The sequence below is a fragment of the Sabethes cyaneus genome, chromosome 1, assembly GCF_943734655.1.
Source record: "Sabethes cyaneus chromosome 1, idSabCyanKW18_F2, whole genome shotgun sequence".
Taxonomy (NCBI): Eukaryota; Metazoa; Arthropoda; class Insecta; order Diptera; family Culicidae; genus Sabethes; species Sabethes cyaneus.
The window spans coordinates 84,565,635-84,853,992 of NC_071353.1; the positions used below are offsets into that span (position 1 = coordinate 84,565,635).

At 39.8% G+C, this 288,358-nt stretch overlaps 4 protein-coding genes across 7 annotated transcripts; 1 reads left to right on the forward strand and 3 right to left on the reverse strand.

Moving 5' to 3' along the window:
* Positions 1-31,645: 31,645 nt before the first annotated feature.
* LOC128746333 (beta-1,3-galactosyltransferase 5-like) lies at positions 31,646-189,446 on the reverse strand. 4 transcript variants are annotated; one of them, XM_053843401.1, is made up of 5 exons: positions 189,260-189,446; positions 189,110-189,157; positions 103,437-104,525; positions 32,012-32,094; positions 31,646-31,896 (listed from the first exon to the last, which is right to left on the reverse strand). In XM_053843401.1, exons 3-5 carry the CDS (start codon positions 104,503-104,505, stop codon positions 31,864-31,866), a joined length of 1,185 nt encoding a protein of 394 aa, XP_053699376.1. In that variant the 5' UTR covers positions 104,506-104,525; positions 189,110-189,157; positions 189,260-189,446; the 3' UTR covers positions 31,646-31,863. The 4 variants fall into 4 exon arrangements, with proteins under 4 accessions (XP_053699376.1, XP_053699368.1, XP_053699362.1 ...); XM_053843393.1 differs by having other exon boundaries at positions 31,646-32,094; XM_053843387.1 differs by lacking the exons at positions 31,646-31,896; positions 32,012-32,094 and adding an exon at positions 51,261-51,559.
* LOC128745897 (uncharacterized) lies at positions 125,630-126,391 on the forward strand. Its single transcript, XM_053842963.1, has one exon. It carries the CDS (start codon positions 125,630-125,632, stop codon positions 126,389-126,391), a length of 762 nt encoding a protein of 253 aa, XP_053698938.1.
* On the reverse strand, positions 139,276-145,197 carry LOC128745898 (uncharacterized). The gene has a single exon (XM_053842964.1). It carries the CDS (start codon positions 145,195-145,197, stop codon positions 139,276-139,278), a length of 5,922 nt encoding a protein of 1,973 aa, XP_053698939.1.
* Positions 162,746-166,531, reverse strand: LOC128745899 (uncharacterized). The gene has a single exon (XM_053842965.1). It carries the CDS (start codon positions 166,529-166,531, stop codon positions 162,746-162,748), a length of 3,786 nt encoding a protein of 1,261 aa, XP_053698940.1.
* Positions 189,447-288,358: the final 98,912 nt, after the last annotated feature.

Consider the following 288,358-nt stretch of genomic DNA (forward strand, 5'->3'; position numbering starts at 1 on the left):
CATCACCTTGACGAAGCCCTCTGTGTGATTCGAATGAACTTGACAATCCACCCGAAATCCGAACACAGCACTGCGTACCATCCATCGTAGATTTAATCAGTTTGATGAGCTTCCTGGGGAAGCTGTTCTCGTCCATGATTTTCCATAGCTCTTTCCGGTCGATGGTATCATATGCGGCTTTGAAGTCAACGAATAAATGATGCGTGGGAACTCTGTATTCACGGCTCTTTTGGAGGATTTGCCGCAGTGTAAATATTTGATCCGTTGTAGACCGACCTTCGACGAAGCCGGCTTGATAAGTTCCCACAAATCTATTCGCAATTGGTGATAGACGGCGGAAAATGATTTGGGACAGCACTTTATAAGCGGCATTGAGAACGGTGATCGCTCGATAGTTCTCACAGTCCAACTTGTCGCCCTTTTTGTAGATCGGGCAGATAACCCCATCTTTCCACTCCTCCGGTAGCTGTTCCGTATCCCAAATTCTAACAATTAGCCGGTGTAGACAAACGGCCAGCTTTTCTGGTCCCATTTTAATAAGCTCCGCTCCGATGCCATCTTTTCCAGCTGACTTGTTGTTCTTTAGCTGCATGATGGCCTCCTTAACTTCGCCTATCGTTGGGGCTGGCACCTCTTCCCCGTTTGCTGCACCGTCGAAATCGCTTTCCCCGTCGTCATGGTTTTCCGCCTGGGCGTCATTCAGGTGTTCGTCGAAGTGTTGCTTCCACCTATCCGTCACCTCACGATCGTCCGTCAGAATACTGCCAGTCTTATCCCGACACATTTCGGCTCGCGGCACAAAGCCTTTGCGGGATCCGTTCAGTTTCTGGTAGAACTTCCGCGTTTCCTGAGAACGATGCAGCCGCTCCAACTCCGCATATTCCTGCTCTTCCAGGTTGCGCTTTTTCTCCCGAAAGATTTGGTTTCGCTGCATCTTCTTCTGTTTGTGTCTTTCCACGTTCTGACGTGTGGCACTGCGCATCTTGGCCGCCCGCGCAGCGTTCTCCTCATCCATCACCCTCCTACATTCATCGTCAAACCAATCGTTCCGCTGATTCCGGGCCACATGCCCGATGGAGCTCTCCGCTACACTGCTGATGGCTGTTTTGATAGTGTTCCAACAGACCTCGAGAGGGGCTTCGTCCAGCTCGTCCTCTTCCGGCAGTGCAGCTTCGAGTGAATGCGCGTAGTTTGCGGCGACGTCTGGCTGCTTCAGCCGCGCGAGATCTAACCGAGGCTGGCGTCGGTACCGAATGTTGTTCACAACGGAGAGTCTTGGGCGCATCTTAACCATCACTAGGTAGTGGTCCGAGTCAACGTTAGCGCTTCGATAGGATCTGACGTCGATAATGTCTGAGAAGTGCCGACTGTCGATCAAAACGTGGTCGATCTGTGATTCTGTCTGATTTGGTGACCTCCAGATGTACTTATGGTGGATTCTGTGCTGGAAAAAGGTACTACGTACGGCCATATTCTTGGAGGCGGCAAAGTCGATAAGTCTTAGGCCCATTTCATTGGTTCGCTGATGTGCACTGAACCTTCCAATCACCGGTTTGTATTCCTCCTCCTGGCCGACCTGAGCATTGAAATCCCCGATGACGATCTTGATATCATGTTTTGGGCAGCGGTCGTATTCACTCTCCAACTGCGCGTAGAATTCATCCTTGTCGTCATCGGTACTTCTGAGGTGAGGGCTGTGCACGTTGATGATGCTTATGTTGAAGAATCGGCCCTTGATTCTCAACCTGCACATTCGAGGATTGATTGGCCACCACCCAATCACCCGTTTCCGCATCTCGCCCATCACTATGAAAGCTATCCCCAGCTCGTGTGTGTTGCCGCAGCTCTGGTAGATGGTATGTCCATCTCTGAACGTACGTACCGTTGAGCTCTTCCAGCACACCTCCTGCAGCGCTACGACGTCGAACTTGCGGCTCTTCAATACGTCGGAGAGCACTCGAGTGCTCCCTTGGAAGTTGAGAGATCGGCAGTTCCACGTCCCGAGTTTCCAATCCATAGTCCTTTTTCGTCGCGTGGGTCTATTCCGATTGTTCCAGTAAGAATATATTTGTTCTTCGTTCCATGCTTTAATATTTTTCGTGGTGACGGCTTGCAAAGCCTGCTACACCAACCCCCTGTTTCGCCGGAGGGCCAACGAAGCTCGAAAGAGCCCTCCTTTCCTGTCAGCATACGACCTTGGCTTCCACCGGGGTTGGTTACCCGATCTCCACCAAAGTTGCTCGTATCCCGGCTGGAACCACGAGGCGGTAGGAATAGGAGTTGCTGAATAAGAGGCTATGAACCACTGTAGGGTCTATTTTATGCCTACACGTGCACAAGGCACCGACGGTACGCATTATTCAGCCGTTTACCAGCCAAAAATGATATTTCCAAAATATTTGACAGTTTTAAAACCTTCAAGAATGTAATCGTTGGAGGAGATTTCAATTCCCATCACTATGGTTTGGGAGACGAAAATTGCGACCAGAAAGGTGAAATAATTATGGACGCGGTTAACCACAACGACCTGTTGATTCTAAATAACGGATCGAAAACATTTGTCCCCTTGCAAACAAACGCGAGATCTACTGCCATTGACATAACATTCTGCTCCTCTCGAATTTTTGGATCGCTAGAGTGGACGGTTCTAGATTATGGAATCGGAAGCCATCACATGGGCATCAAAGTTGAATGGATGACCCAAACGCCATCAACCTCAAAGTTCTTCTACGATAAAAAACGGTTACTTGAAGGAGTCGATAAAATAGACAAATTCGCTGTTAAGAACACAAGAGAACTGGTAGCACACGTTCATAAGCTACACAAGGAACACAAGAAGAAAGACATCCGGGAGCCTAAGTTCTGGTGATCAGAAGAAGTAGATGAAGCATGGAAAGAAAAGAATATTGCAAGAAGGCTCTTCAACAAAAACTCTAGCAGCGAAAACCTAATCAGGGTGGCCACTCAGTCGGGAAAATCGGGAAAACCGGGAAAAAGTCAGGAATCACTAACAGTCGGGAAAAAACCGGGAAAAAGCCGGGAATTTCACAAATAAACCGGGAAATACACACCTGAGAAGTTTTTTTTCAATAGCTGCATTTTTTCAATCAAAATCTTCCAGGTTTTTATTATCTCGCCACTTCAGTTTGACTTCAGCTCAGTTCATTCGTGACTTCTACGGGATTGTGATTTGAAGCCGAATCCCCCTCCACTATCCTCTTGGTCCGATTAACAGAGTCCAATTGACCGAAGTTGCATTAGTTTGGCTGGTCAATAAATACTTACTTGGTTTACTTACGAGTTAGATCGACACCAAACTAACAAATGGCATATTCACTAGTCGTTCACCGAGCGGAAAACAAAATATTCTAAAATCTTATGGAGACTCGTAAGGCATTATTAGGGGCAAGTCACCCAGTACCGGACACTTAAGGATTTTGACATATATAAAATCAACACTTTGCATAACTTCAGTTTTTTTTTCACTGGAAGAGTAATATAAAAAACTATTTTCCATTAAAAATAGGTTACACGTACTTGAATCACTAATGAACCATTTTAGAAGCCAAATGAGAAATCGATAAACATCATTATTTAAAAATTGTGTCTCTCAGTTCCAGACACTTAACCAGAAATCTGTGTTGTCGAAAATTAGCCGAAACAAAACAATTCGATCGGCGGTAGATAAAAACAAACAAATCTCTGTGTTCATGGATGATTCTGACAAATAAAATCACATATGCTAAGTTTTTGTCTTTTTTGTTGATTTTATCGTATTAGCTACTAAGGTGCACCATTTGAACTATGAAAGTCAGAAGTGTCCGGCGCTGGGGGACTAATATAATATAAATATAATCCCCCTATATACAACTCTTTTCTAAATTTATGCTCAAGATTTCAAACATCCAGTTATTGCAATTTTGATTCAAGAATTATTTCAGACAGTAAAAATGGTGAATGTTACGGTTTGAACATTCTTTCTACAATTTTCAGATAAAATATAATCTTTAAAGCATGAGTTTCTAATACGCATTTTGTTAACATTCCATCTATTTGACATGATGTATCTTGGCATTTGAAACGGGCAATAACAATGGGAAAATATATTCAAATATTGGATATTGCGAGAACCAAGCTGACAGTGATATAAAATTGTGCTATAGACTCCTAATTAAATTAATCCTATTGAGGGAACAATCTAGTTCTATCCTGTCTCACGTAATAAACATTGGACGATTTTTTATAAACCATTTGGACTTAAATTGGAATTAATAGGCTGTATGAATAAGACCGTTTGCTTTGCTTTTCCCGTTTAAATCTTATAGGAGAGTTTGCTCTAGCTCCTTTATTCATATGGTACGTGTCCCACCCCAGTGTGAGGTGGAAACTGGACACGCCAGTAATTGACCTTCTAACGAGCAACATAGAAAAAACAATGTGATCAAGCTAATGACTATTTTTTCATGAAATTTAACTCAAAGTTTGATTTTCATACAAAATTATTTATCCAGAGCAGTGCCAGAAAACGAATAGTCTAACTTCTCTTTTTCATTTTTCGTATCTAACGCTCAACCCAGCTATTTTTTTCAATTCAGATATAATAGCAAACCCTAGGTGCTACATTCCGTTATCGAAACTTGACCTTCTGTTTTTTTATACGACAGACTTCGCAGCCAGCTGTTAGAGTGCAGGACAATTGCAGGGCCAGTTGCTACGATCCTATTGACTCTAACAGCCTCTCCCAGTCGAGATTAGAACATACGACGACTGGCTTATTAGGCCAGCGTCATACCTCGGAGCCAACTGGGAGGCAGTAATTCAGATATATTACAATCATTCAAATCATTTAAATCACTCATAGAAAGAAATTAAGGTCAATCATTTTGCTCTAGATGACCTTTTTCTTCAAAAGTAAGAAAGGGAAAATTCGCGGAATATTTTTTTCGCAATTTACCTGAATTCTTGTTTTTCAAAAACATCAACATATCAATTTCAAAACAAATTTCGTATGTAGTTCATGATATTACACGTCACAACAATTTAGGTTTTCTTGCCACAGGCACTGATCCCTAGCCAAATATACAATTTTTCACGACCTTATCCGCCAAAATAAACTTGCATCCGCTAGGAACCATCCCGCGAGTAGGAGCTTTGAAGAACTTGACCCCCGATAATTGTAATCGACTTTCGCATAAGTTTCACATCCATGATCTATCGCGCTTCAACAGCACCTAGTCGTACTTACATGCCTGAATTCTGGCCATTCGCTCGGTACCACCAGTAGCCTTCCAAATTCGCCGCACAGTGTATCAGCCATCTTCAGTTTTTTCTCCAAATCAATCTGAGATATTGGGATTAGCCTTAACTTTCCGAATGATCTTTACCCGCAGTTGACGATCAAGGGTTTCACTCCGACGTTTGGTTTGCACTTTGCGGGCAGTCGAGAGAATTTTCTAACACATTTTGTTAAAAAGTTTTTGATATCTATACCTTTGGGATAATCCAGCAGTTTTGCTTGCTCCCGAGTTGACGCCAATGGATTTTAGAGTTGACTGTGTCAATCATTTTTATTTTCTCCTCTTGCATGATAAATATTTCGAAACCACATCAGTTTTAGACTACAAAAAATATAATCCAAGCAGAACTGTTTACAAGTAACATAACGCATTCAAAAAGTTGCGTATCCGACTGAGAGCACCGCTATCGCCAATATGAATTGCCCCATTTCTAAACGATCTAAGCTTAATTTATTTAAATTGAACAATTATTTTTATCAAGAACTCAAAACGGTTTCTCAAACGGTCAAACAATTTTATAATCCGACCAGTTGAAAAATTTTTCGGTCGGGAAAATCATACATAAACCGGGAAAAAACCGGGAATTTGAAATTTGGAATTGAGTGGCCACCCTGCCTAATAAATTTCAAACGGAAAGCAGCTTTATTTCAACGAAAAAAGCGTGATGAAATTAAGAAAAATTTGAGGAATTCCCTGATGAAGTAGGACCGTTTACAAGCTCCAAAGAACTTTGGCTAAAAATTGGGCGTCTCACGGGAAAACGTACTGCACGAAAACAGAACAATGTAATTGTAGATGACGAAGACCTGGCGAAAGCCTTTATCGATATGCATTTTGGGAAACACGATCCGCAACCAGATATAGCGTACAGATGGAGTTATGCCCGTACATCTCTCACTACGGACAAATTACTAAACAGAAGTACATGGCTCGACATCCTACACAGCAAGAAAAAAACAACAGCTCCAGGTGAAGATCGAATCTCTTACGAATTACTTACACATCTACAGCCCGAAGTAATCGATAACATCGTAGACGATATTAACAATATGTGGACTAGAAACTACCTGGACGACTCTCTCAAAGTTATCAAAATAGTGCCAATCCCAAAACCTGGGAAAGACCCAAGTCACCCAACCGGTCCACGTCCCATTTCATTAGTACCTACAATCACCAAAATAGCGAATTCAGCGGTTCTGGAACGACTACAGGAATCTCTGGATAAACGTAGCCTGCTCCCACAAATGTCATTCGGTTTCCGTAAAGGAATGTCAACAAATATGTGCCTGTCCTTTATAGTAAACTGGGTCAAGGAACAAAAACGACAACGCCAAGTTGCAGCGATAATATGCGTTGACTTGTTAAATGCTTTCAACGCTGTTAATACGAATAAACTAGAAGAAATTCTAATAGCAGCTGATATTGAGTCAGACATCGTTTTATGGGTCCTTTCATTTATACGCAACAGGAAGATATGTCTACAATTGAGAGATAAAGTGTTGAGCAGAACGATCAGTAACGGACTCCCCCAAGGCGATGTCTTATCACCCACCTTGTTCAACATCTACACAATGGGGCTCCTTGAGCTTAATACAGAAAATGTTCTTTTGGTCCAATTTGCTGACGATTTTGGGATACTCGTAAAAGGAAAAAACCTGGAAGAGGTCAATGAAAATGCTCAATCATATTTGGACCGATTTACGGAAGCAACAAACAATTTGCAATTTGAAGTAAATCCCCATAAAACCAAATCTATATTATTCCAAAACAACGACAAAGAACTAGATATTTCCATTTCCGGAGAACCAATAGAAACAGTAAGAAACCATAAACACTTGGGAGTTATTTTGGATCGTTTCATGAGCTTCGGAGTACATATAAAGGATGTACGCACGAAGGTTCAACAAAGATTAGATATGGTTAAAGTCTTGAATGGAGCAAACGGTGGAGCACACCCACAAACGATGATTCGCATATACAAAGCCCTATGTCAAAGCGTCATGGAATATGGATGCACAACGTACAACAACGCCAAGAAAACCAATAAAAACATACTGACTTTAGCCAATAACCAATGTCTGAGGAAGGTCACGGGGACAACACGATCAACGCCGCTTAATGTACTATCAGCCCTGAGTGCACAAGCGCCACTAGAACTGAGACACGAACATGTAACCGCCAGGGAAATCACTCGAAACTTATCAAGGGATACAGCGGTTGCTCGTCAACTCAAAAACATAAACGAGCAAAGCAATGATTCTGAAAACAACACGTACATGGAAAACATATATGTTGTAAATCACGAAGGTGCTTATTACCAATCTCACTTCACGGTGAAATCAACGTGAAGTGAATATGGCCCTATTCCGAAAGTCACGCAAGTGAGATGAAAAGTGAGAAGACACACCTCCCGTGAAAACAGGGTTATTCCCAATATCATGCGACAAGCGTGGAATCGAAAAAAACGACATTTCGCGTGAAAACATTTCACTTTGTTTTTGGGTGGTGAAATGATTCCACGAAAAGAGGTAAATTTTATTTATCAATTATTTTACATTTGATTAGTCAGTAGAAGGCAAATTTTTGTGTTTTTAACAACTAATTGAACTATTTTATTGCAGCAGCGCACAATAAACTCAAATTATGGTACAAGGAATACGACGGGTCGTTTTCAGTCGTCGAAAAAATCTGCCCCCGGCATGGTCGCCGGAAACAACGTCTACAACAATTACGGCTTTCGACCCAGTGACGTAGCCAGGATTTTCGTTTGGGGGGGGGGCAAGCCATTTTTTTATTAGAGAAGTTTTAAACTTAAGAGTTCCACTCGTCTCTGATGCAGAAAACCATTTGTTTAAGAAATACGTTTAATGCTTGTGTTACAGAATGTTCTTTCGAATTAATTAATTAATTTATTCAAGTATTCATGTAACACAAGTAAGTTTCTAATGGTTTTCAAAAGTTTGCGTACAAATGTGATTTCTGTTAATTAGTTTGCTGTTGAGAAGAATGTTTTACGGGATTTTTAAAGACTGCATAGCTTCTAGTACACTCGCGTCAAGCCTACTTTTCCCTCCGCAAGACGCTTCGATCAAGGAGCATACGCCGCACAAAGCTGATGGTGTACAAAGCGCTAATCAGACCGGTAGTCCTTCAGCTAACGAATTGCTCGCCGGATCTCTTCGAGATCGGGAGCCGGCACGCTGCTGTCGTTTGGAGGCACCCCGAGGTTAACTTCCGTTGCGTCTCCTATTGCTATATCGCCGTTGAGGTGCTCATCGATATACTGCTTCCACCTATCGACCACCTCGCGCTCGTTTGTGATTAGATCCCCTCCCTCGCCCTACACATGTCAGGTTTAGGTGTGTGGCCCTTACGAGTTTAGTTCATATTCTCGTAAAACATGCGCGTGTCATTAGCCCAGAATAGTTGTTCCAGCTCCTCACGATCTCTGTCATCCTTCTGGCGCTTTTTCCTCTTCAGGATCATGATCAACTGATTCCGCGCTCGTCGATACTTGGCCATATTCTCTCTCGTGAATATGATTAGATAGTTTTTCCAACCTCCTTTTTTCGTCTCTATCGTTTGTTGTATTCCCCATCAAACCAATCATTTCGTGCACTCGAGGTTTCCACTCCTAGCACCAAGGTTGCAGCCTCGTTGACGGCCGAGCGTATCTTTTTTTTTCATGTGTGGACTCATTACTGTGAGCATCACATTAAGTGAGCGATATGCTTATTAAATTTTATGCGTGCTTGCGTGTATTGGGGTTTACCCTTCCTTCAAAGCTTGATCTACTTTACCCACGTATTCCTCGCTGCCAGCACTATCCCATATTACAGCCGTCCCTGGCGAGGACTCATTCGTACCTCTGACCAGTACACTTAACTATAGGAGGGACATTTGCACTGTCAAGAGGCTTCAGAGGGTAAATATAGAATTCAGCACGAAGGAAGGGTAAATTGGAGGGGCCTGAGAATAAACTCATGTTAAAGTCACTTGACATCGAATGGCTTGATTCTACTAAGATTCGAACCCTGACCACTCGCTTGTCAAAGCAGACTCGGTAACCTTGCGGCTACGGAGCCCCCCCGAGCGTATCTTATTCCATCCGTTTTCGAAGAGTCGATGAAGGTAGAGCTCCAACCAGTACGCTCGCGTAGTTTTCGGCAACTGGCGGGTTGTTTAGCTGCCGAATGTTTAACCGAAGAGGGCGACTTTGTCGCGAGGTAGAAACCGTCGAGTTTTAAGCGCAAATGCACTGCTACTAGGTAATGGTCCGAGTCGATGGGGAGTTGGTGACGTTCGAGAAAACTCCGGCCCTCGATGAGAATATGGTCGATTTGGTTCGAAGTTCGTTGGTCAGGTGATCTCTGGGTGGCTTTGTGGATATCTTTGTGGGAAAAGAAAGTGCTTCTGATCACCAAGTCTCGGGAAGCTGCAAAGTTGATGCATCGCTGGTTGTTGTCGTTCGTGTCGGTATGCGGGCTATGGGGACCGATCACCGGTCTATACATTACTTCCCTGCCGACCTGGGCGTTCATAGCCTTCGTGTGGACAATGTACGTTTATGATAGTGTAGTTGAAGAAACGGCCTTTTATCCTCAACACGTCCTTGTAACCGGTGGTTCCTATTTATATGGTCTTGTGACTCCATCCCAAGAAATCACTTTTTCTTTGCCATAAAAACATCAATCCCAATACCCTAATTACGCCTCTGACCAGACTGACATTGATGTGAGAGTGACGAGTGGTTATCTCAGACATCGCTCTGCTGTGTACTAGAGATGGTCGGGTAGCGGAAAATTTACCCGAAACCCGCACCCGTACCCGTACCCGCCGGGTACGGGTCGGGTTCGGGTATTGAAAAAAAATAATTTGCGGGTTCGGGTCGGGTACGGGTTTGGTTTTGAAACCGGGTACGGGTCGGGTCGGGTCTATTGACCTCGTTTAACACTAAAGATTGTCGGGTATCCGGACCCGTACCCGTGCCCGACGGGTTGCGGTCGGGTTCGGGTATCAAAAAAAAATAAACTTGCGGGTTCGGGTCGGGCACGGGTTTTTATTTTTTTTCCTAATCGGGTACGGGTCGGGTTCGGGTATTCAAATTTTCATACCCGACCATCTCTACTGTGTACCGCAAGTCCCATTCACACTGAACAATCTTCATGAAGAGGGTGTGAACGCACTCCACCAAAGTACTTATAGTTAGCACTAGGGGGACATTGATTGGCAACGTCACCAACAGTTAAGCCCCAAACACAATGCATACGGATTTTACTACGTTGCGGCAATTTGACAGTTTTTCCATGGGTTTTCTGTCAAATTTCCGCAACGCAGTAAAATCCGTATGCATTGTGTCTGGGCCTTTACGGAACCAAACGGATGTGGCCAGATCTGTCAAAATTCAACAGTTGGTTGAAGTGAGGCCCATCTAATAAAGTTTAGCTTATTAAGGTTCAAACACAGGCAATTAATTTTCATGATGCTCATGATTTCCGTTGAGTGTGTACATACGCATACAATGCACACACCACTAAAGCACTTTTTCTTCCCGATTTTGAATAGCCCTACCGTAATTTCTACAACTTGTTTCTGAAAAAAGAAACAGTTTATACAGAAAATATACCCCACTTTTGTTGAAAAATATCTTGTATCTTCCAATAATCCTCTCAATGAAAAACAGTAGTGAAAATTAAAAAGCTTGCTGTACACCGCGATTGTGTTGTTTACATATACACGAATACGTTGTACTCTCTTCTACTACTTGAGCGGAATTATCATTAAACCAGCGATGCCAGCTTTAGAGCCAATACTTTTGTGACAGTTTTTATCAAATCGCTGTTTTTTTTCGAATTACTCTTCATTTAGGTAATTATAATCTAATATTTTACTACTGAAAAATCAAAAAATCAAAATTGATTTAAAAACCCATGTAAAACACAATCATTAAACCGTTATTTTTTGATCCAAAATAAATGTGGATGTACAAAAGCCATAAACTTGGCTCCTATGCTGGATTGGTTTCTCCCTGAGAGAGACTCACGCAGCCAGTACGATCTGTCATATGCAGCCAGCCGTTATCGTTGGTCAAAAATGGAAAAGTATTGATAACTCACAGTTGGCGATTTTTGAAAAACACACATTTAAAATTGATTTAGTCTTGTTTGTTCCACTGGAAATTGACTTTTTTGTAAAATGTGAAATACCCGTGGACCAACTAGCACCAAAATATATCATTTTAAAACGCACAGTTTACATGCACAATGAGGATTTCACGCACAAGTTTGATTTGTCAACCCGAAAATGAAACCAAGAACAGCCACAGCATGAGAAAACAGATGTCCCTAAAGCTGGCAGTACAAAGTTAGCAGAACATTAGTAGCACCATTCAGTTAATTGATGCTCAATTAATGCTAATTAATGCTCCTAACGACGAATTTAATGCTCCATTGTTTCATAGGAAAAAAACAATGCACTGCTAGCTTTAGATAAAGTTAGCAGGACAAAGTTCGGAAATGGCACTTCCGGTGCAGATAGAGCTACCCAAGTACGACCATCATTTAATGCTCATTTAATGCTCCAGGAAAAACATAACTTTGGTAACTTTGGACGTCATTTTCCATGAAAAATTGAGCAAAAAAGAAAATGCACTGCTAGCTTTAGATAAAGTTAGCAGGACAAAGTTCGGAAATGGCACTTCCGGTGCAGATAGAGCTACCCAAGTACGACCATCAATTAATGCTCATTTAATGCTCCAGGAAAAACATAACTTTGGTAACTTTGGACGTCATTTTCCATGAAAAATTGAGCAAAAAAGAAAACGCACTGCTAGCTTTAGATAAAGTTAGCAGGACAAAGTTCGGAAATGGAACTTCCGGTGCAGATAGAGCTACCCAAGTACGATCATCAATTAATGCTCATTTAATGCTCCAGGAAAAACATAACTTTGGTAACTTTGGACGTCATTTTCCATGAAAAATTGAGCAAAAAAGAAAATGCACTGCTAGCTTTAGATAAAGTTAGCAGGACAAAGTTCGGAAATGGCACTTCCGGTGCAGATAGAGCTACCCAAGTACGATCATCAATTAATGCTCATTTAATGCTCCAGGAAAAACATAACTTTGGTAACTTTGGACGTCATTTTCCATGAAAAATTGAGCAAAAAAGAAAATGCACTGCTAGCTTTAGATAAAGTTAGCAGGACAAAGTTCGGAAATGGCACTTCCGGTGCAGATAGAGCTACTCAAGTACGACCATCATTTAATGCTCATTTAATGCTCCAGGAAAAACATAACTTTGGTAACTTTGGACGTCATTTTCCATGAAAAATTGAGCAAAAAAGAAAATGCACTGCTAGCTTTAGATAAAGTTAGCAGGACAAAGTTCGGAAATGGCACTTCCGGTGCAGATAGAGCTACCCAAGTACGATCATCAATTAATGCTCATTTAATGCTCCAGGAAAAACATAACTTTGGTAACTTTGGACGTCATTTTCCATGAAAAATTGAGCAAAAAAGAAAATGCACTGCTAGCTTTAGATAAAGTTAGCAGGACAAAGTTCGGAAATGGCACTTCCGGTGCAGATAGAGCTACCCAAGTACGATCATCAATTAATGCTCATTTAATGCTCCAGGAAAAACATAACTTTGGTAACTTTGGACGTCATTTTCCATGAAAAATTGAGCAAAAAAGAAAATGCACTGCTAGCTTTAGATAAAGTTAGCAGGACAAAGTTCGGAAATGGCACTTCCGGTGCAGATAGAGCTACCCAAGTACGATCATCAATTAATGCTCATTTAATGCTCCAGGAAAAACATAACTTTGGTAACTTTGGACGTCATTTTCCATGAAAAATTGAGCAAAAAAGAAAATGCACTGCTAGCTTTAGATAAAGTTAGCAGGACAAAGTTCGGAAATGGCACTTCCGGTGCAGATAGAGCTACCCAAGTACGACCATCAATTAATGCTCATTTAATGCTCCAGGAAAAACATAACTTTGGTAACTTTGGACGTCATTTTCCATGAAAAATTGAGCAAAAAAGAAAATGCACTGCTAGCTTTAGATAAAGTTAGCAGGACAAAGTTCGGAAATGGCACTTCCGGTGCAGATAGAGCTACCCAAGTACGACCATCAATTAATGCTCACTTAATGCTCCAGGAAAAACATAACTTTGGTAACTTTGGACGTCATTTTCCATGAAAAATTGAGCAAAAAAGAAAATGCACTGCTAGCTTTAGATAAAGTTCGGAAATGGCACTTCCGGTGCAGATAGAGCTACCCAAGTACGACCATCAATTAATGCTCATTTAATGCTCCAGGAAAAACATAACTTTGGTAACTTTGGACGTCATTTTCCATGAAAAATTGAGCAAAAAAGAAAATGCACTGCTAGCTTTAGATAAAGTTAGCAGGACAAAGTTCGGAAATGGCACTTCCGGTGCAGATAGAGCTACCCAAGTACGACCATCAATTAATGCTCATTTAATGCTCCAGGAAAAACATAACTTTGGTAACTTTGGACGTCATTTTCCATGAAAAATTGAGCAAAAAAGAAAATGCACTGCTAGCTTTAGATAAAGTTAGCAGGACAATGTTCGGAAATGGCACTTCCGGTGCAGATAGAGCTACCCAAGTATGACCATAATTTAATGCTCCAGGAAAAACATAGTTTCGGTAACTTTGGTAGTCATTTTCCATGAAAAATTGAGCGACGAAAAAAATGTACTGCTAGCTTCAGATAAAGTCGTCACATTCGTTCTACCGGGTTGCAACACCAATAAGGTATAGCGGGGTGTTGAAAAAGAAGGCACCACATACATACTGCCGAAACTCAACTTTCAAAATAGCGTATTTCCGAAGACTCCAGAACTTGTATTTCGCAACATGGCCACACCGCAGCGCTCGAGACCCCGGTTAAATGCGCAACCAACTTTGCGCAAGCAAGTTGCATGCAAGTTGCTTGCGCATTTAACCGCGCAGAAAACTTTTGCTTTGCCCAGAACTGCCGAGTTCTGGGAAAATTCTGAGTACGAGCGAATGTTCACCTACTAGTGGGCCAAGTTTCAGGAAAATTTCTTGTTTGGTAAATTCCTTAAACCGGAGCAATCTGTGTACAAGTGACCTAAGTCCTGCATATATCGCCAGTACTGAGGAAAACTCTCGCTTTTCCCAGAACTGCCGGGTTCTGGGAAAATTCAGAAAAACAAAGCAAAAATCGCATGTATAGCAAATTTAAAAAATAAAAAAAAAGTGCTTCCCCGCGTCTGGGCAGGGATTCGAACCTATGTCATGTCGCATGCTCTGCGGCTAGTGTAGCCAGTGAACCGTTGACGCACTTATGTAACTGGGTGCAGAATGCGTATTTAATTTAGGTCTGTTAGTTCGAGAAGTGAATTTGTGCGTACCATCGGCAACAGTGAGTTTAGATTTCGCGCTTATTTTTCGCTGCGTCTATGCGACATGTAGGGGAACAGGTGCTAAAATGCCATGTCGGAACAAAACGCGCCACTGTAATAAATTTTTCATTTTTTGTATGATTTATGTAATACAGGAAACTTTTATGATACACACGAGTTAATAATGAGAAATAGAAGCGAATAGCACCATAATTACTGTTGAAAAGTGTATAGGTATGCGTATAATATTGCAGTGGCGCGTTTTTCCCCAACTGGGAATTTTATCCAGAATTCCCCTACTAATTTTTGTATGCTTGGCGACACTCTTGGTTGTAGGGTAGGTGGGGGTGATTCTGACTATGATGTGATTTTAATTTTTTTTTCTCTAAAAGTCTAGCAGTTTGTCTGATTTCTCACCAAACTCCTCTCGTTCGATGTCTAGTTGTACCATAACTAACGTTAACTAACATATTGTGCTTTGCTTCGACAGTGTCGTAAACAAATCACCTACCTAAGTGTATTGCTGATGTTAGTTTGCCCTCTGATGTTTTAATATTTTTACAGTTTTGCCCCAGTCTCGAGAAACAAAAAGTGGAAAGTTGTTTTCAAGACACCGCATGTTTTACGTAGGACTACGCAACATTGAAGTAATAAGTGCTGGTAGAAATCACGAAAAGTATGAAGGTTTAAAGAAATAGATGTTTAATGCGTAGGATAGTAAGTAGGATAGTAAGGATAGTAAGTCGGAACGTCCGCTGAAAGCATCATAGTTTTTATTTTCACCGAAAAAAACTCAATTCGACAGAGCTTGACATTTTGCAAAAGTTTGTCACGTAAATTTTTAATTTACTGTATTGTAATAAATGCACTGAAACATTCCTATAAATTTGATATCAGAAGACAAGTTCAAATTTCCTAAATGCTCGTGCTTTGTATATCTGTTATATCCGTTTCTTAGAGTTCGTACGTTCACCAAGAGTTTCATCAGGCCACAATCACACTTTTGACGTAGGACTACGTCTTTGTTTACTATACTAGGACTGGGTAGCACTTTGTAAAAACGAAAATAGAAGTGTAACGTTTGAATGAAAGATTTCAAATTGTAATAACTTCTGAACTACTGCATGAAACTGAACAATTTATATGTCGTTGGATAGATAAAATGACCAGCAATTTTATAGGGAAGCAATTTCAAGAAAGTAATTTTAAGAAGGGCGTAAGAGGGGGGCTCTTATTCAAATGAAATACAAATTTCCTCAAAACTCGAGAACTAATCAAGCAAATGGAACCAAATTTGGCATGTGGAGGTTTCAGAAGGCAGGATTTTTTTCTATGGTGTACTGAGACCCCTTCCCCTTCTAAGAGGAGGGGGGACTCCCATACAAACTCATAACTCGAGAACTTATTAAGCAAATGGAACCAAATTTAGCATGTGGAGGTTTCAGAAGACAAGAATTTTTTCTTATGGTAGATTATGACCCCTTCCCTTTATAGGAGGGGGGCTCCATTGCAAATAACATACTAATTCCCTCATAACTCGAGAACTAATCGAGCAAATGGAACCAAATTTGGCATGTAGGGGTGTTTGGAGGCATGAATTTATTTTATGATGGTTTGAGACCCCTCACCCCTGTGCTAGGAGGATAAGGACTCTCATACAAATAAAACAGTAATTTTTGCGTATGTGCTATATTTTCTGCTATGTAACAAGCGGTAAGGTGTGAAAGTAAATAGTTAAATATTCTCGAAGCAAAAGATAGTGAATCGACGCCGCTAACTTGCGTGCCTGTTGTCATTCATGTTAAAAGAGAAGGACATTCGAATGGCACGTCATATTTACGATGAACGTGTTTTGGCTTTAACCTTTACGTTCCCGACATCAAAAATGATGGTACTTGCAGTTACACTTTTGGCTCTATCTCCACTTATTTTCATTTGATTTTTATGCAATTAGTTTTAAAAGAATTAGGCCATATCGATATTTTGATCCTCCGCGATATTGTCATCGATATTTAGGCCGGATATCGATAGTTATATCGATATTGCAAAAATCTTGAATCTTCAAAACTACGTAATCGCACGAAACAGTGTGGTTTTACTTTTATGATCTTGATGCATTCTACGCATGTTTTCGTTGTAATTCAAGGAATAAGTGTGCTAAAGGCATCAAAATCTGTTAAAGTGAAATCGCACGTTTACCTAGTAACATTTAACTTTGCATGCAGCACCTAATCTTTCATTACATTAAGGTGATACGGTACTGAATCCCAACATGGTCGGAAAAATGGCGTCCGTGTGAGGATATGTGTACCATCGATCCGGCCATGTTGGATTCAGTACCGTTTCACCTTAAACTCGACATGCACCACATTGATCCCCTCGAACAGACTGACGGGTAAGTAAATAACCGGGTGAAAAATATCAGCAAACTGTGATATCCACAAAAAAAAATTCGCTTTGCTAAAAAAATTAAAACGTTGGTTTCTACACAAAATTTAATTGCTCTTTGTGACAAGACAACGGGATAAAAAATTCAACTCACTCACAGTCGCTTTTGCCTGCGACGATTTTAGGCTGCCAAAAAGTTGTGCAGCGCGTTTTATTACAAACGGTAAGGACAATATCGTGGCCGATATCGGCCGCAAATATCAAAATATTGATAATATCGGTCAGCTCAATATCGGCCTGATATATCAATATTTTAAGGGCAGAAAATCGATAATATCAAATATCGATATAATATCAACAACCCTAAAAAGAATCACAATAGATTGGCCTTTAATGAAAAAATAAGGTAATAAATTTTGGTTCCATTTTCCCGGAGATATTCCAGACCGCAGTGGGATTTTTTTTGACGTCATAAGTAGCATGTGAAATAATACTATAAATCTGCTTAACAGAGTGCCCAAAAGTTATCCATTTCATTTGTGGTTAATAAGAATGAATGTTACATTATCCTGTAGAGCGCAAGTTAATGTTCCACACTCCGGAACATCCGGGATCGGTTCTACCGGAACTGAAAATTGACCGTTTTGAATTCTCTCAAAACGGCCAATTTTGAGCTCCGGTAGAACCGATACCGGATGTTCCAGAATGTCCAGATCGGCTCAAAATGCATCCTAAAGTCCACCCAAGAACTTGCGTTGAAAAATCCTTTGGTTTGATACCCCATTTGTCATATTACTGAAGAGAATTTAAAACGGTCAATTTTCAGTTCCGGTAGAACCCATACCGGATGTTCCGGAGTGTGGGACATGAACTTGCGCTCAACAGGATAGTGTAAGATTCATTCTTATTGACTACAAATGAAATGGATAACTTTTGCGTACTCGGTTAAGCAGATTTCAGACTTTTATATCTCATGCTACGTATGACGTCAAAAAAATCCCACTGCGATCTAGAATATCTCCGGGAAAAGGGAACCATAATTTATTACTTTATTTTTTTATTAAAGCCAATCTAATGTGGTTCTTTTAAGACTAATTGAATAAAAATCGAATGAAAATAAGTGCAGATAGAGCCAAAAGTGTAACTGCAAGTACCATCATTTTTGATGTCGGGGACGTAAAGGTTAATGTTACTTGTAACCAATGGCCCTTTTAAAGGCCACAAGGGAGTTAAAGTAAGATTATTGGAACATGTCAAGCTACGCATAATCATATTTAATACAATAATCTGTGGGCTGGTCATTCATTACTCTTTCAACCTTTATGCACACAAGTGATTTTTAAAGGAAATTTCTATATCTCAATGGTTGCAGGCGTTGTACTTATGAACCCCCGTCCACGTATTGTCAAAGCCACCATTGGTTTCAATGAAGAATTGAATTTGAATGTTTCACTTTTTCTCTTAATGGCACTCACAGATTCTTATAAACATGCATATGCCTGAAATGCAGATTACATTAGTCTTTGATCTAATGATCTGATATAGTCCTACGTCACCCTTTCGTACAACCCTTAGGGCTGTATACCTTGTAGTTTTTATGGTGATTAGCGACGATGTCGCATTATGAAAATTTTTGTGTGACTTGTAGCACTAGTTAACTTTAGGTAACTAGCTTCAAACAAACGCACAACTTGTGGTTGAACGAAAAAATCAGAGGGGTTGTGTACAAGACACGACCGCATATATAGGTGACGCAGGACTACGTAAGTCTCTTTGTAGTGATAGTAGCATGTATTCATGCTTGTAATCATTCGATTCTTCATGTATACATGCTATATGCAACATATATACATGCCACATGCGTTGTATGTAACATTTATCAAAGTAGTAACATTGCATACGTTCAATTCTCAAAAGATTGTGCATTTGAAAACAATTTAACAAAATCAAGAACACAAACTATTGCTTTCCTGCTACCTTACTGAAATTAAAGATTGTTTTTATTATCCATGGTTTCCCACGTTGAAGGGATTTTACCAATTCAATCCTATTTTATCAACAGCACATCTTTCCACTACACTTCTAATGAAACGGCAAGCATGCGTATTCATACAGAGTCGTATTATAACCGAACAATACAGGTGCAGCACATTTTTCCAACACAGATATCAAGTTCGCCGAGGTTTAATCGTCTCGCAGTAAAGAATTTGCGATTTGTTGGGACAACGAACTTGTCATTTTTTCTGGCACACTTCCCTAACACAGACATCAAATTGGACTAGGTTTAATCGCGTTCGTAAGAAATCTGTTGGCACGAGGGGGCTTTGTTACTCTCCCTGGTGTACTTCCCAAGCAAGGACATCAAAATGGTCTAGGTTGAACCGCGGTGTTAAGAAATCTTGTTGAAATGAGGAAACTTGGTCACCTGTTTTGGCTTACTTCCCAAGCACAGATATCAAATTGGTATAGGTTTAGATCATCGTAAAGAATCTTCCAACCAGTCACGAAGCGCGAATTCTGGTAAAACATAGGTTCATTATTTTCAATTTTTCCATAGCTCAACATCAAGAATCCATACTTTTCTTCTTTTAGGTCAATTCTTAGAAGATTTTCCGATCGATTGGTGTAAGAACATTGAAAATCGATCGGAAAACCGCTGAGCTATTAGCGCTCAAAACCTTTCATTTTTCGTGACGCTCGCATTTTTCAATTTTTTGAAATGACACCCTATCTCAAAACTTGCCGTAAGACGTAGTCCTACGTCAAAAATAAATAAATAATCTGGGTTATTATTTACCACTGGTTCACTTTCGTCAATTTCCTTACAGATAGTTGATATATAACCTGGAGAACCCCTGATGCTCTTCCGTCTTATGAAGAACTTTGTCTGCTAAGACGCTCATAAGATACTGTTGGGTGTTCTTGACTGTCCTGCTGTTCTGTCGCAGCTTCAGTTATACTGTCCTCTTCGGCCTCAACGGAACCGACAGTTCCTATGCGTCGATTCGCACCGCACTAACTATGGATTTCACGAGCCAGTTCGACGTATGGCCTTGGAGAACAATCGTCGCGGAAATAGCATGGACTTTTAGCTACTTTTTTGTGCAATTTTAAATTTACTGATTCAAGTTTAGTTTTGACGTAGGACTACGTCTTACGGCAAGTTTTGAGATAGGGTGTCATTCCAAAAAATCGAAAAATGCGAGCGTCACGAAAAATGAAAGGTTTTGAGCGCTAATAGCTCAGCGGTTTTCCGATCGATTTTCAATATTCTTACACCAATCGATCAGAAAATCTTTTAAGAATTCACCCAAATGAAGAAAAGTATGGATTCTTGATGTTGAACTGTTGAAAAATTAAAAATAATGAACCTATGTTTTACCAGAATTCTCGCTTCATGATTGGTTGGAAGTTTCTTTACGATGATCTAAACCTATACCAATTTGATATCTGTGCTTGGGAAGTAAGCCAAAACAAGTGACGAAGTTTCCTCATTTCAACAAGATTCCTTATCACCGCGGTTAAACCTAGACCATTTTGATGTCCTTGCTTGGGAAGTACGCCAGAAAGAGTGTTAAAGCCCCCTCGTGCCAACAGATTTCTTACGAACGCGATTAAAACTAGTCCGATTTGATGTCTGTGTTAGGGAAGTATGCCAGAAAAAATGACACAAGTTCATTGTCCCAACAGATCGCAAATTCTTTACTGCAAGACGATTAAACCTAGGCGAACTTGATATCTGTGTTGGAAAAATGTGCTACAGCTGTAGTGTTCGGTTACAATACGACTCTGTATGAATATGCATGCTTGCCGTTTCATTAAAAGTGTAGTGAAAAGATGTGCTGTTGATAAAATAGGATTGAATTGGTAAAATCCCTTCAACGTGGGGAACCATGGGTAATAAAAACAATCTTTAATTTCAGTAAGGTAGCAGGAAAGCAATAGTTTGTGTTCTTGATTTTGTTAAGTGGTTTTCAAATGCACAATCTTTTGAGAATTGAACGTATGCACTACTTTCAATCTACTACTATGTTACTACTTTGATAAATGTTACATACAACGCATGTAGCATGTTTATATGTTGCATATAGCATGTATACATGAAGAATCGATTACAAGCATGAATGCATGCTACTATCACTGCAAAGAGACTTACGTAGTCCTGCGTCACCAATATATGCGGTCGTGTCTTGTACACAACCCCTCTGATTTTTTTACTTATTTTGTACTATATATTTTTATTGTATATCGATGTAAAAGATACTGGGCTTTTGTGCCTCTTTGAGTAAACTCTGTTTTCGGATCAGACAGACTTTAAAAATTGCTGCATCACGTCACATGCATGAATATTCGCACAATCCCTTTTTCATATACCGTCATCCGGGGATACTTGCAACACGGGGGTTACTTGCAACACTTTGGCGCATCGCACTTTTGACAGCTCTAACGCATTTGTTTGTTAACATAACCATTTGTACCCAATGCCATTTTAAAGAAGGGACGTTTACCTATTGTTTAGTTAAGTTTAATCCATTACATCATTGTTTTGCTTGTTTCTATACGATTGGAAAGTAATACCACTTTCAGAGTAGGAAAAATGTATGTGCAAAGTTGCGTCAATTCATTGACATGGAATTATTTTTTGACGTAGGACTACGTCTTACGGCAAGTTTTGAGATAGGGTGTCATTCCAAAAAATCGAAAAATGCGAGCGTCACGAAAAATGAAAGGTTTTGAGCGCTAATAGCTCAGCGGTTTTCCAATCGATTTTCAATATTCTTACACCAATTGATTGGAAAATCTTCTAAGAATTGACCCAAATAAAGAAAAGTGTGGATTCTTGATGTTGAACTATTGAAAAATTGAAAATAATGAACCTATGTTTCACCAGAATTCTCGCTTCGTGATTGGTTGTTGGAAATGACGTCATCAAAGTACAAACGCGTTTTCACGCTTCGGCTTATAATTCAGTCAATTTTCAATAGATTTCCAAGATATTTACACCAATTGATCGGGAAATCGATTGAAAATATAGAAAACTATTGATTTTGTTTTTGAAAATGAATTTGAAAAATTTTTGTTTTTGAATTGATTTTGAAAATTTGAATTATTTTCATATTTTTGCCTTCCCTCGTCAGTGCTTCCCTAGCACGGATGACAGAAATATATATGATATAAGCTATGGGTAAAGCTTCCTTATGATTGTATTTAATTTACGCCCTATAGAATCCGATCGAAAATTGTTGAGCTTCAGCTGTTGCTGCTTTCCACGGATAAGGCAACCAAGGCATGCAAATTCACCAAGCGAGGTGTTGGAGCTGGAGCACTCAATGATCGCTGCCGTGATGGACTATCTGGCAACAGGAGTTCTGGAATTGGGAGGACAAATGCTGCTCGCGACAACGAAACGATCAGAATTATCGTCACTTGCAGCTGGCCATCCGCAACAACGAAGAGTTGAACAAATTGCTGTCCCGTGTCACCGCTGCTATGAGAAGTGTCTTTTCAAACATTCAAACTGTTTTGTTGCTGCCCAAGAAGACGGGAAAAGAAGGCTTAAATTTCCGGCATATCACGTTGAAAAACCGTTCTTTTAAGAACGAAATATTTGTTCATGAAGATTTGAGGAATTTTCTCTCACAGATTTAAATTCTATTTAACTTAGATTGATCTGATTATTCGCTTCTTTGCAATAATTTTAACCGATCGCCTTGCGCTGCTGTTCGCTTGTTGCTGGTGGTTCATTTCGTTGCCGTGATGGCATAGTTGGCTGCTGAAGTCCTGGAATTGGCAGGAAATATGCTGCTCGCGACAACAAAACGATCAGAATTATCGTCACTTGCAGCTGGCCACTTGGAGTGGTATTTCTCGTGATTCAGGACCATACACGAACGGTTTCGTTGATCTCATAGCTGCTGAGGCTTTCCGGTTGGTCCGTTGCAGCAAGCCGTGCCTGGTTAGCGGTTATCGGTACTCCAATTTACCGAACAGAGAATTACGTTAAATGCGTTAGTGCAAGTTTATTGCAAGCAGGAGTTATGATAATCAAACAATCGGTTCTTTTAAGGGCCACACAACGATTGAAGAGTTTATTATATTTTCTTGCCCAGTTATTACCATAATTAACACAGTCAACGAGAGAAAAGTTGAATTTTTCGCCATTGCGGACGACCAACCAATGACGGTAATAAGTTTTCTGGTCACAGGTGACATTTTCTGCGACTTCCAATACGTCTGCAGGTTGTAAATGCTTTATCCGTGTCCTTTTGTAAGCCGCAGAAAAGTTGCGCAAAATTTTCAACTTTTTGAAAACTCGCGCGTACCGTCTACCGATTACCAAAGGAAAAGCACTATTCAACGTAGAAACATATCATACAAATTTATTTACGGATGTAGCTTGTATACATGAAGAATCGTATTATTATATACATGGATACATCCTACTATCGCTACAAAGAGACTTACGTGGTCCTACGTCACCTATGCGGTCGTGTCTTGTGCACAACCCCTCTGATTTTTATTGTTTGGTTCCTGTACACAATAAGTGCATCATATTAGCTAACAAATAGCAACTTTGAGCTTTGTTTATATTTTGAACTTGGAGAAGAAACGATGAATTCGTGTTGTTACTTCCAATATGGCGCGGCTAGCAGCACTTCTAAAAATGAAAATTATCGTAATAGACAGTATATACAAAGTAAGTTTGCATCTGTACGATGTTATTTCGTCTACCACCATCTCCAGAAAAATTAAAATTGTAAAAAATTTCACATGCCTTGAAACGGCAATATGGAGTTCGCCGACATGCTGCATTTTCACCGAATATCTTTAAAAATCAGAGGGGTTGTGCACAAGACACGACCGCATAGGTGACGTAGGACCACGTAAGTCTCTTTGTAGCGATAGTAGGATGTATCCATGTATGATGAAATAATATGATTCTTCATATATACAAGCTATATACGTAACGTTTATCAAAGTAGAAACATTGTATACATTCAATCCTCAACCGATTTTGGAGTTATATCCATGAATTGATTGAATCTATTTTATTAAAACGAGCCCAAGTCAGTAACGAAACCAAACAGTAAATAAATTTTTATGATATGTTTCTACGTTGAACAGTGCTTTTCCTCTGGTAATCGGTAGACGGTACGCGCGAGTTTTCAAAAAGTTGAAAATTTTGCGCAACTTTTCTGCGGCTTACAAAAGGACACGGATAAAGCATTTACAACCTGCAGACGTTTTGGAAGTCGCAGAAAATGTCGCCCGTGACCAGAAAACTTATTTCCGTCATTTGTTGGTCGTCCGCAATGGCGAAAAATTCAACTTTTCCCTCGTTGACTGTGTTAATTATGGTATTAACTGGGCAAGAAGATATAATAAACTCTTCAATCATTGTGTGATCCTTAAAAGAACCGATTGTTTGATTATCATAACTCCTGCTTGCAATAAACTTGCACTAACGCATTTAACGTAATTCTCTGTTCGGTAAATTGGAGTACCGATAACCGCTAACCAGGCACGGCGTGTTGCAACGGACCAACCGGAAAGCCTCAGCAGCTATGCGATCAACGAAACCGTTCGTGTATGGTCCTAAATCACGATGAAATACCACTCCAAGTGGCCAGCTGCAAGTGACGTAGGATGCTTCTGGTCGTTTTGTTGCCGCGAGCAGCATATTTCCTGCCAATTCCAGAACTTCAGCAGCCAGATATGCCATCACGGCAACGAAATGAACCACCAGCAACAAGCGAACAGAAGCGCGAGAGGTGATCGGTTAAAATTATTTGATAAGAAGCGAACATTCAGATCAATCTAAATTAAATAGAATTAAAATCAGTGAGTGAAAAATCCTTAAATCTTCATGAACATATGTTTCGTTCTTAAAAGAACGGTTTTTCGACGTGATATGCTGGAAATTTAAGCCTTCTTTTCCGTCTTCTTGGGCAGCAACAAAACAGTTTAGATGTTGGGAAAGACACTTCTCATAGCAGTGCGGATTGCCAGCTGCAAGTGACGATAATTCTGATCGTTTCGTTGTCGCGAGCAGTATATTTCCTGCCAATTCCAGAACTTCAGCAGCCAGATATTCCTTCACGGCAGCGAAACGAGTGCTCCAGCTTCAACACCTCGCTTGGTGAATTTGCTTGTCTTCGTTGCCTTCTCCGTGGGAAGCAGCAACAGCTGAAGCTCAACAATTTTCGATCAGATTCTATAGGGCGCAAATTAAATACAATCATAAGGAAGCTTAACCCATAGCTTATATCGAATATATTTCTGTCATCCGTGCTAGGGAAGCACTGACGAGGGAAGGCAAAAATATGAAAATAATTCAAATTTTCAAAATCAATTCAAAAACAAAAATTTTTCAAATTCAATTTCAAAAACAAAATCAATAGTTTTCTATATTTTCAATCGATTTTCCGATCAATTGGTGTAAATATCTTGGAAATCTATTGACTGAATTATAAGCCGAAGCGTGAAAACGCGTTTCTACTTTGATGACGTCATTTCCAACAACCAATCACGAAGCGAGAATTCTGGTAAAACATAGGTTCATTATTTTCAATTTTTCAATAGTTCAACATCAAGAATCCACACTTTACTTTATTTGGGTCAATTCTTAGAAGATTTTCCAATCGATTGGTGTAAGAATATTGAAAATCGATCGGAAAACCACTGAGCTATTAGCGCTCAAAACCTTTCATTTTTCGTGACGCTCGCATTTTTCGATTTTTTGGAATGACACCCTATCTCAAAACTTGCCGTAAGACGTAGTCCTACGTCAAAAAGCGATAGACGAAATTGGGAAACAAAAAACGCCTCCAGTATATCTTGTTTTACTACAAATACATTCAAAATATCTCAAAATAGTCATTCGCGGTTTGAAATCAGATATAAAATCATAAGAAACGCAAAATCAGAAAAGTGTTGCAAGTAACCCCGTTTACTGGGTAACTTGCGACACCCCTATTTTCGGATCATTCTACAGATTCATTTAGTTTATATTTTTTCTCATAATCATAAATCAAAAGTACTCACCACTATACAAGTTTTGGCTACTTACACTTGGACCTAAACGGTATACTTCGAAAGATATACTAAGTCTAAGTTCAAAAGTGTTGCAAGTATCCCCGGATGACGGTACCTAAGACATCAGTAATCAGTTAAATACTTTCAGTATATGAATACAATCGGGCGAATAAGGTTGGTCGCAGACTATTTTATAACCGTTTACTTTCAGGACATCAAGTTGGACTAGGTTTGTCGTGGTCCTACGAAGTCTTACTGGAAAGAAGAGACTTGTCACTTTTTCTGGGACACTTTCCTAACACCGACATCGAATTGGTCTAAGTTTATAGCTATTCTATGAAATTTTGTTAGGTCGAGAGGGGACTGGAGGGAAGCAGGGATTGCACGATCACTTTGACTCAATTCACATTCATTTGACAGTACCGTCTCAGCCAAGCAAAATTTGACTAAATTTTATTATTTATAGAATTAGTTATCTACAATTTTGCTGAATAAAGTTTTCCTGTATCTTTTGTAGTTACGGTGCTACAATGCTAGTAACTCATTAGTGACTAAATGAACGTTTACTTAGTCACTAAAGAGGTACTAGCATTGTAGCACCACAAATAGAAAAGATACAGCAATACTTTATTCAGAAAAGTTGTAGGTAATAACTAGTTATTCAATCGTCCGATACATAACTTTTTCAAATTCTGCGTGACTGAGATGCTACAGTCTCATTGACAATTGTGTCAAAGTGATTGTGCCTTCCCTGGTTATAAGCATCAAACTATAACCACCTTTCGTTACATGTTCCCTTTTCGTTTTTCTAAAGTGCACCCCAATATAGAAATCAAAGACGTAGTCCTCCGTCAAAACCTGTTGCGATTCCTCACCATGTTTACTTACTAACTTAAGTGGTTTGCTGTTTTTAGACAAAGCCTGTTGAACAAGGTTTTTCCATATAACTCGGTTGTGGGCTACCGTTCCCCAATTCCTCGGACACCATCTAAGCATCTTGCTCGCTGCGCTGCCGGTCGCCATGTTTCTACCGACTTTGAGGCAAAAATCATCTTTGCAGGGCAGATGTCCAGCATTCTTGCTACATGCCCTGCCCATCGTATCCCTCCAGCTTTAGCCACCTTTTGGATACTGGGTTCGCCATAGACTTGTGCGAGTTCATGGTTCATCCGCCGACTCCATACTCCGTTCTCCTGTACGCCGCCAAAGATCGATCTTACCACTCGTCGTTCGAAAACTCCGAGCACTTGCAGGTTCTCCTCGAGCATTGTACATATTTCATGCCCTTAGAGAACAACCGGTCTAATGAGCGTCTTGTAGAGGGTGTACTTTGTACGGGGACTTAGTCTGCTCGACCGCAATTGCTTCAAAAGACTTCCGCTGATTATACGCCTCCGAATCTCACGGCTGGTATCATTGTCCTCCATTACCAGTAAACCAAGGTAGACAAATTCGTCGACTACCTCAAACTCATCGCCATTGATTATTATACTACTGTCCAAGCGGCGTCAGTACGGCTCGGTGCCGCGTTGTCTCCACTAATCGATTAATTCAATTATTCGTGTCAGTGATGTTCGATTAAAAATATTCGAATATTTCTTTGATTCGATTAATCGAACGATTATTAACTATTAAACAGCATTGTTCGGGCATTATTCGTACTCATTGAACTATTCGATTAATTCAACTACTCGTGCTGACAGTATTCGATTAAAAGTTATTCGAATATTCCATGTGTTATTCGATTAGTTGAATTAATCGAACGATTAACGGACATCACTAGCTCCGCGTTTGAGTCTGGTGTACTGTTCACCCACCGCCACAGATGTTCTGCCGATAATCGCCTCGATTCTACATTCCGATCGGGCCCGTTCCGAAACGTCCCGATCGACCTGTGTTATAGCATACGTTGTGTTCTGATCGAAGCGCAATTTCTAATCGGATCCGATTTAATGAGTTGTCACAGTCCAACTTGCCTCCCTTTTTCTAGATCGGGCAGATAACCCCATCTTTCCACTTCTCCGGTAACTATTCCGTATTCCAAATTCTAACAATAAGCCGGTGCATACAAACGACCAGCTTTTCTGGTTCCATTTTAATACACTCCGCTCCGATGCCATCTTTCCCAGCTGACTTGTTCTTTAGCTGCATGATGGCCTCCTTATCTTCGCTTATCGTTGGGCTGACACCTCTTTCCCGTTTGTTGCATCGTCGAAATCGCTTTTCCCACCGCCATGGTTCTCCGCCTGGACGCCATTCAGGTGCTGCTTCCACCTATCGGTCACTTCGCGTTCGCGTTTCTTGAGAGCAATGTAGCAGCTCCATCTCTACATATTCCTCCTCTTCCGGGTAGCGCTTTTTCTCCCAGAAGATTTGATTTCGCTACATCTTCTGTTTGTGTTTTTCCATGTTCTGACGTGTGGCACTGCGCATCTTGGCTGCCCACGCAGCGTTATCCTCATCCATCACCCTCCTCCATTCATCGTCAAATCAATCGTTCCGCTGATTCCGAGCCAGATGCCCAATAGTGTACGCCGCTACACTGCTGATGGCTGTTTTGATGGTGTTCCAACAGTCCTCGAGAGGGACTCCGTCCAACTCGTCCTCCTCCGGCTGCGCAGCTTCGAGTGAATGCGCGTAGTTTACGGCGACGTCTGGCTGGTTCAGTCGCGCGAGATCTAACCGAGACTGGCGTCGGTACCGAAAGCTGTACCGGAGATTTTAGGGCGCATCTTAACCATCACTTAACCATCGGTGGTCCGAATCAGCGTAGGGCGCTTCGATAGCATCTGACGTCGAAAGAGTCTGAGAAGTACCGGCCGTCGATCAAAACGTGGTCGATCTGTGATTCTATCTGATTTGGTTACCTCCAGGAGTACTTGTGTAGGATTGTCTGCTAGAAAAAATACTTCATACGGCCATATTCTTGGAAGTGGCAAAGTCGATAAGTTTTAAGCCTATTTCATTGGTAAGCTGGTGTGCGTTGAACCCTCCAATCACCGGTTTGGTAAGCCAATTAAGTTGATTTGTGGTAATTGACTAGATGAGAACTAACATCATACCAAAAATCTGAGAGGTAGTGTACAAGCCATTACACGTCGTTAACGTAAGACTACGTAAGTCTCTTTGTAGCAATAATTGCAAGTAATCCATACATGTAATAATACTATTCTTCATGAAATCATGCTCATGTGTTGTATGTTACAATTATCAAAGCAGTAACATTGTATTCGTTCAATCCTCAAAAAATTTCAGTCATTCCTATGAATTGATTGGATCTATTCCGTAAATGAATAGCGATAGTAGCGACCTAGTAGGGTTGGAACACTAGTTCTTGAGTCTGTTTCTATTTTATACCTAGCCAGCACCAGTTTCAAAACAATGCTTAATTCTAACTATTTAAACAATTTAATCGCTGCATTCGGTGATTTTATTTGTCTTTTTAAAATGGTTAAACGAATCTGAATCTAATAAATCTGTAAGTCATCGGTGTAAACTAAGCGGCAACTATTTCCTATGGCATTTGCTGTGTCATTGACACGTAGCACGTCACTTGCTCCAGGGTAGCTTTGATCAACTGCGTCAGTTTGTCCGGAAAACCGTTCTCGTACATTATCTGCCAGAGTTTTTCGCGCTCGACTGTATCGTATGCTGCCCTGAAATCCACGAAAATATGATACGTCGGCACGTTACGCTTCCAACATTTCTGGGGGTTTGGCGGCGAGTGAAACATTTGATCCGAAAGAGTACGGGCCTCCATAAAGCGCGCCTGATACTACTCTACGGACTCTTTTCCTATTGAGGATAGACGACGTAACAAAATCAAACAATTTAATGTTTTGAGCAAGATCCTGTAGGCGACGTTGACCAGCGTAATGCCGCAGTTACAGCAATCTAGCCGATCGCTCTTTTTGTCAATGGGACAAACTACACCTTTCTTCTACTCCTCCAGTAGTTTTGACGTAGGACTACGTCTTACGGCAAGCTTTGGCTGGGAAGGGTGTCATTCCAAAAAATCATTCTCGAAAAATGGTCAGGTTTTGAACGCTAATAATATAGCGGTTTCCCAATCGATTTTCAATATTTTTGTACCAATTGATCGGAACATCTTCTAAGAATTGGCTCAAGTGAAGAACACTATTATTTCGTAAGTGTACACTATTGAAAAACTGAAAATTATGAAGCATTGTCCAACTAGAAATCCTCGCAACCTGATTGGTCGAAGAAAAAACGTCATCATGGTTTGCACGTGTTTTTTGCAACAAAGTGACAGAAACTCCTCGTTCCAATAGGTTGAAGATTCTTTACGTCGCTTAAACCTGTACCAATTTGATATCTGTGCTTGGGAAGTACCTCAGAGTGCAAAACCACCCCTCTTCTTCAATCGATTTTACCGTTTCAGCATTAAACCTAGTCCAATGTGATGTGCTGAAGGTAAATAATTTTCTTAAAGTATAAAACGACCTCTTTTCTTCAACCGCCTTTAACATTAAAGATTGAAATTAGTCCAAATTGATGTCCTGAAGGTAAAACGTCCTCGAAAAGTGAACGGTCATACTTTCCTTTTTCCAGATTGTATCCATATAGGCACCACAGAGAACAGATTAACAAGCTCGAAGGAATTATTCGGTTTTTTTGTGTGTAAAATCTGTCGGTAGCCGCCTCCAGAAATAGTTTGCCAAATGTATAAAAAATATCTATGTGCCTTTATCAGTATTTCTTTGTGCTGGAATTACATAGCAGCGATCGCAGCGACATCAAGATTTAGTTTGCCACTTACTGCTCAAGGGGTGCTCTATTGAAGGATTACTCGTAGATTACATAAAAACCTTTTACACACTTTTTGACAATTACCTGGTAGTCTGTTCTCTGTGTAGGCACTGCAAGAATTTGTTCCAAACTGTTGTCTGGCATTTGTGCATATGACGTGACACAGAATTCTCAAAGTGAGGAAAATCGGTAACTCTCTTATCCGAGAATAGTTTTAAACGTTTCATTTGCTGCTTTGCATCAGTTAGTTGCTGGCAATTCTTTACATAGTTTCCATAGTCAAGCATTACATTTAGATTATTTTCTTTCGAAAATGATGGACAAGACAAGGCAAGAGGGACCCGTAGTGATGCGAATATTTATTTGGCTGTCAACTCAGTATAAGGCAGTAAGGTACAAAACATTTTGCAAACAATTTTAACTTATTTAGTATTTAGTAGTATATATCATGAGAATGAATAAAACGCTGTAAACAGTTATCGACTTGCAAAAATTTAGATTTTCCAACCTGCAGCACAACCAAACCATTTTAACATAACAATTTTTCAAATAGACTTACGTAGTCCTACGTCACCTATATGCGGTCATGTCTTGTACTCAACCTCTCTGATTTTTTCCTCCTCACAAATCCTTGAAATTATCCAGTGACGTGAAGTTAGCGATTATTGGCTATTATTGGCGATTATTGGCAGAATTATGAAGCAAGTCGGGCCTTTCCGGTGGTTCTGTTGTTCTTCAGCTGACCGATTTCTCACCGAGCCTCTTCGAGATGAGGAGCCGGTACTGTGTTATCGTTTGTAGGTATTCCTAGGTTAACTTTCGTTCCGTCTCCTTCTATTATATCGCCTTTGAGATGTTTATCGAAGAACTGCTTCCACCTATCGACCACCTCGTGATCGTCTGCACTCAAAAAAATCGACACATCGCATCCACGTGAAAAATTATGTAAACTTCTGTACAGCAACTTACATGAACTTCATGTACTAGTTAATGGAAACGTTGATAAAATCTACCGGGATCGCACGTAAACTGGTTAGTATGAGTGCGAGTTACCAATAATTTACGTAAATGTTACATGAAAAATGTGATGGATGAGAATTACCTATGTTTTCACGTAAACTTACATCAACGTTGCGTAGTCCTACGTAAAACATGCGGTGTCTTGAAAACAACTTTCCACTTTTTGTTTCTCGAGACTGGGGCAAAACTGTAAAAATATTAAAACATCAGAGGGCAAACTAACATCAGCAATACACTTAGGTAGGTGATTTGTTTACGACACTGTCGAAGCAAAGCACAATATGTTAGTTAACGTTAGTTATGGTACAACTAGACATCAAACGAGTGGAGTTTGGTGAGAAATCAGACAAACTGCTAGACTTTTCGAGAAAAAAAAAATTAAAATCACATCATAGTCAGAATCACCCCCACCTACCCTACAACCAAGAGTGTCGCCAAGCATACAAAAATTAGTAGGGGAATTCTGGATATAATTCCCAGTTGGGGAAAAACGCGCCACTGCAATATTATACGCATACCTATACACTTTTCAACAGTAATTATGGTGCTATTCGCTTCTATTTCTCATTATTAACTCGTGTGTATCATAAAAGTTTCCTGTATTACATAAATCATACAAAAAATGAAAAATTTATTACAGTGGCGCGTTTTGTTCCGACATGGCATTTTAGCACCTGTTCCCCTACATGTCGCATAGACGCAGCGAAAAATAAGCGCGAAATCTAAACTCACTGTTGCCGATGGTACGCACAAATTCACTTCTCGAACTAACAGACCTAAATTAAATACGCATTCTGCACCCAGTTACATAAGTGCGTCAACGGTTCACTGGCTACACTAGCTGCAGAGCATGCGACATGACATAGGTTCGAATCCCTGCCCAGACGCGGGGAAGCACTTTTTTTTTATTTTTTAAATTTGCTATACATGCGATTTTTGCTTTGTTTTTCTGAATTTTCCCAGAACCCGGCAGTTCTGGGAAAAGCGAGAGTTTTCCTCAGTACTGGCGATATATGCAGGACTTAGGTCACTTGTACGCAGATTGCTCCGGTTTAAGGAATTTACCAAACAAGAAATTTTCCTGAAACTTGGCCCACTAGTAGGTGAACATTCGCTCGTACTCAGAATTTTCCCAGAACTCGGCAGTTCTGGGCAAAGCAAAAGTTTTCTGCGCGGTTAAATGCGCAAGCAACTTGCATGCAAGTTGCTTGCGCAAACTTGGTTGCGCATTTAACCGGGGTCTCGAGCGCTGCGGTGTGGCCATGTTGCGAAATACAAGTTCTGGAGTCTTCGGAAATACGCTATTTTGAAAGTTGAGTTTCGGCAGTATGTATGTGGTGCCTTCTTTTTCAACACCTCGCTATACCTTATTGGTGTTGCAACCCGGTAGAACGAATGTGACGACTTTATCTGAAGCTAGCAGTACATTTTTTTCGTCGCTCAATTTTTCATGGAAAATGACTACCAAAGTTACCGAAACTATGTTTTTCCTGGAGCATTAAATTATGGTCATACTTGGGTAGCTCTATCTGCACCGGAAGTGCCATTTCCGAACATTGTCCTGCTAACTTTATCTAAAGCTAGCAGTGCATTTTCTTTTTTGCTCAATTTTTCATGGAAAATGACGTCCAAAGTTACCAAAGTTATGTTTTTCCTGGAGCATTAAATGAGCATTAATTGATGATCGTACTTGGGTAGCTCTATCTGCACCGGAAGTGCCATTTCCGAACTTTGTCCTGCTAACTTTATCTAAAGTTTGCAGTGCATTTTCTTTTTTGCTCAATTTTTCATGGAAAATGACGTCCAAAGTTACCAAAGTTATGTTTTACCTGGAGCATTAAATGAGCATTAATTGATGGTCGTACTTGGGTAGCTCTATCTGCACCGGAAGTGCCATTTCCGAACTTTGTCCTGCTAACTTTATCTAAAGCTAGCAGTGCATTTTCTTTTTTGCTCAATTTTTCATGGAAAATGACGTCCAAAGTTACCAAAGTTATGTTTTTCCTGGAGCATTAAATGAGCATTAATTGATGGTCGTACTTGGGTAGCTCTATCTGCATCGGAAGTGCCATTTCCGAACTTTGTCCTGCTAACTTTATCTAAAGCTAGCAGTGTATTTTTTTTGCTCAATTTTTTATGGAAAATGACGTCCAAAGTTACCAAAGTTATGTTTTTCCTGGAGCATTAAATGAGCATTAATTGATGATCGTACTTGGGTAGCTCTATCTGCACCGGAAGTGCCATTTCCGAACTTTGTCCTGCTAACTTTATCCAAAGCTAGCAGTGCATTTTCTTTTTTGCTCAATTTTTCATGGAAAATGACGTCCAAAGTTACCAAAGTTATGTTTTTCCTGGAGCATTAAATGAGCATTAATTGATGATCGTACTTGGGTAGCTCTATCTGCACCGGAAGTGCCATTTCCGAACTTTGTCCTGCTAACTTTATCTAAAGCTAGCAGTGCATTTTCTTTTTTGCTCAATTTTTCATGGAAAATGACGTCCAAAGTTACCAAAGTTATGTTTTTCCTGGAGCATTAAATGAGCATTAATTGATGGTCGTACTTGGGTAGCTCTATCTGCACCGGAAGTGCCATTTCCGAACTTTGTCCTGCTAACTTTATCTAAAGCTAGCAGTGCATTTTCTTTTTTGCTCAATTTTTCATGGAAAATGACGTCCAAAGTTACCAAAGTTATGTTTTTCCTGGAGCATTAAATGAGCATTAATTGATGATCGTACTTGGGTAGCTCTATCTGCACCGGAAGTGCCATTTCCGAACTTTGTCCTGCTAACTTTATCTAAAGCTAGCAGTGCATTTTCTTTTTTGCTCAATTTTTCATGGAAAATGACGTCCAAAGTTACCAAAGTTATGTTTTTCCTGGAGCATTAAATGAGCATTAATTGATGATCGTACTTGGGTAGCTCTATCTGCACCGGAAGTTCCATTTCCGAACTTTGTCCTGCTAACTTTATCTAAAGCTAGCAGTGCATTGTTTTTTCCTATGAAACAATGGAGCATTACATTCGTCGTTAGGAGCATTAATTAGCATTAATTGAGCATCAATTAACTGAATGGTGCTACTAATGTTCTGCTAACTTTGTACTGCCAGCTTTAGGGACATGAAAAACAGGTCCGTCTTCGCAACTCTCTCTCAGGGTTTTCTCGCAAGAGTAAGCTACACAGAAAGAAATTTCATGGTAGGGTATACTATATTAGAACGTAAAAATGAAAGAATGCACCAGTAAATATTGGCTAAAAAGATTTCTGTTTAGCCCTAGCTTTGTTTAGTCAAATTTATTATACGTTACTTTCGGCGTTATTTCAATGTATAACAAAAATAATAGATTCGTAATAAAAATTTCTAGACATTACCATGAAAGGTTGTAAAATTGTCTGAGAACATGTTGCTTATTCAAGAATCATAATAAATCTAATTAGCTTTTTCATGGTACTTTCAATAGCAAACGTCTTCATAAAAATAGTACGAGTTACCATCGTTCTCGTTTCAATGAATGTTGCGATGCTTTTGTATGAGTCTGTTGAAGCATTTTCAACTGACGTTTTTGAAATTTTTACGATGCGTAGGCGGAAAGCTAAGGCTAAAACTTTACTACGAGAGGTAAATAAACGCCTCAAGCAAGCGGATCCGGGAATTGAATTGATGTCCGATAACCGGTAGAGATGATGATTGTAAAGAAATTATGAAAAAAGCTTTACGAAAACGATGTGAGGAAAGTTGATAATAGTTACCGGGATCGCACGTACACCGGTTAGTATGAGAGCAAGCCACCAATAATTCAAGTGAAAAAAGCGAAGCCTTGGGCTTAACCGTCCTTCTAAGACTTAACCCTTTTTTATCGACAGGCTTCACAGCCTGCTATTGATGCACAGAACAGTTACGGGGCTAGTGCAACAATCCTACTGACTCTGTCTGTCAGCACCGCCTAGCTTTGCATATAATATTCATGTAAACCTTAGCTTAGCTGGTTTCGAGGTATGATGCCGGTTTAACAACCCAGTCGTCGTATTTTCGAATCTTGAGTCGAGAGCTTTATAGTCTGTAGAATTGTTGCACTAGCCCCGTAACTGTCTTGTACTCTAATAGCTGGCTGAGAAGTTCGTCGATAAATAAGGGTCAAGTCTTAGAAAAGACGTTTAGGCCCGAATCTTTTCGCCTAGCTGAGATTCGAAAATACGACGACTGGCTTGTTAGGACATCATTGTACCTCAAAACCAATTAAGCGGTTGAATTCACGTTAATGTTAGATGCAAAGTGCGGTGGATGAGAATTACCTATGTTTTCACGTAAACTGGACGTGACGATTTTTTTGGGTGTAGGGAGTATTCCTGATCGCGCGTCATTTTCAAACCTGAAATTTGGTTGTGCAAACCTCACATATACTATTACCAGCTTTCACAAATACAACAAAAGAGTACTGATTCTTTTGAAAGAAAAAATAATAGCAACAAACTTTTATGATGACCCGTGTTTGAACCTTAAACTTGGCATCTGGTGGATGCTTTCTTTCCGTTCTCGACTCCTGAGCAGAGCAGAAGTGCGCGTCTTGAAGTAGTGTAATTATAAATTAATTGTGTAATAAGTGTAGGGTAAATGTACTTAAAATTACGGTGTTCTTTTTTCTAGAGTTACTAGTAACAGTAGTTAAAATTACTAGGCAAGTTACAACTAAAGATTAATTACTCAAATGAAATTTATTAAGTGCTAGTTAGGACCAATACAACACGTTAAAAGGTGACTAGTCGTGGAATATTATAACCTAAAAATAGTGTACTTAAAGCTAATTCCTATTGTTTAACTTACGTCTATTGTATAGATAAAATTGTTAGTTAAACGGAAACGAACACGTGTAAGCACTACGAGCAAAAATAAGAAGTACGAAAAAGGTAATTTATAAAAAAAATGTTAAAAGCTGGATAATTAAAATTGTCAAAAGAATGTTAAAATAAGCACATGTTAAAATTGTTACGTCACTAAAGCTAATAAAACCCGACAGGTCCACAAAGGGCCTTTTTCTTTACATCGGATCAAAATCTCCGACTTTTCTTCGTAGTAATCCAACAACCGCTGACTTTCTGCTCAATCTGGGACATACAGTCGGTTCGAAAGTGAATCCGCTTTTGGATATTTAATGACGCAGAAGGAGAACTTCCTGTAATCCGGTACTATCAACACGAATACTGGCTATCTGGTCAAGGCTTTCACAGGTGTACATTGGATAAAGTCACCTCAGCTACATCAACAACTTTCTCCCGGCCGTTTGCGGTTAACCGATTCGATCAATGAGGCATCGTGATTAGAATGTACGACCATCTTTTCAACCTGTGAGCGATTAACCTCAACGAGGGAGGCTGCGTCGTGCTGGAACCTACCCGAGGATCTGACGATGAGCGATTCCGGCAACATCAACGTTCTATCCCTCAGGAGGGATGTATGGTAATCAAAAACATGCCCGTAAGTGTATAGAGTTAAGTTCGCAAATTATTAATTAATAATTAATAATTAATAATAATTAATTAATAATAATTAATGCCTACTCTAGATAGGACACGTAACGTTTCGTATATTTACCTTGCGCAGATTTTACCTCCGTTACTCCGAACCCACAAAAGGGGTTGTTAATTCTCGCTGGTTTCGAGTCAGGCCGGAACAAAAGTGTTCGCGGCTTTTGAGTCCTCCCTTCTATTAGATTCCGTTCGGTGAAAGTAACCACAGGGGATCGCGAGTGAATGTTCTAAAATTGTATAGGGATAGTTCCCCTCCCGTACCGTGAAGCTGTTCACTGCCGCTCACATATATGGTCAGCCGTGTGTCAGTATGAATTAAAAAGACCCTGAGATTCCACCCCCTACAGAGCATAAAGCACCCGCAAGTAGGGGATACTGGAGTACGATACCCCAAGAGCTACATCCTCTCGTTGATCGCTTTCGAGTCCATTATGCGATCCTGCATTTTGCCCAACACTACGAAGCCCGTTCCTAGCTCGTTGGTCGCTCCACCGCTCTGGAAAAATTGGGCTTTATCATCACGGATCCTCCACACCTTCTTGCCTTTGCGACATATCTCCTGCAGTGCCACGATGCTAAACTTTCGGGGTTCTAACTTATCGACCCTGCCGCCACTAACGAAATTTAGCGATCTGCAGTTCCAGGTACCAAGTCTCCATTCCATGTCCTTGTTTCGTCGTCTTTGTCCATGCCGAATGTTCCGAGTAACGGAGAGTTACAAAGTTGAGAATTTTCACAGACTGTGAGATACAAAACGATCATAACCGACCGTTATTCAAAGGCGCACTCATTAAAAATATACTTGTGCTACAGTTTCAGTTTGGTGTATTGTTATTCTGCATTGAAATTTTTTTTAAAAGTGTAAGCCAAAATATTTTGGGGGGAGCCAAGCCAGCCAAGCCCCCCCCCCTGGCTACGTGGCTGTTTCGACCGATAGGATCCAAATTCTACCTTGGAAGGAACTAATACCGGAGTGTCGAAAGATAGCTTTCATCGACGTTTACCAAACAGTAGTCATGTCAGCAGTGGTTGTGGCAAGAACATTCACGCCATCGCTGCCGGTCAGCTTAACGTCTGTTGTTCGTCGAAAACGGAAAAATATTCATCGTGCCACTACAAGTAGCAGAAAAATATCCCAACTAGATGATGCATTTATTACTGCAAATTTCGTTGGAACATCTCTCCCACAAACCGACTTTAGGAATGACCTGCATCGCCCGTTTTTCATAAAAATAAGCCTACCGCTAGTCCGTCGTTCTTCTTCCCGCTACAAGATACGCTAGACCTTAGCACGCATACCACCGACGATGGTGCGGCCGGTAACGAGAGGGACAAGGCCGATAAATTTCTGGACAATTACGGTGACCTCAGTGAATCGAAGGATCCATTTCAGTTTATCAATCAAATCGAACCGTCTGCGTTGGCATGCAGTAAGCAGTACGTCGTCACAAACAAAAAGAAAATACTCCCCTCGCCGCTGGCGATCTGAGTATTGTTGCAGTTGAAAACCGTAATAATCGACGTGCGACATTCGGGTTTATTCTTGTTCTGTGTCGCTGGCTCCGTAATTTTCCTGTAATCTAAACAGCCGGCTGCGAAGTCTGTCGATAAAGAAGGGTAATGTCTAATGACGGTTTAAGCCCACGACTTTGCTTTTTGCTTGTTCTGTGTGTCGCAACTACGTCGCACGTGGTGCGCTGTGTTCGCACATTGATGCGCTATACAGCGCACCACCTGCGACGTAGTTGCGACACACGGAACAAGAATAAAACCGAATGTCGTACGTCGATTATTACGGTTTTCAACTGCAACAGCAATAGTGTATCGGTAACAGCGGCGGCTGACGGTCTGGTCGGTTCTGCTACTCCATCGACAACTCTGGTTAGTTTAAAAAGAATGCTTCGCTTCGGATCAAGAGTAAATACGCTAGCAGCGGCTGCGACGAACGGCAACGGTAGCAAAGACAGTCTCAGCTTGCTGGAATCTACAAAGGATTCACAATTCTATTTGGTGTCGTACGTTGACTATGGAAACTTTAATACGGTTGCTGCAGTGGACGAGCTTAATGAGTTTTGTCCCAAAAGCCCGGTGATGACTGATGAAAATTCGTGATTCACGTGCCACTTGTCTCAACGGTGAAAGCGGCTGCCAAACGGAAGTCATTGAACAAATCGGCAGTAAGTACAACTGGTCGATTATGAAAACGTTATTGATGCGGAAATAATAAGATCAGCCTTATTAGATCGATAGTTCTTTTTTGACTTGAAACAATGACGCATCTCCCGGAGGACATACACGTTTTTGCCGTGTTCGAGCGGAAGGGGCTACGGACGATATTTAGTGGTATACCAACTGAAAGCGAAGAGTAACGAAGGTCGGAGGCGTATGAATCATGAGCTACAGGTATTGCTTGGAGAGATTCCTGTCGTACATCTGTCGAAATTCGGTAGGCTATGGCAAGTAGAACGAAACAAACCCTTTAGTATGCTACGGCACCAGGAACAGAGGGACCCAACATACAAGATGGCTCGACCATGTCGAAAGCGACTTGCGACTTCTAGGACGCCGGAGAAAACGGCGACGAGTGACCCAAGATCGAGTTGAATGGAAACGACTGCTTGATTAGCCACCCTGGTTCTCTGATGCTGACGACGATGACAGCGGAACATATTGAATGGATTATTTGCTAAATTGGATCAGTAGTATATAACAAATTTATTTAGAGGCAGTTTAATACAAAATTACATAAATTTTTAAGTTAAATGGACTTACTTCAACAATAATTCGTATATAGAGAATCTTTTGAAAAGTTCGTATAACTCACAATAGCGTTTCAATAATTTAACTGACACGATAAAGAAATTAATCAATGCAGGACAATTTCCGTGACACATGGTAATCCGGAACAAACCGGAACCTTCCAAATCCGGTTCAGTCCCGCAAAATACAATACGTCTGGGGTCAAATACACATTCAATAATAAATACACAACAATACTAGAGTTACTAAAAACTAAAGACGTGAATATATTCCGTGAAGTGACGGAATTCTTAAAGTCAGCTAAAATAACTCTTTAACGAATATTCGTACACCGTCTAAAATGACGTTAAATGGATACACAGGGCATATAGTCTTAGCAACTGGCCCTACTCAAAACAGCTCGAACTAGAAAGAAGAAGAAGAAAAAATCCGACATTAGCCATTGCCATAATTAAATCCATAATCCGGCCTTCTTGTGCTGTCCGGGTGGCAACTGACAAAGGAATATTGTTATCATTTTGATATTGCTTCATTTTAAATATTTTATTCTCGATAACGTGAAGGGCGAATTGATTCGGGTTTTCTGCATACTGAACATTACACTTTAGACTAATACCAAAAATTGTGTTTTCATATAGAAACCACTGCCACACTCTCTGACAGCCCCTTGATGTTGGACATTAAAAAAATAGAAGACATGGTTTCATGAATTGGCGCTCGTGGGTTCGGACCCCAAGACACAGCACAGGATTACAATCAATGGAAGTTAAAGATTCTACTTGAATTTTAATGCCTCCATACCTCAGCCATTTGGGTGAGGTTGCGTATTCTTTCGCGCTTTCTTCGTACTTTTGTTTCATCCGGAACAAAATTAAACATTAACATTTTTCCACAGAAAACAGACATCCAAGCGAAAAGTCCCCACTTGGATAAAACTTATGTCAAATTAGTTGGGAAACTGTAGTCACAGACAAACAGACATAACTCTTGGAAGGAAAATCAACAAAAATTATCGTACCTCACATTTGAAATGACGGTTTAATCGGTACGAAGAATGGAAAACGAGTGTTATGTCTGTTTGTCTGTGCTATAGTGATGATGTCGCTAAAGCCGCATGAAATTCTACACTAAACTCACAACAGCTAGCTTCTGGCGCTAGCATAACGCTCATAGTCCATATATACTAGCGCCAGAAGAGCCAACACTGAAAACTGAAATTACCCAACCTGAAGTTTGAAAATACTCAACTCTTGTGTACCTTCAGCGAACTTGACGTTTGGGTAAATGGCGAACTAGAACCTAGGTAATTTCAACGCAAAATTTGAGTAAGTATCGCATTCCGTATATTTGGGTTATTTAGGACTTGTTGGTTTTGTCTTGTTTTGTCGTGTAGCTTGTTCGATCGTCGGCCGGCTGTCAAACGTTTTCGCGATTTGTTTATTTCCAAATGTGCGGCTAGCTACCGCGGCTACGGGTTGTTTTAATTGTTCGAATTTTTAATATTACGCAGTGATTTTTGGAGGTTTTGAATTGTGTTTGCGGTCACAGTGTTGAACGCAAAATATTGAGGAAGAGTTCATAATGTTTGATGTACCGTTGCTGCTGGTAAGTTGTTTCCTTCCTTTGGATTTTATTTTTTCGATCTTTCACGTCCCATTTCTGTTACAGTTGCTATTGGTGCCGTCCGCTGCACCGCTTTTCCTGAGCCTGTCTGCCCGTAACCAACTAGTCAGAACCGGCTATCGTCTGTTTCCTGCTAGAGCTAGAGGAGTCAGTATTCCAGCATCACGTAACTGATCGCACCTTCGAAATAACAAAAACAATGGGTACGGATGAGCTTGCTGCTGCTTTGCATCATGTAAATATAGGAACTCATTGATCTACCACATTATTCTTTAAAGCAAAAACCAAGGCAAAAACTTATATGTACATATTTACTTTGCAGGAAAGTGAAGAGTAAAAATAATCCTTAATCGTTTCAACAGTTGCTAACAGAATTCCTTATTGTTCGGAATATACAACATGGCTTGACGGACACGGAACTGGTTGCTGCTTGGTGCCATATAGGTAGATTTTTGTTTATTAAGTTATCTATATTTTCAGACTCAATTGTAGCAATTATTACGAAGCCGCATTTTCTTATTTTGTATATATCTAGAAGGAGTAATTTGCTTTAATTAGCAGGGCTTTCAAAGTTTTTAGATAAGGATTTATAGTCTTTTTTAAAAAATGGGGCACTTTTTTATTTGTTATTTTATGTTGCGGGGTTGAGGTGCGCTCACCAAAATTTCTTCGCTGCTAGGGAAGATTAGAGATATGTGTTCCAAATTATAATTAGTCTTCTCATTACCAAATGGAAGCAAATTTGGCATATGATGGTTTACGAGGCAGGATTTTTTTGGTGAATTGAGACCCCCTATGCAATTCTTAAGGCGTCGGTTCACTATACGATACTTATACGGAATATATAATACTTCGGCGGAACTATACTTAGGTCAGGAGAAGCGTCTTTATTTATCACATCAAAGACGAATTGATTGGTATTATTTAGAGTAAGCGCTAACCTTCCGGATATATCCGGTTAGTACGCTCTCTAATCAATGCAGTTATAAGACTGAAGTTTATTGAGTAAAACCGGCTAATATTTTTTGAAACGATGGTTCTACAATTGATGAAGGGAATGTAATGAAGAAGGATTTTTTGAATGGAGGGGAAAGAGTATAAAGGTGAGAGGAGGGTTTTTTTTTGTATGGACTTATCACTCTGTCCACAACATTATTGATTACATTACATCAGGGGGGTTATTGCTAGCTACGCGTAAAAAGTTGTCTCTTGGATTTTTCGTCAACATTTAACGTAGAAAATTAGATATGAGACCCGTTATATGGTTTTATATGTATTTCTAAAAAAGGAGGTTGAAGGAAACAAACGGTCTGGTATTCCAACAGTAGTTCAACTATGTTTTCGGAGAGAACGGCAAAAATGTATCGATTATTAACTAAATCTTCTATATGAAAATGGATTTCTGCCTGTCTGTCTGTCGGGATGTTCCTTATAGAATCAAAAACTACTGAACCAATCGGCGTGAAAATTTGCATGTAGAGGTTTTTGGGGCCAGGAAAGATTTTAGTGATGGCTAGAGACCCCTCCCCCCACTAACAGGGGGGCCTCCCATGCAAATGAAACCCAAATTTCTGTATAACTCGAGAACTAATCAAGCCAATTGAACAAAATTTGGCATGCGAGTATTTTTGGTGACAAGAAATTATTCTATGGTAAATTGGGACCCCTCCCCTTTTTAGAAAGGGACTTGTAGAATGACTCCTCTCTCCTTTAAGAGGGGGGGCTTCCATACACATGAAATACAAATTTCCTCATAACTCGAGAATTAATCAAGTAAATGGAACCAAACTTGGCATGTGGGTGTTTTTGGAGACAAATTTTTTTTCTATGATGAATTGGGACCCCTCCCCTCTTTAGGAGGGGGGCTCCTGTACAAATGAAATACAAATTTCCTCATAACTCGAGAACTAATCAAGCAAACGGAACAAAATTTAGCATGTTGGTGTTTTTGTAGGCAAGAATATTTTCTATGATGAGTTAGGACCCCTCTCCTCCTTAGAAAGCGAGTTATGACCCATCTCCCCTTCAAGAGGGTGGGCTTCCATACAAATGAAATGCAAATTTCCTCTTATCTCGAGAACTAATCAAGTAAATGGAACAAAATTTGGCATGTGGGGCTTTTAGGGGGCAGAAATTTTTTCTATGGTGAATTAAGACCCCTCCCCTGTTTAGGACGGGGGGCTCCTATACAAATGAAATTCAAATTTCCTTATAATTTGAGAACTAATCAAGCAAATGGAACCAAATTTGGCATGTGGGAGATTTTGGAGTCTTGAATTTATCTTATGATAGTTAGAGACCTCTCACCTCTGTGGTAGGGAGATATGGACTCATACAAATAAAACAGAAATTTTTGCGAAACTCAAAAACTAATCGAACTCGAGAAATTTGAGACTTCCATAAAACATTAGTCATTAACAAGACCACAAAAACTATCTATAGTAACTCTAGATCATTCAGGATGAGACGGCCGCGAGTGTTGCCGGCAACCCGCCGTCGGAAGCGCCGCCCACTGTGGGGAGGCAACTCCCGGCAAAAATCACTACTGTCTAGGTTTATTTGTTTTCCTAGGTCTACCTGGGTTTCCTGGAACGAGCGACAGCGAGTAAGGAGAGGATCGCGAAATGGTACTTTCCACAAAAAAGTTTTCCGTTAAATGGTATATTCCGCTTAAGGTTTTTCGCAAAATGATATTCGGCGAAATGTTGTACAATCATGGCGAATATTACTATCTGCTTTCTGGCTATGCAATGAGGGGACAGGGGAGTTGTTTTCTACTTTACAGTGAGGAAAAATTGCAAATTTGTATATTGAACTACCTATTCCTGGTAACTAATAAGCCTTAACGTAAGCAGCAAATCAGCGTATCTGGCATTTTATACTGCACGTTATTGTATGTTAGCTTTTTGACTGCATAGGTGTTGTAAATTGGCATCCAAAATTGTATTCAAATTCTTCGTGTTGGTAATTAGCTGTAAATTAGCATTGTCAGCACTATAAGAAGGTTATCAGTAAAGTAGCTGTATATTTTGCCAAAATAGCATTTAAGTAGCATTTAAGTCGACTTAAATGCTTATTGGCTTATATTTGAATAGCATTGGCGATGCTTATTGGTTAGCTGGGATGCTTTCATAGTTACGTAACTGCCAAAATGAATCATCTAAGGTTGAACTCCTCAGAAACTTGCAAAACTCGGGATTGTGACAAAGATCATCCGTGATTCATGATTTATGTACAACACAGTTAATTTGTGGCAATACGAAGTTTGTCGGGTCAGCTAGTATATATATATATACATATATATATATATATATATATATATATATATATATATATATATATATATATATATATATATATATACATATATATATATATATATATACATATATATATATATATATATATATATATATATATATATATATATATATATATATATATATATATGTATATATATGTGTGTGTGTGTGTGTGTGTGTGTGTTCACGAACAAACACAATAAAACCTTGATACTTGAAACATTAAAACGTAATTTAAACGTGGAAGCACAGCCTTTATTGACTTGCATACAATTAAATAAAAAAAAGGGAAAAGTAGATGTAGTATCGTAATATATTATAGATTCATAGTCTTCTAATCTAGTATGCATAGCTCCAGGTATATACAATAATTGACAGAAATTGGAAGCATTACGACCAGTTGTTGTGACTCCTATTTTTTGTGGCTGGAAGGTGCATGGGTCGAACCAAGTTATAATCTGATATTATAACCAGATTCGAACCCGCCACTGGTACCCGTGTACCTATAAACCACAGAGGCGCTGGACTCCAAAAAAGTAACTTTGCTAAATATCGGAACCTTATCTTTTCTCTTAGCGAGCTATTCAGCTTATCGCATGCCTATAATGGCGGCTGGTGGGTACAATTTTCCTTGGAGAGGATTTACAAGAAAAACCTCACATAGCCTAACCGTAAGGAGTTTATCCAGGAAATGGAGAATTGTTTTTAGTTAAAAGCTATTTTGATTGAAATTGAGGGTTCATCAGACAAAAAAAACAAATAGAAATAATAGAAAACAAATGTACGTTGTATGTTCGAATCTCAGCTGGGAGAGGCTGTTAGAGCCCATAGAATCGAGTCTCGTCGAGACGCGGCGTGCGGGCTGCTGACAACTTATCCTGCATGATTTTCAACATCGCTCTTAAGGTGATCCGACGAATAAATATCGTAACAAGAGGTTTGATTTTCAGTAGAGGTAGCAAACTTCTTGGTTTCGCAGGTGACTAGGATAGTAATGCCAGAAAATTTGCCACGGCGAAGGCCATCTGCGCTAAACTGAAAGCAGAGGTTAGGACGATTGAGCTTAAAATAAACGAAGACCAAATGCCTTTTTCACGGACGGTAATCGTTGACGGCGACGAACCAGAAGTGGTTTTTTTCCATGTTGGGTATTTTTATCACTGCGACCATTTGTTTGATCTATTGTGATATATCCCCCATTTTACTATAGCTATGTTGTCAAGATGACGCACCACTATTAGAAGCGACCGTCATTGTTTGACTAATAGCATTTGTCCGTACTGGGAATTGTTCTCCAAATATCAAAGGGTTCTAACAGCCCTCTGTCGAAGAACCTTAATCTTTTATTAAACATTGCCGGCATAACAGGTGTTCCGAGTCTTCTTTTTCTATGCCACATAAGCGACATATATCATCTTCAAGTTTTCCCATAAGCTTCAGATGATTGCGGCTCGGACAATGTCCTGTTATGAGACCAGTATAGATGCTTAGATCTCATAGAGTCATAGAAATGTTTGGAGAGACAAACCGTTCCGACTGCCTAGCATTGCAAGTGTTATTCCAATTTGATTCCACTTTCCTACATTCCCATGCCTTCAGCTCTATTTTTAAAGCAGAAGCAGATAGGCCGCAAAAGGGCTCAGGTCCTATAAATTGATGAGAAGATCCGAGTCTTGCAAGCACATCAGCCCTTTCATTTCCATCAATTCCACAGCGACCTGGGACCCAATATAAGTTGACTTGGTTACGGTGAGATAATTTTTGGAGTGATTGAATACATTCCCAGACGTGTTTTGATGTGCATGTCGCCGACTTTAAAGCATTTAGAGCTGCTTGACTATCGGACATGATGCATATATTTGAATGTCTATAGTTTCTGCGCAAGCACACAGTAGAACACTCTAGAATTGCTTGAATTTCAGCTTGGAACACAGTTGGCCATCTACCCATAGAAATTGACATGTCTATGCCTGGGCCAGTTACTCCTGCTCCCACTTGGTTGTCCATTTTTGAACCATCTGTGTAAAAAATCGTCGAGCCTTGGCGAAGATCGGAAACACAACCAGAAGTGGTAGATGAGTTCGTTTATGTGGGATCGCTGGTAGCCGCGGACAACGACACTAATAAGTAGATCCAGCGGCATATTCAAGCAGTGAAATTTTTGGACCGTTTTAGTAGAATACGAAGCCTGGAATTAAATAAAAAGATAACTTATCCTATTTAATTCTACTATGTATATTTATTCTTGACAGATACGTATTTCAGCTACGACTTGCAGGCTTTCTCAGAAAAAAAAATTCCGAAAACAGACACTGAGGAAGTCTGCAAGTCGTAGGCGAAATACGTATCTGTCCAGAATAAATATACACAGTAGAATTAAATTGGATAAGTTTTCTTTTTATTTAATTACAGATATTTAAGCAAGACATCGAGCCTACTTGGCCCTTTGCAAAACGCTGCGATTAAGAGGCATAGGCCACCGTACAAACCTGACAATGTACAAACCCCCTATTAGATCCCTATTAAACCATGCTCACGGAGGACTTACGCGCCTTTGCTGACGACATTTGGCAAAGTAAAAGATGAAAGCGAAGAGTGGCGAGGGTGGATGAATCAAGTGCATCCAACAAAGGGGGAGATTACCAACGTACATTTGGCGAAAGTCGGTAAACTATCAGTGAACCGGTATCAGTATCTTTGGCTCGAGCTGCAAGTTCCTCACAATCATGTGGAAGACTTGATCAGCGAACCGGACACGTCGTAAGGAAAACGGTTCTATACAACCCCACCGGCATCGGCACAGATGGCCTCAACGTGCGAGATGACTCGTCCAGGTTCAATGCAACATTTTTTATTTCTTTAGCGCGACTTGGGAAATGGGCGACGAGTAACCGAAGAGCGAGTTGAATGGAGCTTAGAACAGCACGAGCCACCCCGACTCTAAGCTGCTGACGACGCCGAGAGGATCATATAACTAGACCCGTACATTTTCCTGCACTCTAAACAGCTGGCTTTGAAATTTTAAGCATGAAAGTGTAGAACAAATTTTCTTCTGCAGAGCGAAATAAGGCGCTATATCCTTGGCCAATTGCAGCCTGGCTTCTGGTCTAAATGCCATTAGTTCATCCCTGAGGGTCCGGAGTATTACTTAACCTTTATTAGCAAAGATACTCCCAACGACTGATAATAAATCATTATCTATGTATATGGGAAGCGTTTGGTACGGGAGGTCCACGCTTTCTTCCTTCCCCTTGATTTCAAGGAGTTTAATGGAATTAGGTATTTTTTCTGGTTCCACTTGATTCCTTGGAATTCTCTCTGCGGTACATGCTGCGCAGTTGGCCTGGCCGTTGACAAGAAAAATGATTGATTCAAGTAATCGTCATTTTCCAGGATGCCTTCAAGAATTGGCTGCGTTAGTGTGAGATTAGATTAGATTAGATGAAAGTGTAGAACAAATTTTCTTCTGGGAATTGGTTTAATCCCCAACCCCCGCCCCTCTCCGTCGCTACACCCATGCCTCATTGTCATACTTTATATTATAAAGCAATTCGGTTTGTCATTTTGAATTTCTTAATGACATTCGATATTCATTTTTACTCTACCAGTATCATTCAGCACATAAAATCGGCTACTCTATAAACATACTCACTGGTTTGGTATAGCACTATGACGGACCATTTACAAATTACGTAAGGAACTTTGGTGGAAGAGAGGGAGGGTATGCATCGGTATGTTACAAACCGGCGACCTACATTTGCGTTATGAAATTTTTGAATAGTGACTAAGGCTGTTTGGAACAGCGCCACATTAAGTTCTATAAAGTTTACTTTTTGTTGACATTTTTGTTTCAGATATTTTCAAGATAATATTTGAGTGATCATTTTACCCGTTAATACTAGCTGTGATTGTTTTAGAACATGCTTCCTAAAAACGACAAGCACTAATTTCTCTGGAGAGAATTCAATACCTAGCTAAAGCTGCGTTAAAACGCCCAACGGACTTCGCAGCCAATCGTCAAAACACAGGAAAATTGCGGAGCTAGTCCTAAATTCTTCCAGTCGAGATTCGAATATGCGACGACTGATTTGTTGGACCAGCGTCATGCATTTAGTCCAACCGGAAAGCTATGTTTACGACTAGTAGGACGCAAATCTGAATCGCAACAGAAGCGACGAGAATTGGGATAATCTGGAAACTATAACAAAGCTCGATGAAGGTAAGTGTTCGAAACAATATCTGGCAAATTTTGGTACGTTCTAAATAATTTGGTTTGTTTCAGTTAGAGATTACAAAACAAATCCAGCTTGTTAAAAGTGGACGGCAAAATAAAGTTCATAACAGGGAAGACATCCACACCGATTTCGCTCCTTGGTGGAAGATTTGGTGCAATAGCTGTGTAATCAATCAGACGATTTTTCGAAAATCTGATAATGATTGCATGATATTAATTTAATCAACGAAACATACTCTATTGGAGAGTTTGAGATGATGCGCAGATATTATATAAAGTCCCTATTATCGTTCGACTGGATTTCATTGCCGAGGATTGTTTGGCAAAGTTTACTCGAAAAATAATTTAAACAAAATTTAGACGATCAAAATATATCGTTCAGACATATGGCTGCGGTGGAAATACTGACTCTCGAGACATGACAAGTGATGGGTTCAATGGAGAAATGGAGTTTGCAGGTAGGTTAAATTGTTTCATTATTAAATTCAGTTTTACACTAGCAGTTTCTTTTACAGTTGTAATCGCATTGTGGAGAAGCCTCGTTATATGACACGTCCAAGTGTTAGAACGATACAGATGAGGATACCCATGAAGTCCCATCCCATCCATATCCTGAATATGTTGCGACATTTTACACTGCAAGAATACTACTAACTCGCTGGACTGCGTTTACAAGAATTTCATCTGAACTTGGGTTGTAAATTACTGAGACACTTTGGAAGGAATTTAGCACCGGTCAGTACAAGGTCACCAAGGTGTCGCGTGTTTGGCATCTCTCAAGACACAGCTGGAATGGATTGGCAAACGAACTGTAGACGAGCGTGTATAGTTACTTAGCCCGTACGAATCAGGAGGAAGTTACGGGAAATGCCACTTAGACCGTGTATTATCCACCGGACAGCCTGTCCCTAATAAATCCCAATTTAAATCAACAACGTTTTTAGATAAATCCCGTATTTTTGCCTTCTTTTTGTAAAAATAATCAAAATTTGGTTTGGGTAAGTTGAACTTTATTTTGGGTATTCTGAATTGAGTTTTTGGGTATATTTTACTACAAACCGACAACTTACCTTTGGGTACTTTTGATGCATTTTATTGCTGACGCGCGATTATCTAGTTTTGGGTACTTTTGACGCAGTTTATTGTTCAGGTGCTATTACTTATTTTTGGGTCCTTTTTACGCAATTTATTGTTCGGGTACGATTACTTACTTTTGGGTCCTTTTTACGCAATTTATGGTTCAGGTTCGATTACTTACTTTTGGGTGCTTTTTACGCAATTTATGGTTCAGGTTCGATAACTTACTTTTGGTTGCTTTTTACGCAATTTATTGTTCAGGTTCGATTACCTATTTTTGGGTACGATGCACTTTACCTAATTTCGACATGTTTCAGTGTTAGTCCGAATTGAGTAAAACGAACTCAAGTTTGGTTTGTTTTATTTTTCAGTGAAAGGTTGTCAGTGTGCAAATCAAAAGAATCATTTAGTTGGGAAACTATAGTGGTGGTGACGCTAGCATATTGGATGATTTTAATTTGAAATTTTATCCAAGAATACCCGGAAAATTTGTTCCTGAATGGATGTCTGTTCTCTGTGGTATAATGATTTGGTCTATAACTAATGGTCGCAGTGGTTCAGGCTTTTATAAAAAAAACGTCTAGCAGTAAATTTTTGGAGTAGTTTCATAGAGGAAAGATTAAAAATGGTGTAGATGCCCGCATGGTTACCACAGTAATTTAATATTTGTTTACCATGTTTTATAAATGTGCTTTCCTTGACCTGAGTAAAAGCAATGTAGCTGACAGGTTTTCGTCATATTAGTGATAATAAATTACAAATTACAAATTAAATTACAGTTCTAACAATAGGGAGCTCTTCATCGTATATGCTACACAATTTGTATAAAAAAGTCTTTATTATAGTTAACTAAAATGTACTATTTACATTGTGTGCTACTGTCTGATACCTTTTTCCATAAATCATATTGTTCGTTTGTTTTTACCATATGTATACTAATAGATTTTTTAATATTACATTGATTAAAAGCTATTCTTCTATTGAGAAATTCTTTGATGTTTACTCTATGAATATTTAGAAGCTGCGCTACTATTCCAGTGGTGTACACATCTTCCAATTTGAGGTAAGTTTGAGATAAAGATTTGTTATATAAATCCAAAATGATATCGGAAGTCATAAGATACGCAGGACCTGCAAAAAATGTATCAGTTAACATAACGGTACTGAACCGAAAGCTTAAGCATAAAATTCCTTAGCCTAATCGATTGGTATAGGTATCAATATTCATTTTATTTTTTATTTATTTATTTATTAATGGATCAATTTAGGTAGCTTTTGCTCACGCTTACCGCTAGATGGACACTAAAGCGGTACGCGCAATTAGGCCCCGTACAGAGTAAACGCGACAGCGACGCGACACGACTTCGATCACAATAGAAATACTCAGAGGTGAAAGATACGCGGAAGCAGCCATCTTGGGTGCCAATCGAGCAGCGAGAATTGTCAAAAGAGAGCCAATCGAACACGCATACTGTTTGCTTAAATGTTTGATTAACAAGTATTGAAATAGTTATTGAATCTACTTAAGCTATTGTCACGCACCTTGAATATTATACTCGGACACAGTGTGTATAAAGCTTTGCAATGCATTTTACACGAATTAAGTTGAAAGATATATCGCTCTATTGTGCAAAATTGATGTAAATAAAACTGAGGCGGATCATGTTGAAAACAATCAACTCACACTGTTACAGCATTTTGCTCCGTAGCAAGTGCTGACAATTTTTGTACACTGATGCCAAATCGTTGGCTTTAGTTTCCGCGTATCTCGTACTGTGAGTATTTCTAGATCACATTCGTTTAAATACGCAGCCCTGCTTCTGGCGAAAAAGTGCGCGCCGCGTCGCTGTCGCGTTTACTCTGACGATACCCTTAGAGTAAACTTTAAAGCTGATGCAGATTACCCGTCATAATTTCTATTCGTACCGTTGTTGTCGATGGCAACTCTGCCAAAAGTCGAGAGACAGTAACAGCAATGCTATCTGCCGAGTCAAAGTTGAACCAACACATACAAGTGTGTGTAAATTAAAATATGGATGTACACCACCGGGCGAATCACTTCAAATTTATTACATATACTAACTGACCCGACAAACTTCGTATTGCCACAAATTAAACTGTGTTGTATACAAATCGTGAATTTCGGATGGCCTTTGTCATATTCTAGAGTTTTGCAAGTTTCTGGGGAGTTCATGGATGTTTTAATATACAAATTTTTCTCACAGCAAAGTAGAAACCAACTCCCCCCATTGCTTAGCCTGATAAAATAAACTATTTACATATTCGCCATCATTACAAACCATTTCGCCGAATACCATTTTGCGGAACACCAATTCTCGGTTGACCATAATGCGGAATATAGAGTTTCGCAGAATACCATTTCGTGAAAAACCTTACGCGTGATGTACCATTTCACGTAATAGCATTTCGTAGAAAGTACCATTTCGCAGGGGTGACCCAACTGAAAGAATGTAATAGAAGTCAGTAGATCTAGGAAAATAAATAAACCTAGATAGAGGTGATCTCTACGGGGGCTGCCCCCCGTAGTGGCCGACGCTTCCGACGGCAGGTCGCCAGCAACACTCGCGGCCGTCTCGCCCTGACTCATCTAATGCTACTATTGATAGTTTTTGGTGGTCTTGTTATTGACTAATAATTTATGCAAGAGTAAAATTTCTCGAGTTCGATTAGTTTTTGAGTTACGCAAAAAATTCTGTTTTATTTGTATGAGTCCTTATTCCCTTACCACAGGGCTGAGGGGTCTCAAACCATCATAAACAATTCCTGCTTCCAAAACCGCCCACATGTCAAATTTGGTTCGATTTGCTTGATTAGTTCTCGAGTTATGAGGATATTTGTATTTCATTTGTATGGAAGCCCCCCCCCTTAAAGGGGAGGGGGATCATAATTCCCTTCCTAAAAAGGGAAGGGGTCTCAATTCCCCATAGAAAAAAAATTGCCTACAAAAATACCCACATGCCAAATATGGTTCCGTTTGCTTGATTAGTTCTGGAATTATGAGGAAATTTGTATTTCATTTGTATGGGAGCCTCCCCTCCTAAAAAGATAAGGGATCCCAATTCACCATAGAAAAAATTTTTGCTTCCAAAAACCTTCCCATGCCAAATTTGGTTCCATTTGTTTGATTGGTTCTCGAGTTATAAAAAAATTTGTATTTTATTTGTATGGAAGCCCCCCCTCTTAAAGAGGAGAAGGGTCTCAATTCACCATAGAAAAAAAATTACCTACAAAAACACCCACATGTTAAATTTGGTTCCATTTGCTTGATTAGTTCTGGAGTTATGAGGAAATTCGAATTTCATTTGTATGGGAGCTCCCCTCTTAGAAAGGTAAGGGGTCTTAATTCACCATAGAAAAAATTCTTGCCTGTAAAAATACCCAAATGCCAAATATGGTTCCAATTGATTGACTAGTTCTCGAGTTAGGAGGAACTTTGTATTTCATTTGTATAGGAGCCCCTCCTCCTAAAGCTGGGGGGGGGTCCTAATTCACCATAGAAAAAATTCTTGCCTCCAAAAACCTTCACATGCCAAATTTGGTTCCATTTGATTGATTATTTCTCGAGTTATGAGGAAATTTATATTTCGGTTGTATAGAAGCCCCCCCTCTTAAAGGAGAGAGGAATCATAACTCCCCTTCTAAAGAAGGGAGGGTTTTCAATTTACCAAAGAAAAAATTCTTGTCACCAAAAACACTCACATGCCAAATTTTGTTCCATTTGCTTGATTAACTCTCGAGTTATGCAGTAATTTGTGTTTCATTTGTATGGGAGCCCCCCCTCTTAGTTGGGGGAGGGGTCTCTAACCATCTTAAGATCCTTCCCTGGCCCCAAAATCCTCTGCATGCAAATTTGCTTGCCGATTGGTTCTGTAGTTTTCGATTCTATAAGGAACATCCCGACATACAGACAGACAGAAATCCATTTTTATATATAAGACTAGCTGACCCGACAAACTTCGTATTGCCACAAATTAACCTGTGTTGTACATAAATCATGAATCTCGGATGATCTTTGTCACAATCTCGAGTTTTGCAAGCCTCCCAGTGGACGGCGCTTCCGATGGCGGGTCACCGGCAACACTCGCGACCGTCTCGTCCTGAATGATCTAGTATTATTATAGATAGTTTTTGTGGTCTTGTATTGACTAATGTTTTATGGAAGAGTCTCGAATTTCTCGAGTTCGATTAGTTTTTGAGTTTCGCAAAAATTTCTGTTTTATTTGTATGAGAGTCCATATCCCCCTACCACAGGGGTGAGAGGTCTCTAACTATCGTAAAATGAATTCAAGACTCCAAAATCTCCCACATGCCAAATTTGGTTCCATTTGCTTGATTAGTTCTCAAGTTATAAGGAAATTTGCATTTCATTTGTATGGAAGCCCACCCTCTTAAAGGGGAGATGGGCCATAACTCGCTTTCTAAAAAAGAGAGGGGTCTCAATTCACCATAGAAAAAAATCTTGCGTCCAAAACTACTTACAAGTCAAATTTGGTTCCATTTGCTTGATTAGTTCTCGAGTTATGAGGAAATTTGTTTTTCATTTGTATAGGAGCCCCCCCCCCTCTTAAAGTGGGGAAATCCATAGAAAATATACCATAGAAAATATTCTTGCCTACAAAAACACCCACATGATAAATTTGGTTCCATTTGCTTGATTAGTTCTAGAGTTATGAGGAAATTTGTATTTCGTTTGTATGAGAGCCCCCCCTCTTAAAAAGGTAAGGGGCCCTAATTCATCATAGAAAAAATGGTTGCCTCCAAAAACACCCACATGCCAAATATGTTTCCATTTGCTTGATTAGTTCTCGAATTATGAGGAAATTTGTATTTTATTTGTGTAGAAGCACCCCCTCTTAAAGTTGGGAGGGGTCCTAATTCACCATAGAAAATATTTTTGCCTCCAGAAACCTCCATATGCCAAATTTGGTTCTATTTGCTTGATTAGTTCTCGAGTTATGAGGAAATTTGTATTTCATTTGTTTAGAAGCCCCCCCTCCTAAAGTGGGTAGGGGTCCCAATTCATCATAGAAAAAATTTTTGTCTCCAGAAACACCCACGTGCCAAATTTGGTTCCATTTGCTTGATTAGTTCTCGAGTTATGAGGAAATTTGTATTTCGTTTGTATAGGAGCCCCCCCCTCTTAAAGTTGGGAGGGGTCCTAATTCACCATAGAAAATATTCTTGCCCTCGAGAACTTTCACATGCCAAATTTGGTTTCATTTGCTTGATTAGCTCTCGAGTTATGAGGAAATTTGTATTTCATTTGTATAGGAGCCCCCTCCTAAGTTCATCATAGAAAAAATTTTGGTCTCCAAAAACACCCACGTGTCAAATTTGGTTCCATTTGCTTGATTAGTTCTTGAGTTATGAGGAAATTTGTATTTCGTTTGTATAGGAGCCCCCCCTCTTAAAGTTGGGAGGGGTCCTAATTCACCATAGAAAATATTCTTGCCCTCGAAAACTTTCACATGCCAAATTTGGTTTCATTTGCTTGATTAGCTCTCGAGTTATGAGGAAATTTGTATTTCATTTGTATGGGAGCCCCCCCCCCTCCTAAAGTGAGGAAGGGTCCCAGTTCATCATAGAAAAAATGTTTGTCTCCAAAAACACCCACGTGTCAAATTTGGTTCCATTTGCTTGATTAGTTCTCGAGTTATGAGGAAAATTGTGTTTCTTTGGTACAGGAGCCCCCCACTCTTAAAGTGGGGAGGGGTCCTAATTTACTATAGAAAATATTCTTGCCCTCGAAAACCTTCACATGCCAAATTTGATTCCATTTGCTTGATTAGTTCTCGAGTTATGAGGAAATTTGTATGGAAGCCCCCCCTTTTAAAGAGGAGAGGAGTTATAATTCCCCTTATAAAGAGGGGAGGGGTCTCAATTTACCATAGAATAAATTCTTGTCACCGGAAATACCCACATGCCAAATTTTGTTCTATTTGCTTGATTAGTTTATTTGTTTATTAATTTAAAATTCATCTGACTGTATGTCTTAATGAAAGTATAGCAGCACAATGTCTAATATTCTAAAAGCTACACAATAATATTTTTTGCAAAAATTTATGAGACGGCACGCCAAAGTCGAACAAATCCTCCACTCTGCAAAAGGTACGCACGCTGGAGGCCAACGGTTCGTTAAATCCAAACGCCGTTCGATGGAAGGTGAGCTGGAGCAGACCAGTAGATCGAAGGGTACGTTGCACGGCACGGAAGTTAAGCTGCGATAGAATTCTCGGGCTGTCGACTTCACCATTAATCACCTTAGCTACAAACATCGCTTGCTCGATCTTTCTGCGTCGTTCAAGTGTGTCAATGCCAAGAAGGCGGCAGCGGTCGGGATACGGGGGCAAATTCACTGGATCACGCCAAGGTAGGTCTCGTAGTGCGAACCGGATAAACCGTTTTTGTACCCGTTCAATTCTTAAGTTCCATACAAGCTGTTGAGGACACCACACTAAGCTAGCGTATTCGAGTAGCGGACGCACCAGTGAACAATATAAGGCCTTCAGGCAATAAGGATCGTTGAAATTCCGAGCAATTTTCGAGATAAAGCCGAGCTGACGTGTTGCCTTAGTGATGACATTAGTGCGATGTAAATTGAAGGAGAGCTTGGTATCCAGCAAAACACCTAGGTCGCTAACGTGATCAACTCTTGCTAGTTGCTGGTTATCGATTTGATACTGGAACACTATTGGGTTTACTGTACGGTGAAACGTAATAACATGGCATTTAGCGATACTAACAAGTAGCCAGTTATTACGGCACCAGCATTCGAAGACGTTCAGCAGCTCTTGTAGTCGGTGACAGTCTTCAATGGAACGTACGGGCAGATAAAGTTTCAAATCATCGGCATATACAAGTTTTACGCCAACGCCCAACAACAAAGTAACATCGTTGAAAAATAATGCGAATAACAGAGGCCCCATGTTACTACCTTGTGGGACACCAGAATTGTTGGTAAACTCAGTAGAGCAGCAGTTGTTGAGTTTTACCCGCAGAACTCTATTGCGCAAGTACGAACTCAGCCATACAGTAAACTTCTGTGACGCACCAAGCCGCGAGATTTTCTTTAACAGTATGCCATGGTCTATTCGATCGAACGCCGCTTTCAAGTCAGCTGAGTTTCAGCTTTCGAACGAGGCAGACGTTTTCGAATCGTTCGTGAAACCCGAGCTTTATTATCAATTCTTCTTCTTTTTCTTTTGTGTGATTAGAGTGGATTTTGTTTCCTTTGTATAAAAGTAGGTTTATAAACTATTGTTACGAGCGAGGGAGAAAATGGATGACCCCGGTGGCGGGGGGCCAATTGGGCCCTTCGGATCACGCTTCGGATTGTTAGCAGAATCGACGGAACATGGAACCAGAGCTATAACGGAAAATAAAGTAACGAAAGCTAAGCAGAATAAACGTACGGCAACAAAGGATACGAATCGCAATATAGACTACCGAAAATGGCAAAGAATAGATTCGAGTAACAATGGCGTACGGTACCTTATTTTGAGTAGAACTGATAACGGCCAGACAATGAGCAACGTCTCCCCATTCTTTATTAAGAAAGCTATTGAAATCATAACACCAAATGTGCAGATTAGCCGAATCAGGGACGGATCTTTGTTACTTAAGTCTACCGACCATAACCAAGCTACAAAACTGATGAGGCAATCTATGCTAGGAGGACAAATCGGCATAAAAATCATCGAACACCCAACATTGAACCAATCTCGAGGAACCATCTACTGTCCTGACCTGATTTCGTTGACAGACGACGAAATCCTAGAAGGACTCAAAGAATCACGTGTTGTTGCTATCAGGAGAATTACACGATCGACGAAGGAAGGAAAACTAGAGGATACAGGTACCTTTATTCTAACTTTTAATCAATCCCATATCCCAGATTCTACAATTGTCGTGTGCGGCAATATGTGCCTTCCCCTCTACGGTGCACAAATTGTCTAAAGTTCGGACACAAAGCCGACCAATGTCGAGGTAATAAAATCTGCACAGATTGCGCCCAATTATATCATGACAAAACCCCATGCAACTCTGACCGTACTTGCGTCAACTGTCGTCAAGATCATAATGCATGGTCCAAAAAATGCCCGATATACGAAGATGAATTTGAAATACAGCGAATACGAGTAACTGAAAAGCTGTCCATACGAGAGGCAAGAAGGAAGAGACGAGCCCAAGTTCCTGCTCCAATTTTTGCTACAACAACGCCAGATAATACCTTCGCTGGAGTACTACGAGGAAATCTCCCAACCCGCAGTGAGCAACGCAGAGAGCGTCGACCGGAAAATTTCACACAATCCTCGAATAACCAACCATCGTCATCCAGAGAAGAGGCTAGAGTTCAACGACCTATCACGACACACGAAGAGACTATGAGTATCACTACCCCGAGAGCAGAGGCGAGTATTACAGCAAGCATTGAAGGAGAAGAAGCAACTAACTTCCCCACAAGTCGAGATATAAACTTAAAATCACAAATTACAGGTAATCCAAACAACCAACAAGACAAAAGTTATTCAAACAATATAGTTCATCATGATAATTTAGAATTTGATATAATTTCCCAGGCAGTAAACACGTCTATTTTTGCAGACGAATTATAAAATAGCATGAACAGACTTTCTTTTCAAACTTTAAAGCTCATATTTAGCTCTTGGACTATCTCGTTCTTTCTATTCCTATTGTTTTATCTTATGGATTATTGAATTATACAATGGAATTGTAACGGGTTTTATAGTCATTTCGAAGAAATCAAATTATTAATAAGTAAATACAATCCGTACATCATTTGTGTCCAAGAGTCACACTTCGATCACTCAAAAATACCAACTATGAAAAATTTTCAGATATATTTTACCATCGACAACTTTCATATGAGAGCATCTGATGGAGTAGCAATTTGCGTTCGTGAGGAATTCAGTGCACGTGAATTAGAACTACAAACTAATCTCCAAGCTATTGCAGTTACTGTGTACAGCCCATTAGAGTTTACTGTGTGCAACCTTTATCTTCCCCCTAACCAAACGATTTTGAAAACTGACCTTGAACGTTTAATACAACAATTACCTCAACCGTTTATTATAACTACTGATGCCAATGCCCACAACATTTTGTGGGGTTGTAGTAGTGAGAGCCCAAGAGGAAAAATAGTCGAAAATCTGTTAGGATACTTGGACCTCGTTCTATTGAACAATAGATCCATGACCCATTTCAGTTCAGCATTCAATTCATACTCAGCGATAGACTTGACTATATCATCCCCCACTCTCTCTCTACCCAGTTTTCGTGGAATGTGCATGATGATCTCTGCTCTAGCGACCATTTTCCGATAGTAATTAGCATACTTCAGCGCCGTTTTAATCAAGAACGCCGTCCCAGGTGGGTGGTTGCAGCAGGAGATTGGGAAAGCTTTCAACTATCTCTAAATGAAAAATTCAGCCACACACCTGAATCCACCTTAGATCAGGTTAAACATTTTACAGAGTCTTTGATTGCAACTGCATCGGAAAACATACCCAAAACATCCAACGTTTTGACTAAATTCAGACCTCCTTGGTGGAACTCTGAAATTAAAGAGGCCATTAAAGTGAGGAAAAAAGCTCTTCGAAGATACAACCAGAATATGAATGAAGAATCCGAAAAGTCCAAAATTGCTAAAGCCAAAGCAAGGAGACTCATAAGACAATCCCGAAAAGATTCTTGGCAACAGTTTGTTCCAACAATTTCCTGCTCCACATCTCCAAAAGAAGTTTGGACTAAAATACACAAAATTAGTGGTAAAATGAAATCGAATTACATAACGTCTCTGAAGTTAGATCAACAGTTGTTGACGACTCCAGATTTGATTGCAGAGCACCTTGGAAAAACTTTTGCTTCTGTTTCTAGTTCAATGAACTATGATACAGAATTCGTAACACACAAGTCAGCCATAGAAAACATCCCAGTAGAGCTTGAAGAACAACACATGACTAATATTAACCGGCCGTTTAGTTTAATAGAATTGAAAACAGCCCTCGCAACCTGCAAAGGTTCTTCCGCTGGACCTGACGAAGTGCACTATCATATGCTGAAAAATCTACCGATTAGTGGGTTTTATTATTTGTTACAAATTTATAACCGTATATGGATGGAGCGAATATTTCCCGACCAATGGCGTGAATCGATAGTAGTGGCGATAAAAAAACAGAACAAAAATCCTTTGAGTCCGAATAATTACCGTCCAATATAATTAACGAGTTGTGCCTGCAAACTCCTGGAGAAAATGGTCAATAGACGGCTTATATGGTATCTAGAAACAAATAAACTTATAGATGCTAACCAATCTGGATTTCGAGATACAGAAATACTATGGACAATTTATCATTACTAGAAACCACTATCCAACATGGTTTTAGTAGGAAAGAATATGTAATTAGTATTTTCTTCGATTTAGAGAAAGCATACGATATGACCTGGCGTTTCAATATCATACGATCTTTATCCAAAATGGGAATTCGCGGAAATATACTCCATTTCATTATAAATTTTTTTGGAGAAACGCTCGTTTAGGGTGATAGTTGGAAATACATTTTCGTCAATGTTCACTCAAGAAAATGGCATACCACAAGGTTCGGTGCTTAGCCTCACACTGTTTCTCGTAGCAATTAATACAATGCCTTTGGGAGAGATGCCTTTCCCGAAGATGTAATCAAATTTAGCTTTGCGGATGATGTGGCATCTGTTTATTGTGGAAAATCAATTAATTCAATTGAAAGTCGACTTCAACTAACACTTGATAGGCTATTTCAGTGGAGCAAAACTACCGGTTTCCGTTTCTCAATTTCGAAGACAAAAGTCATACACTTTTGTAACAAGACTAACTGCACCAGTGACCAAAAATTGCTTTTGAACGATAATGAACTTGAAGTTGTCAATGAATATGAATATGAATATATGGTACTACCACCTGCCTTAGCAGAACATCCGTTCATAGCAATGAGCCTATCATGTCAAAAAGAGTTGAACATATTCAACGATTGGTCATGCTTCCCAACTCTTGTATGAAGGGCCAAAAGGGAATTGGTCGATAAGCAACATCACTTACACGTACCAGGGATTTAGAGAATCTCCTTCCACGGGCTAAGTCACCTGAGTCAATCGTTGAATAAACCGTCTTAATGCAGAATGACTCCAGTAGGTGGGGAGAAAAGCCCGCTCATTATCCACGATGTGTTGTTAATCGGGCCAAGATTAACCCTAGAAAGTTGACTGTTTCACTCTCCCTAGGCCCACCGCTTCAAACAAGTGCTCTGATGGTCCCTCCCTCTTCCCGATTGTAGTTTATTTATGAAATGTGGTATATATGGGTAAAAATAGAGCAATCTCACCAGCAGTCCTTCGAATGGAATAGAGTTGCGTCCTTTTAGTTTCCATAAATGCTTCTAATAATTAATTTAATTTTTCTTCTGGTATCCAATATCCATGTGCAGTATTAACACTCGTATTGGCCAAAGTTTTCACTATAAAGCAGTAAATGCTTCATAAGCTAAAACGAAAAAAATAATTAAAATAACTTATATTATGCTTACCAGATCGTGTGGCTCCACCGTCTGCCCAAAACCTCGATTATGAGATCAGGCAGCCGGGAACCACACAGTATCGCACCTCCTAGCTTGGCTACTCAATAGAGCATTACCGGGTATGGCCACGTGGAGGCGGTAGGTAGGGGCTTGAGATAGCTAGAGCTATATTGGACGCTTCTCATTTGCCTTCTCCATTTCATACCCGATAATGAACTTGAAGTTGTCAATACTCATAAATTCCTAAGAATGCATTTTGACCGCAAACTCAAGTGGAATCAGCACATAAAAATTACTAAAAATAAGGCATTGAAAGCATTGCAAATACTACGAACATTATCCAATACAAACTGGGGTTCAGACAGACGAACGTTATTGACTATCCACAAAAGTCTGGTTCTATCGCGGTTAGATTATGGATTATTCATTTACTCAACAGCAACGAAATCGACGTTGAAAACATTAGATTCAATTCACAATCCAGGTATACGGCTAGCAATAGGTGCATTTCGTACAAGCCCTGTCGTTAGTATGCTACTGTTTTACCTGACTCACTGCGAATATGCGTATTATTGAAATAAAACGTAACCATGCGTTTTATTCGTTCATAACGCATATGCAGTTAATATCGATAACAAACGATTTTTTATAAGTTGTGCTTCTGTTATTGCATTTAATTTGTAAAAAGTTGCATAAATAACAATTCAGTTTCACAATACAATTATTGCGTACTGGCACATGAAATATAATGTTTAAGTACGTTATTTTTAGTGATCAAAATTAACGATATTTTCGATACAAGGGCGATATTTTTCGAAGCCTTTCGAACCAACACGATCCCGCGAATACAACGCATTTCGCAGTGAGTCAGGTAACACAGTAGCAGAATCTGGAATGCCACCTCTTAGTTACAGACGCGATCAACAGCTGATGAGTTATGCAATAAAAATCAGCTCAATTGACACCCATCCTTTGTACAGCCAATTTTGTACCATACCATATGAGACTAATGAACAAAACCCCCTTCGCCAACCACCAAGATCTTTGGTGTTGAGAAGTCAACAATGTTTTTATAAATATGGAATCGACTTTCGCAAACCTTTAAATATATCCTATCATACCGTACCCCCTTGGATTGGGAACCCAATTCAAGTGGACCGTTCTCTATCACAATTTCTAAAAAGATCTACTTCTCCAGTTCAATATCAAAAAGAATTCTTGGAAAGATTACAACTGTAAAAAATTATCTTGCGATCTATACGGATGGATCAAAGCACGATGATCAAGTTGGATGCGCATTTTATTGCACACATTACCAACACCAAAAACATCTCTCTTCAACAGCATCAATCTTCACTGCAGAAATTACGGCAATCAAAGACGCAATTGATTTCTCAAGAAACCTTAGCAATATTAATAAATTCTTAATTATCTCCGATTCACTTAGTACAGTGATTTGCTTGGAGAATCCTTTCAGTAAAAATCCTTTGGTCCAAAATATACAGGATATGATCAAGATGAGCAGCGACAGGACTTTTGTTATAATGTGGATCCCTAGCCATTTGAAGGAAATGAAAAAGTTGACAGCCTTGCGAAATCAGCGACTAGTAAGCCATTTTCTCCAACAACCCCAACAACATACGACACAATATCTTCTATTCGACGTCATGTTACCCTACTAGCACAGTTGTTATATACTAGTTGTGGTAACCGATTAATGACTAATTTCAGCCATAAATAGGTTACAGCAACCAGAAATGACAAAAATGTGCTACTTGGGTAGTAATCGATGGCAAGCTGAGTGGACTAACACTTCTAACAACAAACTAAGAGAAATTAAAGAAACAACTAAACAATGGATATCTTCACAATGCCGTTCAAGAAAAGAATCAGTTTTATTAACACGTTTGCGAATAGGGCACACTAGAATGACCCACGAACACCTTTTCAAACATGAGCCTTCACCAGTATGCACCGATTGCAATCAGCAAGTATCTGTGAAGCATTTACTCTTTGATTGTATAAAGTATCAAGTTCCTCCACGTGATAGATACCACATTAATTTTCGAAGTATCTTGGACACAAATTCTTTTGAAATACCAAATCTGTTCAAATACTTAAAAGATACCGAATTATATAATAGTTTGTAATACACTAACCCCGAGTAGGTCGCGGGTAAACGGCCCATCTTATTAACCATAGGTTTAGTTTATTTAATTCCAATTCTGTTTGTACAATATATTCTGCCTGGGAAGAACCAATTTTATATACTTATGTTTGTAATTACAACCAGCTATATTTAGTGTTATAAAAAAAGGTGCTGATAGCCATTTATGTGCTGAGCACCCTAATGTACAATAAATAAATAAATAATGTTACTATTGATAGTTTTTGGTGGTCTTGTTATTGATTAATGTATTATGAAATAGTCTAAAATTTCTCGAGTTCGATTAGTTTTTGAGTTACGCAAAAATTTCTTTGACCAAACTCGTAATTTTAGTCATGACCTTGAAATGCGGTCAGGCATATATTAATATTTTTTTTTGAAACGATGATTCTACAATTGATGAAGGGACGGTAAGGGAAAGTAATGAAGAAGGATTTTTTGACGTAGGACTACGTCTTTGTTTACTATACTGGGACTGGGTAGCACTTTGTAAAAACGAAAAATAGAAGTGTAACGTTTGAATGAAATATTTCAAACGCTAATAGCTACTATACTACTGAACGAAACATAACAGTTAATATGTCGTTAGGTAGATAAAATGTCCAGCAATTTTATAGTAACATATTGATAGTAATTTTTTATACGCTAAATAGTGAAAATGTGTATAGAGTTTTAAGGTCGAATTTTCCCATACATTTCCCTTGTGATCGCCTAGCTTCACAGGCACGGACAACAATTAGATACACCAAAGGATTTGGATCCAAATGATAACCTTTGAGACCACTTTGTAAGCCACACCCCTTTTCCAATCCAATTGGCAACATCGATGGCTATTGACGGCAACACCGACCCCGGAGACAAGCGGAATCAGCGGGCAATAGCCAACGTGAATCCCACACGATGCACTTTACATTACATTTTGCATTATCCCCATCGCAGACATGCGAAATTGTTCGATAGCTTGCTCAATCAGTGTCGAACAATCATTTAAGCAGCAGCAGCCGATATGGTTTCCTCCACCACCTACACTAGCGTACAAGTAGCAGCGGCAGTGCCAGTGACTATAAAATGGTACACTTGGTTCGCCGCCTGCTCATTTATCGCACGATCGCACTGACGGACGGTCAGTATTTATCATCGACGGCTATTGGTGGCAAAACCAACGGCATTTGGCGGCAACACCGACAGCAATTGGAGGTAAAAACGATGGCATTTTGGCGGCAACACCGGCAATTGGATGCAAATCCAAGAACTTTTGCGGCAATTAATGGCAATTCGAGGCATACCCGATGGCATTTTGGCGGCAGTTTCAATGGCAATTATCGCAAACCAACACTGAAGGCAAATGGAAACGGATCGACTGACGGGCAGCAAATTCAGCAGCAGGCCATTGTGGTCTTAAACAGTTCTTATAAGAACTATAATAGTAATTGAAGAATGGAAAGATTTTTCTACACTTTCTAAATGGTTAACGTTCCATTTTGCGTTGTACCATGGTAAACATGGAAAATGCTTGCTCATTCAGCGTCGGATAATCATTTGAGCAGCAGCAGCAGTCGATCTGGTTTCCCTCAACACCTACACTAGCTTACAAGTAGCAGCGGCAGTGCCAGTGACTATAAAATAGCACACTTGGTTCGCCGTCTGCTCATTTATCGCACGATTGCCCTGACGGACGGTCAGTATTTACCGTCGACGGCTATTGGTGGGGCAACACCAGTAATTGGCGCCAACGCCGATGGCAAATGGAGGCAAAAACAATGGAATTTCGGCGGAAACACCGGCAATTGGAGGCAAACCAAGGGCTTGGGATGGCAATTGGTGGCAAGACCAAGGACATTTCGCGGCAACACCGGTTGTTAGTGGTAACATTATGGCAATTGGAGGCAAAGCCGATGGCATTTTGGCGGCAACTTCGATCGCAACCAACACTGATCCAACACTGATGGCAAACGGAAACAGAACGACTGGCAGTAAATTCAGCAGCTGGCCGTTGTGTTCTTAAACAGTTCTTATAAGAGCTATAGTAATTGAAGAATGGAAAGATTTTTCTACACTTTCTAAATGGTTAACGTTCCATTCGGATAATTATTTGAGCAGCAGCAGCAGCCGATCTGGTTTCTCCCACACCTACACTAGCTTACAAGTAGCAACGGCAGTGCCAGTGACTATAAAATAGCACACTAGGTTCGCCGTCTGCTCATTATTCGCACGATCGCACTGACGGTCGGTCAGTATTTTGATAAAACTAATCCATTTCTACTTTACAGTGATTTGGTATTTCCTATCACTCCTGTATTAGCGGGCAACCATCATCCTAGAGTCTAAAGAACCGAATAGCGACATCCATCTGTATATTGGCAACAGTAATTATAGTACTGATTTTTAAGAAGTGCTATCAGCTCAAACATAGTTCTTTTCAGGGCTACCAAACAATTTCAAACGGTTTTTTTCAAAACCACCATTGATTCAATGAAGAATTAAATCAGAATATTTCGCTCTTTTTTTACAAATAAACACTCAACTCATATGCATATGCCATAAATGCAGTTTGCACTAGTCTTTGATCTAATGATCAGACATAAAGTTATACTTCATCGATTAAAACATGTTATCAATGTAATGAGTATTATATGACACAGTCCTACGTCACCCTTTCGTACAACCCTTAGGGCTGTATACCTTGTAGTTTTTGGGAATGGAGGGGAAAGGGTGGAAAGGAAGGGGAGGGGGGGAGGTTAATAGGTAGCTACGCTTAACAAGTTGTCGTTGTGACTCCTATCTTTTGTCCAATGCTGGAAGGTGCATGTGTCGAACCAAACTATAATCAGATATTATAACCGGATTTGAACCCACAACACCTGCCAGGGCGTTTGGCTCGCTGGTACACGTGTACCTTTAAACCATAGAGGCGCTGGACAAAAGAAGTCTGCACAACCCCCCTTATTAACCGTAGCGACATGGGTTGGGCTATTTTTAGACACACAAATTGTGCCTCTTCCTCCACCTACTGTAGAAACCACCGACCGAGAAGTTTTTTAATCTAACTTGTTTTTACTTTCAGGACGACGACACTATGCAGGCCCTTACGACTTGCAAGGTATTGCGTGTGACGTTGTTCGTCCGTAAACGTGTTAGTCCGCGTTTCTCAGCGCGAGTCTTCGGAGAAAGGCTCCATTCCTATGAAATTGACCAAACTCGTGATTTTAGTCATGACCTTGAAATGCGGTCAGGCATATATTAATATTTTTTTTTGAAACGATGATTCTAGCATAACATAAAAACAGCATAAAAAACGTCAAAACCAGACTTATCGGTCTGAAAACTTTGGGCATGGTTTTTGTCTTTTTTGCCAGCCTTAGGTATGAACACCACCCTTACTTTCGTTAATTTTTCCAAAGTGAAACTAGCTCGGAAGAGGTTGATGAGTACGGACATTATAACACCGTCCGTTTTTTGTAAAAAAGGTAGAATACCATCCGGACCGGGAGGTTTCATTGGTTCAAAAGAGCTGAGTTCCCATTTAATCGAAGCCTCCGTAAATAATCGAGGTGAAAGCAGAACCGAGTCATTTGGCACATTGTGTAATGACCAGGAAATCAAAAATCACGAACGCACAAGAGCCAAAGATATTGTCCTTACTTCCATGTGTAATGCAAGTTTGTCACTATTGTATGACAACTATGTTGTTGCCTACGAAAAAGACACACTGCTGTATGCAATACGTATTGTACGCACACAAAAGCAATCCTAATCATGTCATACTGTGTCGGCAGCGGCAATGTTTGGTACCAAGGTAACGTTGGTAACTTTTGTGCGGCGAAATTTAGGTCAAAGCAAGCAAGTCTTTTTCTTAATGTTTTTGCTGTTTGTCCCTGTTGTTCAAGTTGCTGATAAAGTATTGTCTTTAACCAACCGACTTGCGACAGACATAATTTATTGTATACCTGCATCACGAACAATAACAAGCGCTTGTGAGAGCTAGTGTATAGCAAAATATATTCTCACCGAAAGTTGTCCTTCTCACTGGTGTGAAGAGACATTCATTTGTTCTATTATTTTGTTATCGTGATACATTCTGGTTGCTACGTATGTTTGTTTTATAGGCAGAGAATAGCTGGTTTGTCGCTCTTCATTTTTGTTCGTTTATTTCTGTGTATGAACAATGATATTTTGATTCCCTGGTAACGACCCATTCCGCTGCTGTCCGCCTATGTCTTGTCCACTGGTCACTGTCGAGAAAAGGAAGTGCGTGTTCGTTGTAACTTCCAGAGTTTCCCTGGTGGCAACAGTGAGACTCCCATTCTCTTTTTTTAATTGCCCTAGACTATTGCAGTGGTCCTTGGACATCACTTTTTACAGACGCGTAGCTTCTGGCAGAGTTTGTATGCTATCGCAAAATTTAACTCGTGATTTCCGTTTGGCTTTGCGTAGCTCAGCGTTGTATTTGGCAAGGGAAGCTTTGTAGTCTTCCCAGTTAGACATTATTTTGGCCTTGTTGAACAACGGTCTAGCCTTTCGACGGACATTGCCAAGTGTCTCATTCCACCTGGGCACATCACGGCAAACTATTCGCATGTTTACAGAACAGTTTGTGTTATACGCATCCGTGATCCTACATTGCAGGTCACTAGCGGTGATATCTAGTTCAACTGGAGTTCGTATATTATTGTGACAGGAATTATGTGAGGCAATCAGATGTTCCCTAAAAGAACTCTAATTGGTTTTCTTGGGATTCTTGAATTGATTTCTTTTTAAAGGATTAACCTCGATGTAGAAAATGATATGTCACAGTGACTTGGTTTATCAGAGATATGCCAATTTTTGACTTTCTCAGCTATAGACGCGCTACATAGAGTAAGGTATAAGACCTCTTGTCTGATAATGGAGGGGTAATTTCCCTACATTGATTACATTGATATCGTAGAAGTAAGATATTCAACTAGGTACTCCCAATGTTGTTTGTATCCGAGCTGCCCCATATTGTGCGGTGCGCATTTGCGTCGCAGCGTATCACGTACGGCTTGTTGACTGCCTTGCACTACCGCACGAGCTCAGCAAACTCGGACGGTGTCATTTCGTCCTTGTTCCCTGTAAAGTAGGCGGACTTAGCAACTATCCCTTGCTTCCCTCTAGTCGGGGACTACCACCGTAATGGCAGCGACGTCGCGTTGGATGAATTCTGTAATTGGAGAAAATATCATTTTCTTATTAAACAGAATGCAGTCCTAGGGTTGGACTGTGTATTACAATAGATCAACTAACTATTAGCGCCGGATAGACCGAAGATCGTGGTATCGTTGATCCACGGCTCCCTCAGACCAACACTCAGCTGCTCTTTGATGAACCTCCGGCATAGGACACTAGACGCGCCCTTGGCATGGTGGAGGTGCACCTGAATGCAGCGAAAGCTGCTCATTTTGTGGCAGGATTGCCGTTTTTAGCTTGATCCAATACTGGATCGAACCTTGGCAAACGGGTACCAGCAGCGTTTTCGCTGAGTCGAGCGTCCGGTCGCCCACACCGGCAGGCTTCGGTTGCTGCAGGCGACAAGCCACAGATGTCCGACTCGCACTTAACGGCGGATTGAGCCTCTGAGGTCTGCTATCAACTGGTGGTTGCTGCGTACGCCTCTTGCGAGGTTTCGGGGCACCCGTCTAGTCTTTGCAGGATTGCATTGTTTAGGTGGCAGCCGGGAACTCCCGGTGGTAAGTTCCGCACTTTCCAACCTCAACGTTGCGGGATTGCATTGTCTTGGTGGTGGTGGCGCGCTCCCAGAAGGAAGTTCCGCTCGTGCCTTCCTCGACTTTGCAGCAGAGTGCAGTATCAAGTAGCCGTTCTTGAACTGGCAGCTCCTGAACTTGTGCCTAATGTATGGAGTTTCTTGGTCAAACTTCATTTTAACAAAAACATTCCACCAAGGAAACTGATGGCATCGCTTCCTCGCGCCCATAGAAATGACGAGTAACAGAAGCACCCTTCCCGACAAAAGCTGAAGCTGTATATACATGTATTGGTGGGAAAAATGTGTACGAGCGTGGCAATGCATTGCATACGTGTTTATGTACAACACGGGGTAAATCAGTATAATCAATATATATATATATAGAATGCCAGTGTCGCTGCAGTGCGCGTGGTAAACATCACACATGTTCAGATAATATATTTACATTATATATGCATATGTGTGTGTGCCTGAGATACATCAAAAGAGGAATCTCATTGTCAAATTTTGACAACTAGCTTAAAATTTCAAATAAGGCTGCCAAGTAATGCGATTGGAAACTTCGCTTGCTTCAAATTTCTGAAAAATCGGAGCAAAAGGACGCAGTTGTGTTGAATCCCACATCCGGATCCATTCATCCGGACGAAAAGAAAAAGAACGTTTAAAAACATTTTACTGGCATGAAAACACAGCGATGAGCGCACTGATGACAGCACCAACCAGCGCACAGATAAAGAACAGATAAAAAACAATGGGCAACTTTGACAATGAAGTTCCCGATTCACAGACTTGATACAGATTGTTAGCATCAATGAGTCCTGTAGAAAAACAGCGACACTGGCATTCTATATATATTGATTCTACTGGTAAATCACTTACTGCATAAATCTATACCTATAAAGAAGGATTTCTGTCTGTCCGTATGTTCCTTATAGAATCGAAAACTATTGAACCAATCGGCATGAAAATATGCATGTAGAGGTTTTTTGGGGCCAGGAAAGGTTTTAGTGATGGTTAGAAACCCCTCCCCCCACTAAGAGGGGGGGCTCCCATACAAATGAAACACAAATTTCTGCATAACTCGACAACTAATCAAGCAAATAGAAAAAAAAAATTGGCATGTGGGTGTTTTCGGTGACAAGAATTTATTCTATGGTAAATTGAGACCCCTCCCCTCTTTATAAGGGGAATTATAACTCCTCTCCTCTTTAAAAGGGGGCTACCATACAAATTTCCTCATAACTCGGGAACTAATCAAGCAAATGGAACCAAATTTGGCATGTGAAGTTTTTCGAGGGCAAGAATATTTTCTATAGTAAATTAGGACCCCTCCCCACTTTAAGAGGGGGGGCTCCTGTACCAAAGAAACACAATTTTCCTCATAACTCGAGAAGCAATTAAGCAAATGGAACCAAATTTGGCATGTGGGTGTTTTTGGAGACAAAAATTTTTTCTATGATGAATTGTGACCCCTCCCCGTTTTAGGAGGGGGGGATCCTATACACATGAAATACAAATTTCCTCATAACTGAAGAACTAATCAAGCAAATGGAACAAAATTTGGCACGTGGGTATTTTTGTAGACAAAATTTTTTTCTATGATGAATTGGGACCCCTCCTCACTTTAGGAAGAGGGGCACCTATACAAATGAAATGCATATTTCCTCATAACTCGAGAATTAATCAAGCAAATGGAACCAAATTTGGCATGTGAAAGTTTTCTAGAGCATGAATATTTTCTATGGTGAATTAGAACCCCTCCCCACTTTAAGAGGGGGGGCTCCTATACAAACGAAATACAAATTTCCTCATAACTCGAGAACTAATCAAGCAAATGGAACCAAATTTGACACGTGGGTGTTTTTGGAGACAAAAACTTTTTCTATGATGAACTGGGACCCCTCCTCACTTTGGGAGCGGGGGCTCCTATACAAATAAAACACAAATTTCCTCATAACTCGAGAGCTAATCAAGCAAATGAAACCAAATTTGGCATGTGAAAGTTTTCGAGGGCAAGAATATTTTCCATGGTGAATTAGAACCCCTCCCAACTTTAAGAGGGGGGGCTCCTATACAAATGAAATTCAAATTTCCTCATAACTCGAGAATCAAGCAAATAGAATCAAATTTGGCGTGTGGAGGTTTCTGGAGGCAAAAATATTTTCTATGGTGAATTAGGCCCCTCCCAACTTTAAGAGGGGGTGCTTCTAGACAAATGAAATACAAATTTCCTCATAATTCGAGAACTAATCAAGCAAATGGAACCATATTTGGCATGTGGGTGTTTTTGGAGGCAACCATTTTTTCTATGATGAATTAGGACCCCTAACCTTTTTAAGAGGGGGGGGGCTCTCATACAAACGAAATACAAATTTCCTCATAACTCTAGAACTAATCAAGCAAATGGAACCAAATTTATCATGTGGGTGGTTTTGTAGGCAAGTATATTTTCTATGGTATATATTCTATGGATTTTCCCACTTTAAGAGGGGGGGGCTCCTATACAAATGAAAAACAAATGTCCTCATAACTCGAGAACTAATCAAGCAAATGGAACCAAATTTGGCATGTGGGAGTTTTAGATGGCAGAAATTTTTTCTATGGTGAATTACGACCCCTTCCCCTTTTAAGAGGGGAGTTCCCATACAAATGAAATTCAAATTTCCTTATAACTTGAGAATTAATCAAGCAAATGGAACCAAATTTGGCATGTGGGAGATTTTGGAGTCTTGAATTTATTTTACGATAGTTAGAGACCTCTCATATACATATACATATATATACATATACATATATATATACATATATATATACATATATATATATATATATATATATATATATATATATATATATATATATATATATATATATATATATACTAGCTGACCCGACAAACTTCGTATTGCCACAAATTAACCTGTGTTGTACATAAATCATGAATCTCGGATGATCTTTGTCACAATCTCGAGTTTTGCAAGCCCCCCAGTGGGCGGCGCTTCCGACGGCGGGTCACCGGCAACACTCGCGACCGTCTCGTCCTGAATGATCTAGTGTTACTATAGATAGTTTTTGTGGTCTTGTATTGACTAATGTTTTATGGAAGAGTCTCGAATTTCTCGAGTTCGATTAGTTTTTGAGTTTCGCAAAAATTTCTGTTTTATTTGTATGAGAGTCCATATCCCCCTACCACAGGGGTGAGAGGTCTCTAACTATCGTAAAATGAATTCAAGACTCCAAAATCTCCCACATGCCAAATTTGGTTCCATTGCTTGATTAGTTCTCAAGTTATAAGGAAATTTTAATTTCATTTGTATGGGAGCTCCCCTCTTAAAAGGGGAAGGGGTCGTAATTCACCATAGAAAAAATTTCTGCCATCTAAAACTCCCACATGCCAAATTTAGTTCCATTTGCTTGATTAGTTCTCGAGTTATGAGGAAATTTGTTTTTCATTTGTATAGGAGCCCCTCCTCTTAAAGTGGGGAAATCCATAGAAAATATACCATAGAAAATATTCTTGCCTACAAAAACACCCACATGATAAATTTGGTTCCATTTGTTTGATTAGTTCTAGAGTTATGAGGAAATTTGTATTTCGTTTTTATGAGAGCCCCTCCTCTTAAAAAGGTAAGGGGTCCTAATTCATCATAGAAAAAATGGATGCCTCCAAAAACACCCACATGCCAAATATGGTTCCATTTGCTTGATTAGTTCTCGAATTATGAGGAAATTTGTATTTCGTTTGTATAGAAGCCCCCCTCTTAAAGATGGGAGGGGTCGTAATTCACCATAGAAAATATTCTTGCCCTCGAAAACTTTCACATCCCAAATTTGTTTCATTTGCTTGATTAGCTCTCGAGTTATGAGGAAATTTGTATTTCATTTGTATAGGAGCCCCCCCTCCTAAAGTGAGGAGGGGTCCTAGTTCATCGTAGAAAAAATTTTTGTCTCCAGAAACACCCAGGTGTCAAATTTGGTTCCGTTTGCTTGATTAGTTCTCGAGTTATGAGGAAATTTGTATTTCTTTTGTACAGGAGCCCCCCCTCTTAAAGTGGGGAGGGGTCCCAATGCATCATAGAAAATATTCATGCCCTAGAAAACTTTCAAATGCCAAATTTGGTTCCATTTGCTTGATTAATTCTCGAGTTATGAGGAAATTTGCATTTCATTTGTATAGGAGCCCCCCTTGCTAAAGTGAGGAGGGGTCCCAATTCATCATAGAAAAAAATTTTGTCTCCAAAAACACCCACGTGCCAAATTTTGTTCCATTTGCTTGATTAGTTCTCGAGTTATGAGGAAATTTGTATTTCGTTTGTATAGGAGCCCCCCCTCTTAAAGTTGGGAGAGGTCCTAATTCACCATAGAAAATATTCTTGTCCTAGAAAACTTTCACATGCCGAATTTGGTTTCATTTGCTTGATTAGCTCTCGAGTTATGAGGAAATTTGTATTTCATTTGTATAGGAGCCCCCCCTCCTAAAGTGAGGAGGGGTCCCAGTTCATCATAGAAAAAATTTTTGTCCCCAAAAACACCCACGTGTCAAATTTGGTTCCATTTGCTTGATTAGTTCTCGAGTTATGAGGAAAATTGTGTTTCTTTGGTACAGGAGCCCCCCCTCTTAAAGTGGGTAGGGGTCCTAATTTACTATAGAAAATATTCTTGCCCTCGAAAACCTTCACATGCCAAATTTGGTTCCATTTGCTTGATTAGTTCTCGAGTTATGAGGAAATTTGTATGGAAGCCCCCCCTTTTAAAGAGGAGAGGAGTTATAATTCCCCTTATAAAGAGGGGAGGGGTCTTAATTTACCATAGAATAAATTCTTGTCACCGGAAACACCCACATGCCAAATTTTGTTCTATTTGCTTGATTAGTTGTCGAGTTATGCAGAAATTTGTGTTTCATTTGTATGGGAGCCCCCCCTCTTAGTGGGGGGAGGGGTTTCTAACCATCACTAAAACCTTTCCTGGCCCCAAAAAACCTCTACATGCATATTTTCATGCCGATTGGTTCAGTAGTTTTCGATTCTATAAGGAACATACGGACAGACAGACAGACAGACAGACAGACAGACAGACAGACAGACAGACAGACAGACAGACAGACAGACAGACAGACAGACAGACAGACAGACAGACAGACAGACAGACAGACAGACAGACAGACAGACAGACAGACAGACAGACAGACAGACAGACAGACAGACAGACAGACAGACAGACAGACAGACAGACAGACAGACAGACAGACAGACAGACAGACAGACAGACAGACAGACAGACAGACAGACAGACAGACAGACAGACAGACAGACAGACAGACAGACAGACAGACAGACAGACAGACAGACAGACAGACAGACAGACAGACAGACAGACAGACAGACAGACAGACAGACAGACAGACAGACAGACAGACAGACAGACAGACAGACAGACAGACAGACAGACAGACAGACAGACAGACAGACAGACAGACAGACAGACAGACAGACAGACAGACAGACAGACAGACAGACAGACAGACAGACAGACAGACAGACAGACAGACAGACAGACAGACAGACAGACAGACAGACAGACAGACAGACAGACAGACAGACAGACAGACAGACAGACAGACAGACAGACAGACAGACAGACAGACAGACAGACAGACAGACAGACAGACAGACAGACAGACAGACAGACAGACAGACAGACAGACAGACAGACAGACAGACAGACAGACAGACAGACAGACAGACAGACAGACAGACAGACAGACAGACAGACAGACAGACAGACAGACAGACAGACAGACAGACAGACAGACAGACAGACAGACAGACAGACAGACAGACAGACAGACAGACAGACAGACAGACAGACAGACAGACAGACAGACAGACAGACAGACAGACAGACAGACAGACAGACAGACAGACAGACAGACAGACAGACAGACAGACAGACAGACAGACAGACAGACAGACAGACAGACAGACAGACAGACAGACAGACAGACAGACAGACAGACAGACAGACAGACAGACAGACAGACAGACAGACAGACAGACAGACAGACAGACAGACAGACAGACAGACAGACAGACAGACAGACAGACAGACAGACAGACAGACAGACAGACAGACAGACAGACAGACAGACAGACAGACAGACAGACAGACAGACAGACAGACAGACAGACAGACAGACAGACAGACAGACAGACAGACAGACAGACAGACAGACAGACAGACAGACAGACAGACAGACAGACAGACAGACAGACAGACAGACAGACAGACAGACAGACAGACAGACAGACAGACAGACAGACAGACAGACAGACAGACAGACAGACAGACAGACAGACAGACAGACAGACAGACAGACAGACAGACAGACAGACAGACAGACAGACAGACAGACAGACAGACAGACAGACAGACAGACAGACAGACAGACAGACAGACAGACAGACAGACAGACAGACAGACAGACAGACAGACAGACAGACAGACAGACAGACAGACAGACAGACAGACAGACAGACAGACAGACAGACAGACAGACAGACAGACAGACAGACAGACAGACAGACAGACAGACAGACAGACAGACAGACAGACAGACAGACAGACAGACAGACAGACAGACAGACAGACAGACAGACAGACAGACAGACAGACAGACAGACAGACAGACAGACAGACAGACAGACAGACAGACAGACAGACAGACAGACAGACAGACAGACAGACAGACAGACAGACAGACAGACAGACAGACAGACAGACAGACAGACAGACAGACAGACAGACAGACAGACAGACAGACAGACAGACAGACAGACAGACAGACAGACAGACAGACAGACAGACAGACAGACAGACAGACAGACAGACAGACAGACAGACAGACAGACAGACAGACAGACAGACAGACAGACAGACAGACAGACAGACAGACAGACAGACAGACAGACAGACAGACAGACAGACAGACAGACAGACAGACAGACAGACAGACAGACAGACAGACAGACAGACAGACAGACAGACAGACAGACAGACAGACAGACAGACAGACAGACAGACAGACAGACAGACAGACAGACAGACAGACAGACAGACAGACAGACAGACAGACAGACAGACAGACAGACAGACAGACAGACAGACAGACAGACAGACAGACAGACAGACAGACAGACAGACAGACAGACAGACAGACAGACAGACAGACAGACAGACAGACAGACAGACAGACAGACAGACAGACAGACAGACAGACAGACAGACAGACAGACAGACAGACAGACAGACAGACAGACAGACAGACAGACAGACAGACAGACAGACAGACAGACAGACAGACAGACAGACAGACAGACAGACAGACAGACAGACAGACAGACAGACAGACAGACAGACAGACAGACAGACAGACAGACAGACAGACAGACAGACAGACAGACAGACAGACAGACAGACAGACAGACAGACAGACAGACAGACAGACAGACAGACAGACAGACAGACAGACAGACAGACAGACAGACAGACAGACAGACAGACAGACAGACAGACAGACAGACAGACAGACAGACAGACAGACAGACAGACAGACAGACAGACAGACAGACAGACAGACAGACAGACAGACAGACAGACAGACAGACAGACAGACAGACAGACAGACAGACAGACAGACAGACAGACAGACAGACAGACAGACAGACAGACAGACAGACAGACAGACAGACAGACAGACAGACAGACAGACAGACAGACAGACAGACAGACAGACAGACAGACAGACAGACAGACAGACAGACAGACAGACAGACAGACAGACAGACAGACAGACAGACAGACAGACAGACAGACAGACAGACAGACAGACAGACAGACAGACAGACAGACAGACAGACAGACAGACAGACAGACAGACAGACAGACAGACAGACAGACAGACAGACAGACAGACAGACAGACAGACAGACAGACAGACAGACAGACAGACAGACAGACAGACAGACAGACAGACAGACAGACAGACAGACAGACAGACAGACAGACAGACAGACAGACAGACAGACAGACAGACAGACAGACAGACAGACAGACAGACAGACAGACAGACAGACAGACAGACAGACAGACAGACAGACAGACAGACAGACAGACAGACAGACAGACAGACAGACAGACAGACAGACAGACAGACAGACAGACAGACAGACAGACAGACAGACAGACAGACAGACAGACAGACAGACAGACAGACAGACAGACAGACAGACAGACAGACAGACAGACAGACAGACAGACAGACAGACAGACAGACAGACAGACAGACAGACAGACAGACAGACAGACAGACAGACAGACAGACAGACAGACAGACAGACAGACAGACAGACAGACAGACAGACAGACAGACAGACAGACAGACAGACAGACAGACAGACAGACAGACAGACAGACAGACAGACAGACAGACAGACAGACAGACAGACAGACAGACAGACAGACAGACAGACAGACAGACAGACAGACAGACAGACAGACAGACAGACAGACAGACAGACAGACAGACAGACAGACAGACAGACAGACAGACAGACAGACAGACAGACAGACAGACAGACAGACAGACAGACAGACAGACAGACAGACAGACAGACAGACAGACAGACAGACAGACAGACAGACAGACAGACAGACAGACAGACAGACAGACAGACAGACAGACAGACAGACAGACAGACAGACAGACAGACAGACAGACAGACAGACAGACAGACAGACAGACAGACAGACAGACAGACAGACAGACAGACAGACAGACAGACAGACAGACAGACAGACAGACAGACAGACAGACAGACAGACAGACAGACAGACAGACAGACAGACAGACAGACAGACAGACAGACAGACAGACAGACAGACAGACAGACAGACAGACAGACAGACAGACAGACAGACAGACAGACAGACAGACAGACAGACAGACAGACAGACAGACAGACAGACAGACAGACAGACAGACAGACAGACAGACAGACAGACAGACAGACAGACAGACAGACAGACAGACAGACAGACAGACAGACAGACAGACAGACAGACAGACAGACAGACAGACAGACAGACAGACAGACAGACAGACAGACAGACAGACAGACAGACAGACAGACAGACAGACAGACAGACAGACAGACAGACAGACAGACAGACAGACAGACAGACAGACAGACAGACAGACAGACAGACAGACAGACAGACAGACAGACAGACAGACAGACAGACAGACAGACAGACAGACAGACAGACAGACAGACAGACAGACAGACAGACAGACAGACAGACAGACAGACAGACAGACAGACAGACAGACAGACAGACAGACAGACAGACAGACAGACAGACAGACAGACAGACAGACAGACAGACAGACAGACAGACAGACAGACAGACAGACAGACAGACAGACAGACAGACAGACAGACAGACAGACAGACAGACAGACAGACAGACAGACAGACAGACAGACAGACAGACAGACAGACAGACAGACAGACAGACAGACAGACAGACAGACAGACAGACAGACAGACAGACAGACAGACAGACAGACAGACAGACAGACAGACAGACAGACAGACAGACAGACAGACAGACAGACAGACAGACAGACAGACAGACAGACAGACAGACAGACAGACAGACAGACAGACAGACAGACAGACAGACAGACAGACAGACAGACAGACAGACAGACAGACAGACAGACAGACAGACAGACAGACAGACAGACAGACAGACAGACAGACAGACAGACAGACAGACAGACAGACAGACAGACAGACAGACAGACAGACAGACAGACAGACAGACAGACAGACAGACAGACAGACAGACAGACAGACAGACAGACAGACAGACAGACAGACAGACAGACAGACAGACAGACAGACAGACAGACAGACAGACAGACAGACAGACAGACAGACAGACAGACAGACAGACAGACAGACAGACAGACAGACAGACAGACAGACAGACAGACAGACAGACAGACAGACAGACAGACAGACAGACAGACAGACAGACAGACAGACAGACAGACAGACAGACAGACAGACAGACAGACAGACAGACAGACAGACAGACAGACAGACAGACAGACAGACAGACAGACAGACAGACAGACAGACAGACAGACAGACAGACAGACAGACAGACAGACAGACAGACAGACAGACAGACAGACAGACAGACAGACAGACAGACAGACAGACAGACAGACAGACAGACAGACAGACAGACAGACAGACAGACAGACAGACAGACAGACAGACAGACAGACAGACAGACAGACAGACAGACAGACAGACAGACAGACAGACAGACAGACAGACAGACAGACAGACAGACAGACAGACAGACAGACAGACAGACAGACAGACAGACAGACAGACAGACAGACAGACAGACAGACAGACAGACAGACAGACAGACAGACAGACAGACAGACAGACAGACAGACAGACAGACAGACAGACAGACAGACAGACAGACAGACAGACAGACAGACAGACAGACAGACAGACAGACAGACAGACAGACAGACAGACAGACAGACAGACAGACAGACAGACAGACAGACAGACAGACAGACAGACAGACAGACAGACAGACAGACAGACAGACAGACAGACAGACAGACAGACAGACAGACAGACAGACAGACAGACAGACAGACAGACAGACAGACAGACAGACAGACAGACAGACAGACAGACAGACAGACAGACAGACAGACAGACAGACAGACAGACAGACAGACAGACAGACAGACAGACAGACAGACAGACAGACAGACAGACAGACAGACAGACAGACAGACAGACAGACAGACAGACAGACAGACAGACAGACAGACAGACAGACAGACAGACAGACAGACAGACAGACAGACAGACAGACAGACAGACAGACAGACAGACAGACAGACAGACAGACAGACAGACAGACAGACAGACAGACAGACAGACAGACAGACAGACAGACAGACAGACAGACAGACAGACAGACAGACAGACAGACAGACAGACAGACAGACAGACAGACAGACAGAAATCCTTCTTTATAGGTATAGATGTGTGTGTGCCTGAGATACATCAAAAGAGGAATCTCATTGTCAAATTTTGACAACTAGCTTAAAATTTCAAATAAGGCTGCCAAGTAATGCGATTGGAAACTTCGCTTGCTTCAAATTTCTGAAAAATCGGAGCAAAAGGACGCAGTGTTGAATCCCACATCCGGATCCATTCATCCGGACAAAAAGAAAAAGAACGTTTAAAAACATTTTACTGGCATGAAAACACAGCGATGAGCGCACTGATGACAGCACCAACCAGCGCACAGATAAAAGAACAGATAAAAAACAATGGGCAACTTTGACAATGAAGTTCCCGATTCACAGACTTGATACAGATTGTTAGCATCAATGAGTCCTGTAGAAAAACAGCGACACTGGCATTCTATATATATTGATTCTACTGGTAAATCACTTACTGCATAAATATTCAATATGTGATAAATATATTTACTATTTTAAATGTGTCCAGCTCATCACAACTCTTGCCACATAACTGTTATGGGACTTGACAACTCAAGATCGTATTAAAAAAAAGGTGGAAACTTTCGTAAAATATTCATCAATATCGGTAAATATATTTAGCACCCGGGTAAAAGTATGTAAATATGCATAAATATATTTAAGGAGAAACCGAAAGTGGCTCACGTTATTGTATTAGAGCGACAAACACTGTACTGTACATCTCATGTGTTCGTTGAAAACCTAAACGTTTATTTGAATGTTGCATTAGTATTAGTAATATATGTCAAATAGCAGAGCTTGCAAATGTAAACACAGCTGATCCGCAGCCAACCGCACCGACTACGAACATCCCGAAATATGGTTTGTTTTCTTTATCCAGATATTCCGATTCATTTAAGATTTCCAGCAGCAACTTAATAATGCATAGGATCAATAGGATAGTTAATTAATCCGTTTGCGTTGAAGGCCAGTTTCGTGTGTTTACTTTACCCTAAGTTCATCTATGCGGCAAATACTGAAAGATCTTTAAAAGCTCATTGATGTGGCGAAACTTTGAGACCGTGGTGCTGTTTTTTTCAGAAATCGCTAGTGCAACGAAATATGTGCGCAACCAAATATCTATTAACTAATTCCAGATTATACATTTTATGAACACGTCATGGTCTATATTATCAGTTAAATTTATTTTCCATTTTCAATTATGTTTTGCTGAGCGTTTGTTGACATATAGCGGATCGATAAATGAAATGATAAGTTTTAGGAAATTATAACAGCACTGGAAGCACTGATTACGAGGCGAAAGCGTGCTCTGCCGATACAGATGCATTTTTAAGGCACAAAACAATACATGCATCAAACGATAGCCATTTATCCAGCTATCTTTGAGCCATTTTCGGTTTCCCCTTAATCTATACCTATAAAAATGGATTTCTGTCCGTCTGTCTGTCCGTATGGTCCTTATAGAATCGAAAACTTCTGAACCGAACGGCGTGAAAATTTGCATGTAGAGGTTTTTGGGGCCAGGGAAGGTTCTTATGATGGTTAGAAACCTCTACCCCCACTAAGAGGGGGGGCTCCCATACAAATGAAACACAAATTTCTGCATAACTCGAGAACTAATCAAACAAATGGAACAAAATTTTACATGTGGCTGTTTTTGGAGACAAGAATTTTTTCTATGGTGAATTGAGACCCCTCCCCACTTTAGGAGGGGAGGCTCCCATACAAACGAAATACAAATTTCCTCATAACTCCAGAACTTATCAAGCAAATGGAACCAAATTTAGCACGTGGGTGTATTTGCAGGCAAATTTTTTTTCTATGATGAATTGAAACGACTCCCCTCTTTAGAAGCGGAATTATGACCCCTCTCCCTTTCAAGAGAAGGGGCTTCCCTACAATTGAAATAGAAATTTCCTCATAACTGGAGAACCAATCAAGCAAATGGAACAAAATTTTACATGTGGGTGTTTTTGGAGGCATGAATTTTTTCTATGGTGAATTAGGACCCCTCTCCCTTTTTAAGAGGGGGGGGGGGCTCCCATACAAATGAAATACAAATTTCCTCATAACTCGAGAACTAAGCAAGCAAATGCAACCAAATTTGGCATGTGGTGGGTTTTGGAGGCAGGAATTTTTTAATGATGGTTTGAGACGCCTCACCCCTGTGGTAGGAATCTCATACAAATAAAACAGAAATTTTTGGTATTTTTTTTTTTGAAACGATGATTCTACAATTGATGAAGGGACGGTAAGGGAAAGTAATGAAGAAGGATTTTTTTAGGAATGGAGGGGAAAGAGTGGAAGTTACTCGCGCGCACAATAGCCCCAAACCAAAGAAAACGTGCGCACTAGAGATTGAGATTGATTTTGATTGAGAAAACTTGGCTTTAGGTTTATCGAACCTTTGGAAGAGTTTCTAGAAATTGAAAGCTCTATCGTCTGGTGGATTTAAATTTTGATTAATCCCCCTAAAAATGAAATAAAAAAAATTTCTTCAGTGTCAATGTAACACATTGATGTGTTCTGCAAAGTTATAGAACATATTATTACAAGAAATTTTGCTAAAGACAATAACCTTCTATCTCTGCAGCGAAGATAGAAAAATCTTATTTATTATACATGAATTTGTAAAATCAGTTTTTCTATTTTTGTTCTTTTTGTAATTGTTGTATGACTTTTTCATGTACTACAAAATTGTACAAATAGTAAAAATACACAATTTTGCTGAAAATAGTATACCCCTATGATTGCTTGTTTAGGAACTGTGGAACGTTGATTATAAAAAATATCCTAATTTTGACGCCGAATTACAGTACTGGACAAAATAAAGTACGCACTTACCACATCTTGAAACTTTCATGCTTTTCTCATTATTTATAGTAGATAACTATTCACAGTGATCGAACAAAAATTAGCTTTATAGACATACTTTCAGAAGATGTTTTATACTGAGGCTTTATACTCCAGAGGTTTGTCGATATATTTTTGGGCAAATTTAAGACGTTTGATCCTATACAAATTAATATTACTTAAAAACAAATATTGAATATGAAATAAACAAACCTGTTAAGATTTCGGATAAATGGCCTTCGTTGAGCAAATCCATTTTTAAATCCCATTTCCTTCAGTCTTCTACACTGCGAAAACTTTTCGTATAGTTTCTATGTGTTTCACACATAGATTTTTTCCATGTGCCCAGTAAATGAACTTTATGTGCCAAACAGTTACCATTTATGTGTTTTTAAAATTTACCTTTAAAATTTGCACATACTATTCATATGCATATAATTTTCATGTGTACTTCTGGGCGGATTGTATTTATATGTGGCACATAATAATCATAAGGATTTTCATATGGAAATTTTCCATTAGTTATGTGCGGATTATTTTAAGTGTACGAACAGTTCGTTCGGAAATATTTAAATTCGTATTTTCTCGGATTACACGGCTGGTAGAGAACGGATCTTTAGCCACTTCTCGACGAATCAGACGATCATCACTGGTTGTAGTCCTCCGCTTTCTTCCTCTTTCAGTCCGATCTTTCACGCTTCCAAGTTCCTCATATTTTTTCAATGTTTTTCGTACTCCTGCCTCACTAATTTCATATCTTCGAGCAATTTCTCTATTCGAGAAACCTTTCTTACGATTTTTAACGATAAGTTTACGGATATCGTCACAAATTTGCTTTTTTGCCATCGTACCAGATAAAAACGCGCACCAGTAATGAAAAATCAATCACAAACAATTTGTTTTGACACTTCGCTGCAGTGTGATGGTGAGGAAACTATTCGTATGCAGTCGGCGGCGTTGTGCAGTCATTATATTAGTAGTTCGTACTTTATTATGACCAACTAAAAATTAACTTTTTCTAGAACTATAAAATAGGTTGATTAAAATAGCTAATGTTTATATTTAACGATACATAAATCGTTTAAAGCATTGAAAATGCTACAATTTGTCCAAATATACCGAGTTCATATGTTTGACAATAAAAAAGATACCGCGTGTTATATAGTATGAGAGCGGGTGCGTACTTTATATTGTCCAGTACTGTACTCGACTACTAGCAGACAGATACATTTTAAACATTTTACATTTGCTAATAGTTTTGCTGCATACAGACACCATCAGTGATGGCAGTTTATGCTGATCTATTTTATCAACAATTGAATAATTATGACATTTTGCTCATAATAAGTTTATTGAAGAATATACGTTAGTCATTCGAGTGACAACCGTTGCCAAATTAACACTTGTTGTGCGATCGCTCCGTAAAGTATAAAAATTTTGCTTTATAATCCGCGTCAAAGGTCAATGAATTGTGTGCTGTGCCGTTCGTTTCGACACAACACAAGTAAAGTTTCAGTTTTTTGCCTCCCGAATCTTTGTGCTACAGTGCCGTATATCGTATGCTATCGATGTAGCACAGCCCGACAAGCGGTATTGTAATTTTCATTGTGTGCTGCCCCGAGCACGTGCTAACCAGGACGCAGCAGAAGCATCGATCGACATCAGTCGGTTCTGCTGTATTGTTTGCGCTCAGCGTCACTTAGTCAGGAAGAGATCAACTCACCTACCAGCCGGCTTGGATTGCGTTTGGTGAAGTATTGAATTCCTTATATATTTATATTTATTTTTGTTTATTTGATAAATTGCTTTTCCGTTAAATTGACCCCCCCCCCCTTCAACCCTGTTTTTAAAGTACATGAGCGGTAAAGCTTATTACTCCCGCTAAAATGGAAACCCTCAACGTCGCGATGTTCATCGACGTTGGAACGGATGAGGAGGTCATAGATGAGCTAGATATCTCACCGCCTAGTTCACCCCTTTTGAACTTACCGCTCAGTCCTCCAGTCTCGTCTGGTCCCCCAGCCCCGTCGGGCCTCCCAGCCCCGGACCTACAGATTGCTCAACGGATTAAGGCTTATCCGGATGACTCGAAGGGGCCGTTTATTGTTTTCTTCCGGCCCAAAACGAAACCTTTGAACATTTTACAAATTGGCAAAGACCTGGCAAAACAGTTTTCGGACGTAACCGAGATAACAAAGGTGAGACCCAATAAACTGCGAGTTGCCGTGAAAAGCTTGAAGCAAGCAAACGCAATTGCTAGCTACGAGCTTTCTACGAGAGAGTATCGCGTGTACATCCCTGATTGACGGTGTAGTTACCGATGGGAATACAGGAATACATTTTGGAGCATGGCGTTGGCTGTTTCAAGAACCCCATGCTGCAAAAGGTAAAGGTACTGGACTGCAAGCAATTGCATTCAGCATCGATCGAAAACGGGAAGAAAATATTCTACCCTTCGGAATCCTTTCGGGTAACTTTCGCCGGATCTGCATTGCCAAACTACATCCTTCTGTATAGGGTTCGTCTGCATGTACGCCTGTTCGTACCGCGGGTCATGAACTGCCAGAACTGCAAGCAGTTGGGTCATACAGCCTCCTACTGTTGCAATAAGGCACGCTGTAACAAATGTGGCGGCAATCATGTGGAGAACGCTTGTAATGAGGACACTGAGAAGTGTCCTTACTGCGAGGGAACTCCACATGATCTCGCGGCATGTCCCACGTACAAACAGCGCGAGGAAAAAATTAAACGCTCCCTTAGGGAACGTTCCAAGCGCTCTTTTGCAGAAATGCTCAAGAAAGCCGAGCCATTGACCGACGAAAATATCTATTCCTTTTTGCCGACCGATGAGGGTACTTCTGACGAACCTCTCGAAGGATGTTCTTATGCCATGCAAGAAAGCTCTAGGAAGAGGAAAACAATTAACTCTCCTCGACTTACTCGCAAAGGACTTAAGATATCCCCGAGCGGAATGGAAAATACATCAAACTCGAAGAAAAGCGGTGAAAAAAATCCAAAGCAGGTACCTCCAGGGTTGCAAAATTTGAGAGCAAACCAAGAGTACCCACCGCTTTTTGGTGCACCAAAAACCCCTGGCACATCCAACCTACATTCAGAGATCAAATCAGCAAAGGGATTTTTGAAGTTCTCTGACATTGTGGACTGGATATTTGAAACCTTCAACATCTCAGATCCACTCAAAAGCTTTCTACTTGCCTTTCTTCCCACAGTTAAGACATTTTTGAAGCAACTAACAGCACAATGGCCCCTCCTCTCAGCTATCGTATCCTTCGATGACTAATACGTTGAACAATACTGAGAACTCTATCGCTGTGTTACAGTGGAATTGCAGAAGTATCATCCCCAAATTCGACCTTTTCAAACAATTATTAAATATTTCTAACTGTGACGTATTCGCGCTCTGTGAAACTTTTCTCAATTCTCATTCGCAATTCAAGTAATGATCTCAGTTTCCACGATTTTAACGTCATCTGACGAGACCGAGGAGCACATGGTGGAGGAGTACTTCTAGGGATCAAGAAGTGCTATTCGTTCTTCCGAATAGACCTCCCCTCGTTCTCGAATATAGAAGTCGTTGCCATTCATGCTAGATTAAAAGGAAAAGACCTTTGTATCGCTTCGATATATATCCCTCCATCGGTATGGATTGAGTAGAAGCAACTTTCTGATATTGCAGAAATGCTTCCCGCGCCCTTGCTAATTCTGGAAGATTTCAATTCCCATTGCACTCAATGGGGGTCGTTATACGACGACAACCGATCCTCCCTAATTAATAACCTGATTGACGACTTCAATATGGCACTTCTAAACACTGGGGAAGCGACACGTATACCTAATCCTCCAGCCCGCCCCAGCGTACTGGATCTATCTCTCTGTTCAACATCACTAGCGTTAGATTGCAAGTGGAAGGTAATCAATGATCCCCACGGTAGTGATCATCTGCCAATCCTTATATCAATTACCCGCCCGAGCATTCAAACAATGTTACATATGACCTCACACGCAATATCGATTGCAAACGCTACGCGGCCGTAATCTCAGAAAACATCGAATCGCGTGATGAACTTCCTCCGGAGGAAGAATACGACTCTATTACTGGCTTTATCCTCCACGACGCGACTCAAGCTCAGACGAAACCGATACCCGGGAAAATGTTCAACCGGCGGTCTTCCACCATTTGGTGGGACAAAGAGTGCTCGGAACTGTACGCGCAAAAGTCCTTGGCGTATAAGGACTTTCGAAAACACGGTTCAATAGGTCTGCTTAGGAAGTACGAGGTATTTGAGAGACAGATGAAGAGTTTGATGAAAGCGAAAAAACGCGGATATTGGCGCCGGTTCGTGAGCGGTTTGTCGAGAGAAATAGCGATGAGCACTCTTTGGAGCACCGCTCGACGCATGCGGAACCGTAACGTTACAAACGAAAGCGCAGAGTACTCTAATCGATGGATTCTCGACTTTGCCAAGAAGGTCTGTCCGGACTCTGTCCCGGCTCAGAGATCTTTTCGCGACACGTCCCCTTCGATTGCAAATGAACCTCCGTTTACAATGGTAGAATTCTCTATAGCTCTCGTTTCTTGCAACAATACTGCTCCAGGGTTAAACAGAATCAAATTCAACTTGTTGAAGAATCTGCCTGACCCTGCCAAAAGACGCTTGTTGAACCTGTTCAATAAGTTTCTCGAGCTGAATATTGTTCCGCAAGACTGGAGGCAGGTGAAAGTAATCGCCATTCAGAAACCCGGGAAACCAGCCTCCGATCATAATTCTTATAGGCCGATTGCGATGCTTTCCTGTATCCGAAAGTTAATGAAGAAAATGATCCTCCTTCGCCTAGATAAATGGGTCGAAGAGAATGGCTTACTTTCAAATACCCAATTTGGCTTCCGCAGGGGCAAAGGAACAAACGATTGCTTAGCGTTGCTGTCTACTGAGATTCAACTCACCTACGCTCAGAAGGAGCAAATGGCATCTGTCTTTTTGGACATTAAAGGGGCTTTTGATTCTGTTTCCGTAGAAGTTTTGACCGAGAAACTTCACTCGCAGGGTCTCTCACCGGTTATGAATAATTTTTTGCTCAATCTGTTGTAGGAAAAACGCATGAGTTTTACACATGATGATTTGACAACATCTCGAATTAGCTACATGGGTCTTCCCCAGGGCTCATGTCTAAGTCCACTTCTGTATAACTTTTATGTTAACGACATAGACAGTTGTCTCGAAGAGTCATGCACGTTAAAGCAACTTGCAGATGATAGCGTTGTTTCCATTACAGGATCCACGGCTAACGATTTGCAAGGACCCTTGCAAGATACTTTAGACAATTTGTCCGATTGGGTGTTAAAGCTGGGTATTGAATTCTCCCCGGAAAAATCAGAGTTGGTCGTTTTTTCTAAGAAGCATGATCCAGCACAACTTCAGCTCCTACTTATGGGTAAAACGATCGCTCAGGTACTAGTTTACAAATATCTCGGTATCTGGTTCGATTCCAAATGCACTTAGGCATGCCACTTTAGGTATCTGATTCAAAAATGCCAACAGAGGATAAACTTTCTTCGTACAATTACCGGAACTTGGTGGGGAGCGCACCCAGGAGACCTTACAAGGCTGTACCAAACCACGATATTATCTGTACTGGAATATGGGTGTTTCTGCTTCCGATTCGCCGCTAACACGCATATTATCAAGCTAGAAAGAATACAATATCGTTGTCTGCGTATAGCCTTAGGCTGCATGCAATCGACCAATACGATGAGTCTTGAAGTGCTGGCGGGGATTCTACCGTTGAAGCATCGCTTTTGGGAATTGTCCTATCGTCTACTCATTCGATGTGAGATTATGAATCCATTAGTAATTGGTAATTTCGAAAGGCTAGTCGAACTTGAATTTCAGTCTAGATTTATGATCTTATATCTTGACTACATGGCTCAAGATATCAACCCTTCTCAGTACACTCCCATAAATGTTGCATCACTAGATGCTCCTAAGTTTGCTCTATTTTTCGACACTTCCATGAAAGAAGAAACTTTCGGTATTCCGGATCAACTGCGACCGCATTTTCTCAATAAATTTAAAAGTGTTAGTTGCGATAAGATGTTCTATACTGACGGATCCTACCTCGACGAATCCACTGGCTTCGGTGTCTTCAACGAAAACTTTTCGGTCTCCTACAAACTCGATGCTCCTGCTTCAGTGTATGTCGCAGAACTTGCTGCAATTCAATACTCCCTTGGAATCATCGAAACTATGCCCGCAGACCACTACTTCATCTTCACAGATAGGCTCAGTGCCATTGAGGCTCTGCGATCGATGAAGATGGTAAAGCACTTCCCGTATTTCCTGGGGAAAATACGGGAGCTTTTGAGTGCTTTAATTGATAAAAAAATTAAGGTTACCTTAGCCTGGGTCCCTTCTTATTGCTCAATACCGGGCAATGAGAAGGCTGATTCTTTAGCTAAGGTGGGTGCGATTGATGGCATTATTTACGATAGACCAATTGCTTATAATGAATTTTATAGTGCCCTTCGTCAGAGGTCGCTCATTAGTTGGCAAACATCATGGAATATAGATGAGTTGGGACGATGGCTATATTTCATCATTCCTAAGGTATCGACGAAAGCATGGTTCAAGGGATTGAAGGTAAGTAGAGATTTCATTCGCGTGATGTCTAGACTTATGTCCAATCACTACACGTTAACCACGCATCTCTTTCGTATTGGGCTTGTAGAGAGTAACCACTGTGTTTGTGGCGATGGCTTCCACGACATCGAGCATGGTGTTTGGTCGTGTGCCGAATTATGTGATGCTAGGTCAAAGCTAACTGATTCCCTTCGGGCCCGAGGAAGACAACCCAGCGTCCCTGTACGAGATATCCTGGCTAGCCGAGATCTCCAGTACATGAGCCTTATATACGAGTTCCTGAAAAATGCTGACATAACTATTTAAAAAGCTCTGTTTAATTCTCAGATCACTCGTCCCACACCCCACTGTAAAAATATCATGTACTGGTGAGAGTAGACATGGTCCGAAGACAGTAAGATGCTATCCAGCACCAAAGAACACCAATATGACTGCTATAGGATACCACATACTGCCAATGTATCTGCACTATCGCCACTAATACAAATACAATGAAACCGTTATTCCACCTTTCCTAGCCCCCCCAATGCATCGTTTCTAGATTGTATCTTGTTCTGCAATTGTTTATTTGCCCCCACAAAACAAGTGCCGTTATCGCTGAAGAATTCAGCCGGAGCGCCCCGGCGAGCGATGAATCGTCTAACTACCATCACAAAAGATTCGGTGGACAAATTGTGCACCACTTCTAGGTGTATTGCCCTCACGGTCATACACGTGAAGAGAGCAACCCAGCGTTTGACTACCTGGCGGCCTACTTTCACGAACAGAGGCCCAAAGTAATCGACCCCGACGTATGTAAACGGTCTGACATACGGTGTGAGCCGTTGTTTCGGCAACGGCGCCATCGGCGGCGGACGAGGATTTGCTTTCGCTAGTCGACAGGTTAAGCAATGTTTGGCGACTTTTTTGACTAGCACTCTAAATTTTGGAATCTCAAACTACTGCCTCATTTCGTTGACGACGGTTTCATGATAGGCATGGCGATAGCTGCGGTGGAACCAGTCTGTAAGCAAGTAAGATATTAAGTGAGTATCTGGCAGTATCACTGGATACTTAGCTTCGTATGGTGCATACCACGCAGCTCCAATCCTTCCTCGCATTCTGAGCAATCCATCCTCATCTAAGTACGGCCACAACTTATAAAGTGGACTTGATTTCAGCACGAGATTATGGCGAGCGTTCGGCCCTCCTTGTGTTTCTAATAATGTTCTTCTTTCCACCTCGAAAACCTCAGTTTGGGCCTGTTTCCATAACCGTTTTTCGGCATGTTGCAGCTCTTCTTGCGATAGTATTCCGCGAGAGACACTTTTCCCGCTTTTCAAACGTTTCAGATTTTCTATAAACCGTATCACGTAGGCTTGTGACCGTAGAAGCCTCTCCCACTTGCTAAAGCGAGACACATCAATGAGCGGCGGCGGTGCCCGCCAGTGCGAATGTTGGGCGCAGGTTAGTTCAGTGGCAGTGGTGAAAGAACGATTCTCCGGCCATGTTTCTTCGGGATCGTATAAAAATGTGGGACCACGAAACCACAGACTTCCTAGATCGAAATTCGGTCCGGTGCCCCATTTCGTAGCTGGATCAGCAGAGTTCTGTCCAGAGCGAACGTACCTCCACTCGTTCATGCGGGTCGACGTTAGTATTTCCCCGATTCGAACACCAACAAACTGGTGATATTTCCGATGATCCGAATTAATCCAAGCGAGTACAGTTTTTGAGTCTGACCAAAAATATTTTCGATCAAATCGAAACGAATGAGATGATTCTACTGAACTCGCGAGACGAGTTCCCAGGACGGCGGCTTTAAGTTCTAATCGCGGTACGGAGAGTACTTTGATTGGCGCTACTTTACTTTTCGCGGCAACCATAGCAACTTCAATGCCATTTGGCCCCATTGCTCTGATATATGCAACGCAGGCATACGCTTCTTTGCTAGCGTCTACAAACACGTGCAGTTGTTTCGGCTCATCCACTTTGTGCGTAAAGTAACTTCGGGGTATCCGAAGGTTATTAAGAGCCGAGAATTGACTCAGCCAGAGGGTCCATTTTCCAAGCAATCGTTCGTTAATCGGGGTGTCCCAGCCGAGACCCGCAGCCCACGCGTCTTGAATCAAGATCCGCCCGTGAATAAGAAAGAAAGTTATGAATCCTAGCGGATCAAATAAGCTCATTACGAGTTTGAGCATTTTACGTTTGGTCGGGATGTGAGTAGAGTCCATTATTGCCATAATTTCTTCTTTCGGTGAAAATGCATACGAGAAAACATCATCGTATGGATTCCATCGCATACCCAGCACAGACTCCGTTTTCTCTGCTCTTACTATGCTGAGTTCCTTCGATTCGTTCGGCGATGCATTTTTAATCGCCGACAGTACTTGTTCCGAATTCGATAGGAAATTCCGGATCTCGAATCCGCCCCGAGCATGTATATGCTTTACCTGCTTCACAGAGCTATCAAGGTAGTCATCCACGTAGTGGTATTTGATAATCGCTGTCGTCGCCCGGGGGAATTCCTCCATGTGTTCTTTCGCGTTCAAATTTTTGACGAATTGTGCCGAACTCGGCGAACACGTCGAACCGAAAGTGGCCACATCGATGACATAAATCTGAGGGGTTTCGCCGGAGGTTTTTCGCCACAAAAATCGTTGTGACTGTCGGTCTTTGGAGCATATTAATAAACGGAGAAACATCTTTTTGATGTCTCCACAAACAGCAATTTCATGTTCGCGGAAATGACTTAAGACGGCAACAAGTGGTGTGAGCAAATCAGGCCCCTTTAGTAAAGCCGAGTTAAACGAAACTCCGTTGACTTGTGCAGCGGCGTCCCACACCAGTCTCACCTTAGCAGTTTTTCTTGGGTTGACGACTATGCCCAAAGGCAGGTACCAGACCCGTTTAATATCTGTAGCGGCTAATTCACTTGGCGTGGCACGATGACAGTATCCTTTCGCCACATATTCGTCTAATTGCTCATGCACGCGTGCTCTTAAAGCAGGATCTTTAGCCAGTTTACGCTCTAATGCTTCAAGCCTCCGAACAGCCATAGGGTAACTGTCCGGAAACTCAATGTTGTCCGACTTCCATATTAAACCGGTTTCAAACCTGTTGCACACCCGGCGAGTCGTTTCCTCCATCAGTTGTCGCGCTCTTTGGTCCGTTTTCGATTCCGGTGCGTCAAATGACATTGTTGCCCCAGTTTGCTCCAGCGTAAAGTAATCAGCAAACTGTTGGTTTAACTCTCGGTCGGGATCTGCTAAAGCTGGGACATGAAAATTTATCGATGCTGCCCGTAGCGTATGTCCTATGCTACTGCCATATATCGTCCACCCAAGCCTGCATTTTGCTGCGATAGGTTCGTTTCGTCCCCCTTCTCTAATTTTCAGTGGTATTCCGAGTCGTAAGTTATCCAACCCAATGAGCAGTTTCGGTTCTACCATCTGATAGTCATCAATGGGTAACCCACCAAGATGCGGATACTTTTCACTTAATTCACGATACGATAGAGACTGTTTTGGTAACAGAAGATAATCAACAGTGCGCGCAGCAGCGATTTGATGTTTACGCGACTTGTCCTTTCCCGAAATCAATAATTGAACACGTTTAGAGCCGTGCTCTTCGCGTTGGACATTCCCAGTTCACTGCAATGTCAATGGCTCAACTGGGCCGTCGACTTTTAGATAATCTGCAACAGAGCGATCCAATAGTGTGGATGATGACCCTTCGTCAATAAACGCGAATATGAGCTGATTCATACTACCATTGTGTAAAACTACCGGTAGTATACGGAAATAGGGATGGTTCTGATTGTCGCTGTTTACCGAGGAGTGACTACTTGATAGATGCACTGGGCCGCGAGAAACTGGTGCATGCAAAAGAAAATTATGCTTTTCCCGGCACCCTTCTATATTACAACCCTGCCAGGTTTTACAAGGCCATTTTCCGTGGAAATTTAGGCACATCCGGCATAGATTGTTTCGCCGCACAAACTTCGAACGGTCTACCACATTTATTTTCTGAAATTCGTCACATGCTGGAACACGATGCGACGGTTGCTTACAAAACAGGCAAAGCCTAATGGGCCGTTTTTGCTCATTGCTGCCAGAGTCCAACAAAGGGTGCCGGTTCGATTGCTTCTCATGGGAGTAAGAGTGAGCCACGTATTTTTCTTTATTCCTTGACCGTTCAGTTTTCACGTCCCGATTGAGTGGAATGTCGAAACAAACCTCGCTAGCCGCTTGAATTAACTGTTCCATGAATGTTCCGAAAGTAACAAGAGTGTTCGACGAGTTGAGCAATTTATATTTAGCCCAATCCAATTTTAGTTGCACTGGTAGTTTTGCTACGAGTTCCTGCAGTTCGGGTTCCTACAAATCGGGTTATTAAGATGGTTTTCCTGTTTGGCCGCTTCCATATGAACGACCAAGTTCTGGACTGCTAGGCCAAAATCAATTAAGGTGTCCAATCGTTCCGGTTTGGGGGAGGGTAGACGATGAATACGGTCCAGCATCGAGCGAATAATTAATTCCGGTCGGCCAAAACGCATTTCCAGGGTTTTCATAACGTGTGGTACTCCTTCCGGCATAAGAAGTCGGCTACGAACTGTTTCTAAGGCACTACCTCGTAAGCACTTTTGAAGTCGGACTTGGTTCTCCACATTGGAAAATCCACACGCAGCTGTCGTCTCCTCAAAAATCCAAATGAACATCGGCCAGTCTTCCGGGTTTCCATTAAAAATCGGAAGATCCTTGCCCGTAACCTGACGGGCTGCAATTTGTAGATAAGCAGGATTTACTGGAGGTTGATAGTTTCCTTCATCTAACGAAATGCCTTGAAGTCGACTCGTACATTGATTGAACTGATCGGCCGCAGTGGCGGCAACTAACACCGGTGGCTGAGCCGGTAAAGGCATTTGCGGTGGGTTTTGACGACTGGCTGAAGCGGTAGGTAACGGTAACGGTTGTGGCAATTGTAGGTTAGTCCCTTTTTCTGCGGGATCATTTTTCTCGCCATCCTTGGGTTTGGGGTTATCTCTCAACCAATTTTGCACCTTACTTTGGTCGAATGATTGCGACATTTCCATAGCCGAGGTCAACGAACCCGCAGTGCTAAACTGAGCTTGCTGCCTTATCAGCTCTTGCCGCTTCTCCATTGAATCCTTTTTCAGCTTTAATCTTTCCTCCTGCAATGTTTTCTGCTTAGCTAGCTGCGCTTCGCGCAGCTTTGATTCCTCCTCCTGACGTCGTCTCTGCTCGTCGATTTGCCGTTGTTTTTCCTCGAATTCGAGACGTTTCAATTGCTCCTTTTGCTTCAGTTCTTCTTCACGGAGAAGTTCCTGCTCTTTCAACAAATCGAGTTGCTCTTCGAGCAGAGCGGAACGTACACTTGACGCTGCACTTCCATGACGCGACCGTAAGGGCATATCGACAGTCTTCTTTATTCGCCTCGACGACGCCGACGTTGCACTTGCGGTTCCTTTCTTGGATCGATTTTTAGGATCCCCGACCGTCAGGGTTTGGTGGTTGCTTTTACTTTCTGTGACGTTGGGGACAGGAGGTATGCCCTTAGCTTCACATTGCTGGCAAATCCAATGGCGCTTTTCCACGCTCAAATCTACCCCAACGCATCCAAAATGGTGCCAGCGGTTGCAGGCATCACACGCCACCATCGACTCTGCCGAATCGCGTCGGTCGCACGAGCGGCAACTATAGCCGGGAGTTGCTTCCTTATCCATCCTGACGAAGGCAAGATTCTTAAAGATTTGTTCGAATGACCAAGCCTTTTTAGCAAATAAGTATTTATTTATGTTGCTTTAAGCTGTAATTTAACAATATTTAGTGAGTAGTTCAAAACGTAAATTATCAGGACTTACAATCTTGGTGTCCGATTCAATTTGTAAGGTTAGGATACGGCTCTCGATCGAGAACTGAGAATTTCTAATCTAAATTTCATAAAAATATCGAGTAAGTACTTTCATTTCTAATTTTATATCTTTAACAGTTTTAACTCACGTTAGTTTTATTTTCAGGTACCGCTAATCGGCAAATTCCAGCTTTACTGAGACTTTTTACGCACATGGCTTAGCCGCTAATCGAATATTGATTATTAATATAATTGGATATAACATTTTTTACTAGGTCCTCGTAGGGCACTATAATTACCTCTATTTTATAGTTTACTTCCACCAAATTAATCTTTTTAACAAAATAACTTTAGTTTTATAAATGTAGAGCTATTTAACTATTTGCACTCTATATTCAATACTGATGACTCAGCTACGTTCAACTGTCATTACTGGCGGTGTGACAATGAATAGGCAGATATTACTGTTCGACAATGCACGAAACCGCCACGTCGCTTACGTTACAGTTACGGTCGTTTGGTTTAGTAACGATCGTGTAGGGATGCTTCGATTGCTCGTCGTAACACTAGATCTACTGACCTCTATTACATTGCTTCAGTTGGGTCAACCCTGCGAAATGCTACTTTCTACGAAAAGATTTTCCGTGCAATGGTACATCACGCGTAAGGATTATCGCGAAATGGTATTCTGCGAAACTCTATATTCCGCGTTATGGTTAACCGAGAATTGGTGTTCCGCAAAATGGTATTCGGCGAAATGGTTTGTAATGATGGCGAATATTTTAATGTTATCCCCTTTAATTTATCAGGCTAAGCAATTGCGGGAGTTGTTTTCTACTTTACTGTGAGGGAAATTTGTATATTAAAACACCCATGAACTCCCCAGAAACTTGCAAAACTCGAGATTGTGACAAAGGCCATCCGAGATTCACGATTTATGTACAACACAGTTTAATTTGTGGCAATACGAAGTTTGTTGGGACAGCTAGTATAATATATTTGCCGGAGGTTTCTGCTGGAAAAATTGTCTTTTAGGGTTGCCAAGTGGCCGGTTTTTAGTCGGCCTGACCGGTTTTTCACTTGCAAAGCCGGTGGCCGGTCAATCCGGCAAAAAGGCCAGTTTTCCGACATATGAAGCCGGATTTGTACTTTTTGCCTGATTTGTTAAATTTTCTGATAAATTTATTAGCAATCCTGAGCAGTGGATTATTGAAGATAGCCAGTTTTGCACTTTACTTCAGGCGGTAGTATACATTAAATTGTCCACTACTGTGTTACCTGACTCATAACGAACCCCTATTTCCGAAATTCTAAAATCTCTCATGCTTTTATTTTTGGAGTAAACATGTAATTTCTTATGTTATATAGTCGATATTTATATGCTCTATTCGAATTTATGATCAATTAAACGAAAAACCACAAAGTTAGTGAGTTACGAGTTAGGGTAGTGAGTTGTTAAAAACCGTGTTAATTCATAAAACCGCCGCGAAAAAAACCTCGTTAATTTAATTTAAATATAACCTAAAAGTAGTCGAAAAAACATTCGAATTTACAAATCGTTGAAAAAACCGCGTTAATTCAAAAATTGTAAAAAAAGAATCAGAGTGGTTGTGTACAAGACACGACCGCATATATAGGTGACGCAGGACTACGTAAGTCTCATTGTAGTGATAGTAGCATGTATTCATGCTTGTAATCATTCGATTCTTCATGTATACATGCTATATGCAACATATATACATGCTACATGCGTTGTATGTAACATTTATCAAAGTGTTACTACTTTGCACACGTTCAATTCTCAAAAGATTGTGCATTTGAAAAAAAATTAACAAAATCAAGAACACAAACTATTGCTACCTTACTGAAATTAAAGATTGTTTTGCCTTTCTACTATATAAATATATAGTATAAAGGTATAGAAATCACTTGGTAAACCGGAAATGGAAAGAAGGTCCTGCGGGCCGAATGTCATATACCATTCGACTCAGTTTCGAAAACTGAGCATTTTCTGTGTGTGTGTATGTATGTGTGTGTGTGTGTGTGTGTGTGTGTGTGTGTGTGTGTGTGTGTGTGTGTGTGTGTGTGTGTGTGTGTGTGTGTGTGTGTGTGTGTGTGTGTGTGTGTGTGTGTGTGTGTGTGTGTGTGTGTGTGTGTGTGTGTGTGTGTGTGTGTGTGTGTGTGTATGTTACGCTTTCAATCTCACTCACTTTTCTCGGAGATGGCTGGACCGATTTTAATGTTCTTAGTGTCAAATGAAAAGTCTAGGTGTCCCATTGGTCGCTATTGAATTTCAAACTGATCGGACTTTTAGTTCAAAAGTTATGTATAAAAATACGAAAAATATGGGACTTCATTATCTCATAGATCCCTTAACCAATTTGAACAAAATTGATTGCATATGAAAGAGGAGCCTTACAAACCCTTAACTTCCAAATTTCATGACGATCGGATTGGATTGGATTTTTGTAACATTAAAGAATTAATTCAATGAAAAACATCACACATTTTATTATTATTTGAAAATTACTGCTGAGATCTATCAAACGAAACCGAGTTAATTAAAACCGGACGGTTCATTCAAAAGTTATTCAAACTTTAACACTTAACCACCGTATATTAAACCGTTAAAATGTGTGAAATCATAACATATCAATCAAATGTTGATTGTATTCAATGTGTGTGTGTATGTATGTATGTATGTATGTATGTATGTATGTATGTAGGTATGTATGTATGTATGTATGTATGTATGTATGTATGTATGCATGTATGTATGTATGTATGTATGTATGTATGTATGTATGTATGTATGTATGTATGTATGTATGTATGTATGTATGTATGTATGTATGTATGTATGTATGTATGTATGTATGTATGTATGTATGTATGTATGTGTATGTGATGACAATTTGCAATGAAATTCAAGAAAAGTGAGAAACATGTCAATAGTCAGAAGTTTTTGAAGCCTCTTAGTGGAATACGAACTCTGAAATAAAAGAAAAGAAAAAAACTTTTACCGACTAAATTCCACTATTTAATATTTATTCGCGACAGATACGTATACGCTTTGAAATAAGACACTGATGAAGCCTGCACGTCTTAGGCGAACTACGATTTGTTTTCGTTAGTGACATTTTAAAGGACAGATGTCTTATGTCATGTATCATGTTTTAATAAATAAATCAAAAATGACAAGCACTGGAAATCATATCGATCATATTTCTCATTCTCAAGCATATTTATGGCGCAGTTTTTGCACTATTTTTCGACCTCATCTTGTTTTCCTAACCCTCTAACATTGTAAAAACGATGTGATCAAGTTAATGACTATCTTTTCATGAAAGTACATTCAAAAGAAGCTTAAGTTTTGATTTTCATGCAAAAATAATTATCTGAAGGAGCGCCAGCTAAGAAAAAGTTCAATTTCTCTTTTTCATATCTAATGCTCTATTCAATTATTTTTTCTGATTCAGATACCGTGCAAGCACCATATTCAAAACAGTGCCTAATTCTGAACAGTTGCAAATTTTTCTTAAATATTGACAAAACTCTAGCTATTTAAACCATTTAAATAACTGGAAATAATCAGATGTAGTGATTAAATTGTTTAAATAGCTGGAATTTTGTCAATATTTATGAAAAATTTGCAACTGTTCAGAATTAGGCACTGTTTTGAATATGGTGCTTGCACGGTATGTTGCACAATTGAGCCAAGCAAACGAATAGTAAAATTTTGAGATTAATCATTTTGTTGTCGATATCATTTTTCTTCAAAAGTGAAGTATAATAATAATTTTTCTGAGCTCTTGTTTTTCAAAGATGCTAACTTTTGAACGTATGGTATTAATATCAAAATATCAAAAAAAAATCTACCCTTTGGGTTAAAACCACTCAAAAAAAAAAATATCAAAAAATCTGCTATGAACACATATTTTATATTCAGTTCAAAACAAGTTTCGTGTGTGGCTCTGAAACCCGAAAGTTAAGGCCGACCGATTATAAAACTAAATAATTTCATCATAAGTTCATAAGTGTTCATCAAATAACATAAATGACGCTTACAAGTATTTACGCACCCAAGGAAAGAAAATATAATTATTCTGCGCAATACGTTGTGAATTTTACTGGCAAATAAGGATTTTGAGGAATACGGAACGGATATTTTAAAATATAGTCAAGTTAATTATAGATGTTCCTGAGAAATTAAATAATGATTATTGTGGCAGTAGAAAGGCTAGGTCACGCCGCTAGGTGGATTAATTCGGGTTTTTATTACCCAATTCAATCCTATTTTATCAACAGCACATCTTTTCACTACACTTCTAATGAAACGGCAAGCATGCGTATTCATACAGACCCGTATTATAACCGAACACTACAGCTGTAGCACATTTTTCCAACACAGATATCAAATTCGCCGAGGTTTAATCGTCTCGCAATAAAGAATTTGCGATCTGTTGGGACAACGAACTTGTGTCATTTTTTCTGGCACACTTCCCTAACACAGACATCAAATTGGACTAGGTTTAATCGCATTGTTAAGAAATCTTGTTTAAATGAGGAAACTTTGTCACTTGTTTTGGCTTTCTTCCTAAGCACAGATATCAAATTGGTATAGGTTTAGTTCATCGCAAAGAATCTTCAACCAATCACGAAGCGAGAATTCTGGTAAAACATAGGTTCATTATTTTCAATTTTTCAATAGTTCAACATCAAGAATCCATACTTTTCTTAGGTCAATTCTTAGAAGATTTTCCGAACGATTGGTGTAAGAATATTGAAAATCGATCGGAAAACCGCTGAGGTATTAGCGCTCAAAACCTATCATTTTTCGTGACACCCGCATTTTTCGATTTTTTGGAATGATACTCTATCTCAAAACTTGCCGAAAGACGTAGTCCTACGTCAAAAAACGTGCAAAAAGAGACATATAAACTGCGAAAAATAATATTCACTCTATCTGCCATTGCTGATTCAACATGATACAAAGGCGCAAAGTCAATCCTGATACAGTGTAGATTGGCTTACATAATTTTGTGCATTATAAACAGTTGTTGAAAACGATTGTATACTATTCCCCCGAAAACCATTCCCCAGAAACCCATTTCCCAGAATCCCATTCCCCAGAAAATCATTCCTCAGAAAGCACCATTTCCCAGAAAATCATTCCCCCGAATGTACCATTTTCCGGAATATACCATTCCCCAGAAAGACACTCCCCAGAACGAACCATTCGCTAGAAAGCCAATCCCCAGAAAACCATTCCCCAGAAAGAATCAAAAGGGCTGGCTTACAACTAGAAGCAAAATTAGAAAAAGAAGAATATGTTTCCCCGTGTCCCCAATACCCTGAATTCCACATACCTGAATGTAACACCAGCGGATTGAAGTTTCTAAAACAGCAGCTTTGCCGATTAATAATTTCGAACTGTAAATTAATTATTGCGAGGGGTATGGCTAAACGATTGTAACTAGAGTTCAGTAAGCCTAGGAAAACGAATTTTAGACGAGGTGTTTAAGCGTCGGTCTTGTCAATTTATGAGTATATGCTGTCCTTACTCGCTGCCGCTCGTTCGGACTAAACTAAGGGATAACACCTACTAGTCAGTAAGCTTAGGAAAACGCCCGCACCTAAATAGAGGTGGTTCCTGCGGGGGGGCGCCCCCCCGCAGTGGCCGGCGGGTCGCCGGCGAACACTCGCGGCCTGCGGCCGTCTCGCCCTAAATCATCTATAATCCGAAGGGAAGCAGGGGTTTCATGCAATTGATTCCCGAGTCACGCTTATTACCGAATTACTAGTAAGCGTCGCCTAGACGATTCAGGGCGAGACGGCCATAGGCCGCGAGTGTTCGCCGGCGACCCGCCGTCGGAAGCGCCGGCCACTGCGGGGGGGGGCAGCCCCCCCGCAGAAACCACCTCTATTTAGGTGCGAGCGTTTTTCTAGGCTTATTGACTAGTAGGGGTTATCCTTTAGTTAAGTCCGAACGAGCGGCAGCGAGTAAGGACAGCATATACCCAACAATTGACTAGGGCGAATTGGTAGAATTATTGGTGGGGATGGTCACAAAGATCCTTGTACTGCACGGAAATTCACTAACGAAAGTAATTGCGGTGAATCAACCATGTAACAGTTTACCGCAAATAAAGCCCATTGAATTTTGCTTCGACGTTCTAATTATCTAGATCAAGCAAGCAGTAGCGATCGGGATAATTTTCCAGGTTGTGCCAAGGCAAACTACGCAAGACCAATTGTTTGAACCTCTTGCGCACTCGTTCATTTTGAAGCTTCCAATAAAGTTTATGCGGAGTCCAAATTAGGCGCGCGTTGGCGTTTTCAAAAAGGGGGTAAACTAAGGTACAATACAACGCTTTTAGGCAGTGCAGGTCCTGGAAATCATCAATTCAGTTTTCGCAATAAATTCCAGCTGTTTGTTCTTTATACTCAATCATAGTAACTGATTACCTGTTGATTCTAACTGTTTGATTAACAACACTGTGTGACAACTGTTTTTGTTTTTAGGCAGAAAACACCTCTTCTTATTCCTTTGCCTAGGTTTACTGACCGTTAGTTACAAACCTTTAGTCCTCGTAACGATTCACAACTGAAACGGTGAGATCCTCCAAACCGCTAGAATTACAGTCGAGCTAGTGTTATTAGAGCTACTGATATTCGGCCCAGTAACGTTCGCCCGAATGATCTATCATAACTATCTAAGTGGCTCATTCTGGGATAAAATTTTCTAGGGAATGGTAGGTTCTGGGAAGTGGCTTTCTGGGGAATGGTATTTTCGGGATAATGACTTTCTGGGGAATGGTTTTCTGGGGAATGGTATATTCTGGGAAACAGTTTTCTGGGGAATGGGTCATTCTGGGGTTTGGAACTCTGGGGAATCGATTTCTGGGGAATGGTTTTCGGGGGAATGGTATACAATCGTTGAAAACAGTTAACCGGATCCATTCTGTTTTGTCTTTTATTCACGCATGCTTGACTATTCGAAAATACGCAAGAATTTATATGATGATTTATTTAACTTACCGGTGGTAAAGGGAGGAAATACTGGAGGAAAATATTGCTCCGGACTCACGTAATATTTTGATTTTTTATTCCTGATTGGCTTCCATTTCTTTGCTAAGCGCCCGAAGATTGAACGTTTATGGCTTAAGTGTGTTTCTATGAACTGCAACAATTTTGGTACATTGATAAACATATCGTCATCAGTTTTCAATAAATATGTTGCATTTGGACAGTTTGCACTTGTCCATTCTAACAACGAAATCGTTTTCAAAGTAAGATTTTTGTAACTATCCACAAAATTTCCTCTTATTAAATCGCTATACATATAGTTTTCCGCGGATAATTGATCTTCTATACGTTGGTCTTGCGTACGACCTAATATAAATCCTATTGATATATCTCGTCGTATACCATAATGTCCCCAAGACTGTCTGATAGATAATCGTTGCTCTCTATGAGTTGGCGCCGAGGTAATTAAAATCAATAAATTAATGTCGGAACCATTATTAGGACAAATGTTTTTAATACTGCCGGAATCATTCATATGTCCCCGCTCGTAAATGTCTGTTGTCTTCACAACGCCTTCTATTACGGTTTCCACGTTGTTTACAGCTGATTTACTAAATGTTGAATGATTCAGCATTGGATTTTGCTGTTTCCTGATAATTTCAGGTTTAGATTCCATAGGTCCTGACAGTTTCACTATCCTCTGTATATTATTGCGAGGAATCTCTGATTTAATTGCTGATTCATTCCTTAAAAAACTGAAGCCTCCAAGTGTTTGGAACATATTTGACAGATTTTTATGAGATCCACAACCGTTAGTAAAAAATGTAATAAAGCCACATTTCCTCAAGCGAAGTTTGTTTTGGATAAGTGTATTAATTGTAGTGTTAGCCGACTGTGACAGCAAATTTTTTTCAGAACTGTTTGCTGTTAGATCATAGTACCGTGTGGCTTCAATTTCAAATTGCCTTGAATTCAATGTAGAATAGAAAATGATGGTCGCCAGAATAACGATTCCAAACACCAAATGTGTAATTCTGAAATGCATATGGTTCATTTTTCTCTTTAGGTATGATCCAATCATAGTATATTCTATTGTATAACCTGTGGGAAAACATAAATTGTGTTAAAACTGTTCTATTCTTACATATTGCTTATTGGCAAGTTTGATGATATTTTTACTGATAATTTCCGTGCACCGAATTTTTTCTAATTTATTTGACATGGTTCTATATAAAGTTTTACGGAGCCAGACATCTTACGCACTATGTTCAAGAAAAATTGAAAAGGCCTTTGAGCGATTCCATGATATTTCACATCTATGGCCATATCTACAGTGTGACACATATGTATTCGAACAAAAATCATTTTATGCTTGCAACGGCATATACAATGGATCATTAAAAAAGTTGAACAATCTCACAGATGGCTCCAGCATAGACATGTTCTGTCAAACACACTCGACGAACGTCTTAGAACGACTGTCAATCTGCCTCGCAATCTGATTGGTTCACCTAAAAATACCGGTTCAGATTAACCGTCAGCAACGGAACGGAAAGAAATTATAACGGGTAATTTGTATCAGCCTTAAAGTTTACTTTAGGCTGTGAACCATTTTGCGAAATTTTTAACTTTTTGGTTAAAATTTGACAGTTCGATGGTTTTTCGAATTTTTTTTCACCAATGTATGGATGTTTAATATATAAGAAATTATTGTTCAACCCGAATGTTTATTCAACCCGAAATGAAATGAGATAAATTTATAAATAAATTCTATCACATAGAAGCAAATGAACACCAAAAATTCATCCAATTCCAACCTGGACTGAATAAATAATTCGCTCTTATGGAAATGGAAACATATCTTCATCCTCACCTTATATATGCTCTCATAGAGTAAAACAACTATCAACCTGTCAAATATGAAATGGTTCGCATTCTGAGGCTGTGAACCATTTCGCGAAATTTTTAACTTTTTGGTTAAAATTTGACAGTTCGATGGTTATTTCTCCTTGAGTGGTTAAAATCAGTTCAGAATGCGAACCATTTCATATTTGACGGATTGATAGTTATTTTTGCTCAATGAGAGCATATAAGGTGAGGATGAAAATATTGTTTATTCTGTCCGAGTTAGAATTGGATGAATTTTTGATGTTCATTTGCTTTTATTTGATAGCTAAAATTCATCTCATTTCAACCCAAATTGTTTGAACAAATTTATTATGCGATAAGCATCCATACCAATGTAAAAAAAATCCAACGAAAAATCAGTGAAACACGTCGAAGCTCTCTTCCTCACCTGTGCATATCTCATTGGCTCTGAAGCGAACCATCGAACTGTCAAAACCTTGGTCAAAACCACCCCATCGGCAGGCAACCATGTTTTCGCTGCCATCATCTCGTGTGTGCGAAAATGAGATAGCATGTCAGAACTGCGTTTTACTCAAGTGCCAGCAGTCTGATTTGGGCCCGCTGTCAAATTTTGAGCCCATCAGGACATCCTGTTGCTGACGTTCACTGCAGCTCGTTATAGAGATGTCGATGGGGTGGTCAAAACTAACCATGCTCCCGAGCAGGGTTATTTTCGACAAACTATCGAACTGTCAAATTTTAACCAAAAAGTTAAAAATTTCGCGAAATTTTTAACTTTTTAGTTAAAATTTTACAGTTTGATGGTTATTTCTCCTCGAGTGGTTAAAATCAGTTCAGAATGCGAACCATTTCATATTTGACGTATTGATAGTTTTTTTTGTTCAATGAGAGCCTATAAGGTGAGGATGAAAATATTGTATATTCTGTTCGAGTTAAAATTGGATGAATTTTTGATGTTGATTTGCTTTTATTTGATAGATAAAATTCACCTCATTTCAACCCGGGTTGTTTGAACAAATTTATTATGCGATAAGCATCCATACCAATGCAAAAAAAATCCAGCTCTGAAGCGAACCATCGAACTGTCAAAACCTTGGTCCCGGCTCCCGGCTCCTTGGCTCCCGAGCACGGTTATTTTCGAAAAACCATCGAACTGTCAAATTTTAACCAAAAAGTTAAAAATTTCGCGAAGTGCTTCACAGCCTGAACTGATTTTAACCACTCGAGAAGAAATAACCATCGAACAGTCAAATTTTAACTAAAAAGTTAACAATTTCACGAAATCACAGCCTAAACATGGCACGTTGCGCATTAGTGTCCATCTAGTGACAAGCATGACCAAAAGCTACCTAAAATGATCCATTAAGGCGTGAACCATTTCGCGAAATTTTTAACTTTTTGGTTAAAATTTAACAGTTCGATGGTTATTTATCCTTGAGTGGTTAAAATCAGTTTTTTAGTTTTTTTGCTCAATGAGAGCATATAAGGTGAGGATGAAAATATTGTTTATTCTGTCCGAGTTAAAATTGGATGAATTTTTGATGTTCATTTGCTTTTATTTGATAGATAAAATTCATCTCATGTCAACCCGGGTTATTTGAACAAATTTAGGCTTATACAAATTTGAAAAAAAGTTTATGTCACCCCCCCCCCCCCTGCAAAAAATTTCGAAATTTGAAGGGGCAAAAAATAAAGTGCAGTAATGTTGCATTCTTTAATGGTAAGCAGATTTTTACAATTCAACGAGTTTACATCTCTAAATTACCCAATTCGTGCAAAGTTGAGGTAATTATCCCGTTAGTCTCGATCAACTATCCTACACCATCTTAGCTTTCTGATTCCTGCTACAGGTCCCAGGCGACTATTGTGCTTAACCTTTAAGTTCCGACGTCGAAAATTGGGGTGCTTGGAATTAGACTTTTGGCTCCATTTAGTTTAAATTTTGGTTCCATTTTAATTCAACTTGCTTCAAAAGAACCGAATTAGATTGAGGCATCAATCAACTAAACAATGTATTAGTGAAATTTGCTACCACTTTTGACGGAGATATTCCGATTTTCTGTGGGATTATATTTTGCTGTCATAGTTAGTAGATAAGATTAAAATAAAAATACAACAAATTACACACTCCGGAACATCAGCTTTCGGTGCTTTCGGGGTTCCAAATTGATCCTTTTATTTCGTATTGTCCAAGTACCTACCCTAATTTTGGATGTAAGGGACGAAAAACTTAAAGATACCATTTTTTACCATGCATGCAGAAAAGATGTCACTGAACTGTTCGAAAATTTTCTGACTATTGTCATGTTGTGATTATCATTGGGATCAACGGTGGTCCCGACCATTACATCAAATCAAGTCATGTTAAGTTATATTGCTTTTTTATTGAGCTTTATCTGCTTTTGCTTTAAAAATGGAGTTTTAGTATGGAAATGTATGAAAGTGGAATTAAGTTGGAATAACACTTTCATTGCTAGGCAGTCGAAACAGTCTGATCTTATAACAGGACATTGTCCAAACCGCTATCATCTGAAGCTTATGGGGAAACTGCAAGGTGATATACGCCGATTCTGTGGCACAGAAAAAATAGACTCGGAACATCTGTTATGCCGATGTCCGGCATTTTTCAATTGAAAATCAAGGTTCTTCGACGGAGGGCTGTTAGAAGCCCTGATATTTGGAAAACAACTCCCAGCGCAGTACTGCACCTCATCCGAAGTGCAGCACCGGACTGGACAAATGCTATTAGTCAAACAATGACAATCGCTTCTGATAGTGGTGCGTTAGCATCCTTAATATATCAAAGATAAACACGTTGTTGTTGAGATCCAGCATCAACTGAGGAATGGGCTGATATTCGTATGACTAAAAGGTTGACCAAGAAACAAGCGGTTTCAAACGTGAATGGTGTGAGAGATTTTTTTCTTAAAAAATGTCGGTAGCATAGCACGTGCGTTCCAAGTAAAAAAGTTGTAGGGACCTAAATTGCCATTTTTACGAGAAGATTAGATTCCGATACTATTTCATGGTTACCGAGTTCTAAACTAGTAAGTGACACAGATATGAACTATTATCCAAATCCGAGTGACATACAAGTAAAAAGCAAAATTCAAATGAAGGTTAACGGGAAATTAGCATCAACTTTTCGTCGGAAAGCCCAATTTTGGAGGCAGTTTTTGAGCCCAAAAGCGGAGTTTTGTTCGTAAAATTTTAAATACTGTATTCTTCTTGCGAATTTTAACACTTCAAATATATTTTCATGAACAGAATTTTTGTTTCAAACAATCACCCTTATTCTGCGAGGCGAGTGACGTGACTATTTGGAGTCACCGCGAATCAGGTGACATTTGTCACCTAGATGACTCGCTTTGTCACCTAGGTGACTCGCTTTGTCACCTAGGTGACTCGCTTTGTTACCTAGGTGACACGGTCTGTCACTTAGGTGACAGGGGTTTCTTACCTAGGTGACTCAGTTGTCACTTAGGTGACTCGACTCGCCATGGCGAGTCACGGCGAGTGACAATTGTCGTATTGAGTCACGTGACTCGCAGAATAAGGGCAAATAAAACTGCTTTTGAAATTGGCAGAATCGATGACGACTAATTTCACCTTAAGTTACACGTTTATGGCTCACTAAGGTGATCCTGTAGCACTCCACTATGTTCAAGTTGATTCATCTCTGCCAGAATACTTACTTTATGTGATTGGATCAAAACATTTTGAAAGTTGTTTTGGTTTGAACTAAAGTTTAAGTACTGTACAACTTTTTTGTATTAAACTTTTATTAATCTGGAAAAATAAACACTGGTTTCTTCTCCTTTGTTTAGTTATTGAAGGTTTGATGTTATTATTTTTTTCTTGTCCCCCCCTTGAACAATATTTCGAGACCAGGACATAAACTTTTTTCCAAATTTGTATAAGCCTTATTATGCGATAAGCATCCAAATCAATGTAAAAAAATCCAACGAAAAATCAGTGAAATACGTCGAAGCTCTCTTCCTCACCTGTGCATATTTCATTGGCTCTCAGAAGCGAACCATCGAGCTGTCAAAACCTTGGTCAAAACTAACCATGCTTCCCCGAGCAGGGTTATTTTCGACAGAAGGTAAAAAACCAATCACATGTCACATTTTAATCAAAAAGTTAAAAATTTCGCGAAATGGTTCACAGCCTAACAATCAAACTAATGTCATGTGCGTGCCGCATGTAACGGCTTTAAAAAACGTTTGAAGTGTGTTATCCGGGCAAAAGGAGATTCAGTAGAATAATAAATGTTTGTTGCGTTCTGTATTTATGGGTAAACAACTTCTAAAACTAAAATCCGAAATAAAGCCTTTATGGATTCGAGGAGCAACCGTGGACATGACAACACATACGATCGCTCTTAAAAGTATATTTTTTTGAAACGATGGTTCTACAATTGATGATTTCTTTGGGAATGGAGGAGAAAGAGTGGAAAGGAAGGGGGGGGGGGGTAATAGATAGCTATGCTTAACAAGTTGTCGTTGTGACTCCTACCTTTTGTCCAATACTGGAAGGTGCATGGAGCGTTCACATGCAGTACCTTCTACCTTGTAAGTCGCAAGGGTGTGTCGTTGTCCCGCCAGTAAACACAAAGTTAGATTAAACTTCTCGGTCGGAGGTCTCTACAGTAGGTGGAGGAAGAGGCACAATTTGTGTCTAAAAATAGCCCAACCCATGTCGCTACATTAATAAGGGGGGTTGTGCAGACTCCTTTTGTCCAGCGCCTCTGTGGTTCATAGGTACACGGGTACCAACGAGCCACATGCCCTGGCGGGTGTTGTGGGTTCAAATCCGGTAATAATCTCAGATTATAGCTTGGTTGCACCTTTCCCATGCACCTTTCAGTATTGCACAAAAGAGAGGAGTCACAACGACAACTTGTTAAGCGTAGGTACCTCTTTTGCACTAAAACAGAATGCGGCTGAAATTCTTGTGTATTGCCAGAATTTCAACCGCATGAAAAGTCCAGCCAAAATGAAGGAAATTCATCAAAATGTAATATCATCTTCTTTCAAAGTCATTCTTGGAACCGAAAGTAGCTGGGACGAAAGCGTCAATAGCGAAGAAATTTTTGGAAATCTATTTAACGTATTCCGGCACGACCGTAATTTGTCTCTAAGTCAGAAAAAATCTGGAGGAGGTGTCCTCATAGCTATAAACTCTGACTTCACTTCGGAAGAAATAATTACTAGAAAGTACATCGAATTTGAAAATATATGGGCCAAAGCGACCATATACGGCGAAGTACACATTTTTTCAGCCGTGTACTTTCCTCCCGAACATGCTAATAAACAGTCTTATGAACTATTTTTCGAAGCAGTAGAAAACATTATTTCAAATATGGAACCCGAAGTAAAACTACATATTTACGGCGACTTCAATCAGCGCAATGTGGACTTCATTGTAGACATTGACAATGAATCCATTTTGCTTCCAGTAGTAGGCGAAAATGAAACATTGCATTACATTTTTGACAAAATTTCACAATTTGGCCTGCATCAAATAAATTCAGTCAAAAATAGTCAAAATGTTTATTTGGACTTACTTTTTACAAACTGCACAGACGACTTTGCTGTAAATGCTTCACTATCTCCCTTATGGAAGAATGAAGCATTTCACACAGCAATGGAATACTCAATTTTCACACACAATAGCTCTTACCCTACTGACTTGGAATATGAAGAAGTGCCGGAATATAACAAAGCAAATTTTATAGAAATTAAGCGTAGACTATGTACAACAGAATGGCAACATGTGTTTTGTACTGAAGGAAATGTCGACTATGAAGCAGAAAAATTCATCCTTTTCTTGAAGTGCCTTTTGCACGAAACTGTACCAATGAAAAGAAGAAGACGAAGTCAACATAGTAAATGGCCTGTGTGGTTCAACCCACATCTAAAAAGTCTTAAAAATAGAAAACAAAAAGCACACAAAAAATTCAAAAATGAAAACAATACCATTAACTTGAATAATTATCTCAATATTTGCGAAGAACTCAACTCGGCCACTAAAATCGCGTATGAAGAATATAATAGTAAAGTCGAAAATGAAGTCAAATCATGCCCAAAAAATTTCTTTAACTATGTAAATACTAAATTGAAAAGCAGTAATTTCCCATCCCAAATGAAACTTGACGGGCTAATTGGAAATAATGCTCATGAAATCTGCAACCTTTTCGCAAATTTCTTTCAAGAAGTATATACAACATTCACCGAAGAAGACCGCGACCAGGAATATTTCTCATTTATCCCCGAATTTTCTAACGACATATCTGTCTCTCAACTATCAGAAATTGACGTATTTGAAGCACTCAAAGGCTTGAATGCGTCAAAAGGGCCGGGGCCTGACGGAATAGCACCCATATTTCTCAAAAACCCAGCCGAAGAACTTGCTACACCATTTAACATGTCTCTGAAAAATGGAAAATTCCCGGAAATATGGAAATCTTCGTATTTAGTCCCTATCTTCAAATCAGGAACAAACTCAGGCATCCGAAACTACCGTGGAATTGCCATTATCTCTTGCATTCCTAAACTATTTGAATCTATACCTATAAAGAAGGATTTCTGTCTGTCTGTCTGTCCTGTGTTCCTTATAGAATCAAAAACTACTGAACCAATCGGCGTGAAAATTTGCATGTAGAGGTTTTTGGGGCCAGGAAAGGTTTTAGTGATGGTTAGAGACCCCTCCCCCCACTAAGAGGGGGGGCTCCCATACAAATGTAACACAAATTTCTGCATAACTCGAGAACTAATCAAGCAAATAGAACCAAATTTGGCATGTGGGTGTTTTCGGTGACAAGAATTTATTCTAGGGTAATTTGAGACCCCTCCCCTCTTTATAAGGGGAATTATAACTCCTCTCCCCTTTAAGAGGGGGGGTTTCCATACAAATTTCCTCATAACTCGAGAACTAATCAAGCAAATGGAACCAAATTTGGCATGTGAAAGTTTTCGAGGACAAGAAAATTTTCTATGTTGAATTAGGACCCCTCCTCACTTTAAGAGGGGGGGCTCCTGTACAAATGAAATACCAATTTCCTCATAACTCGAGAACTAATCAAGCAAATGGAACCAAATTTGGCATGTGTGTGTTTTTGGAGACAAAATTTTTTTCTATGATGAATTGGGACCCCTCCCCACTTTAAGTGGGGGGGGGCTCCTATACAAACGAAATACAAATTTCCTTATAACTCGAGAGCTAATCCAGCAAATGGAACCAAATTTGGCATGTAGGTGTTTTTGGAGGCAAGAATTTTTTCTATGATGAATAAGAACCTCTCCCCACTTTAGGAGGGGGGGCTCCTATACAAATGAAATACAAATTTCCTCATAACTCGAGAACTAATCAAGCAAATAGAACCAAATTTGGCATGTGGGTGTTTTCGGTGACAAGAATTTATTCTATGGTAAATTGAGACCCCTCCCTCTTTATAAGGGGAATTGTAACTCCTCTCCCCTTTAAGAGGGGGGGCTTCCATACAAATTTCCTCATAACTCGAGAACTAATCAAGCAAATGGAACCAAATTTGGCATGTGAAGGTTTTCGAGGGCAGGAAAATTTTCTACGGTGAATTAGGACCCCTCCCCACTCTAAGAGGGGGGGCTCCTGTACAAATGAAATACAAATTTCCTCCTAACTCGAGAACTAATCAAGCAAATAGAACAACATTTGGCATGTGGGTGTTTTTTTGGTGACAAGAATTTATTCTATGGTGAATTGAGACCCCTCCCCTCTTTATAAGAGGAATTATAACTCCTCTCCCCTTTAAGAGGGGGGGCTTCCATACAAATTTCCTCATAACTCGAGAACTAATCAAGCAAATGCAACCAAATTTGGCATGTGAAGGTTTTCGAGAGCAAGAAAATTTTCTATGGTGAATTAGGACCCCTCTCCACTTTAAGAGGAGGGGCTCCTGTACAAATGAAATACAAATTTCCTCATAACTCAAGAACTAATCAAGCGAATTGAACCAAATTTGGCATATGTGTGTTTTTGGAGACAATTTTTTTTCAATGATGAATTGGGACCCCTCCCCACTTTAGGAGGGGGGGGGGTCCTATACAAACGAAATACAAATTTCCTCATAACTCGAGAACTAATCCAGCAAATGGAACCAAATTTGGCGTGTAGGTGTTTTAGGAGGCAAGAATTTTTTCTGTGATGAATTAGGACCTCTTCCCACATTAGGAGGGGGGGCTCCAATACAAATGAAATACAAATTTCCCCATAACTCGAGAACTAATCAAGCAAATAGAACCAAATTCGGCATGTGGAGGTTTTTGGAGGCAAAAATATTTTCTACGATGAATTAGGATCCTTCCACACTTCAAGAGGGGGGGCTTCTACAAAAATGAAATACAAATTTCCTCATAATTCGAGAACTAATCAAGCAAATGGAACCATATTTGGCATGTGGGTGTTTTTGGAGGCAACCATTTTTCCCATTATGAATTAGGACTTCTTACCTTTTTAGGAGGGGGGGGGGGGCTCCCATTCAAACGAAATACAAATTTGCTCATAACTTTAGAACTAATCAAGCAAATGGAACCAAATTTGGCATGTGAGAGTTTTAGATGGCAGAATTTTTTTTCTGTGGTGTATTACGACCCCTTTCCCTTTTAAGAGGGTGGGCTCCCATACAAATGAAATACAAATTTCCTTATAATTTTAGTACTAATCAAGCAAATGGAACCAAATTTAGCATGTAGGAGATCTTTGAGTCTTGAATTTATTTTATGATAGTTAGAGACCTCTCACCCCTGTGGTAGGGGGATATGGACTCTCATACAAATAAAATAGAAATTTTTGCGAAACTCAAAAACTAATCCAACTCGAGAAATTCGAGACTCTTCCATAAAACATTAATCAATAACAAGACCACAAAAACTATCTATAGTAACACTAGATCATTCAGGACGAGCCGGTCGCGAGTGTTGCCGGTGACCCGCCGTCGGAAGCGCCGCCCACTGGGGGGCTTGCAAAACTCGAGATAGTGACAAAGATCATCCGAGATTCATGATTTATGTACAACACAGGTTAATTTGTGGCAATACGAAGTTTGTCGGGTCAGCTAGTCAATTATAAATGAAAAAAATTTTCAACAAGTAAAACACAAAATTACAAGTCAGCAACACGGCTTTTTTAAAGGCCGCTCTACTGCTTCAAATCTTCTGGAATTTGTAACTTTTACTCTTAATGCAATGGACAGTGGCAACCACGTAGAAGCTATTTACACGGACTTTAGTAAGGCATTTGACAGAATAGACATACCATTATTAATCTTCAAATTAAGAAAAATTGGAATAGAACCGATGCTCTTGAAATGGCTTCAATCATATTTAACGGAACGTAAACAAATTGTTCGCTTTCAAAATGCCCTCTCGGACCCTTTTCAAGTCACCTCTGGGGTTCCCCAAGGTTCCCACTTAGGGCCACTTCTTTTCATTTTGCACGTAAATGACATTTCCTATATACTTAACCACTCAAAAGTACTTGTATATGCAGACGACATGAAAATATATATGGAAATAAAAAATGCCCATGACGTCGCAGTATTTCAGAATGAAGTCAATGTATTCAACACCTGGTGCAACAAATCTTTACTACACCTGAATGTAAAAAAATGTAACTCAATAGCATTTAGCAGGAAAATTCAAACTCCCTCTATTGACATATACTTAGGAAACAATATTGTACCAAAATGTAAAATTGTAAGGGATCTAGGAGTAATCTTAGACTCAAAACTAACATTTACAGAACATTACAAAACCATTATTAACAAAGCAAATAGAATGCTGGGCTTTATCAAACGCTTCAGTCATAATTTCAAAGACCCGTACACAATAAAACTTTTATACATTACATATGTAAGACCTATTCTGGAATATTGCAATATTGTATGGCACCCACACACTGCGTTACACGAAGGACGCATTGAATCTGTTCAGAAACAATTTCTACTATACGCGCTTCGAAAACTTAACTGGACAGTATTTCCATTACCATCTTATGAAGCGCGCTGCATGCTCATTCATATACAAACACTTAAAGAACGTCGCGAACAAGCAATGCTTTACTTTATCAATGACATTATTTCTCAACGCATCCAGTCCGCAGATTTGCTTGCTCAATTAAACTTTTATGCGCTGAGTCGTAACCTTAGAACTAGAAAAATATTTTTGGAAAAATCATATAAGACCAATTATGCGAAAAATGGACCAGTCAATAACATGATGCGCCTTTATAATCAAAATTGCGTAAGAATTGACATCACTATGTCCAGAATCCAAATGAAACTACGACTTAGCCATAGGAATAATGTATAGTATATAAGTAAACATTGTAATAACATTATTGTATGTAGTCTACAAATGCTTGACGAATAAAACGAAAACTTATGTAAGGTAGCCTCTTTTGTAATGGCGAACACAGTAGTTCGTGTGATTTTGTGGTGCTAATAAATTGATAATTCTCGTGTGAAATAGTGAAGTGTTCCACCGTAGAAACATCCTACCGTGTGACTAAACTAAAGTTACTTCAAGCTAAGTAGAAAAATAGTTGCAATTTCAGTTTGTTCTTATTAAATATTGATATATTTTTATCCCCCAAGCGCGCTACTATACAGCAGCTGCGGCGGCGATTTTGTTTTTTTTCTTCCTGTCTCTGTGTCCACACTGCATGTCTGTTGGTGTAACGTTAACGTCCCGTGTTTAATGTGTATTGAGCCATGATTTGTTCGGTCTGTGATTTGGCAATTGTGTTGTCAGATTTGCCGCTGAAATGCGTGGGTAAGTGTGCACGAGTATTTCCCTACAAGTGTACGCCACTCAACAAGCCGGTCGCAAAAATGATAACAGATAACGACAATCTTTGCTTCAAGTGTAGTGATTGTTTATCTGATCGATCAGATCAGTGTTGTAGTGGGCAGCGGAACGATTTGATCTCGGACGTTAAGACAATGGAGGAAGAGATGAAGACTGCACTCTCCGACTCGTTCATTGGCATGCGGGATCAAATTTCTGCCCAGATAGAGAACGCGTTGAGAAACGCTATGGAACAAGTAAGGCTAAACATGAATGAGTCCCTTGAAAAATTAATTTGTGACAAATTTGAATCATTGAACTGTTCAGTGTTAGAAATCACTGCGCATCAGAAATTAGCTGCAATGAATAATGCTCGCGGGTTGTCGGGGATGATTCGTTCTGAATCTGACCAAATTGGAAACAAGCGTAAATTACGAAATTGTAGTGATGGTGATAATGTTTTTGAGGACGACGCAACATTTGCGGAAGTCGTTTAGTAAGTCGTGCATAGTAAAAGTAAATCTAAAACTATTAGTTATAGTAATGTTACCGATAATGGCAACTGTAGCAATGCCGGTTTTAAACCGGTTAAACGTAAAACTCGACCGGTCATTGTGATTAAACCGAAAGAGTCCAAACAAGCTTGCGATGACACTCGTAACTTTTTGAAGAGAGCTTTATATCCCAGAACACACAAAATAAGTAATTTCAGGAACGGTAAAGATGGTTCAATTATTGTTGAATGTGCTTCGGGCGAAAATATTGACCAGGTGAAGAATGGTATTGAAAGCAATCTGGGTGAAAATTATAGCGCTGTTGTTCCCATGTCGGTGCCAAAATTAAAGGTAGTGGGCATGATCAATAAATATTCCTCCTTCATTGATTTTTTAAAACGTCAAAATGATGGCGTCGAAATTAATGATGTAAAAGTTGTAAATATATATGAAAATCCACGCTTCATGTATAACAAGTGAAGTTTAGCGCACGGATTGAAGTCGATTTGGCGACGTATAAGTCTATGTTGTCCGCGAAAAAAGTAAATGTCGAGTTTGATCGGTGCTTTGTTGTTCCCGCGATTAATGTTTTAAGATGCCTATTTCTAGGCCCTTACTGTTGAGAACAATACGCTTTGGAATTATGAGTACAGTATCCCCCCGCCAATCCGACACCCAATAATCCGACGACTCGATAGTCCGGATCTCGCTAATCCAGAAAATTCCGAATTAAAACGTATTGTACTTGACTTCTTTCAATCGAACACTACCTTCGTTTGGCGTATTCGTTAAAGTCAGAATGGCACTCTTTCTAACTAAATGGAAATGGTATGTACCATTGCTGTGCTGCTTCTAACTACGTTCACTTTTGCCATGGCTATAATATTTTCATTGCTATTCACAATAGACTGATGTGCTTGCGCTTATTTCGACACTAACTAAGAATTTTAAACTATTTTGTTGACGAAATTGAGTATTACCGAGTATAAAACATAGTTATTGCGTACTTACGACAAATATTTTCAAAAATTTCCGGAGTTGTTTACGTATGTGCTTGCGCTTATTTCGACACTAACTAAGAATTTTAAACTATTTTTTTGACGAAATTGAGTATTACCGAGTATAAAACATAGTTATTGCGTACTTACGACAAATATTTTCAAAAATTTCCGGAGTTGTTTACGTATGGATGTAAACAAAACCACATTTCAAACTCACGCTGACGTCAGTTTGACTGTCGGATTATCGAGTCAAAATTCGCTAATCCGGCTATAAATTTGTCGGATTAGCGGGGCGGTACTGTATTGCTTTCAAGTAGTTTGAAAGCTATTTGTCTAACAGAACTCAAAGGACTGCTTTTAATGATTTCGTATCTAATCCTGTGGGTAACAATCTTGGTGTACCCCAGTGAAGTTTATTAGGGCCCCTTTTATTATGTATATAAACGACATGCGACGAGTTTTACGTTTTAGTGACATCAATCTTTTTGCAGATGACACCGTATTGTTCATTGCAGCTAAAGATTTAGATGAAGCCGTTTTACACTTGAATAAAGATTTACGTTGTCTAAGTAGATGGTTGAGGTATAAGCAATGGAAACTGAACATAACTAAAACAAAATTTATTGTCATTTCGCGGAATCGATCAAATAAAAATGTCTCAGTGATGATTGATGATGAGACAATTGAACGCGTTCGGGAGATAAAATATCTTGGCGTGGTTATTGATGACAAACTAATGTTCAATACTCACATTGACAATGTCATCAAGAATATTGCCAAGAGGTATGGAATTTTATGCCGATTGAAAAACGATTTAACTGTTGGTAGTAAAATACAGCTATACAAATCAATCATCTCTCCTCATTTGGACTTTTGCCCTTCCATTTTATTATTGGCCAATGAAACGCAAATATTGAGACTACAGCGTTTGCAGAATAAAATAATGCGGTTGATTTTAAGATGCGATAGATTAACTTCCTCAACTTTTCTGTTAGACGCTTTGCAATGGTTGTCAGTGAAGCAAAGAATTGTCTATTTAACAATGGTGTTCATTTTTAAAGTAGTCAACGGTTTGTTGCCTCAATATTTGTGTAATCGAATTGAAAGAGGACGAGGTTTCCATAGATATAACACCAGAAACGCGAATGAAATAAGGACACCGAATTTTTTGTCATGTGCTTCACAGAATTCATTATTTTACAAAGGAATAAACGTTTTCAATTCGATGCCAAGACACATTAACCGGGCATTAACACTTGCCGAGTTTAAGAGACTATGCATTTCACATGTTAAAACAATTTTTTTAAAAACGGAAGAAAATATTTTTTTCATTGATGTAGCATGTATTTGACGAAATTTCAAAAAGGGTTCATTTATATGTGGATAATATTATTTTGCATAGTATTACGAATATTTATTCTTTCTTTTTAATAATTCGAAGATTGTAACTAACAAAGTTTTTTTATGAACGGCTCTCATTTCTGTATTGAATATTTTTAATTTGTATTTATATAGAATTAATTTATTTTTTATTTTAATTGTATATCACATTAACTGCTGTGTTCGCCACGATGTGATGATGGAAAATTTCTTTTAAATTGTAGTAAATAAAAAAAAATAAAGAGTAGTCTACAAAAGTATGAGCCTCGCGCGCGGAATACAGGTATAAAGGATATTTTTACATTTTGATGAAAAATAATGACCTTTGCATGCTTTGAGAGAAATCATAAATGATTAGTGGGTTATCCGGCAGACTGCTGGGCAAACTTGCGAACTTTTGTGGTAGACATCAAAAGCTTTTTTATTAGATCTCAAGTAAACTGTTTTTGAAGGAATTTATATCTGTTTATGAAATCAGTTAGTCTTTTTTGCATAACTGGTTCAAATTGTTATTTGCTACAGCACTGCCACCTTGCAACAAGTTAACAACATTGCTAACGAAAACGGTCGCTTTCTCGATTTATGCTTTGCTAGTGTGCAAGTTCAGGCTCCCGAAATAGCGATGGCTCCTTCCCCTCTAGTTAAGGACGTTCCACATCATCCACCCTTGCTGGTTACTATCCGTCAACAAATACGTCTTGACGTGACTAGTGCACCACCGATCGTCTACTATGATTTCGCCCGTGCGGACTTCAGGGAAATCCAAAGAACCCTGACTAGCATCAATTGGGATGCAGTTGTGGACAAGGATGATGTTAATTCTGCCGCAATGACTTTCTCCAACATCCTGAACTACGCTATCGATCGACATGTCCCAAAAGGAACCATGCCGGCTCTGAAGCAGATACCCTGGGTAAACGCTATGTTACGACGTCTGAAATCCGAGAGAAAGACCGTTCTCAAGAAATTTTCAAAATATCGAACGTTGCCACTCCGTAACCACTACTTGTCGATCAACACGCGTTACAAAAGATTGAGTCGCTCCTGTTTCCGGAATTACCTAAGCAACATCGAACGTAGACTGAAAAGGAATCCCAAATCCTTTTGGAAGCACGTCAACGAACAGCGGAATGACAACGGGCTTCCTTCGGTAATGTTCCTGGGTAGTGTAACTGCCAGTAACACAGAACAGATTTCCCAACTATTCGCGCGGAAATTCTCCAGCGTATTTACTGACGAAAGATTGACAAGAGAAGAAATTTCCGCAGCCATCCAGTGCGTCCCCGTACTTAGCAATTGCTTAACTCACCTTTCCATCGACGACGCGATGGTCATATCAGCCGCCGCGAAGCTAAAATCCTCTCGTTCTTCTGGACCGGATGGTATTCCATCTGTTCTGCTGAAACAGTGTATCAACGTCTTGGCTGCTCCGATGAGCCACCTGTTCAGTTTATCAATCAGTACAGGTGTCTTCCCAACAATATGGAAATCGGCATACATGTTTCCTGTTCATAAAAAGGGGAATAGGAGAAATGTGAATAACTATCGCGGCATCTCTGCACTAAACTCAATATCAAAACTGTTCGAGCTTGTTGTGTATGCACCTGTATTTGCATTCTTTAAGCAATATGTCGTAGACGATCAACACGGCTATAAAGCCTGCCTGCATAAGCCCCAGCGGTCCACGACAACCAATCTTCTAACTCTTACGTCCGACGTGATAAAAAGTTTCGACGACCGGTCGCAGACGGACGTTATTTACACGGACCTTTCCGCTGCTTTCGACAAATTGAACCATCGAATCGCCATCGCCAAACTGGACAAACTCGGAATCGGAGGCTCGTTGCTACGATGGTTTAATTCCTACCTCTCCGATCGCCACCTAGAACTTAGTATCGACGGGTTCACCTCCAGACCTTTCACTGCTAGTTCTGGAATTCCACAAGGTAGCCATCTCGGACCTTTGGTTTTCCTCATCTACTTCAACGATGTCAACTTCCTGCTTAAATGCCCGCGACTCTCTTTTGCCGACGATCTGAAGCTGTATGCTAAAGTCGATAGTCCGTCCGACGCCGCGTTCCTGCAAGAGCAGCTGCTGATTTTTGCAAAATGGTGCACAGACAACCGCATGCTGCTAAATTCCGACAAATGTGAAATAATTACATTCTCAAGGAAATTGAACCCTCTCGTTTTCGACTACATTCTATCAGACGTGCATCTACGCCGCGAAAATTGTGTTAAGGACTTGGGAATACTGCTTGACTCTAAGCTCGACTTCAAACAGCACATCGCATATATTGTCGATAAGGCCTGCAGGAATCTGGGATTTATCATGCGGATCGCCAAGAACTTCAACGACATCTACTGCCTCAAAGCTCTCTACTGTGCTCTTGTCCGGTCCAACCTTGAGTACTGTGCTCCTGTGTGGAGTCCGTACTACCAAAATGGAGTTGACCGAATCGAGTCAGTGCAGCGCCGATTCATACGTTTTGCACTTCGAAGATTGCCCTGGAACGACCCCTTTCAGCTGCCCTGCTATGAACAACGCTGCAGACTCATCGATCTTGACCCGTTGAACACTCGTCGCGACGTGATCAGAGCAATGGCAGTCGCCGACATGCTGACCTCGAGAGTGGATTGCCCATGTCTACTCGCGAACCTCAACATATACGCCCAAAGTCGTGTTCTACGCAACGGTCCATTTCTGCGTGTACCGCATCGGCGAACCAACTATAGCACATTTAGCACAATCATCGGTCTGCAACGCCATTTCAATCGATTCACACATAGCTTCGACTTAAACATCAGCCGCGAGGTACTGAAAACTCGTTTCCTGGCACTAGCACGTAGATTCTGGGTTAAGTGTATCAGTAGGGCCAGTAGGCCTGTTGATATTTTTTATACAAATAAACAAATAAAAAAAAAAGTTATTATATCAATTATCTTATAGATAAACCGTCTTGCTCAAACCTTTGTGGGGTATGAGGCGGGACCATCATCATCATCATCATCATCATCATCATCATCACATCATCATCATCATCATCATCATCATCATCATCATCATCATCATCATCATCATCATCATCATCATCATCATCATCATCATCATCATCATCATCATCATCATCATCATCATCATCATCATCATCATCATCATCATCATCATCATCATCATCATCACCTATTACCCCCCCACCTTCCTTTCCACTCTTTCTCCTCCATTCTCAAAAAAATCATCAATTCTAGAACCATCGTTTCAAAAAAATAATATATGCCTGACCGTATTTCAAGATCATGACTAAAATCACGAGGTTTGGTCAAGTATAAAAGTATATTATTTTTCTGCTCGCGTTCAAGGTTGTTAAATTGTTGCTTTTGTAGTGTTCTAATACTAGCATTGAGTGCCCCCTTGTTAACTTTCCAATACTAACCGTGCAACTCGTTACCGTTTCTTTCATTCTATTGATGTGTGAACATTCGTACCGTTAACATCGTTTATAATAAAGTTCAGTTAAATGTACAGTTTCTTTTCTTTCTCGATTCACATTAGCATAATGCACAGGTTATGGTACCCAGTAGCGCGGCGCGGGCTTAAATTTCGGAATCAGAAATAAAAAGTGTTTTTCGCTGATTAAGCTAGTTATCCGGGAAAAGATTGAAAGCGTCAGTGAACAAAATGGCGGGTGCAAAAGTGTCTTTCGAAATGCTAGGTGATTTCAATTAGAGCAGCTGGAAGTTCCGCGTGGAACTGCTGCTATTGAAAGAGGAGCTTTGGGACACCGTGAATAATGTAAAGCCAGAAAATGCTGATGCTGCTTGGTTGGCTAAAGACGCCAAAGCTCGTGCGACGATCGGACTCACACTGGAGAACAATCAATTGTACCACGTTCTGAATATTTCAGCTGCTCGTGATATGTGGCTGGCACTGAAAGGCTATCATGAGAGACGTTCGCTTACAAATATATTTCATGTTTTGCGTAAACTGTACTCGCTTTTTCTGCATGAAGGCGAACATGTCTGTGCATTTGGGTGAAATTACGCAGTTGGTGCAATTTGGCAGAACATTTAATTATCGCTCTTGTGTTATCAAGCCTTCCGGAATCGTATAATGCAATTATTACTGTTTTGAAAAGTCGCGAAGAGCTTAGTTTAAGTTACGTGAATGGACAATTACTGGATGAGTGGAGAAGAAGAAGTGACAATGACGGAAATGTGCTGACTGAAAATGTACTGTAAACGGGTGCTAAACCGAAGAATAGTGTGAAACCGAGGGTATGCCATTATTGCAAACGTGAGGGACATTTTCGTCGTGACTGCCAGAAATTTGCCGCGGATCAGGCACGAAAGTGGGATATTCCGAAATACGATAGACAGCAAAGAGCAAAAGTGTGTCAGGAAGAGACTGGTGAATTTTGTTTTGCGATTCGTAATGGTGACAATCACGATTTTTGGTACCTGGACTCGGGAGCCAGTGCTTATATGACAAACAATGCTGATAATTTGCTTGACCTTAATGAATCAAAATGTGGTGATGTGTGTTTGGCGGATGGGAAGAAGTTATCGGCTGATGGAAGTGGAAGCGGTAAACTTTTTGCGCTGAACGAAAGCGGCGAGAAGAAAACAATTACCCAAAAGAAAGTGTTGTATGTGCCTGAACTGGCAAGTAATTTGCTATCGGTTAGGAAGATAACCGACGAAGATTTTGAAGGATTGTTCACGAAATCGGATTGCCGCATTTTGAAGAGCGGACGCACAGTGCTGCTTGGTGAAAAGAGAGGCGGGCTGTATAACTTAAAGCAGCCACAATACCAGTCGTTGTTATCGATGGTACCGCATTCGGATTATTGTCAGCATCTTTAGCATCGTAGGTTGAAACACCGTCATCCGGATGCTGTGACGCGAATTGTCACCGAAAATGGGAAATGGTTTGAAGCTACGTGATTGTGGTGTTAGATCTGTTTGCGCCGTGTATTGCCGAAGAAAGTTCCCAAGAGTGTCAGAAACGAAGTCTTCTGCTGTTTTGGATATGGTTCACACGAACTTGGCCGGTCCGTTGGAAGTGAGCACCCCGCGTGGCAACCGTTTTATCGTGACAATGATCGACGATTATAGTAAGTACACGATTATCTATCTTCTCAAGCACAAATCGGAGGCTTTTGATAAAATCCGCGAGTATGTTAGTTTTGTTGATAACAAATTCGGACGCAAGCCTAAAATGTTGCGTAGTGACAGATGCGGCGAGTATAGCAGTACTGAGCTGCTGATTTTTATGAAGAAGACTGGAATTATGCTACAATAGACAGCACCCTACAGCCCCCAGCAGAATGGGACGGCAGAACGCAAAAATCGTTCTCTCCTCGAGATGATGACCTGTTTGCTATCCGAGGCCGAAATGGAGAAAAAGTACTGGGGAGAAGCTGTTTCATGTGCGAATTACTTGTTGAATCGCCTACATATAGATGCCATAGATTGTACCCCGTATGAACTGTGGCACGGTTCAAAGCCCAAGTACGAGCATTTGAGAGTATTTGTGAATTTTGTGAGAGTGAACCGATATTCGAAGGCTTCTCAGAGGAAGAGTATCTTCGGCGATCACAGCGGACAACGCAGGGGAATCTACCAGAACGTTTCCGTGATCAAGCAAACGTGGTACGAGAGCACGCAGAATTGGAACCACGCAATTTGAACGAAGCAAGAACATCGAAGAACTCGGCCGTTTGGCTAGAATCTGTGGAAGCGGAAATGAAGAGCCACGCTGATAACGCTACTTGGGAATTAACACCACTACCCCCGGGAAGAAAAGCAGTTGGGAGTAAGTGGGTGTACAAAATAAAGCGGGATGCATCTGGTAATGTGAGCAGATACAAAGCGAGACTCGTAGCACAAGGCTACAGCCAGCAATATGGAGTAGACTTTGATGAAGTCTTCGCACCAGTTACAAACCAGGCGACATTCCGTTCTCGTCTTGCTATTGCTAGTATGGATCAAATCGCATTAAAGCACCTGGATATACGGACAGCATATCTTTACGGCGAGCTCGAGGAAGAAGTATTTATGAAGCAAGCACCGGGATTCGAGAAACCAAGACAGGAGCATCTAGTGTGCCGGCTGAGAAAAAGTGTATATGGATTAAAACAGTCAGCAAGATGTTGGAACCGAAAACTTCACGATGTTTTAACCAAGATAAAATTCAAACTAAGCCCTTCAGATCCATGCCTTTACATGAAGGTCGTTGAAGGCAACACCGTATATGTTTTGATATATGTGGACGACATAGTTGTTGGGTGCAAGGGCAACTATCACACCGAGAAATTGTATCACTGAGAAAGTGTCTTGATGCTACGAATCTAGGAGATCTTAGCTATTTCTTGGGTATGCAAATAGAGAAAAAGGACGGAAAGTATAGCATCAGCCTTCATGGCTATTCGCGTTGACGGCATTAAACGATCTCTTGCACACTCATAGAAATGCCCGTATGTACGTGTGGGTGAAAATCTGCCAAAATGTTTCGATCTCTTGCGCTCTTCAAGAAATTCCTATTCCGCTTCTCCCCTACAGTAAACTTTTGGAGGTGGCAGCAGCTTACGTTCGTCAACGCGAATATTGATCAAGTGGCAGCTCGTTTCGGGATGAAGGATGCGAAACCGGCTAACACGCCAATGGATAGCGGTTACCTAAAGTTGGACGATGGTGGTGAACCGTTTGAAGACACAACTCTGTATCGCAGTTTGGTCGGAGCACTACTATACATTTCTGTTCATGCCAGACCGGATATATCTATCAGTACCTCCATCTTGGGACGTAGAGTAACTTGCCCAACCGCTAGTGATTGGGCGGCAGCCAAAAGGATTGTTCGTTATTTACTCGGAACGAAAGATTGGAAGCTTGACTTTACCGGGACAGGAGGAGATCTCATTGGATATTGTGACGCCGATTGGGCAGGCGATCAGCAATCTCGAAAATCGACAAGTGGATTCTGTTTTCTTTTTGGAGGAGCGGTTGTATCTTGGACCAGTCGTCGTCAGTCGTCGGTTACTTTGTCATCGATGGAGGCTGAGTATATGTCGTTAAGCGAAGCATGTCGGGAAGCCGTATGGTTAGGGAAGCTTCTCTGCGAAATGGGAAGCATGCAGAAAACTGCGACCGTGATATATGAAGATAATCAAGGATGCATTTCGTTTGTGCGGTCCGATAGAGCAACAAAGCATGTAGAAACTCAGGAGCATTTTGTGAAGGAGCTGTGCAAGCGGAATGAAATTCAGCTCGTTTATTGTCCTACCGAAGAAATGGCAGCAGATATTTTGACAAAGCCCTTAGGTACCTTAAAGCAGCGTAAATTCGCCGAGATGATTGGGATGACCTCAGTGCCAGTTTCAGGAGACACTAAATGAGGAGGAGTGTTGTAATAAAAGCATTGAGTGCCCCCTTGTTAACTTTCCAATACTAACCGTGAAACTCGTTGCCGTTTCATTCATTCTATTGATGTGTGAACATTCGTACCGTTAACATCGTTTATAACAAAGTTCAGTGAAATGTACAGTTTCTTTTCTTTCTCGATTCACATTAGCATAATCCACATATAGTGCCGTTCGTTTCGACAAAAAACAAGTGAAACCCCATTTAGCATCCCGAATTTTATGCTATTGCCCCGTATATGAGATACAGACATAGCATCACAGCAACGGGCATAGTTATTTTCTAACGCTACCGGTAACAATTGAGCCGTACACGCGCACCCAGCAGAGGCATCGGACGACATCACTTGGTGCTGATCTATTGCTGGTGCACGCATCGCTTAGGCAGGAAAAGATCAACTCACCTGATCTTTTCCTGCCTAAGCGATGCGACCAGCCGGTTTGGATTGTGTTCGGTGAAGTATTGCAATCTTCATAAATTTTTTTTTTATTCTTATTCTTTTGTTTATTTAATAAATGGGGGAAGCATATTAAATTGGTACACTCCCCCACCCTACATCCAAGTTTTTTTTAAGTTCATCGACGAATGAGGAGGAAATAGATGAGCTAGATATCACACCACCTAGCTCACCTCTTCTGAACTTTCCACCCAGTCCTTCAATCGCGTCTGGTCCCCCGTCCAACCCGCCAGCCCCGGACCAACAGATTACCCAACGGATTAAGGCTTACCCGGATGACTCGATGGGGCCATTTATTGTCTTCTTCCGGCCCAAAATGAAACCCTTGAATATTATACAAATTGGCAAAGACCTGGCAAAACAGTTTTCGGACGTAACCGAAATAACAAAGGTGAGACCGAATAAACTGCTAAGTTATTCGAAGAAGAACTTAAGTTGCCGTGAAAAACGTGAAGCAAGCAAACGCAATTGCTAGCTGCGAACTTTTTACGAGAGAGTATCGCGTGTACATCCCTGCCAAGGATCTGCAACGTGCATTCAATCGTGTTTCAACAGCGTTTGACTTTCATCTGTCTAAGCAAGTGTTACGTTCTAAATTTGTTTCAATGTTTCGATGTTTGCTGTATTAGGTATTAAGAGCCATTAGGGCATTGTTGCCTGTTGGTAAAGTTATAAATAAATAAGGATGTAGAGATTGACGATGTAGTTACGGACGAGAACCTCACCGTCGAATACATTTTGCAGCATGGCGTTGGCTGTTTCAAGAACCCCATGCTACAAAAGGTAAAGGTGCTGGACTGCAAACAATTGCATTCAGCATAAGTCGAAGATGGGAAGAAAATATTTTTTCCCTCGGAATCCTTTCGGGTAACTTTCGCCGGATCTGCATTGCAAAACTACATCCTTTTGGATAGGGTTCGTCTGCCTGTACGTCTGTTTGTACCGCGGGTCATGAACTGCCAGAACTGCAAGCAGCTGCTTGGGGGTTGCGGGTTCATACAGCCACCTACTGTTGCAATAAGGCACGCTGTAGCAAATGTAGCGGCAATCATGTGGAGAACGTTTGCAATGAGAATACTGAGAAGTGTCCTTACTGCGAGGGGACCCCGTATGATCTTGCGGCATGTCCCACGTACAAACAGCGCGAGGAAAAAATTAAGCGCTCCCTTAGGAAACGCTCCAAGCACTCTTATGCAGAAATACTCAAGAGAGCCGAGCCATTGATCAACGAAAATATCTATACCTTTTTGCCAACCGATGAGGGTACTTCTGACGAACCGCTCGAAGGATGTTCTTATGCCTTGCAAGAAAGCTCTAGGAAAAGAAAAACGATTAACTCTCCTCGACTTACTCGCAAAGGACTTAAGATATCCCCGAGCGGAACGGAAAATACATCAAACTCGAAGAAAAGCGGTGAAAAAAATCCGAAGTAAATACCTCCAGGATTACAAAATTTGAAATCAATCAGAGTGTCGATTATTCAGCGAAAATAAAATTCCCTGACTTTTCCAGGTTTTTCCAGGTATATTTCAAAAAAATTCAGACGCAAAATATCTCGTTAATTTCCCTTATTAAAGTGTTCATTTGGCTTAATTGGTTGTTTACTCTTAAATTATCATTTTCTAATAAGTTCGTTTTTCCTTTTCATCTTTTAATGCGAAATTTCTATGTGCAAAATTAAAACTAATTCGAACTTAATTAACGCACATCGAAATTAAAGAATTGAGCTAAATAAAAATTGCGAGATGTCTTTTCGGAAAAATGAAAGTAGTCTGCTGGTTTATCCAATTGCCAAAAGGTGGTGGGATAAGCCGTTTTGTCTATTTGATCACATGTAATGAATAGGTAAATCCGTTTCAAACATTTAACTATGCAAAACAATAAATATAGAAGTTGTTGTTGAAGAAGTTGATTAGAATAAACTTTCTGAACCCAAGCCCGATTTGTCTGAGCAGCTATTTCGATTTGTTGGGAAAATTTACGGAAATAATTGTTCGTCAGGAATTTAAAAACTTTTGATGACAAATGACATAACGATGAATCGAGCAACGCAGCATCGTTGCATTATTTGCTTTTATTCGACCTAGGTACTTGCAGCCAACTTTTGATATTCAGGAAAATTTCGGGTTTGCGACTCTATCGACTCTCTGCTCGCAGTCGAGATTCAAAGATATGACTGATTTGTTGTCAGAATGTTGAGGCTGAGATGGTCTTTCATTCGAATATGCTTAAAGCGTGGGTTTTCACTAGTGTTCGACATGAGAATAAAAATTAAATTCCGGGTTCTGACTCGTTCAGGTTGAATATCGTAGTTAATTTTTACAGACTGATCTTGGTACAGTTTGATTAGTCCTCGTTTCAATTACAGTCCGATCTCGGTCCGGAAGTTTGGAATTATCTAGAGGCAAAATTTGCTTGTTTTAAATGCTGGTTTTTTCTAAATATAAATGACACATTCCGCGGGCCGGTATACCAATCAGACATTTTATAAAACATGCTTTTTGCATTGTTGATTATTTTTCCATGATTTGGCAATGTATGAACCTTTCAAAACTGCCGTAACTGGTATTCTAGCATTTTCGGAAGTTATATAAAACGTGTATCGAAAATAAATGAAATTTACAAGAAATAAATGATTTTTCGTGATATTTTTGAAAATGCTGCTACAGTGCGCTAAAACTTTTCATAATATCACTTGTTTTCGACCAACTTACAAAGGAATATATGCTGAATCCATTCCAAAAATAGTTTGGATGTAATTTTGCAGTTATTTTGTATTTCAAGTGGATGAAATAGGGCCATTTTCATGCGTTGTAACGTCACGAAAAAGGCGTACTTTTTCGCTTTCGCAGAAAAGTACAAATTCGAACAATCTAATAATCCGTATGCTCTTTGTACTCAAAAATACCTTTAAAACGGTGCCTAAAGAATGGAGATAAGTAAAGTAGAACCTAAGTTACAACTGATTGAAGCTCGTGTTGTAACGTCACGGCGGTCAGCCGGACGGATTCAAAACAAGTGAGACATAAGTAATAACATCGAAACCTTAAGGCATTGCATAAAAGTTGCTTCAGAAAAGTTTCTTCATTTTAAAAGCACTTGCTAGTGGTGAAAAAATATTCGGACATTAGGGTGTCCTCAAGCAGATACAAAAAATATTTTCTCTATTTTAAATCAGAAATGATAGCTGTCTACAGAACATTTGAAGAAAAACTAATTTCAAGAAACTTCATTGAACGCTGAAAATTTCTATTTCTTACATGAAAAAAGTTATAGAGCCAAACTCTTAGGGACACCCTCAAAAACAGGGTTTTCGATCTAGTTCTTTAATAACGCTTCGTACACCTTTTAGATGTTCTAATAAATTGATAATCAAATTAAATTGCACATTTTCGTCGAAGATACTAGAGCTCTATCTTTTTCCCTTTAGGAGCTATCCCTTGTTTCTTTCATTTCGACATGTTCACCTACGGTTGCCTTCATAATACCTTTTTTTAGATATTCCTCAGTGTTCTGTCCTATATTGTACATGGTGGAATACATCATAAATTGACTCACAAAAAACAAGTGAGATTAGCTGTTTATAGCTGCTTTTCCCCGAGGTACAGTACATTAAAGAGTACATATAAAAATAAAAAAGCCAGTAATAGCTTCTAAAGGGAAAAAGATAGAGCCTACTATTTTCGACAAAAATGTGCAATTTAATTAGATTACCAATTTATTAGAACATTTTCAAGCCATACGAAGCGTTATTAAAGAGCTAGATCGAAGAAAAAAAACTATTTTTAAGGGTGTCCCTAAGAGTTTGGCACTAAAACTTTTTTCATGTACGAAATATAAATCTTCAGTATTCAACAAAGTTTCTTAAAATTTTGTAGACAGCTATCATTTCTGACTTAAAATAGAGAAAATATTTTTTGTATCTGCTTGAGGACACCCTAATGTCCGAATATTTTTTCACCACGAGAAAGTGCTTTTTAAATGAAGAAACTTTTCTGAAGCAACTATTATGCAATGTCTTAAGGTTTTGATGCTATTACTTATGTCTCACTTTCTTAGCATCCCTCCCACTGCGCTACTAACTTGTGAACAACCCCACAATTACGTAGGCGAAATAGTGAAAGACAAATTAACAACACATTTTTGGATTATCCCAGTTGAATCAATATATATAGAATGCCAGTGTCGCTGCAGTGCTCGTGGTAAACATCACACATTTGAAAATTACGTATTTACACTGTATGCGCATATGTGTGAGTGATCGATTCGAAACGGGAATCTGATTGTCAAACTAAAAAGGCAACCCAATAAAAAATCCTTCTGCTTCTCCGTAAATCACGTAGGATAAATCACCCGATTTGGTCGTTTTGGGGTATTTCGTCGGCAGGAAAATTTTCTATTGGGCAATTTGACAATGTAGTTCCCGTATCCAAGACACGAACCAGCAACATGTTTGCCACCAAAATATCCATGAAACACCAGCGACACTGGCATTCTATATATATTGATTATACTATTATCCCTTATGTACAGAGGGCAGCAACAGCGATAATTAACGAATATTAAATGAACAGATTTTTCGTGACGTTACAACGGAGCTACGACCCTCTCTGTGCAAACCAGAGCGTTGTAACGTCACGAAAAGTAAAAGCTGTTTCAAAATTAACTTCACTAACTATCGGAATTCTGAAAACGGCAAGTTGTTCAGTATTCATCTCTTATCAAATCATAGAAGAAAATCTTTAGATAAAATTTGAAAGGGAGCAGAATTTTCATGTTTTTTGACAGAAGAACCAAAAGACGTGTTTCTGGCGCGTTGTAACGTCACGCTACATATTTGCTTTCCAAAACAATCTGGGCAAAGCAAATGCTCTTAATTTGTTCACTTTTAATAGGAAATTTTATGCTCTTTCCAAATATATAATAATATTTGGGGGTTTCTCAACGATTTTTCCAGCTAAAACATAAATACTGTGCAAAGAAAAGTCAAAACGTTGTAACGTCACGGCGGAATGTGTCAAATGAATATTTGTTCTCCAGCATCGAAGAGTGTTTTAACAATCTTGCTGAATTGGCCGCAGTGAAAACAGAAAAAGGATTCTTCCAACAAAGTATGCGGTTTGCGTGTCAACATCCACCAATCTGGTATGAACTTTTTATGTAAGGGTAAGCGGGGCAAGACCGCCTACTTAAGCAAAACCACCTGTGTAAAAAAAAGTTGTTGCTCAATTTCTAATTTATCTGCTTTAAATGAACAATTGATCTATTACCTACATGTAAAAAATAAAAACATAAATATCTGTAATGATTTTCTATTTTTTATTACGATTTGGAACCACGTCCAAAAAATAGAGTATTTTTTCCATGCGGGGTGAAACACGCCCACTAACGGGGTAAAACCGCCATAGCGTATAACTTTAACAATATTCAACCGATTTGAACGAAACTGGTGGCATTGGAATCGTGAATTTATCTAATTTAAACACATGGAATCAGTTTGCCATCAAACAATACATGTATCCACGAGACCCGCAATTTCGAAAGAGTGTCCGGCAACCACTCGTATTAGAAGAATATCAGTAATATAGGTACCAACAGTCTTGAAATTGATACCGTGTAGTTTCCTTAGACAACAAGGTGGATCAGGTTAAGCATCCTGGAGCCAATCTTTAAGGACTAGAGAGGATCTAAGATAAAATATAACAATATGGGTATTAAAGTTCCTGAAATTGATCCGGTGGGTAAGTTTTTGACATTTAAAATTGTGCTAATTGATAAACCTGATACATATTATTTTTGCATTGCTAAGAAAATTTGCTATATATTCATAAAAAAAAATGTTTATTCCATGATATTTTTTCCAAGAGGGAGCAATTATTGAAAAAAGCTATATCCGAGAAAACAAGAAAATGTCCATAGCGCCCGCAGGGAAAATTGGCAATTTAAATTTTTTCAAACAGTCTACCAGCTACAAGCTAAGCACATTTACATTGTTTTATGTAAATCTGAGATTCTTTGATCCAAACTATGCAATTATTTCAAAAATCTCCTTATCGCACTTGCATTTTGCACGACGATCTTGCGCCGTTCGTTGTGGGCGGTTTTACCCCCAAATGACCGATTTACACATTTCACTATTTATTTCAACAAAACTGCATGAACAGTTACCTAATTTAGGTACTGTCGGATGAAGACAGGATCAGAGATGCGATATGGGCTGGATTTACTAAAAGTTTCAACGTTTTGATTAAAATGAACCCTAAGTTCTGCGGGAACAAAGTTATCAAAAACGAAACGATTATAACGAAAAATCTGTTTTTATTTATTTCTCCGATAGTTTATATGATATTGCTGTAAAAGGTATTGTAAAATATTGCGTACGCATTCAGTAATATGACTGTCATCAACATTTAACACCAATTTGAGCAAGGCCCTGTAAAACCATGGTGGGCGGTTTTACCCCGGCGGGCGTTGTTACCCCGTTTACCCTTACATCTGTACAAAAGAAGCAAATTTCTATACACAACTTTTGATCTAAATATTCCATTAATATCGAGGAATCCAAAAAATATTAATAATAATCAATTAGATTGTTAGCCCTTCGCTTTAAACCCAAAACCGATCAAATCGATCCAACGGTTGATTTGTACACAGCAGAATAGCAGCGCACAGCTCTATGGCGAACCCAGTATCCAGAAGGTGGCTAAAGCTGGACGGATGCGATGGGCAGGGCATGTTGCAAGAATGCCGGACAACTACCCTGCAAAGATGGTGTTCGCCTCAAATCCGGTAGGAACAAGACGACCAGGAGCGCAGCGAGCAAGATGGTTAGACCAGGTGGAGCGAGATCTGGCGGAGAGTACTCGGTGTCCGAGGAATTGGAGAGCGGTAGCCCTCAACCGAGTTACATGGAGAAATTTTGTTCAACAGGCTTTGTCTTAGGACGGCAAGCCACCTAAGTAAGTAAGTAAGAATAGCAGAATGCAAGTAAAAATAACATGTCATATTCTATTTGATTTGGGCACACGCAATGACCTTAAATAAAAAGGTGCCGGATACTTGAAGGCGATGCCATAACTTTTCCGGTATATTTTCTTCCCTTGCCAAAAATCCCTGACTTCAAATGAAATTCCCTGACATTCCCTGACTTTTCCAGGTTGAAACGAATTTCCCTGACATTTCCAGGTTTTCCCTGATTTTCCAGGTAATCGACACCCTGATCAAACCAGGAATATCCACCGTTTTCTGGTGCACCAAAAACCCCCGGCGCATCGAACTTACATTCAGAGATCAAATCGGGAAACGGATTTTTGAAGTTCCTGGATATTTGAAACTTTCAACATCTCGGATCCCCTCAAACGCTTTCTACTTGCCTTTCTTCCATTCCTTGCCATTCCAGATATTTTTGAAGCAACTAACAGCACAATGGCCCCTCCTTTCAGCTATCGTATCCTTCGATGATTAATACGACGAATAATGCTGAGAACTCTATCGCTGTGCTACAGTGGAATTGCAGAAGTATCATCCCCAACTTCAACCTTTTTAAGCATTTATTAAATATTTCTAACTGTGACGTATTCGCGCTATATGAAACTTTTCTCAATTCAAGTAATGATCTCAACTTCCACGATTTTAACGTCATCCGACGAGATCAAGGATCACATGGTGGGGGAGTACTACTAGGGATCAAGAAGTGCTATTCGTTCTTCCGCATAGACCTCCCCTAGATCTCGAATATTGAAGTCGTCGCCATTCAAGCTAGAATACATGGAAAGGACCTTTGTATCGCTTCAATATATATCCTTCCATCGGTGCGGATTGAGCAGAAGTAACTTTCGGATATTGCAGAATTGCTTCCCGCACCTTTGCTAATTTTGGGAGATTTTAACCCCCATTTCACTCAATAGGGGTCGCTATATGACGACAACCGATCCGCCCTAATAATAGGGTAAAGAACCGGTTTTAAACAGTCTAAGCGGGTCACTGATTGTTTTACCTTATTACAAGCGATGGGTTGACTAAGTGGGGGATCTCAACATACCACCCAAGCAACACAGCTTGTTATAGAACAGTATAACATTACATATATCAGAACTTCTCTCTTACCAGAAAAGCGCAAGAAATTGAAGTCTACTGAAACAACAATCGGAAAGAAGTTTGTATCAGGTTATTTCATACCAATTTAAAACGTTATTATAGCGTAGGCTACAACTTGTTCTTCCAGTAGTTTAAATTTAGTAATAGTGACATAATAAACACTTCGTGTTGACATGTTGACAAAAACAAACATTATTCTTTTGATATGAGCTGTCAAATAAATTCATGTCATCACAAAACATCTCAAAACCTTAATAATAACGCCATATGTTTTTAAAGTACGTTTATAATACTCTTGAACAACTACTTTCCATGAATATTATTTTCTAACTTGTTTTGTGTGTTACTTGGGCAATCTTCTTGCTATCTTTAGTTCTTCAAGCTGTTACCATTGAAAGACACTGTTTGTTGTGCTAAACTTTTGATTTTCCGCTTTAAAAGTTGGAGCGGTGGAACTAATTTTGATCAGACCGAACATATTTTCACTAAAAAATCCCTCGAACTTTTCCCCCTATTCAGTAAGTTCGCGTTCCTATCCGCGACCTACTAATCGGCATCTGATGCGTAATCGGCATAGATGCGTGAAATGCCATCTGTCTAAATTGTTTATCGGGGCATACACTCACCGCCCCGTTCGGCAAACGGTATTCGTCGTCTCTTTTATTCTCTAATGTTCTTATGGGAAACTGCGAGTTTGACGTCTCACTCGCTGTTCATAAGGATGGTGAGAGAACAAAAGAGGTAAACATAGCAGTACGCACGGTCCGACTCAGAACAGTCGGAGTTGTCAAAGCAAATAACATTGAAACACATCGTTGCTTCATTAAATCACTGAGAAAATCTTCGAAAAGTATTGAAAAAGCTGTCTTTTCGGTTGTTTTTAATAAAGAAAAATTAATTATGAACATACATTTCTCTTGAAAGTATTGAACCACGTTTTCACCATTGGAGGTTTCAGTTAATTTCAAACCTATAATTCTTATTTCCAGAACCGAAACAGTGTCTTGGCAACACGATAGTTTATCAGTTTTGCTTCAAAAAGATAGAGCATTAGATATGAAAAAGAGAAATTGAACTTTTTCTTAGCTGGCGCTCCTTCAGATAATTATTTTTGCATGAAAATCAAAACTTAAGCTTCTTTTGAATGTACTTTCTTGAAAAGATAGTCATTAGCTTGATCGCATCGTTTTTACAATGTTAGTGGGTTAGGAAAACAAGACGAGGTCGAAAAATAGTGCAAAAGCTGCGCCATAAACATGGTTGAGAATGGGAAATATGATCGATATGATTTCCAGTGCTTGTCATTTTATTTATTAAAACATGATACATGACATAAGACATCTGTCCTTTAAAATGTCACTAACGAAAACAAATCGTACAAAATTACTACCGTGCAACGTTTACTTCCCATTTTTCATTTAACATCTCTAAGCTCTAGTATCTATTGATTGAAAAGAGCATCTATTGATGCGCAAAATTTGTTTGAAATTTGTATAAATTTATTTGGAAAAATCAAGTAACTAGTATTTTTAATCCTATACACCACTATACCTACATGCTTAAATTAACTGCTTTTCTTCGCTATTTGCTTTTCTTGTACAATTGTGAGTAACAGCAAGTGAAGAAAATGACAATTGAAATCTGAAATCAACGAAAAGAAAAAACTTTTCGATTGAATCCCACTACTTAATATTTATTTGCAACAGATACGTAGTTCGCCTACGACGTGCAGGCTTCACTGGTCTGACACTGACACTGGTCTTATTTCAAAGCGCATACGTATCTGTCGCGAGTAAATATTAAATAGTGGAACTTAGTCGGTAAAAGTTTTATCTTTTCCTTGAACTCAGAGTTCGTATTCCACTAAGAGGCTTCAAAAACTTCAGACAATTGGCATGTTTCTCACTTCTCTTGAATTCCAATGCAAATTTAAAAATTGCAGATTGTCATCACATACACACACATACATACATACATACATACATACATACATACATACATACATACTTACATACATACCTACATACATACATACATCACACACATTGAATACAATCAACATTTGATTGATATGTTTAGATTTTACACGTTTTAACGGTTTAATATACGGTGCTTAATTGTTAAAGTTTGAATAACTTTTGAATGAACCGTCCGATTTTAAATAACTCGGTTTCGTTTGATAGATCTCAGCAGTAACTTTCAAATAATAATAAAATGTAATTAATAATTTTAATTGAAATAATGCTTATATGTTACAAAAGTATGTTTTAAATACTATTTTTTCACATTTCTTTATGTAACTTTCAAACCACAAGTCCAATCGTCATGAAATTTGAAAGTTAAGGGTTTGCAAGGCTCCTCTTTCATATGCAATCAATTTTGTTCAAATCGGTTAAGGGACCTCTGAGAAAATGAAGTCCTATATTTTTCGTATTTTTATATATAACTTTTAAACTAAAAGTCCGATCAAAATGAAATTCAATAGCGACCTATGGGACACCTAGACCTTTCATTTGACACTAAGAACATTAAAATCGGTCCAGCCATACACACACACACACACACACACACACACACACACACACACACACACACACACACACACACACACACACAAACACACACAAACACACACAAACACACACAAACACACACACAAACACACACACATAAACACACACACACAAACACACACACACAAACACACACACACACACAAACACACACACACACACAAACACACACACACACAAACACACACACACACACAAACACACACACACAAACACACACACACACAAACACACACACACACACAGAAAATGCTCAGTTTTCAAAACTGAGTCGAATGGTATATGACATTCGGCCCGCAGGACCTTTTTTCCATTTCCGGTTTTCCAAGTGATTTCTGGACACATAGACTTATCCCTGAACTATCCGGATGGGTCAACAGGCGCCATGGCGAAGTCAACTTCCACCTGACACAGATTCTGTCAGGGCATGGTTGTTTTAGACAGTATCTGCACAAATTTGGGCATGCGGAGTCCCCCGAGTGTCCCGAATGCGCGGACGTTGAGGAAACTGCAGAACATGCTTTTTTCATATGCCCTCGTCTCGCGGGCGTGAGAAGCAACATGATGGCAGTTAGCGGACAGGACACTACTCCGGATAACTTAGTCCAAAGGATGTGTTCTAGCTCGGACGGCTGGGGTGCGGTCAATGCGGCTGCTACCCAGATCGTACTTGAGCTACAAAACCGCTGGAAAGCCGATCAATGGCGAATAAACAGCCTAACTACCATAGTCCAGTAGTTATCTAAGAGCGTGCAGTTAAGCACAATAGCCCCTCCCTGAAGTAATACCGATAAGGGGGTTCCAGGGGCGATTGAGGCTGGAGACTCGAGTAGGGTTTTAGTGGGTCTGGATCCTCACGCCCCAGTAGGGGAGTCGGGATACCAAACCCCACTCCCTGAGTTGTCTTCTCAGGTGTCTGATAGCAGATTTCCCTACTCGTTAAAAAAAAGTAATTTCTATACCTTTATACTATATATATATAGTAGAAAGGCAAAACATGGACATCAAAGGGGCCTTTGATTGTGTCTCTGTAGAAGTCTTGACCGAGAAACTTCACTTGCAAGGACTTTCACCAATCCTGAACAACTTTTTGCTTAATTTGTTGTCCGAAAAACGCATGATTTTTACACATGATGATTTGACAATTTCTCGAATAAGCTACATGGGTCTACCCCAGGGCACATGTCAAAGTCCTCTTCTGTATAACTTTTATGTTAACGACATTGATAGTTTTCTCGAAGTGTTGGGGCGAGTAAAAAATCAATCAGCAGCGTTTGGTGTTTGCAGCTCAAAGCTAAAAGAAAATTTATTTAACGATGGCCGAATGTGCATGTGGTGCATACCTACATATAGTTTTACCTAACCCTGCCAAGGTTCTTCGAATGTGCACTACTGAGAAACCGTTTCAATCACCTATGTAAGTTTAATATTCTAATTTAGAAATCGATAGAAAATTAATTCGGCTTAGATAAACTACGCATACCTAACCGCACTTTAGATGCACTGGATATCGGTAGGAGAACACGTTATTTCCTTTCCAGCGAAATCTAGATTAGACCAACTAAATTAGTCGAAATTCATAACATAATTATCTAATCAATCGCGATAAACCTGTCGAGGTTACTTACAAATAAGTTAAATTATAAATGGAATTTACTTCCGAATGCAAATTTGGTTGAACTAAACGAATAGAATTATAGCCTACAAAATCACCAGTCACACTTTTCTCTGTTTAATGGTTAATACAATGGTCATTGTTCTGGGTGCTGTCACCGCGTACTTGGACTGGATTCTGTATGTCAAGCGTCTCATCGCCGTCGTCCGTGCTGCCAGAACATCCCCCGCCCCGTGGATCAAGGGGAGGATCCGACGATCCACCGACTTCCATCACAGCTAGCTTCACGGCAGGACGCTTTAGTTTACCGGTCGCAGTCGTCACGATCGCTTGCCGAATTCTGCCGTCCTTACCACGAATGACTTCGTCTACGATGCCTCTTATCCACGCCCTTCGTCCGCCTTCCGTTATATATACGAGGTCTCCGACTTTCAGAGATCTCGCGTCGCTAAGCCATTTCGTCCTTCTGTTGATTGTCGGGAAGTACTCTTTCGACCAACGATCCCAGGCAGCATCTGCTAGTTGTTGTGAGCGTTGAAAGCTACCTCGGAGCACCTTTCCCAAATCTGCCGAGGGTTCCAGCGGTTCGTGAGCACCGGAAGAACCGTTAAGTATAAAGTGGTTAGGTGTCAATGCCTCGGGGTTGGTCGGCTCCTGAGGCATGTAAGTGAGTGGTCGTGCATTTATCAGCCACTCCGTTTCGATGAGCGTAGTCCACAGAATCTCGTCGGTTAATTTCCGTCCGTCATCCAACGATTCCATCGCCTCTTTAACACTACGGACCATTCTCTCCCACACTCCGCCCATGTGAGGTGCGGAGGGGGGATTAAATGACCACTTTGTCTGGGCGTCGGTGAAAGTTCCCGCGCAGTCTGAATCGATCTTTTCGATTTGTCTTTTCAACTCGCGGCTGGCACCGACGAAGTTAGTGCCATTGTCGGTAAATATATGCAAAGGGGATCCTCTCCTTCGTGTAAACCTCCGGATCGCCATAATACACGACTCGGTGGACAAATCATAGGAAACTTCTAAGTGAACAGCTCGCACTACTAGACACGTGAAGACGACGACGTATCTCTTCTCTCTGCGTCGGCCAACCGCTACTTCCAATGGACCCATGTAGTCAATGCCGACGTAAACGAAGGGTCTGACGTGTGGCGTCAACCGTTGCTCGGGTAATGGCGCCATCCGGGGAGGTAAGGGTTTGCACTTCTTGATCTTGCAGTTTTGGCAGTTTTTTGCCGCTTTGTCTACTGCCGAGCGGAGACAGGAAATTTCAAACCGTTGTCGAATTTCGTTCACTATCGTTTCTTTATTCGCATGGCCATAACGACAATGGTAATGATGCAGTAGTAGTCGGGTAATCGGACTGTCTTTTGGCAGAATTATCGGAAATCTCGCGTCGAAATTAGCGTAGACGGCGTTAGCAGTTCTTCCATCCATTCGAACGATTCCCCATTCGTCTATAAAAGGGGATAATCTGTACAAGGAGCTGGACCTTTCAATGGACGTCCATTCCTCAATTGGCCGTTCACGATTTTTCACCAGAATTCGAACTTCATCGGGATAGTATTCGCTTTGCACCATTTTCCATAGAAATCGTTCCGCGTTTTGAAATTCTTCCTGCTTTAATGGCACTTTCTGAGCCACGACTAAACATTTCAATAGTTTTACTTGATTTTTTGTCACGGGAATGGTTTCTATTGGTCGGCCTGCGAGTCGTAAACGGCAGTTACTAATAAAGCGAAAAACACAAACCATCGTCCGAAGCAGTATCGTCCACTTAGAAAACCGCGACACGTCGACTATACTTGCAGGTAGCGAGATGTGAGTCAGCAAATAGCACGAACGTAGCTCCTCCACGGTATTGGCGTTGACCTTCTGTTTTGGCCATTCTTCCTCGTTGAGATACAAAAATGCGGGACCCTTGAACCACCTACTATTCGACTCTGGTTCCGTATCTCGTACCCATTTCGTCAAGCAGTCGGCGACATTATCCTTAGATGGAACCCAACGCCAGTATTCCGCCTGGGATAGCGACAAAATCTCGCCGATGCGATGGGCGACAAACTGCTTGTATTTTTTGTGATCCGATCGAATCCACGAAAGCACGGTTGATGAATCTGTCCAGAGGTAAATTTCGCGAGGTGTTAACGAATGGTTTGTGAGAACCGTTTTCAGCATTCTAGCTCCCAACATAGCGGCCTCCAATTCTAATCGTGGGATGGAGATGTGTTTTAGAGGGGCTACCTTACTTTTCGCCATGACCAACGAGCATTTAACTTTCGAGTTGTCTACGATGCGAAAGTAAACTGCGCTGCCGTAGCCATTTTCGCTAGCATCGGTGAAAACGTGACATTGCAATGTGCTATACGAGTGGGGATTCGCCATTCCGAAATAGCAACGTGGGATTTGCAGTTTCGCAATGTCGGGCAGAAGTTTCACCCAGCGATTCCATTTTTCGCTCTCTTCGTCTCTCATTTCTTCATCCCACTGCACTCCACTTCTCCAAACATCCTGTATTAACGTCCGGCCATGAATAAGGTACGGCGCCAGCAACCCGAGAGGGTCAAAAAGGCTCATAATAATCTTCAGGGCGATACGCTTTGTCGGACGTTGGCCCCCAGATACATACGGTTGAAGCTGATTTCCTAATTCCATAGAGAACATTAAATTATCCGATTCTGGGTGCCATAGCATTCCTAAGACACGTTCCCATCTATCCTCCGGAGATGACTGCAGAACACGCGGTTCCTTGAAGACAGTACCTTCACCAAGCGTTTCCACAACTTCGAGGCTGTTGCTTACCCAGTTCCTCATTTCAAACCCCCCACGAGCGTGAATCGTTCTCACTTGTATGGCCAGCTCGGATGCTTCAGCGGGGCTATCGGCGCTGTCGTAATAGTCATCCATATAAGTTTTTTCTATGATCGCTGCTGCGGCCGAAGGAAATTCGTGCGCCCACTTATCTGCGTTTACTCTCAATACGTGCTGCGCTACACAAGGTGAACATGCGGCTCCGAACATCACGACGTCAGCGATATAGATTTCTGGAGGGTGGCGAGTATCAAACCGAAAGAGGAAACATTGAAAATATTTGTCAGACGTTCGCATCCGCAATTGTAAGAACATCTCTCGGATGTCACCTCCGAATCCTACACGTTTTTCTCGAAACTTGCATATAACTGATGGAAGTGCAACTAGTAAGTCGGGGCCTTTCAAAAGTTGTGAGTTGAGCGAAATCCCCTCCACCTCAGCCTTGCCATCCCAAACTAGCCGCTTTTTCTGCTTTTTCGGGTGCGTCACTAAGCCCAATGGAAGGTACCAAGCTGTCCTTCCGCTTATTTCCGCTAGCTCCTCTTTAGTTGCTTTGTGAATGTACCCCTTTCGCGTATAATCGATAATCTGCTGGTTGACGCTGTCTCTCAGGTTGCTGTCTTTCGCGAGCTGATTCTCGAAGCTTTTCAACCGCTTCATCGCCATGGGAAAACTGTTTGGTAGTTGCACGTCATCGCGCTTAAACAGGAGAGCGGTTTCATATTTTCCGTCTACAAATCTGGTAGTGCTTTCCAAAATTTCACGAGCACGCTTCTCATCGACTGACTCGTGCTGCATCGTTGCCCCAATTGCTATATCTTCTAAGACAAACTGCTGTCGGACCAACTCGTTTAATTCTCTATCGGCTCCGCAAGCGCAGTCGTGAACATTCACAACCACGTGCTTCGTGCGTTCACTTCCATCTGGCCCGTAAACAGACCACCCTAATAATGATTTAACAGCGATGGGTTCTCCTGGTCCACCAACACAGCGGTCTAAAGGTGTGAAGAGATTTAGGTTGTCTAATCCGAGCAGGATTTTCGGTACGGCCTCATTATAAGACGAAATTGGAAGATTTTGAAGATGTGTAAACCGCCGAGACAGTTCCTCGATTGGTAAGCTCTGCTTCGGTAAGTTAAGTTCCCTTATAGTATGAGCGTTTTTCAACTTGTATCGTTGCGGCATACCTCTACCGGCAATTTCGAAGTTCACTCGCTCTGAGAAATTCTCTTTCCTCATCACGCTCGATGTCCACTTTAGTTCCAATGGCTCCGGAACGCCTCTTATTCCAATTTGAGAGGCTAAATTTTCTTCGATTAGTGTCAAAGAGGAACCTTCATCTAAGAATGCGAAAGTTTCGCATTTGCGGTTTTCACCGAACAATGTTACAGGAATAATCCTAAAAAGCACTGATCTTGGCGTCTGTTCGTGAGCGTTACACTCCGAAGCTTGCACGTGTTGCTGATGGTCTCGTGGTTGTTCTGTTCCTGGGCCATGAAGCAACGTATGGTGGCGGACTCTACAATTAGGAACATTGCATCGAAATCTGGACCGACATCTCCATTGACCGTGGTCATAAAGGCACACTTCGCAAAGGTTCCAACGTTTGACGGCTTCCCATCGGGCTGCCACATCCATTTGCTGGAAACGCTGGCAGTTGCGCACCCGGTGGTCAGTTTTCTCGCATATAGGGCATGGCTGACGTTTTTCGTTTTGGATCTGCACCTCTGATACTTCTTCGTGAGTATAAATATGTCCCTTTTCTCGAGGTTTATCTTTATCCCCCTTTGCAGTGGTCGTCTTCAAATAAACCGGGGATGAAACTTCGCTAGCATCATTCACCAACCCCTCCATAAACGAGCCAAAGTGTTTCAGCGTAGGATCAGCATGGAGTCGCTTAAACCTAGCCCACTCGAGTTTGATAGACGCGGGCAGTTTCTCCACCAACTCGCCAAGTAGTGTTGGATTGGACAGATGCCCCTGGAGGTTCGCGGCTTCCAGGTGGTCGCAAAGCTGTCCCACCGTCAAACCGAAATTGATTAAAGTTTCTAGTCGTTCCGATTTTGGTGCTTCCACTCGACGAACCTTGTCGAGCAGGTTTTTGACTAGTATCTCCGGTCTGCCATATAATCGTTTCAATGTACTTATGATTGCATTTACGCTTTGCGGAAACATAAGTTTCGTGGCAACAGCGTCTCGCGCAGGGCCTCTGAGGCACTCTCGAAGTCGAATAATATTCTCCACATCAGTGAACCCGCAAGCGGTGTTGGCAGTCTCGTAACTGTGGACGAATATCGGCCACTCTTCTGGGTCACCGGAAAACGTGGGAAGATTTTTAGGCCAAATTTGCCTTGCCGCTACTTGATTGGCACTGAGTCCCGCACCATGTAAACCTTTAGGCAAGCTTGGACACAATATACTCTGAATGTCTTTATGAACAGTCTCTTGATTCTGGACCGCAGGTTTTGATCCATTTTCACCCACGTCGCACTCATTCTGATGTCGCTGACTTTCTACCCATTCTTTAGTTCTATCGATGCCACCGGAGGCATTCGATTCACTCCGGTCGTCGTCATCGGCTATTTGTTCTTCCAACTGGAGTTTTTCTCGCAGATATTTTTCTCGCATCGCAAGCTCTTTGGCCTTAATCGCGTGCTCTTGCTCTTTGAGCTGCTTCTCCTTTTCTAGTCGGATTCGTTCTTCCTTCAACCGTTCTCGTTCTCCCTGCAACTTCAGCTCTTCCAGTAATCGCTCGTTTTCCAAACGTTGTAATGCTAGCTGTGCTCGACCCCTCGCAGTGGCACTGCAGGATTTAGTAGATTTCTTTTCGCCGTGGGTTGGAGCCGTTACAGCAGGCACCTCCGGATTCTTTTTCGGGGTAACATTACTTCTTCTCGACTTCTCGCTTGGCGCCACACTGCGGGCACTCGGGTTTTTCTCCTTATTCTTCTTAGGAACAGCACCAAGGGCTCTCGAACTTTCATTCAGGACAGCGTCAGGGACGTTTAAGGAGGTCATTGAACTTTTCGCAGGCTTCTTCGTCGCAGTATCGGCTACGGAGAGACACGGACTGCATCTCCATTCACGGTTTTCTACTCCTGGAGACACTCTCGCGCATGAGTAATGATACCATACACAGCACGCGTCGCACGCTACCATTCCAACATCGGCGGAGTTCGGACGATCGCAGGCTCCACAGTCGTGAGCATCATTCTTATGCATCCTTGCAATATATCTTTGAGGATGTTGGGGCGAGTAAAAAATCAATCAGCAGCGTTTGGTGTTTGCAGCTCAAAGCTAAAAGAAAATTTATTTAACGATGGCCGAATGTGCATGTGGTGCATACCTACATATAGTTTTACCTAACCCTGCCAAGGTTCTTCGAATGTGCACTACTGAGAAACCGTTTCAATCACCTATGTAAGTTTAATATTCTAATTTAGAAATCGATAGAAAATTAATTCGGCTTAGATAAACTACGCATACCTAACCGCACTTTAGATGCACTGGATATCGGTAGGAGAACACGTTATTTCCTTTCCAGCGAAATCTAGATTAGACCAACTAAATTAGTCGAAATTCATAACATAATTATCTAATCAATCGCGATAAACCTGTCGAGGTTACTTACAAATAAGTTAAATTATAAATGGAATTTACTTCCGAATGCAAATTTGGTTGAACTAAACGAATAGAATTATAGCCTACAAAATCACCAGTCACACTTTTCTCTGTTTAATGGTTAATACAATGGTCATTGTTCTGGGTGCTGTCACCGCGTACTTGGACTGGATGCTGTATGTCAAGCGTCTCATCGCCGTCGTCCGTGCTGCCAGAACACGAAGAGTCATGCACGCTAAAGCAACTTGCAGATAATAGCGTTGTTTCCATTACAGGATCTACGGCTAACGATTGGCAAGGACCTTTGCAAGATACTTTGGACAATCTGTCCAGTTGGGCGTTAAAATCAGAGTTGGTCGTTTTTTTCTAGGAAGCATGATCCAGCACAGCTTCAGCTCCTAATTATGGGTAAAACGATCGCTCAGGTACTGATTTACAAATATCTTGATATTTGGTACGATTCCGAATACACTTGGGCATGCCACTTTAGGTATCTGATTCAAAAATGCCAACAGAGGATAAACTATCACCGTACAATTACCGGAACTTGGTGGAGAGCTCACCCAGGAGACCTTACTAGACTAACAACACCAAACCAAACCAAACAGCGATATTGTCTGTTCTTGAATATGGATGCTTTTGCTTGCGGTCCGCGACTAACACGTGTAGGGGTTAAGCTCCCATGGAACAGAATATTGCATTTCCCTATTCCAGTATCAGAACATACATCACGCAAGACACTATCAGTAGCAGTACGCTGAGCTATCGGCGCAACGTACAGCACGAACGGTTTGGTGCATCATCGTGTCGGCAAACATCGGTATCGTTCGGATCGCGACCACGTCGACAGCGTTGATCGCTGAGCGCGTCAGTCGTTCGTCGTCGATCGTTAAGTACAGTTTTGGGCGATTCTTTGTGCCGGGTTAAAAGCGGGTTTGCACAATGGCGACCATGACAGGACAGTTTCTGCTTGAGCAGAATCTAAAATATTTATTCGTCGAGCGTTTTTTTAATATCTGCATGAAAATCACCCAAGTAAGTCTGCATCTTGTTTCCGCGAGTGAACAATTGTTACTTTTTACAGTAATTTCTTAAGATTTATTATCGACATAGACTTTTTTTCACTTTCAATTAGCGAATTGCATTTTAGTTTTTCGGAATACGTGCTTCGGAGCCATCTTGAAATAGGCGAACAGTGAAAAAAATATCTCCGCAGCGAGTGGACAAAGAAAAGTTAGTGTTCTGCGACGATAAAGAAAGAAAAGTGCGTGTCGTTTCTTATCGTCGGTAGATATGTATCGCTATTTGTAACATCCAATGTAGTGTGTGTCGACTGAAGGTCGCAAAAATGGAGAGCGGCCTGCTGACCTTCGTGAGCGTCGTTCAGTACAGCGTAATTGAACAAAGAGTAAGTCATCGTGGCTGTTTTTTATTTTTACTCTGCCTAGCCGAAAAGCAATTTATTACCCTGAAAACAAGATCATGCTCAAGCATATCAAACTCAGCGTAAACGATATGCGTCATCAAAAAAATATACGATTTTGAGATCGATTTAAAACTTAATATCGAAATACTTGTTCCAAGGGTACTGTAATTTGTACTAGATATTTAAATAATACCAGGATAAAAATTTGAACTTAGATGAGCGAACTCGAAAAATCTAATAAGGAGAACCTATGTTCACTGACGAACTGACATGACACATAGAAGAAAATCCTTTAAAAACCATCGTCCTACACATTTTGCTAGCACACTAGCACCCTCTGTTATGCATGTCGCGGAGTAGCTTGCATTTGCACGGTTTTATGCTGTAGGGTTTCTACATTTGTATGGTTTTATACTAAAATCTCGCAGCAACACTCGCGCGCCGCGGTGTGGTCATGTTGCGAAACATGCTTTTTTGAGAAATGAGTGGTTTTTGATTGGACGATGGAATTTACGCGAGTGTCTCGTCTGTTTGTCTGTGCTATGTTCTTACAATGCTTGTTTGTTACCTTGCTTCCTTTTATTTTTAGAATTTTCATTGAAAGATATAACCCAAATTGTCGACTTGAATGATAAAGGAAAGGTCTAAATATAAAGGAAATGGTGCGGTACGACCATTATTAAACGCCGGTATGCCAATTGTTAAATGAAAAGTAATGGTTCGGTACGACCATTGGTAAATGAAAAGAAATGGTTCGGTACGACCAATGTGAAATGAACAGAAATGGTTCGGTAAGACCAATCTCGAATGAAAATAAATGGTTCGGTACGACCATTGTTAAATGAAAGGTAATGGTTCGATACGACCATTGTCAAATGAATAGAAATGGTTCGGTACGACCATTGGTAAATGAAAAGAAATGGTACGGTACGACCATTGTCGAATGAAAAGAAATGGTTCGGTATGACCATTGGTGAACGAAAAGAAATGGTTCGGTACAACCATTGTCAAATGAACAGAAATGGTTCGGTACGACCATTGGTAAAGGAAAAGAAATGGTTCGGTACGACCATTGGTAAACTAAAAGAAATGGTTCGGTACGACCATTGTTAAATGAAAATAAATGGCAAATATATTGGCAAACTAAAAGATTCGATATAGCATTACGTTGAATGGGTCGGTACGACCATAGATGAAATGATTCAGAAGGTTTCATTGTTTTATGGAAAGAAATGGTTCGGTACGTCTATTGGAAAATAAAACGGTTCCATAGAATATTTACTGAATTGGTTTCTGTACGACTATGGTTGAATAAAAAGATATGAGTCGATACGAATAGATGAATGGACTGATTCTGTGCGAGATACGACTATTGTTAAATAAAGTGGTTCTGTACGATTGCTGAGAAGATGACTCAATCTGATAGTCCTTGTTTATGGATATGAATAACACTAGTAGTAGCTCACGTGCATTGCCTCGCGTCTATTTGACAGCGAGTCGGTGTTGCTCGGCCAAATTGTCTGTAGCTTCGACGAAGAAACACCTATATGCTGTTATGAACTAGAGTCACTATAGCGGAGATGGCCGGAATGGGTGACCGAAGTGCCTAGATGTGCCTCTGGCGCTGGGTGCAACTGCGTTACTGGTGCCTGTTTTGACTACAGTCTGGCATGGTTTGTTTGAGTCTTTGCTTGTTCCGCGCTGGAGGTTTGTGTTGTATTATTATGTTTATAACAGCAACTTTTTGGGGCCCACGGCGTGTCCTGCCTTGGATGAGAGAGTACTCGCGCCGACTGTGGTTCAGGTGGGCGTGCGTTGGTTTCAGCACAACCTTTTCCGTAGCCAGACGGCATGGTTGAGGATTACATAAAGATCATTGGTGGTGGGTATGTATGAAGAGTTGCAAGCTTGATACGGAGTGAAAAGGTTTTCCTCTTGAAAAGATCGTGCATGATCGAAGGACCGCTGTTCAACCGGGAACTACCGTATTGCACCGAAAGGGCGCTAAACGGAAGGGATCGAGAAATGAAGTTTGGGCTTAAGGAACGCGAGGACGATCGTCGAGGTTCTCGTAAAGAAGTCTTGAGGTATGGTAGCATTGGAACGCCAGTCTCGAGCGAAAGGAGACTCACGTTTTGGCATCCAGCGATGTATTATCATGGAAGAAAGAAATGGGAGCTTAGTTCTCGGGGTTGGCGATGGACGAGCTGTTGCACGTCATGTTTCTTAGACCAGATAAGTTTTTGAATGGTCTGACTGACTACAGTGGGCCTGCAGCGGGATCGCGGGGATGATTATCCGATTCGCAGGGCTTCCAAAGGACGAAGAACCCCAAGCCATCTTCAGGGATTCATGCATTAACAAGGTTGCAGTTTAAACAACTTTTCTATTTACGTTTTATGACAAATAGTTTTTTTATCGTACTTTATCTTGTGAGAAGAGGAGAGATGTAGGGGTTAAGCTCCCATGGAACAGAATATTGCATTTCCCTATTCCAGTATCAGAACATACAGCACACAAGACACTCTCAGTAGCAGTACGCTGAGCTATCGGCGCAACGTACAGCACGAACGGTTTGGTGCATCATCGTGTCGGCAAACATCGGTATCGTTCGGATCGCGACCACGTCGACAGCGTTGATCGCTGAGCGCGTCAGTCGTTCGTCGTCGATCGTTAAGTACAGTTTTGGGCGATTCTTTGTGCCGGGTTAAAAGCGGGTTTGCACAACACGCATATCATCAAGCCAGAAAGAATACAGTACGGTTGTTTGCGTATAGCTTTGGGCTTCATGCAATCGACCCATACGATGAGTCTCGAAGTGCTGGCGGAAATTCTACCGTTTAAGAATCGCTTTTGGGAGTTGTCCTATCGTTTACTCATTCGATGTGAGATTATGAACCCAGTAAATATTTCGAAAGGCTGTTCGAACTTCAATTTCAGTCTAGATTTATGATTTTATATTTTGACTACATGGCTCAAGATATCAACCCTTCCCAGTATGCTCCCATAAGTGTCGCACCACTAGATACATCTAAGTCTGCTATATTCTTCGGCACCACCATGAAAGAAGAAACTTCCGGTATCCCGGATCAACTGCGATCGCACGAGATCCCTAAAATTTTTCTTCAATAAATTTAAAAGTGTTGGTTGCGATAAAATGTTTTACACTGACGGATCCTACCTCGACGAATCCACTGGCTACGGTGTCTTCAACGAAAATTTTACTGCCTCTTACAATCTCCCTTGGGATCATCGAAACTAGGCCCGCAGACCACTACCTTATCTTCACAGATAGCCTCAGTGCCATTGAGGTTCTGCGATCGATGAAAATGACAACGCACTCCCCGTATTTCTTGGGAAAATACGGGAGCTCTTGAGTGCTTTAACTGATAAAAAATTTAAGGTTACTGTGACGTAAGAATATATGATGAAATAGACTTCGTGTAACCCCTCGTCAGTAATGAGCTTCTGTTATTCAAGCTGAGTGAAGTTGACTGTGGAAGAGTATGAATCAAGCACATGTATTTTCGGTTATCGGTTTTCAGTTTTATCGGTTTAATGATTCACTTATAAAATACCAACTGAGTTATGTGACACTACATTGACGACGAGGATTTAAGTATTCGCATTTGTGGAAGGATGGCACATGCAGCGCAGTTTCGCAGTTTCGACGGTGATATCGAAGAATGGGAATTGTATGCAGAGCAGCTGGAACAGTTTTTCGCGGCAAACCAGATTGCAGAGAATATGAAAAAGCTGTACTGATCAATCACTGCGAGCCAAAAACATACAAACTGTTGCGGGACCTTTGCACGCCGGACACGCCGGCAACGAAAACATACGAACAGTTATGTGAGCTGCTGTCCAAAAAATTTTACACCACCGGTGGTGTTCAAAGAGCGTCGAAATTTAATACGAGCAAAATGACGAGATGATCCGCCGGAGAGTCTGAATGCTTGGGCTGCGCGGGTGAAGAATTTGGCATCTAATTGCAAATTGAGAGCACACTTACCACACGATTTACTCAATAAATTCGTTGACGGTCTCGACGGGAAAGCTTTCGAAAGAATTTGCGAAGAAGATGAAAACTTAACTTTCGAACGAGCATATGAAATTGCAGTGAAGTACGAACCGGAAGAGGCGAAATCGGCAGCAATTTTTCAAATGGGTCGAAAGGTACGTGATGTCGTGGACGAGCCAATATTGCGGGTGCTGGAGACCAGCGATGCCTGGCGTGTAACCGACGAGGTCATTTTAAGCGGGACTGCCGATTTAAGGATTATATCTGTCGAATGTGTAACAAACGGGGCCATCTACGAGCGGCGTGCACCTCTAAGAAAAACTTTTTCGTTGGGGGACAGGAGCAAGTGGAACAAAACTCGGAGGACACAGATGAGGTGAACTTGGAACAAAATTTCATCAGTAAGTGTTCAGTTTATGCTATTGAGGCACTAATGTTGGATGTTCCTATGGAGATAGAGGTAGTTATTAGCAGTAGGAAATTTAGAATGCAGTTAGATACAGGAGCAGCGGTGTCAGTGATTTCTCTGTCGTATTTAAAGAACAACCTTAATTCTTGCAAAATGAGGTCGACGGATTTACGATTGACGGGCTATGGAGGAGAACAGCTCAATGCTATGGGCGTAATTGAGCCATTAATTAATTTCAACGGAATTTGTAAAAAACTTACATTCGCAGTGGTGGAAAACGGAGGACCTCTGTTGTTAGGAAGAAATTTTGTGTACACTTTCAACCTAAGAGTTTCGGCCATTAATGCAATCGGGAATAAAACTGATCAAATGTTACGGGAGTTGGTTGACAGATATCAGTGCTTATTTAGCGACGGTTTGGGAATTTACAAATATGGCTCTATCAGGATCGAGATGGACCGGGATACCCAACCGGTTTTTAGGAAGCCAAGACCGGTAGCGTACAAACTGGTCGACAAAGTTACATCTGAGTTAGATGCAATGGAAAGAGATGGAGTGATAACGAAGTGCGACAGTTCAAAATGGGGTACACCGTTGGTACCCGTGCTGAAGGGCGATGAAAATGTTCGGTTGTGTGGAGATTATAAAACTACCATTAACCGTCACGTAAAAGACGTAATTCATCCCTTGCCCACAATTGACGAAGTGTTCAGTAAGCTTAATGGCGGAAAAAAGTTCAGTAAGCTGGACCTTTCAAAGTCAGGGTGTCGATTACCTGGAAAATCAGGGAAAACCTGGAAATGTCAGGAAAATTCGTTTCAACCTGGAAAAGTCAGGGAATTTCATTTGAAGTCAGGGATTTTTGAAATGGGAAGAAAATATACCGGAAAAGTTATGGCATCGCCTTCAAGTATCCGGCACCTTTTTATTTAAGGTCATTGCGTGTGCCCAAATCAAATAGAATATGACATGTTATTTTTACTTGCATTCTGCTATTCTGCTGTGTACAAATCAACGGTTGGATCGATTTGATCGGTTTTGGGTTTAAAGCGAAGGGCTAACAATCTAATTGATTATTATTAATATTTTTTGGATTCCTCGATATTAATGGAATATTTAGATCAAAAGTTGTGTATAGAAATTTGCTTCTTTTGTACAGATGTAAGGGTAAACGGGGTAACAACGCCCGCCGGGGTAAAACCGCCCACCATGGTTTTACAGGGCCTTGCTCAAATTGGTGTTAAATGTTGATGACAGTCATATTACTGAATGCGTACGCAATATTTTACAATACCTTTTACAGCAATATCGTATAAACTATCGGAGAAATAAATAAAAACAGATTTTTCGTTATAATCGTTTCGTTTTTGATAACTTTGTTCCCGCAGAACTTAGGGTTCATTTTAATCAAAACGTTGAAACTTTTAGTAAATCCAGCCCATATCGCATCTCTGATCCTGTCTTCATCCGACAGTACCTAAATTAGGTAACTGTTCATGCAGTTTTGTTGAAATAAATAGTGAAATGTGTAAATCGGTCATTTGGGGGTAAAACCGCCCACAACGAACGGCGCAAGATCGTCGTGCAAAATGCAAGTGCGATAAGGAGATTTTTGAAATAATTGCATAGTTTGGATCAAAGAATCTCAGATTTACATAAAACAATGTAAATGTGCTTAGCTTGTAGCTGGTAGACTGTTTGAAAAAATTTAAATTGCCAATTTTCCCTGCGGGCGCTATGGACATTTTCTTGTTTACTCGGATATAGCTTTTCTCAATAATTCCTCCCTCTTGGAACAAATATCATGGAATAAACATTTTTTTTTATGAATATATAGCAAATTTTCTTAGCAATGCAAAAATAATATGTATCAGGTTTATCAATTAGCACAATTTTAAATGTCAAAAACTTACCCACCGGATCAATTTCAGGAACTTTAATACCCATATTGTTATATTTTATCTTAGATCCTCTCTAGTCCTTAAAGATTGGCTCCAGGATGCTTAACCTGATCCACCTTGTTGTCTAAGGAAACTACACGGTATCAATTTCAAGACTGTTGGTACCTATATTACTGATATTCTTCTAATACGAGTGGTTGCCGGACACTCTTTCGAAATTGCGGGTCTCGTGGATACATGTATTGTTTGATGGCAAACTGATTCCATGTGTTTAAATTAGATAAATTCACGATTCCAATGCCACCAGTTTCGTTCAAATCGGTTGAATATTGTTAAAGTTATACGCTATGGCGGTTTTACCCCGTTAGTGGGCGTGTTTCACCCCGCATGGAAAAAATACTCTATTTTTTGGACGTGGTTCCAAATCGTAATAAAAAATAGAAAATCATTACAGATATTTATGTTTTTATTTTTTACATGTAGGTAATAGATCAATTGTTCATTTAAAGCAGATAAATTAGAAATTGAGCAACAACTTTTTTTACACAGGTGGTTTTGCTTAAGTAGGCGGTCTTGCCCCGCTTACCCTTACATAAAAAGTTCATACCAGATTGGTGGATGTTGATACGCAAACCGCATACTTTGTTGGAAGAATCCTTTTTCTGTTTTCACTGCGGCCAATTCAGCAAGATTGTTAAAACACTCTTCGATGCTGGAGAACAAATATTCATTTATATTTAGAAAAAACCAGCAACTTTTATGTGTTCATAGTGTTCTAGAAAGTTGTTTATCTTGCTAAAATCAATGTTTTTGTAGAACATTATTATAAGTGATTTTCTGCAGTTTCGGAGATTTTGAGCATTTTTGATTAAAATTAGTACTACTTTGAGCTTAAATATTTCCCAAGGTGGCAAATGGTGGCAGACCAAACAACTCCTACTTAAAAGTACAACAAAAAACCTTTAAAATCAAGTGTCAATTGACTGTATCTGTTTGTATCCTCAAAAGTTATAGTGGTTTTAAAAATCCTTCACAGTCATGTTTATCGAACAATTAAAATGTACTTCGGATGCAATAAACGCCATTTTGTTTATGTTGCCAATCTCTTTCTAACAAGTTGAGTTACCAGCAATTTTTTCGCCTATTTTCGAGTCGAAAATGAATGTAGACTGAAAATTATTTGACGCAATTAATAACAGAAAAGCTTCCAAATAACTAACTTAAGTCTATTTTGTTCAGTTCCTTCGATTGGTGTCTTTTCAAAAGATCCCACTCATAATGGGCTGGTACCAAATGGCCGAAACACAAATGGTCGAATCACGAATGGCCGAAATCCAAATGGCCGAATTTCAACAACACAGTGACACAAGTCACAGAAGACCTAATTTTCTCGGAATGACTTTTTAGTCTATTGAATTAGAAAACACGAATTGACAAGCAGTTAACAATTGACTTCACTAAAAAAAATACAATAAGCAACACATCTTTTTGTTGTACTTTTAAGTACGAGTTGTTTGATCTGCCACCACTTGCCACCTTGGGAAATATTTAAGCTCAAAGTAGTACTATTTTTCATCAAAAATGCTCAATATCTCCGAAACTTCAGAAAATCACGTATAATAATGTTCTACAAAAACATTGATTTTAGCAAGATAAACAACTTTCTAGAACACTATGAACAAGTAAAAGTTGACCAGTATAACACAGGGTTTAAAAACTGTTTTGAAGCGTCTGTCTATGAATAACGCTTCATAGACAACTTCCATGAAGAGATACAAGTATGGTGTCTTTGACAAAGTTGTTTGTATTAATATTTACTACAACTTTGCCGAAAGTACCAAACCTGTATCTCGAATATACGAAAAAATAAATTTCGTATCTCACTTTTAAGGGAATTAATCACCCAAAGATTTCTCTCACAAGAAGGGGCTTATTATACAAAGAAATGTTCTTAAAGACACCGTATGCGAAAAACTTCACGTTTCGGCGCTATATCAAACGATCACGTATTTCGCTGTTTGGACCACTGTGCGATGTGTTGGTTACCGGAAATTCTGACGAAGAGCATTTGGAAAATCTGGCGAGAGTATTTGAAGTGCTAGAAAAAGCCGGTTTGAAACTCAATAAGCAAAAGTGTCAGTTTTTTAAGAATAAATCTAATCTCTAATCTAATCTCACACTAACGCAGCCAATTCTGGAAGGCATCCTGGAAAATGACGATTACTTGAATCAATCATTTTTCTTGTCAACGGCCAGGCCAACTGCGCAGTATGTACCGCAGAGAGAATTCCAAGGAATCAAGTGGAACCAGAAAAAAATATATAATTCCATTAAACTCCTTGAAATCAAGGGGAAGGAAGAAAGCGTGGACCTCCCGTACCAAACGCTTCCTATATACATAGATGATTTATTTACAATCGTTGGGAGTATCTTTGCTAATAAAGGTTAAGTGATACTCCGGACCCTCAGGGATGAACTAATGGCATTTAGACCAGAAGCCAGGCTGCAATTGGCCAAGGATATAGCGCCTTATTTCGCTCTCTGAAAATAGATTAGTTTGGTTTTCCAAAAAATTAGTTTAAATCATATAATACTTGAAAATAAAGTCGTGTGGTTTAATGGTTGCCTAAAGCTACATTTGTAAGGTTAGGAAGGGTATAGGACCCTGTTGCTAATACTCGAAATTAAATTACCCAATCTGCCTTACGAACTAGGTCAACGCCTAGTGTGTTAAAATTTTTCTTGTTTATTTTTGGGGTTATTAATAGCGGTTATTTAAAGATTGCATAGGCAAAATAGTAAAACTGATTTTCAAGACCGTCAGCAGCATATCAAATGCCTTTGAGCATGTCAAACTAGAGCATTCTTTACGAGGCATGCAATCAAACTATTCCTTTTTATGAATTCATCCTCTCGTTAAGCAAACTAAACTACCAGACTATCCATAAAATGCCACATATTCGAAAATTTGTGGAAAACTGCTGTGAATAATATACACCTAAATTAATCAAAAGAAAATAATTATGCTATTGAACCATAAAACGTCGTAAAATCGATCAATTTTCAGGATCAATAAGGATCGATAGCAGAACAGTCACAAGCGTAAATGTAAATGTTCATGAAAGTGAAAAACAATATTGTTAATGATTACGGGTTATAGTCAGTATATAAAATTGTATCTTTTTTAACAGGCTGGATTTTTTTACCAGAGTATAACCGAAGGAAAGCAAAGAAAAAAAAAAAAACCTGCAAAATCTAGCAACAGCATCAACAATTAGCACAACGTTACGTGTGTAAGGCAAATGTCATCGAGCTCAATACTTATCCCTACTGCTATATTTGCTATGCTCAAGTCACTTGTGGGAGTTAATAGAAGCCATCTCTATTTTTTCGTATACTGCCGCCGATATCCGTCTTTTCCAAGCATTATTCACTCCTTACCGTGCACACACTATCATTATCTTAATTCCAAATTAAATACAGGAGAAAAAGAGAAAAAACACCAGGTCGAAGCACCGCCGTTAATTCAATCGTTCTCGAAATTAGAGCCCTTGTTCACACCACTACTGATACTGAGAATGAAAGAGCATCGCACAATTTTCCAATTGGAATTACTCTCTATCACTTAGCTATATCACATGCTGTATAGGTATTTGTGCAGAAAAAAACTGTACTAGCGTCAGATAATCCACTGAAGCCCTGCTATTAATTTCACAATTTCAGCTAAAAAACACCACTTTTCTGCCAAACTCCATTGCTCCGTACCACGATTCCACTTTTATTTCAGTTTAAGACGGCTTTTACGCAAAGCAAAACCGATTTTAATCCACTTTTTGTTGAAAATTTGGCGACTCGCGAAAACGCACACGTCGCTATGAAGGCAGCGATGCCAATCCAAAGTGTCAGTTTTTTTAAGAATAAAGTTAACTAATTGGGTCACGTAATAAGTGCGGAGGGTTTGAAAAAGACGAACGATACAGTGAAAGCTATTCGAGAAGCTCCACAACCAAAGAACATTCAAGAAGTAAGATCATTTGCGGGGCTGATTAACCATTATGCAAGGTTTGTAGCACAACTAGCGGAAATTATGAGCCCTATATACAAACTTCTAAAAAAAGGAGCCAAATTTATTTGGTCGAAGGAGTGCCAAGTCGCTTTCACAAGAGCGAAAGAAGAAGTGTGCAAAGACGTCACCTTGGCACATTTTAATCCAAACGCAAAATTGATTTTAACATGTGATGCCTCAATGGAAGGAGTGTCGGCTGTTTTAGCCCAGAGAGAAGGCAATGGTAGGGAAAGACCAGTAGCATTTGCATCCCGGGTGCTGCACGTGGCAGAGAAAAACTATAGTGTGATCGATAAAGAAGGCTTAGCAATAATGTTCGGTGTAAACAAGTTCTTTCACTATCTAATCGGTAACACATTTGTAATTCGAACGGACCATAAACCACTGTCGCTGTTTAATCCTTACAAAGGAATACCGGCGATAGCGGTGAGTCGTATGCAACGTTGGGCTAATTTCCTTGCGGGATTCAGTTACCAGATAGAGCATGTCGGTTCTAGAGAAAATATAGCGGATTTTCTTTCGAGATTCCCACATGAGTCATGGGTATTGTGGAAGGAAGACGATAGTTACGTTAACTTTATCAATGTGGATGGCATGGCTACGATTGACTGTGATATGGTGCGGAAGAGACAAATCAAGATCCGGAACTTTACGCTATCAAAGAGTACCTGAGAACTGATAAAAAGTACGACGTTGTGGTAAACGATGCGTTTAGAAGAGTTGCGAGTGAATTGTCGATAGAAGATGATCTGATAATGAGGGGATTGCGAGTGGTCATACCGAAGAGATTAAGGTGCAAAGTTTTGGATCAGGTGCATCGTTCTCATTTGGGGATTGTGAAGAGTAAATCTCTATTGAGGAGTTTCGTTTGGTGGCCAGGCATTGAAGCTGACCTGGAGCAACACATAAAAGGTTGTTACGAGTGCTTAGTTGCCAAACCATCACCGGAAAAAGCAAAATTAATACCGTGGCATCCGCCAAAAAGTGTGTGGGAGAGAGTTCATCTGGATTTTGCCGGGCCGGTACAAGGTATCAGTTATCTGATTGTTATTGACGCACTTTTGAAATGGATCGAAGTGTTTCCTACGCGAAAATGTGACACCGAATTTGTATTGGAGAAAATATTAGAATGTATCGCTCGGTTTGGTCTGATGAAGGAAATTGTATGTAATAACGGGACACAATTTACTGCGAGTAAATTCAAAAATTTCTTAGCAAGTAATTCAGTTCGACTCACTTTTACAAGCCCGGCAACGAATGGTCAAGCAGAAAACGCGGTAAAAACTTTCAAGGCGTCGCTATTAAAGTGCCTTGCCAGGGGGCGTTCGAATATGCACGAGATAGTTGCTAATTTTCTTCTGGGTTATCGTAAAGCAGAACACTGTGTAACAGGATTTTCTCCTGCGAAGATGATGCTTGGTAAAGAAGTACGAACATCACTGGATTTAATGCACCCATACACCTGGGAAAAGTCTTCGGCACTAGAAAAGAGAGCAAGACAAGCAATAACCGTGCAACAAGAATCCCAGGTAAAGAACTATGGAGGATCACGAAACGTCGGTTTTCAAGAGGGCGATCAAGTAATCGTACGGGATTATACCAATCCAAACAAAGCAAGTTGGACGCCAGCAACCGTAACACGTTCACTGGGTGAGCGAAATTGCTTGGTAAAATTATCCAAAAATGACCGGATCATTAAACGACATTTGGATCAGATCTTGCCGGACACAAGGCAATCTGGAGCGCACCACAGTGGGTTACCAAAGCGGTTGCAAGAACAGAAGGTCGATGATAATAATCAACATCCGATACGACTCAAGAGGTCGCTAGCTCCAGTACAAGGCGTTTTACAACGGCTTCCACGGGAACCAGGTTTCAACGAACAAGAGCAGACACAAAGCCAGCGAATAGTTAATAGTGACGCATCAGGAGAGGAGTTAGGAGAAGAAAAAGTAACTAAAAGTGACGTGAAATGTAATTCTAACAATGGGTCAGTAGAAATTGAGCGAGAGGATACTTACGATGATAGTGATGCTAGTTTTGCAAGTGTGGACAGTGTTGATAGCAATAGCGGTTGAGAATTAGCAGGTTTTGATAGGGGAAGATGGAAATATAGGGATCACATCGGTAGGCTACTAAACAAGTGATAACTCGAAACGTCTGCTCTCGTTCCAGATTTCAGCGTTTGATCGGCATACACGGACAACTGTCTTCGTAGATTGATTTTTGATTTGATTCCCAATTTAATAGCTCTGTGTTAATAGTAAAATCTTAGTGTGGGGGTGTGACGTAAGAATATATGATAAAAAAGACTTCGTGTAACCCCTCGTCAGTAATGAGCTTCTGTCATTCAAGCTGAGGTAAGTTGACAAGCACATGTATTTTCGGTTATCGGTTTAATAAAGAAATGATTCACTTATAAAATACCAACTGAGTTATGTGACATTACAGTTACCTTAGCCTGGGTCCCTTCTCATTGCTCCATACCGGGTAATGAGAAGGTTGATTCTTAAGCTAAGGTGGGTGCGATTGATGGCATTATTTATGATAGACCAATTGCTTGTAACGAATTTTATAGTACCTTCCGTCAGAAGTCGCTGATTAGTTGGCAAACATCATGGAACATAGACGAGTTGGGACGATGGATACATTCCATCATTCCGTTAGGTATCGACGAAAGTATGGTTCAAGGGATTGAATGTAAGTAGAGATTTCATTCTGTGCGAGACATTCTGGCGAACCGACATTCCGTGCACATGACTCTGATATATACATTCTTGAAACATATCGACGCAAATATTTAAACGCTCCTTTCTAATTCTCAGACTAATCTTTATATATTTTGGACAGGCGTTACGCGTACTCTATTTTGGACTTTTACGGCAAAATCAAATAGAAAATGTCCAAAATAGATTAGACGTAACGCTTGTCCAAAATAGATAAATCACCCTACCCGCTCCACCTTTTGTTGACGTCATGTACTGGAGATCCGAAAGCACGGAGTACAACAATGACTACACACGATACCGTTGCACCAGGATCATCGAAAACAAAAAAAAACGAATGAATTAGGAGCCCTAAACCTATCACTCCTCGTCCATCCAATTTTGATCTTGTCAAACCTACTAACCCCAGTAAATCGGGCGTAACGATCACACCTGCTAACAAAATAGCTTAAACAGTGTTCAATATGTTATTACTGTAAAAAAAAGTGAATCATGGCTCCTCTAATCTTCCGCATCCGAGCCTAATCAAATAAACGAATTATAAAAAAATAAACCCTTTATGTACAAAAATATATGACTTTGTTTTTGTTCGAATACATATGTGTCACACTGTACTTTTGCGCATGTAGCTTTTTCTGTGTTAATTCTAATTTTACAATTTAAGCCTAAGTTAGAAATTGCATATTTCAACTTAAGGCTCTGTACAAATTAACATTACAGCATATTAAATATGCAAAAAAAAAACCCTGTAAATAAAATTACCTGTAACAATTACCAAGAAATATTATATAGATCATGACCTAGCGTCACACGGTAGCGCTTGACCAAGTTAAAACAAAAACATATCGGCACCAGCTGAGCGTTACTTTTTGCAACGACAGAATTTTATTAGGGTAAATGATTTTGAATGGACCTAGTCGAATTCTGATCTTGAATGGACCTATTTTTAAATAAGAATTTTAGGACATACTTATCAAGTCTTTGTACAGTATTTTACTTTTATGTTTATCTTTAATCATTTCTGAACGTAAATATACTAAAATTAAATTAAAATTATATCCAAAACCACTTTATAACCGCGTATTTAAAAGTAGCTGTTTTTCAATGTTTTGGCAGTCAGCATAGTGTTCGGGATCGTGCCTGGAGGACCGCTAAAGGGCTTGGTTCACAAAAAGAAAGAACACTCAAAGTGTTTCACTGCACTATTGACCGTATGAAAAAAGCGGTCTAGTTTCGAACGTGGTTTATTTGCAACTAACTACTACTTGCTATATGGAACGATAGTGAGCCTTAGTGGTGAATTCAATTGCCGATCGTAGCCGAAATAACTTCGCTATGATCTATGATAACGATCGCGGGTGGAAAGAACAGTGATAAGATGTGCACTGGGATAAGCGAGAGATAAAATCTCTGTGAATTGTGGATTACGTTTGGTTGCCAGTTCTATGGCGCCAACATGCCGCCCGCCTTGGAATCTGTTCGATTCCAATCAAATAATTGCTAAATCTATTCTAATCGCTATTGTTCAAGCTATCTAAGTCGGCATCACTATGTCCTTTTAGGTTTACATACTATAAAGTTTAATATAATTATACAAATTTAGAGCTTTCATTTTCATATACATTATTTGTTTTTTCGAATTTCACTTTTGTGTATCTCGGTAAATCAGACGGATGATCCCTGCACTAGTTGAATGACGCTGACATCAGAATACAGGAAACTGGATAATCTGCGTTGCCTCTGCTGCATGAATGGAATTGATCAGGAACATTTTCGGATTTCTATGGATCAGGAACATTTTCGGGTTTATACTGCTAACGTGGAATTACTGCTGCAAATGTTGCGCCGGGTGTTGCTTGGTGTGTTTCTACGATGATTGAATTGTACCGGGTGCATCGAGTATGCACGGTCGTCATTCTGGTCGGATCCCTCCTCCACGGTTGCACGCAGGTGATATCTATGAAACAAAAATAGGGGGCTTTTTACGATGAAATTAAGGATTTTAAAGGAACTCGCCTGGAGTGGAGGCCCCCTGGCCTCCACGGGCGCCTATGGCACCGATGATATCGACAGGATTGTCGACCGAAAGTAAGTGGTGACCTTCAAATGCTGCTTTGCTGACTACTATGCTGCGATCATGCTGTTGATAGGTATCGGTGTTGGTTGGCCAAACCATTTCCGATGACAAATCCTTGCGGATGCAGTTATCGAACAATGCGTCCATTGCTCGACGGGATTCTCTTCCGAATGAAGTGGATTGCAGCGCTACGATGAATTGATTGATATTGCGTGATGAGACTACGATGTTATGCTCTAGAAACATGCTCTTTCGTTCTAGTAATAGAACCATGCACCTGAACCGTGGGAAACATGCAACATTCTATATTGATGACCAAAAACCAAGCGATTGACGAGTGGGATCTGTGACCGGCTGAATGACTACGACGAGGTACCCCGATGGGGTACGTGCTGATGACTATGGGGGATAAAACATTCCTTAGGCTTTTTTGAAATTCTTTGAAAAATAAATACTTAACTGGGCGGCGGAGGCACTCTATTCAGAGGCCCCCGCGGTGCCGCAGCACCTCGACGGGAAAGAATTAATTCTCTCCTTGATTTGCTTCAATGTTATCTGGAATAGGAAGCACGCATATTTTTGCTATGCCCCTGGTGAACAGACCGTCCTTGGTACGGACTGTGACGACACGGATATTGCCATCTGTGCCGTAGAAAACCTTTTCTATGCGACCCAGTCGCCACTTCTGTGGGGGAAGGTTATCTTCTTTGACAACTACCATCGTATCGATTTTGATGTTGTCTCTCTTCTTGATCCATTTTGTTCTGCCTTGTAAGTTTGAAAGATAGTCGGTTTTCCACTTCTTCCAAATTCGCTGTACATAAGCCTGGCTTCGCTGCCAGTGCGATAGCCGATTTTCCGAAATGCTCTGCAGATCGGGTTCCGGAACGGCTGTTAGTGGTCTACCAACCAAGAAATGTCCTGGTGTGAGAGGCCTATAGTCGTGTGGGTCATTGCTCAAAGGGGTTAATGGACGTGAGTTCAGAATAGCTGCTACTTGCTGAATAACTGTGTTCAACTCATCGTATGTTAGCGGATTTCTGCGATACTCCCGCCATGTATTTTGTAGCTCTTCGTTTAAAATATCGTCCCAATCAGTCTTTTGCTTCCAAAGCTGTTGCAAGAAAATCTTTGCCTGTATAACAACAGGACCGATGAGTCCAAGAGGATCAAACAGCCGTGAAGCATCGGCTAAGACGACTCGTTTGGTGATTGGTAACTTGTCGTTCCAGCAGGGGGAACGAAATGTGAAACTATCAGACCTGGGCTCCCACAATAGTCCTAAGGTCTTGACCGGTGCGCTGGACGAATCTAATTCCAGCATTCCGCGATCATCGAGTAATTGAGTTGGAAGCTCATTTAGTAACTCACGTTCATTTGAGGCCCACTTTCTCAATATGAAACCTGCTGAGTTTGTCAATTGAATCATTTCTCCAATGAGAAGTTTGCCTGTTTCAATGCAATCTGCTCCTGTCAACATGTCGTCGACATAAAAGTCTTCCTTCAAAGACTTCGCTGCTCGAGGAAATACAGCTGCTCCCTCAGAGCCTAGCTGTTTCAAACATCTGGTTGCTAAATATGGCGCAGAGGCGGTCCCGTAAGTGACCGTAGTTAGCTCGTAGCTCCGAATCGGTTCATCAGAGGAACTACGCCACAAAATCCGTTGCAAATGTTGATCGTCTAACTGAACCTTCACCATGCGGTACATTTTTTCTATGTCCGCTACTACTGCAACTCGGTGGAAACGAAAGCGGATACAGATCGAAAGGAGATCTTCCTGCACTACCGGCCCAATCATTAGAGCATCATTCAGTGAAATACCGGTAGATGTTTTGCAGGAAGCATCAAAAACAACCCGCAGTTTGGTGGTTATGCTGTCGGGTTTGATAACCGCGTGATGTGGCAAATAATAAACCGGGACGGGTTCTTCTTCATCCTCGGGAACAAGTTTCATATGTCCCAGACGTTGGTATTCGTCTATGAAGTCCTGATACTGCACTTTTAGTTCTGGATTTAACTGGAATCGTCTTTCCAGTCCAAGGAATCGCTTCGTTGCGATGGATTTGGATTCGCCTAGTTGCCTCAGCACATACTGCTTTTTTGGAAGAGTAACCACATATCTGCCCTCTGGATCACGTGTCGTTGTTCGATGAAACAGATCTTCGCATGTCGATTCCTCTACTGAATATATACTCTTGCTATGGCATGACTCTAATTCCCAGAATTTTGCTAGAAGATCACGAATGTCTGCAGTGGCACAAGCATGGGAGACGGTTCTTGTATCTTCAACGTGATGACCAGGAACGCGACCAGATACGATCCAGCCGAATACTGTCTGCTGTAAAGTGGGTCCATCTTGAGATAGTTTGATTTTCCCATCAATCAGTAAGTCGTAATAACACTCTGCCCCAATGATCATGTCGATCGGACCAGGTTCATAGAAACGAGGATCAGCGAGAGTGACGTTGGTCGGAATCGCCAGGGTCTGAATGTTGACCGGTTGCATCGGGAGTACAGAGGTAAGTTTCGGAAGAACATGCAACTTAACGGTTTCGCTGTACGTCGAGATATGCGGTGATCGTGGGACAATTAAAGCTTCTACTACCTTCGTCGAATTAACCACGGAACCTCCTATTCCTGCGACTGACAGGAAGCTGGCTGTCGCTGCTAACTTAAGCTTTTGATATAGGTTCGTGGTTACGAAACAGTATTCCGAACAGGAGTCCAAAAGAGCTCTTGCAAATTGAGCGTTGCCGTATGAATCTACTACTTGTACTACGGCAGTAGATAATAAAACTTGACGGGATGGAGTGTATATATTTGCGGGGAAAGCATTAGCATTGTTTATTGGTGTACGATGTGTGGTGGGTGGTGAGTGATTCTCAAATTGCATGTTTGTGTTTGCGATTGGGAGCGAGTTCGTAGAGGGTGTTGTTGTGTTGCTAGATGTGGTCTGGTTCTGTGAGTGTGTCTGTGAAGTGTTCGTGGTTGGTGGTCTGTTCTGCGCGTTAGTGACGATGTAATCATTTCGCGACGGTGATGCTGCTTCGTTGCTTCGTGCTCCGCTATGTAGGAGTGTGTGATGTTTCTGCTTGCAGTGATGACAGAAACCCTTTGTGCAGAACCGAACCAAATGGGATGATGAGAAACAATTCAAACATAAACCGCAACGCTTCACCTTGTCGTACCGCTCAGCTACTTTCATTTTCAGAAAACGTTGACACCTGTAAGCCGAGTGCATAGCATCTCCACAAAATGGACAGCGACCAGACGATTGTGTAGAAGTTTGTACATGACTAACGGTGTTTCTAGGTCGTCGTGCCTCGAGTTGGGCGGTTGCAGGGACAATTGACTGCAAAACCCCACAATGATTGCGAAGGAACTCTATTAGTTCCTTGTAAGTGGGAACCTCCTTAGAGCTGTGATTAGACTCCCAATTTCGTAACGTTGTTAAATCTAATCGACAGCATACCATGTGAACGAGAATCGTACTCCAGCTGGAAACGTCTTCGCCTACCTTTTCGAGCATTTGCAAATTTCGATCATATTCACTGATGAGATGGTTTAAAGCATCGTGACCTTCCCTCTTCATTGGCTCTACAGCAAAGAGTGCGTCCAAATGGGCCTTGACAATGAGTTTTTTATTCTCAAAGCGTTTTTGCAGAAGATCCCAGGCAATTTTGTAATTCGCAGCTGAGATCTCAATGGTTCCGATTTCTTGCAATGCTTCACCTACAAGAGATGATCGAAGGTAGGTAAACTTATCTATTTCATTCAGCTGCACGTTCCGGTGAATGAGGCTTAAAAACATGTCACGAAACGTCACCCATTCACGAATGTGACCTCCAAATGTTGGCAGTTTGATTTCAGGCAATTTCACTCTTGAAAAGGCGCCTTTAACTGCTTGCTCCGATGCTGAAGCCTCTTGATTAGCTGCGTTTTTCGTAGGTTGACCCAAGAGAAGTTGCAATGATGCTTTTAATTCGCAATAAGTGTCTTCTGTTTGCAGTATGATAGAAGCACTTTCAGCCTCTCGCTTTTCAGCGAGCATTGTCAGTCGAGCTTCCCGATTTTCCGGAGCTTCTTTCGAGTCTGAAAGCTCTTTTTCATCCGCCTCTTCCAATAAAACGTCCATCTTCCTACGGACAGTGTATAGTTTTTTCATTGCGGCTTCCAGCATCTCCAGCCTGGTTTCTATTTGCGCTTCATGCTTCTCTCGCTTGAATTTCTGAATGAACTGCTTTGCACCATCAAACGTACTTCGGATTTGCCGCAGCTGCGACTTGAGATCCTTCAGATCACCAGACATTTTATCACTCTCGAACCACTAATTATTCCAAAAAATTTCTAGTCACTGTTTGTACATTTCAGTTAATGTTAATGTATGCCACTACTATCTTTATTATACACTTTCACTTAGAATTTCTAGTCCACTATAATTCACTATAAAATCGTCGCGATTCCTCAACGTCCGCGCTTGACAGAGACAGACCAAATCGGAAGATTGGATACAGCGAGGGGAACCAACCAAGCGAACAACAAATCACGAGAAAATTCAGCAGAAACCAAGACCAATCGTCAATCGAACTCAGGGCTCCTTTAAAATCGCATGCAAAGAAAGAAATATCTACCATTTTCCTTTTTATTTGACCTTAATCATGCATCACCACATGCGTTCATGCAAAATACTTCCCCGTAACATTGGTCCAGACTCGAAAACTTCTCGCCAACAGCAGAATTTCCGCCGGAATGTTGTCGCTCCGTCGTCTCAGATGCCGAGATCAGCCGTGGCCGCGAGGAACAGCTTCGTTCGTACAGATGCTTCGTAATTTCAGCCAAAAATGAAGCCACGTGCCCAATTTCGCCGTTGACCGCGATGGCGGGCAATCTATTGTGCTAGTCCTATTGTGGCGCGTCAATTCACCGACGCCACTTTTGTCTATTGTCACTATCACTGTTCATGCGGATTCCAAGCCTTCCAACGGTCCTCCGGTCCACTGATCCGGTTCGAAGGACCAAAAAATGTTCGGGATCGTGCCTGGAGGACCGCTAAAGGGCTTGGTTCACAAAAAGAAAGAACACTCAAAGTGTTTCACTGCACTATTGACCGTATGAAAAAAGCGGTCTAGTTTCGAACGTGGTTTATTTGCAACTAACTACTACTTGCTATATGGAACGATAGTGAGCCTTAGTGGTGAATTCAATTGCCGATCGTAGCCGAAATAACTTCGCTATGATCTATGATAACGATCGCGGGTGGAAAGAACAGTGATAAGATGTGCACTGGGATAAGCGAGAGATAAAATCTCTGTGAATTGTGGATTACGTTTGGTTGCCAGTTCTATGGCGCCAACACATAGAGTATTTTCAAACTGTTACTACCCGGAACCCTTCTGGTTTGAAATAAAACAATACTCTTAAAATGATGTTTAAATATGTGTAATTTCAATTTAGGTATTTAAAAGTTCAGTAAAACCAGTAAAATCTTCAAATTCCTTGAAAATGTTAACCCCCTTTTGTAATCTGGAATGGACCTAGTATTGATTTTAGAATGGACCTAGTTTTGCGCTCCGAGACATCACTGACGGTAGCTATCACTGCCTACCACTAACGAACACGTCTTTGTATATTCATTGAAACTGCTTGTTGTCACTAGTATGTCCGTTTATAATTAATCCATATGCACGGGATATTGAAAGTAGTCTTAATTTATAGTCCAAATAAAAACTTAATTATATTGATAAAACTAACTATTACTCATCCTTTTTCGTAGTTGCTTCATAGTGTTTGTACATTGCACCCTCAAGTTTTGAAACTAAAAAGTCTTCCTAATTAGTTAGCATAACGTATATCATTTTATGCTTAAAATAATGTAAACTTAATTTATGCTAAGCATTGTACAAATTTTTTTTTATTGTGTACAAAAATTTTAACCATTATTGATAAAAAAAATAAGATGGATCAAAAAATAGGAGGGATACTAATTGCCTTCTGTTAAAAAAGAGCTATTTTTGCGTCATTCGCATTTAGCAGAAACGCAGTTACACTTAAGTTTTTCAATTGGATTTAACGTATTTGTTTTAGCACGAAGCACTTTTGGTTATCTACATAAGTAGAGTAAAATTTTCCCAATTTGGTCGCCCTATGTAAGAAAAATTCCTAAATTATCCTAAACGGGACAATTCTTGTATCATTAAAAGTAATGCACAGAAGAATCAAAGAAGTTATTGGAGAATACAATTCCGAATATTTATATATAGCTTTATTGTATAGGAAACCCTAATATTGGAACTTCGGAATAAGTTTCTGTTTCTGTTTCTGTTTGCAGCACGAGGTGGGGCAGTTAGAGCCAAGTCTGTCTAGGGCTGAGATAAGGTGGTTGTGATAATGATAAAAGAATCCTTGCGGATAACGCTAGCGCCATAATGCGTTGGTGATTATGGATTAATGAGGCGGAAGAAGAGTGACAGAACTTGGCTCGTTATAATTGTGTACTTGGTCAATATAGAATAAGATGGCTTGTACTTATCTTGTTTTCTCCTTCCTTTGTTTGTTTCCTCGTCTTGCTCGACCCTTTCTTACTTCATGTTTATTCACGGCACCACGGCGTCCTCATCCATCGTTGTCACCAGTGTAGTCATCCGTGGCTGATCTCTTGCCGCCCCTCACGACAACATTATTGTTGCCGTGAGAAGAAGCGATAGAGATCAGGCAGAAAAGAAAAGAAAAGAAAAGAGGAAATTTTTAGTCAACATGTTGATTGCATCTTTCGGGTTAGTAATATCACGAGAATTCTATGTCTGTCCATCACCTATGCTACTACCGACTAACTACTCGCTAGGATGGACGCTACTCATCTCTCCAATTACCCATGTCATCACGGTAGACCCAGCGCTGTTCAACCACCTATGCTCATTAAAAGCCACAGCCGCTTCTTTATCTACCATCTTTGCAGTATTGTAGCTGTTGGCGTAAATTTTCGAATATTTTGTACGGAATATTATTCAAGAGCAATATTATCGCTCAGAACTGTCGAAAAACTACTTGAACTTCCTAAAAATAGAGCAGATGCGATATAATGGGGACTGGCACTCGCTCGTATTATTCCCGGTGGCAATAATTGCCTATTTGTAGCGGTAGTCAACCGATTTGTCGGTATGCTCTTCACTGCCGCCGGAAGCATATCTGTCCCATGTTACAAAACACGAAAATGAGAAAATCGCATTCAAAGTTGAAAAACTAATTTTTCTAAAATTACTTAGTTTTCATGTTATTATTCATCCCTCTTTGAGATAATGTTGAAAAACTTTACTAAATTTTGTATACAACTTGAAACCATTTTATATGAAAAGGTATATGCAGCGAGACAAATATGCGTCCATTTTTCCAGTGGGACAAATTGGCTTCGAATTTTTTCGAGTTTTTCTAGTATAAACACCATGTTTTCGATTCATATTATAAAAATATATATAAATTTATAACGTTAGACAACAAAATGTCGAAAATGACAAAATGTAACATGGGACAGTTATGCTTCCACCGGCAGTTCAGACCATGGTCAAATTGAAGCAATTCTGTAACTAAGAAAGGATGAGGTGGATCATGTAGAACTTCACTTGGAGATATGTATATATGCCGTGTTAAGTCTTAAGTGCAAGCTGTCACTAAAGCAAGACTTAATAAGATGTTAACGAAGTTGATAATTCTGTGAAGATGGTATTGAATCGAAAAAATCCTCATACCATGGCCATATATTATGTACTACGACCATATTTTAGGAAGTGGGAATGATAGTATATTGAGGACAACCCTTCACTATCGCTTGAATCAACCAGAGAATCGAATACCTGTTTTTACTTGAAGAGCTATACTCTAAAAAGATTTAGTTAGAAATGGAATTCCAGTTGAAGTCTGCCAGGATTGGGCAATGGACAGAGCAAAATATATATCGAGGCTATAAAGCTTTTCGAGAGATCCACTAAGCCCGACCGCGACGACAGCAGCAAGAATGGAGAGGAGCAGGCCGCCGGTGAGTTGCCACCGTCCGACTTGATGCACTCTCCGACAGAGGCTCATCAGCATTAGGAGGGCCCTTGGGAGACAAACAGCGTCATTCATGATCATTTTATGTTGTTAGTTGAATACCGTTAACGCGATTAGTCACAAGACAGGCAAATCATTCTAATAAAGGAGGGAAATAAGAAAATAATAATTATAATTAATTACATCCAAAAAACCCGATTTAATCCACCTAGTGGTGAAAGGAACCTTTGTTATACCATCTTATATGTCATTTGACATAGGCATTTTCAGTTAAAATATTATGTTTGATTTGTATTTGAATTTGTAATTTTCATAAAACTGACAGAGTCAAATTATATACGCATCACTTTGAACTAAATTCTTATATAAACTGTTTCTTAGGCCCAGCCGTTCTCAAGTTATTCAGTTGTGAAATCTCAAAATTATCTATTGGAGTCAACACATACAAAGTATCCGATAACCGTGTAATCGACTTTCACGGATTTGAACCAAATTTTGTCAGATTGTTCATTTTAGGTCAGAAAGCAAAAATCTTAGATTTGGTGCCGATTGATACCTCCATAAGTGGTATGATTAGTGGTAGTACCTCCTTTTTAAAAAAGACCCGTTTTGTCAAACCTTTTTATGTTTTACTTACAGATAAACCTGGAAATCTCGACCAACATGTCAAAAGGTCCAATGTGCAAATGAGAGATTCTCTTTGCGTTTCTTCTCTTATGCTTATTACGGCGGCATAAATAGATTTCAACCCAATTATTCTAAAGGATAAGCTTTCCAATAACACCAGTAACCGTTTCATGCAAAATAGACGCATTCAAGTGCATTTATGCCGCCGTAATAACCGTAAGGGACGAGTCGCAAAGAGACCTTTTGGAATGCTGCTCGTCAAATATTAGGTTTAGAAAGAAACTATTTTCACATTCAAATTCCAATTCCAATCGAAAATAGTCGAGTAAAAACTGGCTTTTTGCGCTTAGCGTTTTGAGCTGGAAATGATCATTAAGAAATCGACACGTCTTCGGAATTTAATTCAACTGTTTGTTAACGCTGTGCTAGTTATCATCCATATGCATCCTAGCGATAAACAATTTTCAGAGTGTATTTTAAGCTATAAATTACTTTATAGAATATAGGAAAGCAATGAAAACATCGTATACCGAATTTTTGAGCAGATCTGATTTTAAAGTGGCTGTTAGCTTCGGGGTACAATGCTAGCCTAACAAGCCAGTCATTGTATGTTCGAATCTCGACTGATCGGTGTCGCTACAGAGTTAATAGGATCTTTGCCCTAGCCCCGTAATTTTCCTGTACTCTAATAACCGGCTGCGAAGTCTGTCGATAAAGAAGGGTCAAGTTCTGAAGAACGTTTACACCCATGGCTTTGCTTTGCTTGATTTTAAAGTGGTTTCTTCAAACAAATCATTAAATTTCGCAACGATTAAGAGACAGATAGTTACTATATGCAGCAAAGTTGCTTATTTTAGTGTTCTAGAATTTTTGTGAAGACGCTATTTTTTTGGACGCATGAAAAAAATAAAAATTTGTGTCACCCTATTAGGTGGATTCACGGTCACCCTAAAAGTGTAAGAAAATGTGCTATATTTTATTAATTAACTGCTGCAAAGAAACATCCGTTGAAAAATTACACATTTTTACTATATTATTCTGTTTTAAATGTTTAGTCCAATTAAAGGTATGGTCATTAAGGTTTTCTTGAATAAATTTCATCAATCATTTTTAAATATCTTTTGACCAGTAGAACCAATCCTTATGAAATTTGGTAAATACATTTGCAGTGTTAAGACCTCTCGTTTAATACTAAAACAATTGAAACTAGATAAATTATCGTGGTTAAAAGCGCTATAAAGTATTGTAAATTTTAACGTGTAATTTCAATTACTCTTAACTTTCAAACTAAAAGTCCAATCAAAAAACCATTCAATAGTGATCTATCCGGCTATATTACCTTTCAAATGAGACTAATAGCGCATAAATCGGCTTGGCCATCTCTGAGAAACAGGCGATAATTATTACCTTGTCAAAACACGTTTTTAAGCCTAACTTTTAAACTACTTATTTGTTTTCAATAAAACTTCCTGAAAATTTTTATAATTTAGTAAGAGCTTTCATTTGGTACTAAGATCATTGAAATCGGTTGTGTGGTTCCAGAGAAAACCGTGTCACGTAGTTTTCACATTTTTGCTTATAACTTTTAAACGAAACATCGGACCACGAAGCAATTCAATAGTGATATACTAGGCAATAATACCTTTCAAATGAGACTAATAACGCATAAATCGGTTCAGCCATATCCGAGAAACAGGCGATAGAAAATGAGCTGCACACACACACATACACACACACACACACACACACACACATACACACACAGACATTGCTCAGTTCGTCGAGCTCTATCGATTGGTATATGTGATTCGGCCCTCCGGGCCTCGGATCAGTTTCGTGTTTTTCGACCAATTTCTAAACCTTTGTTATATACTATAACAAAGGTAAAAATACAATAGAGGTGACAGTAACAGCAACGATAGCAATATTAGTAATAATAGTAATAACATAGGAAACTGACACAGGAAACACAGCTACTGACTATAACTTCCTGCCCATTAATAATTGTAATTTGGCAGCGTAGGTATAAGAAGAATTTCCGACTCACCATAAAACACTCAAACATATATTCATTCGTACCTATACACCCATGCACAGTCATACATGCATACACATGTATACATGTACGTGTGTGTATATTTTTCAGTGCTGTGCTGTCCATAATCGCATAACAGCCACAAATTCTATGGCAATCTCATAGAAAATGTCTCGATTACGCAAATAAAGACATCACATCATTTTTGAACACTCGTTCGTTCTAACTAGCGATAAATTTCAATTTTCATGAGTAAGTCAAAATCTCATGAATGGTGGGTAGGATTTGGTTTCAGTTTTCTAGAGAAATTTCTGTGCATACCAGCAATTCATCTAGGGAACTGAGTAAGCCCTCCCGGTGCTTCGGCCCAAACGGATTGAATTTAAAATCAAATCCGTTCAATTTCGCTCCATTCCGCTTTACGAGACACATGCTACACATAAAGCTAAATTATGCAATACTATACAACATACTACACATATATCTAACTTAAACTATATTACATTCTACATGCGGAATTAAGTTTAGGAGTCTGCCGAAGTGCGCGACAAACCACCTACCCATGGTAGGGTATATTGGAACTTCGGAATAAGTTACGAAGATAATATTCCAAACTCTATTTAAAGTGGTTATCCCTGCTTAACTCTCTAAGGCAACATCGTAAAAATGGTAGGAATCAAAAAAAAATTTCATGAACGAATAATGTCCAATATTTTCCAAATAAATTAGCTTAAGTTTTGACAAAACTCAGATAAGGGGTCATCCATAAAGTACGTCACGCTTATAACGGGAGGGGGGGGGGGTTGACCTAATCGTGACGATTTGTGACGAAGGGAGGAGGGGGGGTATGAAGTTATGTGACGTCACATGCAAGAAATCAAATGGAAAATTTATTCGGGAAATTATAATTTAGCCTTCATTTTAAGATACTACTACAGTGGGAATCCGAATTTGGCAACAAATGCGTGTCGCCTATGTTGCCAAAATCGAAACCGTGCCAAAATCGAGACCCTTTTTTGATGTGAAAAAATTGAACGTAAATGCTTTAGAAATTGACTAAATATCATTAATCAACTATTAACGACGCGCCATACATCACCTGGGACTTAAACTTTAATAAATAATGCGAAGAAACTGAGTTCGAAGTTATATACGAGGGTACAGTAGACAAAACTAAAAACGAAAATAAATACGAAGGTTGTAAAGTGACTAATGTTATCTACAGCACAATCTCCAAGTCGAATTAGTTTTCTATTCGTGCTAGGGAGCAAACGAAAATTTGTGGTAATGTTGGTTTTACAACTGATCACCCACGAATATTAATAGTAGAAGTAGTTGGCTTCAACTCTCCCTTTATTATACGATCTACATCAGGTAGAAATTTTGACTTGTTTACATACTTCAACTCAAAAATAACAATCGTAGGAAATTATATTGGTCAGAGCATGACTGAACTTTACAATACAGTTATGACTGAAATATGTAAAGTCGATAAAACGCTAATGGAAACAAGTTTAACATTAGCACGATTAAATCCTACGGAATTCGTTTCTAGTATAATTAAGCGGTCCGGATATACGGCCGTTGTAGCAGGTAAAGTTTTACACATTTTGGAGTGTAAACTAGTTTACGTAATGCCCAGGCCGGAAGAAAACTGCTATCAAGAGATACCAGTAAGTTATAATAACAAATCAATGTTTATATCGCATGTGACCAGAATTCTGTAAATTAGAGGGACGCAAATTGATTGCACACCTTTACTCCCTGCCAAATTTCGAATCGGTGGTAGATGGTATACCACAGATAGTCATATACGTGAGACTACCACTATTTGGTTCCATTTATTTGGTTCCTATTTGGGACTATTTGGTTCCATTTGCTTGATTAGTTCTCAAGTTATAAGGAAATTTGAATTTCATTTGTATGGGAGCTCCCCTCTTAAAAGGGGAAGGGGTTGTAATTCACCATAGAAAAAATTTCTGCCATCTAAAACTCCCACATGCCAAATTTGGTTCCATTTGCTTGATTAGTTCTAGAGTTATGAGGAAATTTGTATTTCGTTTGTATGAGAGCCCCCCTCTTAAAAAGGTAAGGGGTCCTAATTCATCATAGAAAAATGGTTGCCTCCAAAAACACCCACATGCCAAATATGGTTCCATTTGCTTGATTAATTCTCGAATTATGAGGAAATTTGTATTTCATTTGTGTAGAAGCACCCCCTCTTAAAGTTGGGAGGGGTCCTAATTCACCATAGAAAATATTTTTGCCTCCAGAAACCTCCACATGCCAAATTTGGTTCTATTTGCTTGATTAGTTCTCGAGTTATGAGGAAATTTGAATTTCATTTGTATAGGAGCCCCCCCTCCTAAAGTGGGTAGGGGTCCCAATTCATCATAGAAAAAATTTTTGTCTCCAAAAACACCCACGTGTCAAATTTGGTTCCATTTGCTTGATTAGTTCTCGAGTTATGAGGAAATTTGTATTTCGTTTGTATAGGAGCCCCCCCTCTTAAAGTGGGGAGGGGTCCTTATTCACCATAGAAAATATTCTTGCCCTCGAAAACTTTCACATGCCAAATTTTGTTCCATTTGCTTGATTAGTTCTTCAGTTATGAGGAATTTTGTATTTCATGTGTATAATATCCCCCCCTCCTAAAACGGGAAGGGGTCCCAATTCATCATAGAAAAAAATTTTGTCTCCAAAAACACCCACATGCCAAATTTGGTTCCATTTGCTTAATTACTTCTCGAGTTATGAGGAAAATTGTGTTTCTTTGGTACAGGAGCCCCCCCTCTTAAAGTGGGGAGGGGTCCTAATTTACTATAGAAAATATTCTTGCCCTCGAAAACCTTCACATGCCAAATTTGGTTCCATTTGCTTGATTATTTCTCGAGCTATGAGGAAATTTGTATGGAAGCCCCCCCTTTTAAAGAGGAGAGGAATTATAATTCCCCTTATAAAGAGGGGAGGGGTTTCAATTTACCATAGAATAAATTCTTGTCACCGAAAACACCCACATGCCAAATTTTGTTCTATTTGCTTGATTAGTTGTCGAGTTATGCAGAAATTTGTGTTTCATTTGAATGGGAGCCCCCCCTCTTAGTGGGAGGAGGGGATTCTAACCATCACTAAAACCTTTCCTGGCCCCAAAAAACCTCTACATGCATACTCTCATGCCGATTGGTTCAGTAGTTTTCGATTCTATAAGGAACATGCGGACAGACAGACAGACAGACAGACAGACAGAAATCCTTCTTTATAGGTATAGATATACGGTCTCAGTTGGCAACTTATAGCATCATTTTGGGATTCACTAACGAGCTTCTTGTCCCACCAAGATTCAATGAGAAGGCTGGCCCAGAAGAATGAAACCAATGAAATAAGTCTGCATATTGAAAGTGCACCAAGGGAGTCCAATCTGCCGGCTGCACCCGAAGCATATTTATATCCAAAAATTTAACAAATTAATTAGTAAATCTAGGATGATTTACGGGCCCCGGAATGTCGCTGCTAGAGCGGAATGCTTAAAAATAAACAACTTAGCTAGAGGCATTATCGCTTGTAAAGGTAGAGCAAACAAGCTGCTTAGCTAGACGCGCCAACGATGTAATCAAATACACACGCCAGCAGAACGATCCATCTGATCGGGAGTAGGAAAATCAGAATATAAAAAGGAATCTGGGTATGAAAGATTAAGCCACTCCCATTTGTCGCATCTAGAATTTCTTTCTCTTTTTATCGTTAGGACCCAAGAAACATTTATACGCTGAATAAACATTTTAGCAGCCATAATTATTCAGCCATAGCTGGATATGCATCGAATAAAATTTATGTAAACAACTGTATAATACTTATTCAGCCGAAATTGGAGAACTTATACAACCTATTTTATTCAAGGCGGAAAAACACTTGTTAAGCCGTTATATCGCCTCTGTGCGCCTTGTTTCCAGCTTTGCGCAAATTGGTTATTTAAAAACGCGCAAAAGCCTCTATTAACATTACAGCTCCAAAGCAGCTATTAGCAAGCCCGAAGCTTGACTTAGATGTTTAAGAGCTGAAAAAAGGTTTTTATTTCCAATATTAAACCATAGTTCAGCCACAGGTTGAATAAATTCAGCTAAAAAACGTTTGATCAGCCTGGAATTGTAACTTGGGTAGCTGCTTTTAAAGCTGCAATGGAGCTTAATAGAGGCTTTTGCGTGTTTTTAAAATAACCAATTTGCGCAATGCTGTCAATTCTATTTTTAGGACGAGAAATAGTTTCGCAATGCTTTTTTAGTCGCTTAATCAACGTCTCATCAACCTGCAGCCAAAAAATAATCTATTTTTAAATTTCAAAAAGATAATGATATTTATTTTGCTATGGCGCCGTATGCTATGTTTTAAATTTTGAATAACTTGAATCCGTATATGCAAGCTGATTAAAATTGCATGTCGTCATCTTTCGAGAATTGAACCGCCATCCTCTGATCCATAAGCACTCATCGTATGATCCGTCCCATCTGCATCTGCAGAACAGACAGTGAAAATATCTTTATACTTGAAGCAACCGATAAGTCGATAACTGACATATATTTTTGCTGCCAGTCTAATTGCGAGACTCTATGATCTGATAGTATGTGTGCTGTAAACCGAATGAAAGCTTGGTATTAGTTTGTAAAGCCACTTTAACACCCTTAAGCAGCTTTAAAGTAGTTTGAAAACTGTGAGCCTAATGAAAGTGTCTACTGGTTTATAAAGCCACTCCAACACCTTTAAGCAACCGTAAAACGGTTCTACGTTTATGGCTGTTTAGAAGCGAATTGTTTAGCAGAAAAATCCACTATCAAACTTGTTTATCAGCTTTGGAGGAAAGCTGGTTTGGAAAAACTTAAAGTAGCTTAAACAACGCTTGGTCAAACACCATTTGATTGTTTACTTTATGCAGTTTGGATCGCCTTAAACCAACTCGTCAACAGCAATTGCTCTTGCTGTTTACGAGTTGGTTTAAGGCGATCCAGTATACAAGATTTTTCGAAAACAGACACTGATGAAGCCTGCATGTCGTAGGCGAAATACGTATGTCACGAATAAATATAAACAGTAGAATTTAATTGGAAAGTTTTTAATTTCAGAAGATGGCGGTTCAATTCCCGAAAGATGACGACATGCATTTTTAGTTAGCTTGCATATACGAATTCAAGTTATTCGAAATTTAAAATATAGCTTATGACGCCAAAGCAAAATAAATATGACGCGTTCCATTTTTGAAATTTAAAAATAGATTATTTTTTGGCTGCATAAAGGTTGATGAGACGTTGATTAAGCGACTGAAAAAGCATAAAAATAGAATTGACAGCATTGCGCAAATTGGTTATTTCAAAACACGCAAAAGCCTCTATTAAGCTCCATTGCAGCTTTGAAAGCAGCTACCCAAGAAACAATTTGAGGCTGATCAAACGTTTTATAGCTGAATTTATTCTACCTGTGGCTGAACTACGGTTTAGTATTAGAAATAAAAACCTTTTTTTAGCTCTTAAACATGTAAATTTGGTGATTTTATCAAGCATCGGGCTTGCTAATAGCTGCTTTCGAAGCTGTACACTTAAGTCTTTTTTTACACGGTTTGTTTTTTTCAATAACTCAAGAACGGTGCAACTGAGGGACCATTTACAAACTACGTGACAAATGTCGGGCCTCTCCCAAATGTATTGAGAAATAAATGAATGGTCCATGAGTTGCCCCGTTCTTAATAATCGAAAAAACAAACCGTGTAAAAAAAGTACTTGAGTGTAATGGAGCTTAATAGAGGCTTTTGCGCGTTTTTAAATAACCAATTTGCGCAAAGGTGGAAACAAGGCGCACGGGGGTTATATAAAGGGCGATATGATCGCTTAACAAGTGTTTTTTCTGCCTCAAGCGAAATACACTCAAAAAAATCAGCACGTCAAGTTCTCATCCAACAAACTTTTCATGTAACATTCACGTGAATTGTTGGTAACTCGCACTCATACTAACCAGTCTACGTGCGATCCCGGTAAATTTTATCAATTTTCCCATTAACTAGTACATGAAGTTCACGTAAGTTGCTGTACAGAAGTTTACATGAATTTTCACGTGGATGCGACGTGTCCATTTTTTTGAGTGTAGGTTGTATAAGTTCTCCAATTTCAGCTGAATAAGTATTGTAGAATTGTTTACACAAATTTTATTCGATGCATATTCAGCTATGGCTGAATAATAATAGCTGCTAAAATATTTAATCACCGCATAAATGTTTCGTGGGAGGGCTGTTTATTAAGATGACAAATCGTTTATTCAGTTAGTATAGCACAATTATTGAGAATATTGACGGGTTATCGAAAGGTTGAAGATGCACCTAATCTGCTTGTGACACTATTATGTGAAGCAGCTGATTTACAGCGCATTCGTTGGCTGCTTAATCATTTATAGAATACAGAGGCCTTTGCTTAAATTTATTCAGCATCTACCACCTGTATTCAGAGTTAAATCAGCTGTAACCAAATCAGTAGCATTTTAATTCAGCTTCGGTGTTTGTTGGGGACGCAATGAGGAGTGTTCAAACAATTATAGTGTTTTAGAATAAGCGCCCGTTAGACTCCACAAGGAAAATAAATCTAGATAGAATTAACAAAAGGGCGAATGTCGCAAACGTAAACAAAACGAGTGAGAGTTATTTTTTGCTGGACCAGCATAGGAAAATCAACCCTCACTCGGTTTGTTTACGCTCGCGACATTCGCCCTTTTGTTAATTCTATCTTCAAATGAAGATTATGGATATTTGAAGAAAAGTCTGGTATCTAAAGGGACATAGTATATAAGTATATTTTTCTGGGATGCTTTACATAAGTATCCATCGATTATTCAACGCGTAGCCTTAAGACGACAATTGTAACTTTTTTTAATAAAGTTAAAGTAATAAAGTATCTAGTGAATTTAGTTAAAAGCACGAGTAAATATCACATCCAATTTGCAAGTACGACCTAGTCGGAAAACGAATGTTGGCAAAACACCACCACCGGCTAAGACCATCTCTTGCCAAATAAATGTTGCTCACGACAACACAATCAACAATATAAAGGTGCGTTTAGATTGGTAACATGTGGCATGCAACTTTTTCCAAACTGTTGCGCGATGTTTCCAAGCAACATAGCAACGTATAACAAATATTCAGGTGGCGACAGAAGCAACGCTTAGCAACAACTAGCAACATGTCGCTTTCCGCATGTTGCATTCCACATGTTGCCAAGAAATAGCCCAGTCTAAACGCACCTTAACGTCTCTTAAACACTTTAAGGCTGTGAACCATTTCGCGAAATTTTTAACTTTTTGGTTAAAATTTGACAGTTCGATGGTTTGTCGAAAATAACCCTGCTCGGGAGCATGGTTAGCAGAGATGCCAGAAGTGAAGACATGTCTTCATTTTGAAGACATTTTTGTTGCAAAAAAGTGAAATGTCTTCACTTGAAGACATGTCTTCACCATGCAATTTAAATGGGCGGAAAGCCGAAGGAAGACAAATGAAGACATTTTTCCTTGATTCGTGAAGACTTTTCAAAAAATCACCTGGCATCCCTGATGGTTAGTTTTGACCAAGGTTTTGACAGTTCGATGGTTCGCTTCAGAGCCAATGAGATATGCACAGGTGAGGAAGAGAGCTTCGACGTGTTTCACTGATTTTTCGTTGGATTTTTTTTACATTGGTATGGATGCTTATCGCATAATAAATTTGTTCAAACAATTTGGGTTGAAATGAGATGAATTTTAGCTATCAAATAAAAGCAAATGAACATCAAAAATTCATCCAATTCTAAAGGTACTAGTACACTGTTTGCTGAATCATCCAATATTTGATCTATTTCATCAAATAAATTTGAAAACCCGTGTACTGACCCAACCAAATATTCGAACAAATTTTATTTTTCAAAATGTCGCCGAGCTTTTCCAATAAAATTTGGCGGTTTGTAAAACATTACACTGTTTTCATCAAATTAAATTTGTTTTCGCAACATTTTGCGCTGTTCGCCGGTTTGTTTGCTTGAAACTTATCAAAAAAGCTCACAATGTTTATTATTTGAACTGCTGTCAAAATAGAATTTGGTACAGGAAAAATCGTGCAGAAAGGAAGTTTTGCAAAGGAAATGACACTGGAATAAATCAGGACATTATTAAATCAATAGTGAAAAGTTAAAAAGATTATGAATAATGAGGAGATCACTTAATATACCTGTTTTTCGAACATGATTTGTTTAACGGGAAAATAGCAGTCATTAACTTTTCGTCGGAGAGCCCAATTTCGAAAGCAGTTTTTGGACCCAATAGCTGGGGTCTGGTGGTAAAAATATAAATACTGCCTTCTTCTTGCCAATCTGAACACAGCGAATATATTTTCATTAACAGAATTTTTGTTTCAAACAAAAAAACTGCTTTTGAAATTGGCAGAATCGATGACGACTAATTTCACCTTAAATACCCTCTAAAATTAGGCACTACCACGTATATAATACTACATATGTGAAACATTATTCTAGTAAATCTAGTAAATAGTCAGCATGTAAACGATCATTTCAGGATCGAAAGGCTATATTCTGTTTCTGTTAACATGGATAATTTACTAGAAAATATGAACAATAATTGTATGCATATCCACCTTTTCGCGCGCTTAATGGCGGCTAGTGGGTACGTTTTTCGACAATGTTTATTTACTTTTGGGAACTTCGCTCACGTATGCTTGAAAGTTCTACAACGACAATTAAGGCTGGAAATATTAACTTAACGTGAACAAAGCTGCCAAAAGCATGCTAACGTTTTCCGAAAGTTTTATCCAATAGCCGTCATTACGCACGCGAATAGGTGGATAGCTGTGTGACATTCAATTTTATTCTGGTTTTGTGTGTCGCAAGTAGTGCGCTGTAATCGCACAGTGATGCGCTATCCAGCTTTTTACACCATCTGACATAATAACGGACGGTATCAGCACAGAACAGAAGTGGAAGTTCGAACAATCGTTCGAGCAAAACCTGGCATCTACGCTCTGGTCTAAAACTCTACCAATAAGTAAGAACTTTGACGACTTCTTGTTTTGAGTGCACTTGTCATTCAAAATCTCGTCTAAACGAAATTCCTCGACTCGTCTAAATATTTCAGCTTTACTTCGCACATAGGAGTATTTGATGCAAAATGTTGGCCATAAGTCCAAAATGGAAAATGCATGATTTTATCAAAATATCGTATCTATTATCACAACAGGGCCTACTAGTCACGTTAGTATTGTTCTATGCAGGATTGATTGATATTTTTTTCACAGAGTATGCGAGCCGTATAGGGTGTTTGCAGAGTACATATGTATTGGAGATCTGTTGGGCAGGCAAAAGTGACAGCTCCATATAAAACACACGGGCTGAGAAGAGCAAAATTTTTTAAATGATTTATTTTCTTCATTTAAAACAGAAATTACAAATTGCTTCATACAAATGGCAAGGTAATATATCTGTTTACTAAATAAAAAAATTATTTTCAACAAATAAGCTAAGACGCGGTAGCAATGATCAAAAATGTAACTATGACCTATGTTAGCGGGATAAAACTAAACAAATATCAAAAGCAGGTAGTTGCTTTCGGCTAAAAAAGCAATTTATTATGCTAAAACCATTGTTATATTCCGTTACTTTCAACTTGGCCTATGCCGTATACTGCTTCAAAAAACAGTATATTTGGGACACCGATTTAACGCGAATTCACCGAAACCCAAGTTACCAAAAGTCAGCATATATTTCAGGGAACATTTGTCGGTAACTTTAACTATTAATTACTTTAAAATGATTAATAATTTTAGAAAAAATGATAATTTTATCCAGCACGTTTTTGCTGCATCGAATAGGAAAATATGCATTGTGTGCCCAACAGATGTCTTGCATGTGTGTGTAGCAAAAGCCCTATTGGTGAACCGTATAATCTGTGTTAGTGTGTTCGTAATATGTGGACAGTATTTTTGACATTTCGTAATTACATCGCACGTTTTCTTTGCGCACGTTCACGTTAAAACTAACGGAACGTGCGGAAAGAAAACGTGCCATGTATTTAGGAAATGTCAGAAATGCTATTCAAATATAACGAACGCCGTCCACCATTATGGCATGTAAAAAGCTGGATATGCATTTATATATCCATCAGCTTCTTCGAGCCATAATGGCGACTGTCATTCAACTCAGTTCGACAAGAACAAAATATATTTGTCATTATGTTTACGTATATATGTATGCACGCATGTACATATGCATATACAAGCATAGGCGTCACACACACACACAAACCAATTTTATGTCACATACACAAACCAGTTAGCACCGCCTAGTTAGCTTCGAGGTACGATGCTGGTCTAACAAGCCAATCGTCGTATGTTCGAATCTCGGCTACACTGAGAAAACTTTTCGTATAGTTTCTGTGTGTCCCACATATAGATTTTTGCGAGGTGCCCAGTAAATGATTTTTATGTGCCAAACAGTTATCATTTATGTGCAAGCGATAAATTAGCACATACTATTCATACGAGTATAATTTTTATGTGTATTTCTGGGAGGATTATGTTTATATGTGGCTCATGATAATCATATGGAATTTCATATTGTTGATTGCAAGGAAGATTGTCTAATCAATAAGTGCGCAATCGCTCTTAAAAGTGCTATTTTGGCTTAAATCGTTTCGGTCTCTTAGGTGCACTTATTGCTTGGAATGTAACGAAAAAGTGCGCCGAAGATACCAAAACGATTTAATGCAGGATCGCACTTTTATGAGCGATTTCGCACTTTGGAGGGTACAATTTTCCTTGCAATCAGCAATATGGAAATTTACTAATAGTTATGTGCAGAATATTTTGAGTTTAGGCGGGGCTTGCTAGTTAGAGTCAGTAGGATCGTTGCACTGGCCCGTAATTTTCCTGTATTCTAACAGCCGGCTGCGAAGTCTGTCGATAAAGAAGGGTAATGCATAAAGACGGTATAAACCCATGGCTTTGGCTTTTTACACAAACCAATTTAGATTCAATGGATTCGACCGCAATTAATTTTATGGAAAGCTCTAAGGTAACAAGTTTATATATTTTTGGATAGAACTAAGTGCAAATTCGACGTGGATCCGGATGGTGCGCGCCATGGCTCGTAAGTGTGGCATACTAACTGATATGTCCACAGTCGATGATACATTTACAAAAATCAACAGATTTCAAACAAATTTTAAATATTTGGCAACTTTATCTAAAAAGCCATGTCGCGGTCCCCCAAAGAACTCCGGAATAACTCCGGGGCCATAAGACATATGGCCATTATCTATAGACATTATGAAAATAGAAAAGATATTCGGGAAATCCCCCAAATTTGGTGAACAAATATTGAAAGATAAAAAAGTTACGACCATTTTAGTGAATTTTGCAGTGCTAAAAATGATGTATACCTTAGAGGGGTTAATCTTATTTAAACTATTCGATTAATGAATTACTCGTGCCGGCAGTATTCGGATACAAATTATTCGATTATTCCATGCTGTAATCGATTAATCGAGAAATTACCAGACATCACTAAATGTAGAAATTGAATTTACACTCAAGTCGCTTTTTACGCGAAGGATACGTCCCGCGTAAATCAAAACCGCGTAAATTCAGAAAACCGCCCAAATTCCGAAAACCGCCTAAATTCCGAAAACCGCGTAAATTCCGAAAACCGCGTAAAAAAACCCACGTAAAAAACCGCCTAAATTCCGAAAACTGCGTAAAAAACCGCGTAAATTCCGAAAACCGCGAAAAAACCGCGTAAATTCCGAAAACCGCGTGAAAATAGTCGCGTAAAAAATCGCGTAAAAAGCGACTTCAGTGTATATAAATTGCATTTTTTCATACCGCAGTAATTTGTATTAATTATTTTGAATTAATAATAATGCCTGTATTAAAACGTGTTTAAAAAAATTAAAATGGCTTTCAGCTTCCTGTTAAATGAATAGCGTCACTTTCCGAGCGTACTTTTTTGCGTATTTGCTCTGTTTGATCTGCACAGAAATCTGCTGGCGCAAACATTTTCGGGCCGAATGTATTTGATAATCTCACGAATTTCATGCTGTTTTGCAAACAGTGTACTGGCCCCACAAAATATGTCAAAATTTATTTGATTTTGTAACACGGGTAACGTCTCAGATCGAATTTTTGACATCAAATTTGACAAACAGTGTACTGGGCAAGACAAATATGTCTGTCAAATACCAAAATTTGCCCAAATTCTGACAGGAAGAAAATTTGACGATAAAGCAAACAGTGTACTGGTACCTTAACTCGGACAGAATAAACAATATTTTCATCCTCACCTTATATGCTCTCATTGAGCAAAAATAGACCAAATCAAGGTGACGTCATCTGGCAGATACTGGCGCCCTTGTTTACAAACAGACCGCAGAGTCAAAAAAAGTTGAGGCTGTTTAAACGGCAAGTTTGTTGTTTAAACCGAGTTTAAACAGCATTAGGACTAAATTTTAAAGCCATTATGCCTGTAAAATGTTGAAAAACACGCTACATTCGCTATAAATGGAAAGGAAAGTTTTCCAAAATGTAAACAAGGGCGCCAGTATCTGTCAATTGACGGTATGATGATTTGGTCTATAACTATCAATCCGTCAAATGCCGACTAACATTTGAAAGGGGCGGATAAGCCAACTGTCAAACAGAAAGAGTGAGAGTTCATTTTGCTATGCTGCTCCAGGAAAAAATAACTCTCACACGTTCTGTTTGACAGTTGGCTTATCCGCCCCTTTCAAATGTTAGTCGACAAATATGAAATGGTTCGCATTCTGAACTGATTTTAACAACCCATCGGCAGGCAACCATGTTTTCGCTGCCAACATCTCGTGTGTGCGAAAATGAGATAGCATGTCAGCACTGCGTTTCACTCAACTGCCAGCAGTCTGATTTGGGCCCGCTGTCAAATTTTGAGCCCAGGACATGTTGTCGCTGACGTTTACTGCAGCTCGTTATAGAGATGTCGATGGGGTGGATTTTAACCACTCAAGGATAAATAACCATCGAACTGTCAAATTTTAACCAAAAAGTTAAAAATTTCGCGAAATGGTTCACAGCCTAAGTGACAGTAACAGTGACTGTTATTTGTGCAACTTTTTACAAGTTAACCTTCCTAATGCATTAGAAAAAAGTTACATATTATGCATTAAGGGTCGAAAACGACCCAAGTTTTGAAATTGCTCTCATTCATCCATTTTCAATCCGAATTTCGTTTTCTTTACCTCGTTTGAAAGCTATGGCCAAAAACTAGCACCCAAAGTATGTTGGGGAATATTTGTTTACTGATGGCCACTTCTGCGTCGGTTCCGGAACACCCACTACCAGGTCCCGGGGAACATTTTTATATTTTGAGATAATTCATTTTGCGGCACATCAAATCACATTGGCTTGATAAAATAAGATTAATGGAAGTACAATGGGAACATTTTGGACCCAAGCGGCCATTTCCTCATTGGTTCTGGAACATCCGGTACCCGGTTTTTGAGGACAATTTTAAATTTTAGGATGATTTATCTTGCGACACGTCAAATTACATCAGCTTGATAACGTAAGACTATTGAAAGTATAATAAAGACATTTTGAAGGCAAATGGCTACATCAGCATTGGTCCCGGAACATCCGGTACCCGGGTTTTGGGGCCATTTTTGTATTTAGGATAACCCATCTTGCGACACATCAAATCACATCGGCTTGAAAATAATGAAATAAAATAAGGTCATTTAGAAGCCAAATGGCCATTTTACCATCGATTCCGCAACATCCGGTACCTGGTTCCGCGGGATATTTTTGGATTATGAAATAATTCATCTTGCGGCACATCAAATCACGCCTTGATCAAATACAGGTATACCTCGATATAAGCCAGCCTCGTTATAAAACAACCTCGATATAAGACAATTCGATATAGGACAATTTTGTCTTATATCGAAACAAATCCCTTTGACATAGCTGATACCGATACCAGAGCTGATTTTCCATTCTGAAATCGGTGCCATGAAGATGTTCATTATTTCAAAATAACCCCAAACATAGTAAAAAACTAATAGTTCAAACAATAATAAATAGTTCAAAAACCGTAAACACATAACACAGAGCAAAACTGGCGACCGCTAATGCAAATTTTTTTTGAAAAAACCATGTTTCGATATAAGACAATTTCGATATAAGACAACTTTTAGAAATTATAAATTGTCTTATATCGAGGTATCCCTGTAAAACAGTTACAAGAGCTATGGGGACCATTTGAAGACAAATGGCCATTTCATCATCGGTTCCGAAACATCGGGTGCACGGTTTATGAGAACATTTTTGGATAGGATAATTCATCATGCGCCACATCAAATCACACTGGCTTGATGAAATAACACTAATGGAAGTACAATGGAAAAATTTTGGAGCCAAAATTACCATTTCACCATCGGTTCCGGACTATCCGGTATCCGGGTTTTGGGGACATTTTTGGATTACAGGGTAATTCATCTGCCCCGAGTTACCCCGTTTTACGGTTCATTATAAATACCGGGTACCGGATTATATGCGACTGACGCCATTATACATTATATACTTCCATTATACATTATATATTACAGTGGACCCCCGTTCGTTTGAACGATTCCTCATGCAAACTAACGGGGTTACTTTTTAATTTGAACAACTGGTAACCCGAAATATGCTGAAACCTGTATGAACTGGCCGCCCTGCTCTTTGTTATTGTTTTGGTGGTTTGTTTTAGTTGGCAGTTGCAAGTGCGAATATTGCATTTTCCGATCGGATTTCTCTCTTAATCGTTAGGAAAACGAAATGTGAAACCGATTAAACACGCTAGGTCAGTACAAACGAATCGTGTTTATGTGCATTGTCTGCATAAACAAATGATGTCATGCTGAGAATGACATTTGAACCATTTTTAATTTGCACGTCGTGCAAACCAACGGGGTTCAAATTAAAAAGTGTTCAGATTAAAAATGGTCAAAAGAACGGGGGTCCACGGTATATACTTATAGACATTATACTTCCATTGTTGTTATTTTATCAACGCGATGTGATTTGAGGTGCCGCATGGTGAATTATCTCAAAAGCCAAAAATGTCCCCCGAAACTGGTACCGGATGACCCAGTACCGATGGTAAAGTGGCCATTTGGCTTCTAAATGACATTGTTTTACTTCCATCAGTCTTATTTTATCAAGTCGATGTGATTTGATATGTCGCATTGAGTTATCCTAAAATACAAAAATGTCCCCAAAAACCGGGTACCGCATGTTCCAGGACCGATGCTGATGTGGCCATTTGCCTTCAACATGTGTTTATTATACTTTCAATAGTCTTATGTTATCAATGAGATGAAATTTGACGTGCCGCAATAGAAATCATCCTAAAATTCAAAAATGGCCTCAAAAACCAGGTACCGGATGTTCCGTAGCCGATGGGGAAGTGGCTATTCGGGTCCAAAATGTCCCCATTGTACTTCCACTAGTCTTATTTTATCGAGCCAATGTGATTTGATGTGCCGCAAAATGAATTATCTCAAAATATAAAAATGTTCCCCGGGACCTGGTAGTGGGTGTTCCGGAACCGACGCAGAAGTGGCCATCAGTCAACAAATATTCCCCAACATACCTTGGGTGCTAGTTTTTGGCCATATCTTTCAAACGAGGTAAAGAAAACGAAATTCGGATTGAAAATGGATGAATGAGAGCAATTTCAAAACTTGGGTCGTTTTCGACCCTTAATGCATAATATGTAACTTTTTTTGCTGTGGCTCTTCTAGATGTCGCTGAAAGCTGAAACTCCCCCACAATGCTAATTTTCCAAAGTTAGGAAAAGTCAGAAAATTTCAAGTCTCTAGCTCGTACCGTTACTGAGTATCAAGCTTTGTAAGTATGCCGATGGGTCGAAAACGACCCCAATGCACTAGGAAGGTTAAATACAATAACAAAAACATAACTTACAAAAAATCACTTGATAAGGATTAGCTGCGTATGCGATATAAACGAATAAATATATAATATATAATTACTAAAATTGTGTGCGACAATCCAAGGGTTCGTTACTAGTAAATAAACCATATCACAAACAGAACTACAAAATATTCACGGAACACAAATAAATTAATAGCGGTTCATACCTTTACAGATTTAGTGTGTTCCATATCAATCAATGCTTATTTTTGGACCTAAAAGTGTAGAACATCAATAAATAATGCTGACAAATTTCAAACTTATAGAATGATAAATAGTAATTGACCGATATCTTTTCAAAACATTTATATATTTACCTCGACAGTTTTTATACAATTTTCATTACAACAAACTCCACATAGCTTAGAATATTTTGATGGATCTTTCCTTGAATCACTAAAAACCATTTCAGTCTAACAGAGGCACCAAAAAGTAGTTCCACGAAATTTCTGCATAAAAACCTTCAGTCAGATGTGAAGATAGATAAAACTTATATACATAAACATCCAGGACAGGACGTGACATGCAGGGATGCCATATTTTCTACACGCTTAGACAGGGCTACTCAGTGTCTGAGTTGAAACTACTCATTATTAAACCGTTGTATGGAGCTGTCAAAAAATGAGTAGAATTGAATGTTGTCACTGTGCAAAAACTACTCAAAATTGATTTTTCCGCTATCAGTTTTTTTTTCGCAAAAATTTGTAGCTGGTTCGCTGTGGTTTTCCGTGTGTTTATGTTTTTTGTGCAAAAATGGAAAAATTTAGGCAAGTCGAGTGCAATTGTGTATTTTTTACGACTGTGCCAGCGGTAGCCGATACAGAAAAAGGTACTGATCAAGTATTCCACGTAATAATAAGGAATAATTATTGAAGTGCAAATTGTTTCCATTGCCAACAGCGGATGCCACTCGACAGTCTCAGAATCCTGATTTTTTTTCCGACCTGTCGTACTTAGTTACGGAGCCTCATCACGCCCTTCCAGTTATGGAAGAAAATCGTTAGGCCAATTAGCATCGAAGAGGCTTTCGTCATTGGCTGCTGTATCAGCTTCTCTTATGGAATCCGCTATTGCAGACAACCTACAGATCACGGTGGGAAACCTGTCGACGAAGCTGCTGGTGATAATGTTGTGCAGGACATATTCACGGCCTCGGATGACGGCAGATTAATGACGAAGAATTAAATACCGGTGAGATCGTTTTCAACTTCACCGGTTATCTATTTGCTTTTCCTATTCCTATCTATTTGCATTTATACCAACATTTTATTATTCCTTATAATTATGATCATTGTTATTCATCTAAGCAAATAATCCATGTCCAGTCAACATATCTTTAGTAGTTAGGTAGATAGTGTTTCTTTCTATTTTCAGAGAGGGAAATAAGCTGCTTAAGCCTATTGTAGCCTAACTGTGGTTAATGCCATAAGTTCATCCCCAATGGTCCGGAGTGTCACTTAACTTTTATAAGCAAAAATACTTCCAACCAAATTTGGCATGTGAGGGTTTTTGGAGGCAATTTTTTTTCTATGATGAATTAGGACCCCCCGGCCATTCCTTAGGAGGGGGAGCTCCCATACAAATGAAATAGAAATTTCCGCATATCTCGAGTACTAATCAAGCAAATTGAATCAATTTTGACATGTGGGGGTTTTTGCGGGCAAGAATTGTTGGTATGATGAATTGAGACCACTCCCCTCTTTAGGAGGGGGGAGGGGACCTAATACAAATTCCGTCATATCTGGAGAACTAATCAAGTAAATGGAACCAAGTTTGGAACGTGAGGGTTTAACGAGACATGATTATTTCATTGGTGAATTGAGACCCCTCTCCCTCTAAGAGGGGTACAAATAAAATACAAATTTCCTCGTAAATCGCGAACTAACCTAGTAAATGGAACCAAATTTTACATGTGAGTGTTTTTGGAGGCAAGAATTTTTTCTATGGTGAATTAAGACCCCTACCCTTTTAAGAGGGGGGCTCCCATACAAATGCAACACAAATTTCCACATAACTCAAGAACTAATCAAGCAAATAGAACCATATTTGGCATATGCGAACATTTGGAGGCAAGACTTTTCTATGGTGGTTTGAGACCACTCCCCTTCTGGAAGAGGGGGCTCTCATACAAATAAAACAGGTTTTTTGCGTAACTCAGAAACTAATCCAATTCGAGAAATTTAAGACTCCATAAGACATTAGTCAATAACAATACCACCAAAAACTACCTTTAGTAACACTAGATGATTAAGAGTGAGACAGCCGCAGGCCACTGCGAGGATGAGGATGCAGCCCTCAACAGAAATCTGTCTAGATTTATTTATTTTTCTAGGTCTACTGACCTCTATCCAGCTTTCCACGAGCGATACTGGCGGGTATGGGGCACAAGTGGGCACAGTCTTTTGACATACATTCATAGCAGGTACGTCGGGTTTGCTCTGATGGAGTTACTATGGAAACATCCATGCTGTTCGAGTGTAAAAATGTAAACATTGTTTAGTTTTGCCGATCAGCTGAAGAGGAACATAATTGAACGAATTCAAACTTTTGTGGTCATAATTTTCTGAAATCACCCGCTCAAAATATTTTTTATAATCGTACGAATTTAACACTCCAGTGCACTTAGTGGCTAACATTAACTTCATATTGGTCGAGCCGTGGTCATATTTGCTCTCGAACAGCGTCTCGGTTCGATAAGAAACTTTTAGTTGCGTATTTGGACGTTCTCCCCGAAGTTTCTGCAGGATTTGTCGAGGAGTAAAAATTTGATCCGTAGTAGCACGGGCCCCCATAAAGCCCGCCTGATACTGCCCTACGAATTCTCTTGCTACTGCTACAGTGGACCCCCGTTCGTTTGAACAATTGCTCATGCAAACTAACGGGGTTAGTTTTTAATTTGAACAACTGGCAACCCTAAATATGTTAAAACTTGTAGGAATTGGCCGCCCTGCTCTTTGTTATTGTTTTGGTGGTTTGATTTAGTTCGCACTTGCAAGCAGTGACTATTTCATTCTTCGATCCAGGGTGTCGATTTTCTGAAAAAACCTGGAAAATCAGGGAATATCAGGGAATTCATTTTTGAATCAGGGAAATCAGGGAATTTCAAAATTCAATCAGGGAAATTTTGTTTACCCGGCAATATTGTTGATCAACTTTGGAATCAAATCAATTTTCGTGTAAAATATACGCAGCCCTACTAGCACGGTTGTTACAGAGTTGTTGTGGTAACCGAAATATGACTGATTTCAGTCGTAATCCGGTTGCTGCAACTAAATGGACCTAAAGTGTGCTACTTGGGAGATTGATCGGTTGAATTAAAACTTGGTACATATCTAGTGGCGATTCGATTATCTTTCAGTTTGCCGTAAATTTGTTTTGCGCCGTACAATTGTCAGACTTCACTCGCTGTAGTGCTCGAAATTGGCAATGGCAGGCCTCAGACGATCGGATTTCGGTCATAATCGTTGGGAAAACGGAATGTGAAACAAAATAAACACGCTAGGTTAGTACAAACAACCCGTGCTTATGTGCATTTTCTGCATTAGCAAATGATGTCGTATTCATCCTGGTACCACTAAGGCGGCAAGAAATATCGTACAACAAACGGATATCACCATTGGCGGCGTCGGTTTCACCTTGTTCGGCTAGGGAGTTAGTCCAGGCTCTCTTGTTCCGCCTAGGCCATGGCGTCCCATTACACGTTCAAGATCCGCATTGTTTGAGCCAATCTTCGCATTGAAGTCGCCCATGTGGAATTGGATGTCCCCTTTTGGGATTTTCTCAACCACACTGTTCAGCTGGCTGTAGAAACTCTCTTTCTCCTGCATGTCGGCATCATCTGTTGGCGCAAAGCACTGGATTGCTGTAAGGTTCCTAACCCGTGTTCTAAATCTGGCAACGATTATTCTTTTGTTCAACGATTCTCACTGCATTAGGGCTGCATGTGCCCTTGGGCTCAGTAGGACTCCTCCTCTTTCTCGAGTAGCAATTTCACCTCGTATACCAGAATAAAGCAAGACTTTCCCGGATGATGTCTTGTGTTCGCCAGTACCCGGCCAGCGGACCTCGCTCAGCCCCAGGATTTCAAGCTTCAGGCGGCCAGCTTCCCTGCAAGATGAGCCAGCTTGCCCTGCTGGGCAAGGGTCAGTATATTCCATGTTCCGATTCCTGTCAGTGTTTTCACGCTAAAGGTCGTTGTCAATAATTCAGATAAATTTCTTCTTCCATTTTCATTAACTTTTTGTTTGCTGGTACAGTAGGCTGTAAACCTAAGGTCCTTATCCCACTGACGGGGCTGCCATCTTAAGGTGGGTGGGAGCCACTGTGACCCCTTCCCTGTTAGCGTACGACAACCGAGGTTGCGAACCCCAGCCGGCACCACGTGGATGTAGGGAGAGGAGTTGGTGAACAGAAGTTATGGAATGCACATGTTCACCTTTGCCAGGCCAGCACGTGTCATTAGCCCGGAATGGTTGTTCCAGCTCCTCACGATCTCTGTCCTCCTTCTGGCGCTTTTTCCTCCTCATGGTCGTGGTCAACTCATTCCGCGCTCGTCGGTACTTGACCCAATTCTCACTCGTGGATATGCTTAGATAGTTTTTCCAAGCTCTTTTTCTCCCTCTATCGCATGTTGGCATTCTCTGTCAAGCCAATCACTTCATGCACTCGAGGTTTCTCTTCCTAGCACCGCGCTTGCGGCCTCGTTGACGGCCGAGCGAATCATACTCCATCCGTTTCCGAGGGTCGAAGCATCTAGCTTCACAGAGGAAGACAGAGCTTCATTCAGTACACGCGCGTAGTTTTCGGCAACTGGTGGGTTGTTTAACTGCCGAATATATAACCGAGGAGGGCGGCTTTGTCGCAAGGTATAAACCGTCGATAGTTTTGAACGCACATGTACTGCTACTAGGTAGTGGTCCGAGTCGATATACGCACCTCGTAAGTTGGTGATGTTAGAGCACACTATGAGAATATGGTTGATTTGGTTCGAAGTTCGTTGATCAAGTGATCTCCAACTGGCTTTGTGGCGGAAAGAAAGTGCTTCTGACTGTGGGGAAAGAAAGTGCTTCTGACCACCAAGCCTCGGGAAGCTGCAAAGCTGATGCATCGCTGGCTGTTATCGTTCATGTTGGTGTGCAGGCTATGGAGCCCGGTCACCGGTCTATACATTGCTTCCCTACCGACCTGGGCGTTCAAATCCCCGAAGACGATCTTGATGTCCATCGTGAGCAGCTGTCATAGAACGCCTCCGTCTCGTTGTCGGGTCTACCTTCGTGTGGACAATGCAATGTACGCACGGAGAATAAAAATGTAGTTTCAACCATATTTATGGTTGTTTTACGCACAAACAGGAACTTCATGTGGTTTCAAACTGGAATGTTTGATTGAAATGAAAATATTTATTGTTATATCAATTTTAAATTCAAATTTGAAAATACTTTACTTTTAATTCAAAATTGTTATTTTCTTGATTCAAATAGAATTTCGTTTTGAAACAATATTTTCAGGTTGTTATAAAAATATTTTATCGCTCCTTGCGTTTATGATGGTGTAGTTGAAGAAACAACCTTTTATCCTTAATACGCACATCCTCCCGTTGATCGCTTTCCAGTCCATTACGCGATCCTGCATTTTGCCCAACACTACAAAGCCCGTTCCCAGCTCGTTGGCCGCTCCACCGCTCTGGAAAAAGAACCCGATCTATAAAAAGAGCGACAAGTTGGACTGTGAGAACTATCGAGCGATCACTGTTCTCAATGCCGCCTATAAAGTGCAGTCCTGAATCATTTTCCGCCGACTATCACCAATTGCGAACAGATTTGTGGGAACTGATAAACCGGCTTCGTCGAAGGTCGGTCTGCAACGGATCAAATATTTACACTGCGGCAAATCCTCCAAAAGGGCCGTGAATACCGAGTTCCCACGCACCATCTGTTCGTTGACTTCAAAGCCGCATATGATACCATCGACCGAAAAGAGCTATGGAAAATCATGGACGAGAACAGCTTCCCCAGGAAGCTCATCAAACTGATTAAATCTACGATTGATGGTACACAGTGCTGTGTTCGGATTTCGGGTGGATTGTCAAGTTCATTCGAATCACACAGAGGGCTTCGTCAAGGTGATGGTCTTTCATGCCTGCTGTTCAACATAGCGCTACAAGGTGTTATGTACCGACTAAAGCTGGACGGATACGACGGGCAGGGCATGTTGCAAGAATGCCGGACAACTACCCTGCAAAGATGGTGCTCGCCTCAAGTCCGTTAGGAACAAGACGACCAGGAGTGCAGCGAGGAAGATGGTTAGACCAGGTGGAGCGAGATCTGGCGGAGAGTACTCGGTGTCCGAGGAATGGGAGAGCGATAGCCCTCAACCGAGTTACATGGAGAAACTTTGTTCAATAGGGTTTGTCTTAGGACGACAAGCCACCTAAATAAGTAAGTAATCACGAAGCGAGAATTCTGGTTAAACATAGGTTCATTATTTTCAATTTTTCAATAGTTCAACATCAAGAATCCACACTTTTCCTCATTTGGGTTAATTCTTAGAAGATTTTCCGATCGATTGGTGTAAGAATATTGGAAATCGATCGGGAAACCGCTGAACTATTAGCGTTCAAAACCATACCACTTTTCGAGAAAGATTTTTTGAAATGACACCCTATCCCAAACCTTTCCGTAAGACGTAGTCCTACGTCAAAAGTGCACCGAAGATACCGAAACGATTTAATGTACAATATAACGTTTATGAGGGATTGTGCACTTCGGACAATTTTTCTTGCAATCAGCAATATAGTTCGAATTTTCGGAATGGAAAAGAATAATATTAGAGTAAATTTAACATGTTATATCATTTATTTGTTAATTTATTTTATGTTTTTATAGATACTCAACATCCGAGGAGCAACGGAAGCTCGCAAAAATGATCGTTCTAAAATGATCGTTTCCCAAGTTGAAAGATACCCTCTTCAAACATTTAGCACTGGATGAAGTAAGCTGCAATAATTATAGTATTTATCATCGAGGCGAATTTGATCAAATTTATACAGCAGAATTGCATCAAATACAGTTTACCCTTGTGAAATCGTCACATTTTGTTGTAACAACACCAGTCATCGTCGTCATCGTTGTCAGCAGTATATAGCCGGGGTGGCTCGTGCTGTTTCAAGCAGTCGCCTCCATTCAACTCGATCCTGGGCCACTCGTCACCAATTTGCCAGACGTCTCAAAAATCGCAAATCACTTTCGAACTGGTCGAACCATCTCGCACCTCGAGCCTTCCTGTTTCCCGACGCCGGTGGGGTTGTTGAAGAGAACTGTTTTTGTCGCACTGTCGTCCGGCATCTTTACGACGTGTCCTGCCCACCGCAGCCTACCGACTTTCGCGAGATGTACGATGGGAACCTCTTCAAGCAGTGTCTGAAGCACATCATGATTCATACGCCTCCCCCACTCGCTTTCAGTAATTGTAATTGTAATTGTAATTTATTAGAGATACGTTAACCACTTAGTTTAGAACTTTGTTCAGGGTCAAGGATTTGTAAAGAGAAACATTACAGTGGAAATCCAATAAGCAAGCAATTAAGTTAAGTTAGTAACAATGAGCTGTTTCAGTTTGTGCTTCGCCGAATATTGTCCGCAGCACATTTCGCTCGAACACGGCAAGGGTGCTTAGGGTGCGTGTACACGCTCAACCTCGGCTACTCAAAATTGAGTAAAGAACTACTCAGTTTCGGAAAAACCGTGGGTACGCAAAAATGAGTAAAGGTGCTGTCACTCAAAAATGAGTAGCCATACATTTTCTCCAAAATGAGTAGTTTTTGCTCAGTTTTTTTTACTTGGATAAATGGGTGGAAACTACTCATTTTTGAGTAACCGGGCATTTTGTCAAAACAGAGTAGTTTCTACTCAGTTTAATTAACTAGATTAATGAGTGGAAACTACTCATTTTATTGAGAGGAATGGTTAGAAACTACTCATTTCGAATATGATTTTATGATTGTGAATTTTATGATGTATTTTTCTGAATATTTATTTGTAATTAATAAAAAAAAAACAATTGTAACGACGTATAATGATACGAAACCCTTATCAGACCGGTATTTTGTTATGGACTTGAAACTGTGACGCTGCTTACCAAGGGCCTAAGCACCCTTGCCGTGTTCGAGGGAAATGTGCTGCGGACAATATTCGTCGAAGCACAAACTGAAAGCGAGTGGGGGAGGCGTATGAATCATGATGTGCTTCAGACACTGCTTGAAGAGGTTCCCATCGTACATCTCGCGAAAGTCGGTAGGCTGCGGTGGGCAGGACACGTCGTAAAGATGCCGGACGACAGTGCGACAAAAACAGTTCTCTTCAACAACCCCACCGGCATCGGGAAACAGGAAGGCTCGAGGTGCGAGATGGTTCGACCAGGTCGAAAGTGATTTGCGATTTTTGAGACGTCTGGCAAATTGGTGACGAGTGGCCCAGGATCGAGTTGAATGGAGGCGACTGCTTGAAACAGCATGAGCCACCCCGGCTATATGCTGCTGACAACGATGACGACGATGACTGGTGTTGTTACAACAAAATGTGACGATTTCACAAGGGTAAACTGTATTTGATGCAATTCTGCTGTATAAATTTGATCAAATTCGCCTCGATGATAAATACTATAATTATTGCAGCTTACTTCATCCAGTGCTAAATGTTTGAAGAGGGTATCTTTCAACTTGGGAAACGATCATTTTAGAACGATCATTTTTGCGAGCTTCCGTTGCTCCTCGGATGTTGAGTATCTATAAAAACATAAAATAAATTAACAAATAAATGATATAACATGTTAAATTTACTCTAATATTATTCTTTTCCATTCCGAAAATTCGAACTATATTGCTGATTGCAAGAAAAATTGTGCGAAGTGCACAATCCCTCATAAACGTTATATTGTACATTAAATCGTTTCGGTATCTTCGGTGCACTTTTGACGTAGGACTACGTCTTACGGAAAGGTTTAGGATAGGGTGTCATTTCAAAAAATCTTTCTCGAAAAGTGGTATGATTTTGAACGCTAATAGTTCAGCGGTTTCCCGATCGATTTCCAATATTCTTACACCAATCAATCGGAAAATCTTCTAAGAATTAACCCAAATGAGGAAAAGTGTGGATTCTTGATGTTGAACTATTGAAAAATTGAAAATAATGAACCTATGTTTAACCAGAATTCTCGCTTCGTGATTACTTACTTATTTAGGTGGCTTGTCGTCCTAAGACAAACCCTATTGAACAAAGTTTCTCCATGTAACTCGGTTGAGGGCTATCGCTCTCCCATTCCTCGGACACCGAGTACTCTCCGCCAGATCTCGCTCCACCTGGTCTAACCATCTTCCTCGCTGCACTCCTGGTCGTCTTGTTCATACCGGATTTGAGGCGAGCACCATCTTTGCAGGGTAGTTGTCCAGCATTCTTGCAACATGCCCTGCCCGTCGTATCCGTCCAGCTTTAGTCGGTACATAACACCTTGTAGCGCTATGTTGAACAGCAGGCATGAAAGACCATCACCTTGACGAAGCCCTCTGTGTGATTCGAATGAACTTGACAATCCACCCGAAATCCGAACACAGCACTGTGTACCATCAATCGTAGATTTAATCAGTTTGATGAGCTTCCTGGGGAAGCTGTTCTCGTCCATGATTTTCCATAGCTCTTTTCGGTCGATGGTATCATATGCGGCTTTGAAGTCAACGAACAGATGGTGCGTGGGAACTCGGTATTCACGGCCCTTTTGGAGGATTTGCCGCAGTGTAAATATTTGATCCGTTGCAGACCGACCTTCGACGAAGCCGGTTTATCAGTTCCCACAAATCTGTTCGCAATTGGTGATAGTCGGCGGAAAATGATTCAGGACAGCACTTTATAGGCGGCATTGAGAACAGTGATCGCTCGATAGTTCTCACAGTCCAACTTGTCGCTCTTTTTATAGATCGGGTTCTTTTTCCAGAGCGGTGGAGCGGCCAACGAGCTGGGAACGGGCTTTGTAGTGTTGGGCAAAATGCAGGATCGCGTAATGGACTGGAAAGCGATCAACGGGAGGATGTGCGTATTAAGGATAAAAGGTTGTTTCTTCAACTACACCATCATAAACGCAAGGAGCGATAAAATATTTTTATAACAACCTGAAAATATTGTTTCAAAATGAAATTCTATTTGAATCAAGAAAATAACAATTTTGAATTAAAAGTAAAGTATTTTCAAATTTGAATTTAAAATTGATATAACAATAAATATTTTCATTTCAATCAAACATTCCAGTTTGAAACCACATGAAGTTCCTGTTTGTGCGTAAAACAACCATAAATATGGTTGAAACTACATTTTTATTCTCCGTGCGTACATTGCATTGTCCACACGAAGGTAGACCCGACAACGAGACGGAGGCGTTCTATGACAGCTGCTCACGATGGACATCAAGATCGTCTTCGGGGATATGAACGCCCAGGTCGGCAGGGAAGCAATGTATAGACCGGTGACCGGGCTCCATAGCCTGCACACCAACATGAACGATAACAGCCAGCGATGCATCAGCTTTGCAGCTTCCCGAGGCTTGGTGGTCAGAAGCACTTTCTTTCCCCACAGTCAGAAGCACTTTCTTTCCGCCACAAAGCCAGTTGGAGATCACTTGATCAACGAACTTCGAACCAAATCAACCATATTCTCATAGTGTGCTCTAACATCACCAACTTACGAGGTGCGTATATCGACTCGGACCACTACCTAGTAGCAGTACATGTGCGTTCAAAACTATCGACGGTTTATACCTTGCGACAAAGCCGCCCTCCTCGGTTATATATTCGGCAGTTAAACAACCCACCAGTTGCCGAAAACTACGCGCGTGTACTGAATGAAGCTCTGTCTTCCTCTGTGAAGCTAGATGCTTCGACCCTCGAAAACGGATGGAGTATGATTCGCTCGGCCGTCAACGAGGCCGCAAGCGCGGTGCTAGGAAGAGAAACCTCGAGTGCATGAAGTGATTGGCTTGACAGAGAATGCCAACATGCGATAGAGGGAGAAAAAGAGCTTGGAAAAACTATCTAAGCATATCCACGAGTGAGAATTTGGTCAAGTACCGACGAGCGCGGAATGAGTTGACCACGACCATGAGGAGGAAAAAGCGCCAGAAGGAGGACAGAGATCGTGAGGAGCTGGAACAACCATTCCGGGCTAATGACACGTGCTGGCCTGGCAAAGGTGAACATGTGCATTCCATAACTTTTGTTCACCAACTCCTCTCCCTACATCCACGTGGTGCCGGCTGGGGTTCGCAACCTCGGTTGTCGTACGCTAACAGGGAAGGGGTCACAGTGGCTCCCACCCACCTTAAGATGGCAGCCCCGTCAGTGGGATAAGGACCTTAGGTTTACAGCCTACTGTACCAGCAAACAAAAAGTTAATGAAAATGGAAGAAGAAATTTATCTGAATTATTGACAACGACCTTTAGCGTGAAAACACGGACAGGAATCGGAACATGGAATATACTGACCCTTGCCCAGCAGGGCAAGCTGGCTCATCTTGCAGGGAAGCTGGCCGCCTGAAGCTTGAAATCCTGGGGCTGAGCGAGGTCCGCTGGCCGGGTACTGGCGAACACAAGACATCATCCGGGAAAGTCTTGCTTTATTCTGGTATACGAGGTGAAATTGCTACTCGAGAAAGAGGAGGAGTCCTACTGAGCCCAAGGGCACATGCAGCCCTAATGCAGTGAGAATCGTTGAACAAAAGAATAATCGTTGCCAGATTTAGAACACGGGTTAGGAACCTTACAGCAATCCAGTGCTTTGCGCCAACAGATGATGCCGACATGCAGGAGAAAGAGAGTTTCTACAGCCAGCTGAACAGTGTGGTTGAGAAAATCCCAAAAGGGGACATCCAATTCCACATGGGCGACTTCAATGCGAAGATTGGCTCAAACAATGCGGATCTTGAACGTGTTAAAGGTAGTTTTTGGTGGTATTGTTATTGACTAATGTCTTATGGAGTCTTAAATTTCTCGAATTGGATTAGTTTCTGAGTTACGCAAAAAACCTGTTTTATTTGTATGAGAGCCCCCTCTTCCAGAAGGGGAGTGGTCTCAAACCACCATAGAAAAGTCTTGCCTCCAAATGTTCGCATATGCCAAATATGGTTCTATTTGCTTGATTAGTTCTTGAGTTATGTGGAAATTTGTGTTGCATTTGTATGGGAGCCCCCCTCTTAAAAGGGTAGGGGTCTTAATTCACCATAGAAAAAATTCTTGCCTCCAAAAACACTCACATGTAAAATTTGGTTCCATTTACTAGGTTAGTTCGCGATTTACGAGGAAATTTGTATTTTATTTGTACCCCTCTTAGAGGGAGAGGGGTCTCAATTCACCAATGAAATAATCATGTCTCGTTAAACCCTCACGTTCCAAACTTGGTTCCATTTACTTGATTAGTTCTCCAGATATGACGGAATTTGTATTAGGTCCCCTCCCCCCTCCTAAAGAGGGGAGTGGTCTCAATTCATCATACCAACAATTCTTGCCCGCAAAAACCCCCACATGTCAAAATTGATTCAATTTGCTTGATTAGTTCTCAAGATATGCGGAAATTTCTATTTCATTTGTATGGGAGCTCCCCCTCCTAAGGAATGGCCGGGGGGTCCTAATTCATCATAGAAAAAAAATTGCCTCCAAAAACCCTCACATGCCAAATTTGGTTGGAAGTATTTTTGCTTATAAAAGTTAAGTGACACTCCGGACCATTGGGGATGAACTTATGGCATTAACCGAAGTTAGGCTACAATAGGCTTAAGCAGCTTATTTCCCTCTCTGAAAATAGAAAGAAACACTATCTACCTAACTACTAAAGATATGTTGACTGGACATGGATTATTTGCTTAGATGAATAACAATGATCATAATTATAAGGAATAATAAAATGTTGGTATAAATGCAAATAGATAGGAATAGGAAAAGCAAATAGATAACCGGTGAAGTTGAAAACGATCTCACCGGTATTTAATTCTTCGTCATTAATCTGCCGTCATCCGAGGCCGTGAATATGTCCTGCACAACATTATCACCAGCAGCTTCGTCGACAGGTTTCCCACCGTGATCTGTAGGTTGTCTGAAATAGCGGATTCCATAAGAGAAGCTGATACAGCAGCCAATGACGAAAGCCTCTTCGATGCTAATTGGCCTAACGATTTTCATCCATAACTGGAAGGGCGTGATGAGGCTCCGTAACTAAGTACGACAGGTCGGAAAAAAAATCAGGATTCTGAGACTGTCGAGTGGCATCCGCTGTTGGCAATGGAAACAATTTGCACTTCAATAATTATTCCTTATTATTACGTGGAATACTTGATCAGTACCTTTTTCCGTATCGGCTACCGCTGGCACAGTCGTAAAAAATAAAAATACACAATTGCACTCGACTTGCCTAAATTTTTCCATTTTTGCACAAAAAACATAAACACACGAAAAACCACAGCGAACCAGCTACAAATTTTTGCGAAAAAAAAACTGATAGCGGAAAAATCAATTTTGAGTAGTTTTTGCACAGTGACAACATTCAATTCTACTCATTTTTTGACAGCTCCATACAACCACAGATAACAGACATCCCAGCTAGAACAAAAAGCTTCGTAAACCGTGTGTAAAATGACTCTAGCGACATCTAACTGCTTATTGCCACTTGCATTCTCTTAAGTGATTGAAGCGCCCGCTTGCGATACCTGATGCAGCTGGTGTTGGGCAGAGCTGCCAGATATCCCGCTTTTTTGAGCTTACCACATATTGTACACATATATTATAAATACGGCATGGTTAAAAGATATGTTTATATTAGAAATCAATATAATTCCAAATAGATGAAACAGAATGCACAAAATCATTGTTTCCGTGATTCGGCGTTAAAATTCGATAAAGAATAATTCTTTTAAAAAATATCTGGCAGCTCTGCAAAGTGTTGCTGATATTTTGAGGTTTGTTCATGACAAAAAAGGAAGGAAATATTTTTTCCTTTTGTTTATCTGCCCGTTTAAGATTTCGTGCAAGTGCGAGCAGGCTCTTCCGCGAAACTAAAAAAGGATGTTCAATTCTTTTCGCACTCACACGAAATCTCATTGTGGATTGGCAATGCGTGCGTGATGTCAAAAGTAAAATATTTCCTTCTGTTTTTTTTCTCGCTAAAAAGCTAAACATCGATGATTCGCGGTTTTGCTGATATTGTTCAGGCGTGAGAAAAAAAGAGGGAAGTATATTTTTGATTTTTTCGTTACTCACACGTTGACAGTTCGTTACGAGGTTTCCTGTAAGTGCGAGCAGCCACGAAATCTCTTTTACTGCTTTCAACGCGAATTCGTGACTACAAAAGTGAATGAAATTTTCAAGCCTGTTCGCACTTACACGAAAACCCATGCCGAATTGTCAAAACTTGTGGGAAAACAATAGCAAAAATACTTCCTTCTCTTTTTTTCTTACAAAAACCAAACAAATATCAGCAACTTCGTATTCGCGAATATGTATACAAGAGATCGTGTAGGGTGTAGCATCGTAGTCGCGAATGTGTACCTTATGGGGTTTCCTGTATGAGCGAGCGGGTGTCGATTTCTTTTAATATACACTAGGGCCCCCAGCTATATAGGATTTTGTGTTAGTGTGAGCAGGCTTCAAATTGCTTTTGCGCTCATGTCTTCGAATGAACATTTTAGGTGATCGCAGTGCCACCATACTGCTTATTGCCACTTGCGAAAAACCGTTGCAAGTTTTTACACACGGTCCAAGCCTAGCTTGGATGTCTGTTATCTGTGATACAACGGTTTAATAATGAGTAGTTTCAACTCAGACACTGAGTAGCCCTGTCTAAGCGTGTAAAAAAATGTCAGCAACTGCTCGAAAACCGGAAAAATCGAGCAGTTTTCCGGCTACTCGAATTTTCTGGTTTGCAAATAATCTGCGAAAATCTGCACACTTTTTTAGGAAGTCTGTGAAAGTTTAAGGAGCTTCGAACAAAAATCTGCAACAAAACAATAAAAGTCATAAAAACTGCAAATATCTGCAAATTTATAATGATCTGCAAGACCGTTCCAATAGAGTGACTATATACAGAGTGGCGACAATGTCAAAATTGGAATGATAATTATCTGTCAGTGTCATTCCAATCGAGCAGACGACTTATCCAACGCGTATGCAGGAAAGAGAAAGAAAAACCTTGGAATACCCGCATTGCATACATTTGGGATGACTTGTCGCCACTCTGTATATAGTCACTCTACGTTCCAAAAATCTGCAATTTGCAGATAAATCTGCAAATCTGGTATCCCTGGTGACATGTTATATCTAGAGCAGGGATGCCAGGTGATTTTTTGAAAGTCTTCACGAATCAAGGAAAATATTAACTAGAGAGCCTTAAGCGTCGATGACACTGGGCGAGTTTTAAGGTTGCTACTGTTTTACCTGACTCACTGCGAATATGCGTATTATTGAAATAAAACGTAACCATGCGTTTTATTCGTTCATAACGCATATGCAGTTAATATCGATAACAAACGATTTTTTATAAGTTGTGCTTCTGTTATTGCATTTAATTTGTAATAGGTTGCATAAATAACAATTCAGTTTCACAATACAATTATTGCGTACTACTGGCACATGAAATATAATGTTTAAGTGCGTTATTTTTAGTAATCAAAATTAACGATATTTTCGATACAAGGGCGATATTTTTCGAAGCCTTTCGAACCAACACGATCCCGCGAATACAACGCATTTCGCAGTGAGTCAGGTAACACTAGTCAGCGATTTCACGAGTAGGCGAGTTGGCGAATGCGCGAGTCATGATGACACACAAATCGGCAACCCGCTTACGAAAAAATCGGATGCCTGGCAGAAATCGAACAGAACCAATATGGCGCCGGCTGAATTTGACATTCAGAACCGGTTCATCTTCTTCGTTTTTCGCTCTACTCTCTTTATGTCAGAACAAGTGACAAGAGATGACACGCGCTGCTCGTTGCAGTTTCCGATTCTAGGTAAGGAAATTACAAATTATTCATATCTGCAAACTTCAGTTTTTGTTCGTATAGCCACACTAAACAAATTAAACAATCTGCATCTATAACTAATCACAAAAATGTTTGTTTTGTTTAGTGTGATACATTTATAGCCAGACCTTTTTTTCAGAAAATTGTTTCCAGTGCCGGTGTTCTTTTGTGCGCCATTTATGATGTGCTTATGATAATGTAAATAAAAAGCTAGAAAAATAAATATAAATTTGGTTTAACGTAATTTGTATGATGACATTCTATCTTTAATATTGAAAAATAATACAAAAAAGGAAAATCAGCCGAACCGGTTCCTGCACCGGTTCTGTTCGATATGACTGGCAGAAATCGAACAGAACTCGGGCAGAAAATCAAAACAAAACCGTTAGGCGAAATTTCTGTCCGAATCGGTTGTTGCATTTCTGCTAGTTTTCACGGGTGACGGCGGCCAGAAATCCGGCAGAATGTCTAGCAGAAAAAGTTTTTCGCTGCCAGTTTTTTGTTCGATTTCTGCCGGGCGCGCCTAAGCGGGAAGTAAGCTATAGTAAGCGAGGGGTTTTGATAAATCTGAAACGTATTAGGCAGTGATGCCGTGCATACAAACAAATCGTTGCTAGATAAACGATCAAGTTTAACGTACACAATGTACAATTTACATAAGAGTTATCTCATGTTATTTAATTCTAACTTCTTCATACATGTTTAATTGGTAAATATGAAGTATTACGAGAAATTACTTCAATTAATTAACATTGCATTTACAATTTCAAAATTAGTAAAATATTTGGCATTTCTGGTGCTATAAAATTAATTAAATTAAAAACCCCCTCGCTGCGTCGCTAGCTACTCGCAACTATGATGCCACACAGCTAGTGTGCTACTGTGTTACCTGACTCACTGCGAAATGCGTTGTATTCGCGGGATCGTGTTGGTTCGAAAGGTTTCGAAAAATATCGCCCTTGTATCGAAAATATCGTTAATTTTGATCACTAAAAATAACGTACTTAAAAGTTATATTTCATGTGTCAGTAGTACGCAATAATATTGTATTGTGAAACTGAATTGTTATTTATGCAACTTTTTACAAATTAAATGCAATAACAAAAGCACAACTTACAAAAAATCGTTTGTTATCGATATTAACTGCACATGCGTTATAAACGAATAAAGTGTATGGTTACGTTTTATTTCAATAATACGCATATTCGCAGTGAGTCAGGTAAAACAGTAGCCAACAAGCGCACACGCCATCGAGTAGCGAGTAAAGTTGAGCAGCATTCAACTTTACTCGCTACTAGCAAACAATCTGCTAGTCAGCTAGTGTGTATGATGACACAGGGCGAGTTCACGACCTACTCACCAACTCGCTTACTATAGCAACCTAAAAACTCGCCCAGTGCACTATGGTCCAGAAAGCCAAATTAGGTGGAAAAAATTGTTTACTCAGTAGTCGTTGATTTTAGACTATTTACGTCTTAGCAACAAAATCTTGATTTAGGATGCCGCTTTTTTTGGCATGAGATATTTTAGGGTGACCCTTAAATTAACCAAGATCCAAAAATTATCTTCAAAACGAAACAAGATAGAGCGATATTTACTTCAACAATTTTATAGCTTGAAGTATTTTGAGTAATATTGCAGAAGGCGAAATCCTTCTATCTTGAACCGTTTCCATATTAGAGCGATTTTCCTGAGTCAAGTTAGGGTGACCCTGCTATTTTGCGATTTTTCTCCATAACTTTTTTATTTTGCGATTCTCGCAAAACACTTCCTCAGATGACTTTTGAGGCTCAATAAGACGCAACTTTTGGTGAAAAAAGAAATTGGCTATCTACTCTACTTCTAGACTTATATTAATTTTTATGATAAAAATAGGCCGTTTTCAAATGTTAGTATCTCAGAAAGGTGCAAGCAGAATTAAAATCGGTTAATTGCGTTTGAAAGATCGTGATTTTTTGTGCATAACATCAAAAAATTGGAGAGTGGATTTTTGTCTATCTCAAATAAATCAACTTTGAATATGTGTGGTTTTAACATATTTAAGTATATAAAAGTAAACGAGTTGCGCAATAACTCCGCAAGGCCTTGACTGTTCTTGATTAAACTTAGCGTACATGTTTCTTGACATAAGTAAATCAGCACAGGGGATTGACAAAAGCGGGGTGGTCGCTAGAAAGGGGTGGTGGGGGGGGGGGGGTTACAAATAAGTAAAAGTGGCTGTAATTATCTTGCATTTAAACCGTTATAAGTTGTGTGAGTGGTTCAAATCTAAAAGAGAATGTATAAACTTAACCTCATGTTTGTTGACTTAAACTTCATAATGAGGTTAGACATTAAAAACGGTAGACTATCCAATAAACAGAGGGAATGGTAGACAAAGTAATGATATCATATGTGTTTCATAGTATCATGGAGTGGAACTACCGAATGAGAAGCTTAAATACCCGCGACGGGGATTTCCGTGATTCGCACCTCCCCTTTCATCAGAGGCCACCATTTTTTTGTCTTTCAGCCACTTGTACATCTGTTTTCGATAAGATTGAAAATCTCAGGCGAGCGAGTGTGAAAAGCATAGCATCCATAGCTTACTCCACTGACCCAAGCCTACGTCAAACAACTGCTGGCACTGTGTGCATACATTCTGCTACCTACACACTCGCGAGTGTATACCCTCATATCAACTTTCTACACATCCCGCCCGCGAATCCAAAGCTCACGAGCTGTCCATAGGTCGTTAGCACGAGCGGCACACTTGGATGTATGGATACGGATTTTACTTTTCTTCTTCATTTTACACCCTCGCTTACACACGCGGGTAAGTGTGCGGGCCAATGCGAGCGATGATAGGTATCAACTGCTGGGTTACAATGACGAGCGTAAGCAACGAACGTGGCTGATAACTAAATAGCAAAGCATTGCAAAGCCTAGGTGCTACATTCCGTTATCGAAACTTGACCTTCTGTTTTTTTATACGACAGACTTTGCAGCCAGCTGTTAGAGTGCAGGACAATTGCAGGGCCAGTTGCTACGATCCTATTGACTCTAACAGCCTCTCCCAGTCGGGATTCGAACATATGACGACTGGCTTATTAGACCAGCATCATACCTCGAGGCCAACTGGGAGGTGATAACTAAATACACTATGGCAAAAACTTGTCGCAGTGTATGAGAATATCAGAAAAGAAATCCGAAAGAAATGCTCATGCATATGTGTTCGTTAGAAGAAAATCGTGAGACAAAATTGGACCACACGAATGCGGGCTTCACAACACTACACTTTAATTTGCAAATTCTCATAATACAAAAAACAAAGCTTTTTTCCTCATTTAGACATATCTACCCTTCCCTTGATTAGCTCTCCTCGGTCAGCGGCCCTTTTGTCTACAGCAACTTGTACGTCTCTCCGAAGATAATGAAAGAGACACAAAGTCTTCCTTATATTGTTCTACTTCCGTAGTTGTGACCCTCCCATCTTTTCACACGCTCTTCATCTTATCTCCCAGCCACTTGTACAACTTCTAACAGACCAAATGCAAGATATTATTATTATTACTATTCTATATTTGAGAGGTTTTCAGCCTGTGGCTGGTTCGCCCCTTAATGCAAGATGATCGCAGCCACTTTTACTTATTTGTACCTCCCCCTCCCCTTTTTAGTGACCACCCCGCTTTTGTCAACCCCCTGTGCTGATTTACTTATGTCAAGCAACATGTACGCTAAGTTTAATCAAGAACAGTCAAGGCCTTCCGGAGTTATGGCGCAAGTCGTTTACTTTTATATACTTAAATATGTTAAAACCACACATATTCAAAGTTGATTTATTTGAGATAGACAAAAATACACTCTCCTATTTTTTGATATTATACACAAAAAATCACGATCTTTCAAACGCAATTAACCGATTTTAATTCTGCTTGCACCTTTCTGAGATACTAACATTTGAAAACGGCCTATTTTTATCAAAAAAATTAATATAAGTGTAGAAGTAAAGTAGATAGCCAATTTCTTTTTCACCAAAAGTTGCGTCTTATTGAGCCTCAAAAGTCATCTGAGGAAGTGTTTTGCGAGAAAGACAAAATAAAAAAGTTATGGAGAAAGATCGCAAAATAGCAGGGTCACCCTAACTTGACTCAGGAAAATCGCTCTAATATGGAAACGGTTTAAGATAGAAGGATTTCGTCTTCTGCAATATTACTCAAAATACTTCAAGCTATAAAATTGTTGAAGTAAATATCGCTCTATCTTGTTTCGTTTTGAAGATAATTTTTGGATCTTGGTTAATTTAAGGGTCACCCTAAAATATCTCATGCCAAAAAAAGCGGCATCCTAAATCAAGATTTTGTTGCTAAGACGTAAATAGTCTAAAATCAACGGCTACTGAGTAAACAATTTTTTCCACTTAATTTGGCTTTCTGGACCACAGTGCAGTGTCATCGACGCTTTAGAGATTCGCCATCTGAAACAAATAATCTAGCAACAACGTAGCTGCGTATGTCAGTGTTGTCGCACGCACAGATTATTCGGTGATCAACAGACATTTGGAATAAATAACTTTTATAAAATCTGGATATGTAATTCCTTTTCATGATAATTTTACCACAGTTAATGGTTGTTCCGTAAATAGTTATGCTGCTGTTGTCTGTTATTGACAATTCTTTTGAGAACCAGCGATTTAAATTAAAGATTTCGAGTTTCTCGATGCTACATATAATAATAACATCCTCAAGAAACCTTCCTCTGAAGCTTTTATTTTTGATAATTCATAAAAACCTGCTAAAAATTTAGAAAAATGTACTCAAAAAATTTTCTTGATTTGAGATGGCATCCCAGATAACACAAAATCGTAATAGAAAGTTCACATTAAATCGTTTTCATGTCAATTTCACATTGGAATTGTATAATGATTAGAGTATGTCAAATCGAAGTGAACAATAAGTTGTTTTGCAATCGTGCGTGTCTTCATATACAATTCATGACTGTGAATTATAAAGCAGGATAGACAATTGCAATATTTGATTATATCTATATCATATATTCAGGAGTATTTAGTTACGTGTTATAAAAACTGCGCAAAATAGAATTACAGTTGTCAAAATTTTCGCACGTATATCGCCTCCACTTTGGTACATATATGCTCTTATATGGCGTGAAATGTAACTTTTTCGTTCAGATATGATTTCGTATACCTCAGTTGCAATCGAGATATACAAACCAAATGGTTTACTGGGGTCTCTCTATCTTTAACAGGCTCTCTAGTCGTTACTCTTTTTAAGGCTCTCTAATCGGTTGAACGAGATACGGGGTTGACTGCCGGTATCGAAGGGTTACTTGTCCGCGACCGCAGCTGGCAGAAGGGCCAGTAGTGAAGTTCGGAATTTTCTGACCGTAAAAAATATCACATTTACGCTAGCATTTACGGGAGCTTTAACTATTTATTGCTCGTCACCTCAAGTGATCAGATTGTACTGCCAGTTTCATTTGCATGATGATCTAAAGATAGATTCAGATAACAATGATTGCCTATCTGTAACTAATGGGAATACGGAGAAATATAAAACACTTGTTGTTACCTAGGACAGGACGTGCCAACTGTAGGGATGGGAAAACTATCATTAATTACTGATAGTTATCAGTAAGCAATAATATCACTAAGTATCAGTAAGGTTTCGCAGTTATTGATACTTACTGATACAGTTACGTCGTCCTGTTGGATTAAAGTTAATGGTCGGTAGTTCAGTACGATAGACGAGAGTGACACAATATGTCGTCGTTGCCGTCAGCAGCCTAGAGCCGAGGTCACGGTGTTCAAAATACCGTTATTAAAAAATAAAATAGGCCATTTAAACGGAAAGTGCCAGTTGGTTTGTATTGCCATCCTACACCTCTGAGCCAATTTTTAAAAAAATCGATCGACGAATTTTTGAGTTACGCCCTTTTGAAGTTTTAAAGGGCAGATTGCTCATATAAAGTAAATAAAAATCTTCAATGACACTTCCAAAATGAACGTAAATTACAGCCGATATTGATTTTTTATGCAACATATGACCATTGCCGACCATTTTAGGAGCTTTACGCTGTATTGGGACTAACCGGAAATGTTCCGGATTAAGTTATTGCTGTGCAAAATAGCCAGTATCGAACATGAACAAATACTTATCATGCGACACCGCAAATTACACCAGAATTTAAAAACTAAATCACTGACAGTCAGATCAACTACCTAGCACTACGTTGGTTATATCTGGACAAGTTCCGGGGACTTCCGAGAACACCCAGACGAATGACCAATTTCGTCCATAAACAAAAGCTTATCGTGCGGCACCTTAAATCACACTAGAATTCAATAACTAGATCAAATCCGGGATCCGGAAGCCAAATCTGCTATTTTGAGTCAGGTTTAGTCATATCTGGATATATTTGAGGGGCTCCGGAAACCCCTAGGAAATGACCAAATTTCGAACATGAACAGAAAGTCATCATACGACACCTTAAATTACATTAAAACTTTTAAAATAGATTCAAGTAAGCCAAATTGAGTACCAAGAACTACAATCTTCTAAGAGGGGCTCTGTAGCCGCAAGGTTACCGAGTCTGCTTTGACAAGCGAATGGTCATGGGTTCGAATCTTAGTAGAATCAGGCCAGTCGATGTCAAAGTGACTTTAGCATGGGTTTATTCTCAGGCCCCTCATCGCCCTTCCTTCATGCTGAGTTCTATATTATCCCGATATGGCCTATTGACAGTGCAAAAATGAGACCCTTATAGTAAAAATGCACTGGTTTGCTACGCCAGGGATGACTATAATTGGGGACTGTGCGCTGTCATGTGGAACGAGGTGGGTAAAGTAGAGTAAAGTATTGATAGAAGGGTACCCAATTACACACAAGCACGCATAAAAAAAAAAATCAATAAGCATATCGCTCACTCAATAGCGACTATAGCCAAAATAAATGCAGTGCGGGTTATACAACAAACACCCGGGCGATATCACAATAGATCTAACCATAATGGTCGCAGTGATGAGTCCATACAGGAAAAAAAAAAGAACTACAATGGCTAATTCCCAACATGTCTTTATTATCAAAAATATACCACATTGTGTTATTGATTTCCCAGGGGTTTCCGGAGCCCCCCCAAATATGTCGAGATATGACCAAACCTGACCCTAGATAGCAGATCTGGCTTCCATTGATATAGTTATTGAATTCTAGTGTGATTTAAGGTGCCGCACGATAAGCTTTTGTTTATGGACGAAATTGGCCATTCGTCTGGGTGTTCCCGGAAGTCTCCGGAACTTGTCCAGATATAACCAACGTAGTGCTAGGTAATTGATCTGACTGTCAGCGATCTAGTTTTCAAATTCTGGTGTAATTTGCGGTGTCGCATGATAAGTATTTGTTCATGTTCGATACTGGCTATTTTCCACAGCAATAACTTAATCCGGAACATTTCCGGTTAGTCCCAATACAGCGTAAAGCTCCTAAAATGGTCGGCAATGGTCATATGTTGCATAAAAAATCAATATCGGCTGTGATTTACGTTCATTTTGGAAGTGTCATTGAAGATTTTTATTTACTTTATATGAGCAATCTGCCCTTTAAAACTTCAAAAGGGCGTTACTCAAAAATTCGTCAATCGATTTTTTTAAAAATTGGCTCAGAGGTGTAGGATGGCAATACAAACCAACTGGCACTCTCCGTTTAAATGGCCTATTTTATTTTGACGTAGGACTACGTCTTTATTTACTATACTGGGTAGGGTAGCACTTTGTGAAAATGAAAATAGAAGTGTAACGTTTGAATGAAAGATTTCAAATTCTTATAACTTCTATACTACTAAACAGAACATAACTGTTAATATATCGTTGGAAAGATAAAATGTCCAGCAATTTTATAGTAACATACTTATAATAATCTTTCATACGCTTAATAATGAAAATATATGTAAAAACAAAGTCAAATTTTGTTAACATGGAAGGCTAGCGGTAAGTACGAATGACAAGCGGGAGCAGACTGCAATGAAGGCTGCTAGTAAAAGCTTTTCGGTGCAGGGTACAATGAATCGATGCCGATAATCTACGTGCCTGTTGCCATCAGGGGTATGAAATTGTCAAAATTCGACAGACAAAATATCCATGGATGGCGATAACTCTGAAGTAGCCTTCATATCGAAAATAACAGCTAGTAATAGTAAAATATAGCTACCAGAACCAAAAGTACCAAAATCAATGGGTGGGAGATGGATAATGTATGTAGTTTGACACCCACACTACCCCTCTGGTTGCCATTCATGCCAAAAGGGAAAGACATCCGGTATTTGCGCTGAACTTGCTTTGGCGTTGATGTTATTTGTAACCTACGGCCCTTTTAAGGGCCACCAACAAATTACATAAAGGTTAAATAAAATTTTTCGTAATCTGCAATTCGTATTTATGATTGCAAATTAACTTTCTTGTAAAAATGTTTAGTTTATCGTACCTAAAACGCCAAATATATATGCTACTTTTGTGGCCTTCCCTTCAAACTACTAAGCTATAGCTATAGCTATAAGAGATATTTTCAGCTGAAAGAAAATTCAATTTTATCTTCAATTATTATTTGATGCTGAAGGCCACCAAGGCTGAAGGATTGATGGATGATATTCACATTTATCGTGAACATTTACTAGGAGCCCGAATGTCATGATAATTATGTGCCTTCCGGGACGAAATTTTGGCTAATTCAATCAACAACAAGAAACGAACGAAGATCTGAACCTCACGAGCGGTTTCCGCAGCGCATCTGCTCACTGTTTTAATGAGCCAAGCTGGAGGCGATAGATACTTATGAACATACACATGCCAGAAATGCTGTTTGTATTAGTCCTAGCTCTAATAATCTGACATAAAAGAATACTTCATCGAGTAAAACATCTAAGTATTACAATATAATGTTAACATAGGCCTACGTCACCCTTTCGTACAACCCTTAAGGCTGTATACCTTGTAGTTTTTTAATAACGGTATTTTGAACACCGTGGAGGTGGCTCGTGCTGTTTCAAACAGTCGTCTCTATTCAACTCGATCTTGGGTCATTCGTCACAAATGTCCCAGTCGTCTCAAAAGTCATAAATCACTTTCGACTTGGTTAAGCCATCTTGTATGTTGAGTCTTCGTGTTTCCGGTGCCGGTGGGGTCGTTGAAAAGAACTGTTGTCGTTGCTCTGCCGTCCGGCATCCTTACGACGTGTCCGGCCCACCGTAGCCGACTTTCGTCAGATGTAGATGGGTGTTTCTTGGATTCTCAAGCAGTGAAAGTATGCCGTGATTCATATACTTCTACCCTTGATGCAAATCATGTCCCTCGTTTCGATACCCGCTGGTCGGAACACCGCTTCAAGAGTGATGTTGAACAGCATTCTGGATAAGTTATCACCTTGTCCCAACCCTCGCCGCGTCTCGAAGGGACTCGAGTGTGTCCTCGAGACGTGCGAAATACATCACTCGTTCTAATGTAGCCCTGATTAGTTGCGACAGTTTATCCGGACAGGTTATCCGTGCATTATGTGCCATAGCTGGTCTCGATGGACTGTGTCGTATGTTGCTTTGAAATCAATAAAGATGTGATGCAAGAACACGATGTACCCTCCCTCAAAATTTCTGCAAGATCTGTCGGATGGTAAAAACTACAAGGTATACAGCCCTAAGGGTTGTACGAAAGGGTGACGTAGGACTGTGTCATATAATACTCATTATATTGATAACATGTTTTAATCGATGAAGTATAAGTATGTCTGATCATTAAATCAAAGACTAATGTAAACTGCATTTCTGGCATATGCATATTTGAGTATTTGTGAGTATCATTGTTTGAGTGTTTATTTGTAAAAGAAGAGCGAAATATTCTGATTTAATTCTTCATTGAATCAATGGTGGTTTTGAAAAAAACCGTTTGAAATTGTTTGGTGGCCCTGAAAAGAACTATGTTTGAGCTGATAGCACATCTTAAAAATCAGTACTATAATTACTGTTGCCAATAAATAGATGGATGTCGCTATTCGGTCCTTTAGACTCTAGGATGATGGTTGCCCGCTAATAGAGGAGTGATAGGAAATACCAAATCACTGTAAAGTAGAAATGAATTAGTTTTATCAAAAAATATAAGAAATATAAAAATACAATACTTATTTATTGCTTAAATTTAAGATAAGCAATTTATGAGTTGTTCGGGGACCGATTGTAGGAGTAAACTGTTAAAGAATGCCAGCAAAGGGATGAATCGATAGAAAATCGATTTCAATATAAGCGTCAACTATGTGGAACATAGCATTATGTGACTATGATTAACATTTGATGATTGCTAACAGATTTGATACTTACAAAAGATTAATTTAAAGTATTCAATGCCATCACAAATGGCCCCAAAATCGCGAGTTCAAAATCAGGCACCGTGGCTCGGTTATTCTTTTTTTTTTTTTTTTTTTTTTACGAGTTGGGAAATCTGCTGAGCGCCTTAGAAGATACGGTACTATCAGACACCTGAGAAGATACCTCAGGGAGTGGGGTTTAGGTATCCCGACCCCCCTAATGGGGCGTGAGGATCCCGACCCACTAAAACCCTACTCTAGTCTCCAGCCTCAATCCCCCCTGGCACCACCTTATCGGTATTACTTCAGGGAGGGGCTATTGTGCTTAATGCACTCGCTTAGATAACTACTGGACTATGGTAGTTGGCTGTTTATTCGCCGTTGATCGGCTCTCCAGTGGTTTTGTAGCTCGAGTACAATCTGGGTAGCAGCCGCATTGACCGCTCCCCAGATGTCCGAGCTGGAACACATCTTTTGGACTAAGTTATCCGGGGTAGTGTCCTGTCCGCTCACTGCCATCATGCTGCTTCTCGCGCCCGCGAAACGAGGGCATATGAAGAAAGCATGTTCTGCCGTTTCCTCAACATCCACGCATTCGGGACACGCGGGGGAATCCGCATGCCCAAACTTATGCAGATATTGTCTGAAGCAACCATGCCCTGACAGAATCTGTGTCAGGTGGAAGTTGACTTCGCCGTGGCGCCTGTTGACCCACCCAGATAGTTCCGGGATAAGTCGGTGTGTCCACCGACCTTTTGTGGAGTTAGACCATGCCCGCTGCCATGTGGTCATCGAGGCCGATCTTGTGGTACTCCGTATGCCTCTAGTTCCTCGTTGGTTGAAGCACTCTACGTCTTCGCTGATGATAATGCCAATAGGCATCATACCTGCTAGGACGCAGATTGCGTCATGTGAAACTGTGCGATACGCACTCGCCACTCTCAAGCACATGAGACGATAGGTGCTTTCCAGCTTGGCTAGATAGCTTTTGGTACCTAACGCCGATGACCACACCGGTCCGCCATACCTAAGTATAGACTGGACCACGTTGGCTAATAGCCTTCGTTTGCTGCCATATACCGCAGAGCTATTAGACATCATACGAGACAATGCCGAAATAGCTGTGGAAGCCTTCTTGCAGGCATAGTCGACGTGGCTCCCGAACTTGAGCTTGTCGTCGACCATGACTCCCAGAAGTTTTAAGGACCGCATTGACGAAATAGTGCAGTCCCCGACGCTGATCTTTGCTTGCTGTACCGACTTGCGGTTGTTCACCACGATAACCTCCGTTTTATGATGCGCTAGCTCCAGTTTCCTGGATCGCATCCAATCTTCAACAATGCTTATAGAGTGGGCAGCCGTCAACTCAACCTCTCTGATAGATTCACCATAGACTTCCAGGGTGATGTCATCCGCAAAGCCGACAATCACCACCCCTACCGGGAACTTTAGCTTCAGCACCTCGTCATACATGACGTTCCACAACACCGGGCCCAGTATGGAACCTTGCGGAACCCCTGCGGTGATTGGAACGCACTTCTGACCCTCCTCCGTGTTGTAGCATAGCACACGATTCTGGAAATAATTTTCCAGGATCCTGTACAGCGACACCGGCACTTGGACGTTCCGAAGCGAGTTGGCTATGGAGTCCCAGCTAGCGCTATTAAACGCATTTCTCACGTCGAGCGTGACAACTGCGCAATAACGAATACCTGTCCTCTTGGGCTGGATTGCCACCTCGGCTGTCTTAGTGACAGACAAGATGGCAGTCCACATTATCAAGAAACAGTAAATCGTGATAAAATAAATTTAGCTGCCAATCGAAAAGGGTTCATCGGGAGCGATTGTTGGCATCTGTAAAGGCGAATGACCACTGTTGAAATATATGACTGAAATAAATAGTAGGATGTGAAACTTACAAAACTTTCTAAGTTTTAGTATTTGTTAACAGAACAAATCAATTCAATCAATCAATTCAATGTAAGTCGATACTGTTGAACCTTACTTACTCTAGGGCTGTGGTAGAAAACGATCGTCTCGGCTTTATCAATTTTAACTTGATAGCAACGTGAACTGAGGACGATGATACGAAAAGTACGACACGTACCTTTTCGTAGACAATGCCGGAATATTCCTCGAACATCAACCTCTTCAGTGCAGTCAACAATCGGTGTTGTCACCAATAACCGGTCTTGCCGCTAAATGCCGTTGCTTTCGCCACCAATAGCCGTCGATGGTAAATACTGACCGTCCGTCAGTGCGATTGTGCGATGAATGAGCAGACGGCGAACCAAGAGTACCATTTTATAGTCACTGGCACTGCCGCTGCTGCTTGTAAGCTAGTGTAGGTGGTGGGGGAAACCATATCGGCTGCTGCTGCTTAAATGATTGTCCGACACTGATTGAGCAAGCTATCGAAGAATTTCGCATGTCTGCGATGGGGATAATGCAAAATGTAATGTTAAGTGCATCGTGTGGGATTCACGTTGGCCATTGCCCTCTGATTCCGCTTGTCTTTGGGACCGGTGTTGCCGTCAATAGCCATCGATGTTGCCGATTGGATTGGAAAAGGGGTGTGGCTTACAAAGTGGTCTCAAGGTTATCATTTGGATTCAAATCCTTCGGTGTATCTAATAGAGGTTTTCCGTCAGATCATACCCCTCCTTTTCTTATTTTTTCTCAAAAGTACTCCCAATACGAGTGACAATGGTGCAAAAATATATTTTTTTCGTTGACTCTAGAATTTACTACGATTTTTTAAACAATGCAAATTGCAAGAATGTTGAGTTTCTTTTCACCAAATCACGAATGTTGAGTTTTAAAAAATTCGTTTCGGCTGCACTGTTTATCAAAATTTTCAGATTTTCTGGCAGCATTGCATAACAGTTTTTGACATATGTGTATCAGCGGTAGAGTGAAAAGGATAAAACGAATGAAAAGCTAATGATTACCTTCTTTTTCATTTCGTTTGTTGCTTGCCACAAGAGTAAAGAGTGGCACAAATGGTTTCGAAGTGGTGAAAATAGAGGACACTGGTACAAAAAGGCATGTAAGACATCCGAGAAGTGACCGGTTGAAATATACGTATTTTAGTTTTTCATTTTTACAGTAGTTAGAGGCTTTAATAAAGAAAGTTTTATATGGGTATCATTTCTAAGAGTCAAAACCGAACATTTAGTGAAAAAAAAATTTTTGACGGAAAACCTCTATTGTCGTCCGTGCCTGTGAAGCTAGGCGATAACAAGGGAAATGTATGGAAAAATTCGACCTTGAATCTTTACACACATTTTCACTATTTAGCGTATAAAAAATTATTATTAGTTTGTTACTATAAAATTGCTGGACATTTTATCTATCCAACGACATATTAACTGTTATGTTTCGTTCAGTAGTATAGTAGCTATTAGCGTTTGAAATATTTCATTCAAACGTTACACTTCTATTTCTCGTTTTTACAAAGTGCTACCCAGTCCCAGTATAGTAAACAAAGACGTAGTCCTACGTCAAAATCTGGTCGATAGTTGCGCGAGCCCCCATGAAGTCCACCTGATAAATTACAATGTATTGCCCTTTGCATTGAAAGTTGGATTTTGAGCACACTTGTTCAGTCACACATTTTGTAGGTGAGAAAAGTTGCCAAAATTTCGTGGTAAAAACCCATGAATCTTGGTTGATTCCTATTTGAATTCTAATGCTTACGTAGAGTTGTTATCGACGCTACGAATAATATAAAAATAGTTTCTAAATACATAATTCCGCGCATAATTCATAATTTGAACAAATATGCAGCATATATGAAATAAATGAAAAATTAAATACTATTTGCTTTTCCTACAACTGGTACTGGCGCCACTGCTAAATCAAATGTCAGCTCAGATGGGAGAGTTGTATTGATGGGAAATGCCGATCAAAATCCATAACGATTATTGATAAAGTTTTCTTATCGTTAATAATTAATAACGATAATATGACAGTATAAGCAAAAATACGTAAGAAATAGAACAAAAATGTTAAAATAATAACAAGCCAAGAAGAAGATTTCATTTTAAACCCTCCAATTTTCGATACTTTTCCGTGACGATAAAGTTTGATGGTATTATCGATATAAGATTACTAGCGATATTATCAGTAGCACACTTTTCGTCACAGTTTTGAAGGTTGCACTTTATAACTGTGCAGTCCAATTGAGTGCGAAGAGCGCAATAAAGTTACAATGAACAATGCCGTTATTACAATTTCCTTTTTTTTGCTACACTGCCGTGATGGGAAAAATTACTGATATTTACTGATAGTTATCAGTAACGTACTGAAACTACTGATAGCTATCAGTAACGATTTTTAATGATAGTTCCCATCCCTAGCCAACTGGCTTCTTATTCTTCTTCTTATTATTACCGCCATCCCGATTGAATATTCTTTGTTACACTCTGCACCACTGTTGCCTGCACATATTATTTTAAGAATAACTTCGTTTGCCGAACAACAGCTCCCGAATACGCCACAGTTCATGCGACCAAAATCATGTTTTGCATTTCATTTTGAAAATTAAAAACTAATGGTGAACCAAGCATAGAACTACAGAATACAAAAGAAATCAAAATTTGGAAATAATAACTTATTGTCGTATTCCCACTAATGAGTTTCAGCAACACTGAAAGCGATACCGCGTTACATTTTCCAATCAACGGTTGCTCGTCGCTTCCAGCCAATCAGAAATTGAGTCAATTTTGGGTCAACGTCGCGGTTGACACTTGGCACGTCCTGTCCTACTGTGTTACCTGACTCACTGCGAATATGCGTTGTGTTCGCGGGATCATGTTGGTTCGAAAGGTTTCGAAAAATATCGCCCTTGTATCGAAAATATCGTTAATTTTGATCACTAAAAATAACGTGCTTAGGCTGTGAACCATTTCGCGAAATTTTTAACTTTTTAGTTAAAATTTGACAGTTTGATGGTTATTTCTCCTCGAGTGGTTAAAATCAGTTCAGAATGCGAACCATTTCATATTTGACGTATTGATAGTTTTTTTTTTGTTCAATGAGAGCCTATAAGGTGAGGATGAAAATATTGTTTATTCTGTTCGAGTTAAAATTGGATGAATTTTTGATGTTGATTTGCTTTTATTTGATAGATAAAATTCATCTCATTTCAACCCGGGTTGTTTGAACAAATATATTATGCGATAAGCATCCATACCAATGCAAAAAAAATCCAACGAAAAATCAGTGAAACACGTCGAAGCTCTCTTCCTCACCTGTGCATATCTCATTGGCTCTGAAGCGAACCATCGAACTGTCAAAACCTTGGTCAAAACTAACCATGCTCCCGAGCAGGGTTATTTTCGAAAAACCATCGAACTGTCAAATTTTAACCAAAAAGTTAAAAATTTCGCGAAATGGTTCACAGCCTTAAACGTTATATTTCATGCGCCAGTAGTACGCAATAATTGTGTTGTATTGCGCTCTTCGCACTCAATTGGACTGCACAGTTATTAAGTGCAACCACAGACAAACAGACAACGAGTGTTATGTCTGTTTGTCTGTGGTGCAACCTTCAAAACTGTGATGAAAAGTGTGCTACTGATAATATCGCTAGTAATCTTATATCGATAATACCATCAAACTTTATCGTCATGGAAGAATATCGAAAATTGGAGGGTTTAAAGTGAAATCTTCTTCTTGATTTGTTATTATTTTAACATTTTTGTTCTATTTCTTACGTATTTTTGCTTATATTGCCATATTATCGTTATTAATTATTAACGATAACAAAACTTTATCAATAATCGTTATAGATTTTGACCGACATTTCCCATCATTAAACTCTCCCATCTGTGCTGACATTGGATTTAGCAGTGGCGCCAGTACCAGTTGTAGGAAAAGCAAATAGTATTTAATTTTTCATTTATTTCATATATGCTGCATATTTATTATTAGTTATGAATTATGCGTGGAATTATGTATTTAGAAACTATTTTTATATTATTCTTTGCGTCGGTAACAACTCTACGTAAGCATTAGAATTTAAATAGAAATCAACCAAGATTCATGGTTTTTTCCCACGAAATTTTGGCAACTTTTCTCACCTACAAAATGTGTGACTGGACAAGTGTGTTCAAAATCCAACTTTCAATGCAAAGAGCAATACAACTGAATTGTTATTCGTGCAACTTTTTACAAATTAAATGCAATAACAAAAGCACAACTTATTAAAAATCGTTTGTTATCGATATTAACTGCACATGCGTTATAAAAGAATAAAACGTATGGTTACATTTTATTTCAATAATACGCATATTCGCAGTGAGTCAGGTAAAACAGTAGGTTGTTACTTCTAAGGACTGGTGGATAAAAAGGTTATATTGATGATGACATATACAGTGGACCGTCGTTCGTTTGAACGATTCCTCATGCAAACTAACGGGGTTAGTTTTTAATTTGAACAACTAGTAACCCTAAATATGCTGGAATTTGTGTGAACTGGCTGCCCTGCTCTTTGTTATTGTTTTGGTGGTTTGATTCAGTAGGCAGTTGCAAGCAGCGAATATTCATTCTCCGATCGGATTTCTATACCATAATCGTTGGGAAAACGCAATGTGAAACAGATTAAACACGCTAGATCAGCACAAACAAATCGTGTTTATGAGCATTGTCTGCATAAGCAAATGATGTCATATTGAGTATGACGTTTGAACCATTTTTAATTTGCACGTCGTGCAAACCAACGGGGTTCAAATTAAAAAGTGTTCAGATTAAAAACGGTCAAACGAACGGGGGTCCACGGTAATGACAAGTGCGTACACGCTAAATCAGTATTCAGTATAAAGCAGTGAAAATAACACATGTTCAGTTGTGTTTAATCTAATTAATGGTTAAATGCTAACACTCCCGCTTAAACATTAATTTGATTTAATCCCAAGGATTGCTGGGCTTTGACGAATCTGGGAACCGGTACAGGCTTCGTAAGGCAATCGGCCTTCTGCTGTCTCGAACTAACGTGCCGCAAACACACCGTCTTTTGCTCCAGCTGTTCTGGCACAAAATGGTGTCGCACGTCAATGTGCTTGCTTCTGGGTGAATAGCTAATTTCCTTTTCTGCCAAACAAATAGTACTGCGATTGTCACAATTGATTGGGATCACCTGTTTATTCCCAGTCAACTCCGCACGAAACATACGCCACCACAACGCCTCTTGTGATGCCGCCGACAAAGCCATATACTCGGCCTCCGTTGTGGACAGCGCAACCGTAGGCTGTCTTCGACAACTCCATGACACTGATCCACCGTCATACTGGAATACATATCCGGTGATAGATCGTCTCGAGTCAGGGTCATTGCCCCAATCCGCATCACTAAATCCTTCGAACACTGCTTCAGTCTGCTTCCTGTAGACCAACTTCATCTCTTTCGATGCCTTTAGGTACCGAAGGATGCGTTTCGCCGCTGTCCAATGAGCTTCACCGGGATCATGGCAAAAACTGCTAACAGCGTTGACTGCATATGCAATGTCAGGTCTAGTGCACTGCGCCAAGAACTGCAATCTACCAACCAATTCTCGATATGGAACATTCTGCATTCTGTCCCTCTCCTCTTTCGTAGTCGGACTCATCGCTTTGGACAACCGTTGATTTACTTCGACAGGTGTCGACACAGGATTGCACTCAACCATGTTAAAACGTTGAAGCAATTCTTCGATGTATCGCTGTTGATCAAGTATAACTGCTCCAGCTTTCCGACTGATCCGCATACCTAGAACCTGAGTAGCTTCTCCAAGGTCTTTCATACTGAATTTCGCCGACAACTGTTTCTTAATATCGTTGACCCAATTCTGATCATTTGAAAATAACAAGAGATCATCAACGTATACTGCTATGATGATGATTCGTTCTCTGTCCGACTTAAAGTAGACGCATGGATCGTGAGCAGAGCGAACAAGACCAATTCGCTTCAACTCTGCATCCAGCTTGGCGTTCCAAACGCGACTGGCTTGCTTCAGGCCGTACAGCGCCTTTCGTAACAAGCACACATTTTTCTTCGCTTTGTGGTCAACAAACCCTTCTGGTTGTTTCATGTATATCTCCTCGCCAGATAAATCACCTTGCAAAAAGGCTGTAATGGCATCCATTTGGTAGATGTGCAAATCTAGTTGAGCTGCCACTGCCATCAGGTATCTAATGCTGGCATATCTTACCACCGGCGAATATGTTTCATTGTAGTCGATGCCTTTCACCTGTGAGAAACCTTTGATCACGAGTCTGGCCTTATACCGCTCCACAGACCCGTCAGAATTCGCCTTCATCTTGTAGACCCATTTGCACTTTAACGCTTTCCGCCCCGGTGGTAGATCAGCTAACTCCCAGGTACGGTTTGACTGCAGCGACTCGAACTCATCTTCCATCGCACGCTTCCACAATTGTTTCTCGTCTGACTGAACAGCTTCACGAAAAGATTGTGGTTCACCCACACCGACGTACGTGCAGGTATCCTGCGGCAAGGGAAATTCGTTGGGAAAAACACTGTACAACATATCATAATCTTGATACTTAACTCATTCAAAAGAGCAGCATTGCGGAGATTCACGAAGCATCGCACGCTTTCGCTAAAACGTCATTATGCGAGAGTGAGCCACTTATATAGGCGAGCCAGTAGGCAATGCTTTTCACGGCATCAACAGAGCATTCAACGGAAACTAAAGCGTCACCCGAAGTGCTTCTGGAACTATGTAAACGATCAACGCAGAGAGTCCGGCCTCCCGTCTTCTATGGAGTATAACGGGGAAATCGCTGCCGCACCTCAGGATATATGCCGTTCCTTTTCCAGCAAATTTGCAAGTGTTTTCACTAACGAGGTATTGAGCGTCGACCATGTTGCCCTAGCAGCATGCAATGTTCCAATTTATGGTCAAACACTAGGTGCCATTGATGTCAACGTCGAGAAAATCTCAAAAGCCGCTTCCATGCTTAAGTCGTCCTTCAACCCCGGACCTGATGGAGTACCTTCTGCATTCCTGAAGAGACACATATCCTGTTTGTTGACGCCATTGCTTTACCTATTCCGAATGTCTATCTCTAGCGGCGTATTCCCATCATGTTGGAAATTTGCGCATATGTTTCCTGTGCATAAAAAAGGTAGTAAACGAGATGTGAACAACTATAGAGGAATCACATCGCTCAGTGCAGTTTCAAAACTATTTGAGTTGGTAATCATGGAACCTCTATTGTCACACTGCAAACAATATCTAAGTGCCGATCAACATGGCTTCATTTCCCAGCGCTCTACCACCACTAACCTGCTGTGTCTAACATCATACATAACGGGAAGTATGGACCACCGTGCTCAAACCGATGTCTTATACACAGACTTGTCGGCCGCTTTTGATAAGATAAACCATGACATCGCAATTGCAAAATTGCATAGACTGGGCGTTAGCGACAACCTTTTGCGCTGGTTTCGCTCATATCTGACCAATCGACAGTTGGTGGTTGCCATTGGAGATTGTAGGTCCGATAGCTATCTAGCCTCTTCAGGTATACCTCAGGGAAGCCATCTTGGACCTTTGATCTTTCTGCTCTACTTCAACGACGTTAATTTGGCTATCAAATGCCCTCGACTCTCGTATGCAGATGACCTGAAAATGTTTTCCCAGATCCGTTCGACAGACGATTGTCACTTTCTCCAAAATCAGTTGGAGGCCTTTGCCGCTTGGTGCGATGTGAACCGCATGTTAGTGAACCCGGGGAAGTGTTCAATAATCACTTTCTCCAGAAAAAAAGACCCGATCCTGTTTTGTTATGAGCTCAATGGCACACCCATCGAACGTGTTTCGTATATAAAAGACCTGGGAGTTATCTTGGATCCGCAGTTAACGTACAAGGAGCATATCTCGTACATTATCGCTAAAGTTTCGAGGTCATTAGGCTTCATTTTCAGGATCGCGAAAAAGTTCTCTGATATATATTGCCTTAAGTCACTATATTGTTCGCTGGTGCGGTCCATCCTGGAATACTGTTCGCCCGTTTGGAATCCTAACTACAACAGTACAGAGAGAATTGAATCAGTTCAGCGCCGATTTCTTCGATTCGCCTTGCGTAGGTTGCCATGGAGAGACCCGTTCCGTCTACCTAGTTATGTAAGCCGCTGTCAGCTGATTGACTTGGAACCTCTCTATGTTCGTAGAGCTGCCTCTAGAGCTTTGTTTATTGCGGATTGCCTGCAGGGTAGAATAGACAGCCCTGTGCTTATGGAGCAGATTAACATAAATGTACAACCACGAGCACTGCGTAATAGCGCCATGCTGAGACTACCAGTTCGTCGCACTAATTACTCTATGAATGGCGCTTTCGGTGGCTTGCAGCGAGTTTTTAATCAAGTGTCGTCATTATTCGATTTTCATCTGTCGCGTCGAATACTTGGCAGAAGATTTGCAAGCTTTTTTTCGGGAGCAATAATCCGCGAGTGATGTAGACTTATATTTTAACTGTTTTTGTATTTGTATTTTACTCACTTGACTGTATTTTTATGTAACTATCGACAATCATTGGGGCTATCTCGAGCCCGTTGATTTAATAATAAATTAAATTAAATTAAATTAACTGGAGTTCGGCGCTCCCTGCCGCTGCGCCTGACCACAGCTTGTGGATCCTCTTGTTGCGGAGGGAGCGCAGTTGGCATCGATGTAGGTACACCTACTGAATCATCGGCACTGTCGAAATCCGGCTCGCTATCGCTCTTACCAGATCTCAGCTCTTCATCCGGTACTACGACGTCATCAACCGGCTCATCGAAATTCAACTGCATCATTCTTCTGCTACTTGGAGTTATTTCCGCTTCTTCCGGTACAGCCTGTGTCTCACTCAGAAACACGACATCGCGAGAGATTATCACCTTCTTCGTTCTCGGCACGTAGACTCGTAGACCTTTTGATTGGGCAGCAAAACCAAGAAAAATACCCGACTCTGATTTGGAGTCCCATTTCTTCCTGTTTGTTTTAGGAACGTGGAACATAACCTTCGCACCAAACACTTTCAGGTTCGACATGTCTGGTTTATGTCCACTAAATATTTCTTCTGGTGTTGCGGATATGCCTTTGGACGGTGATCGGTTGATTAAGTATGCCGCCGTTGCCGTTGCTTCTGCCCAAAAGTCCTTTTCTAATCCGGCGTCGAATAACAAACATCTCGCCTTCTCAACAACCGTTCTATTCATACGCTCCGCAAGTCCATTTTGCTCCGGGTTGTGCGGAACAGTTGTTTCATGTTTGATACCAGAACGACACAAAAAACGATCGCATGGCACGGTTCACATATTCGGTGCCATTGTCTGTACGAAGTCGTTTAATCCGCTTACCGGTTTGGTTTTCAGCAAACGCTTTGAAGTCCTTGAAACAGTCTAGCACTTCCTCCTTGGATCCGAGAAAATACACGAAAAATTTACGGCTGACATCATCGATGAACGATAAAAAATATCTACTGCCTCCTAAAGATGTCTCCTCCATCGGTCCATACAGATCCGAATGCACCAGTTCTAGAACATCGCTCGCTCTCGTCCCTTTTTTGCTGAAGGGTTGACGATGATGCTTTCCTTGCAGACACGTTACACAGGCAGGCAATTCGGCATCCCGAAATTCAACTCCCGTCACGATGCTCCGTAACCGTTTGAGGTTTTGCACGCTTAAATGTCCCATTCTGCGATGTCACAAGACAATATCATCCTGGGTTCTTGCTGTACATGACACAGGATTATCAGCTAACCACAACTTATAAAGACCGCCAACCTCCCGACCAACCGCTATTACACTCAAAATAATCCACACGTCCTTTCCACGTGAAAAATCACATAAATTTCTCTACAGGGAGTTACGTGACTTTCAGCTGATTGTTATTGGAAAAAATAATAACATCTATCTGATTTTCACGTTATGCGTTATGCGCATTATGCGTGCGAACTACCTGAAAATCACGTAAATAGTACAGGAAAAGCTGGATAGAAAATATTGTGCTTTGCAGCTGTACCTCGATTAATCCAGATTATTTTCTCTCATGCCAATGTATATGACAAAACAAAACAGCAATATTGCAGTTGTTACTCTTTCTCTTTCTCATTCACAGCATTCGCATTGTCGCACTTTTTGTGCCAGTCGCACTTTTAGACTGCGGTGTCCAGTAAGGTGCAAAATGCGGGATAAATATTCACATAACTTTTCCTATGATTACAACGTGAAATTTATTTTGAGTGTAGCTCGCTGCTATCAGTTCGCACCTCACAAGCGTCCTGGGTAAACAGCACACGGTAGCCATTGCTGCATATTTTGCTAACAGATAGCAAATTAACTGCAAGTTCTGGGATACATAAGACATTTGACGCCGTCAGTTGGCACGAATTACCTCCTGTATCAGCTTCAATTTGTACACTCCCGCTGGCAACTGCAGACATTTCAGAGTCGTTTGCAGCATTCACTTGTTTCGTCAGCTTCTTGGAATTTTCGAGCAAAGTCAAACAGGAACACATATGCGCAGACGCACCTGAGTCGAAAATCCATTCAACATTCGACTTACAAGGCTTTTGAAAAACGCTCATTGCTGCATGCCTTTTGTCAGGCTTTTCCTTTTTATCTTTCGCTTCTTTGTTCTGGCATTCTGAAGCGTAATGCCCAAGCCGTCTGCACTTGTAACATTTGAGGTTAGACTTGTACGGTTTCTTCCTTCCTTTTCGATGCTGGCTGTAAAAGGCGTCGTCACTGTTGCTACTGTTTTACCTGACTCACTGCGAATATGCGTATTATTGAAATAAAATGTAACCATACGTTTTATTCGTTTATAACGCATGTGCAGTTAATATCGATAACAAACGATTTTTAATAAGTTGTGCTTTTGTTATTGCATTTAATTTGTAAAAAGTTGCGCGAATAACAATTCAGTTGTACAACACAATTATTGCGTACTACTGGCGCATGAAATATAACGTTTAAGCACGTTATTTGTAGTGATCAAAATTAACGATATTTTCGATACAAGGGCGATATTTTTCGAAACCTTTCGAACCAACACGATCCCGCGAACACAACGCATATTCGCAGTGAGTCAGGTAACACAGTAGACCTTGGAGCTTTGCTGGTTTTCACGTCCTGAAGAATTTTCGCTTTCACTGCATCCGCCGTAATAGCTGTCCCAGATGCCTCGAGGCCCATTATCATTGGCTCATATGATTCAGGCAGCCCCATCAGAAGCAAACAGGCGAGCCACGTATCATCGACCTTAAATCCAACTTCCGAAAGCTTGTGGCTAGTCGTCATCAGCTCGCTGACATATTCCTCCACCGACGAACACTCATCCAGTCGTATTCCCGTGAGTTTACGCAGCAGTCCTATTCGTCTCGTCATCCCATTGTCCTGGAAGGCATTTTTCAGGTTAGACCATGCCTTTTTCGCCGTTTCGGCACTCTGCACCAGGCTGTAATTGATGGGTTCTATGCTGAGGCAAATCGTAGCTAGTGCGCGCAATGACTGTGTGTCTACCAGTTCATCGTCCTGTCGTGTAACAGCGTCCCAAGTTCCTTCCCGGATCAGAAGCATCTTAGTTGCAAACGCCCACGAACAATAATTCTCCTGGCCACGCAATCTTTCTATTGCTGGTAACGAAATACTGCCACTCGCAGCTATAACTCGCTGGCTGCTAATTTCTGCACTGTTCGCACTGGTTTCCGTCGACATTTTTCCTTATTTTCCGACCGAACCGATCAATCTTCGAGAAAACGATTATTAACGCGTTGAAACCGAATGACTGGAGCCCATAACCTAGTGGTAATACGGAGAAATATAAAACACTTGTTGTTACTTCTAAGGACTGGATATAAACAAGGGAATGCGCCATTAACGAGAGCAGCGAGTACAACATCGAACAATGAAAACCGATGTTTTGCTTTTTTCTTTTTTTTCTCGCTATGTTACTGCCATTAAAATTTGACACTTTTGGAAGCGTTGACAGTTTTGGAAGCGCGATGTTATCCTCTGTCAAATAAATAGCGAGGGATAGCACAGCGCATCCCCTCGGATATAAAGGTTATATTGATAGATATTGACCTTTGCACGAATTTTTAGACTGCAGTGAAAATTTCAATTTGACAGCTTCAACTTGCGCACTTACTAATACTACTTAGATTATGACGTATTGCTTAATAAATCGTTTTGCAAGTAACCAGCAGCTATGTAAAAATTCACCAACCGTATTGCCAGCGACACCCCAGTTTCCGACCGAGGGGTAAGACACTTCATAATATTATCATATATTAATATATTAGGCAAATATATTAGTATTATTTTATCTTGACATTCCCATCTTTGCAGACACCTTGGTTTAAGCCATAGAACATCTAGCTAAGGTAATCTATTATCATCAAGCTTCACTTGTGCGTATCCGTAACTCTCAACAACACACGTACCATTAAGTCATATTTTTGGACATTACAGAGATTATTTATAAATCTTTGTCTTCCGTACACTCATCCGAGCACTCATCTATATACATTTTTTTGTTGACGGTATTAGAAAAACGAATAAAAATTTTCGTGTATTTTTGAACAGGTAATCCAAATTAGCGTAACAGGTTACCTTCGGTAAATTTTCTTTGCATTGAAAAAACAAGATAAACGTCAATCATATATAATAAAACAACTTTTTTCAAATCTAGTGCGCAAAAACCACGAAAACGACGAAACCTTTATCGGAAAACTTAAACCATAGTAAAGATTGTGCCTAATAGTGAAATTCCGTTTTATTTCTGGACCTCGCTAATCGATCATGTGGAACCGATAACTTGAAAGTCGGATTCGATGCACAGACCAGATCAGGCCTTTCGCGATTTGTTGCTCATGAAAATTGACGGCATTCTGACGATAAGTTTAATTCATTCTGCTTTCACAAGCTAACAGCTGGGGATTATGTCGTCGAGCTGTGCCGTTATTCGGCTGGATAATATGTCGCGGTGTTACACTATAGGACTAAACAGATAGTTTCCTGCATCAAATGTTACATACCCGAAATGAGGATTTTTCATGCAGCAAGCGGCGACTGTGGCGGAAAGCTTTTTCATTCAGTGAGAGCATTGACTAATTGAAATAATAAATTCAGTGGGAGCAGTGACTGATTGAAATAGTAAATTTCATCTTGAAACTGCTATCGAATACGGCTTAGAAAACAGAGAAATCGTCAATGAGCTGGGCAGTTCAGAAAAAGTGGAACCGACAATCGACTGAAAACTAATTTTATAATTTCTACTGCTAGTCTTACGTACAGTAGGACCTCTTCTGCAAATCAGTTCCAAAGTTTCGTGGGAGATTTTTGCGACTGTGAGTATTATTTTAACATTGTTATTATTCAAATCTCATTGCTTTTTACATTTATAGCACGCCAGCTATCAACCTTTAGTAGGTTCAAGCTAGGAAAACTCTTTTTCGTTCAGCAGCAGTAGGTACTAACTACCAGATTAAGATACGATGGTCAAGGCCGATTTATTCAACATTTGCTTACTTGAGAGGTGCTGTAAAATAGTTAATGGGACGCGAGTTGCAACGATTTTAAACGCTCGAAAACTACTGTTGGACATAGAGGCACGTTATGTATCAAATGCAACAATTGGAGGAGATCCTTCGTCCACGATCCGACTGGCAATAAACCGCCCTCTAACTTGTGGATTTTTAGTTATGCTTAACATCGATTTAAGAAGGTATTAATATAACATTATTTTTGTGTATTTCATAGACATTATATACATGTAACAAAATGCAGTTTAATAGATTCCAAGAGAAATTTCACTTACGATGGAATCGATGTAATTAGTCGTGGATAAGTTATCGTGCTGCTAACAATTCTACATTATTTCGAGATCCAATTCTATTAGATTGGATTAATTGCAAATTCCTTCTGCCTAAACCGTGCAAGTCTATCTGTTGACAATTGATACCGAGCCGGTGCCAATAAATACAATAGATATTCTTTTTTTACGTTCAAAATATTTCCTTTGGTGTCTCTTACTTTAAACGTGTGTTTATGACCGGTCCGACAATTGGTTAATTTTATTTCTCCGTTGCTATTAGGCAGGATCTTTTCTAAGTCATATACCGCTGGAGTTATTTGGCATTCATTTTCTAAATATGGTTCACTAACTTCTACGAATTCGAACGGGTGGCGCTGGAGCTTATCCATTCCTACATTGCTAGGATCTCTAGTTTCCTGTATGTCGTTATCCGCATCATCCTCTGCCTCGTCCTCTGCATCGAAATCTAACGCTCCCACATCAATAAACTGTAGCGTATTTTTAAACGACTGTCCGATTTTAGATTTGAAATTGGGATCATGTATTCCTACAGATGACAATTCTCGACGTGCAATGAGGTGCGCTTCTCGTACTGCATTAGATATATCACTCTCTGATGGAAGCAAGCTTGGAACTGTTCTATTTTTCAATTTTTCTATGGATGGAAAATTTATCTTGTCACAGTTTCGGTACATAATATTCAGCTTCATTTGAATACGTTTAAGTTTTTCCGTTAATTCCTTTATCGTAAAATTAACCACAGTTTGGTTAGTTGTAGCCATTGTTCGCAACTGAGCAAAAAGTTTTTCACATGGTTGGCTTGAGAGAGCTTCAATTAAGAAATTATGTGGAGCACCTCTTTTGCTGCATAGTACAATAAATTTTATCAATGCATGCGCATTTATCTCGATGCAAACATATGCGTTTGTGGTAATAAAGTGTTTTAAGTTATTATGTACTTCGCTGCACCAATTTCGCCATGCTCGAACTATCAACAATGCAGTCCTACAAAAACAAAATACAATGTTTATAAATGATTTCTCAAAAGATTACTTGTATATAAGACATAGATGAAAAATAATAATAAATATAACATTCAATCAAATTTGCATTCAGTTTTTTGAAATTAGATCTTCTGGTTTATATTCGATAGACCTCGCGGTCGGTTGTTAGAGTATAGAGTGTGGGGATAGTCCTACGACCGTAATGACGTAAAGTTTCTCCCAGCTGAGATACGGACATACGACGGATATGCTTGTTAGGCCAACTGGGAATAATATTACGGACGTATCGTTGAGGGTTGTTTAAAGTTTATCAATTCGCTCCATACTCCATATGCGATAAATAGCGCAACAATGCAAAAAAAAATATTTTTTTTTGTAATTTATGCGCGTTTTAAAAACTTTATGCGTTATTTGACATATACCTAGTATTCAAAAATGTGCAATAGAAATATTTGTCAAATCAAACATGCCAGACATACCAGATTTCAGAAACTCTTTCCAATGGCTCAATTGTTAAGTCTAGAAAAGAACAGTACAGTCGTTTCATTATATTTAAAAAGAGCACAGTTCCTTGGGCATTTGGGATATTTTTTTCTAGATAGCTAATCATGTCGGAATTGATCATTTTGATTGTGGGTTCAAATTTCATTTTATCTTTGATTTCTACATCTGATATTGTTAGCATGTGCTTATCTTTGCTATGGTCAGAAATCAATTCTTTCAGATGCGCAGTTGTGATAATGAAGTCACCTATGAATAACTAATTTTGTAAAATAAATTATAAATTATGAAATCGATTTGTTACCTATCAACAAGTGCGGTTGTTTGTTACTATGGGCGAAGCGGTTTCTTAGTTTATTCACTGTATGAGTCATGTCTTGTATACTGAGAGGTGTATCAACATTATCATCAGCAATGAACCAATCTCCCCAACGTGAAGAACTTCGAATAGTTTCAAAGCCTTCTCTTTTCTTCATGAATTTTAGAAGTCGTGAATCACCATCTGATGCATTTGAAACAACCAAGATACCTTCGCGCCGCAAAAGCTCCTCTGTAAAAGTTAATCGCTTTTCCACATTTTCACAAGTGAATCTGTTATCACTACAACAATGAAATAATACGAAAGGTGCAGCTTCTATACAAAGTGGTACAGCCATTTGAAGATACGCATAATTTCCCACCGGGTATGTTTTAATATCGTTAATCATTTTGTACGGTGAAACAGCAATGAATGTATTCGGTGTGGGTAGTCCATTTTCATTGAATGGTGGAACTAAACCTCGCAAGCAATCATTTGAAAAATCATACTGAATAGCAGGGGTGATGCGTGTAGCGTCTTCACATAGGGCCACTACCATGGGAAAATTATTTTTCATGAGATATTCCTTTAAACCTTTGACGTTAATTTCTCCTTCTCTCAGATCATTGGTATCATTTTTCATATGTCTTTGCACTGTCTTTTTTGCAGCAATACTCATATTTTTTAATAAATAAGAATAATGCGCATTACCAGCGGTTAAATATTCAAAGGCGCATATATCTTTTTCCAAATCTGAGTAACGTCTGCCATTAGGTAGTTCATACTGATTGTTGAGGTGCATTTTAAACATTATTTTCAAAAATGAGGCGTCATCTAAAATTATATAATGTTTACTAAAACCAATATTGTAAATTAAGGAATGTAGAAAAGCACGTCTGTTCCGCAGGTAACAATCTCAAATGTTATCTAATGTTGATTCAGATTACGGTAAGTATTGATTCATCTATCATGCAACTATTTACGATTTTTTTTTTGAAACGATGGTTCTACAATTGATGAAGGGACGACGGTAGGCGAAAGAAATGAAAATTTTTGGTGAAGGTGGGGAAGAGCGGAAAGGAAGGGAGGGGGGGGGTATTGGTAGCTATGCTTGACAAGTAGTCATTTTGACTCCTACCTTTTGTCAAGCATAGCTACCAATACCCCCCCCCCCCATCCTTTCCGCTCTTCCCCTCCTTCACCAAAAATTTTCATTTCTTTCGCCTACCGTCGTCCCTTCATCAATTGTAGAACCATCGTTTCAAAAAATATTAATATATATGTATGACCGCATTTCAAGGTCAAGACTAAAAACTTGAGATTAGACTATTTACGAATTGACCAGGAATTCCAGATATTTAATGGTTTATTCGAAAAATCTTAGTCCCCGTACAGAGTGCACTCGACAGCGACGCGACGCGACATCGCTCACATTGTTTTAAATGCGTAGCCCTGCTTCCGGCGAAAAAGGGCTGCGTATTTAAATGAATGTGAGCGAAGTCGTGTCGCGTGCACTCTGTAGGCACCCTTAGGGTACCGCCAGAGTAAACGCGACAGCGACGCGACGCGACTTCGCTTACATTCGTTTGAATACGCAGCTCTTTCTCGCCGGAAGCAGGGCTACGCATTTAAAACAATGTGCCTTAGGCCCCGTACGACGCGACGCGACTTCGCTCATGTTTCTAAATGCACAGTCCTGCTTCGGGCGAAAAAGGGCTGCGCGTATAACTACAGCAAGAAATGTCGCGTCGCGTCGCATGTCGCTTGCACTCTGGCGGTACCCTTAGGGTCGCGACAACGACGCGACGCGACTTCGCTGACGTTCGTTTGAATACGCAGTGCTTTTTCGGCGGAAGCATGGCTGCGTATTTAAAGGAATGTGAGAGAAGTCGTGTCGCGTTTACTCTGACGATACCATTAAAAGCAAAAATTTTGGTATCACTGGGTGGTCGCTGTTGGGCAGCATAGTAAAAAGTTGGTCATACATGCATATTTCGTTTACATAATTTGATTTGTTAATCTTATTCAAATCATTATAAATCAGGGATGCTTTAAGATTGCAAGTTGACGCGGTGGTCTATTGTTTGACTTTTGGCTTTAAAAGGAATGATTTTTTTTATAATAGGTAACAAAATGTCCTACCTTCATCAGAAAGTATCCTACTTTCAGCAATGTCCTCTGCATCGATATCTTCGTGATGATTGGTTTCAGCTACGGTTGATTCAACTATTTCAGCGTGTTCATCAAGGTATTCTTCCTGTAATTCTAAAGAAGAGGAATCCTGTGTGAGCTCGTTGCAGTACGAAAGAGTTCCATCACTCATTGGATTTCCATCACAACACGCGTCCGCAGTGCCAGTAAATGTAGCATAATGAAGATCTAAATATTGTTCTGCATGAAAGCTCTCGCTAAATACAGAAACAATAGATGGCTCGGATGGTTCGTTTATCGGGCGGGGCTCACTTTGCCATGTATCAGGAACAATGTTTTTCTGGTTTTGCTTGGTTGAATTAATGTTTCGATTCGGGCGATGAGCATCAAAGTGCTTCGCTAGGTTATAAACCGGCCACGACTGCTGAGGTCCTCTCACCAGCTTAATTTTTTTTGTTCGGTTGGATTTAGATGTAACAAACTCTTTGCATAGCTCACACGTTATAAACGCAGATATTTTTGCCCCTGACTCACGTCCAAAAGAAACAGTTAAGGATGCCTTAGATTCAAAATATTGCCGTATAACGTCATCGGGAGAACTAAATGTTACAAACAAAAATGGAAATTTAATATTTAACAATTTTTGAAGAAATTCGCAATATTTACCATGAGCGGAAGTGACGTTTGATTCTGGCTAATAACGTTTGTGCTTCGAATTCTTCGTCCAGTAGTTGCAGGTTTTCCGGTAATTTTGGTCGCTTATTTTTGGCATAAGGTTCAACCGGCGGCAGGTATTTGCCAATACCATTTTTTTTTACATTTTCTGCAATTGCAGATATGCAAAGTTTGTCAATAAACGTGAATGTAAAATTATCCATCTCGTCCTGACAATCTGGTAAGAAAGTCTCCAGGTCTATGGAGTTGGTATTACAAAATCTAATGATTTTGCTTTTCTGAGTAGTTATCATTTGCTCGAGCTGCTGAACATCGTTCGATTCTGTTAAATTTGCAAGAGCGACGGTTGCGGATAGTCCAATGAAATTCATTAATTTTTTCAAATGATCACCGACGATGCCAATATCCATCGTCATACACCTCCAGAAATAACTCTGGACCTCTTCCTGAAAAATTTTCTTTTTTGATATTGCATTAAAAGAAAATATGAAAAACCAGCTTACCGTAGTATAGGAGCCATACTCAATATTTTTTCGTTTATTCATTGTCGAGAAAATTGCACAAGTCGCACGAGTTAATTGTACACAAATGAGCCAAGCTCGAAGAAAAAGAATACTGTCAACAGCCGAGGTTATATTAGGGTGGGAACGGTATAAATATATTAAGGTTGAAAAAATATTTCCATAGTGAAAAGTAATATATTTTCAACAGTGTCTTGCCCCTCGTTTCCGACTTCCTTTCCTGAGTAGTGTCCTTTGAAATCACGAATAGATACTAATAACCAGCAGCCATAAAGTCCATCAGGTAGCATATCTTGTGCTAAATCAATTGCTTGGTCATCTATATTAGTGATTTCCTCATCCCGTTCATAACTTTCAGATCCATTATCAGCTGGATAGTCAAGCTCCTCGATGAATTCAACGTCAGCATACACATCCTGCTCTTCGTCGTCATTATCGAGTTCACTTTGAGAGTCACGCACATTATTACCTGATACTCTAGCATGTTTCCGGTGCAGTATCTGACTGTGTTCGAAACTCATTTTCCACTAAATTTTTCTGTAAATAGAACGAGCTTGAGAGTGTGAATTATGTCATTTCGTAAAATAAATACTAACCAGAGAGCTATAAATAATTGAATCAATATCAGTGAATGCACCAAACTTTCAATTAAACATCCTTTGTACGTTATATCCACTATGCAAAACTTACTAATCTTCGATTTGAATTTAAAATTTTAAATCCGGTTCGCGTAATCAAAACAAGCTGCCGTCTGTGACACTTCTAAGGTCAATGAGATTTAAGCAGGTGTGGAAGGAGAAAGTATCGGTTTGCATTTGGTAAATATGATGACGATGACAAAATAAGCTTCGAACGCTTCAAAAACAAATTGCATTCAACGGTACATTTCTAGTTTGACGTCATGCTTGATTGCTTTTGGCGGACTCTCAAATTAGCGAGCAACAATTAGAATCAAATAATGACACTTTTAAAAAATAAATAAATATTGCACTAATTAATTTTTTCTTATTACCTCGCCTGTATCCAGCTTTTTACGCGCTATAATGGTGGACGCTATAAATTGTGTTCGTAATATGCGAACAATCTTTTTGACAACTCTGCATACATCAAATCTGGCACTTTTCTCTTGCAACACTACCGTGCTCTTTCTTTCGTTTACGCCAAATAAGGAAAGCAAAAATGTGCGAAATGTAAACAAAACTATTGCTCTCCTTATTTTGCGTAAACGAAAGAAAGAGCAACACTGTCGTACAGGAGAAGAGTGCCTAGTTTTGATGTATGCAGAGTTGTCAAAAAGATTGTTCGCATATTACGAACACAATTTATAGCGTCCGCCATTATAGCGCGTAAAAAGCTGGATATTCCTCATTGTTTTCATGCTGCATTATAAATGTATGGGTGAGTTGTGAAAATATTCACTGTGCAAAAATTTTTTGCACAGCAGTCTAATGAGGTGCAAAATGCGCAATATTGGTGATGACATATAATGACAAGTGCGTACACGCTAAATCAGCATTCAGTATAAAGCAGTGAAAATTACATACATGTTCAGTTGTGTTTAATCTAATTAATGGTTAAATGTTAACAGTAACAGTGGCTCTGTCCTACATCTCTCTCTGTATCAACTATTATCTCGCTTATCATCGATAAGTCTTTAATGATAGTTGCATTTGACGTGTTTTTAGATCATCATATAATTAGGGTAAGCAAATTTAACAATAGTGTAATTATAATTTAGTTGTAAGCAAATTTAGATACTAAGAAAATTGATTTAGTGTAGCATTAAGCTTTAAATTTAGTTATAGATTAAGTTGTTTTATCTCTATCTCCTACATCGGTGTTTTGACAAGTTAGTCTCCTGTTCGATTGGACTTAGTTTTGACAACTGATTCTGTTCGATTGGAATTTTCGGTTTAAGATGGCGACTCTCTAAGGCTGTGAACCATTTCGCGAAATTTTTAACTTTTTAGTTAAAATTTGACAGTTTGATCACAAACTATACAGACACCACGCGTGGAACAAAAAGTATAAAATTTTAGGGACCAGATTCATTTCAAGTGAGTGAATATCATCCCTTGCATATCTCATGATTTCACGCGTTACTCAGTACTCAATTCTCGCGCATCAATCTCAGTAGCCCAATCACCAACTTATGTTTTCCTGTCAATTTACATGTGCAAAGTTTTTTTTAGCTATTTATATGAAATGTTGAAGTAAGTAGATGATATTTAATTCTTATTCTAACTCCGTTCCTATTTCTCATATAATTTTCTCTAATTGGGTCCTAAAATTTGTGATAAAAAGATGATTTTTTTAGAAGGAACGATAAAGCTTCCCATTATGACTACCAGAGTATAGTTTTTTCTTTTTTAAAAAGATGCAGAGCACTAAAAAATTAAAAAACAAAAATATTGTAATTTATTCTCCCTTGACATTAGAGATCTTCCTTGACATAACGAAAATAACACGTTTCTGGCAACAATGATAACTTTTTCTCACTGGCAACTCTGGTTTGACATTAGAGCAGCTGATCGTTTTGACAGTTACAGCTTCGCAGTTGTCTCTTGTGCTTGTCTGCGTTTTGCTGGTCGTGAGGAAGTGGAACATCAAATTTGTACTATATCGGATAAAAGTTTTGATTCGGGCAATGTAGGGTATTGTCGTTATCGTCGGGCCACTGTGATGGTCGGGCCATCACGATTTTACAGTTATAGTAACTCATGATATCTATGATACAACCATTGTAATACTTCTTATTGTGATAGCTAACTTTTCACAATATTGTGAGTTTCAATCGTGTATTCAAAACACCCGTACTGAATTCAGTGACTAAATCTTACAAAAAAAGTTTTCCTGGCGCAATGAACTTTTCTTCAAGAAATGATTCATGAAATGCATTGATCGAGATAAATTCTGAAAATGTATGAAGTGTGTAGTGCTGCACACGAAGGCTATAGAAAAATCCCCTCCAGTAAGGTGTTTGGGAAGGCTAAGGTGAAATGCTAGAAAAGCGCTATTTGTAAAGGTCGGGCCACTTGAGAAGTCATGGTTGGGCCATCATAATTTTAAGCGCAGAAACGCAATAATCACTAGAGAATGTCAGTCACGTAAAATGTGATGAAATAAAACAAAATTAACTCGATAAAAACCTAGATTTTTGTTGTTTTTTTCATTGTAGTTGTACACTTCGGAAAAGGCGATTGTAGGAATATTGATTTTACAAGATCGCCAAAATTTCGCAAAAATGCAATTAAAAATAGGGTATTTGTACCTATATGAGCCGTTGTTCACGGAATTCATTCTTTTCATGTCTCCATATAGAATTTCAATACGTATGTCTTAGATTTTCTGCGGTGACCCAACCTGTACAACATGGCCCGACAATGACATTTTTTGTCTTCACGTTAATGCCTATAACTTTTTTATTTTTCAAGTAATCAGTTCAAAACTTACCTGACATATATCTTATTCTTAGACCTTTGCAGCGATGTATTTAGATTTCCAAAATTCCTTTTGAAACGAAAGTTATGGGCGAATTGCAAAAACGTGGCCCAACCACGACGACACTCCCCTATTCCAATCCATCGATTCACGGTGCTAGACTTTGTCCAAATCTAGTTTGCGCTAAGAATGACTAAACGATGTCAAACTGATGGCCAACAGTATAATCTCGGTATAATCGACCCCGCAGAACAGTATGAAAAAAAACGCCAACCGAAACTGGCACCGTATTATCAATCAGATTGGTATGTTCTGCTACTCCGATGTGAATCAGCAGTAGGGCGAACGGCAGACCAAAAATTTCTGCGCGTTTCTAACCAAACACGGTCGCATCTCGATGGCGGGTGTTGCATCCGAAAACTGAAGCCATCCACGCTGTGACCAAGTGCAGTCACTACGCTTATTGCTGATTTTGACAAAGGCCTTAATTAAACTGAGATGACCGGAACCGGAAAATGAGCTGTAAACTCAGAAAATGTTTTAGGTCGCGATTGCCAAGCCATTTCCTGACTTTGCAACTTTTGACTTTTTGACACACTCACATGAGCGTGAAGGTAAACAAAAAGTTTTCCGTGACATTTCAAGACATACTATGGTTTCTTTTTATAATTCGTGTTGTCTAGACACCGCTTGACACAACCATGCACAACTATAGTTTGTCTATATAAGGTTGCCCAAATGTTTATTTTTTGTTAAAAATTTCACAAAATTAAAAAAAAAGGTTTTTTTACGGCAATAGCCTAAAAATATAAAATTAAATATTAAAATATGTGTTCCTAACCCTAACCTCATCGTTTCAAGCTAAAAACGACATAGGGCTTTAGGACCCAATTGCTGCCCAGGCTAGAATTTGAATACACCCTGCTGAATATTGACAATAGACCGATGATATGGCCGAAGAACAATCGGTTCCGGCCAATTGGTTTGGAGAAGGTTTCCGCTCGTGATATTGTGGAAGTTCATGATGGGGATTCTTAATTTAACTCCCAAATGGCAGTTCCTGATTGAACCCTGCAAAGGAAACTAAGGACGATTTGTTGAAGACTCGATTTCTCCTGTAGGTACAAAATTCTTTGGGAGTTCGAAATAATCGCCACAATGGACCTGACACTTTGACAGCGCCGTTCAACCAAAGCAATTTGTGAGTGCAATGGAATTGTGGAAATCAGGAAAGCCAAATTCTCAAATAATCCTCATTCTGGAAAGCGCGAGGGCCGTCTGACTGCCCTATACCTACGAGCTGGATCCGTCGTCTGTATGATTTTTTTTAAATAAATACATTTACAATACTTTGAATATTACTAATTGGAAAACTTGAATTGGAATCATGCCGAGCATTATGAGCTGCAATGCAAATTACTTTCAAATTCATTTTTCCTTTTCCTTTTTTCGGGTTATCCAACTGGTCGCTTAATAGCGTATAAAACTCTGCGCTGGGCCCTTTTGTGATGTCAACAAAGTGTCTGGGATACCTCAAACATCAGTTCTACCTGACGAGACAGGCAATGTCGCCCACTAAAACACAGGTGGAGCCCCAAGCTTTGCCGACTGCCTATACCCGCAGGTGGAGGCGTTCCGGCCCTGCGCGGACTCCACGAACCGACTCTAAGATCTCTCTGCCAAAGGCCGGAATGTCATATTTTAAATGAAATGATGATGATGATAAGAAAAATAATAGATCGAATTTATAAATGTGCTTTGCCGTGGACATTTTGTACTACTTGAGTTGTAAAATGTAGTATAGTGAAGAAGTAGAAGATTCGTCTGCCCCACCAAACACCGGTCACTATTACTATCGCCCACTATCAATTTTCTATAATCTCTATTATTACCCGTAATAATTCTAGATAGAATTAACAAAAGGGCGAATGTCGCAAATGTAAACAAAACGGGTGAGTTATTTTTTGCTGGACCAGCATAGGAATAGGTATAGCATAGTATAGTATAGCATAGGAATAGCATAGGAAAATCAACCCTTACTCGGTTTGTTTACGCTTGCGACATTCGCCCTTTTGTTAATTCTATCTTCAATTGTAGAATGTTGCTTCGGCATCCAAACCAGGTATCCCGCTTACATCCCCTTACTAACCCTAAACCCCGGCCGACTCAATCAAACCGGCAATTTTTGTGAGATGTTTGTGGCAGCTGTGATAGATAGGGATGTACCCCAGAAACATTAATCTATTAATTATCAGAGATCCCCTTACTGCCTTTATTCTTAAACGGAATAAAAGCACTTTCTGAACAACGCAACAATCACATTTGGTAAATTTTTACCCCGAGTCCCACTTGAAATCATAAAAGTATTTTGTAATATACCCACATTCAGAAGTAAACGTGACCGCTGTTCATTTACTGATTAGTCAAAAAGCCCTACATCACGTCAAGGTTCAGTCACAGATAATCTGTGCCTTTATTATCCATTTTCATCATTCCCACTGTTGGTAATTCAATAAAATATTACATTTAAAGTCGAGTTCCATATAGGTGCCAGCAAGCGTTTTGGGAATTGCACTTTTTTTGTAGTTCCAATAATCACAACCAGGTAGCGAACGGTTGCTCTTAGTTTTGCTCGAATTCGCCTATAAAAAGAAGATATTTATTATGAATATTATTCAAAGTATTTTCGTTACGCGATTCCATTGATAGTTCACCACTTCATGCCAAATGTTATCCTGATTTTAATGTGTATTAATTTTACTTGAAAAGGCAAATAAAATATTCGCGATTGAATTATTTTGCTGCATCCAATTCCATTATTATTGCCTACTACTGCCTACTGCCTACTTTGGTTGGCAAGGTAGAGTGTTTATGTTTTAGATGGTTACTCAAAATGTTTGTTTCGCGTTGCTATATCACCTATTGATGAACCCAAACTGTTTGGAAAAGTGAGATAAATGGGTGGTAGTGAAGGGACCGTGAGTAACTTTCTCACGTCCCTTCTGGTACCTGGAAAAATCGTTCGCGTGTTGTCTGTATAGTTTGTGTTTTTATTGCGCACTTTGCACCTCATTAGACTGCTGTGCAAAAAATTTTTGCACAGTGAATATTTTCATACCTCACCCATACATTTATAATGCAGCATGAAAACAATGAGTAATATACAGGCGAGGTAATAAGAAAAAATTAATTAGTGCAATATTTATTTATTTTTTAAAAGTGTCATTATTTGATTCTAATTGTTGCTCGCTAATTTGAGAGTCCGCCAAAAGCAATCAAGCATGACGTCAAACTATAAATGTACCGTTGAATGCAATTTGTTTTCGAAGCGTTCGAAGCTTATTTTGTCATCGTCATCATATTTACCAAATGCAAACCGATACTTTCTCCTTCCACACCTGCTTAAATCTCATTGACCTTAGAAGTGTCACAGACGGCAGCTTGTTTTGATTACGCGAACCGGATTTAAAATTTTAAATTCAAATCGAAGATTAGTAAGTTTTGCATAGTGGATATAACGTACAAAGGATGTTTAATTGAAAGTTTGGTGCATTCACTGATATTGATTCAATTATTTATAGCTCTCTGGTTAGTATTTATTTTACGAAATGACATAATTCACACTCTCAAGCTCGTTCTATTTACAGAAAAATTTAGTGGAAAATGAGTTTCGAACACAGTCAGATACTGCACCGGAAACATGCTAGAGTATCAGGTAATAATGTGCGTGACTCTCAAAGTGAACTCGATAATGACGACGAAGAGCAGGATGTGTATGCTGACGTTGAATTCGTCGAGGAGCTTGACTATCCAGCTGATAATGGATCTGAAAGTTATGAACGGGATGAGGAAATCACTAATATGGATGACCAAGCAATTGGTTTAGCACAAGATATGCTACCTAATGGACTTTATGGCTGCTGGTTATTAGTATCTATTCGTGATTTCAAAGGACACTCCTCAGGAAAGGAAGTCGGAAACTGGGGTGTCGCTGGCAATACGGTTGGTGAATTTTTACATAGCTGCTGGTTACTTGCAAAACGATTTATTAAGCAATACGTCATAATCTTAGTAGTATTAGTAAGTGCGCAAGTTGAAGCTGTCAAATTGAAATTTTCACTGCAGTCTAAAAATTCGTGCAAAGGTCAATATCTGGATCTAAGTTTTTCGGTCCCGTATCTATAAACATAACCATACACACCTAAACTAAATCCGGATCTCAATTTACTTGTCCTAAGTACACATTTCATTTGCAACCACCAGTGCGCTAGCTAGTAAATAAGATTTCTAACCCGCTGCAGAAAATTTAATGTTCGCAATATTCATTTTACTGAGATTTAAATAAAAAATGTTTTGATTTGTATATCCATCCAGCGAAAAATTGTAACTGATCATCATTTTCCTAGTTCGGACAGCTAAATGTAGGAGTCGCATGGGCTTCATTAGTTTTGCGTTTATTCGCCTATAGCGAACTGTTGGAAGAACCACCTTACTGTGTGAACGGTGCGAGCTGTGAACCGTCGTTCAGTAAAGTGAAGGAACTAGATAAAGTGATAGAACGAGATGAGTTTTTTGAATCTCGTTTGTTGATGTTACGGGAGCCGCGGCTCATGGATGTGAACCGTTCGCTCATTCGCTCACGTTTATGAACCGGTTCATTTGAACGGCTCGTGAGCCGTTCGCCCATCCCTAACGCTTCGGTTACCAACCGGACTCGTTTTGCTCTATGCTCTTCAACCCATATTGTCGCTGGCCTTGCATTCGTGTTTGTGCTGACGGTTTTACCCGAACTCACATGCCACCGGCAGCTTTTGCCCAACATTAACGCTTCGGTTACTAGCCGGACTCGTTTTTTCTTCATGCTCTTCAGCTAGTATTATAGCTGGCCTAGCAGTAACGCTTCTAATTTCCCCTGCTCTACAGCTTAAACTTTAAACTGGACTAGCACCATCACTGGCTCTATGAAAATAAATCCAGTCTAGCCGAACTCACTCTACAGGGAACAGCTGGTCTAGTGTATGCCATTATTCGACAAACCCGCCGATGTAAAAGCAACTTTATCCTTATTTCCTTAACCTACCGTTACTCGCGCCAACTTTTGTAACACGGATACTCGCGCGTTGTATTTTGTACAACACTTTTTATCTCGGAATATCTCGGAATCCTGGCTATATAGAAAGTTACTGTCTTCAGCAAAGTTAATCAGTAGGTTAAGACCTATCGTTTGGGGGATAAAATTTTATAAGTTTGTCACCAGGTGGCGCAAAAACCCGCTGTAAATTGTACATCTTACAATTGCGGCCATATACAAGTTGCTGCATTCGGAAAGATCCTTTTATCGTTCCTAAATGATGTAGCATTCTATTGATTAATTTTTTTTTCTAGTAGTTCTCATGTTTTCTTAGATATTTTTCACATAAATCATCTCATCACATGATACCATTTCTGCAGCTGGCAGAAAGTAGGGCATCTGTGGTTAGAAAGTAGGGCTGATGTGGTGTTTTGATTTACTTGGGCAGGATGTTTAGAAAGTTTGTTTGCACAGTGATGATACATAGTGTGAAAATTGGATACTTCCGTTCATCAGCCTAGCATTTTTGGTCCACTAAAACATTTTCTGAAAGCAGGATCATACAAATAAACAGATTCCGTAGATAGAACACATTCAGAAAACTAGCCTATACACTAGCGCCGTGAAGTCACGAAATTATGAACTTTTGTACACCTGCGGAATGTCCATCAACTGCTGAATAACTTTGCTGTATACAGAAACCATTTTCCCTTTTGAAGAAATAAGAGACAATTCGTACGGACCAAGTGCGGTACCCCTCACACGCCGCTTGCATCGTTTCTGCGATTTCGGTTCATGCTCATCTATTTTGCTGAACAGTTTCAAGCATTAATGAATTAAATAATTATGTCATTTTGTTCATAAGTTTATTGAAGAATACATTTTGGTTTGACATCGATCTGTTACTTTAAACCAAAATGGCATCCAAAAATCTTCAAGTGTTGTACAAAATACAACAGCGCGAGTAACGGAAGGTTAAAAGTAATGCCCATTAAATTATTATGTATATACAGTGGACCCCCGTTCCACAGTGGTTTGATTGCTCGGATTCGTGAACTTTTTTAATAACTCTTCATAGTGTTTTTTTCAATATGGCGTCTTCGGAAGAATTTCTGTATATCAATAGACGCAACAACTGGTGGTTAGCATTAGTTCGGAACTCAAACACAGGTGGCGCTGCAAAGTTTAACTTTCTAATTTGATGATATAGAGCTATAGTATGTTCTAGAACGTTTTAGATAATCTTATTATGAAGCTTTTTGCTGAAAACATTATTCCCCTAAGTATTTATCTAAGTAGATATTAAGCGTCTTTCATGACGAACCCTCACAAATCGGGGTTTTCACTGTAGCTTCAAAACTATGTGATTTAGGGAAAAATAGTGTTCTGCAATTATTTGCATCTATTAAAATCACACACTTTTGCAGAAGAAAGCGACACGTATCTTCTATACAGAGCGAGTTACTGAACGATTTAGGTAAAAATTAGCCGTATTTCGTACTGCTATACAATAAAAACTTGGAAAAACTGGCGACCGAGATATAATTAAAGTGAAAGTACATTCAAAACTGATCTTAAAACATACTAAGTCATTTGTCTCTTTAAGGTGGAACCGAAAGTGGCTAACGTTATTGTGTTAGTGCGACAAACACTGTACTGTACATCTCATGTGTTCGTTAAAAACCTAAACGTTTATTTGAATATTGCATTAGTATTGGTAATATATGTCAAATAGCGGAGCTTGCAAACATAAACAGCTGATCCGCAGCCGACCGCACTGACTACAAACCTCCCGAAAAAGGGTTTGTTTTCTTTATCAAGGCATTCCGATTCAATCAAAATTAACAGCAGCAACTGAATAATGCGTAGGATCACTAGGATGTTTAATTAATCCGCTTGCATCGGATTGCGTTTTTGATTCCTGCGTTTGCGTTTTGTTTGTTTATTTCACTCTAAGCTCATCGATGCGGCGAAAGTTGAAAGCTCTTTAAAAGCTCATTGATGTGACGAAAGTTTGATACTGTGTTGCTGCTTTTTCCGAAATCGCTAGTTCAACGAAATATGTGCGTAACCAAATATCTATTAACTAATTCCAAATTATACATTGGTCGCTTTTATGAACACGTAATGATCGATATGTTCAGTTAAATTTATTTTCCATTAGCAATTATGTTTTGCTGAGCGTTTATTGATACACAGCAGATCGATAAATTGAATTACAAGTTTTAGGACATTATAACAGCGCTGGAAGCACTGATTACGTGGCGAAAGCGTGCTCTGCCAATACAGATGCATTTTTAAGGCGCAAAACAATACATGCTTCGAATGGTAGCCATTTATCCAGCCATCTTTGAGCCACTTTCGGTTTCCCCTTAAGGCGGAACCGAAAGTGGCTAACGTTATTGTGTTAGTGCGACAAACATTGTACTGTACATCTCATGTGTTCCTTAAAAACCTAAACGTTTATTTGAATATTGCATTAGTATTGGTAATATATGTCAAATAGCGGAGCTTGCAAACATAAACAGCTGATCCGCAGCCAACCGCACTGACTACAAACATCCCGAAAAAGGGTTTGTTTTCTTTATCAAGGCATTCCGATTCAATCAAAATTAACAGCAGCAACTGAATAATGCGTAGGATCACTAGGATGTTTAATTAATCCGCTTGCATCGGATTGCGTTTTTGATTCCTGCGTTTGCGTTTTGTTTGTTTATTTCACTCTAAGCTCATCGATGCGGCGAAAGTTGAAAGCTCTTTAAAAGCTCATTGATGTGACGAAAGTTTGATACTGTGTTGCTGCTTTTTCCGAAATCGCTAGTTCAACGAAATATGTGCGTAACCAAATATCTATTAACTAATTCCAAATTATATTGTGCATTGCAAGAAATCTTTTCATTCTCGGAAAGTTCATAGCAAGCTGTCAAAATAATTCTGTATTGAGCGAAGCTGACGAATTTTCGTTAATTGAATATCGATATTTTTCACATATCGATACGTATAGTCAGCTGAAAGCATAATCAGCAAAATTGCTCGCATCACGTGACGATCTGCATTTTACATTTATTTTTAACACTCCGTATAACGTGTTAACATTTACAAAGCTGTTATATGCATGCCGAAATTAACTATTTCGAAAAAAACTATATCGAGATCTCGTCCACGAATATCGATACCAGTTATATCGATACATTATCGCCCAATGCTGACCTCGCCAAATATTGAAGGATGTGCTTTTGTCCAGAGCTGCCATACAAATAGATTAATTTCTATTGTTTAGATATTTGCAACTTCTTTCCGTACTTCTTAAATTGTGTTACTATTTACACATATTTTTATACTTATGATATTCAATGAATTTATATAATACATATTTTTGAATGTAAAAGGTTAAAAGACGTTTTTTTATGTATTTTTAATTGCTAAAGCATGAGTAACAATTGCACATATAAACCAAAAAATATTTGGCCACCTTTCGTTGTTCTCTTTGCGGTGATTGACGATGCGGGTTACCGCCGCAACAGGATGAAAATTTATGTAAATAACCGCAATACATTGGTCGCTTTTATGAACACGTAATGATCGATATGTTCAGTTAAATTTATTTTCCATTAGCAATTATGTTTTGCTGAGCGTTTATTGATACACAGCAGATCGATAAATTGAATTACAAGTTTTAGGACATTATAACAGCGCTGGAAGCACTGATGCGAAAGCGTGCTCTGCCAATACAGATGCAGTTTTAAGGCGCAAAACAATACATGCTTCGAATGGTAGCCATTTATCCAGCCATCTTTGAGCCACTTTCGGTTTCCCCTTAAGCCCTGTATAGAGTTCCGAGCCAAGTGAAAATCCCATACAAAACGTTCAACTTTTTCACTAGCGCGAAAACTGCATTTCGCTTCACTAGGAACTGTAAACAAACGTGATCCACCGAAATTAAAGATTGTGGATGACATCTTTTTCACTTGGGTACTGTGCGGGCGTTTTACTCGAATTCAAGAGGGCGAAGGATCCTCTTATTTTTACGTTTCCTGGATACGGAAACGGAACGCGAATTTCTTCCTTAAGAACAGGAAGATAGCCTTAGCCTTAGGTTTTGTGAGTTCGGATTACAACGTTCCTTAAAACAGGAGACGTCTAGGGGACATGTGACTTGATTCCTTAGCAACAGGAATAAGCAAATCTACACGCGAGGTCTTTAGAACAAGAACACTAACTTTATTAAATCGAAAAACTTAGCTTATATTGTCACATAAATGAAGATAGAATTAACAAAAGGGCGAATGTCGCAAGCGTAAACAAACCGAGTGAGGGTTGATTTTCCTATGCTGGCCCAGCAAAAAATAACTCTCACCCGTTTTGTTTACATTTGCGACATTCGTCCTTTTATTAATTCTATCTAGAAATAATAAATAAATATATAGGGTAAATGATTTTGAATGGACCTAGTCGAATTCTGATCTTGAATGGACCTATTTTTAAATAAGAATTTTAGGATATAATTATCAAGTCTTTGTACTGTATTTAGCTTTTATGTTTATCTTTAATCATTTCTGAACGTAAATATACTAAAATTAAATTAAAATTATAGCCAAAACCACTTTATTGCCGCTTATTTAAAAGTAGCTGTTTTTCAGCGTTTTGGCAGTCACCATAGAGTATTTTCAAACTGTTACTACCCGGAACCCTTCTGGTTTGAAATAAAACAATACTCTTAAAATGATGCTAAAATATGTGTAATTTCAATTGTAACTCGTAGTTACACCCCAGTTTCCACTATCTAGCTAGTTCATGCTCCAACAGGGAGGGGATCTCAGGGTCGGTTATGCTCACCACTACCGCGATCGGCAATCATGTGAGCCACAGTGAACAGATCTCAGTGGACGGAGGGGAACTATCTCACCTAACTAATTTTTAGTACACGAACTAGCGAGCCGCCGTGAGCAACATCCCAGAACGGAATCTAACTATTAGGGACTGCTCAAAAGCCACGTATGCTCGCTTCCGAACGGACTCAGAACCTGCTAGGAATGAAAGCCCCTTTTGACGGGTTGCGTATGACGAAAAAAAGAAACAGGGTAAGCTTACTAAATATTCCGTGTTGAGCGAACGCACTTTAGCTATAATTTATACTTAAATTCTAAGCACTCGCGGTCCACCAACAAGCCGTTCTATGGTAAGTATTCAAGGTGCGGGGAGGAAAGCGTCCGCCGTTAGCTGTGTGCGTTTTATTACAGTAAGGTTTTAGCTTGACCACTAAAATAAACTATTTAGTAGAAATTCGCTAGTAGTGGGCTGTTTTTAGGTTAACGCAGCATGCTTTTAATCACCTTTTAACGTGTTGTCTTTGTTGCCTAACTTTTAAGTTTTAACACTGCCTTTGAGCACACTGATCCTTTTATTCTAGGCTTTACTTTTAACTTTAGCTCTAGAAAAACTCATCACACCAAAATATTTTAGCTAGATTACCCTACTTATGGTATACACTTTATATATTAACTAACTTAAATTCCCGACGCGCACTTCTATTCGGGTTCAGAGTCAAGGACGGAAAGAAAGCATCCCGTTAGATGCCAAGCCTAGGAAGCTAATTATTGTAATTGACCAAACTCGTGATTTGAGCAATGTCTGTGTGTGTGTGTGTGTGTGTGTGTGTGTGTGTGTGTGTGTGTGTGTGTGTGTGTGTGTGTGTGTGTGTGTGTGTGTGTGTGTGTGTGTGTGTGTGTGTGTGTGTGTGTGTGTGTGTGTGTGTGTGTGTGTGTGTGTGTGTGTGTGTGTGTGTGTGTGTGTGTGTGTGTGTGTGTGTGTGTGTGTGTGTGTGTGTGTGTGTGTGTGTGTGTGTGTGTGTGTGTGTGTGTGTGTGTGTGTGTGTGTGTGTGTGTGTGTGTGTGTGTGTGTGTGTGTGTGTGTGTGTGTGTGTGTGTGTGTGTGTGTGTGTGTGTGTGTGTGTGTGTGTGTGTGTGTGTGTGTGTGTGTGTGTGTGTGTGTATGTATGTAATGATTTTTTCTATCGCCTGTTTCTCAGAGATGGCTGGACCGAATGGTTCGCTATTACTTTTGTTTGAAAGGTGTTATTGTCTAGTAGATCACTATTGAGTTGTTTCGTCATACGACGTTTCGTTTAAAAGTTATAAGCAAAAATGTGAAAAATACGTGACACGGGTTTCTTCGGAACTACATGACCGATTTCAACGATCTTAGTTTCAAATGAAAGCCCTTATTAAAACTAAATTGTTCAGAAATTTTTAATTGAAAACAAACAAGTAGATTAAAAGTTATGCTTAAAAAACCTGTTTTGACAAGGTAATAATTATCGCCTGTTTCTTAGAGATGGCCAAACCGATTTATGCGCTATTAGTCTCATTTGAAAGATAATATATCCTAATAGATCACTATTGAATGGTTTTTTAATTGGACGTTCAATTTGAAAGTTATGAGCAACCGTATACACCACACCAAAATTAACAATAATTTATAATGATTTTAACCAAGATAATTTACCTAATTTCAATTATTTTAATATCAAACGAGAGGTTTTGACACTACGAATATATATGCAAAATTGCATAAAAATTGGTTTCACCGGTTAAAAGATATTAACCCTCGAACACTCGCGCCAACTTTTGTAACACAGTTATTGTCAATTGCAAGGAAAATTGTACCATCCAAAGTGCGATATCGCTCATAAAAGTGCTATTTTGCATTAAATCGTTTCGGTATCTTCGGCGCACTGTTTCGTTATCTTCCAAGCAATAAGTGCGCCGAAGATACCGAAACGATTTAATGCAAAACAGCACTTTTATGAGCGATATCGCACTTTGGATGGTACAATTTTCCTTGCAAATGACAATACTAGCGCGCAAAATAGTCCCAAACCGAAGAAAACGTGTGCACTAGAGTTTTGACTAGGAAGACTTGGTTTTAAGTTTATCGAACCTTTGGAAGAGTTTCTTGAAATTGAAAGCTCTATCGTCTGGTGGAATTTAAATTTTGATTAATCCCCCTAAAAGTGAAATAAAAAAATTATTTTCCTTCAGTTTCAATATAACACATTGATGTGTTCTGCAAAGTTATAGAGCATATTATTACAAGAAATTTTGCTAAAGACAGTAACCTTCTATCTCTGCAGCGAAGATAGAAATATCTTATTTATTGTATATGAATTTGTAAAATCAATTTTTCTATTTTTGCTCTTTTTGTAATTGTTGTATGACTTTTTCATGTACTACAAAATTGTACAAATAGTAAAAATACACAACTTTGCTGAAAATAGTATACCTCTATGTTTGCTTGTTTAGGATCTGTGGAACTGTGATTATAAAAAATACCCTAATTTTGACTCCGCATTACTCGACTACCAGCAGACGGATACATTTTAAACATTTTACATTTGCTGATAGTTTTGCTGCATAAATTTTCCTAACAATTTAAATTATTAATGCATTGAATAATTATGATATTTTGCTCACAGTAAGTTTGTTGAAGAATATACGTTAGTTAAACTACAATTTGTAACTTTATAACAATATGGCGTTGGAAAACCTACATGTGTTGTATAAAATACGTGAGTTAATAAAAATTGATGAAAATTATTTAAAGAAAACTCTATTGATGTGATTCAAATAGAATGGCATTACAGGAAACTATGCATAGTTCAAAAACCTATAAACTAGATCTTTACTAGACAATGTATATGCTAAAGGATAAGATTTCCACTTACAACTTACTTTTATTTGCATTTACTCAGATTAATAACAACTTACTTATCCTTACTGGGCAATTTCATGAAAAAAGGATCTATCAAAATTTAAAAGTGTTCCTATTTTGTTCAAATTTTGAAAACTTATTCAATTTTCAAACATTTTATGTGAACCAACGCACTACGCAACGATAACCAATAAATGAATTATGTTTCGAAGACGTGTCGATTTCTATCTCAAATAGCAAGTAAGACCGTATAACAAAGGTTCCTTTCACCACTAGGTGGATTAAATCGGGTTTTGAAACGATGATTCTACAATTGGGTCCTAAAATTTGTGATAAAAAGATGATTTTTTTAGAAGGAACGATAAAGCTTCCCATTATGACTACCAGAGTATAGTTTTTTCTTTTTTAAAAAGATGCAGAGCACTAAAAAATTAAAAAACAAAAATATTGTAATTTATTCTCCCTTGACATTAGAGATCTTCCTTGACATAACGAAAATAACACGTTTCTGGCAACAATGATAACTTTTTCTCACTGGCAATTCTGGTTTGACATTAGAGCAGCTGATCGTTTTGACAGTTACAGCTTCGCAGTTGTCTCTTGTGCTTGTCTGCGTTTTGCTGGTCGTGAGGAAGTGGAACATCAAATTTGTATTAGTTATCGGATAAAAGTTTTGATTCGGGCAATGTATTCCAATCCATCGATTCACGGTGCTAGACTTTGTCCAAATCTAGTTTGCGCTAAGAATGACTAAACGATGTCAAACTGATGGCCAACAGTATAATCTCGGTACAATCGACCCCGCAGAACAGTATGAAAAAAAAAACGCCAACCGAAACTGGCACCGTATTATCAATCAGATTGGTATGTTCTGCTACTCCGATGTGAATCAGCAGTAGGGCGAACGGCAGACCAAAAATTTCTGTGCGTTTCTAACCAAACACGGTCGCATCTCGATGGCGGGTGTTGCATCCGAAAACTGAAGCCATCCACGCTGTGACCAAGTGCAGTCACTACGCTTATTGCTGATTTTGACAAAGGCCTTAATTAAACTGAGATGACCGGAACCGGAAAATGAGCTGTAAACTCAGAAAATGTTTTAGGTCGCGATTGCCAAGCCATTTCCTGACTTTTCAACTTTTGACTTGTTGACACACTATCACATGAGCGTGAAGGTAAACAAAAAGTTTTCCGTGACATTTCAAGACATACTATGGTTTCTTTTTATAATTCGTGTTGTCTAGACACCGCTTGACACAACCATGCACAACTATAGTTTGTCTATATAAGGTTGCCCAAATGTTTATTTTTTGTTCAAAGTTTCACAAAATTAAAAAAAGGTCTTTAACTGGAATAGCCTAAAAATATAAAATTGAATATCAAAATATGTGTTCCTATCCCTAACCTCATCGATTCAAGCTAAAAACGACATAGGGCTTTAGGACCCAATTGATGAAGGGATGGTAAGGGAAAGTAATGAAGGATTTTTTTTCCGGGAATGAAGGGGAAGGGTGGAAAGGAAGGGGGGGTAATAGGTAGCTATGCTTAACAAGTTGTCGTTGTGACTCCTATCTTTTATCCAATGCTGGAAGGCGCATGGGTCGAACCAAGCTGTAATCAGAGATTATAACCGGATATGAACCCACTACACCTGCCAGGGCGTGTCGCTCACTGGTACCCGTGTACCTTTGAACCACAGAGGCGCTCGTCCAGCAATGTTGACAATCTGGTCAGGGGCGTATTCAGGGTGTTGGGACTCGAATACTCTGATCAAGGGAAAGAGGATTTGAACTTGGGATGGAGTCACAAGACTATGCTGATTGGAACCACCGGTTACACAATTTAGGTATTTAAAAGTTCAGTAAAACCAGTAAAATCTTCAAATTCCTTAAAAATGTTAACCCCCTTTTTTAATCTTGAATGGACCTAGTATTGATTTTAGAATGGACTTAGTTTTGCGCTCCGAGACATCACTGCACTATGGTCCAGAAAGCGATTTTAGACGAACAAAAATGATTGCGCTTTAACGGGATATTCTAGCTCAATGAAGTCTTCGGCAACTTTTTGAATGAAAATATGACGCATCTTTTGAAAGGGTCGTCCAATATTCAGATGATACCGTAACAACAATTCAAGTAATAATTTTTTAAAAAAGTTTGTTTTCTATTTTTTAGTTTCAAAACATTAAAGATAGATTAATTTCACGTAACTTTTCTAAACATTCCAAATTTCTAACTCTTACGTATTGTCAGCAGTGGACCTTTGTTTATGGACGACCCGTAAAATCATATTTCCTCTTATAACTCATTTATCTCAACAGATAGCTCAATATGATGTTCTACAAAAATTTGTATACATAAGAGAAGAATATTTTTGCAGAAGACTATTTTGCTTTATCTTTATGATTTAATAAGTTATAGCCGAATTCAGGTTAAAAACAGACCAATTTTACTAAAGCATAACTCAAAAAGCGGCAAACGGATCTTAATGAAACTTTGGCGATTTAATATACACCATAAAAATGGTGAAGATGTTATTTTTTTAAAAAAAGATAAGATTCTTTGAATTTTATGATTTACTATAGCTAAAATTGTCGTTTTCTTCATAGATTCACATTCAAGTAATCAATTATGCGACCATGCAATACTATACGCAACAAATATACTGGCAGTGACCATGGTTGATACTAAAATAGTGAATGCATTCAAAGAGTTACATTCGCAATCTTGTTTTTTAAGCGAAAAAACTAAAAAAATGTTTAATAATAACCTTGAATTAAACGATTTTTACTAACACGGACTTTTACTGTTATACGCGTATATTCACAATACAAAGATGTTTTTGAAAATATTTTATAGACTAAAAATAACTGCGATGTGAAAAACGACGAAGATGAAGCAGGGCTGCGGAAAACTTATGATTTGCGCGTAATCGAACTATTTACGAAGGAAATTCCACTAATTGTTATATTTACCATTGAAATTCAAGAAGAATTCTATTATGATTTTTAAATCCATTTAAAACTATAAAATTAACAATGGAAATAAATTGGGATTTTTTTTTCTTTATTTTCAATCTTCGTATTCCACTGAAACGCTCAAAAAACTTCAGTCAATTTCAACATTTATCAAATACTAGCTGACCCGACAAACTTCGTATTGCCACAAATTAACCTGTGTTGTACATAAATCATGAATCTCGGATGATCTTTGTCACAATCTCGAGTTTTGCAAGCCCCCCAGTGGGCGGCGCTTCCGACGGCGGGTCACCGGCAACACTCGCGACCGTCTCGTCCTGAATGATCTAGTGTTACTATAGATAGTTTTTGTGGTCTTGTATTGACTAATGTTTTATGGAAGAGTCTCGAATTTCTCGCGTTCGATTAGTTTTTGAGTTTCGCAAAAATTTCTGTTTTATTTGTATGAGAGTCCATATCCCCCTACCACAGGGGTGAGAGGTCTCTAACTATCGTAAAATAAATTCAAGACTCCAAAATCTCCCACATGCCAAATTTGGTTCCATTTGCTTGATTAGTTCTCAAGTTATAAGGAAATTTGAATTTCATTTGTATGGAAGCCCACCCTCTTAAAGGGGAGATAGGCCATAACTCGCTTTCTAAAGAAGAGAGGGGTCTCAATTCATCATAGAAAAAAATCTTGCGTCCAAAACCACTTACATGTCAAATTTGGTTCCATTTGCTTGATTAGTTCTCGAATTATGAGGAAATTTGTATTTCATTTGTGTAGAAGCACCCCCTCTTAAAGTTGGGAGGGGTCCTAATTCACCATAGAAAATATTTTTGCCTCCAGAAACCTCCACATGCCAAATTTGGTTCTATTTGCTTAATTAGTTCTCGAGTTATGAGGAAATTTGAATTTCATTTGTATAGGAACCCCCCCCTCCTAAAGTGGATAGGGGGTGGATTCATCATAGAAAAAATTTTTGTCTCCAAAAACACCCACTTGCCAAATTTTGTTCCATTTGCTTGATTAGTTCTCGAGTTATGAGGAAATTTGTATTTCGTTTGTATAGGAGCCCCCCCTCTTAAAGTGGGGAGGGGTCCCAATTCATCATTGAAAAAAATTTTGTCTCCAAAAACACCCATGTGCCAAATTTTGTTCCATTTGCTTGATTAGTTCTCGAGTTATGAGGAAATTTGTATTTCGTTTGTATAGGAGTCCCCCTCTTAAAGTGGAGAGGGGTCCTTATTCACCGTAGAAAATATTCTTGCCCTTGAAAACTTTCACATGCCAAATTTTGTTCCATTTGCTTGATTAGTTCTTCAGTTATGAGGAAATTTGAGTTTCATGTGTATAGGATCCCCCCCTCCTAAAACGGTGAGGGGTCCCAATTCATCATAGAAAAAATTTTTGTCTCCAAAAACACCCACATGCCAAATTTGGTTCCATTTGCTTGTTTCTTTGGTACAGGAGCCCCCCCTCTTAAAGTGGGGAGGGGTCCTAATTTACTATAGAAAATATTCTTGCCCTCGAAAACCTTCACATGCCAAATTTGGTTCCATTTGCTTGATTAGTTCTTGAGTTATGAGGAAATTTGTATGGAAGCCCCCCCTTTTAAAAAGGAGAGGAGTTACAATTCCCCTTATTAAGAGGGGAGGGGTTTCAATTTACCATAGAATAAATTCTTGTCACCGAAAACACCCACATGCCAAATTTTGTTCTATTTGCTTGTTTAGTTGTCGAGTTATGCAGAAATTTGTGTTTCATTTGTATGGGAGCCCCCCCCTCTTAGTGGTGGGAGGGGTTTCTAACCATCGCTAAAACCTTTCCTGGCCCCAAAAAACCTCTACTTGCATATTTTCATGCCGATTGGTTCAGTAGTTTTCGATTCTATAAGGAACATACGGACAGACAGACAGACAGAAATCTTTCTTTATAGGTATAGATTACTAGACACCACGTTGATTTATTTGAGTGAATGCACGTGATGCTAATAATTATTAGCAAACATATAACCAACCCTTCAACGGGTAGACTTCTGTAGATAGTGTTTGCTTTGAGAGTCTCAGAGCCATATATGAAATTTATTCTAATTGGATAACATAATATCTGTGCTGAGAATAGATTGACATTTTGGCATCAGCATTACATTCTGACTATGCGTTTAACAGTTCTTATGTTTTAAAATCAAAAATTCAGGAAAATTGTGACGAAAATAATTGTACGAATTTTGTCAATTTATACTTTTGAAAGCATAAGACATCTAGAACAAAATGTTCGACCTCAAAAATATTCAGTGATGAACTACGCACTGAGTTTTGTAATATTTGAAAAAAACAAGGATTGGATATGAAACCCAAAATAAAGATTTTATAATATGCCTTAACTGTCGCTAGTCCAGAGTATTACTTTTGCATGAATATCAAATCTTGACTTTCTTTTGAGTGTACTTTCTTGAAAAATAGTCATTATCTATCGTTGCCTCTTTAGAAGGTTAAATATGTACAGTTTCTGGAATACACAGAACAATCTATATGTATAGCTCTATGGCTGGTATCCTTTACCTCCGACAGTGCAAATAGTATTTAGATTTCTTAATTATGTAATTGATCAGCGTATATATCATAGTTTTTCTCTCAATGTAGGCATTGATACTAAACGTATCAAATAAACTTCATGAATGTTTTTCACTAACAGATTGAAAAGACCGCGATTGTCGTAAGATAAGCGTTTGTATTTGTCTCGATAAAAAATAAATAGTAAAGCAATAAGCTATTATGTTTTAAAGACATTTTCTAAAAAAATAGTTACACAAAATTGTATTTTAACGCTTTGAAACTGAGCAAGAAACTGTGCCTGGGCAGTTAGGGATGGATAAAACGAGAACTTTAGCTACAGTCAATCTTTGAACTTTATTCAAAGAATTTTATCTTTTTGCCTTTCTACTATATAAATATATAGTATAAAGGTATAGAAATCACTTGGAAAACCGGAAATGGAAAGAAGGTCCTGCGGGCCGAATGTCATATACCATTCGACTCAGTTTCGAAAACTGAGCATTTTCTGTGTGTGTGTATGTATGTATGTATGTGTGTGTGTGTGTGTGTGTGTGTGTGTGTGTGTGTGTGTGTGTGTGTGTGTGTATGTAACGCTTTTAATCTCACTCACTTTTCTCGGAGATGGCTGGACCGATTTTAATGTTCTTAGTGTCAAATGAAAGGTCTAAATGTCCCATTGGTCGCTATTGAATTTCATACTGATCGGACTTTTAGTTCAAAAGTTATGTATAAAAATACGAAAAATATGGGACTTCATTATCTCATAGGTCCCTTAACCGATTTGAACAAAATTGATTGCATATGAAAGAGGAGCCTTGCAAACCCTTAACTTCCAATTTTCATGACGATTGGACTTGTAGTTTGTAAGTTACATAAAGAAATGTGAAAAAATAGTATTTAAAACATATTTTTGTAACATATAAACATCAATTCAATGAAAAACATAACACATTTCATTATTATATGAAAATTACTGCTGAGATCTATCAAACGAAACCGAGTTATTTAAAATCGGACAGTTCATTCAAAAGTTATTCAAACTTTAACACTTAAGCACCGTATATTGAACCGTTAAAACGTGTGAAATCAAATCATATCAATCAAATGTTGGTTGTATTCAATGTGTGTGATGTATGTATGCGTGTATGTATGTATGTATGTATGTATGTATGTATGTATGTATGTATGTATGTATGTATGTATGTATGTATGTATGTATGTATGTATGTATGTATGTATGTATGTATGTATGTATGTATGTATGTATGTATGTATGTATGTATGTATGTATGTATGTATGTATGTATGTATGTATGTATGTGTGTATGTATGTGTGTAAGTGATTACTATTTGCAATTTTTAAATTTGCATTGAAATTCAAGAAAAGTGAGAAACATGTCAATTGTCTGAAGTTTTTGAAGCCTCTTAGTGGAATACGAACTCTGAAATTAAAGAAAAATAAACTTTTACCGACTAAATTCCACTATTTAATATTCATTCGCGACAGAGACGTATACGCTTTGGAATAAGACAGTGATGAAGCCTGCACGTCGTAGGCGAACTACGTATCTGTTGCAAATAAATATTTAGTAGCGAGATTCAATTGAAAAGTTTTTTCTTTTCTTTGCTTTCAGATTTCAATTGTCATTTTCTTCACTTGATGTTACTCACAATTGTACAAGAAAAGCAAAAAGCGAAGAAAAGCAGTTAATTTAAGCATGTAGGTCTAGTGGTGTATAGGATTAAAAATACTAGTGAGTTGATTTTTCCAAACAAAATTATACAAATTTCAAACAAATTTTGCGCATCAATAGAAGCTCTTTTCTATCAATAGATACTAGAGCTTAGGCATGTTATATGAAAAATAGGAAGTAAACGTTGCACGGTAATAATTTTATAAGATTTGTTTTCGTTAGTGACATTTTAAAGGATAGATATCTTATGTCATGTATCATGTTTTAATAAATAAATAAAAAATGACAAGCACTTGAAATCATATCGATCATATTTCCCATTCTCAAGCATGTTTATGGCGCACTATTTTTTTTATCTCATCTTGTTTCCCTGTCCCTCTTATGGGATACATTGTAAAAACGATGCGACCAAGCTAATGACTATCTTTTCATGAAAGTACATTCAAAAGAAGCTTAAGTTTGGATTTTCATGCAAAAATAATTATTTGAAAGAGCGCCAGCTAAGAAAAATTTCAATTTCTCTTTTCATATCTAATGCTCTATTCAGTTATTTTTTCTAATTCAGATACCTATATTGCAAAATTGAAGCCAAGCAAACTATTAGTAAAATTTTGAGATGAATCATTTTGTTGTAGATATCCTTTTTCTTCAAAAGCGAAGTATAATGATAATTTTTCTGAACTTTTGTTTTTCAAAGATGCCAACTTTTGAACGCATGGTATTAATACCAAAATATCAAAAAATCTGCTAAGAACACATATTTCATATTGTCAATTCGAAACATGTTTCGTATGTGGCTCTGAAGCCCGAAAGTTAAGGTCGTCTGTAGACCCGTTAGAGGGTTAATTTCTAATTTTCTATATATATTCATTCAAGTCTGCAAAAATTATATTTTTTATATAAATCACGTAAAAATTATAAAACTAAATAAGGTGTTCATCAAGTAACATAAATGACGCTTGCAACTATTTACGCACCCAAGGAAAGAAAATATAATTATTCTACGTATTGGACGTTGTGAATTTTACAAATAAGGCAAATAAGGATTTTGAGGAATACAGAACGGATATAAACGGATATAAAAATAGAGTCAAGTTAATTATAGATGCTCCTGAGAAACTAAATAATGATTATTGTGGCAGTAGAAAGGCTAGGTCACGCCGCTAGGTGGATTAATTCGGGTTTTTTAAAAAAATAACACCTTCACCATTTTGACGTAGGACTACGTCTTACGGCAAGTTTTGAGATAGGGTGTCATTCCAAAAAATCGAAAAATGCGAGCGTCACGAAAAATGAAAGGTTTTGAGCGCTAATAGCTCAGCGGTTTTCCGATCGATTTTCAATATTCTTACACCAATCGATCGGAAAATCTTCTAAGAATTGACTCAAAAGAAGAAAAGTATGGATTCTTGATGTTGAACTATTGAAAAATTGAAAATAATGAACCTATGTTTTACCAGAATTCGCGCTTCGTGATTGGTTGGAAGATTCTTTACGATGATCTAAACCTATACCAATTTGATATCTGTGCTTGGGAAGTAAGCCAAAACAAGTGACAAAGCTTCTTCATTTCAACAAGATTTCTTAACACCACGGTTCAACCTAGACCATTTTGATGTCCTTGCTTGGGAAGTACGCCAGAGAGAGTAACAAAGCCCCCTCGTGCCAACAGATTTCTTACGAACGCGATTAAACCTAGTTCAATTTGATGTCTGTGTTAGGGAAGTGTGCCAGAAAAAATGACAAGTTCGTTGTCCCAACAATTCGCAAATTCTTTACTGCGAGACGATTAAACCTCGGCGAACTTGATATCTGTGTTGGAAAAATGTGCTGCACCTGTACTGTTCGGTTATAATACGACTCTGTATGAATACGCATGCTTGCCGTTTCATTAGAAGTGTAGTGGAAAGATGTGCTGTTGATAAAATAGGATTGAATTAGTAAAATCCCTTCAACGTGGGAAACCATGGATAATAAAAACAATCTTTAATTTCAGTAAGGTAGCAGGAAAGCAATAGTTTGTGTTCTTGATTTTGTTAAATTGCTTTCAAATGCACAATCTTTTGAGAATTGAACGTATGCAATGTTACTACTTTGATAAATGTTACATACAACGCATGTAGCATGTATACATGAAGAATCGAATGATTACAAGCATGAATACATGCTACTATCACTACAAAGAGACTTACGTAGTCCTGCGTCACCTATATATGCGGTCGTGTCTTGTACACAACCCCTCTGATTTTTTTGCTAAAAACTTTATGCATATGTGTATATTAAATCGCCAAAGTTTCATTAAGATCCGTTTGCCGCTTTTTGAGTTATGCTTTAGTAAAATTGGTCTGTTTTTAACCTGAATTCGGCTATAACTTATTAATTCATAAAGATAAAGCAAAATAGTCTTCTGCAAAAATATTCTTCTCTTACGTATACAAATTTTTGTAGAACATCTTATTGAGCTATCTGTTGGGATAAATGAGTTATAAGAGGAAATATGATTTTACGGGTCGTCCATAAACAAAGGTCCACTGCTGACAATACGTAAGAGTTAGAAATTTGGAATATTTAAAAAGTTACGTGAAATTAATCTACCTTTAATGTTTTGAAACTAAAAAATAGAAAACAAACTTATTTAAAAAATTATTACTCGAATTGTTGTTACGGTATCATATGAACATTGGACAACCCTTTCAAAAGATGCGTCATGTTTTCATTCAAAAAGTTGCCGAAGACTTCATTGAGCTAGAATATCCCGTTAAGGCGCAATCATTTTTGTCCGTCTAAAATCGCTTTCTGGACCATAGTGCATTGGCGGTAGCTATCATTGCCTACCACTGACGAACTCGTCGTTGTATATTCATTGAAACTGTTTGTTGTCACTATAGTATCTTCGTTTATAATTAATCTATAAGCACGGGATATTGAAAGTAGGCTTGATTTATAGCCTAAATAAAAACTTAACTATATTGATAAAACTAACTATCACTCATCCTTTTTCGTAGTTGCTTCATAGTGTTTGTATATTGTAGCCTCTAGTTTTGAAATTAAAAAGTCTTCCTACCCAAGGAACGAAACGGCAGCACCTGAACAAGCAGGTGTGGAATAAGAGTTGTGTGGTAGCATTCGGTGCTGAATAAGCGAATTTGCTGAATTGTCTGTTGTTTAAACGTCATATCTTACGTTTTTTCTAGCTTCTAATCAACATTTATACGTTGTTATATAATTGCGGAATAAGAGTCGAATAAACGTTATGCAAACGTATCGGCAGTACGGCTAAGAGCAGGTGTGGAATAATGGTCGCTTAAAAGCTACCATGAAAATGCATGTCGAATAGACGTTGTGCAAACGTGTCAGTCAAGAGCAATTGTGGAGTAAAAGTGGAATAAGAGTGGAATGAGCATTGCGCAAACGTATCAGCAGCATTACGGAGATCAAGTGTGGAATAATAGTGGAATAAGTGTGGAATGAGCGTTGCGCAAATGTATCAGCAGCATTGCTGAGAGCAAGTGCAGAATAAAAGTGGAAGAACAGTGGAATAAATGTTGTACAAATGAATTTGCAGCATTGTTGAGAGCAAGCGTGGAATAACAGTGGAATAAATGTTGAGCAGCATTACTGCGAGAAGGTGTGGAATAAGAGTGGAATGAGCGTTGCGCAAACGTATCAGCAGCATTGCTGGGAGCGAGCGTGGAATAAGAGTGGAATAAGAGTGGTATGAGCGTTGCGCAAATGTATCAGCAGCATTACTGAGAGCAAGTGCAGAATAAAAGTGGAATAAATGTTGTACAAACGAATTTGCAGCATTACTGAGAGCAAGTGTGGAATAACAGTGGAATAAATGTTGCGCAGCATTGCTGCGAGAAGGTGTGGAATAAAAGTGGAAAATGTGTGGAATGAGCGTTGCGCAAACGTATCAGCTGCATTGCTGAGAGCGAGTGTGGAATAAGAGTGGAATGAAAGTTGCCCAAACGCATCAGCTGCATTGCTAAGAGGAATTGTAGAATATGTGTCGAATAATCGTCGTACAAACGTATCAGTAGCACCGCCAGTGAGGGACCACGCTGATGAACTAGCACGTGTGACTCCATAAAAAGAGTGAACAAGTGATGGGGAAATTGGATCGGGACCCAAACTGTCTGTCACAAGCCAGGATAAAGGAGGAGTGTTGAGATTTGTCTTTCGGTGTGCAGCGATGGATAGTTCCATGACAAACACGTGATGGATCCATCTAGAACTGCACCGAGTCTCTTCCGCGGCAAATCTTGTAAAAAAACGTTTGCTCCCAATGTAGCAAGCAACATTGGAGCATGCTGCATTCTGAGTAAATTGCGGAGGAGGACCCCAATCCTCGGTGTAACGCGACCCGTGCCTAAGGATGAATGCTTGGGGGGGTCTAATTAAGTCTCCCAAGGTCGAACGGAGCCTGCATGGTACCAGGGCACCCCGTGCAGTTATTTGCTCCCTCTGTTCTAAGCTGGTAACGGACAGCTGATTCTTTTTCCCAGCAAATTAAGACCATTGAGATGGAAACAATTAATAAAACTTTTAATATAAATATAAATAACAAATCAAGTGGGGGATCAGCACTCAGGAGGGACCCTGACATCGATAAGACCCAGGAGGAAACTGGCGATGCTGATATAATCAGTCAAATCCCAGGACCCAGTTGTGTCAACGGTGCAGGACTAAACCCAAAACAGCCCGGTCGTACCACAAATCATATAAAATTACAAAGAAAAAATGTTAAATTTGTCCAGGTGAATCTTCACCATGCAAAGGGAGCAACTGCTGTACTTTGTAGAAGATTCACAGAAAGCAACCTGGATGTAGCACTGTAGCAATCAGGTTGATTAGATTGGCCCTTTGCTGTATCTTCGTTAAGTTAGCAAATAAAGCATGGTATACTAGAAATTATGGTTAGTTGGTTACGCGTATGTATTGGTTCCTTGCATACAAGTTAGCCGAGTTTTCCAATTTTACTCTTTCTTAGAGCCTCTCATTCGCGATTCGCTAGATGGAATCTCTAAGCACGAAGGTTGCCGGCAGATTCTTCTTCTAGAAGAGTTCAATAAACTCTAGGGATGAAATAGTTAGATGCATGCAACTAAAGATAAAAAGAGATGTTTGATCGGATTTGTATGATCGCAGAAATTCGCTATAGAATATTCGTTTTCCAACCAAATCTCGTTTGTTCTTAGTAGTTTCCCAATTTCGCTTCGATCATTTTAAACTGATCAGTGAACGAAATCGGAGTGTGTGTCTTGTGTTGTTTCGTGTTAGAAAAGGTTTGTGTCTTAGAGTGAGACACTTAGGATTAGTTAAATTTACTAAGTGTTATTTCATTAATAGGGAATAGATAGCGCAGTTAGGAGAAGTTCTTGCGTGGAGTCTTTGCTAGCCAGTGTGGTGGAAACAAAAGGTAACGTGAATAGTAAAGCTTTTAGGGAATTTGGCTAATACCGTCGAACAGCCGTTCGACGGCTTTTTGTGTTCCATTTGAAATTTCATTCAAGCGCTCGGCGAAAGCTTCGGACCACACCGCCAGCAAAGCACATCCAGCCTCCTACCGCACACTTCACGAACGGCTGGTTATAGCACCGCTTCCAGCCGCCGGATTTCGGATCACGCCGCTTGGGAAAGCCGCTGATCAGCCTGGTCGGCTTATGCTGCTGAGCGTCTAGGACGCCATTTTGTAGATACGCCCATTTCGCAGCTGCTGTACCGATTATGTGCGCTTGATGCTCATTGCGCAACATTCTGCTGCTTTGCAACGTTGTGGATGGAGATTATGAACGGCCGCCGTAAGTAAAGTTCTAAACCCTGCGCAGGTGATATAAATAAAAGCTTAGCCAATTCCTAAACCGGAGAGAAGCTTTAGGGCAGATTCCACCCACGCAAGTCAGGAAGAGTAGAGTGGCTCAAAAACCTAGGTGTAATTAAATGTGTTTGTACAAAGTAGAATAAAATGTTAAGTCTAGTTTGCGTTTCCCCAAGCTAAAGCCTTTTTATGGAGTGTCATTTGGTATAATTTAGGTACTTCGAAGGTGTCTCACGAATCGCGTAAATTTTAGTGTTTTTGGTACCCGAGTACGACCCTGTTGGTGGGAGTGATTTGGTACTGGTAAGCGTCCTAGAGTGCGGGCCTGGGAGGGAACTGTCATTCGAGATTGAACTGTGCGATGCGAAATAAACGGGTTGTGAAATACATGTTTGGCGTCTGTTTTATTATTGAGAAAAGTACAGAGTATCACATTTGGCGAACGAGGTAAACTTAAAACGAGGAGGAAGAAAGGTAAGGTGTAATTTGCAACATGCATTTGCATTTGCAAAATGTATTTATTTTATTAGGGAAAGATTGTTTTCCCCATCAAAAAAAATGAGGTTATGTATACGCTTGTTTAAACTGCAGGTTGCTATACTACGTTAAAGTAGTAACCGCTAGAAGCGGTGGATATCTATGCTACGGAATAGTAGCGACTGTGAAAACAGTGATTTGCTCCGACGAAAATTAATTAGACTACCAGTGCGTAGTGGCTGTTAAATACAGCGATCGTCACGAACGATAAACTGAAGGCTACCAAAGGGTAGCGGCTGTGAAAACAGCAATTCTCGCTACGAGCGAATTCTATGCTATCAAAGGATAGCGGCTGTTAAGCAGCGGTTACTAGGCCAGTTTGGCAGTTTTAGAGCGTCACGGAAGTCTACTATACGGTAGCGGCTCTCGGAGCGATACTAGGCTATTCACAAATAACAGCTCTAAGACGGAATTGTGTTTGAACGGTAAGATAATAAAAAAAACCTGATTTAATCCACCTAGCGGTGAAAGGAACCTTTGTTATACGGTCTTACTTGCTAATTGAGATAGAAATCTAAACGTCTTCGGAAAATAATTCATCTATTGGTTAAGGTTGCGTGGTGCGTTTGTTTACATAAAATTTTTGGAAACTGAATAAGTTTGCAAACTTTGAACGAAATAGAAGTACCGTAAAACGGGGTAACATTGGTCAGTTCAGGAAAGTTGGCAGTAGTGGTTTATTTCACTTATTTATGCGAATGGTCCATTTGATCAATATTACCCCGGTGATCAATGTTAGCCCGTTTTACAGCACTTATAAATTTTGATAGTTCCTTTTCTTATGAAATTGCTGAGTAAGTTGTTACTAATATGCGTAAGTGCAAGTAAAAGTAAGTTGTAAGAAGAAATATTATTCTTTAACATATACATTGCGTAGTGAAGGTCTAGTTTATGGGTTTTTGAACTATGCATAATTTCCTGTCATGCCATTCTATCTGATTCACATTAATAAAGTTTTCTTGAATAAATTTCATCAATTTTTATTAACCTTCGGTTACTCACGCTGTTGTATTTTGTACAACATGTGCAGGTTTCAAGCCATATTGTTATAAAGTTACAAATCGTTGTTTAACTAACTTACATTCTTCAATAAACTTGTTATGAGCGAAATGTCAGAATTATTCAATGCATTAATACTTTACTTACTAATACAGATCAGCATAAACCGACATCACAGAAAAGAAGCAAGCAGCATGTCAGATGTACCGCAATTGGCTTCAACTGGAATTTTCTCTCGTTTCTTCATATGGAAAAATGGTGTCTGTATGCAGCAAAACTATCAGCAAATGTAAAATGTTTAAAATGTATCCATCTGTTGGTAGTCGAGTAATTCGGGGTCAAAAGCAGGGTATCTTTTATAATCAAAGTTCTACAGTTCCTAAACAAGCAAACATAGAGGTATACTATTTTCAGCAAAGTTGTGTATTTTTACTGTTTGTACAACTTTGTAATAAACGAAAAAGTCATACAACAATTACAAATAGAGCTAAAATAGACAAACTGATTTTACAAATGCATATACAATAAATAAGATTTCTCTATCTTCGCTGAAGAGATAGAAGGTTACTGTCTTCAGCAAAATTCCTTGTAATACTATGATCTAAAACTTTGCAGAACATATCAATGTGTTATATTGAAACTGAAGAAAAACAATTTTTTTATTTCACTTTTAGGGGGATTAATCAAAATTTAAATTCTATCAGACGATAGAGCATTCAATCGCAAGAAACTTTCCCAAAGGTTTGATAAACTTTAAACCAAGTTTTCCTAGTCAAAACTGTAGTACGCACGTTTTCTTTGGTTTGGGCTATTGTGCGCGCGACTAACCGTGTTACAAAAGTTGGCGCGAGTGTTCGAGGGTTAATATCTTTTGACCGGTAAAACCAATTCTTATGAAATTTTGTATATATATTCGTAGTGTCAAAACCTCTCGTTTGATATAAAAATAATTGAAATTAGGTAATTTATCTTGGTTGAAATCATTATAAATAAATGTTAATTTTAGTGTGGTGTATACGATTGCTCATAACTTTCAAATTAAACGTCCAATCAAAAAACCATTCAATAGTGATCTATCCGGCTATAGTACCTGCCAAATGAAACTAATAGCGCATAAATCGGTTTGGCCATCTCTGAGAAACAGGCGATCATTTGAACCTTGTCAAAACTGGTTTTTTAAGGCTAACTTTTAAACCACTTGTTTGTTTTCAATAAAACGTGGCACAAAATTGAGCAATAGTAAGAGCTTTCATTTGGTACTAAGATCGTTGAAATTGGTTGTGTGGTTCCGGAAAAAATCGTGTCACGTAGTTTTCACATTTTTGCTTATAACTTTTAAACGAATAGTCGGACCACGAAATCTAGCAAACAGCAATATTCTTCACTATAATACCTTTCAAACAAAAGTAATAGCAGACAAATCGGTTCAGCCATCTCCGAGAAATAGGCGATAGAAAATAAGCAGCGCACACACACACATACACACACACACACACACACACACACACACACACACACACACACACACACACACACACACACACACACACACACACACACACACACACACACACACACACACACACACACACACACACACACACACACACACACACACACACACACACACACACACACACACACACACACACACACAGACATTGCTCAATTCGTCGAACCCTATCGATTGGTATATGTGACTCGGCCCTCCGGGCCTTAGATCAACTTCGTGTTTTTCGACCAATTCCTAAACCTTTGTTATATAGTATAACAAAGGTAAAAATATATAAAAAAAAAATACATAGAGAACTTATTGTGCTGGTTTGGATTACAGCTGTTCAAGCATGGAAAAGTGGGATGTCCCACCATTTAACTTCAAGGCTTTGCCGAGAAACGTAGTGCGCAACGAATGGATAAAGTACAAGCGCAATTTCGATTACATTGTTGCTGCTACCGGAGAAAAGGATAGGACCCGGGTCCGCAACATATTTCTCGCAAAAGCAGGACCAGATTTACAAGAAGTGTTTGCTTCATTACCGGGTGCTAATGTAGAACACAATGTCGGAAATGGAGTTGATACATTCGCAGTGGCTATTAGTAAATTGGACTCCTATTTTGCTCCAAAGCAGCACGACACCTTCGAGCGAAACTTCTTTTGGACGCTAAACCCAAACTCGGATGAAACTCTTGCCAAATTCATGCTCCGTTGCCAAGAGCAAGCTGGTAAATGCGATTTCGGAAAAACTGCTGAAGAGAGCAGATCGATAAGCGTAATCGATAAGGTGATTCTGTTTGCGCCGACTGAACTGAAAGAGCAGCTGTTACAGAAAAAAACTCTCAACATAGATGAAGTGACAAAAATGGTGAATTCTTATGAGTCCGTTAAGCACCAAGCTCAGATGATGAATTGTCCGACTAGTAGCGCCCATTTTGAAACCGTACCGAGCGGTCATGAGCTTAATAGTAATGTAAATAAGATCCACAATTCGTCCACAAGGGAGTGCACGCGGTGCGGTCGCCAAGGGCACTTTGGCAATGGCGTTGTTTGTCCAGCAAGGGGCAAGGAATGCAACAAATGCAAACGGATCGGACATTTTGCTTACAAATGCCGAACGATAGTTCCAACGAAGAGGAAGTTCGAGGACACATTCAAAAGCAGCAAGCGTGTGAAACCAGAGCGTATTAGGGAAATCGAAACTCATCGAAATACGAAGGACGGAAATTTTATTTTCAATATTAGCGACGGTGATGAATTACTATGGGTGAAACTGGGCGGAGTATTGCTGCAGATGTTGGTTGATTCCGGGTGCAAGAAAAACATTATCGACGATAAATCGTGGAGTTACCTGAAAACAAACGGAGTGAAGGTATGGAACCAGCAGCAACAGTGTGATGAAGTTTTTGTGCCTTATGGTGAGAAGGCAATGCCGTTAACTGTGCTGGGATCCTTTGAAACATGTGTAACGGTTGAAGATGCAGGTAAAATTGTTGAGAAGGTCGCTACGTTTTATGTAGTTCAAGGCGGACAGCAGTGTCTCCTGGGTAGAGAGACTGCCAAAGAAGTGGGCGTACTTTTTATTGGTCTTCCTAGTACTCATGGGATAAGATCAGTTAAGATAGAAGAGAAACGGCCCTTCCCAAAGATAAAAGGCGTGAAAGTAAGTATTCCGATCGATAAATACGTTACACCAGTATGCCAGCACCCTCGGCGTCCTCCCGTCGCATTGATGAAAAAGATCGAGGATAAGTTACGCTCGCTGTTGGCTAATGATATAATCGAGCCAGTCGAAGGTGGTTGTCGGTGGGTATCGCCTTTAGTAACGGTGGTTAAGGACAACGGTGATTTGCGTTTATGTGTAGATATGCGCCGTGCAAACGTTGCTATCTTGAGGGAGAGGCATCTCATGCCTACCATAGATGATTTTCTCCCACGATTCACATCTGCTAAATTCTTTAGTCGTCTTGATATTAAAGAGGCTTTCCACCAGGTGGAACTCGATGAAAACAGTCGTTACATAACGACATTTATCACACATATAGGCCTTTTCCGATACAAGCGACTTATGTACGGCATTGTAATAGCCCCGGAAATCTTTCAACGTATACTCGAACAGATATTAAGTTGCTGTAGTAAAAACACCGTAAATTTCATCGATGATATCCTAGTTTTTGGTAAGACTGAAAGCGAACACGATAAAGCTCTCGAGTCAGTACTGTCCACACTCAAGGAATTCGGAGTGCTGCTAAATAAGGACAAGTGTGTTTTTAAAGTACAGAGGTTGGATTTTCTCGGACACCATTTCCGAGCAGGGCATTCAACCGTCAAACGATAAAATTGAAGCACTCCGGAAATTCCGTGCACCTTCTTGTTCGGAAGAAGTACGGAGTTTTATAGGGCTCGTTACCTACATCGGGCGATTCCTACCGGATTTAGCAACCGTCACAGCTCCGTTGCGCCTGTTAACACGCTCCGGCGTAAAGTTCGTGTGGGGTGAAGATCAACAAAACTCTTTCTCTAAATTGAAGGAAATGATAACCAACGTCAAACTTTTAAAGTTTTTCGACAATTCGCTTCGAACCCGTGTCATTGCAGATGCTTCACCTGTTGCGCTCGGCGCTGTCTTGATACAGTTTGCTGGGGAAACCGACAATGACCCTCGACCAATTGCGTATGCCAGTAAAAGCCTTACGCAGACCGAATGCCGATACTGCCAAGCCGAGAAAGAGGCATTAGCTCTGGTTTGGGCAGTTGAACGATTTTCACCGTATCTCCTGGGACGGAAATTTGAGCTTGAGACTGACCACAAACCTCTCGAGGCGATTTTCAATCCGACATCTCGGCCATGCGCGAGGATCGAGCGGTGGGTTCTTCGCCTTCAGTCGTTTACTTTTGTTGTGAAATATCGAAGTGGAGCCAACAACATAGCTGATCCATTATCTCGTTTGGTCGAACATAGCACTGCTGAGGAATTCGATACAGAGAACAAGTTCATGGTATTGGCTGTGCTAGAGTCAGCCGCTATTGATGTGCAGGAATTGGAAGAGTCAGTAAAGCTAGATCGGATCCTGGATCTGGTGAAAAAATCTATGAACTCGGGCATATGGAACGAGCCAGAAGTTAGACCTTTTGCTCCATTTTGCAACGAGCTGGGTTTGGTTGGAGATATGGTTGTTCGTGGGAGCAAGCTTGTTGTACCAACTAAGCTTCGATCGAGAATGCTGCAGTTGGCCCATGAGGGACATCCCGGAGAGTCCGTGATGAAGCGCCGACTTAGAGATCGTGTTTGGTGGCCGGGAATGGATCGCGAAGTTACTGATTACGTAACAGCCTGCGAAGGTTGTCGGTTAGTAGGATTACCGAACAAACCAGAACCTATGTCACGTCGTCCACTCCCTAATAAACCATGGGTAGACATAGCAATTGATTTCCTCGGACCTATGCCGGATGGAGTATACTTATTCGTAATAATTGACTATTACAGTCGCTATAAGGAGGTCGAGTTAATGCATAGGATAACCGCGAAAGACACTGTAGCCAGACTGGATAAGATATTTACACGATTAGGATATCCTCGAACAATCACGCTTGATAATGCGAAGCAGTTCATAGGGATCGAATTGGAGGAATACAGCAGGATTCACGGAATACATCTCAACCATTCGATACCTTACTGGCCGCAACAAAATGGTCTTGTAGAAAGACAAAACAGATCGTTACTTAAGAGACTCCAAATAAGCAACGTTTTGGGTAGAGATTGGAAACAAGATCTGCAAGAGTACCTAGTAATGTACTACACTACCCCACATTCCGTTACTGGCCGAACACCAACAGAGCTCCTATACGGTAGGACAATCCGATCGAAGATACCAGCACTGGAAGATATTGAAACTGCCCCTCCACAAACGGATTTCGCGGACAGAGACTTAGAGTCAAAAACGAAGGGAAAGGATCATGAGGATTTGCGGCGGAAAGCGAAGAGATCGTCAATCGACGTAGGTGACTCCGTGTTGATGCAGAATTTTCTACCAGGCAACAAGTTGCAGACAACATTCAACTCTAAGAGATTCGTAGTGGTATCAAAATCGGGACCTCGTGTCACCGTAGAAGATTTTGAAACTGGGAAATCGTATGACAGAAATATCGCTCATTTGAAGAAGATTAATAGTTCCATCGTGCCAGAGGAATCGAACGAATGGGCACCGCAAGAGGTTCCTGATTGTGACCCCAAGCTATTAACCGAACCAGGACGTGCCCAGTGTCCTGAATCACCGGAAGAAGATTTTCACGGTTTCGAGCTAGAGACAACTCCCGAAGTAACCATATCTTCGCGCCATGGACGAACAAAGAAGAGGCCAATCAGATTCGAGGATTACCAATTATAAACTTCTGTTTCGGAAAAAAGGGGAGATTTGGTACCCGAGTACGACCCTGTTGGTGGGAGTGATTTGGTACTGGTAAGCGTCCTAGAGTGCGGGCCTGGGAGGGAACTGTCATTCGAGATTGAACTGTGCGATGCGAAATAAACGGGTTGTGAAATACATGTTTGGCGTCTGTTTTATTATTGAGAAAAGTACAGAGTATCACAGTGTTGTTTTGGTACTCCAAGTGGACTGCTTGGTAATACAGTCCCCACACTCCGATTTCCTACATTGGCCAGTAATCTGGTTGTTCAGAGTTGGGCCAGTGAGGAAAAAGGTACGAGTCGGTGTGTGGATTGAGGATTTTCGGATAGCGAGTTTCTGTGGTTAGGTTTCTTGAAAACGCGTAGAGTGAGCACCTTTGGTTGCATGCGTCCGCCCTTTTGTTCCCTTAGTTGTTGAACTGACCCGCCCTGAGGTGGAGTTTCTGGCCGGGCAAGCCTTTACTTGGCAAGTGGCCCTCTAACGAGGTGGCGCTTAAGTCACTTGCCTAAAGATTCTGGGGAACGGATCGCGGACTGAGTTGGTCGTACTTCTGGAGGCTACAGCACTGATCCAGGAGCCCTGGACCTATAAAGGTAGGATACAAGGAATTCCTACAAAGTCGTGTAAATTGATTTACGCCGAAGGTGAGCTCACGCCAAAAGCTGCCATTTTAGTAAGTCAAAACATAAAAAGTTTTCCAATTACAGAATTGATTACAAAAGATCTCACAGCAATAATGATGGAGGTTCCAACGACCCATGGCACGACTGAAATTTGCGTAGCATCTGTATATTTTCCAGGAGATTTGGGTGAAGTACCTCCACCAGAAGTGGTAAATTTGGTTTCTTACTGCAAGAAACAAAACAAAGCACTTGTAATTGGATGTGATGCAAACGCCCATCACACTGTTTGGCATTGGCGTAGCTAGCAAATTTCTCTGGAGGGGGCCTAGGGGGTGCCTTCCAAAAAAATTTTGATTATGATCTTATTGCTCTGGCTTTCATCGATAGCATAAGGTTTTGTAGGGCAATACCAGGCGGGCTTGATGAGGGTCCGCGCAAACTGACGCAACTGAGCAGAGCTACATTGGAGAGAGTGTTGTGTTTCGTGCGCATCTCGGGGATACTTTCGAGTTACTTTGAGACGCGGCAAAAGTTGGAACAAGGTGACGGCTTATTTTGCATGTTATTCAACACCGCATTTGAAGGGGTGATCCAACGAAATCGGAATCTAGGACGAGTGTTCTAAACATAAATGCGGCCAAGACCAAATACTCAAAGGAAACAAACGCGTGCCTCTCGCGGACGGTAACTGTTGATGGCGACGAACTAGAAGCGGCAGTTGGGTTCGTGTATTTGGGATTGCTGGTGCACACGGACAATAACACTAATAAGGGGTCTAGTTGCGCATGTAAGTGGGAAATTAGGCTTCCTTTGCCCTTCGCAAATCGCTAGGTATACGCTATGTTCGAGTGGAAGGTACTGCGACGATATTTGGCGGAGTACAAACTGAAAGCGAAGAGTAACGGAGACGTATGAATCATAAGCTACAAGCACTGTTTGGAGAGATTTCCATCGTCATCTGGAGAAAGGATGGCCGGGTGGCTACTAAGCTACTGACGACGTCAACAACTACGCTTTTGCGATGCCTATTGAAAAAGAAAATATCTACACAGCAGGAACATATACACTAAGTTTTTTTCCGGTTTCCAATTCCAATGAGGAAAATTTCTGGAGGGGGCCTGCAGAATTCTGGAGGGGGCCTGGTACCCCAGGCACCCCCTCTAGCTACGCCAATGCTGTTTGGGCCAGCACAGATACCAATAACAGAGGTGAACTCCTTTTAGACTATATATCATCAAATGATATAGATATATGCAATAGAGGGGAAGAGCCAACTTTTGTAAACGCAATAAGGCAAGAAGTACTTGACTTAACACTATGCAGTCCAACGATGACTGATAAAATAAAAAATTGGCACGTATCGGATGAAGAATCTTTGTCCGATCACAAGCAAATCATGTTTGATTACGAAGCTAATCAGCAACTTAAGGAAATTATAAGAGATCCCAGGAAAACAAACTGGGATCAGTATAATTTGAAACTGAAGGTTGGAGTCAAGAACTTGAAAGGCTGCTCAAGGACATGTAAAGAACTTGAGGACAACTCAAAACAACTTTCAAACCTGATCCAACAAGCTTATCACGAAAGCTGTCCTGCAAAGGAACGCTCTACGAATAGAGATGTACCTTGGTGGAACAAAACTTTGGAGAAATTTAGAAAGAAAACTCGGAAATTATTTAACCGGGCAAAAAAAACACAACAGTGGGAGGAGTATAAACAAACTCTCACTGCCTATAATAGGGAAATACGAAGATCAAAGAGGATTCACTGGAGGCACACATGTGGAAACATTGAAAATACTCCACAAACTGCTAGATTGCAGAAAATCCTCGCTAAAGATCATTCTAATGGGTTAGGTACTTTGAAAAAAGAAGATGGGTCTTTTACTAACTCAACTAAGGAAACATTAGAGTTAATGATGAGAACACATTTTCCCTGTTCAATCATTAATACATGCGGAGACCAAAGTGCACCGGCATTGAGAACTGTAAATCTTGAAACCAGGACAGACATTCTCGAAATAGCGAGTGAAATGACTGGGTTAGATAGAAACAGGAATGATGCTTGTACTTTGGCCAAAAAAAATTTTTACAAGAAGCAAGGTTGAATGGGCGATTGACACTTTTGAACCCTTCAAATCACCGGGTAGGGATGGAATTTTTCCTGTACTACTACAGAAGGGCAAGGCGTTTTTAACACCTATTCTAACAAACCTTTTTCAATCAAGCCTGATATTAGGTCATATACCAGCAGTATGGCGACAAGTACGGGTCACGATCATTCCGAAGGCTAATAAGAAGGATAAGACTTCACCAAAATCCTTCAGGCCGATAAGCTTATCGTCCGTTGTGTTAAAACAATGGAAAAAATAATTGATGAGCATATAAAATCATCATATTTAGCCAAAGATCCTTTGAGCGAATATCAATTCGCATATCAAGAAGGCAAATCTTCAATAACAGCAGTACAAACTGTTGTAAAAAAACTAGAAAAGTCTTTTGAAGCGAAAGAAATTTCACTAGGTGCCTTCCTTGACATAGAAGGCGCATTTGATAATTCATCTCATAATTCAATGATTACGGCTATGACGAAACGTGGTTTCGATATATCCATTATCGACTGGATTAGCGAAATGTTATCAAAAAGGGAGATATCAGCAAGCCTTGGAAGCTCATCTATAAGCATTAGAGCAGTAAAAGGTTGCCCACAAGGAGGCGTAATATCACCTCTACTGTGGTCTTTAATAGTTGATGATCTTCTTCAAAAGTTGACGGCGCTAGGCTTTGAAATAATTGGCTTCGCAGATGATATAGTCATAATTGTTCGAGGAAAATTTGATTCTATTATCGCTGACCGAATGCAAATGGCTTTAAATTTGATTTCATCATGGTATGATAGGCAGGGTCTCAGCATAAATGCCAATAAAACTACTATCATACCATTTACGAGAAGGAAAAAATTTACATTAAATAACATCAGATTGAAAGGAACACTTTTAAAACTTTCAGACACTGTTAAATATCTTGGAGTATTTCTTGACAGAAAACTCAATTGGAACACACATCTAGAGCAAGCAGTAAACAAAGCAACAAATGCTCTATGGATATGTAAAAGAACGTTTGGTAAGCAATGGGGATTGAAACCGAAGATGATCCATTGGATCTATTCGGCCATTGTCAGACCCAGGATTACCTATGCTTCGTTGGTCTGGTGGCCAAAAACGAAAGAGAAAACTACCCAAACAAAGCTGGAAAAACTTCAAAGGCTAGCCACTCTCTCAATAACAGGTGCAATGAGAAGTACACCTTCGAAGGCATTGGATGCTTTACTCTATATACTTCCATTGCATCAGTTTATACAATTAAAAGCTGAAAAAAGTGCTCTGAGGATCAAAAGATCAAAGAACCTTTTTGAAGGGGACTTAACAGGTCATCTCAGTATTCTAAAAACTATTAGTATAAATCCTCTTGTAACCAGTAATGAAGATTGGATGGAGAAAAAATACAACTTCAACCGAATATTTCGTGTATTCGAGCCTAGACGTGATTCCTGGGAAGATGTTGGTCCCGATATTCGTCCAGGCTCGACAGTTTTCTATACAGATGGTTCAAAAATGGACAATCAAGTGGGAGCAGGAGTCACTGGCCCAGGAATAGACATGTCAATTTCTATGGGCAGATAGCCAACTGTATTCCAAGCTGAAATACAAGCAATTCTAGAATTTACGACTGTGTGCTTGCGCAGGAACTATAAACATTCAAATATATGCATCATGTCCGACAGCCAAGCAGCTCTAAACGCTCTAAAGTCGGCGACATGCACATCAAAACTTGTCTGGGAATGTATTCAATCACTCCAAAAATTGTCCCGTCGTAACCAAGTCAACTTGTACTGGGTCCCAGGTCACTGTGGAATTGATGGAAATGAGAGAGCTGATGCACTAGCAAGACTCGGCTCATCTCATCAATTTGTAGGACCTGAGCCCTTCTGTTGCTTATCTGCTTCTGCTTTAAAAATGGAGCTAAAAGCATGGGAATGTACGAAAGTGGAATCAAATTGGAATAACACTTTCAATGCTAGGCAGTCGAAACGTTTCATCTCTCCAAACGTTTCAATTACTCGCAAAATACTGGAGCTTTCGAAGAAAGATCTAAGCATTTATACTGGTCTTATAACAGGACATTGTCCGAGCCGCTATCAGCTGAAGCTAATGGGAAAACTTCATGATGATATATGTCGCTTCTGCGGCATAGAAAAAGAAGACTCGGAACACCTGTTATGCCGATGTCCGGCAATTCTCAATAAAAGATTAAGGTTCTTCGAAAGAGGGCTGTTAGAACCCTCTGATATTTGGAGAACAACTCCCAGCGCAGTAGTGCACTTCATCCGAAGTGCATCACCGGGCTGGACAAATGCTATTAGTCAAACAATGACAATCACTTCTGCTAGTGGTGCGTCATCTTGACAACATAGCTATAATAAAACGGGGAATATATCACAATAGATCAAACAAATGGTCGCAGTGATAAAAATACCCAACATGGAAAAAAAAATCAGTAGCACCACTAAGAGCAGGTATGGAATAAAAGGTGCTTGATGGCAGCCAATAACATCAATAACTTGAATGACACTTTATACTTTACACTTTATAATTTATGTTTTAAATTTATATTAGGTACACTTTATTTTTATTTTTTTGATACATTAAGAATAGCAAACATTTGCATAACCACTTTTAGCCGCCGCAAATCTTTGCTGGTCGTGGAACCTTTAAGTGTTGTTGTCTGCACGGTGTGTATCTTTTCCCTCGGCGTGTCGTTATCGCTCGTCGTACCGATAAATTTAACAAACTTATCCAAAGACAACCAGCTCTGCTTAACGCTTTGCAAGTTACTCACAATGGATTTGCTCAGCGAGATGAATTTCTTCGGGCTGAAGCCGCCAGAATTGTTATGGTTGGGTGGCATAGTGGCAATACCACCACTGCTGGTAGCGCCTTAATCGTGTAACCAGCTCCCGCTGCCGGTACGCAAAAATACCACTGCTTCTCGTGCCATCCGCTGCTCTTTTTTGTTTTCTGGAAGCTCAGGACTATCTGCGTAAACTAATGACGGGGTGACAAAAGTATTCCTCCTCTGCGGTACTAGCACGAATTATTCCTACTGTTAACTAATCACTGCTGCTGCTAATCACATCACTGCTAACTAAATGAACAATCGCTAGCCGAACATTCTGGATTTCTACTTTCCAGTGAAATTTATTCAGTAGAACCGCTCACCGTCGAAATTATTCACAAGAAAAAAGACCTCTGCGTTGTGACTGTGTTATGTTGCTGGTGGTACAAGCGAAATGCTTTATTTTAGTACAAATAGTTTGTTAAATGTTTAACATGTGCGGAATAAATACTTCTAAAGTAATCTTGTACAGCAGATGCCAAACATGATTTAAGAAACTACTCTTCAGCGCTTAAATGTATTTTAGCCCATTTTTGTTCCACGCTTGACAAACTTAAGCTGGTAAATCTACATCGGCTGAAAACTCGGCGCCTGTCATAGGTCAGATTATCTCAGATGTGTTCGTTGACGGCTTCCGACCGACAGGATGTAAATTCGAACCCGGGTGAAGAAAAAAAATATATGGCGGGCTTGATGAATTTTGAGTCAACCAATGATTTCCTATTAAGTCTCTTATTAAATTATAATATATGCATACTAAAATGGCCAGAAAATAACGAAACCCACAAAATAAAATAAAAATACTTAGCTACATTTTTTTTTGACGTAGGACTACGTCTTACGGCAAGTTTTGAGATAGGGTGTCATTCCAAAAAATCGAAAAATGCGAGCGTCACGAAAAATGAAAGGTTTTGAGCGCTAATAGCTCAGCGGTTTTCCTATCGATTTTCAATAGTCTTACACCAATCGATCGGAAAATCTTCTAAGAATTGACCCAAATGAAGAAAAGTATGGATTCTTGATGTTGAACTATTGAAAAATTGAAAATAATGAACCTATGTTTTACCAGAATTCTCGCTTCGTGATTGGTTGGAAGATTCTTTGCGATGATCTAAACCTATACCAATTTGATATCTGTGCTTGGGAAGTAAGCCAAAACAAGTGACAAAGCATCCTCATTTCAACAAGATTTCTTAACACCGCGGTTAAACCTAGACCATTTTGATGTCCTTGCTTGGGAAGTACGCCAGAAAGAGTGACAAAGCCCCCTCGTGCCAACAGATTTCTTACGAACGCGATTAAACCTAGTCCAATTTGATGTCTGTGTTAGGGAAGTATGCCAGAACAAATGACACAAGTTCGTCGTTCCAACAGATCGCAAATTCTTTACTGCAAGACGATTAAACCTCGGCGAATTTTATATCTGTGTTGGAAAAATGTGCTACAGCTGTAGTGTTCGGTTATAATACGACTCTGTATGAATACGCATACTTGCAGTTTCATTACAAGTGTAGTGAAAAGATGTGCTGTTGATAAAATAGGATTGAATAGGTAAAATCCCTTCAACGTGGGGAACCATGGGTAATAAAAACAATCTTTAATTTCAGTAAAGTAGCAGGAAAGCAATAGTTTTTGTTCTTGATTTTGTTAAATTGTTTTCAAATGCACAATCTTTTGAGAATTGAACTCATGCAATGTTACTACTTTGATAAATGTTACATACAACGCATGTAGCATGTATATATGTTGCATATAGCATGTATACATGATGAATCGAATGATTACAAGCATGAGTACATGCTACTATCACTACAAAGAGACTTACGTAGTCCTGCGTCACCTATATATGCGGTCGTGTCTTGTACACAACCCCTCTGATTTTTCTTTCTGTTGTCTAAATGTTGAACAGCTGTCGAATAAACGTAGCTTCAGTGTCATCAGCAGAAGTTTAATAGACATATCTATACGTACTGAATAAATATGTTACTATACGTTACATAACAGTCATACAAACGCATCTTCCACGCCCATATTCAGCACTGTGCTGCTTAAATTCTCCAAAACCAACTGTATAAGCATTGAACAGAGGTGTTTAGACATACTTGAAAAGCAGCTATACAGCATGTGCTGAATAAAAGCTGTCGATTAAACGTTTAATAAGCAAAAATTGTTCCTTGGGTAATTAGTTAGCTAACATATGTCATTTTATGCTTAAAATAATATAAACTTAATTTATTCTCAGTATTGTACAAAATTTTTAACCATCATTGATTAAAAGATAAGATGGATCAAAAGATAAGAGGGATACTAACTGCCTTCTGTTAAGGGGGCATAGTACCTTTTAAATTTGTTAAAACCTAAATTTTTTTATTGATTATTTCGAAAGATTAACATTTTGACCATATGTGTTTGAAGTCGTTTGCATGAATTCCAAATATTGACAAAGTTACAGCTATTTGTACCGCGCGTGTCTGGAGCGATTAAACAACGAGTAAAAACTTCTACGTCGTTTTTCTCGAAACCAGGTTTTGAAAGTCGGTACCATAAATATCTCAAGAACGGCTCAAGCAATTCTTATGATTCTTTTTTTGTTTGAAATCCAACAAAAATATCTAGTGTTTGACCCATCCTTTTCTTGATATTGTAATTTTTGTATTTTTTAGAAATGTTTAAAGTCAATTTTTTCGCTTAAAAACCATACTTTTATGTTTCAATATCCGCCATTTTGTTATGTGTTCAAATTCTAAAATAGGATGGATCAAACACGAGATAATTTAATGTTCTTTCATGTCGTTTTGGAATTTTTCAATTCGAATAAGCCCCCCAGCGCCAATCCATGGTACCGCAATTCATGGTTTTTTTGAACGACTATCTTCAAGGAGCCGTAGGGGCAAGGGGAAGAGGTTCCCTTATGAAAACAAAATTGCAAATATTAGTATAAAATGCAATGTTTCAAATGCAAAAAACCCGATTCAATTTGCCTTTCGCGTTATCGAGAAAAAATTATTTGAAATTAGGCAAAAATATGGTGTAAAAGGTACTATGCCCCTTAAAAAAGAGCTATTTTTGCTTCATTTGCATTTAGCACAAAACCAGTTACACTTAAATTTTTCGATTGGATTTTACGTATTTGTTTTAGCACGAAGCAAAAGTGTAATCTATATAATCTATATAAGTAGAGTAAAATTTTCCCAATTTGTTCGCCCTATGTAAAAAAAACCCAAATTAGGCTAAACGGGACAATTCTTGTATCATTAAAAGTAATGCACAGAAGAATGAAACAAGTTATTTGAGAATACAATTCTGAAGATTGTATAGGAAACTCTAATATTGGAACTTGGAATTGGAATTGAGTTACGAAGATAATATTCCAAACTCTATTTAAAGTGGTTATCCCTGCTTAACTATCTACGGGCAACATCGTAAAAATGGTTGGAATCAAAATTTTGGACAAATAACGTCCTGTATTTTCCATATAAAGGCAGTTTACGCAGTATTTTCCATTATAAAGGCAGTTACAATGTTTACGAAGCTAATGCGCATGTATTTGTGTAGGACGGCATGACAAATGTTATTTTGCAAAATTTCTGTAGGTCAGGCAAATTTTCCTGGCTGTAAAATAATAACAATACCTTGCGTAATTTTGCGTTATTTTGATTTATGAATGACAGAAATTAAAACGATTAATCGCCATTGTCTTCTTCGTCGCACGAAAAAAACGTAGTAAATTTGCCTGGTAGGACTTCTTTAATGATAAAAAGCTTAATTATATGGAAAATACAGGACGTTATTTGTCCAAAATTTTGATTCCAACCATTTTTACGATGTTGCCCGTAGATAGTTAAGCAGGGATAACCACTTTAAATAGAGTTTGGAATATTAGCTTCGTAACTCAATTCCAATTCCAAGTTCCAATATTAGAGTTTCCTATACAATCTTCAGAATTGTATTCTCAAATAACTTTACTGTAATTTTAGGTTTTGACAAAACTCAGATGAGAAATAGTTTAAACACGTTAATCAAGCATATACCAAAGCTTCAAAACACCTTTAGCGCGCTGACCGAAAACCCTAAGGCCAATAAAATTCAACCGGATCCTGTAGTCACGAAATCAGACTCGTCTGAGTAAAAAGAAGCAGCCACTTCTGATGGTTAAGAACGCCAACTTCCTCACCCTTCGTATAACTTTGTGATGCCCAACCGACCTACAAAATTACCCGGTTTGGCAATAAAATCATCTGTGCGTCAATGGAGGATTTAGAAATTAGGTAAAGGCCTGGATAATGATTTGGTGCAAAAAATATAAAATTTGGATCAATATCTGGACCATTTTCGAACTGGATATGCCTAAAAAAATAATATTGTATTTGATAATTTTCTAAATAGTTTAGTTAAAATAATTATGAGGCTCAGAATAAAGTAAAATTAGGCCATTACAAATATTTTATAAAGTTTTTGTCCTTCCGGTGTTGGGCCACTGAAGGTGGGGTGGGGGGGGGGGTATAACAAAGTGAATTTTTTAATTGCTCGCACATAAAAACATGGGTTTTAGCATTTTTATTTAAAGTTTAAGCGTGAAAACCAAATCTGTTCTTGCTTTTAATAGGGTAAAGAACTAGTTTTAAGCAGTCTAAGCGGGTCACTGATTGTTTTACCTTATTACAAGCGATGGGTTGACTAAGTGGGGGATATCAGCATACCAATCTTCTTGCTATCTTTAGTTCTTCAAGCTGTTACCATTGGAAGACACTATTGTTGAGCAAAACTTTTGATTTTTCGCTTTAAAAGTTGGAACGGCGGAACTAATTTTGAACAGACCGAACCTATTTTCACCCGCAAGGTGCTTTTTTAAGCAATCCTGAAATCTAAATTTTTTTACGTCCCCTTAAAAAATCCCTCGAACTTTTCCCCCTATTCAGTAAGTTAGCGTTCCTATCCGCGACCTACTAATCGGCATCTGATGCGTAATCGGCATAGCGTATCGGCATAGATGCGTAAAATGCCATCTGTCTAAATTGTTTATCGGGGCATACACTCACCGCACCGTTCGGCAAACGGTATTCATCGTCTCTTTTATTCTCTAGTGTTCTTATGGGAAACTGCGAGTTTGACGTCTCACTCGCTGTTCATAAGGATGGTGGGAGAACAAAAGAGGTAAACATAGCAGTACAAACGATCCGACTCAGAACAGTGTTGTCAAAGCAAATAACATTGAAACACATCGTTGCTTTATTAACTCACTGAGAAAATCTTCGAAAATTATTGAAAAAGCTGTCTTTTGTGTTGTTTTTAATAAAGAAAAATTAATTATGAACATACATTTCTCTTGAAAGTATTGAACCACGTTTACACCATAGGAGGTTTCAGTTAATTTCAAACTTAAAATTCTTATTTCCAGAACCGAAACAGTGTCTTGGCAACACGACAGTTCATCAGTTGTGCTGCAGCTGCTGCTAGTGGTGAACAGGTTCCGTCAATTCAGAATTTGTTTTCAGTTTTGTTAGAAAATAATAAAACTTTCGGCTAGTGACAAAGCCTTAGATAATAGAAAAACCTGATTTAATCCACCTAGTGGTGAAAGGAACCTTTGTTATACGGTTTTACTTGCTATTTGAGATAGAAATCGACACGTTTGGTTTACATGAAATTTTTGGAAATTGAATCCGTACAAAATTTGAACCAAATAGAAGCACTTATGAATTTTGATAGTTCCTTTTGTCATGAAATTGCTGTGTAAGTTGTTACTAATGAGGGTAAGTGCAAGTAAAAGTAAGTTGTAAGATGAAATATTATTCTTTAACATATACATTGCGTAATAAAGGTCTAGTTTATAGGTTTTTGAACTATGCATAATTTCCTGTATTGCCATTCTATTTGATTCACAACAATAAAGTTTTCTCGAATAAATTTCATCAATTTTTATTAACCTGCGGTTACTCACGTTGTTGTATTTTGTACACCATGTGTAGGTTTTTGAATGCCATATTGTTATATAGTTACAAATCGTATATTACGTATATACTAACGTATATTCTTCAATAAACTTGTTATGAGCAAAATGTCAGAATTATTCAATGCATTATTACTTTAAATTGTTAGGAAAATAGATTAGCATAAACCGACATCACAGAAACGAAGCAAGTAGCATGTGAGGTGTACCGCAATTGGCCCCAACTGGAATTTTCTTTCGTTTCTTCATATGGAAAAATGGTGTCTGTGTGCAGCAAAACTACCAGCAAATGTAAAATGTTTAAAATGTATCCGTCTGTTGGTAGTCGAGTAATTCGGGGTCAAAATCAGGGTATATTTTATAATCAAAGTTCTACAGTTCGTAAACAAGGAAACATAGAGGTATACTATGTTCAGCAAAGTTGTGTACTTTTATTATTTATACAACTTTGTAATACATGAAAAAGTCATACAACAATTACAAAAAGAGCTAAAATAGAAAAATTGGTTTTTCAAATTCATATACAATAAATAAGATCTCTTCGTTGAAGAGATAGAAGGTTACTGTCTTCAGTAAAATTTCTTGTAATAATATGCTCTAAAACTTTGCAGAACACATCAATGTGTTATATTGAAACTGAAGGAAAATAATTTTTTTATTTCACTTTTAGGGGGATTAATCAAAATTCAAATTCTACCAGACGATAGAGCTTTCAATTTCAAGAAACTCTTCCAAAAGTTCGATAAACTTAAAACCAAGTCTTCCTAGTCAAAACTCTAGTGCGCACGTTTTCTTTGGTTTTGGGCTATTGTGCGCGCGAGTAGCTGTGTTATAAAAATTGGCGCGAGTGTTCGAGGGTTGATATCTTTTGACCGGTAAAACCAATTCTTATGAAATTTTGCATATATATTCGTAGTGTGAAAACCTCTCGTTTGATATTAAAATAATTGAAATTAGGTTATTTTTCTTGGTTAAAATCATTATAAATTATTGTTAATTTTGGTGTGGTGTATTGAATTACTCATAACTTTCAAATTAAACATCCAATCAAAAAACCATTCAATAGTGATCTATCCGGCTATATTACCTGCCAAATAAAACTAATAGCACGTAAATCGGTTTGGCCATCTCTGAGAAACAGGCGATCATTTGAACCTTATCAAAACTGGTTTTTTAAGCGTAACTTTTAAACCACTTGTTTGTTTTCAATAAAAATTGGTGTGAAGTTTAGCAATAGTAAGAGCTTTTATTTGGTACTAAGATCGATGAAATCGGTTATGTGGTTCCGGAGAAAATCGTGCCACGTAATTTTCACATTTTTGCTTATAACTTTCAAACTAAAAGTCAGATCACGAAACCATTTAATAGTGATATACTAGGTAAAAATACCTTTCAAATAAAAGTTATAGCAGACGAATCGGTTCAGCCATCTCCGAGAAATAGGCGATTGAAAATTGAAGCGCACACACATACACACATACACACATACACACACACACACACACACACACACACACACACACACACACACACACACACAGACATTGCTCATTCGTCGAACCTGATCGATTGGTATATGTGACACGGCCCTCCGGGCCTCAGATCGACTTCGTGTTTTTCGACCAATTCCTAAACCTTTGTTATATTGTATAACAAAGGTAAAAAACCTGATTTAATCCACCTAGTGGTGAAAGCAACCTTTGTTATACGGTCTTACTTGCTATTTGAGATAGAAATCGACACGTCTTCGGAAAATAATTCTTCTATTGGTTAACGTTGCATAGTGCGTTGGTTTACATAAAAAATTTTGGAAATTGAATAAGTTTACAAAATTTGAACAAAATAGAAGCACTTATAAATTTTGATAGTTCTTTTTCTCATGAAATTGCTGAGTAAGTTGTTACTAATGTGGGTAAGTGCAAGTAAAAGTAAGTTGTAAGAAGAAATATTATTCTTTAACATATACAATGCATAGTAAAGGTCTAGTTTATAAGTTTTTGAACTATGAATAATTTCCTGTAATGCCATTCTATGTGAATCAAATCAATAAAGTTTTCTTGAATAAATTTCATCAATTTTTATTAACCTTCGGTTACTCACGCTGTTGTATTTTGTACAACAAGTGTAGGTTTTTGATTGCCATATTGTTATATAGTTACAAATCATTGTTTAACTAACGTATGTTCTTCAATAAATTTGTTATGAGCAAAATGGCAGAATTATTCGATGCATTAATATTTTTGTTAGGAAAATAGATCAGCATAAACCGACATCACAGAAACGAAGCAAGCAGCACGTAAGGCGTACCACAATTGGTCCCAACTGGCATTTTCTCCCGTTTCTTTATATAGAAAAATGGTGTCTGTATACAGCAAAACTATCAGCAATGTAAAATGTTTAAAATGTATCCGTGTGTTGGTAGTCGAATAATTCGGAGTCAAAATTAGGGTGTTTTTTATAATCAAAGCTCTACAGATCCCAAACAAGCAGATATAGAGCTATACTATATTCAGCAATGTTGTGTATTTTTACTATTCGTACAGCTTTGTAATACATGAAAAAGTCATACAACAATTACAAAATGAGCTAAAATAGAAAAACTGATTTTACAAGTGCATGTACAATAAATAAGATTTCTCTATCTTCGCTGAAAAGATAGAAGGTTACTGTCTTCAACAAAATTTCTTGTAATAATATGCTCTGAAACTTTGTAGAACACATCAATGCGTTATATTGAAACTGAAGGAAAATAATTTTTTTATTTCACTTTTAGGGGGATTAGTCAAAATTTAAATTCTACCAGACGATAGAGCATTCAATTTCAAAAAACTCTTCGAAAAGTTCGATAAACTTGAAACCAATTTTTCCTAGTCAAAACTCTAGTGCGCGCGTTTTCTTTGGTTTTGGGCTATTGTGCGCACGAGTAACCGTGTTACAAATGTTGGAGCGAGTGTCCGAGAGTTAATATCTTTTGACCGGAAAAACCAATTCTTATGAAATTTTGCATATATATTTGTAGTGTCAAAACCTCTCGTTTGACATTAAAATAATTGAAATTAGGCAAATTAACCTGGTTAAAATTATTATAAATTATAGTTAATTTTGGTGTGGTGTATACGGTTGCTCATAACTTTCAAACCAAAAGTCCAATCAAAAAACAATTCAATAGTGATCTATCCGGCTATATTACCTTCCAAATGAAACTAATAGCGCATAAATCGGTTTGGCCATCTCTGAGAAACAGGCGATCATTTGGACCTTGTCAAAACAGGTTTTTTAAGCGTAACTTTTAAACTGAATATTGGTTTTCAATGAAACTTGGTAAAAAGTTTAACGATAGCAAGAGCTTTCATTTGATACTAAGATCATTAAAATTGGTTGTGTAGTTTCGGAAAAAACCGTGTCACGTAGTTTTCACATTTTTGCCTATAACTTTTAAACGGAACGTCGTACCACGAAACAACTGAATAGTGATATACTAGGCATGAATACCTTTCAAACAAAAGTAATAGCGGATGAATCGGTTCAGCCATCTCCGAGAAACAGACGATTGAAAATGAGCTGCACACACATACATACACACACACACACATACAGACATTGCTCAATTCGTCGAACCCTATCGATTGGTATATGACATTTGGCCCTCCGGGCCTTGGTTCTATTTCGCGTTTTTCGACCAATTTCTAAACCTTTGTTATATAGTATAACAAAGGTAAAAACCGATTTAATCCACCTAGTGGTGAAAGGAACCTTTGTTATACGGTCTTACTTGCTATTTGAGATAGAAATCGACACGGCCTCGGAACATAATTCATCTATTGGTTATCGTAACGTAGTGCGT

Excerpts from the sequence above, each read along its gene's own strand:
- LOC128746333 (XM_053843387.1), bottom strand. The coding sequence starts at position 104,505 with ATGATTGGATCATACCTAAAGAGAAAAATGAACCATATGCATTTCAGA. Across the intron at positions 51,560-103,436 it reads ATTTCCTCCCTTTACCACCG|GTCCTGCGTATCTTATGACT; the intron begins GTAAGTTAAATA and ends CATTTTTTGCAG.
- LOC128745897 (XM_053842963.1), top strand. The coding sequence starts at position 125,630 with ATGAAGGATGCGAAACCGGCTAACACGCCAATGGATAGCGGTTACCTA.
- LOC128745898 (XM_053842964.1), bottom strand. The coding sequence starts at position 145,197 with ATGCATAAGAATGATGCTCACGACTGTGGAGCCTGCGATCGTCCGAAC.
- LOC128745899 (XM_053842965.1), bottom strand. The coding sequence starts at position 166,531 with ATGTCTGGTGATCTGAAGGATCTCAAGTCGCAGCTGCGGCAAATCCGA.